Raw genomic sequence first — 288,358 nt, forward strand, 5'->3', positions numbered from 1 at the left:
AATTGCTGGGATTACAGACGTGAGCCACCGCACTCGACTTTTTCTTTTTTTTAGATGGAATCTCACACTGTCACATAAGCTGGTGTGCAGTGGCACGATCTCATCTCACTGCAACCTCTGTCTCCTAGTTAAAATGAATCTCTTGCCTCAGCCTCCTGAGAGCTAGAATTACAGGCACCCACCACCACCTCCCACTATTTTTTTGTTGTTGTTGTGTTTGTAGTAGATTCGGGGTTTCATTGTGTTTGCCACACTGATCTCATAGTCCTGACCTTGTGATCCACCTGCCTCAGCTTTCCAAAACGCTGGGATTACAGGCATGAGCCACTGCACCCGTCCTATACCATATTTTTTTATCCACTCATCCACTGATGAACAATCAAGTTTTTTTTTTCATATCTTGTCTACTGTGGGAAATGCTGAAATGACTATGAGAATGCAGATATCCCTTCCACATACTGTTTTCAGTTATTTTGTGTATATACCCAGAAGTGGTATTACTGAGTCATATGATACTTCCAGTTTTAGTTTTTTGAGGAACTGCTGTACGGTTTTTCATAATGGCTCTATTAATTTACATTCCCACAAAGAGTGTATAAGAATTTCCATTATCTGCATCCTCTCCAACTCTTATCTTTTGTCTTTTTGATAAAAACTATTCTAACAGTTGTGAATGAATATCTCTTTGTGGTTATGATTTCCATTTCCTTAATGATTATTGATTTTAAGGATATTTTTTCACATACCTATTGGTGATTTGTAGATCTTTGGAGACATGCCTGTTCAGATCACTTTTAAAAGTTAAGTTATTTGCTTTCTTGCTGCTGAGTCGTTGAGTTTTTATGTATTTTAGTTATTAACCTTTTATCAAATGTATGGTTTGCAACTATTTTCTTCCATTCTGGAAATAATCTTTGTTAATTGTTTCCTTTGCTGTGCAGAAACCTTTAGTTTGATGCCATTCCATTTGTCTATTTTTGCTTTTGTTGCCTGTGCTTTTAGGGTCATATCCAAAAAGTTATTTCCAAGACAAGTACTGTGAAGGTTTTTTTCTATATTTTATTCTAGGAGTTTTACAGTTTTGGGTCTTGTATCTAAGTATTTAATTCATTTTGAGTTGATTTTTGTATATGGTATAAGAGTCTAATTTCATTCTTCTTTATGTGAATATCCACTTTTTCCAACACCATTTGTTGAAGAGACTGTTCTTTCCCCCACAGTATGTTCTTGGCAACTTTGTTGAAGTAAGTTAATGGTAAATACATGCATTTACTTTTGTGTTCTATATCTATTCCACTGGTTTATGTGTCTATTTTCATGCCAGTACTATGCTATTTTGATTGCAATCACTTCATAATGTTTAAAAATTAATGAGTGTGATGCATCCACATTTTTTCTTTCTGTAAAGATTACTTTGTTTATTCAGGGTTTCCAATTCTGTTTTCATTTCTTTAAAAAATGAAATTGAAATTTCAATAAGAATTGCATTGAGTCTACAGATCATTTTGAGTAATACAGTTTCTCAATATTAACTGGGTGACCTAGAAAAGATAAATCCCTAGACAGACACAACCTATCAAGACTGAATCATGAAAGAAATAGAAAATCTGAACAAAGAATAAGGAGAAGGAATCAATAATAAAATGTTTTCCACCAATGAAATACCCAGAACCAGAAAGCTTCACTGCTAAATTCTGCTGAACATTTAAAGAATAGCTAATATCAGTTATTCTCAGACACTTCCAAAAAATTAAAATAAAAGTAAGACTTTTAAACTCATTATAAGAGGCTAGTATTACTCTGATATCAAAGCCAGACAGGAGTATTACAAGAAAAGATATTATTAGGCCAATATCCTTAATAAACATAGATGCAAAAATCCTCAGCAAAGCACTAGCAAAGTGAATTCAAGAATGCATGAAAAATAATCATTTCATAATCAAGCAGGCTTTATCTTAGGGATATAAAGATGATTCAACAAATAGTCAACAAAAGCAACAACCAACATTGAAAAAATGAAGATTAAAAACTATATGATCATCCAACAGAAAGAAAAATTGAAAAACTGCAATACCCTCTCACAGTAAAATCTTTCAACAGATTATTATAGAGGGAATATACCTCAACACAAGAAATGTCTTATGTGACAAACCTGTAGATAACATGATTCACAACAGTAAAAAGTTGAAATATTTTTCTAAAGAACCAGCAGAAATCCTTGCTGTTCTGCAGCTCCGAAGGATGATTTCCAGGAAAGCAGGATCTGGAGTGGATCTCAGCCATCCTGCAGCAGAGGCATCTGACTGTTAAAAAGAAAACTTAAAAACAAAAAGAAATAACTCCAACATCAACACAAAGGATGTCCACTCATATACCCCATCCGAAACTCACAATTTTAAAGACAAAACGTAGATAAATCCACAAAGATGGGAAGAAACAAGCAAAAAAAGGATGAAAACACCAAAAACAAGAATGCTTCCCCTCCTCCAAAGAATCACAACTTCTCATCAGCAAGGGAACAAAACTGGATGGAGAATGAGTTTGACAAATTGACAGAAGCAGGTTTCAGAAGGTGGGTAATATCAAACTTCTCTGAGCTAAAGAACATGTTCTAACCCAATGCAAAGAAACTAAGAAGCTTGAAAAGCAGTTAGACTGAAATGCCAACTAGAATAACCAGCTTAGAGAAGAACATAAACTTGATGGAGCTGAAAAACACAGCATGAGAACTTCGTGAAGCATAAAAAAAGCCTCAATAGCTGAATCGATCAAGCAGAAGAAAGAATATTAGAGCTTGAATATCAACTCAATGAAAGGAAATGAGAAGGCAAGATTAGAGAAAAAGGAGTGAAAAGAAGTGAACAAAGCCTCCAAGAAACATGGAATTGTGTGAAAAGACCAAATCTACATTTGATAGGTGTACCTGAATATGATGGGGAGAATCAATCCAAGCTGGAAAACACTCGTCATGATATTATCCAAGAGAACTTCTCCAACTGAGCAAGGGAGGCCAACATTCAAATACAGGAAATACAGAGAACACCACAAAGATATTCCCCAAGAAGAGCAACCTCAAGGCACATAGTCATCACATTCACCATAGATGAAATGAAGGAGAACATGCTAAGGGCAGCCAGATAGAAGAGTCAGGTTACCCCCAAAATGAAGCCCATCAGACACAGAGAAGATCTCTTGGCAGAAACCCTACAAGCCATAAGAGAGGGAGGCCAATAATCAACATCCTTAAATAAAATAAATTTCAACCCAGAATTTCATATCCAGCCAAACTAAGCTTCATAAGTGAAGAAGAAATGAAACGTTTTGTGGACAAGCAATTGCTGAGAGATTTTGTCACCATGAGGCCTGCCTTACAAGAGTTCCTGAAAGAAGTACTAAACATGGAAAGGAACAACCAGTACCAATCACTGCAAAAACATACCAAATGGTAAAGAGCATCAACACAATAAAGAAACTGCATCAACTAATGGGTGAAATAAACAGCTAGTATCAAAATGGTAGGATCAAATGCAAACATAAGAATACTAACATTAAATGTAAATGGGCTAAGTGCCCCAATCAAAAGACAAAGACTGGCAATTTGGATAAAAAGTCAAGACCCATTTGTTGTATTCAGCAGAACCATCTCACAAGCAAAAACAAGGATAGTCTCAAAATGAAGGAATAGAGGAAGATTTACCAAGCAAATGGAGAGGAAAAAAAGGAGAGTTTGCAATCCTAGTCTCTCATAAAACGAAGTTTAAACTAACAAAGATCAAAAGAGACAAATAAGGGTATTATAAATGGTAAACAGGTCAATGCAACAAGAAGAGCAACGTATCCTAAATAACTATGCACCCAATACAGAAGCACCCAGATACACAAAGCTAGTTCTTAACGACTTACACAAGGACTTATCCTCCCACACAATAATAGTGGGAGACCTTAACACCCCACTGTCAATATTAGACAGATTAATGAGACAGAAAATTTACAAGGATATCCAGGACTTGAATGCAGATCTGGACCAAGCGGACCTAATATACATCTACAGAACTCTCCATCCCAAATCCACAGAATATACATTCTTCTCAGTACCACATCACACTTACTCAAAAATTGACCACATAATTGGAAGTAAATCACTTCTCAGAAAATGCAAAAGAACAGAAATCATAACAACCAGTCTCACAGACCACAGTGCAATCAAATTAGAACTCAGGATTAAGAAACACACTCAAAACCACACAACTCCATGGAAACTGACCAACCTGTTCCTGAATGACTACTGGATAAATAATGAAATGAAGGCAGAAAAAAAGACACTATTTGAAACCAATGAAAACGAAGACATAATGTACCAGAATATCTGGGACACATTTAAAGCATTGTCTAGAGGGAAATTTATAGTACTAATTGCCCACATAAGAAGTGAGGAAAGATCTAAAATCAACACCCTATCATCACTATTTAAAAAAAGAGGAGCAACATCAAATATATTCAAAATCTAGTGGAAGACAATAAATAACTAAGATCAGAGCAGAACTTAAGGAGATAGAGACACAAAAAGCCTTCCAAAAAGACCAATAAATCCAGGAGCTGGTGTTTTGAAAAGATGAACAAAATGGATCGACTCCTGGCCAGACAAATAAAAAAGAAAAGAAAGAAGAGTCGAATAGATGCAATAAAAATAATAAAGTGGAGATCACCACTGATTCCTCAGAAATACAAACTACCATCAGAGATTACTACAAACAACTCTATGCACATAAACCAGTAAACCTAGAAGGAATGAATAAATTCCTGGACACATACACTCTGCCAAGGCTAAACCAGAAAGAAGTTGAATCCATGAATACACCAATAACAAGATCAGAAGTTGAGGCAGCAATTAATAGCCTACCAACCAAAAAAATTCCGTGTCCAGATGGCATCACAACCGTATTCTACCTGATATACAAGGAGGAGCTAGTACCATTCCTGTTGAAACTATTCCAAATAACACTAAAAGAAAGAATCCTCTTTAACTTATTTTATGAGACCAACATCATCCTGATACCAAAACCTGGCAGAGACACAACTAAAAAAGAAAATTTCAGGCAAATATTTATGATAAACATCGATGCAAAAATTTTTAATAAAATACTGGCAAACTGATTGCAACAGGACATCAAAAAGCTTATTCATCACCAACAAGTAGGCTTTGTCCCGAGGATGCAAGGCAGGTTCAACATATGCAAATATATAAACGTGATACATCACATAAACAGAATGAAAGACAAAAAATCACATGATTATCTCAATAGATGCAGAAAGATCCTTTGACAAAATTCAACAGCTCTTTATGCTAAAACTCTCAATAAACTAGGTATCGATGGAACCTATCTCAAAATAATAAAAGCTATTTATGACAAACCCACAGCCAATACATTCAATGGGCAAAAACTGGAAGCATTCCTTTTGAAAACTGGCACTGTAAAAGGGTACCCTCTCTTACCATTCCTATTCAACATAGTATTGGAATTTTTAACCAGAGCAATCAGGCAAGAAAAAGAAATAAAGGTTATTCAATTAGGAAAAGAGGAAATCAAACTGTCTCTATTTGCAGATGACATGATTGCATATTTAGAAGACCCAATTGTCTTGGCTCAAAATCTCCTTAAGACAATAGGCAACTTTGGCAGAGTTTCAGGATGCAAAATCAAGCATTCTTATACACAATAACAGACAGACAGAAAGCCAAGACATGAGCAAATTCCCATTTGTAATTGCCACAAAAAGAATAAAATACTTAGGAATACACCTAAAAAACTATGTGAAGGACCTCTTCAAGGAGAACTACAAACCACAGTTAAAGGAAATAATAGAGTATACAAACAGCTGGAAAAACGTTCCATGCTCATGGTTAGGAAGAATCAATATCATGAAAATGACTATACTGCCCAAGGTACTTTATAGATTCAATGCTATCCCAATCAAGCTACCATTGACCTTCTTCACAGAACTGGAAAAAAAATCTTAAACATCATATGAAACCATAAAAGAGCCTGCATAGCCAAGACAAATCCTAAGCAAAAAGCAGAAAATTATGCTACCTGACTTCGAACTACACTACAAGATTACAGTAATCAAAAGAGCAAGGTACTGGTATCAAAACAGAGATATAGACCAATGAAACAGAACAGAGGCCTCGGAAGTAATGACACACATCTACACACAGCAAAAGAAGCAAGCATTAGAGTGAACTGACAACCAACAAAATGGGAAAAAATTTTTGCAGGCTACCCATTTGACAAAGGGTTAATATCCAGACTCTACAAAGAACTAAAACAAATTTACAAGCAAAAAACAAACAACCCCATTAAAAAGTGAAAGAAGGATATGAACAGACACTTTTCAAAAGAAGACATTTACACAGCCAACAAACATATGAAAAAATGTGGAATCTGAGTGGCCTTGTGATTTTCCTTGACAAACAAAATGTGGTGGAGGGAGAGAAAAGAAGATGGCACGGAAGGAACAACTCAGAATTGCAGCTCTCAGTGAAGGCGCAGAGGGTGAGTTCAAGTCACATTTCCAGACAGATCTTTGTTGACCACAGAACGGGAAAATTCCCAGGTGTGAGAGAGACACGGGACCCCAGTGCAGCCCTTTCGGCTGGCGTGGCCATTTCAGCTGGCACCACAGCACAGTGGCATGCCACACAAAATGCACTGGTCTGGGTGCCCCGTTAAACCGGCAATCTGAGATTAGGGAGGGCAGATTAGCATATCCATCTGATTAAACGGGACTTGGGCAGTGAGCCAGACCAGGAGATTCCCAGGAAGCGACATTTGAGCTGGTGCAGTGGGTCACTGCACAGGAAATCACACAGATCCCGGTGCCCTATCAGCAGGCAACTGAAACACCTGGGAGAGAGTCAACCGTTCAACTAAAAAAAAAAAAAAAACAAGAAAAAAGTCTCTGAGACAGAGAGCCAAGGGATCAGGCTCAGCTGGTTCAACCCCCACAGGGACAAACAAAACGGTGATTCGAAAGGCTCAGGGTTGAAAGTTTCACTGCGGACACAGCTGAATCCAGGACAGTGCAGCTTGGTGGGGGAGGGGCGTCCGCCATTACCCAGGCATTCCGCCCCTACTGAGTTACACTCCCATTGCCGATGCAGCATGCCATTGCCGAGGCAATGTGCCATAAAAGAGAAACTCTGCCAACAGGGCAGAGCCCATGACAGCAGGGCAGAGCCCACAGCAACAGGGCAGAGCCCATGACAGTAGGGCAGAGCCAGTGGCAACAGGGCAGAGCCCATGAAAGCAGGGCAGAGCCCATGGCAACAGGGTGGACCCTGCGGTAACAGGGCAGAGCCTTGACAGGCAAATAGTGACTAGACTGCCTCCTAGCTGGGCAGGACAGTGCAAAGGATACTCATAAAGAAAGCCCTAACTCCTCAAGACAGAGCATCTGAGGAAAAAAAAAAGGTTTTAAGAGTTCTGCTGCAGCAGACATAAACACACCTGCCTAACAGCCCTGAATGAACAACGAAGCTCACAGCTCAGCACTTGAGCTTCTATAAAATACAGACCATCTACTCAAGCAGCTCCCTGACCCCTGTATATCCAAAGAGTCACCTGCAAAAGGACTGATCAGATTAACATTTGGCAGGCATGATTCTGGGACAAAGATAGCAGAAGAAGAAACTGGTAGCATCCGTCACTGTTCTACAGCTGCTACAGGTGTACCCCAGACAAGCAGGGTAGACTGTTAGAAGGAAAACAAAGTAACAGAAATACTTCATCATCAACAATCTGGGCGTCCATTCAAAGACCCAATCGAAAAGTCAGCAACTACTCAGACGACAGGTGAATAAATCCACAAAGATGGGGAGAAACCAGCGCAAAAAGGAGAAAAACACATGAAACCAAAACACCTCGCCTCCTACAAAGAACCAAAACTCCTCACCAGCAAGGGAACAAAGCTGGACAAAGAATGACTGTGATGAAATGACAAAATCAGACTTCAGAAGGTGGATAATGAGAAACTTCCGTGAGCTAAAAGAACATGTTCTAAATCAATGCAAAGAAACTAAGAACCTTGAAAAAAGATTCGAGGAAATGATAACAAGAATGGACAACTTAGAGAGAAATATGAATGAATTGAAGAAGCTGAAAAACACAACACGAGAACTTCATGAAGCATGCACAAGTTTCAACAGCCAAATTGACCAAGTAGAAGAAAGAATATCAGAAGTCGGAGATCAACTCAATAAAATAAAATGAGAAACCAAGATTAGAGATAAAAGTGCAAAGAGGAATGAACAAAGTCTCCAAAAATTGTGGGACTATGTGAAGAGACCTAACCTACGTTTAATAGATGTACCAGAATGTGACGAAGAGAATGAATCCAAGGTGAAAACTACTCCTCAGGATATTATCAAGGGAAATTTCCCCAACCTAGCAAGGCAGGTCAATATTCAAGTCCAGGAAATACAGAGAACACGACAGAGACATTCCACAAGAAGAGTAATCCCAAGGCACATAATTGTAAGATTCACGAAGGTTGGAATGAAAGAGAAAATACTAAGGGCAGCCAGAGAGAAAGGTCAGGTCACTCACAAAGGGAAGCCCATCAGACTCACAGCAGATTTCTCGGCAGAAACTCTACAAGCCAGAAGAGAGTGGGGGCCAATATTCAACATCCTTAAAGAAAATTATTTTCAACCTAGAATTTCATATCCAGCCAAACTGAGCTTCATAAGTGAAGGAAAAATAAAATCTTTTGTGAACATGCAAGTACTCAGATATTTTGTCACCACCAGGCCTGCTCTACAAGAGCTCCTGAAAGAGGCACTACACATAGAAAGGAACAATCAGTACCAGCCATTCCAAAAACATACCAAATGCTAAAAAGCATAAACAAAATGAAGAATCTGCATCAACTAACGGGCAAAACAGCCAGCTAGCATCAAAATGGCAGTATCAAATTAACATATAACAATATTAACCCTAAATGTAAATGGGCTAAATGCACCAATCAAAACACACAGACTGGCAAATTGGATAAAAATCCAAAACCCATCAGTGTGCTGTATCCAGGAAACCCATCTCACATGCAAGGATACACAAAGGCTCAAAATAAAGGGATGGAGGAAGATTTACCAAGCAAATGAAGAGCAAAAAAAAGCAGGAGTTGCAATTCTTGTCTCTGATAAAATAGACTTTAAAGCAACAAAGACCAAAAGAGACAAAGAAGGCCATTACATAATGCTAAAAGGATCGATACAACAAGAAGAGCTAACGATCCTAAATATATATGGACCCAATACAGGAGCACCCAGATACATAAGGCAAGTTCTTAACGACTTACAAAGAGACTTCAACTCCCACACGATAATACTGGGAGACTTTAACACTCCACTGTCAATATTAGACAGATCAGCCAGACAGATAATCAACAAGGATATCCAGGGCTTGAACTCAGACCTGGAGCAAGCAAACCTGATAGACATTTACAGAACTCTCCACCCCAAATCCACAGAATATACATTCTTCTCAGCACCACATCACACGTACTCAAAAATCGACCATATAATTGGAAGTAAAGCAATCCTGAGCAAATGCAAAACAACTGACATAATATCAAACAGTCTCTCAGACCATAGTGCAATCAAGTTAGAACTCAGAATTCAGAAACAAACTCAGAACTGCACAGCTTCATGGAAACTGAACAACTGGCTCTTGAATGGTGATTGAATAAACAATGAAATGAAGGCAGAAATAAAGAAGTTATTCGAAAACAATGAGAATGAAGACACAACATACAAGAATCTCTGGGACACATTTAAAGCAGTCTCTAGAGGAAAATATATAGCAATAAGTGCCCACATGAGAAGAGTGGAGAGATCCAAAATTGACACCCTATCATCAAAATTGAAAGAGCTAGAGGAGCAAGATCAAAAAAACTCAAAACCTAGCAGAAAACAGAAAATAATTAAAATCAGAGCAGAACTGAAGGAGATTGAGACACGAAAAACCCTTCAAAAAATTAATAAATCCAAGAGCTGGTTTTTTGAAAAGATCAACAAAATAGACCACTAGCCAGATTGATAAAAAAAGAAAAGAGAGAACAACCAAATAGATGCAATAAAAAATGATAAAGGGGAAATCACCACAGATTCCACAGAAATTCAAACCATCATCAGAGAATATTATAAACTCTATGCACATAAACTAGTAAACCTGGAAGAAATGGATAAATTCCTTGACACCTGTGTCCTCCCAAGCCAAAACCAGGAGGAAGCCAAAACTATGAATAGACCAATAACAAGGTCAGAAGTCGAGGCAGCAATTAAGGGCCTACCACACACACACACACACACACACACACACACACACACACACAAAGCCCAGGACCAGATGCGTTCACAGCCGAATTCTACAAGACACACAAAGAGGAGCTGTTACCACTCCTTCTAAAACTATTCCAAGTAATCCAAAAAGAGGGAATCCTTCCTAAATCATTTTATGAGTCCAATATCATCCCGATAGCAAAACCCGGCAGAGACTCAACAAGAACAGAAAAGTTCAGGCCAATATCCCTGATGAACATAGAGGCAAAAATATTCAATAAAATACTGGCAAACCGATGGCAACAGTGCATCAAAAAACTTATCCATCATGATCAAGTAGGATTCATCCCGGAGATGCAAGGCTGGTTCAACATATGCAAGTCTATAAACATAATTCACCACATAAACAGAACCAAAAACAAAAACCACATCATTATCTCAATTGATGCAGAGAAGGCATTTAACAAAATTCAACAGCCCTTTATGCTAAAAACCCCCAATAAACTCGGTATTGATGGAACGTATCTCAAAATAATAAAAGCAATTTACAACAAACCAACAGTCAATATCATACTGAATGGGCAAAAACTGGAAGTATTCCCTTTGAAATCCGGCACTAGACATGGATGCCCTCTCTCACAACTCCTATTCACTATTACTGGAAGTTCTAGCCAGAGCAATCAGGCAAGAAAAAGAAATAAAGGTATTCAAATAGGAAAGGTGGAAGCCAGATTGTCTCTATTTGCAGACGACATGATAGTATACCTAGAAGACCCCATCGCCTCAGCCCCAAAACTCCTGAAACTGATGAGCAACTTCAGCAAAGTCTCAGGATATAAAATCAATGTGCAAAAATCACAAGCATTCCTCTACACCAATAACAGACTGAAAGTTAGCCAAATCAAGAACAAACTGCCATTCACATTTGCTACAAAAAGAATAAAATACCTAGGAATACAACTCACAAGGAACGTAAAAACGGTCTTCAAGGAAAACTACAAACCACTGCTCAACGAAATCAGAGAGGACACAAACAGATGGAGAAACATTCCATGTTCATGGTTAGGAAGAATCAATATCATAAAAATGGCTATACTGACCAAAGTAATATACAGAATCAACGCTATCCCCATCAAGCTACCATTGACTTCCCTCACAGAACTGGAAAAAACCACCTTGATCTTCATATGGAACCAAAAGAGAGCCCGCATAGCGAAGTCAATTCTAAGCAAAAAGAACACAGCGGGGGGCATCACACTACCGGATTTCAAACTATACTACAAGGCTACAGTAATCAAAACAGCATGGTACTGGTACCAAAACAGAGATATAGACCAATGGCACAGAACAGAGGCATTGGAGGCAACACAACATATCTACAACCATACAATTTTTGATAAACCTGACAAAAACAAGCAATGGGGAAAGGATTTCCTGTTTAATAAATGGTGTTGGGAAAACTGGCTAACCATGGGCAGAAAGCAGAAACTGGACCCCTTCTTGACACTTTACACTAAAATTAACTCCAGATGGATTATAGACTTAAACACAAGACCTGGCACCATAAAACCCTAGAAGAAAATCGAGGCAAAACCATTCAGGACATAGGAGTAGGTAAGGACTTTATGAACAAAACACCAAAAGCATTGGCAACAAAAGCCAAAATAGACAAAGGGACCTAATGAAACTCCACAGCTTCTGTGCGGCAAAAGAAACAGTCTCTAGAGTGAATCAGCAACCAACAGAATGGGAAAAAATTTTTTCAGTTTACTCAACTGACAAAAGGGATGATATCCAGAATTTACAAAGAACTCAAACAGATTTACAGGAAAAAAACAAACAAGCCCATCCAAAATGGGCAAAGGATATGAACAGACACTTTACTAAAGAAGACATACATGAGGCCAACAAACGTATGAAAAAATGCTCATCATCACTGGTCATTAGAGAAAAGCAAATCAAAACCACATTGAGATACTATCTCATGCCAGTTAGAATGGCGATCATTAAAAAATCTGGAGACAACAGATGCTGGAGAGGATGTGGAGAAATAGGAACACTTCTACACTGTTGGTTGGAGTGTAAATTAGTTCAACCATTGTGGAAGACAGTGTGGCGATTCCTCAAGGATCTAGAATTAGAAATTCCATTCGACCCAGCAATCCCATTACTGGGTATATATCCAAAGGACTATAAATCGTTCTACTATAGGGACACATGCACACAAATGTTCATTGCAGCACTGTTTGCAATAGCAAAGACCTGGAACCAACCCAAATGCCCATTGATGATAGACTGGACAGGGAAAATGTGGCACATATACAACATGGAATATTATGCAGCAATCAAAAACGATAAGTTCGTGTCGTTTGTAGGGACATGGATGAATCTGGAGAACATCATTCTCAGCAAACTGACACAAGAACTTAAAATGAAATATTGCATATTCTCATTCATAGGCGGGTGAGGAAAAATGAGAACACATGGACACAGGGAAGGGAGTACTACACACTGGGGTCTATTGGGGGGAATAGGGGAGGGACAGCGGGGGGGGGGAGCTGGGGAGGGATAGCCTGGGGAGAAATGCCAAATGTGGGTGAAGGGGAGGAAGGCAGCAAAATACACTGCCATGTGTGTACCTATGCAACTATCTTGCATGTTCTGCACGTGTACCTCAAAACCTAAAATTCAATAAAAAAAAGAAAGAATGCTCATCATCACTGGTCATTAGAGAAATGCAAATCAAAACTACATTGAGATCCCATCTCATACCAGGTAGAATGATGATCACTAAAAAATCTGGAGACAACAGATGCTGGAGAGGATGTGGAGAAATAGGAACACTTTTTTACTGTTGGTGAGAGTGTAAATTAGTTTGATGACTGTGGGAGACAGTGTGGTGTTTCCTCAAGGGTCTAGAAATAGAAATACCATTTGACCCAGCAATCCCATTACTGGGATACCCAAAGGATTATAAATTGTTCTATTATAAAGACTCATGCACCCATATGTTCATTGTGGCACTGTTCACAATAGCAAAGACCTGGAACCAACCCAAATGCCCATCAATGATAGACTGGATAAAGAAAATGGGGCACATATGCACCATTGAATACTATACAGCCATAAAAAAGGATGAGTTAAAGTCTTTTGCAGAAACATGGATGAATCTGAAAGACATCATTTTCTGCAAACTGACACAAGAACAGAAAACCAAACACTGAATATTCTCACTCATAGATGAGGGTTGAAAAATGAGAACCCATAGACACCGGGAGGGAAACACCACACACTTGGGTCTGTTTGGGGGTGGGCAACTATGGGAGGGATAGCAGGGGGTGGAGAATTTGGGGAGGATAACTTTGGGAGAAATACCTAATGTAGTTGATGGGGCAAGGGAGGCCGGAAACCACCATGCCATGAGTATGCTTATGTAGCAATCCTGCAAGATCTGCTTATGTACCTCAGATCTTAAAGTATAATTAAAACAAATATTTTTATCTAAGATACATTCATTTAAGAAACAAGAAAAGGATGCCCACTGTCATCACTTCTTTTTAGCATACTGCTAGAAATTTTAGCTGAACAATTAGGCAAGAGAAAGAAGTAAAAGGCATCTTAACAGGAAAATGGGAAGTCAAATTGACTCCATTTGCTGCAGACACTATCTTATATATAGAAAATACGTAAGACTCTACCCAAAACCTATTACAACTGAAACCTGTGAAGTTGCAGAATACAATGTCAGCATACAAAAATCAGTAATTCCTCTATATAGTAATAATTAACAATACAAAAAGGAAATTAAGAAAGCAATCCCATTTACAATAGCCACAAAAGTTTAAATGCTTAGGTGTAAAACTGAGAACTATAAGACACTGATGAAAGAAATAGAAAAAAAGCACAGATAAGTGGGAAAATGTTCCATTTTCATGAATTCAAATAATTAATATTTTTGTTTTTTTTGAAGTAATTTCTGGTAACAATTTTGTAAACTATTAAAGCTTTACAGATTTAATGGTACACAGTACACAGACAATGTACATGCATACACTGTCTTCTACCCCTTAGGTTCTTTTCATAGTTTTATTCATTTTCTGTGTTTGTATGTGTGTGCTTATGTGTGTGTTTTATATAAATGACATAACTTATGTAATGGAATGTGTAACTATGCACTTGTATGTATTGTTTTATAGCTGTACAAGTACATATGTTTTACCTAAAGAAAATATAACACAGGGGGCAGTGCCAAGATGATCAAGAGGAGGCAACACTGGAATGCAGTTCCCAGCAAATGAGATGCAGAGGGCTAGAGGACTTCACGATTCCAAGTGATGTGCTGGGTTTATTTTGGGGGGACTGGAAGGACCCTGAAAGTAGCCCAGGAAGGGAGCCAAAGCAGGATGAGAGCTGCCCAGGGAGAACAAACCAAGACAGGGCAGGGCCTGTCCCCACCTTGAACATGTAGCTGGCTTGGAGAGTTGGGGGACTTCACCCCATCGGTGCTCCAATTCAGATCCTGTGCTTACCTCATCCCTCCTGCAACCCACGGTCCAAGAGAGCCCTGCCAGACTGAGGGGCATCTTGGGTTGTTGATGCATATCTGAGTGATGGCTCCCACCTGGTGCTCTAAGTTGTTGGCTGGACTTGGGTGGGAGTTTGGACTAGTGCCAGTGGGATGGAACAACCTGTTCCACAGAAAGAGGCACAGTTGAAAGCAGGGAAACAGGTCATAAGGCCTCACAGGCCCCATCCCCCATAAAGCTCAAACTGAAGCCTGCATGCCAGACAGCTTGGCCGTGAATACACCAGGTTGACCCCAACCAGGAAGATCGAGCTCAGGGAAGGAGATATGCCATTGGGAAGATGAGGCTAATTTCACCTGCAAACAAACACCATAGGAAGACCACCCACCCAGCAACCTGACGGAATCCAAAGCAACCTAGCAGTGCCTCTACAGGTCAAGAAAGATATAGCTCCAACTGCAACAGAAGGGACATCCATTCAGAGATTTCTCCCGAAATCACCAACGTCAAAGATCAAGAAAGATAAATCCATGAAGATGGGAAAAAAACAGCACAGAAACAATGAAACTTTCAAAGACCAGGACACCTCTCCCATTCCCAGGGATCACAACTCCTCACCATCAAGGGAACAAAACAAGACAGAAAACGAGTGTGACAAATTGACAGAAGTAGACTTCAGAAGGTGGATAATAACAAACTTCTCTGAGTTAAAAGACCATGTTCTCCCAAAGCAAAGAAACTCAGAACTTTGAAAAAAGGTTAGATGAAATGCTAACTAGAATAACCAGCTTAGAGAAGAACATATATGACTTGATGGAGCTGAAAAACACAGCATGAGAACTTTATGAGGCATGCACAAGTTTCAACAGCTCAACCAATCAAGCAGAAGAAATATCAGAGATAGAAGATCAAATCAATGAAATAAAATGAGAAGGAAGATTAGATACAAAAGAGTGAAAATAAATGAACAAAGCCTACAGGGATTATGGGATTATGTGAAAAGGCGTAATCTACGCTTGATCAGTGTACCGGAATGTGACGGGGTGAATGAATCCAAGTTAGAAAACACTCTTCAGGATATTATCCAAGAGAACTTCCCCAACCTAACTAGGCAGGCCAACATTCAAATCCAGGAAATACAGAGAACACCACAAAGATATTCCTCAAGAAGAGCAACCCCAAGGCCCATAATCGTCAGATTCACCGTGGTTGAAATGAAGGAAAAAAATCCTAAGGGCAGCCAGAAAGGTCGAGTCACTCACAAAGGAAAGACCGTGAGACTCACAGCAGATTTCTAGGCAGAAACTCTACAAGCTAAAAGGGAGTGGGGGCCAATATTCAACATCCTTAAAGAAAAGAACTTTCAACCCAGAATTTCATATACAGCCAAACTAAGCTTCATAAGTGAAGGAGAAATACAATCCTTTACAGACAAGCAATTGCTGAGATATTTTGTCGCTACATGACCTGCCTTACAAGAGCCCCTGAAGGAACTACTAAATGTGGAAAGGAAGAACCAGTACCAGCCACTGCAAAAACATACCAAATGGTAAAGAACAATGATGCAATGAAGAAACCACATCAACTAGTGGGCAAAACAACCAGCCAGTAACAAAATGGCAGGATCAAATTCAAACATAACAATATTAACATTGAATGTAAATGGCCAAAATGCCCCAATTGAAAGACACAGACTGGCAAACTGGATAAAAAGTCAAGACCCAATGGTGTGCCATATTCAGGAGACACATCTCACATGCAAAGACTCACATAGACTCAAAATAAAGGGATGGAAGAAGATATGGAGAGCAAAGAAAAGCAGGAGTAGCAATCTTCTCTGATAAAATGCACTTTAAACCAACAAAGATCAAAAGAGACAAAGAAGGGCATTACATAATGGTAAAAGGATCAGTGAAACAAAAGAGCTAACTATCTTAAATATATATGCACCCAGTGCAGGAGCACCCAGATACATAAAGCAAATTCTTAATGACCTACAAAGAGACTTAGACTCCCACACAATAATAGTGGGAGGCTTTAACACTCCACTGACAATATTGGACAGATCATCAAGACAGAAAGTCAACAAGGATATCCAGGACTTGAACGCAGATCTGGATCAAGCAGACCTAATAGACATATACAGAACTCTCCATCCCAAATCCACAGAATACACATTCTTCTCAGCACCACATCACACTTACTCTAAAATTGACCACATAATTGGAAGTAAATCACTACTCAGCAAATTTAAAAGAACAGAAATTATAGCAAATAGTCTCTCAGACCACAGCACAATCGAATTGGAGCTCAGGATTAAGAAAAGCACTCAAAACTGCACAATCACATGGAAACAGAACAGCCCAATCGATCAAGCAGAAGAAATATCATGAATGATGAATGGATAAACAATGAAATGAAGGCAGAAATAAAAATGTTATTCGAAAACAAAGAGAATGAAGACACAATGTACCAGAATCTTTGGGACAAATTTAAAGCAGTGTCTAGAGGGAATTTTATAGCAATAAATGCCCACATGAGAAACAAGAAAAGATCTAAAATTGACACCCTATCATCAAAATGAAAAGAGATAGAGGAGCAAGATCAAAAAAACTCAAAATCAAGCAGAAGACAGGAAATAACTAAGATCAGAGTCGATAGAAGTGAAGGATATAGAGACACAAAAACCCCTTCAAAAAATCAATAAATCCAAGTGTTGGTTTTTTGAAAAGATCAACAAAACAGACCGCTAGCTAAACTAATAAGAAACAAAAGAGAGAAGTATTGAATAGATTCAATAAAAAATGATAAAAGGGAGATCACCACCATATCCTCAGAAATACAAACTACCATCAAATATTACTACAAACAGCTTTATGCACATAAGTAAATCTGGAAGAATTGAATAAATTCCTGGATCCCTGCACACTCCAAAGACTAAACCAGGAAGAAGTTGAAACCCTGAATAGACCAATAACAGGGTCTGAAGTTGAGGCAGCAATTAATAGCCTACCAATCAAAGTTCAGGTCCGCACGGGTTCACAGCTGAATTCTACCAGATGTACAAAGAGGAGCTGGTACCATCCCTGTTGAAACTATTCCAAATAATACAAAAAGAGGGAATCCTCCCTAACGCTTTCTATGAAACCAATATCACTCTGATACCGAAATCTGGCAGAGTGGACATAACTAAAAAAGAAAACTACAGGCCAATATCCATGATGAACATTGATGCAAAAATCTTCAGTAAAATACTGGCAAACCGTAACTAACAGCACATAAAAAAGCTTATCCACCACGATCAAGTAGGCTTCATCCTGAGGATGCAAGGCTGGTTCAACATAGGCAAAACTATAAACTTAATTCACCACGTAAACAGAACCAAAGACAAAAACCACATGATTATCTCAATTGATGCAGAGAAGGCCTTTGAATATTCAACAGCTCTTTATGCTAAAAATTCTCAATAAACTAGGTATCGATGGAATGTATGTCAAAATAATAAAAGCTATTTATGACAAATGCACAGCCAATATCATCCTGAATGGGTAAAAACTAGAAGCATTCCCTTTAAAAACTGGCACTACACAAGGATGCCCTCTTTCACCACTCCTATTCAATATAGTATTGGAAGTTCTAGCCAGGGTAATTCAGCAAGAAAAAGAAATAAAGGGCATTCAATTAGGAAAAAAAGTCAAATTGTCCCTATTTGCAGACAATATGATTATGTATTTAGAAGACCCCATCATCTCAGCCCAAAACCTCCTTAAGCTGATAGGCAACTTTTGCAAAGTCTCAGGATACAAAATCAATGTGCAGAAATCACAAGCATTCCTATACACCAACAACATACAGAAAGCCAAATCATGAGCAAACTCCCATTTATAATTGCTACAAAGAGAATAAAATACCTAGGAATACAACTAACAAAGGATGTAAGATCTCTTCAAGGAGAACTACAAACCACTGCTCAAGGAAATAAGAGAGGATGCAAACAGATGGAAAAACTTTCCAGGCTCATGGTTAGAAAGAATCCATAATGTGGAAAATAAAAATAAATAAATAAAGAACTATTGTTACACATAGCAATGTAATGGAATCTCAAGATAATCACGTTGTGTGAAATAAGCCACACAAAAAATGATACATACTCTGTGAGGCAAGTCGAATTCTAAAAAAAAAATACAAACTTAAAAAAAGGAGAAAAATATACAATATTAATTAGTATATTTTAACCTAAGTTATATATGATTTTGTGCCTGCTCCTGTCTGTCTTAAATACATACCTTTGTAATACAAATTTGACTTAGTTTTTGTTGTTGATGCTGATTTTTAATCTAATTGACATATTATATTTTTCCTATTATTCTATTATGAAAAATTTCAACAAACACTAAACTTGAAAGACTCTTACAAGGAATATTCATATATATACAACCTAGATTCTAACATTAGGAATTTACTATGTTTCCTTTATCACATCTATCGATCTATGTATTGTTGTATTTTGCCATAAATCCATCTTAAATTTTTTGCCTTGTTTTAAACCGTCACATAGCATTTCATAGAATTGTAATAACATAGTTTGTCTGAGGTTTACTTCTATTATATACAATGTTGAAATTAATATTCTTGTCTATTTACACCCATTTTCGTGAATAATTAGGAGCAGAAATTTCTGTAATATGCATGGCAAATATTTTAAATATTTAGTAGATATTAACAAATTACTTTCCATAGTAGTTCTACCAATTTGTAGTTCTCATTGGAGTATGAGAGGCTTGTTTCCTCACATATTTTCACAGGCCTTCATCAATTTCTAAAATGTTTTTTAAATGTTAGTCAATATAATGAAATGGTGATAAATGATTTCTTTTTCTGCTTTTATTTTCATGTTTTATTGTCCATTTTGGCTTTTGTTTTCATTCTTATACTTTGACTATAATTTCACTGGATAATCTTTTTCACATATACTCTGGATAGTAATTATTTATCTGCTATGTGTTTGGCAAATAATTTCCCTTGTCTATTGCTCAGTTTTCCGCTTATCTTGTGTACAGAACTATTCCATCTTACATTTATATGGCACTTTTACTTTAGTTGATCTTCAGGGCTACCTGTGAAGTTAATAAGCAAGATGGTTTTATCCTCATTTTGTAGAAGAGGACTCTAAATTGTAGAGGGATTAAAAAAAAAACCTGTCCAGTAACAAACAGCTAGTATGTGGCAATAGCAGGACTCAGAGTTAGGTCTGTTGACTCCTGGGTTAGTTTTCTATTGCTGCTATAATAAATTAGTAAAAACCTGGTTTCTTAAAACAATATTTATTTATTTCGACTTTTTCTTCAACTTTTAACTTCGGGGGTACACATACAGGATGTTCAGGTTTGTTACATTGATACATGGTGATCTGCACAAATCATCTGATCACTTAGGTATTAAGCCCAGAATCCGTTAACTATCCTTCCTGATGCTTTCCCTCCCCTCACCCTACCCTACCTCCTCCAACAGGCCCCAATGTGTGTTGTTTCCCTCCCATGTGTCCTTGTAAGAACATGTATTTATTATCTTATAATTTTAATAGGTTAGAAGTCTAAAATGGGTCTCACTGTGCTAGCATCAAGATGTCAACAGGGCTGTATTACTTCTGGAGTCTCTAGGGGGCAATCTATTTACTTAGCTTTTCTAGATACTAGAGATCTGAATTCCCTACTTAATGGCCCTCTTCCTCCATGTTCAAAGCTAGCAACAGTGAATTGAGTACTTACCATACTTTATTACTCAAACTTTCTCTCCTATCTCTCTCTTCCACTTTAAAGAACATTTGTAATGACATTGGACCCACCCAGATAATCCAGGATATTCTTTCCATTTTAAGAACAGCTGATTATCAATGTTAATTCCCCTTTTCTATGTAATATTACATATTCACAGGTTCCAGGGATTAGAACATGAACATTTTTGGGAGAGCAATTATTCTGTCTACTTCAACCCTCAATCTACTGTCTTTCGCACTTAACAGATTAACAAGTAGCCAGAGGAGCAGTAGGGCTAAGATCAATAGGTTTGGAAAGTAGGTCTGAGGAGTGACACAACTGTCACTACCTAGGATATACCTTTGATTGTGTTCGTATTTCTTGAAAGAGCAGTTGTATTTTAAGAACTTCCGAGTGTTCTGCATATGAACAGAGTCAGAGTTTGAAATTGCACACAATTCCCTTTTTCATAATGGTCAATTTGCCAGAGTCTCTCACACAAACACAGAGTGTGTAAGTGGTGTTAGACACTTGTTTATGTCTTTTACATGTTTGTGGGTTCTAATACAAAAGCCCAAGTCACAGAACCTTGGGATACAAAAGCTGGAAGGGACCTCAAAGGCCAGCTAACACAAGGCTCTTATTTTACAAGTGAGAGGACTGAGGTCCAAAGAAGGAAATTAACCTACCCCAGGTAATACTTGGGTTTGTGACAGAGAGGACTGGAAAGAAGCCTTCACTATTGTGCCCAATTTTACCAAACTAAGTTGCCATTTTGGAGAGGAAGAATGAGATTTTTTTTAGTCCCTTAAATTATATCATGAACATGATCACTTCCTTCAACCAGTGGTTAGGCCAGCCATCATAGAGGCATTTTCTAACACGGTTCTATGGGGATAAAGAAAGTATTGGGCATGACTACAAAGAAAAATGGGGCTTAAAAGTCAGAACTGCATTGTAGATGCTCAAGAAAAGAAACACTCTCCAAAAGAGAGCTAGTTTTTTTGCTGTTAGAAGAGGGAGAGATGGCACTAACTGGCATTTTTGCTGAGGAGTTCTAAATTCACCAGAAAAAGGAGCCAACGAACACAAGGTAGAAGGTGGCATATGTTTGGCTGTCTAATATGGGAAAACATCATCTAGAGTTGCCCTGAGAGATAACTGAGTGAGTTCTCAGTTACTACATGTATCAAAGCAGAGTTCATACAGCCATTTTGAAATAATGTTGTGGGTATATTTGGGTGTTCAAGTTAATTTTACCAAAATTTATTCCTTCAAAGGCAAGTCTATGTGGCTGCATTTACCCCTTTAATATTTATCCATTTGCTTATTTAATATTTATCCAGACTATTAAATGGATAAATGCAGCCTTCTGAAGGGCCCCATGAGGCAACATAATTTGAAAACAAATGCCAACTATGACTTCTGAGGCTTCTTTGTGTTCACTATCACCCAAGGTAACGAAAGATAATTTGAGGATTGGTGCTTAGAGGAATAGGGCTGGGCCAGTAGATGGATTGATTGGAATAGCATAGGGGTTGGTAATGACATACACACAGGGCTTTTGGAAACAAACTTGATCAAACAGTGAAACTGTCAGGTATAATCAAGTCAACCTTTTAACTAGAAAAGCCTCACCTAAGTCATCTTCTCAAATGTGAAGTTCACAAATGCACTTTTTTTTTCTAGTAGGATCTTGCTGACCTTGAAGTTCAGCTCTAAGACTGTCTTATTATTTTACTAATCTTTCACGTATTCATCTTGCAAATATTTATTGAGCACCAACTCTGTATCAAGTGTTGTGCTAGGCATTGAGGCTACAGAAAGGAGCAAGAAAATGTAATCCCTGATCCCACAGAGCTTCCAATATAAGGTGAGGAGAGAAGTAGTTAAACAAACAATTTCAACAAATTGTGGTTATAGATGTACAGGGCAACTTGGGAGCACATGGCAGCAGGAGGATGTCACCCAGCAGCACAGAAAGTCAGGGAAAACCTCTTGGAGGAAGGGACTTCTAAAGTGAGACCCAAAAGTTTAGTGGGTAGATGAATAGGTGAAAAAGTGATTGAGGCAGATGAAACAACATATAATAATCTGTTGGAGGGAAGAGAGAGCACAATGCACATTGGAAACTGACAAACTGACAGAGCTCTGACATGAGCAGGACTCATTGAGTGTGAGGTGTGGAAAGGCAAGCAGTGACTCAGAAAGATTAGGAAGGGCTGGGCCATAAAATGCCATATAGGTCATGCTAAGAAGTTCGATCTTTACTCTCATGAAATAATAAGGAATTAATTTTCTTAATGTAACAGATATGAGTTTCTTTCTTGAGAGAATAGAAACACAAAGAAGAAAACAAAAGTGGTTTCGTATTCACTTTCCAGGTGACCTGTTTTTTTAAACAAAAGTAACTAATGTATAACACTTGAAAATCCAAACAGTTCAAAATGAAAAATGAACGTCAAACTTCCCCCAGTCAAGTTACTCTCCTCAGGGAAAACCACTATTCAATAGAATATTTTGTATTATTTACAGAAGAAAAATTCCTTGTTCCTCCATGTAAGTATATATATATGTAAGTATATATATATATGGTTATAGATTTAGATATGTATATTGGTTATAGATATCTGTATATCTATATCTATAACCAATACATAGATTCTCCACATATATATGAAGATATATATATATATATGGAGATATATATGTATTATATGGAGTTATCTATATATATATCATACATGCATATATGGAGATATCTATATATATCTATCCATATATATATCTAGATATATTTATATAGATATCTCACTATATATATGGAGATATATATATCTATAACCAATCACAAAATGCTTACTGTTTTGCATTTTGCTCTTTATTTAATGACATATATAGAAAATATTTCCATATGTGCATTCATACACACACACATGGAATATTTCATCAGTTTGAATGTCATCCTTACCTGGGAGTCCTACTAATCGCATTATTATTCCAGCTTCAGTCAATAAAGGAAGCATTGCTGGAGGATTTTGAGCAATAAGGATTTACAATCACTTTTGTGTTTGGAAAAAAATAGCTTTGGCTGTTATTCGAAGCCTAGATTATGGGGTCAAGAGTGGAGTCAAAGAATTATAAGGAGGCCATTCCACTGATCCAATTAAAAGATGGTTGTGGGTTAGACCAAGTCTATGGCAGTGCACAATGCACTGAGAGAAGTGGGTGAATTGAAAAGATGTAAAATATAAATATGACAGGACTTATCAATGAAATGGTTGTAGAGAGGGAGAGAGGAGAGTAATCTCAGATGACATTCAAGTCTCTGGTTTGATACGTATGAATGAGAATGCTAATTATGGCATTCAGGAGACTTATTCTGAATGACACTCACCCATTGAAGATATCCTCTCCCTACTCTAAAATGTTATATTACATTGCTCAGACCTCTATTCTCTTACTGTGTCCATTTACAGTAATAAAATACTTTATTTGTACGTTGTTTTAGCCTTCTTACATGCTATGTACTCCTTAGTAGTGTGGCTGGAAGTAGGCAGGTATGAGGAAAATAGAGCATGAAAAAGAGACTACCATTTGCTGATAACTTACTATGTGACAGGTGCTGCACAGGGCCCTTTTTCAGATACTGCATTTTATTTTCACAGCCTGATTTTACAGATAACAAAACGAATGCTTAGAGTACACAAGTGACTTCCCCAAGATCACATATTTTAGGAAGAGACAGAGCTAAGATTCAAACCAGCCTTGTCCAGGCCCAGAGCCCACCATCAGGAAGCCAAATGAGAAAGTGTAGAAGGACTGGGAGGAGGAGCTGATGCTATACATAGAGCTGCTCCAGGCAGTCAGTGAAGAGGAAAACATGTTAATTGCACAGAGAGAGGAGAGAAAGCTTTACTCAGGCAAGCATAAAGATTCTGTGGCAAAGTGAGTGGGGAACTAGGTTGTTGGGAGGACTCTCAGGGAGACTCCATATGAATGAGGTACCAGGAAGCTGAAGAAAATATACTTTTGACCTAGGGCCAAAGAGTGAATACTCAAAGACCAGGGGAGTTAGGAGCTAAAGAGTTAGTCAGCAGATGCAAGTAAGCCGGTGGGGGTGGGTGGATGAGCTTCAGAGCAAGCATCCCTTAGAGCAATGGTCCTCGAAGTGTGGTCCTCAGACCAGCAGCGTCAACATCACCTGGGAACCTGTCAGAAATGCAAGTTCCTGGGCCTTACCCAAGATTTACTGAAGCAAAAACTTGATGTCTTAACAAACCCTGCAGGAGATTCTGGTACACGTTCAAGTTTGAGACGTACAACCTTGGAGGATCAGGGAAAACAGCAATTGGAGTTCAAGAATCAGAGCATAAGAACTAAACAGTGTCCCCAGAGCAAGCCTAGGACTATCATATATCACAGCAATGCAGAGCAACATTTCCAAAGCACAACAGAGTCTGCTGGTCAGAAGTGGTGGTGGGGAGAGGCTTCAGATATATGGTCTCTGGGGGACAACCCCTCTTCCCTGGACTCCTCCAACTTTCCCCAGAGGTCTTCTTTTTAAGAAACTTCTAAGGGAAAGCTCATCAGAGGATCCTGAGATGAAGGAGTTAGACTGCCTGTGCCAAGGCACTGCCTATGGCTTTTTATTTTCTCCTGGTACGTGATACTGTCACAAATTTTTTACTGTGGAAAATATGGGAAGGAAGGAAGACAACATTTATTGAGAGTCCCAACACGCTGAGCACTGAACCCTTGTGTGCTAAGGGTTCACACAAATGCCAGCTATTCTAATCCTCACAGTATTTCAGTAATGAAAGTGTTATTATTTCTGTTTTGCAGATGAGGAACCAGAGGCTCAAAAAAGCTAAGTGATTTGCCCAAAATCACACAGCTCAGAAAAAGGCAGCCAAGATTCAATTCTTAGTCTTTCTGACTCTAAACTCCACGCTTCTCACACTGGACCATGTTGCCTCTAATTTGAAGGTCCCTGGGGTCCTCTCCTCTTTGTAGCCACCCCAGAGCTGTGTGTTTGTGATGGCCCATAGATGAGTAGCCTGGAAATATTGAAATGAATAAATAAAAGAATGCTCTAGTGACAGATTTTAACATGTGAGGGCCCCTTAAAGGTATTCTGGTTTTATAGTTCTCAAATCTGTTTTTAGACATTACTTACTGGGGTGCTCTGGACATAATCACATTGTCTGGGAGAGCAGTCATACACAGTGGACAGGTTCCTGTGTCCCTTCATCTTTCCCCATTCCTATCTGCTTCCCTGCCTTATCTAGAACAAATCCACTTTCATCTTCCATAAGTAGTGGGTGTTTACTAAGATTCTGTTTGGGGAAAGGATTCTGCTGCCAAAATCAGTTTTGAAAAACACAAATCTAGACTACCTTATTCATGTTATAGGTGAAGAAACTGAGTGCTAGAAAGGCAAAAAGACGTGTCCAAGGTCACTGTGTGCTCTTTAGTAGCATAACTAGAATGTAAACCCAGGATTCTTGAAACATTCTTCTTTTTTGACACAAGCTAACACAGATAGTGTCCTAACAATGAGAAAATAATTATTTCAATTTAAATAATTATTTAGAATTGAAAATTTTAAAATTATAACTCTAATTTTTGCCTTTACTATGTTCCAGTCATTGTGCTAAATAATTAATATGTATAGCCTTATTTATCTTCTCATAACAGCCCTATAAAATAGGTGATATTATTATCCCCATTTAAAGATGTGAAAACTGAGATTTAGGAGGATTAAATTGCTTTAATCATAGAATCAAGAAATGGCAGAGTTGGGGTTTCAGTCCAGAATATCTGATTGCAATTTTCATCCTCGGAACAATGATGCCATATTGCAAATGCCTGTATTGCAAAAAAGTCTAATATTTAGCCTCCCACTTGTTTTCTGGCAAATAAATTTTTATTGGAACAATGATACACCTTATGAACTACCAAGGCAAATTTGTGTAGTTACGGCAAACAGAAACTATATGCTCTGGAGATAAAATATTTAGTAACTAGCCTGTTACAGAAAAGGTTTGCCAACATCTGGTCTATAGACATTAACTTTAAAATGTTTTTCAGTGACCTCCAGGGGAAGGAACCAGAAATGTACCCTGGATTTGCAGGAGTGGTGGGCGCTGTTTGTACTCTCAGTGAAGTTGGTGAATGAATAACACAAGTATGGAAACCTGGCCAACCTGGCCTACCTGGCCTCCTGCAGTCTTCACTGTGTTGATTCAAGTCTATTATGACCTGTTCTTGTTGCCTTTCATGAGTCACAGCAGAGGCCTTATCCCTTCCCCTCCCTGTCATAAATGCCTTAGAGCTTGGACTTGGATCTCTGCTTAATGAGTTTTGTCTCCACCTCCCCTTTCTTGCTTCAAGGTTCACATGTGTGCCAGGCAGATAATTCTAGGGGCTACCATGACCACTGAGCATTTCTAAAGGAGCCGAGGTTGGTGGCTCCTCCCTTCTTTCTATTGGTGCTTCCACCAGCCTTGGTCTGTGTTGCGTTCCATGGGGCAGCGCCTAAGTGTCTGAGCACATTTAAGAACCTCTAGTGGTTTATGACCCAGACTTTGCCCTACCAGCTCAGCCTTCTGAATGTTCTCTTCCCTGGGACCTGTTCCAGACACTAAGAGGAAAATGTGCCCAGCCTGCCCGGAGAACAGCATCTGCTCTTAGCCAAGATCTCCACATCACAAAGTAAGAATATCAGGCAGTGGAACCTCTGCCATACCTGTCCTCTTCCTATACCTGGATCTGGTGGGTAGATGCAGTCCTTTTTAAAGAGACATAGTATTCTCAGATCTGTTGCCAAAAATTGCTCCTCACTCATTCTTTCCCTATACTTCGTGTCTTTGAAACTGCTTTATTTTCCATGTTTAATAGCTATACTGTACTTTCTTCATGGAAATCTAGAAATGTAAATTTACGGGGCTAGGAGGGTCCATATCTAGTTTAAGACTCTCATTGTAGAAATAGAAAAAGGCCCAGAGAAGAGAAAGGGTTGGGCCAAATCCACATAGCTGATTACTGCTAGAGCAAGTGGGACAAGAATCTTGGTCACTTGACTCAGGACAGTGACTTTCACTGCTCTCTCTTTCCACCAGGAATGGGAATGACTTTTGGCTTTAAACAAATCCAGACTCTAGTTTGACCCTGAATTTTGGGGAAACATTTCGCTTTTTTTTTTCTTTTTAGTATTTTCAATTCTTCCGTGTCTTAGTTTTTAGGCTGTTGATCTGTGTTAATCCAGGCTATCTTCTAGCTATATCCAGTTTCCTCTGATGGAAAATGTTACTGTAGCATCAGGGTTTCACTCCAGGATCTGCTAGAATTGACAGAGGCAAAGGTAATGTATATATAAAAAAATCTACCAGTGAGTGACTGGTAGGCAGTAGGCTTTCAATAATTGTAAAGTTCCTTCTACCCCCCTGGAAAGGACTGTGTTTCTCCCTTAAGCAGCACAGTGTGTGTGGTGGTTTCATGGTTAAAAGTTTAGACAGACCCAGTAACACACTATTTTCTTTTACTTCCTAAGTGTGTGACCTTGGACAAGTTATCTCCACTCTCAGAGCTGAATTTTCCTCAGTTTTAAAATAGAATTAGAGTATCCATCTCACAGGATAATTGTAAGACTTAAATAAAAGAATACATGTAAAATCTTTAACATAGGGCTTAGCATGTAGAAAAAAACCTCTTTGATTTATTACCAGTTTTATTTTTACTTATTACCTAGAAGCCATGACATCGGAATAATAGTCAGGGCTGACAATTGTGCTTCAGACCAAGAAGGGAAAGAGCTGGCGAGATGGAGGCTCTTTCCATTTCTACCCCATTTTTAAATGGAACTGTTGAAATCTACCCATGAACTTTGCCTGGCCACACTGACAGTGTCCTCGTCTCAGCAAAAACCAACTAGCAAGTCCTGATAACAGAAGTACAACCCACCCCCTTGTAATTCCTCGTGAGATCCTAACCAGGATTTGTAAAACACCCGGATACGGGTAAAGAACCATCCCGGGTTTTGTATCAAACCAGGCCCCAGAGGAGAAGGACATTCCAGTAGTTTTGTTTCTGGAAAAGAGGGCATCCAGCCCTTCCCCCTCCCTTATCCTCCCATCCCAGTAACCCCTGCCAAATTGGAATCCTGGACTTAATTTATGAGAAAGGCCCTGTAACCAAGATACTGACTGAACAGGGCTGGCGGGCTCAGGCTGAGGTCTGCGGTGCAGCATTAATGGGGCGCTGACATGAATATGGAGTAGTTTTCTCTATCAAAGGTAAGCTTTTTTTCTCTCTTTTCAAACTCTACCTCACCTGCCTTCCTGTGCAAAAATCTTTATTTAACTGGGTTAAGTTGAGTCCTGGCCACTGGAAAAAAGTCAGTGGCCAGAAAGTTGGAGGATGTTTGGCTGGTGTGCAGGAAAGTTAAAGGAGACAATAGGCTCCTTTTGTTCCTCTCTCCAAAATAGCCAGGTCCACACTGACTTGACTGTTTCAGGGCCAATCCTAGAGCCATAGAGAATAGTTCATTTTCCTGTCGAAACAACTTGCTCATCTTCTGCTCATAGGTTGAGGAATTTATTGAGGTGATGGATCTGAGGATTATATAAGTGGTAAGTCAAATACTTAAAAACAACCATGTTTGGATTCATGTTTCAAGACCAGATTGACACAGAGTAAGCCAATAAATGATAGCTGAACTAGGCTAATCATCTGAATTTAAGTAGTCTTAGTGTCTAAATAACAGAAATCTTTTAGAAATCATGTGTTCAAATTCTGGCTTTTTTAATAACCGGCTGCCTGACTTTGACCAAATCCCTGGACCTCTCTGGTCTCAGTTTTTTATACATCACATGAGGGTGGTTGAAAAAGATGGTTTCTAAATGTTTCATGAATGTGTGGATCTACAACACATTCAATTTTTCATTACTCAGCATCTATTATATGACAAGCAGTCCTTTTGCTAGGGACTCAAATATCCATGTTTTGTTGTTGTTGTTGTTGTTGTTGTCACCTCAAAACAATCCTGTGAAACAATATTCCATTTTTTGGATGAGATAAGTAAGGCTTAGATAAAAAAAGTATTTGAAGGTCACATAACTATCACAAACAAGAGATGGGATTTGAATCAAGGTCTTAAACTTCAAATTGGTATGTTTTCTATCATAGACTTAAGAAAGTGGAGGACCAAAAGGTCAATTTTGATGGAGGGTTTATTAGGAAGGCTGCTGAGAGATTGGAAACAGGGCCCCAAAGATAGCTCGGCATTCCTTTATTCAGTTGAGTAATCCTTAGTTTAGGTTGAGCCTGCCTAGCCCAAAGTAGTATAACTGAGAAAGGGAGGTGGAGAAAGAGAAAAGAACATTGTCACATTAAAAGAGCAGTTTGCATATTCTAGGGAACACAGCAATGCAAATTGTTATGGATGATAGGGATCAGACCCAGGTGACACTGGGGTGACAGGCAGGTAAGGGAGGCTTGACTTTATATTGGCCGATCTTCTTTCCAGGTTGGCACAAGGCTTCAGTATATCTTAACTAAGCTCTCCAAATACCCTAGACATTTTCTTCTCTTTTCCTTCCTTTGAGTGCCTCTTCCTTATGCCTTCCTTTTTAATTTAATTTTTTTTTTACTTTTTCCCAGGATTCTTTCTTAACTTACTTATTTGATTTCTCCTTTTATTCCTTCCTATTCGTTTTCCTTATCATTCTGATTCTTCTCTGTGGGCTTAGCTGAAAAAAAATACCCTTGCTCAAGTGAAAAGCTTACATATCTTTCATCTTATTTGATCTTTATAACAAACTAATGAGCAGCCCAAAGTAGAGGCAATTCCCATTTAAGAAATGAGGAAACCAAGGCTCAGGAAGTTAGGGACTTGTTCAAGGTCATACAACCAATAAATGATGAATCCAGAGCTAGAACTTACTTTTTTCTGGTACCTGAACTCTTTTCACTTTACCATGAAATACTCAAGTGGTTATAAAGAGATTTTATGGGTTTTCAATTTTTTCTGCTCTTATAGTGTATGATAAAACCAAGTTAAACAGCAGAAATAACAATGACAAATAAAGATTTGAGGAGGAAAGAAAGGATATCAGTAATTAGAAGGAAGAAAAATACTCATCAGGTGCCTACTAAGTCCCAGATGCTATAAAAGATTATCTTATTTAAATACAAAGTAAAACAGTACATAAACCTAAGTTAGTCTGACTCAAAAGTTCTAGTTCTTTACGTTATACCCTGTTGTTTCCAAGAAGAGAGTTCAGCCTGGTCTGTGTGCATTTTCATACCCATGTACATATTCCTTTGTGTTTAATATGTGTTATTGTATATGGGAATTTATGAGTGTGCACCTATTTGTTGCTATTCATAAAATGGAAAATCTGTATGACCCTGACAAGTTTCATTTCCAAACTATTTCCTTACTTGCAATAGTAATAGCCACTAATAACTTTGGATCATTTATGTGTGCCCTTAAAGTACTTCAGTATATATTAATTAATTTAATCACCACAAAACTCTATGAAGTAGTTATTAGTATTAATACCACTTTAAAAATAAAGACACTGTGGCTAGATAAATGAAGAAGTTTCCTAAGTCATACAGCTAGGAAAAAGTGGAGCCAAGATTCACTTAAGTAACCTGATTCCAAAGCCTTTACCCTGGATGCAAAATTGAATTCCTTATCTCTCAAGATCTTGAGAATTATATAAGATGGCAGATATGAAAAACACATTGTAAAATGGAAACGGCTAGGGATATGTTAGGTAGCATTTCACCCTACTCACCAAATTCTATTGTCTAAGTCTTTTGGATCATAAGTCACTACTACTGAATGTTTGCTCATTACATGCTGAAGGCCTGTACTAGTCTCTCCCAGGAATATTTTCAAGTTTATCATGTGTTTCACCAGTCGTGGAGTTCTTGCCTGGGACAGTTTTCTGTCTAGGTAAATGAGTTCAAAGCACAACTGCTTTGTTGACACATCTCTGAGAAAGAAGATTGGAAGGGGTCCATTGTTGCATTCAGACTTGGAACGAACCAAGGACATTCTCTCCCTGTTGAGAATTCCAAGTCATGACTATTTGCATGACCATATATAGAGGTATTTGTAGGCGTATGTGAGTATGCCTGTGTTTCATCAGTGAGTGTGAGTATTGGCAATATGTGAAAGCTGTAAGGACTCTTCGAGAGCTCATTATATACCACATTTTTATGGTTCTGCACTTGCCTATTTCATTCGATTATCAAACTTCTATGACTCTCTCAAAAGGTAAGAAGTATATAGTCTTTATATAGTAGATTATTTTATAGAAGGAGAAACAGATGAAGAAACTTACCTAAATTCACCCTGAACAAGTATTAGAACTTGAACTAGATCCAACAGATGGCAAAATTTATGCTTGTGCTTCTTTTTTTTTTGAGATGGAGTTTTGCTCTTGTTACCCAGGCTGGAGTGCAATGACGTGATCTCGGCTCACTGCAACCTCCTGGGTTCAGGCAATTCTCCTTCCTCAGCCTCCTGAGTAGCTGGGATTACAGGCATGTGCCACCATGCCCAGCTAATTTTTTGTATTTTTAGTAGAGACGTGGTTTCACCATGTTGACCAGGATGGCCTCGATCTCTTGACCTCGTGATCCACCCGCCTTTACAGGCTGGAGCCACCGCGCCCGGCCGCTTGTGCTTCTTTATGTTACTTTAACAAAGCTGTGATGACCCATCTACTTGGCCTCTGTCACCATGTCTTGTAATAGATACACAGAGACCTCTAAGAAATGACATCCACTCTCAAGGAATCTGTAGTCCCATCTGGGAAATGAAGACAGTTCATGAGACAGGTCATGAGATGGAAAGGCAACAGTAGTACAGTCTGACTTAATCTAATTGTGTGCTATAGAGAGTAAGTAGCCCTTCACAGGACAGTGATATGAACAGGCTAGAGGTGGCCTTCTGGAGTAGTTAGTATTCAGATTTGGAGTAGAAATATAGAAAGTATGATGCATGAGAGACTGTAGAGATGAATTAACAAACTGTAGCCAGGTGAGAGAAAGAAGAGGAAGGAAACCGGTAGTTACTACTGCCTAGTGTGTTCCAAACATTGATTATTCCTGGGCCCTTTCATGTAAGGGTTCTGATTTATTTCTCCAGGGCTGATATTATTATACCCTTTTTAAAGATGAGCAAACAGATTCTGAATGGTTAAGTAATCCCCAAGGCTACAAAGCTGGTCAGTGGGAGAGTTAGATTTTAGAAAAGAGGACCCCCAAACAGATCCTCTCTTACATCAAGGGCTTTCTGCCAAATATGATGTAAAAATTATGGATTAACACTTGGGTCACTGCTGCATATGGAGAGGACTGAGAGTTTGTGAGGAAATCTATAAGTTTGTTTCTTAAATAGGGTAAAAATCTGGGGATTTTCTATCCATATGTGAGTCTGTGCATATTTTTGATTCTCTATTTTTTATTAACAATGCCTATTTCATGTGCTTGGGTTGAAGATTTAGTGAAATAATTTATATAAGGCACTGGACATGGTGCTACTATGTAGTAATCTCTCAGTGAATAGTAGCCATTATCATCATTATTATCATTATCATTAATGCAATCTATTAGGTGTATCTCTGCCTACATGAGTATTTATGTCTGTCTGTAAAGTGATTATAACTGCATGTAATTACTTGTTTCAGGATGTATGTGTTTTTTCGTAGACATGGTTGTTGCTATGGGTATAAGTATGTTCTCTGTGCATATACATGTGTGTGTGCAAGTATATTTTTGTGGAAAATATTATAGCATGGTGATTATGCTGGAGTCTCATTTCCTGGGCTCAAATCCCAGCTCTACCAATTCTTATCTAGATGGCCTTGGGCAAACTACTTTACACCTCTGTTCTGCAGTTTCTCCATTGTAATATGGGGATAATGCTGGTGTCTACTTCAGAGGATGGTTGTGAGGATTAAATGATTTAATCCATGTAAAACACTTGTTACAGGTGCAGTGTGCACATACAATAAATATAGCTTTATTACTATTATCATTGTTCTGAAGGTGACTAAGTTTTTACGTAACAGAGTGGTTTTCAGTGTAAATGCAAGTGTGTGCATCTCTGCTTTTAGGTAAGACTACATGTACCTGTGTGTGTAAATTTGTGTATTTATATAATGTTGTGTTTCTGTGTTTGACTTCAACTGTATGGTATCAATGAGTGCTTCATTCCAGTCCCAGGAAGTCTAACGTCCTGACTTATGTACTGAAATGAGAGGTTAGAATCTTGGGTCTGATTCTGATTCAGGATTAGACCTATGAAATGAGTTTATGAATAACCTTGGGAATCAGCAGACAGCATTTCTTCTGAGAAGTTCAGAATACTTCCTTCACATACTGTCATTTATTTTTGGTTCATTGTTAACTTTTGAAGTATAATACACATAAAGTGCACAAATTCTGTTTAGAGCTCAATGTATTTTCACAAACTGAACACACTTTTACAACCAACATTTAGATCAAGAAACAGAGCATAATTTAGAACCCCTTCTCTTCCCTTCCCAGTCATGGAATCCTACTTCAAAGCAAACATTATCCTTACTTCTACCAGCATAGATTCCTTTAGCCTGATTTTTTACTTTATCTAAATGAACTCATACAATATGTACTATTTTGTGTCTATTTTTCTGAAAGATTACATTTGTCATAGTCATTCATATTGTTATGTGTAGTTGTAGTTTGTTCATTACTATTGCTATAATGAATTTCATTTTATGAATAAAATGCAATGTATTCATTCTAATGTTCATGAACATTTTGACTGTTTCTATTTTGGTTTATGAATATTCTAGTAAATATTTTTTGGTAAATTCTCACTTGTTGTTAAATACAATTTATAGAGAACAGGAAGTGGCAACAACAATGAATGTTCCCTTTTGCCTATGGGAAAACAGAGGCAAAGGGAGAATTAGTGAGTCGGTGACCCGATAGGGCTTCTGATGCCTGTTTCCTGATTCTTGGGACAGAGCACATTCTTCCTGCTACACCATTGACAAAACGATCCAGATTTCTCTTCTGAAGGAAGTAGTAATACATGATTAGCAAGCAGCAAGGGTGACTTTTTAACTATGCCCTTCAAAATCCAATCATTGAACACTTACTGTTCTTAAAGGAATCAGGTAAGTTAAATAAACTGGGCTAATTGGATTTTGCTTTCTCAGTCACTCAATCAGGCTCTTCTTCAGTTTTCTGGACATGTAGAAAGCCCCTTTGTTCTCTTTCTTCTACACCAACAGTTTTCATTTGCCTGTTTCCCAGAGTAATTTGGGCCATGGAGTCTGGCCACCTCGTCTGGGCACTGCTGTTCATGCAATCCTTGTGGCCTCAACTGACTGATGGAGCCACTCGAGTCTACTACCTGGGCATCCGGGATGTGCAGTGGAACTATGCTCCCAAGGGAAAAAATGTCATCACGAACCAACCTCTGGACAGTGACATGTAGGTTTAATCTCTTGTGGTATTTGAGGGGAAGTTAGGGGAGTGCCCTTGAGGTCATGAGGTAGCCGCTTGAGGGCCCTTGAGGATGTGGTAGCAATCAGCTCCTGATCTCTCTGAGCTGTACATACTCAGTGGCAGATTTCCTGAGAAGGCTATTTGACTCAGAAGCCAGCATTTCATCTGGAGTTTGCCGTAACATTTTTAGAGTCCTAAAGAGAATTCTGTATTTGCTGTATTCTAATTTCAATACTCACAATGCTTACTTAATTAATAACAGCTGTTAAATTTTATTCATTTATTTCATTATTCTTATAAAATAATAATGAAATATATACCGTGTTTATAAGATGTACATGTGGGAAATATGCTTCCATAGTTTGGTGAAACTACTGTATATTTATTTCAGATATGTGAAAATATGAAAAAAGAAAGTAAGCCTTAGAACCAAGGAAGTAATGGTAATAGCTCTCACTTACGTAATACTCTATGACACACACCACACTAGCAATTTACATACTTTGTCTCAACTCTCATAGAAACTCTAGAAAGTAAGTATGTGTATAGTCATTTTATAGATGAGAAAACTGAGGCTCAGGGAGATCTTGGATAAGTGACTTATCCGTCCTATAGCTAGTAAATGAAAAAGGTAGGATTTGAACCTGGATAATGTGAATGTAACCTAACACTCTTCTCACCACTCTGTCTCTCATAGGTCCCACAGGATTAACCTTTCCTGATCTTAGAAACTTCCGAATGCTCCACAAATATCTGTTAAAAATAAATGAATGTATGAAAAAATCTTTTGTGACCACAACTCATTTTTTCTCTCCTAAGCTTTGGAGTTTTCCAGAGTTGATTATAACATCTCTGAGCTCTCTGAGAAGAATTATAGTATAGTAGGAATAACAACTCTGTCTTTTTTGACACAAAGTATTCATCTAGTTTCAGAGTCATGGAGCCCTTGTATTTTTTTCCAGGGAATAAATTCATTATTTTCCATCTCTCATACTTTGAAGTGATAGTCCACATTCATTGAGGCATTGTCCACTATCTACCAGGCATTGTCCTAAGCTCTTTGTGTATTTGAATTTTGTTTAGTCACCAATGAAAACTGTCTGAGTTAGGAACTATGATTATTTTCATTTTACTGATGGGCAAATTGTGTACAGAGAAGTTAAGTAACTAGTTCAACATCCCACTAATTTAGAAGTGGGAGAGTAAGCAATCAGTCTAAGTGGTTGGCTCCAAAGCTTGTGGTTATAACCACTATGCCCTAAGAATTCCCATATATATCAGAATGATGTGAAGTCAGGCTACATGGATGAGGAGTCGATCACTTAAAGAGTCAGTCCACAGTTGGTTGTCTCTTTGTTACTATGTATTGTGTCAAACTATGTGAAATTGCCTTTTATGTGAGTTTAAAGTAGTCAAATATTAGTAATTTCATATGCTGATATTTGAAATTTTTAACAGTTAAATCTAAAACTTTCGTGTTTTGATCCGTACAATTCCATTTCCTCGTTTTGTCCTAAACAAAGATAGGCACTTTTTGATCAGTCTCCTCTGGAAAAAGAACCTCCCAAGGCTTGAAGATTGTGACAAAATTATGACTATCTTTCTTCTTTCCCAGAGTGGCTTCCAGCTTCTTAAAATCTGACAAGAACCGGATAGGGGGAAACTACAAAAAGACTATTTATAAAGAATACAAGGACGACTCATACACAGATGAAGTGGCCCAGCCTGCCTGGTTGGGCTTCCTGGGGCCAGTGTTGAAGGCTGAAGTAGGGGATGTCATTCTTATCCACCTGAAGAATTTTGCCAATCGTCCCTATACCATCCACCCCCATGGCGTTTTCTATGAGAAGGACTCTGAAGGTAAACCATTCCACCATTTCTTTCTCTTATGCCCAACAAATATTACTTTTCCTTTACTGTCAGTTGAAGGAAAAGAATTGGGAGTGAAGGTTGTCTTTTCTTCCTTATTTACCGGAGGTGGACTCTCCTTAGAGTAAACAAGTCTGGGCACTGGTATAGTTCTGCCATTCACATACTGTGTGACTTAGACAAGTCATTGTCTCTCTCTGAGTCTCAGCTGCCTTCTCGGAAATGTGAAGATGGTGTACCATTTAACACAAGGAACTATTTGAATGGCATCTCCATAGAATATTTGAATATTCTATGAAAAGAAAAAAGAATTCTATAAACATGAAGGATGGTTATTCCAGTGTTGCAGTCTTCTGAAAACTCCATTTTATATTTCCTTAAAGGGGAATTAAGCTTATTTATTTGTACCTCCCTTATTCCTGGCCCAGTGATTCTTAATACTGATAACAGTGAGTGAGAGGAATAGAAAGGGAAGTCAGAAGACTATCTGGATGGGCCACTAAATTCCTGTTTGATCCTGGACAACTTACTTTAGCTCAATTTTCTCTTCCATACAATGGAGAAGTGAACCAACTAATCATTAAGTTGACTGTAGACTGAAATTCTGTGATTGCCTGCTTTTTTTTTTTTTTAAGTGAGTGTTTGAAGGGAGGGAATTCTGTCTTCTTCCATGCTTCTATGCCACCAGCTTTATGCTGGGGCATTACCAGATCAGGCCAAGCTGTGCTTTTCCTAGCCACAGAACTTTTCCAGTGGCTACAACCTTTCCATCCATTGTTAATATGAGGACTAGATTTTTAGGTTAAAAGTTACCTAAATCTGTGCTCTCCTTAGGTTGTGAGGAACACTGTGCAGGATATTAGAATGCTACATTTTACAAGACTGAACCTAGGGTTCTACATGTCAGCTGTCACTTAATTTGTATATTTGCCATAGTCCCTCACTTATTCTGGGCCTGGGCATGTGCAATTTCATTTCTAGGTTCCCTGTACCCAGATGGCTCCTCTGGGCCACTGAAAGCTGATGACTCTGTTCCTCCGGGTGGCAGTCATATCTACAATTGGACCATTCCAGAAGGCCATGCACCCACTGATGCAGACCCAGCGTGCCTCACCTGGATCTACCATTCTCATGTAGATGCTCCACGAGACATTGCAACTGGCCTGATTGGGCCTCTTATCACCTGTAAAAGAGGTACAGGTCCCAGAGATAAGCTATGAGGTGTAGTTTTGGACATCTAGGGGTAGCAGCAGTGTGGTTGAACCACCTACATATTGGGCAGCAGCCTGAGGATTGTTAATTCAGCACTCTCGTTTATTAGTAAGAAAAATTTCTGTTAAACTCAATTTCCACTATATTTTTCAAGTTCATTAACCCTTTTCTTTTTCTCATGGGTTAGGAACAACTTTTTTTTCAGGGTTGTTGTGGTACAGGTGGTATTTGATTGCATGAGTAAGTTCTTTAGTGGTGATTTGTGAGATTTTGGTACACCCATCTCCTGAGCACTATACACTGCACCCAATTTGTAGTCTTTTATCCCTGGCTTCCCCCAGCCCTTTCCCCCAAATCTCAGAAGTCCATTGTATCATTCTTATTCTTTTGCATCCTCATAGCTTAGCTTCAATATGTCAGTGAGAATATACAATGTTTAGTTTTCCATTCCTGAGTTACTTCACTTAGGATAGTAGTCTTCAATCTTATCCAGGTCACTGCATATGCTGTTAATTCATTCCTTTTTATGGCTGAGTTGTAGTCCCTTGTATATATGTACCATAGTTTCTTCATTTACTCCTTGATTGATACGTATTTGAATTGGTTCCATAATTTTGCAATTGTGAATTGTGCTGCCATAAACATTCATGTGCAGGTATCTTTTTTGTATAATGACTTATTTTCCTCTGGATAGATGCCTAGTAATTGAATTGCTGGAACAAATGGTAGTTCTACTTTTAGATCATTAAGAAAGCTCCACACTGTTTTCCATGTGGCTATACTAGTTTACATTCCCACCAGCAGTGTAGAAGTGTTCCCTGTTCACCACATCCAAGCTAACATATACTGTTTTTTGATTTTTTGATTACGGTCATTCTTGCAGGAGTAAGGTGACAGTACATTGTGGTTTTGATTTGCACTTCCCAAATCGTTAGTGATGTTGAGCATTTTTTTCATATGTTTGTTGGGCATTTGTATATCTTCTTTTGAGAATTGTCTAGACATTTTCTCAGTCCACTTTTTGATGGAATTGTTTGTTTTCTTGTTGATTTGTTTAAGTTCGTTGTAAATTTGGGACATTAGTCCTTTGTCAGACATATGGATTATAAAGATTTTTTCCCACTCTTTGGGTTGTCTCTTTACTCTGCTGACTGTTCCTTTTGTTGTGAAAAAGCTTTTTACTTTAATTAAGTTCCAGCAATTTATCTTTGTTTTTATTGCATTTGCTTTTGGATGCTTGGTCATGAAATCCTTGCCTAAGCCAATGTCTAGAAGGGTTTATTCAATGTTATCTTCTAGAATTTTTATAGTTTCAGGTGTTAGATTTAAGTCCTTAATCTGTTTTGAGTTGATTTCTGTATAAGGTGAGAGATGAGGATCCAGTTTCATTCTCTTACATGTGGATAGCCAATTATCTCAGCACCATTTGTTGAAAAGGGTATCCTTTCTCCACTTTGTGTTTTTGTTTGCTTTGCCAAAGATGAGTTGGCTGTAAGTATATGGGTTTATTTCTGGGTTCTCTATTCTGTTCCATTGGTCCAAGTCCTTATTTTTATACCAGTATCATGCTGTTTTGGTGACTATGGCCTCATAGTATAGTTTGAAATCAGGTAGTGTGATGTCTCCAGATTTTATCTTTTTGCTTAGTCTTGCTTTGGCCACACAGGCTCTTTTTTGGTTCCATATGAATTTTAGAATTGTTTTTTCTAATTCTGTGAAGAATGAAGGTCGTATTTTGATGGGAATTGCATTGAATTTGTAGATTGCTTTTGATAGTGTGGTTGTTTTCACAATATTGATTCTACCCATCCATGAGAATGGGATGTTTCCATTTGTTTGTGTCATCTATAATTTTTTTTTCTTTTTTGGTGGTGTTTTGTAGCTTTCCTTCTAGAGGTCTTTTGCCTCCTCAGTTAGGTATATTCCTAAGTATTTAAGTTTTTTTGCAGCTATTTTAAAAGGGATTGAGTTCTTGATTTGAATATCTGGTTGGTCACTGTTGGTGTATTGAAGATCTACTGATTTGTGTAGAGTAATCTTGTATCCAGAAACTTTGCTGAATTCTTTTATCAGTTTTAAAAGCTTTCTGGAGGAGTCTTTATGGTTTTCAAAGTAAATAATCTTATCATCAGCAAACAGTGACAGTTTGACTTCCTCTTTATAGATTTGGATGCCTTTTATTTCTCGCTCTTATCTGATTGCTCTGGCTAGGACTTCCAGTACTATGTTGAAGAGGAGTGGTCAGAATGGGCATCCTTGTCTTGTTTCAGTTCTCAGAGGGAATGCTTTCAACTTTTCCACATTCAGTATTATGTTGGCTATGGGTTTGTCATATACGGCTTTTATTACATTGAAGTATTTCCCTTGTATACCAATTTGGCTGAGAGTTTTAATCATAAAGGAATGTTGGATTTTGTTGAATGCATTTTCTGCATCTATTGAGATGAACATGTGATTTAAAAAAAATTCTGTTTGTGTGGTGCATCACATTTATTAACTTGCATATGTTAAACCATCCTTGCATCCCTTTCATACCCATCAAGGTACAGGTACGAAACCCGCTTTATCACAGTGGATTATCTTATTGATATGTTGTTGGATTCAATTAGCTAGTATTTTGTTAAAGATTTTAGGACTTCTGTTCATCCAGCGATATCAGTCTGTAGTTTTTTTTTCTGGTTATGTCCTTTCCTGATTTTGGTATTAGGGCTATGAACTTTCCTCTTAGAACCACCTTTGCCATACCCCAGAATTTTTTTATAGGTTATGCTATTATTGTCAATCAATTTGAAGAATTTTTAAATTTCCCTCTTGATTTCATTTTTCACCCAATGTTCATTCAAGAGCAGATTATTTAATTTCCATGGTTTTGAAGGTTCCTTTGGAGTTGATTTCCAGTTTTATTACACTGTGATCTGAGAGAGTACTTGGTATAATTTCAATTTTCTTAAATTTGTTGAAGCTTGTTTTATGAACTATTTTATCACCTATATTAGAGAAAGTTTCATGCACTATTGAATAGAATGTGTAATCTGTGGTTGTTGGATGAAATATTCTGTACATATCTGTTAAGTCTATTTGCTCCAAGGTATAGTTTAAATCCATTGGTTTTTTTGTTAACTTTCTGTCTTGATGACCTGTCTAGTGCTGTCAGTGGAGTATTGAAGTCACCCACTATTATTGTGTTGCTGTCTGTCACATTTCTTATGTCTGTTACTAATTGTTTTATAAATTTGGGAGCTCCAGTGTTAAGTGCATATATGTTTAGGATTGTATATAGTTTTATTTATATATATATATATATATATAAATAAAATAATATACAACTATATATATATATATAAATAAAATAATATACAACTATATATATATATAAAATAATATACAACTATATATATATATATATAAAGAAAATTGTAAATATTTCTATATATAGAAAATTATAAATTATATAATTTTCCTGTTGGACAAGGCCTTTTTACCATTATATAATGTTCCTCTTTGTCTCTTTTAACTGTTGTTGCTTTTAAGTTTGCTTTGTCTGATACAAAAATAGCTTCTATTCATTTTTGGTTTCCATTTGCATGAAATGCCTTTTTCCACCCCTTGACTTTAAGTTTCTGTGAGTCCTTATGTGTTAGGTGAGTCTCCTAAAGGCAGCAGATGGTTAGTGACTTCTTATTCATTCCACATTTTTGTATTTTTTAAGTGAGGCATTTTGGCCATTTACATTGAATGTCAGTATTGCGATGTGAGGTACCATTTAATTCATAGTTCTATTTGTTTTCTGTGTGCCTTTTGTTGTTGTTGTTGTTTTGTTTTGTTTTTGCTTTTTAAATTGTATTTTTGTTTCATAGGTCCTGTGTGACTGATTTATACTTTAAAGAGTTTCTGTTTTTATGTGTTTCCTGAGTTTGTTTCAAGATTTAGAGCTCCTTTCAGCAGTTCTTGTAGTGGTGGCTTGGTAGTGGCGGCTTGGTAGTGGCACATTCTCTCATGTTTTTTTTTTTGTCTGAGAAAAGACTGTATTTTTCCTTCATATATGATGCTTAGTTTTGCTGGATACAAAATTCTTGGCTGATCATTGATTTGTTTGAGGAACCTGAAGATAGGGCTCTAATCCCTTCTAGCCTGCAGGGTTTCTGCTGAGAAATATACTGTTTATCTGATAACTTTTCCTTTATAGGTGACCTGGCGCTTTTGTCTCACAGCTCTTAAGATTCTTTTTTTTTTTTTAAATTTTTTATTGGATTTTAGGTTTTGGGGTACATGAGCATAGCATGCAAGACAGTTGCGTAGGTACACACATGGCAGTGTGCTTTGCTTTTCTTCTCCCCTTCACCCACATTTGGCATTTCTCCCCAGGCTATCCCTCCCCCCCTCCCCCTCCCACTGGCCCTCCACTTTTCCCCCCAATAGACCCCAGTGTTTAGTACTCCCCTTTCTGTGTCCATGTGTTCTCATTTTTCATCACCCACCTATGAGTGAGAATATGCGGTGTTTCATTTTCTGTTCTTGTGTCAGTTTGCTGAGGATGATGTTCTCCAGATTCATCCATGTCCCTACAAATGACACAAACTCATCATTTCTGATTGCTGCATAATATTCCATGGTGTATATGTGCCACATTTTTCCAATCCAGTCTATTATCAATGGGCATTTGGGTTGATTCCAGGTCTTTGCTATTGTAAACAGTGCTGCAATGAACATTCGTGTACATGTGTCCTTATAGTAGAACGATTTATATTCTTTTGGATATATACCCAGTAATGGGATTGCTGGGTCAAATGGAATTTCTATTTCTAAGGCCTTGAGGAATCGCCACACTGTCTTCCACAATGGTTGAACTAATTTACACTCCCAACAACAGTGTAAAAGTGTTCCTTTTTCTCCACATCCTCTCCAGCATCTGTTGTCTCCAGATTTTTTAATGATCGCCATTCTAACTGGCATGAGATGGTATCTCAATGTGGTTTTGATTTGCATCTCTCTGATGACCAGTGACGATGAGCATTTTTTCATATGATTGTTGGCCTCATATATGTCTTCTTTCGTAAAGTGTCTGTTCATATCCTTTGCCCACTTTTGAATGGGCTTGTTTGTTTTTTTCCTGTAAATCTGTTTGAGTTCTTTGTAAATTCTGGATATCAGCCCTTTGTCAGATGGGTAGACTGTGAAAATTTTTTCCCATTCTGTTGGTTGCCGATCCACTCTAGTGACTGATTCTTTTGCCGTGCAGAAGCTGTGGAGTTTCATTAGGTCCCATTTGTCTATTTTGGCTTTTGTTGCCAATGCTTTTGGTGTTTTGTTCATGAAGTCCTTGCCTACTCCTATGTCCTGGATAGTTTTGCCTAGATTTCCTTCTAGGGTTTTTATGGTGCCAGGTCTTATGTTTAAGTCTTTAATCCATCTGGAGTTAATTTTAGTGTAAGGTGTCAGGAAGGGGTCCAGTTTCTGCTTTCTGCACATGGCTAGCCAGTTTTCCCAACACCATTTGTTAAACATGGAATCCTTTCCCCATTGCTTGTTTTTGTCAGGTTTATCAAAGATTGTATAGTTGTATGTATGTTGTGTTGCCTCCGGTGCCTCTGTTTTGTTTCATTGGTCTATATCTCTGTTTTGGTACCAGTACCATGCTGTTTTGATTACTGTAGCCTTGTAGTATAGTTTGAAATCCGGTAGTGTGATGCCCCCCGCTGTGTTCTTTTTGCTTAGAATTGACTTGGCTATGCGGGCTCTCTTTTGGTTCCATATGAAGTTCATGGTGGTTTTTTCCAGTTCTGTGAAGAAAGTCAGTGGTAGCTTGATGGGGATAGCGTTGATTCTGTAAATTACTTTGGGCAGTATAGCCATTTTCACGATATTAATTCTTCCTAACCATGAACATGGAATGTTTCTCCATCTGTTTGTGTCCTCTCTGATTTCGTTGAGCAGTGGTTTGTAGTTCTCCTTGTAGAGGTCTCTTACGTTCCTTGTGAGTTGTATTCCAAGGTATTTTATTCTTTTTGTAGCAATTGCGAATGGCAGTTCGCTCTTGATTTGGCTTTCTTTAAGTCTGTTGTTGGTGTAGACGAATGCTTGTGATTTTTGCACATTGATTTTATATCCTGAGACTTTGCTGAAGTTGCTTATCAGTTTCAGGAGTTTTTGGGCTGAGGCAATGGGGTCTAGGTATACTATCATGTCGTCTGCAAATAGAGACAACTTGGCTTCCACCTTTCCTATTTGAATACCCTTTATTTCTTTTTCTTGCCTGATTGCTCTGGCTAGAACTTCCAGTACTATATTGAATAGGAGTGGTGAGAGAGGGCATCCTTGTCTAGTGCCAGATTTCAAAGGGAATGCTTCCAGTTTTCGCCCATTCAGTATGATATTGGCTGTTGGTTTGTCATAAATAGCTTTTATTACTTTGAGATACGTTCCATCGATACCGAGTTTATTGAGGGTTTTTAGCATAAAGGGCTGTTGAATTTTGTCAAATGCCTTCTCTGCATCGATTGAGATAATCATGTGGTTTTTGTTTTTGGTTCTGTTTATGTGGTGAATTACGTTGATAGACTTGCGTATGTTGAACCAGCCTTGCATCCCCGGGATGAATCCTACTTGATCATGATGAATAAGTTTTTTGATTTGCTGTTGCAATCGGCTTGCCAATATTTTATTGAAGATTTTTGCATCTATGTTCATCATGGATATTGGCCTGAAGTTTTCTTTTCTCGTTGGGTCTCTGCCGGGTTTTGGTATCAGGATGATGTTGGTCTCATAAAATGATTTGGGAAGGATTCCCTCTTTTTGGATTGTTTGAAATAGTTTTAGAAGGAATGGTACCAGCTCCTCCTTGTGTCTCTGGTAGAATTCGGCTGTGAACCCGTCTGGACCTGGGCTTTTTTTGTGTGGTAGGCTCTTAATTGCTGCCTCAACTTCTGACCTTGTTATTGGTCTATTCATAGTTTCAGCTTCCTCCTGGTTTAGGCTTGGGAGGACACAGGAGTCCAGGAATTTATCCATTTCTTCCAGGTTTACTAGTTTATGCACATAGAGTTGTTTGTAATATTCTCTGACGATGGTTTGAATTTCTGTGGAATCTGTGGTGATTTTCCCTTTATCATTTTTTATTGCATCTATTTGGTTGTTCTCTCTTTTCTTTTTAATCAATCTGGCTAGTGGTCTGTCTACTTTGTTGATCTTTTCAAAAAACCAGCTCTGGGATTTATTGATTTTTTGAAGGGTTTTTCGTGTCTCAATCTCCTTCAGCTCAGCTCTGATCTTAGTAATTTCTTGTCTTCTGCTGGGTTTTGAGTTTTTTTGATCTTGCTCCTCTAGCTCTTTCAATTTTGACGATAGGGTGTCCATTTTGGATCTCTCCATTCTCCTCATATGGGCACTTATTGCTATATACTTTCCTCTAGAGACTGCTTTAAATGTGTCCCAGAGGTTCTGGCACGTTGTGTCTTCGTTCTCATTGGTTTCGAAGAACTTTTTTATTTCTGTCTTCATTTCGTTGTTTACCCAGTCAACATTCAAGAGCCAGTTGTTCAGTTTCCATGAAGCTGTGCGGTTCTGGGTCTGTTTCTGTATTCTGAGTTCTAACTTGATTGCACTATGGTCTGAGAGGCAGTTTGTTATGATTTCAGTTGCTTTGCATTTGTTGAGCAGTGCTTTACTTCCAATTATGTGGTCAATTTTAGAGTAGGTGTGATGTGGTGCTGAGAAGAATGTGTATTCTGTGGATTTGGGGTGGAGAGTTCTGTAAATGTCTATCAGGTTTGCTTGCTCCAGGTCTGAGTTCAAGCCCTGGATATCCTTGTTGATTTTCTGTCTGGTTGATCTGTCTAGTATTGACAGTGGAGTGTTAAAGTCTCCCACTATTATTGTGTGGGAGTCTAAGTCCTTTTGTAAGTCATTAAGAACTGACCTTATGTATCTGGGTGCTCCTGCATTGGGTCCATATATGTTTAAGATCGTTAGCTCTTCTTGTTGTATTGATCCTTTTACCATTATGTAATGGCCTTCTTTGTCTCTTTTGATCTTTGTTGCTTTAATGTCTATTTTATCAGAGATGAGAATTGCAACTCCTGCTTTTTTTTGCTTTCCATTAGCTTGGTAAATCTTCCTCCATCCCTTTATTTTGAGCCTTTGTGTATCCTTGCATGTGAGATGGGTTTCCTGGATACAGCACACTGATGGGTTTTGGATTTTTATCGAATTTGCCAGTCTGTGTCTTTTGATTGGTGCATTTAGTCCATTTACATTTAGGGTTAATATTGTTATGTGTGAATTTGATACTGCCATTTTCATGCTAAGTGGCTGTTTTGCCTGTTAGTTGTTTTAGATTCTTCAATATGTTGAAGCTCTTTAGCATTCAGTGTGATTTTGGAATGGCTGGTACTGGTTGATCCTTTCTATGTGTAGTGCCTCTTTTAGGAGCTCTTGTAAAGCAGGCCTGGTGGTGACAAAATCTCTGAGTACTTGCTTGTTCGCACAGGATTTTATTCTTCCTTCACTTCTGAAGCTCAGTTTGGCTGGATATGAAATTCTGGGTTGAAAGTTCTTTTCTTTAAGAATGTTGAATATTTGCCCCCACTCTCTTCTGGCTTGTAGTGTTTCTGCCGAGAGATCTGCTGTGAGTCTGATGGGCTTCCCTTTGTGGGTGACCCGACCTTTCTCTCTGGCTGCCCTTAGTATTCTCTCCTTTATTTCAACCCTGTTGAATCTGACGATTATGTGCCTTGGGGTTGCTCTTCTTGCGGAATATCTTTGTGGTGTTCTCTGTATTTCCTGCAATTGAGTGTTGGCCTGTCTTGCTAGGTGGGGGAAATTTTCCTGGATGATGTCCTGAAGAGTATTTTCCAGCTTGGATTCATTCTCATCGTCCCCTTCTGGTACACCTATCAAACGTAGGTTAGGTCTTTTCACATAGTCCCACATTTCTTGGAGACTTTGTTCATTCCTTTTTGTGCTTTTTTCTCTGATCTTGGTTTCTCGTTTTATTTTATTGAGTTGGTCTTCGACTTCAGATATTCTTTCTTCTGCTTGGTCAATTCGGCTATTGAAACTTGTGTTTGCTTCGCGAAGTTCTCGTATTGTGTTTTTCAGCTCCTTTAATTCATTCATATTCCTCTCTAAGTTATCCATTCTTGTTATCATTTCCTCGAATCTTTTTTCAAATCTTTATTCAAGGTTCTTAGTTTCTTTGCATTGATTTAATACATGATCTTTTAGCTCACAAAAGCTTCTCATTATCCATCTTCTGAAGTCTAATTCCGTCATTTCGTCACAGTCATTCTCCGTCCAGCTTTGTTCCCTTGCTGGTGAGGAGTTTTGGTCCTTTCTAGGAGGCGCGGTGTTCTGGTTTCGGGTGTTTTCCTCCTTTTTGCGCTGGTTTCTTCCCATCTTTGTGGATTTGTCCGCTGGTCGTCTGCGTAGTTGCTGATTTTTCAATTGGGTCTCTGAGTGGACACCCAGAATGTTGATGATGAAGTATTTCTGTTGCTTGGTTTTCCTTCTACCAGTCTAGCCCCTTCGCTGTACGACTGCTGGGGTCCGCTCCAGACCTTGCTTGTCTGGGGTGCACCTCTAGCAGCTGTGGCACAGTGAGGGATGCTACCAGTTTCTTTTTCTGCTATCTTTGTCCCTGTATGATGCCTGCCTAATATCAGTCTTTTGGATATAGAGGGATCAGGGAGCTGCTTGAGGAGACAGTTTGTACTTTATAGGGGTTTAATTGCTGAGCTTTGCGCTCTGTTGTTCCTTCAGGGCTGTTAGGCTGCTATGTTTGATTCTGCTGCAACAGAGCTCATTAAAAAACCCTTTTTTTTTTTTCTCAAATGCTCTGTGTTGAGGGGTTTGGGCTTTATTTTTGGATGTTCAATGAGGTGTCCTGCCCAGCTAGAAGGCAGACTAGCCACTGTTTGGTTGCCAGGCTTCGCCCTGCTGTTGTGTGATTCGCCCTGTTCCTGCAGGCTCTGCTGTGGTCTCCGCCACGCCCTGCTGCGGAGTCTCTTCGTTGTAGCGTGTTGCCTCAGCAAGGGCAGGCTGCCTCAGCAGTGGGCGTGTATCTCAGTAGGGACGGGTTGCCTCGGCAACGGCTGGCTGCGTCAGCAGTGGGCGTGTATCTCAGTTGGGGCGGGTTGCCTCGGTAGTGGTGGACGCCCCTCCCACACAGAGCGTCTCGGGCCGTCTGCTTGGGATAGTTTGAAATCGCGGTTTTGTTCGTCCCACTGGGTATCCCAAACGATCTGTCCCTGCAATCCCCTGGGCTGGGCTATTGTGCAAGTCTCGTTCAGTCTCAAGTCCAGCCCTCTCAAGTCTCAGGTTGCCGGTTCAACAAGGCACCCGGACAAGCGCGCCCTGTGGGGATTGCTGGGTAGGGCCGGCTGCCGCCGCCCCGGCTGCCGGCTTCGCCAGGCAGACCTACTGCCTGGCGTCCCGTGTCTTTTTATACTTGGGAGTTTCCCCGTTCTGTGGGCAACAAAGTTCAGTCTGGAAATGCAGCACTGACTCACCGTTTGCGGATTCAACGCGGGCTCCAACCCTGGGTTGTTCTCACAGCGCCATCTTGAGTCCCCTCTCGTGTCAAGATTCTTTTATTATTTGTTTAACTTTAGATAACCTGATGACAATGTGCCTAGGTGGTAATCTTTTCATAATGAATTTCCCAGGTGTTCTTTGTGCTTCTTGTATTTGGATGTCTAGGTCTCTAGCAAGGCCAGGGAAGTTTTCCCCTATTATTACCCCAAATATGTTTTCCAATCTTTTACAATTGTCTTCTTCCTTGGGAAGACTGATTATTCTTATGTTTGGTTATTTAACATAATCCCAGACTTCTTGGAAGCTTTGTTCATATTTTCTTAATCTTTTTTCTTTGTCTTTGTTGGATTGGATTAATTTGAAGACCTTGTCTGAAGGCTCCAAATTTTTTTCTTCTACTTGTTCAATTCTATTGCTGAGACTTTGCAGAGCATTTTGCATTCCTGTAGGTGTATTCAATGTTTCCTAACGTTTTGATCATTTTTTTCTTTATGCTATCTATTTTCTTGAATATTTCTCCCTTCAATTCTTGTTGTGTTTATTTATATATTTATTATTTTCTTTCACTGCGCTTCACCTTTCTCTGGTGCCTCCCTGATTAGCTTAGTAACTAACCTCCTGAATTCTTTTTCAGGTAAACCAGGGATTTTTTTTTTTTTTTAGTTTAGATCCATTACTGGTGAGCTAGTGTGATTTTGGGGGAGTGTTAAATAACCTTGTTTTGTCATATTACCTGAGTTGGGTTTTTGGTTCCTTCTCATTTGGGTAGGCTCTGTCAGAGTGAAGGTCTAGGGCTAAGGGCTGTTCAGATTCTTTTGTCTCATAGGTTGTTCCCTTGATGTAGTGCTCTCCCTCCTTTTTTTTAATTAAAGGATGTGGCTTCCTGTGAGTTGATCTGCAGCAATTGTTATCTCTCTTTTGGGTCTAGCCATCCAGACAGTTTACCTGACTCCAGGCTGATAATGAAGGTTATCTGCACTGAGTCCTGTGATATGAACTGTGCATGGGTCTCTCAGCTGTGGATACCAGCACAGTATTTGAGGTGTCTCCAGAGTCCTGCAGGAGCAGTCCACTTCCTTCAGAGGATCGGTGGATCCTCTTGGGATTCCTGGTTTGTTTTTGCAGGATGCTGGATCTAAAATTTGTGATGCCAGCCTCTGCATGCTGCTCTGTCCATCTGAATCTGAGCTGCAATCTAGTCCTGTCTCCTGTCTGTCATCATGATCCTAGGAATCTTTTTTTTTTTTTTAATATTAAAAACAACAAAACACCCAACTTCTCTACTTTTTATATTTTTCTTCTTTTACTTTTAAAGCTGAAATTCGTCATTATAAAGTCAGGTCACACTGAAATCAGATGTGTGGCAAGAGTTTAGATATGGATAAGATTGAAAGTGTGGTCATCAGGGTTTGGATAGGATTTTGCTGGTAGTAGGATATGCTCCAGAAATAGTCAGACTTGAAGATCAGAGGGTTACAGGAATGTAGTCAGATTCAGGCCTTGGGTTGAAGACATAGGCAGGGGTGGTGGGAGGGAATTATTGTAGATCCTATGTGTTCTAACGTCAAGTCCTGGCTTCACCTGAATTGGTGGTTTTATGCAGAGTTTGGAGATGGAAATTAACATAAGAAGATTATATCTGCTCTTCTGTTGGTTACAGCTTCTTAAGACCCCTATTCTTTTCTTATGAATACCCTTTTCAGCTTATTATTGCTAAAGAAAGAATTTTCTCAAGGGAAACTTTATTACTTGTCCTAGGAGCCCTGAATGGGAACTCTCCTCCTCAACGGCAGGATGTGGACCATGAATTCTTCCTGCTCTTCAGTGTGATAGATGAGAATCTTAGCTGGCATCTTGATGAGAACATTGCCACTTACTGCTCAGATACTGCATCAGTGGACAAGGAAGATGAGACTTTTCAGGAAAGCAATAGGATGCATGGTGAGCAGGGAAAAGTTGGTCAGATTGTGACAGGGAACATTGTTGAAGGGTATCCACTGGGTCTAATGTTTGGTGGATGCTTTCACATACATAGTCCTTTTTAATTATCACAAGAACCAGGAGTAGTAGATGGATGGATCTTTCTTATTTTATGTATGAGGACACAGAGGCACCCAAGATTATACAGCGGATAAATGGCACAGCTAAAATTCCAACCCTCATCTCGCTTAGTGCATAGAATGTGCTGTTTCCATTAGGCTACCCTGCCTCATAATGTAGAATAGCACATAGGCTGGTGACAGCCTGTGGAATAGAACACAGGCAAAAGTTATATACTATATGTTCAATTACTTTGCTGGGGGTTGCCCACTGATACAATTAATTAATATTGATTTGTTTCAAAAAGGAAGAACCTAGCAAAATTATCCATTTTGTGGAGAAAAATGGTTTCTTTCAAGCTACCTTTCTTATATCCCCTGTCCAACACTGTGCTTATGTTTATAAGGGCATTGAACATATTAATTAAATTAAAAAGAAACTAAAGGCATAGAATCCCTGAGGCATGAATGGAGAACTGATTTTAGGAATATAAACAAGTCGATTTTGTTTTTGTTTCATTAAGGAAGTCATTTACTCGCCGTTGGTGACTGGGGTGTACTAAACACCAGATAGTCACAAAAGGAAGTGAAAATTCAGAAAGAAGATGTAAAGGATGGCTCAGACAGCTCAACTTTCTCTTGAGTTTTATACCAATTGATTAAAATAGCCATGCTAACTAGTGAGCCAACTTGACAATTGTCCTGTGGAAATTTTTAGAATAAAACCACCCTGAAAGAATAGCTTGCAAAATAACTCAGTTCCTTAGAGAGCTTCTTCACATTTCTGGTTTGGAATATTGGCTTTTAGCACTTAGTAGCTCTATGGCCTTAGGAAAGAAGTAACTTCACCTCTCTGAGCCTTGGTCTTCTCTCTCTCTCTCTCTCTCTTTTTTTTTTTAAATTAGATAAATAATATCTGACTAATTCTCAGGGATATTTTTGAGATTTAAAGAAGATAATACACATAGTTAACACAGTGTACTCTTTATAACCTCATTCAAATGTTATTTACTATTATTATTAAATAGTATGACTTCTTCCATTGGGCAGTCCTTTCCTAATTCTGATATTTTCTTTGGGTTTTCTTTTGCAGCAATCAATGGCTTTGTTTTCGGGAATTTACCAGAGCTGAACATGTGTGCACAGAAACGTGTGGCCTGGCACTTATTTGGCATGGGCAATGAAGTTGATGTCCATACAGCTTTTTTCCATGGACAGATGCTGACCACTCGTGGACACCGAACTGACGTGGCTCACATCTTTCCAGCTACCTTCGTGACTGCTGAGATGGTGCCCTGGGAACCTGGTACCTGGTTAGTTAGCTGTCAAGTGAACAGTCACTTTCGAGGTGAGATCCAACATTTCTTGCCCTAGGGGTGTAAGAGGGAGGTCTGATAATAGTCAAAGGAGGCTGGGCTTCTGGCCTGCAGTCATAAGTTAAGTCTTCCAGTTGAGGCATCTTGGGACAAAGGATAGCACACTAGATTAGAAGTCAGGGGACCCAAGTTTTTTCCTGAATCTGCTGGGAAACTTGCTGGGTAACCTTGCACACATCTCTCTGTGTTTAATCTTCTCCATCTTGAACATAATATGCTTTGGGGATGAATAGGAATTCTTTTAATAAGATTTTTATTGTTTGCTTAGAATTCTAAACAATTAAGACCTGGAGACATTTTCAACTTATTGAACAGGGAGTAAAGGAGAGGTTAGTTAAAAGACAGTAACATTTCCATAGGAGATCATGGTGTATTGTGGGTGCATAGTTACACTCTGGTTGAAATGAAATAACAGTAAGAGTGGAAGGTTTTGTTTTCAAAGGGAGAAACATTAAAGTACTGGCATTGAAGAGCAATGTATTGAGAAAAATCAGAGGCATCAGAAGGGAGGAAGAGCATATGAGGCCATGGAAAGAGCAGTAGATAATTGATTAGGTTTGAATTGTAGTCTTAGGTTTGTGAAAAATATTATAAGACTTCAGGCAAGTGCCTTTCCATTTCTAGGCCACATTTGCCACATCAGTAAAATGGGAAACTTGGTCTAAATAGTCTCCAAAATCCTCCTCAGCTTTCCTTTTTAAGAATTATTTGATATATGGTAGATTAGAAGGGTGTCAGAAAAATGATACGTGAGTATGTGAAGTGGATTAGACTAAGAGGAAAATAAATCTTGGGTGTTACGTTTGATACAATAGGGGCCAGTTACATGTGCTCCATTATCCAGGGTATGTCTTACCACCAAAGCTTTCTAGATAAAAGAATATAAATACGGATTAGGGTTAGAGATGCAGCATGATCGTGGAATAAGTATGGACCTTAAAGACAGACATGCTTGGATTCAAATCCTGGTTATATCACTTGTTTAGCCGCCTTTGATAAGTCATGTCACTTCTCTGAGCCTATTAGTAGCAGTAGTGATGTATACCTTGTAAAACTGTAATGAGATTTTAGAGAGAGAATGTGATTTTTGAATCTTAGAGAATAGGGAGATGATGTGACCAAGAGAGTAGATTTAAGAGAAGAAAATGAGCACTTAAGATGGGAGCTTAAGTCTCAACTCCACCTCTGACTAGCTGTGCAACTTCGGGCAAGTTATTTAACCTCTCTGATCTTTAGTTTTCTTCATCTGCAAAAGGGGACATTAAAAGTCTATTTCGTACAATGGTTGTGAAGATTGATAGAGGTAACATATATACTCCCTGGGACTGAAACTTTAGAAAATATGTAAAGCACCTGACACAGAGCCTAACATAATACATATTGAGAATGAATATTCTTTCCTCTTCCTTCGTCATATCTCAGATTTCTAATTTACAAATTTTATATCTCCCTGGGAAGTTGTGGTACTCTAATAAAATAATGTAGCTGAGTGAGCTTTATAAGTTGCTAAGCCAATATAAGACAGTACTATCCACTGCCATGCTGACTTAATATAGTATATTCCACATTTGAAAGCATTACTTAGAATCTACATTTTCCTGACAGTCCCAATTCTGAAGATTCATCTCCATGAATAGATTTTCTTTTATTTTGGGAGATTCCCAGTTTATAAATAATTAACCCCTATTTTAAATATGATGCTCCTACCAGCCCTGTGAGGTGGATTTTCCTATTCTCTCCTTTGGCAAAAGAGGAAAGCTCAGAATGAGGAAGTGACTTGCCTAAGGTCCTGCAGATAGTGGTTAAAGGTCGAGCTTGAACTCAGGTTTTCTTACTTCCATCTCTGTGATGTTGCTACAATGTGAGCCTTTATGCAGAGGCAGGAATGAGGATCTAGTATATGCCTCAGTGGTGGCATAAGCAAGTGGAGGTACTTGAATTTTACCTGGGCTCTCTCTCTCAGCCAGGTGCTTTAAGAGTGAGAGAAAGTGGCCCATTTTGGAGCAGGAGTAAAAAAAGTAGTGGAGAGTTGGAGGAGGAAATACTAGCAGAAGGAGAAAAGTGAGTTCTCTGGGTAAAAATCCTGTTGGATAGAATGGGGCCAGTTTTAATGTTCTTCCTTCAGATGGCATGCAGGCACTCTACAAGGTCAAGTCTTGCTCCACAACCCCTCCTGTGGACCTGCTCACAGGCAAAGTTCGACAGTACTTCATTGAGGCCCATGAGATTCAGTGGGACTATGGCCCGATGGGACATGATGGGAGTACTGGGAAGAGTTTGAGAGAGCCAGGCAGGTAAGAGGCAGTGGGCTCCCTCTCCTTACTTTTGTGCCATCTCCAAACACCTATTATCTTTTTCCCAGAAATCTCTCACTTTACTTGGGGATGCACGTCATTGTCTGGCTGGGGTTACATGACACAACTGTTAGCCAAGTTCTTGTGGCCCTCTAGAGAGCTTGCTCTTGGGGTGATAAAGGTAGCAAAGCTTTTTGTGACGTTATTCCATATCCCAGCAAAGGGTCCAAGCAGAGTTTCAAGTTGGTTCTACTATAATTCCTGACCATTATCATAATGGAAAGCCCAGTTGGGACCAGTTCCTGTATCAGTCGAAATAGCTTTTTTTCCCAGTATTAATTCACTTTACCCATTATTTACCTCCTTGCTTCTTCATTTCTTTTCTATAGTCCGAAAGAGGCATTTGAGTATGCATATAAAAAGCACTCTGAGAAATATAGGAAGTGAAGCAATCTGCCTTTTGGCTATTCCATGCTCATTCATTTGAAGGAATTTCTCCAAGTTCTCCTGCCTCATGCATGACCCAGATGTGGGCGAGATAGAGTAGGAGCTTCGTGCCCGACTCAGTTGCTGGGTCTTATGTCATACCACTCACTGGGCAATCAATTGTGAAAGGTCTTCCACAGAGAAGGCACTTGATAGATGACTAAGAGAGGGGTTGGGGGAAGATCCTTTATGGTTATACTAATAGCAGAAAATAATAGTTTAAATCTGCAGCTAACAGGAAAGTTGGTGTTTGAGTGTCAGCATAGATTCCAGGATCTCCAACTGGGCTTATTAATTTAGTGGGCTTTCATTTTAGAGTGAGACAAAAGATTATTAATACCTAAGGATGATTAAGAACACAGGTAAACTGTGAGTCTCTGGAGGGCAGAACTGGTTCCAGAGCCTAGAACTTACAAGCAAGAATATTCCAACTTACCCTAAAATAGAATTCCAATATTTTAAAATAAACAGGTAGGGAGATTGTCCCTTCTGGTTATGAGTTTCCTGTCTTTGGAAAGGCTCAAGCAGAAGCTGTATATAACTTACTAGTGGTGTCACCAAAGGAGATATCTTCACTGGTGGGAGTTAACTCAGATGAGCTCTGAGGTCCTTTCTAAACATAAACATTTGTAACTTGATGAGACGAAGGGCGAGATGGGAGTCTTTTTCTAATACCTAATAAAATCGTATCATGTTTTCCTTTTTATACATCAGTAACTCAGATAAGTTTTTCCAGAAGAGCTCCAGCCGAATTGGGGGCACTTACTGGAAAGTGCGATATGAAGCCTTTCAAGATGAAACATTCCAGGAGAAAATGCAGTTGGAAGAAGATAGGCATCTTGGAATCCTGGGTGAGGAATTTTTAACTTATGAAATTCATTGACTGGAGCCAGAAAAGTGAGGAGGACTTTGAAACTTGGGCCTGGACATGACTTAGGAGCACATTGTAGACCAGCATCTTCTAAAGTGAGTCTTGTGAGAAGATTGTTTTGTGAAAAAGGGTTAGAGTCTGAATGTGTTTGATAAAACACTAAGTTAAGCAGTTAAATAGTGCTTTTTTGCTACAGTATTTCTAAGAGCCTTAGATTTATTTTTGTTTATCATGAATCTCCAATTTTTTTCAGTGAATGTCTTCCAATACCACTGATATACAGTGCACACTTTTAGAATTCCTTCTCTAGAGGTATTCCTAAAGGGTTATACAAGGAAGTAAGACTGTCTAGGTTCTCAGCAATCTGGGGCCAGTAGCAGATTGGCATGACATGCAGACATGCTTGAAACAGGAAGCATGCAGAATAGGCTTAGAGTCTGAACTTGAAGAAGGTATCTAGAAGGGCTAAACCAAAGTTAGACGAGGTTTAGTAACATGATGGAACCAGAAAATAAAATAGGCAAGATGAAAAACACTTTGGAAATTAATATAATAGACCATACTCAGGATAGCTGTGTGCCAGTTGATTCTATCTCTAATAATGGACAATAAATCTTACATCAGTTGGATAGGGAGATATAATGATAAGAAATCCACCATAGGAGTGGTGAGTGTAAATTATTATTGGCTGGACTTCAGTATAGGTGCCCAGTCTTTGAGAAGAGGTGTAACATTAGATGTGGAAATTGAGTAGGAAACCAAACTAGAAACTCTGACCAAGGGTTAGAACTAGCATAAGTGCTCAGTTTTGGTACTTTTGATCTGCCTCAAAGGTGACCTAAGCTAGATTAGATGTGGTTGGCAGTGAAGTTCAGAAGAGTTTAGAAGTTGTGGCTCTATTTACCTACTACAGTGCCTGGATAGAAGATACAATAATACTCTTAGATAGTTCCACCAAGAGATGCAGCTATGGGATCTGGGACAATAAAGTAAGTGAAAATGAGATCGGGCCTGACAGTGGGATGAAAGAAAGTCCTGGCCGCTGGTCCTGGTTGAATGGCTAATCAACCATTTAAATTTGGGTAGATAAATTCCACCTCTCTCAGCTGAAATTTTCTCATCTGTAAATAAGAGTTAATTCCTGCCCTATATGCCATAAAATGATGTTTGACAATTGAGTAACATAATGGATTTTCTGGTGTTTTTTTATTACTGTAAATGTCAATACACTTGAAAGGGGTTGTTCTTATTATTACAAAGAAAAGACTTCTTTATCTTCTTCACTTTGACTTTCCTTTTCTTTCCCTCCTTCTTCCATATTCTTCCTCCATGTTCATCCCTTTAGTCATTCTCATTGTCTCTCCTTCCCATTTTCCAGGGCCAGTTATCCGGGCTGAGGTTGGTGACATCATTCAGGTGGTCTTCTACAACCGTGCCTCCAAGCCATTCAGCATGCAGCCCCATGGGGTGTTTTATGAGAAAGCCTATGAAGGCACTATGTACAATGATGGTGAGCCAGCAGGGTCTCTAGCAAATGTGGGCTCCAGGAGGTATCAAGTGTCTCCAGAAAACAAATAAATGGTGAATGGGGAGGGAGAAGTAGGCAGAATTAGTTTCCATATGTGAATGTTGTTGAATGAATGAATAATATAATAGCAAAACAGAGCTAGGCTTTACTAATAAAAGAAAATTTTAAAAAATATATTTAAATATAACAATTCTAAAAACAAGTGTATTATAGAACTTTGGAAAGCAGAAAATAACAAAATAAACATCATTTATAGATAAATTGTCATGTAACTTTTGATATAACTTTAAATATTTTTATGTGTTTATACAAGTCTGTATAGAGATATATGATCATATGGTTTGTACAGTTTTGCATCCTACTATTCTCACCATTGTATTGTGTTCGTTTTCCCATGTCATTATGTTACAAACATTTTAATGACTATGTGATACTTTATCTCAAGGATTTGTCATAATTTACTTACTTTATCCTTTGTTGCTTAGATACATAGGTTTTTTCAGTATTTTTGAATATCGTAAGTCAGGTTGCAATGAATGAATGCATACATCCTAGCTTGCATTTTGGATTACTATATCAGAAGAGAATCCTAAAAGTGACAGTATTGTGTAATTAATTTTTTACTTTCTCTAAGAATATTAATACATGCTAATTCTAGCCAAAATATAAAAGAAAAATTGAAAGCATAAATGGAAAAGTTGCAGGCAAATCTAGAATGAACATTCTATAAGGCAGCTGGTCTAGTCTCTTAAAAAAGTCAATACCATCAATAGGAGGATTAGAGACATAATATTCAAATGCAGTGTGCAAACGTTGAGTGAATCTGCTTGTAAAAAACAGCTTTAGGAGGCATTTTGGAGATAATTGCAAAATTCTTGGTATAGACTGGATAGTAGATGTTACTAGGGAATTTTGTTAGGTGTGATAATGGCATTATAGTGAAATATGAGATGCTTGCTGATATTTCAGCTATAAAATATCATGATGTTTACCTTCTACTTCCAAATGATTCAACAAAAGCAAACAAACAAAAACTGCATATATGTGTGTGTAGGTGTACATACACATAGATTAGATGAATTAAAGGTGGTGAAATTTTAGCAATAGACTCTAAGTGATAGGGTGATCATTGCACTATTTTTTAAAGTTTTCTGTATACTTGAAAATTTGAAGAGTAAGAAATAATGAATGAATAAGAAAAGATTTTTAAAAGTGGACAAAAATGTAGACAAAGCTATTTATTTAAAAGGTTCATATCCACAAGTAGAATAATATATGCAATAAATACTGAAAGGAATGTTCAACTTGAAATAATCACACAAGTATAAATCAAAACAACAGTGAGTTTTGTTGATGTTTTTGTTTGCCTACAAGACAGTTATCTTGACAAGATTAAAAAGATTTTCCCAGTGCTGATGAGGTTGTAAATTACAAACTAAATTATAACCCCTTGTTGTAAGCTATACTACAAATATTCTTCCATATGCTTCTTTGCACACTTTTATGAACATTTCTTCAGATTATATTTTTAAGATAAGGAATCGCTACACCAGAGGATACATACATTAAAATTTTTGGTACCTACACCCAAATTGCTCTCTGGAGAGATTTGCTGTATTATCAGTTTAGAGTTCTATTAGCAGTATCTGAGGAGGGCTCCTTTCCTTACAACCTCATCAGCACTGGGGAAATCTTTTATAATCTTGTCAAAATGACTGTCTTGTAGGGAAACAACAACATCAAAACTCATTGTTGTTTTGATTTACATTTGTTTGATTATTTTAGATTGAACATTCTTTTCAGTATTTATTCAATTTATATATATAAATTGCATTTTAGGTTCTGGGATACATGTAAGGAACATGCAGGATTGTTGCATAGGTACATACATGGCAATCTGGTTTGCTGCCTCCGTCCTCATCACCTATATCTGGCATTTCTCCCCATGTTATCCTTCCTCAACTCCCTACCCCAAACTGTCCCTCCCCTAGACCCCCCCAACAGACCTCAGTGTGTGATGCTCCCCTCACTGTGTCCATGTGCTCTCATTGTTCAACATCCACCTATGAGTGAGAACATGCGGTGTTTGATTTTCTGTTCTTGTGTCACTTTGCTGAGAATGTGGGTTTCCAGGTTCATCCATGTCCCTACAAAGTACTTGAACTTATCGTCTTTTTATGGCTGCATAGTATTCCATGGTGTATATGTGCCACATTTTCTCTGTCCAGTCTATCATCAATGGGCATTTGGGTTGGTTCCAGCTCTTTGCTATTGTAAACAGTGCTGCAATGAATATTCTTGTGCATGTGTTCTTATAATAGAATGATTTATAATCCTTTGGATATATACCTAGTAATAGGATTGCTGGGTCAAGTGGAATTTCTATTTCTAGGTCCTTGAGGAATCACCACACTGTCTTCTACAATGGTTGAACTAATTTACACTCCCACCAACAGTGTAAAAGTGTTCCTATTTCTCCACATCCTCTCCAGCATCTGTTGTCTCTAGATTTTCTAATCGCGATTCTAACTGGCATGAGATGGTATCTCAATGTAGCTTTGATTTGAATTTCTCTAATGACCAGGGATGATGAGCATTTTATCATATGTTTGTTGGCCTCGTATATGTCTTCTTCTGAAAAGTGTCTGTTCATATTCTTTGCCCACTTTTGAATGGGTTTGCTGCCCGTTTTTTTTTAAATTTCTTTTAAATCTGTTTTAGTTCTTTGTAGATTTTGGATATAAGTCCTTTGTTAGATGGGTAGATTGCAAACATTTTTTCAAATTTTGTCTACATTTAAAAAAAAATATTATTCCCTTTTACACTTACCCTCTTTATATGTGAGGGTGTAGGGTAGGTGCCATTTAAACCATTTCTTACCATCATGCATTTTTATGATTTGCAAAATCTTTGCTAACCTAACTTGTAAAAAAAGTTATCTAGCTATTTTCAATTGTACTTCTTTGATTACTGATGGCATGAAAATTTGAAAAAGTGTGTGCATTGCTTGGCCATGTTTAGTTTCCATTTTAGAAATTACAGCCTTAAAAATCAATAAATCCAAGAGCTGGTTTTTTGAAAAGATCAACGAAATAGACAGACCACTAGCCAGACTGATTTAAAAAAAAAAGAGAGAACAACCAAATAGATGCAATAAAAAATAATAAAGGGGAAATCACCACAGATTCCACAGAAATTCAAACCATCTTCAGAGAATATTACAAACAACTCTATGCACATAAACTAATAAACCTGGAAGACATGGATAAATTCCTGGACACCTGCGTTCTCCCAAGCCTAAACCAGGAGGAAGCTGAAACTATAACTAGACCAATAACAAGGTCTGAAGTCGAGGCAGCAATTAAGAGCATACCTCACAAAAAAAGCCCAGGTCCAGATGGGTTCACAGCCGAATTCTACCGGACACACAAAGAGGTTCTGGTACCATTCCTTCTGAAACTATTCCAAATAATCCAAAAAGAGGGAATTCTTCCCAAATCATTTTATGAGACCAACATCATCCTGATACCAAAACCCGGCAGAGACCCAACAAGAAAAGAAAACTTCAGGCCAATATCCATGATGAACATAGATGCAAAAATCTTCAATAAAATATTGGCAAGCCGATTGCAACAGCAAATCAAAAAACTTATTCATCATGATCAAGTAGGATTCATCCCGGGGATGCAAGGCTGGTTCAACATACGCAAGTCTATCAACGTAATTCACCACATAAACAGAACCAAAAACAAAAACCACATGATTATCTCAATTGACGCAGAGAAGGCATTTGACAAAATTCAACAGCTCTTTATGCTAAAAACCCTCAATAAACTCGGTATTGATGGAACATATCTCAAAGTAATAAAAGCTATTTACGACAAACCAACAGCCAATATCATACTAAATGGGCAAAAACTGGAAGTATTCCCTTTGAAATCCAGCACTAGACAAGGATGCCCTCTTTCACCACTCCTATTCAATATAGTACTGGAAGTTCTAGCCAGAGCAATCAGGCAAGAAAAAGAAATAAAGTGTATTCAAATAAGAAAGGTGAAAGCCAAATTGTCTCTATTTGCAGGCAACATGATAGTATACCTAGAAGACCTCATCGCCTCAGCCCAAAAACTCCTGAAACTGAGAAGCAACTTCAGCAAAGTCTCAGGATATAAAATCAATGTGCAAAAATCACAAGCATTCGTCTACACCAATAACAGACTTAAAGAAAGCCAAATCAAGAACGAACTGCCATTCACAATTGCTACAAAAAGAATAAAATACCTAGGAATACAACTCACAAGGAACGTAAGAAACCTCTTCAAGGAAAACTACAAACCACTGCTCAACGAAATAAGAGAGGACACAAACAGATGGAGAAACATTCCATGTTCATGGGTAGGAAGAATCAATATCGTGAAAATGGCTATACTGCCCAAAGTAATTTACCCATTCAATGCTATCCCCATCAAGCTACCATTGACTTTCTTCACAGAACTGGAAAAAACCACCATGAACTTCATATGGAACCAAAAGAGAGCCCGCATAGCCAAGTCAATTCTAAGAAAAGAGAACACCGTGGGAGGCATCACACTACCGGACTTCAAAGTATACTACAAGGCTACAGTAATCAAAACAGCATGGTACTGGTACCAAAACAGAGATATAGACCAATGGAAAAGAACAGAGGCATTGGAGGCAACCCAATATATCTACAACCATACAATCTTTGATAAACCTGACAAAAACAAGCAATGGGGAAAGGATTCCCTATTTAATAAATGGTGTTGGGATAACTGGCTAACCATATGCAGAAAGTAGAAACTGGACCCCTTCCTGACACCTTACACTAAAATTAACTCCAGATGGGTTAAAGACTTAAACATAAGACCTGGCACCATAAAAACCCTAGAGGAAAATCTAGGCAAACCCATTCAGGACATAGGAGTAGGCAAGGACTTCATGAACAAAACACCAAAAGCAGTGGTAACAAAAGCCAAAATAGACAATGGGACCTAATGAAACTCCACAGCTTCTGCACGGCAAAAGAAACAGTCACTAGAATGAATCGGCAACCAACGGAATGGGAAAAAATTTTTGCAGTGTACCCATCTGACAAAGGGCTGATATCCAGAATTTACAAAGAACTCAAACAGATTTACAGGAAAAGAACAAACAAGCCCATTCAAAAACGGGCAAGGGATATGAACAGACACTTTACAAAAGAAGACATACATGAGGCCAACAAACATAAGAAAAAATGCTCATCATCACTAGTCATTAGAGATATGCAAATCAAAACCTCATTGAGATACCATCTCACGCCAGTTAGAATGGCGATCATTAAAAAATCTGGAGACAACAGATGCTGGAGAGGATGTGGAGGAATAGGAACACTTTTACACTGTTGGTGGGAGTGTAAATTAGTTCAACCATTGTGGAAGACAGTGTGGTGATTCCTCAAGGCCTTAGAAATAGAAATTCCATTTGAGCCAGCAATCCCATTACTGGGTATATATCCAAAAATCTATAAATCATTCTATTATAAGGACACATGCACACAAATGTTCATTACAGCACTGTTTACAATAGCAAAGACCTGGAACCAACGCAAATGCCCATCCACGATAGACTGGATTGGGAAAATGTGGCACATATACACCATGGAATATTATGCAGAAATCAAAAAGGATTAGTTTGTGTCCTTTGTAGGGACATGGATGAATTTGGAGAACATCATTCTCAACAAACTGACACAAGAACAGAAAATAAAATACCACATATTCTCACTCATAGGCGGGTGATGAAAAAAAGAACACATGGACACAGAGAAGGGAGTACTACACACTGGGGTCTACTGGGTGGAATAGGGGAGGGACAGCGGGGAGGGGATGGGGGCAGGGATAGCCTGGGGGGAAATGCCAAATGTGGGTGAAGGGGAAGACGGCAGCAAAACACACTGCCATGTGTGTACCTATGCAACTATCTTGCATGATCTGCACATGTACCCCAAAACCTAAAATGCATTAAAAAAAAAGAAAAAGAAATTACAACCTTAGTGTTATATGTATATACATATATATATGCCCATATATACACATACATACATACATAACATATACACATCCACATATACAGAGTACATATTGAAAGGAAAAAAATTAAATAATCACAGCTGTTTAAAAATGAAATGAGCTATAATGGCGGATAGTGAGTCTCCCATCATTGCACAGTTTTAAGCAGAAGTAGTGATGTAAAAGCAGATTAATGTATGTTTTAAAGTGAGGGATGTTCCAAAAGTGTTAAAGTCCCCTTTAATCCGGAGGTCCTATGATTTTAGAAAACCAAAACATAGGGAAGATTAAATTGCTGCTAAACCCATATAGCAAGTAATGACAGAACGAGAAAACAAACTCATCTCTTGACTCCTAGACCAGAGTCCTCTTCAATATTCAATATTCCATGTTGCTGCTGCTGTTGCTCCAAAATGCCTTTGTAGTTCATAATCTTCATTTCACCATTTTGAGCCGATGATTCTCATTCTAGTCAATGTAAGTAATGAGTACCATATTTTTCCCTACAGGTTCATCTCACCCTGGCTTGGTTGCTAAGCCCTTTGAAAAAGTAACATACCGCTGGACAGTCCCCCCTCATGCTGGTCCCACTGCTCAGGATCCTGCTTGTCTCACCTGGGTGTACTTCTCTGCTGCGGATCCCATAAGAGACACAAATTCTGGCCTGGTGGGCCCCCTGCTGGTTTGCAGGGCTGGTGCCTTGGGTACAGATGGCAAGCAGGTATTGTCAGGGTTATCTGGCTGGAAAGCCTGCTGGGAGAACGATGAAGCTGGCTTGCTGGATAGCAGTTAAGCATGGAACTGGGTTCTGAAGTTTAGGAAATAAAAGAAAAATAATCAAGCTGGCCCATTGGAAATTAATATTTGGTGACCTCATGCTATCTTGCATGTCATTTTTTGTACTGGCATACATACCTCCCTTAGCCTCACAGATAATTCACGATATTCTTTCATCACCACCTTCTTTTCTCCCTCCCTCCTTCCTTCCTTTCCTTCCTTCCTCCCTTCCCTCCTTCCCTCCTTCCCTCCTTCCCTCCTTCCTTCCTTTCCTTCCTCCCTTCCCTCCTTCCCTCCCTCCCTCCTTCCCTCCCTCCCTCCCTCCCTCCCTCCCTCCCTCCCTCCCTCCCTCCCTCCCTCCCTCCTTCCTTCCTTCCTTCCTTCCTTCCTTCCTTCCTTCCTTCCTTCCTTCCTTCCTTCCTTCCTTCCTTCCATCTCCTTCTCACTCTCCCTTACGTCAGTGGCCCCTAAACCTTGCTCCTGATCCCTAAATCTGCTTTAATATTTGCCTGTCTTCCTTTGTATTCAACCCCTGATTTCTATTTGTGTAACATTGGGTGAGCTACTGAACTTCTCTTTGACTCAGTTTTCTCATTTGTAAAAAAGGGATAACAATGGAAGAAGACACCTTGGGTTTCTGTGAGAATTAATTAAAATAATCCATATACAGTGCTTAGTACAGTGTAAGCACTTGGTAAATGTTAGTGGTAACAATAATTACTATTCATATTACTTATCTTTTATTTTCTTGTTTCCCTCAAGATCCTCCTCTGTTTTTCTAGCCACCTCCCCTCAGTCCTCTCCCCAGGTGATTCCAAGTTCTCTTTTTTCACACTCTGTACCTCTTATTTCTTATCCTATGTTCCTTCCCTGACCCCTTTCATACATTTCTTCCCCGTCAGGCTTGTCCTTTTATTCTGATCTTCTTCTCTCATCTGCAATTTGAGGATAAGGAAAAACTGCTTAGCAACAGCTGCATCTCTGGGTAGGAGGTATGGGCTCAAAATGAGAAAAGAAAATGGGAAGGAGTCTGGAATCCCTGGATCTGTAGCAACACAGTCCACAACTGCTGAAACCATTGTCATTTTTCCCTCTACTTTCTTCTATTGGGCCTGCAGAAAGGGGTGGATAAAGAATTCTTTCTTCTTTTCACTGTGTTGGATGAGAACAAGAGCTGGTACAGCAATGCCAATCAAGCAACTGCTATGTTGGATTTCCGACTGCTTTCAGAGGATATCGAGGGCTTCCAAGATTCCAATCGGATGCATGGTATGGGGAGTACTTTTGCCCTGGGCTAAATTGAGGGGTCCCAAGTCAAATCTAACTTTAACTGTAATCATGACCAATCCTGAAAATACTGATTTTATTGGTCATCTCTGTCCAAGAGATGAGCTAGATTGAGAGATTCAACCTAACACAACAGATCTTATACTTAGTACCTTTGGGTGCCATGTCCTGTGTTACACAATATGAGGGACACTGGAAGAAAGTACTGTGAGATGAGGATTGTGCACCAGAAATCAACAAGGGATTGTGAAGAATAAGCCAAATGATACCTTTCTAATCTTATCTCCTCACTTCCTTATCTTTTACTACCTTTGCTCCCACCACCCCATACTCCTGCCAACTGGGACTACTTTTCTTTGTGAACATGCTGATTTCGTGCTTTTGCAGTGTTGCTCCCTTCACTTGAAATGTCACTGCTACATCTTTGTCCTCAGCCTGAGGGAATTCTGTGCATTCTCTATGACCTAAGTCAAAACTACCTCCTCCATGTAACCATTTCTTGTCAGCCAAGCTCAGGGTAATGGCAACCTCTCCTGAACTACCATTGCATTTCAGTCAGACCATTTTAATAGCAAGTTTCATGTACTCTTCAATATTGTATCTGTTTGTTTAATTGATTTTGATTTTTGCAAGAGTGTAGTCTCTTTAAACATGAGCATTAAATGTTGCTTATCTATGTATCCTCTACACGGTCTAACACATAGTTTACTGAATTAGTAAACTACTAAATGAATGGGTGGATGGATGAGTAAATGAATAGGAAGACATGGTTCCAGTTTGCAATTTGCAGTGAGATAAGATTAATAATATTTATGAAACATTTATAGAATAATCCAAGAAAGACTATAATTAAGTGCTTAATTAAAAACTAAGTGCTGAATTAAAAGCTGTATAGAACAACTGTTTCATAAGAGAAGGATATCATTAATGAGGAAGTATCACATTAAAATATTTCCGAAAGAAAGAAGTGCTTGAGCTTGGGCTGAAGACTGAATAGATTTTCAACCAGGCAAGGGAAGCATAATCATGGAGTTAGTAGTGTTCCTATTAGCATTCTAGGGCATTATCACACAGTGTGACACATAAAGTTAATTCCAGTAGATATGGAGGCATTGAAAAGGGGTAGACTTCAAACAAGTCTCCCTTCTGTATTTTGCATTGGGAGGGCGGTATAAGAGGGAAACAATAATGAGTGAGTTGTTTTTGGTTCCGTCTCTTGGTTTCCATTACTAGTTTGTTCCATCATTTGGAAAAAATAAAACAGTCTCATGAGCAAAGTTCATTCCAGTTAGAATTTACTGAGCACCTAATTAGTATGAGGTGCTCAGGCAATCACATAGATATAGAAAAAAAATGGATATGCTTCCTGTTAGGTCAATCCATTGCAGCAAATAGATTTCTAAGTAAATCACCAGAAAGTATATCAGTTCCATTCCATGGTAACTGATATTGCAGATAATCTTTTATAAAATTGTGAGGGATAAAAGTTTCATGGATCAAAGAGAGAGTAATAACTGCTTTACAGAGAATATTTGAATAAAGATATGATGAGTGAATTGCAGGATGCCATAGAAAGATACCATAAGGGAAGTTCATTCCATCAAGAGGAAACAGTATGTAAAAAGTCAACAGGTATTATCAGGGTACCTACGGTGTTTAAAGCTTTGGTAATGCAGAGAGAAATAGAGCTCAGAGGACAATGGTGTGTGTGTGTGTGTGTGTGTGTGTGTGTGTGTGTGTGTGTGTAAGAGGATGGGAGAACAGACTGCAGGTAGGGGTACCAGAGAGGTGGTTATTTTAGGAGTTCAGGCCAGAGAGGATGAGACCCAGAACCAGGGGAGTGGCAGTGAAGATGAAGAGGAGGAAACAGGTTTGAGAGCTGAAGATGGAATTTTCAGAACCCAAACACATTATGGAGGGATGGAAAATAAGATCAGTGTGGAGAAGGAACAAAGTGGTTGTAAAAGAACCAGAGAGTAGGTTGCCACAGAAACCAAGGAAAAGGAGTTTCAAGAAATGGGGAATAGGAGAGATGTGTGTGTGTGTGTGTGTGTGTGTGTGTGTATGGTTGTGGTAGTGGAGAGTAGTTTAATGTTGTCAGGATGTGGATCATGATGGACGTGAGACCAGAAAGGACAGTTGAGAGCTCATCCCAAAGACACAGATATTCACAACTAGAGTTAAAGTGGCTTAGAGAGGAAGGCAGAGGAGTTGAGGATGACTCAGCAGTTTCAAGTTGTGTGAAACCATAGTACATAGCTGATGCCATGCTGCTGGCTGGTCCTGGAGTAGTCTGGTCTCATCTCCTTATCTTGTCTTGTGTTTTTGTTTTCCAGCCATTAATGGGTTTCTGTTCTCTAACCTGCCCAGGCTGGACATGTGCAAGGGTGACACAGTGGCCTGGCACCTGCTCGGCCTGGGCACAGAGACTGATGTGCACGGGGTCATGTTCGAGGGCAACACTGTGCAGCTTCAGGGCATGAGGAAGGGTGCAGCCATGCTCTTTCCTCATACCTTTGTCATGGCCATCATGCAGCCTGACAACCTTGGTAAGTGCCTTAGCAGCGGCCCTGGAGGCTTTGTTGGGTATAGGGCCTGGGATGGGATCGGGAAGAAGGAGGATAGTGAAGAGAAAAGGAGAGGCATGTTGAGGGTTCTAAGAAGTTTGTAAAATACTTTTGTCTTTTTCTTCTTCAATGTGCTCTCCATGTTCTAGTTACTTGGATTCTCTACTCAGCTGCAAGCAGAATAGAGTTAGTAGACGGTGGAGAAAATTCTTTTCTGGAACAACAGAAGAGAAGTTGGGATGCTGTTTAGCTTTAGTGATGTTCTTATATGGAAGGGAATGGACTTGACCACATAGAGATTTTGTAGATACAGTACTTTTATTGGGAAGAAGGTCAATGAGATTCACTTATAAGTGCTATCAAATTGATATTCTGTGAGGATTTCTGCAGACTCTCTCACTTCTGGTCTCTCCCTTTCGCTTTCTTCCTGTGAAGCCCCCCCACCCCTGCCACCCTGTGTGTGTGTGTGTGTGTGTGTGTGTGTGTGTGTGTGTGTGTGTGTGGTGCTGTAACTATTTCAGCCTGGAAATCAGAGCACAGGAGCCCTAGTTCAGGCTCGTCCATTAACTTAGTGTGTAAATTTGATATTTGGTCTAATCACTTCCCTTCTCCCTAGCTAGATTTCTTCCTTCATTGATTCATTCCTTCCTGCCTTCCTTCCTTTAGTTCTTTTGTCCTTCCTTCACCTCTCCTTACCTCCCTATCCTTTTGCTTCCTTTTATGAAGATATTTGACCATATTTCTTCAGATTCTATGTATTTCTAGCATTTCGTAATGCAGCAGTTATCTTTTCTTTAGTCCCTATGGCGTATTTTTTTTTCCAGCCATTAGATGGAAATAGTGTTTTTAAGAAAAACTTGGCAGTTCTACGCAGTTCGTATTAAACTTTTATTTTACTTTTATAAATTCCATTCATATTTTGGAGAAAACATCCTTGAACAAGTGTCTTCAACATTTTAATAATTTTAACCTAGTCCTGAGTTTGACAAACACTTGATATAAAGCTGGTCTCCTGAGAAATAGAACAGTGTGAAGGCTATTGCAATTTTCTCTGTGAGAGAAGCGTGGAGCTTGGACTAGAGAAGTGGCAGTGGAAATGAAAAGATAATTTCGAAGGAATTTCTGATAGGATATATTGATGGAATAGATACGTGTGGTAAGAGAAATAGAAAAAGATGTGGAAAGAAAAGAGTAAACCCTTTCTTTCAAGGTGTTTATAAACATTTTAAAAGAGGGGGGCACTTAGCCCTTTGACATGTGGTTTAGTTATAAAGTGCATTAGGAGTGGAGAGGCCAAGAATGCAGAACTCAATTTGTGCCAAAATAGTCAGGGAGGGCTTTCTGGAATTGCATCTTGGAAAATGAGTGAACTCTCATAGATACTTGGGGGTGCGGGTTGCAGGTATGTTCCAGAAATAGGGTAATAAAATGAAGATTCCGAGGTAGGAATGAATGGAAAATGTGAGACGCAATCAGAGTTTGGTGTAGCTGGAGAGCTAGTAGAGTTTAAGACAATGTGTGGGAAGTAGAACTGGATTGATAGTTTGGGGCCAACTGATAGAAGGCTTTGAAAGCCAGGAAGAAGAATGTGTAGTGTTGGGATAAGCACTGAACAGCAAAGTAAGGAAACAATGAGAGTAATGTTCTAAGAAAGTTAGCTTCTCTTGATCAACAGTGAGTTTGAGTATCCTTGACGTAGAAATTTGGAGCTTCAGATCTTGTCCAGGCAACTCCACGAAACAAACAGACTGTTACCTGAGCCTTCCATTGTAAAAAACCAGTGAAGGGCCTTCTAAAGCTGTCTTAGGTAAGCATCCCTCTGCAATCAAGAAGTTCTCTTTCTTTTTAGCTAACTATTGAAGTCTATTTTATTTCTTTGGTACTTGGTAGGAGACAACTCATCAATGTTTTTCTCAAAATAATAATTGTTACAGCTTTACTTATTTATAGCTTCACTTAACTGAATATTGAATATGTTCTGTACTAAACACTGTTCACATATTATTGTGTTTAATTGTAAAACATATAAAATAATCCTCATTTTTCTGATGAGGGAACTGAAAAACACACAGGTTTAGAAATTGCCACAAGGTTATATATAATAAATAACAGATAGGTTTACCAACCATGGCAGTTTGCCTAGTACTCAGGGGTTGCTAGGAGTATGGGACTTACAGTGCTAAAACTAGAAACACCCTGAAAGAAGTTGGTTATTCTAGTGGCAGAGATTAGTTTTAATAAACCCAGACAGTGTATATAGCTTTGGAGCTGGAGCTCTTAACCTTTGAGCTCATTACTCTCAATAAACTTTTAATACTGTTTTATTTAATGTGTAGTTAAGACAAGAGCCTTATCTGAGACTATCTGAAACTACCTATTTTCTGCAGTCTGCCTAGGGAGAGGCAGGAAATTCCCCAGGCACCACCCAGGTGTGTTCTGAGTCAGATTTTTCTGTCTGATCCTCCCTCAGGGACATTTGAGATTTACTGCCAGGCAGGCAGCCATCGAGAAGCAGGGATGAAGGCAATCTATAATGTCTCCCAGTGTCCTGGCCGCCAAGCCGCCCCTCGTCAACGCTACCAAGCTGCAAGAATCTACTATATCATGGCAGAAGAAGTAGAGTGGGACTATTGCTCTGACAGGAGCTGGGAACTGGAATGGCATAACCAGTCTGAGAAGGACAGGTAAGGCTTCAGAAATGGAGAGATTACACTTTCCGAAAATCACTTTGCAAATGACAATACTGCAACTGTGAGATGAGGAGACTCTTATCTCAGGTCACCTAATATGATACCAACAGATTTGAGAGATGGGGCTATAATGCAGCTCTGATGAATTCTAGCTCAGTGCCACTTCTATACTGATATAGTGAGGGAATAAAGCTTGCTCGCACCTTCACCCTCAATCTTTGTCTCTCTTCTTTCAGTTAGCTGAAAGTATTTACCTGGGACTTAAATTTCATAGAATTTCCTCAAGAGACTGAATGTCTCAAGCTCAGCTGCCCCTTGACAAAATGGCATTGCATTTATTAAAGTACAGACTAAGCTATGTAGCAGAAAATGTTTAAAACAGAGTGATCGAAACATGATAGAATTTTATTTCTTATTCACATAATAGTATAAATATGAGCAATTCAGGGCGGGCAGGTGAACCCTATCATCCTCAGCACTTCCTTTCATCTCTGGGGCCAAGATGCCTGTTCCAGTTGTAGCTCTTGCTAGCCATCAAGAAGAGAGAAAGAAGTCAAAGGCATGCAGCAGTGTCTATAAGGACACGGCATGGAAGTTGTATATATCACTTTTTCTTATACTCTATTGTTATGAACTAATTCTTATGGCCATCTTTGGCAGCAAAAAAAAGTCTGAAAACTGTAACCTCTGATTATTCTGTCATGTGCTCAGCTAAATGTTAGGTGATTCTATTACTGACAATGAAGGAGGAGAGAATGGAAACGTAGATACAAATTAGCAGTCTCCACTAGTTTGTTTTCAGTGCTCTCACTACACATTAGCAATTCTTACTCTTTATGTTGTTCATTGAAAGTTGAAGTCTTCCGGCTAATGGTCTGAAAATGTTTTATTTCCTTTTTATTTCTTTATTTTTGATGTTCAGATAGACATACAATTAACAAAACCAAACTCCATTGAACCTACAATAAGTTTTCTATAAACAGAAGCAGATAACTGGGCTGGACGTTTGTTTGAAGATTCCTTCTATTAGCTCTGTCTATGGACATGCTAAAAGGAAAATATATTACTAGTTGATATTTACTTTGAAAACACTAATTTAAGTCACAATTGAACTATCTACAACTACGTAGAATAAAATTTGACTTTATGTAGAAATATATTATTTGTTTAGTTCCTCTCATTTGTTTCTAATCAGAACCCAGTGAGATACATCTAACAAGATCTTATAATTTTAAAAAACAACAAAAATAGGTATTTACATCAGTTTGTTAAAAATATATTATTAGTTGCTAGCATTCAGGTAGGGCCCAAATGAGAATTTTTTTAAATAATTTGAACTTTTATTTTAGATTTATGAAGTACATGTGCAGGTTTGTTACATGGGTATATTGTGTGATGCTTAGTTTTAGAGCATGAATGATCCTGTCATCCAGGTAGTGAGCATAGTATCCAGTAGTTAGTTCCTCGGCCGTTTTCCCCATCCCCCTCTCCCTTTAGTAATCTCTGGTGTGTCTTGTTAAATCTTTCTTCTAATTGATTTCAACTTTTATTTTAGTATGGGGGTACGTGTGCAGGTTTGCTACATGAGTATATTGTGTGATGCTGAGGTTTGGGATACAGATCCCATCACACAGGTAGTAAGCATAGTACCCAATGTTTCATTTTTCAACTCTTGCCCCCCAACCCCAATTTCCATTGTTGCCATTTTTATGTCTATAAGTACCCAATGTGTAGCCCTCACTTAAAAGTGAGAACTTTTTGTTTTTCTGTTCCAGCATTAATTTGCTTAGAAATTCGTGTCCTCCAGCTACATCTTTGTTGCTAAAAAGGACATAATTTCATTCTTTTTAAAGTCTGCATAGAATTCCATGGTTTATATGTACCACATTTCCTTTATCCAGTCCACCATTGATGGGCACCTTGATTGATTCTATGTCTGTGCTATTGTGAATATGTACCTCTTTGGTAGAATGATTTATTTAATTTTTCTTGCCAATTTCTTTTTTTTGTTTTTTATTTTTTTGAGACAGAGTCTCACTCTGTCACCTAGGTTGGAGTGCAGTGGTGCAATCTTGGCTCACTGCAACCTCCACCTCCCAGGTTCAAGCAGTTCTGCCTCAGCCTCCCTACTACAGGTGCATGGTGATTTGCTTTTTGCTTGTTGAATTAAGTTTTTGGAAATTTTAAAATGTGACTTTCCCTCTCTGAACCTGGGTATACTCGTCTTGAAAATGATGCAGTATGGATGAAATAACAGGACTAGAAAAGAAGGGAGGGAAGGAGCAGCCGGCTTGAATCTAAATCCTGGCTCACTTTCTGGCAAACAATGTCACCGCAGATATGTCCTGTCATCTCTGGGCAATGGATTGCACCTCTGACACCTACCTAACCCATAGTTCTATTAGAAATATCAAATGATAAATTTGTTTGTAAACTAGAAAGACTCCTATAAGGAGAAAATCTGTAAGATTTCATTTCCTCCCTATGTCTCACCATCCTTTACCCTGTGGTTTCAGCAGCAGTTAATACTTTCTTGCTACCTTGTACCTTGCCCTTTTGTAAAACTAATTTCATTAAGACATCATTAAGGTTAGAGCTAAAGCCTATGGCTTCTGATTCTTAGCCCAGTGCTCTTGTGGTTTGAATTGTATGACAAATTTCTATCTGGATTATGGCAAACAAGGAACATAGATACTGAAACCTGCCTTTTTTTTTTTTTTTGAGAAAGCCTTGCTCTATTGCCCAAGTTGGAGTGCAGTGGCATGATCTTGGCTCACCACAACCTCTGTCTCCCAGATTCAAGCGATTCTTGTGCCTCAGGCACCCAAGTAGCTGGGATTACAGGCACGAGCCATGAGGCACAACTGATTTTTTTCCTAATTTTTAGTAGCGATGGGGTTTTGTCATGTTGCCCAGGCTGATCTTGAACTCCTGAACTTAAGTGATCTACCTGCCTTAGCCTCCCAAAGTGTTGGAATTACAGGCATGAGCCACTGTGCATGGCATACCTGCCATCTTTAATTGTGGTTATGCAACCAATGTGGTGAGAAGTCTGACATTAGAAGAAATAGGTTCCTGATGCAAGGAAAAAGCAAACTGCAACATGATATGCACAGTATTATCATAATTTATGTAGAGTGAAAGACACTGATGCTGTAATATATATCATTAATGGAAATATACACATATATCAAAGTGTAGAAAAGTTCATTAGACCTTACACCTGACTACTTAACAGAGTAACCAATACTACATATCAACAGCCGCACCACTGGGGGGAGGAGAAGGGGTAGGAGGGATGAGCATCAGCTCTCTCTACAGTGATTTATTTCTAGTAGATAGAGAAAGAGCTCCAAAACAAAAGGATTTCATGGGTTGTTTCTTAATGGCCAGTAAGGGTGTCTGTCTGTTACATCATTATTTATCTGTGTGTTTAACAATTTTGTAATTGAAATGTATTGTCTCTGAAAATAAAACAAGAAATAGGTCCCTTTTTTTCTATCTGTGACATGAAAATGGTTCTGACTTAGCTTCCCCATAAATATTCAAATGAAAGTGAGGGGGTCAATGGCCAGGTGCTGATACTACTCTTTGGATTCCTCTAGTTATGGTCACATTTTCCTGAGTAACAAGGATGGGCTCCTGGGTTCCAGATACAAGAAAGCTGTATTCAGGGAATACACTGATGGTACATTCAGGATCCCCCGGCCAAGGACTGGACCAGAAGAACACTTGGGAATCTTGGGTAAGGAAATTTCACTTCTCTCCTAGTCTTTAGCAGCCTGAACTTTACCTATGGCAGCTATGCTATACCAGAATGGCCTCACTATTCCCCATTCTCAGTCTTTTCATATGATATACTGTAATTATGGTCATATTTTATGAAACAACCATGAGAATAAACCCAGAAGTGGGAGGGAAGAAATCGAATTCTGCTGCAACATGAACCAGGTTTTACTGGATTTTCTGAATCCTCAAGTATGAGTCTTTGAGGACGGTAGGTTGTAATAAATGCTAGCAGCAGGAGAACTTAGGAACATCAAAAAGTGAAAAATGTGTATATACAGGGAATCCATTTTTACATCGTACCACTGTTTAATTATTGCTTTAGGTTTTTCCCCCTTATTCTAGTTATGGTACAAAAGGGACCCAACGACTCCTGAAGAGATCCTCTCAATTCTATATTCTTTGCCAAACTTACCACTCTTTATCATCAATTATTCCACAGCAAGTGATTCTCTAGACACTTGCACTGTTATAGACAGAGTGTAGGGGTGGGAAAAGTAGAGGTAATTTGATGTACAATCTTGTTGTTGAAGTACCTTCACCCTGTGGGTGGTAATATCACTTTAAGGGTTTCTGAATTTAAAAATAGAGCCAACCATGCCTTCTAGGTCTTAGAAGGATCTTTTCTCAGGGTAAACCCCTAATTCTATGAAGTGCTCATGTGTGTCCTTTTCTTTAATGCCTCCTGTTCTACTCCTTCACTAATAAAACTTTATTAATTAATTAATTATTCTTTTTATTACTTACATTAGGTCCACTTATCAAAGCAGAAGTTGGTGATATCCTGACTGTGGTATTCAAGAATAATGCCAGCCGCCCCTACTCTGTGCATGCCCATGGAGTGTTAGAATCTAGTACCAGTTGGCCACTGACTGCTGAGCCTGGTGAGTAGGGACACTTTGTGAAAGAACAAACGATATACATCACCTCTGCTTCAGGCTTCTGGATGGTTCCTTAAAAAATTATGTGCTTCAGTCTGGAGTGGTGGCTCATTTCTGTAATCTCAGCACTTTGAGAGGCCGAGGTGGGCAGATTACTTGAGGTCAGGAGTTCAAGACTAGCCTGACCAACATCGTGAAACCTCGTCTCTATTAAAAGTACAAAGATTAGCTGGTTGCAGTGGCACGCACCTGCAGTCCCAGCTACTCAGGAGGTTTAGGCAGGAGAATCTCAAACCCAGGAGGTAGAAGCTGCAGTGAGCCAAGGTCATGTCACTGCACTCCAGCCTGGGGAACAAGCAAGACTCCATTTCAAAATAAAAATTATGAGCTTGGAGACCTGAAATAGGAATACGGGCAAAACTAAGCCACAAGCTGAGTTTTTCTCCATGAAATATTCATTCTCTCAATCCCAGATTAGGCTATGGCTTAGTCTTGGCTAATATTCCTGTTTCTGATTTCTAAGAAAATACCCTTGGATACAGTATGAGCGCCTAATCTTGGCTAGAGAGTGACCTGGCCCAGACTACAGACTGATCATTCACCCCTTAGCCCAGTAGATAAAGGTCTTATACCCTTCTTGCAGACTAAATTATTAATTCCCCAGTCTCATACTAAAATCCTAATACTAAACATAGAATGAGCACAATCTTGGCCACATTCTGTTTTATTAATTCATTCATTGAATAAACGCTTACTGGAGGCATACTGGGTGACAGGGACAACTCTAGACTCTACGGTTGCAGTGATAAACACTTGCTCCTGTCCTGAAGAAACTTGAGCTATTATGATAGAAACAGGTAAACTGGTAACTATAAACCACTGTGTTAAGTGTTAATTGGAGTTTTTACAGTGTGATAGGCATGTGAAGAAGATGGTATTTAATCTAACGTTTGGATAGTCAGGAATGGCTTTCTAGATTAGGTGATATCTCAACTGAGACCTATATCAGTAATTTTCAAACCTTAGCATGCATCAGGATCACCTGGAGGCTTGTTAAAACACAGATAGCTGAAATCAATCCTGAAAGTCTTGATTTAGTAGGTCTGTGATGTAGCTAAGGAATTTGTTCATTCAAACAAGTTCTCATGCTGCTAGCTCAGGAACTACACTTTGGAAACAGCTGACCTAAAGATGAAAAAAGGGACATATGGGTGAAGGTGAAGTGTAGTGTCTAAGACAAGTAGGAAAAAAGAAGTTCCAGATGTAAAGAATGCAGTGTGCAAAGGCCAAGAGATGAACATTGGTGTAGAAGTAAAGGAATAGATTCTAAAAAAAATTTATGAGGTAAAATAAGCAGGATATCATGAGTAATTGGATTTTGAAGGTGGCAAAGATAAGTATTCTTGAATGACATGCATATTTTTGGAGGAATATTCTTAAATGATACCAAATTTTTGTTTTGAACAACCAGGTAAATAGTGATGCCATTCATCAAGATAGGGAACATAAGAAAAAGGTAACTTGAGATGTAGTTGGAGGATTGGATGATGACGAGTTCCCTTTTGAATTTGTTGAATTTGGTATAATTGTAAGATTACCAAATACAGGTATCTAGACATAAAGATAGACATAAAAATCTGGAGCTCAGGGGAAATGTATGCTCTGAAGGAATAGATGTGGGAGGCGTCAACATCTAGGAAGTGATTAAAAGCATAGGAATGAACAGTTACCCCAGAAAAATATATTGAATGAGAAAGTAAAAATTCTAAGATAAGACCCTGAGGAAGGCCAATTTTTGAGAAAGGTACCGATTGAAATGTGAGCCTAAAAAAAGTTAGCAAAATAGGAGGAAAACCAAGAGAAGATTACAAATGTTAAGAAAGGTAATTTCAAGGATGAAGTAGATAACAGCTTCAGCTGCTTTAAAGAGTTCAAATAAGAGCAGAAAATTTTCCATTGGTTATAGCAATAGGGGAGTGGCTGGTGATTTTGATAAATTGAGGAAAGAAGCTATATTAGAATGTATTAAAGAATAAGTGGGGGATATGAGAGTGAAAACAGTGAGTATGGTTTAATTTAAAACTTAGGCAGAACAATTTTAGGTCATGAGAAGGTCAGAAGTGTGTCCAAAGGCTAAAGTAAAGTGGAGGCAAAGGACACTACATTTGAGGTGATCCAGGGACTAATAGCCAGAGTTTTGGATGAATCATCCACATGCACCTTGAAGTCACTAAGAAAAATGGTGGAAAGGAGGATGGTTATCCAGGTATTAAAATAATCAGTAAATGACAATTAAGAGAGAAGGGATACATCAGAAGTCAGGAAACCACTTAGAACTTTGTAAGATCTATAAGTGATGGTAATGGCTTTAACAAAGGTGATAGAAAATGAGAATGGAGACAAATAGATAAATATGAGAGATGTTAAGGGAGAATAAATCTGACATGATTGAATAGGTGTTGAGATTAGGGAGATGGTGGATTCAAAGTTCATAAGCAAGTGTTTGGATTAAGCACCTGGATGTTGGTACCACTCACAAAGAAAATAGAAATGCAGGAAGCAGGGGGACGTTTTCGTTTGCGTGTTTGTTTGTTTAGACTGGGGAGATATTAAGTTTATTGTTGAAAATCTTATTATGAGGTACCATAAAACATCCAGGTGGAAATGAGATAGCCATACTAATAGGAGATTATAGTCAGTTTGAGATTTGATTCTGTAACTTGAAAGAGACACCTGGGATAGATACAGAGTTTTAACAGTCATGAGAATTACAATATATAGTTGAAATCATGATACGTATGTAATCACTCAGTGAGAAAATGTGTGAAGTAGTTACAATGACATTAGCTGAGAATGAAACTTTGGAACCTACTTTATTTAAGAGGGGATAATCTATCTTAGATAATTTACAGATTTAAGGTAGGTTCAGTTGAAATCATAATTGGCTATTTTATTTGTACAAATGTAAGGGGTATATGAAAAATTTTGTTACATGTGTATTATGTATGGTGATCACATCAAAATATGCACACTGTCCATCATCTGAGTATCATCGGTTTTTATTAAGTATAGTGATTCTATTCTGCTATCAAACATTGAATTCATTCCATTTTACTATATATTTGTACTCTTTAAATCAGTATTCTTCCTCTTTCCCTTTCTTTCACATTCACCACCCTTCCCAGTCTCTGTTATCTACCTTTCCACTTTACTTCCACATGATCAGTTTTTTTAGCTCCTACAAAGAAGTGAGAAATGCAATATTTATCTTTTTGTGTCTGGTTTATTTTACTTAAAATAATGACCTCCATTTCCATCCATGTTGCTGCAGATGATATGATTTCATTTTTTATGGCTGAATAGTATTCCATTATGTATATATACCACATTTTCTTTATCTATTTATCCCTTGATGGACATAGATTTATTTCATATTTTTGCTATTGTGAATAGTGCTACAAAAATCTGTAAGCACAGGTATTCCTTTGATATACTGATTTTTTTTGAGATTGCTGGATTCAGTAATAATTCTATTTTTAGTTTTTTTCAGAAATTTTCATACTATTTTCCATAGTGGCTCTAGTTTACATTTGCACCGATAGTGTGTAAGAGTTCCCTTTTCTCTGCATCCTTGTCAGCATCTGTTTTTTTTTTTTTTTTTCTTTTTGGTCTTTTTAGTAATAGCCATTCTGACTAGGGTAAGATGATCTGTTATTGGGGTGTTTTTTTTCTTTTTATCTATTTATTTATTTTTTAATTTTTTATTGCATTTTAGGTTTTGGGGTACATGAGCAGAACATGCAAGACAGTTGCGTAGGTACACACATGGCAGTGTATTTTGCTTCCTTTCTCCCCTTCACCCACATTTGACATTTCTCCCCAGGCTATCCCTCCCCACATCCCCCTCCCACTGGCCCTCCCCTTTTCCCCCCAATAGACCCCAGTGTTTAGTACTCCCCTCCCTGTGTCCATGTGTTCTCATTTTTAATCATCCGCCTATGAGTGAGAATATGCGGTGTTTCATTTTCTGTTCTTGTGTCAGTTTGCTGAGGATGATGTTCTCCAGATTCATGCATGTCCCTGCAAAAGACACAAACTCATCATTTCTGATTGCTGCATACTATTCCATGGTGTATATGTGCCACATTTTTCCAATCCAGTCTATTATCAATGGGCATTTGGGTTGATTCCAGGTCTTTGCTATTGTAAACAGTGCTGCAATGAACATTCGTGGACATGTGTCCTTATAGTAGAACGATTTATAGTCCTTTGGATATATACCCAGTAATGGGATTGCTGGGTCAAATGGAATTTCTATTTCTAAGGCCTTGAGGAATCGCCACACTGTCTTCCACAATGGTTGAACTAATTTACACTCCCACCAACAGTGGAAAAGTGTTCCTTTTTCTCCACATCCTCTCCAGCATCTGTTGTCTCCAGATTTTTTAATGATCGCCATGCTAACTGGCGTGAGATGGTATCTCAATGTGGTTTTGATTTGCATCTCTCTGATGACCAGTGACGATGAGCATTTTTTCATATGACTGTTGGCCTCATATATGTCTTCTTTCATAAAGTGTCTGTTCATATCCTTTGCCCACTTTTGAATGGGCTTGTTTGTTTTATTCCTGTAAATCTGTTTGAGTTCTTCGTAAATTCTGGATATCAGCCCTTTGTCAGATGGGTAAACTGCAAACATTTTTTTCCCATTCTGTTGGTTGCCGATTCACTCTAGTGACTGTTTCTTCTGCCATGCAGAAGCTGTGGAGTTTCATTAGGTCCCATTTGTCTATTTTGGCTTTTGTTGCCAATGCTTTGGTGTTTTGTTCATGAAGACCTTGCCTACTCCTATGTCCTGGATAGTTTTGCCTAGATTTCCTTCGAGGGTTTTTATGGTGCCAGGTCTTATGTTTAAGTCTTTAATCCATCTGGAGTTAATTTTAGTGTAAGGTGTCAGGAAGGGGTCCAGTTTCTGCTTTCTGCATATGGTTGGCCAGTTATCCCAACACCATTTATTAAACAGGGAATCCTTTGCCCATTGCTTGTTTTTGTCAGGTTTATCAAAGATTGTATAGTTGTAGATATGTTGTGTTTCCTCCGGTGCCTCTGTTTTGTTCCATTGGTCTATATCTCTGTTTTGGTACCAGTACCATGCTGTTTTGATGACTGTAACCTTGTAGTATAGTTTGAAATCCAGTAGTGTGATGCCCCCTGCTGTGTTCTTTTTGCTTAGAATTGACTTGGCTATGCGGGCTCTCTTTTGGTTCCATATGAAGTTCATGGTGTTTTTTTCCAGTTCTGTGAAGAAAGTCAATGGTAGCTTGATGGGGATAGCGTTGATTCTGTAAATTACTTTGGGCAGTATAGCCATTTTCACGATGTTAATTCTTCCTAACCATGAACATGGAATGTTTCTCCATCTGTTTGTGTCCTCTCTGATTTCGCTGAGCAGTGGTTTGTAGTTCTCCTTGAAGAGGTCCCTTACGTTCCTTGTGAGTTGTATTCCAAGGTATTTTATTCTTTTTGTAGCAATTGTGAATGGCAGTTCGTTCTTGATTTGGCTTTCTTTAAGTCTGTTATTGGTGTAGACGAATGCTTGTGATTTTTGCACATTGATTTTATATCCTGAGACTTTGCTGAAGTTGCTTATCAGTTTCAGGAGTTTTGGGGCTGAGGTGATGGGGTCTTCTAGGTATACTATCATGTCGTCTGCAAATAGAGACAATTTGGCTTCCACCTTTCCTATTTGAATATCCTTTATTTCTTTTTCTTGCCTGATTGCTGTGGCTAGAACTTCCAGTACTATATTGAATAGGAGTGGTGAAAGAGGGCATCCTTGTCTACTGCTGGATTTCAAAGGGAATGCTTCCAGTTTTTGCCCATTCAGTATGATATTGGCTGTTGGTTTGTCATAAATAGCTTTTATTACTTTGAGATAGGTTCCATCGATACCGAGTTTATTGAGGGTTTTTAGCATAAAGGGCTGTTGAATTTTGTCAAATGCCTTCTCTGCGTCAATTGAGATAATCATGTGGTTTTTGTTTTTGGTTCTGTTTATGTGGTGAATTACATTTATAGACTTGCGTATGTTGAACCAGCCTTGCATCCCCGGGATGAATCCTACTTGATCATGATGATTAAGTTTTTTGATTTGCTGTTGCAATCGGCTTGCCAATATTTTATTGAAGATTTTTTCATCTATGTTCATCATGGATATTGTACTGAAGTTTTCTTTTCTTGTTGGGTCTCTGCCAGGTTTTGGTATCAGGATGATGTTGGTCTCATAAAATGATTTGGGAAGGATTCCCTCTTTTTGGATTATTTGGAATAGTTTTAGAACGAATGGTACCAGCTCCTGTTTGTGTGTCTGGTAGAATTCGGCTGTGAATCCGTCAGGACCTGGACTTTTTTTGTGTGGTAGGCTCTTAATTGCTGCCTCAACTTCTGCCCTTGTTATTGGTCTATTCATAGTTTCAGCTTCCTCCTGGTTTAGGCTTGGGAGGACACAGGTGTCCAGGAATTTATCCATGTCTTCCAGGTTTACTAGTTTATGTGCTTAGAGTTGTTTGTAATATTATCTGGTGATGGTTTGAATTTCTGTGGAATCTGTGGTGATTTCCCCTTTATCATTTTTTATTGCATCTATCTGGTTGTTCTCTCTTTTATTTTTAATCAGTCTGGCCAGTGGTCTGTCAATTTTGTTGATCTTTTCAAAAAACCAGCTCTTGGATATATTTTTTGGAGGGTTTTTTGTGTCTCAATCTCCTACAGTTCAGCTCTGATCTTAATTATTTCTTGTCTTCTGCTGGGTTTTGGGTTTTTTTAATCTTGCTCCTCTAGCTCTTTCAATTTTGACGATAGGGTGTCAATTTTGGATCTCTCCACTCTCCTCATATGGGCACTTATTGCTATATACTTTCCTCTAGAGACTGCTTTAAATGTGTCCCAGAGATTCTGGCATGTTGTGTGTTCGTTCTCATTGGTTTCGAAGAACTTCTTTATTTCTGCCTTCATTTCATTGTTTACCCAGTCAACATTCAAGAGCCAGTTGTTCAGTTTCCATGAAGCTGTGCGGTTCTGGGTTGGTTTCTGTATTCTGAGTTCTAACTTGATTGCAATATGGTCTGAGAGGCTGTTTGTTGTGATTTCAGTTGTTTTGCATTTGTTGAGCAGTGCTTTACTTCCAATTATGTGGTCTATTTTAGAGTAGGTGTGATGTGGTGCTGAGAAGAATGTATATTCTGTGGATTTGGGGTGGAGAGTTCTGTAAATGTCTATCAGGTTTGCTTGCTCCAGGTCTGCGTTCAAGCCCTGGATATCCTTGTTGATTTTCTGTCTGGCTGATCTGTCTAATATTGACAGTGGAGTGTTAAAGTCTCCCACTATTATTGTGTGGGAGTCTAAGTCTCTTTGTAAGTCATTATGAACTTGCCTTATGTATCTGGGTGCTCCTGCATTGGGTCCATATATATTTAGGATTGATAGCTCTTCTTGTTGTATCGATCCTTTTAGCATTATCTGATGGCCTTCTTTGTCTCTTTTGATCTTTGTTGCTTTAAAGTCTATTTTATCAGAGATGAGAATTGCAACTCCTGCTTCTTTTTGGTCTACATTTGCTTGGTAAATCTTCCTCCATCCCTTTATTTTGAGCCTTTGTGTATCCTTGCATGTGAGATGGGTTTCCTGGATACAGCACACTGATGGGTTTTGGATTTTTATCCAATTTGCCAGTCTGTGTCTTTTGATTGGTGCATTTAGTCCATTTACATTTAGGGTTAATATTGTTATGTGTGAATTTGATACTGCCATTTTGATGCTAAGTGGCTGTTTTGCCCGTTAGTTGTTGTAGTTTCTTCATTATGTTGATGCTCTTTAGCATTCAGTGTGATTTTGGAATGGCTGGTGCTGGTTGTTCCTTTCTATGTGTAGTGCCTCTTTCAGGAGCTCTTGTAAAGCAGGCCTGGTGGTGACAACATCTCTGAGTATTTGCTTGTTCGCAAAGGATTTTATTTTTCTTTCACTTCTGAAGCTCAGTTTGGCTGGATATAAAATTCTGGGTTGAAAGTTCTTTTCTTTAAGAATGTTGAATATTGGCCCCCACTGTCTTCTGGCTTGTAGTGTTTCTGCCGAGAGATCTGCTGTGAGTCTGATGGGCTTCCCTTTGTGGGTGACCCGACTTTTCTCTCTGGCTGCCCTTAGCATTTTCTCCTTCATTTCAACCCTGTTGAATCTGACGATTATGTGCCTTGGGGTTGCTCTTCTTGCGGAATATCTTTGTGGTGTTCTCTGTATTTCCTGCATTTGAATGTTGGCCTGTCTTGCCAGATTGGGGAAATTTTCCTGGATGATGTCCTGAAGAGTATTTTCCAGCTTGGATTCATTCTCTTTGTCACATTCTGGTACACCTATCAAAGGTAGGTTAGGTCTTTTCACATAGTCCCACATTTCTTGGAGACTTTGTTCATTCCTTTTTGCGCTTTTTTGTCTGATCTTGGTTTCTCATTTTATTTCATTGAGTTGATCTTCGACTTCTGATATTCTTTCTTCTGCTTGGTCAATTCGGCTATTGAAACTTGTGCATGCTTCGTGAAGTTCTCATATTGTGTTTTTTAGTTCCTTTAATTCATTCATCTTCCTCTCTAAGTTATCCATTCTTGTTATCATTTCCTCAGATTTTTTTTATATCTTTTTTCAAGGTTCTTAGTTTCTTTGCATTGATTTAATACATGTTCTTTTAGGTCACATAAGTTCCTCATTATCCACCTTCTGAAGTCTTATTCTGTCATTTCATCACAGTCATTCTGCGTCCAGCTTTGTTCTCTGGCTGGTGAGGAGTTTTGGTCCTTTCTAGGAGGCGAGGTGTTCTGGTTTCGGGTGTTTTCCTCCTTTTTGCGCTGGTTTCTTCCCATCTTTGTGGATTTATCCACTTGTCGTCTGCGTAGTTGCTGACTATTCGATTGGGTCTCTGAGTGGACACCCAGATTTTTGGTGATGAAGTATTTCTGTTACTTGGTTTTTCTTCTACCAATCTAGCCCCTTTGCTGTATGACTGCTGAGGTCCACTCCAGGCCCTGCTTCTCTGGGGTGCACCTATAGCAGCTGTGGAAAAGTGAGGGATGCTATCAGTTTCTTTTTCTGCTATCTTTTTCTCAGAATGATGCCTGCCAAATGTCAGTCTTTTGGATTTAGAGTCAGAGAGCTGCTTGAGGAGACAGTCTGTACTTTGTAGGAGCTCAATTGCTGATCTGTGAGCTCTGTTGTTCATTCAGTGCTGATAGGCTGAAAAAAACCCTTTTTTTCTCAGATGCTCTGTCTGGGGTTGGGGGGGTTGAGGCTTTCCTTGTGAGTGTCCGCCTCACTGTCCTGCCCAGCTAGGAGGCAGGCAAGTCACTATTTCCCTCCGAGGCTGCGCCCTGCTGTTGTGAGGTTCACCCTGTTGCTGCAGGCTCTGCCTTTCTGCTGCGGTCTGCGCCCTGTTCCACGGGCTATGCCCTGCAGCGGAGTCTCTCTGTTGTACTGGATTGCTTCGCCAACTGCAGGCTACATCAGCAATAGGCGTGTACCTCAGTGGGGGCTGATTGCCTCGGTAATGGCGGACGCCCCTCCCCTGAGGAGCTGCGCTTTAAGAAAACCTCCTCACTGGGAGGGTTTGGAATTGCCGTTTTGTTTGTCGCACTGCACTAGCCCAAACGCTTTGTCCCTGGGATTTCCTGGGCTGGCTCACTGCCGAGGTCCCATTCAGTCTCAAGTTTAGCCCTCCCAGGTCTCAGTTTGCCGGTTCAACAGGGCAACCCTAACAGTTTGCTTTTGTATGGAGCACTGTGGAGCGCCTCTGCGCTCTGGCGCGGGCCGGAGCCGCACCGGCTGCCGGCTATACCAGCCGAGACCTCTTCCTGGCGTCCCGCGTCTCTTTTATACCTGGGAATTTCCCCGTTCTGTGGGCAACTAAGATCCATTTGGAAATGCGTCCCGACTCACTCTCTCCACGCATCCAGAGAGAACTTCAATCCGGGGTTGTTCTCACAGTGCCATCTTGAGTCCCTCCCTGTTATTGGGGTTTTAATGTGAATTTCTGTGAGAATTAGTAATGTTGAGAATTTTTTCATATACCTGTTGGCCATTTGTATGTTCTATTTTGAGAAATGTCCATTCATATCATTTACCCATTTTTAATGTGTTTTTTTTTTCTCTTCACTTGTTTGAGTTTCTTGGTATTGTGGATATTAGTTCTATGTCAGATGAATACTTTGTAATTATTTTCTCCCATTCAACAGGCTGTCTTTTCACTCTATTAATTATTTCCTTTGCTGTAGCTCTTTAGTTAAATACAGTCCCATTTGCCAATTTTTGGTTTTATTAACTGTACTTTTGCGGTCATAAATTCTTTGCCTCAACCAATGTTCAGGAGAGTTTCCCTTAAGTTTTCTCCTAGTATTTTTACAGTTTCAGGTCTTACATTTAGTCTTTAATCCGTCATGAGATAGTTTTGTATATGGTGACATATAGAGGTCCAGTTTTGTTCTTCTGGATTTGGCTTTCCAGTTTTCTCAGACCTATTTATTAAAGAGGATGTTCTTTCTCCAATGTAAGTTTTTGTTAGCTTTGTCAAAGATCCGTTGACTATAAATATGTGACATTATTTTTGGATTTTCTATTCTGTTTCATTGGTGTATGTGTCTATTTTTATACCATGCTGTTTTGGTTAGCATAACCTTCTAATATATTTTGAGGTCAGGTAATGTAATACCTCCAGTGGTTTATTTATTTATTTGTTTATGACTTAGGAGTGCTTTGGCTATTTGGGCTCTTTTTTAGTTTCATATAAATTTTTAAAATTTTTTTAAGTTTTGTGAATAATGACATTGATATTTTGAGAGGAACTGCATTGAATCTACAGATTGCTTTGGGCAATATGGTCGTTCTAATGATATTAATTCTTTTGATTTTTTCATTTATTTGTGTCTTCTTCAGTTTCTTTCGTCAGTGTTTGTAGTTTTTATCATAGAGATCTTTCACCTTCTTGGTTAAAAATTTTGCTAGGTATTTTTATGTTTCAGATGTATTTTATTATTTTGTATAATTACATCTGGATATTTTTGTACTGCAATAAAATCATTGTATGCAAGGTTAATTTGGAAAAATAAAGAATACCTGGGCAAGAAGAACCAAAACATCAAGAAAATACTAATGAAAGCACACTAGCATAACCCAATAGTATAGCATATTATAAAGATGAAGATACAATAATTAAAGTGACATATACAGTAAAGAATCAATAAAACAAAACAAACATTCCTAAAACAGACCCAAGCTTCTGCCTTTGTCAATAGCAATGGGAATACAGATACTACTACTCTATTCCTAATCCCACACTTCTGCCTTCCACCTCCATCAGCTTCAGACAAGAAAGATGTTAATTTGATTACTCAGAACCTAAAATGTTTGCTGGACAATGTCTTACCACTGGGCAGGATTACTGTTTCTTTTATCTCAGCACTCCCTATTGCACTGCCCCCTTCCATGTGGTGTTAACCTATGCTTGCAACTGGGTAAACTGGATATGTGAACTAGTAAATGGTCTGTGTTGCAAATCTTAATTTAATGAGATTTGAGAGTCATTATTATGTAGATCATATTTGACATCATAATATAGATGAGATCACTCAAAGAGTGAGTTATACAGTAAATAGTAATCAAGGTGGCTGAATTAATTCAGGTAAGAGATGATGGCTTGGACCAGCCTGACAAAGTAGAAAGGATGAGAAGTTTTCTAGTTCTGGATGTGTTTTGATGGTTAAGACAATTAGCTGGTGAATTGGGGTTTCAAGATATTGTCTTTTTTATTTTTGGTAGTTGCAATATTTTAGTCAATTTCTAATATGTTTTAAACATGGCAGATATCTTTCCCAATTTGTCATCTAGCTGTGAACTTTGTGACATCATTTGTTGAACAGAAATCTTTGATGTGATGTGATCAAATTGATGAAATTTTGGCCTCATAGTTTGCCCCTTTAAACTTTTGTTTATCAAGTCCTTCCCACCCCTTTGCCACAAAGACATTTTGCTGCATTATCTTCTGTTAACTTTATGTTTCTCTTTTCACATTTAAATCTGTAATCAGACCAGAGTTTGCATTTCTATATGCTGTTAGTTAGAGATCCATTCTTATTTTTTCTTTATATAAAAAGCAAATTTTCTTTTTTTTTTTGAATGTTTATCAAACTTTTATTTATGCCTAGGAGAATATGCTATATTTTCCTTTTTTTAAAAAATTTTTTATTGGATTTTAAGTTTTGGGGTACATGAGCAGAGCATGCAAGACAGTTGCGTAGGAACACACATGGCAGTGTGCTTTTTTTTCCTTCTCCCCTTCACCCACATTTGGCATTTCTCCCCAGGCTATCCCTCCCCACCTCCCCCTCCCACTGGCCCTCCCCTTTTCCCCCCAATAGACCCCAGTGTTTAGTACTCTCCTCCCTGTGTCCATGTGTTCTCATTTTTCATCACCCGCCTATGAGTGAGAATATGTGGTGTTTCATTTTCTGTTCTTGTGTCAGTTTGCTGAGGATGACGTTCTCCAGATTCATCCATGTCCCTACAAACGACACAAACTCATCATTTCTGATTGCTGCATAATATTCCATGGTGTACATGTGCCACATTTTTCCAATCCAGTCTATTATCAATGGGCATTTTGGTTGATTCCAGGTCTGACTGATGAATGTATTTACAAAAGCTAAACATGAAATAAAGGTGGCAAGGCAGCTCAAAAGGGAGAAAGTTGAATGGTTTAGAAGATAGTATTAAGATAATTTGCTATTGTAAACAGTGCTGCAATGAACATTTACAATAGCAAATTTTCTTAATACTATCTTCTAAACCATTCAACTTTCTCCCTTTTGAGTTGCCTTGCCACCTTTATTTCATGTTTAGCTTTTGTAAATACATTCATCAGTCTCCAATATATTCTGCTATATTTGTGTATTCAGTTATTATAAAAATATTATTTTTATTATTGTGGGTTTGAAGTTTTTCCTAATATTTGAAGAACAAACTTCTTTTATTCAAGATTTACTTAGGTGTATGTTATTTTTCTATATAGGTTTTAGAATAAGTTTATCAAGTTTCTCAACTAAATACAGCTGAAATTTTGATTGACATTATATTAAATTTATAGACTAATCTGGAGAGAATTTACATCTTTATATTATTTTGTTGTTGGAATGGATTTCTGTGTATTCAGATGGGCTTCTGTGACTTTATAATGTTGTAACTATGTCTTCATAAAGATCGTACATATGCTTGGTTAAGTTAATCCATGATTGCTTCTTAGTTTTTGTTACTACTTTTAAATTATATTGTTAATGGATTATTTATGATCTAGAGAAATGCCATTCCTTTGTGTAAGTTGAACCTATATCTGGTAGTTTTCCTGAATTTCCTTATTAGTTTTACTAGTTTATTGATTCTGGAAATATTGAGAGTTTTATCCTTCTACCTCATATTTCTTTCAATTTCCATATTTGTTTGCCAGGATCACCAATGCTAGTGATGGTAGTGATCATCTTCAACTTTCTCCCAATCTCAAGGGAATACATGTAAAGTTTCTCTCTGCCATGATTCTTTTTGGGGGGATTAATTAAAATTTCTAAATGAACAAAAATCTATTTAAATTTTTAATCAAGATAACTCACCTAAAACCTTTGATAGAAGAATAATTTTGAAACAATTTTGGGAATGGAGGAGAAAATGGTGGATAGGAAGTAGACTAACTTGCAGCTCTCACTGGAATGGACAGAGCAGCATGTGATGATCCATATTATGAACTTTTACTCCAAGAACTACCACAGAAACCTACCACCGAGAGAATTAACAGACCCTTTGAAGGAGGTGCATTGCCACTGCAGACTTTGTGGGACAGCTGAGGGACTGTGAGGCATTTTGCTTTCTCAATTGGGAGGCTAGTAGCCTGGGGAAGGTTCACAGCCCTGCTCACCTGGAAGTACACTCAGTGCTGCTGGGGAGGCATGATGTGAGTGAGACCGGCCTTTTAGGCTGTGGGCTGCTGTCTTTCTTTTATTTATCTGGTAATTTGTATGATGCAGCAAAGGCAGCCATAATCACCCTGGGAACATACTCCATTGGCCTGGGAACCACACTGGCATTCCCCAAAGCTGCCAGAGCAAGCCCTACCCAAGGAGAGTCTGAGTTCAGATACCCCTGAGTCTGCCCTCCTGGTAGCCAAACACCATAAACATAATCCCTTGCGAGCTCCATGGCCCGGTGTACCACCTGATAAGCCTGAATACTTATCCAAAGGCGACCCTAGAAGAAGCATGTATCCTTCCTATACAACTGTAACTGATGTGTTCTTGAAAGTACCACCTCCAGATTGGAGGCCAGCCAACACAAAACCAATGAACTTAATAAAAATACAACTAAGGATGCTGACATTGTTCACTTCACTCCCCTGCTATCTTCACTGGAGCAGGTACTGGTATCCATGGCTGAGAGACCTGAAGATGGATTGTATCACAAGACTCTTTGCAGACATGCCCCTTTACCAGTCTGGAGCCCAGTACCTCTGCTGGGTGGCTGGATCCAGAAGAGAAATAAAAATCACTGCAGTTTACCTCTCGGGAAGTCCCATCCCTAGGGGAAAGGGGAGAGCTCCACATCAAGGGAGCATCCTGTGGGAAAAAATAATTTAAACAGCAGTCACTGAGTCCCAGAACTTCCCACTGACTTAGTGTACCCAAATAAGAAGGAACCTGAACAGCAAGTCTGGTAATATGCCCAAACAAGTTCTTTAACAATCCCCAAAGATCATACTACCTTACTAGCAATAGATCCAAACCAAGATAAAAATCTCTGAAATGCCAGAAAAAGAATTCAGAAGGTAGACTATAAAGCTAATCAAGGTGGCACCAGATAAAGGTGAATACCAACTTAAATAAATTAAAAATATGATACAGGATATAAATGGAAAAATCTCCAGTGAAGTAGAAAGCATAAGGACAGTTACAAAATGACAAAATGCACTGAAAAGTCTCAGCAGTTGAATTGAAGAAGTGGAAGAAAAAACTTCAGACTTCAAAGACAAGGCTTTCAATTTAACTCAATTCAACAAAGACAAAAAAGAATTAAAATATCTGCCAAGAATTTTGCGATTATGCTAAGTGACCAAAGCTAAGTATTGCTAGAGAGCTAGACATCCCAAAACAGGAAGTTCAAAGAACACTTCAGAAATTCATCTCAAACAGATCGTTGCATAGTCACAGAGTCATCAGGTTATCTGAAATCAAGACTAAGGAAAGAATCATAAGAGCTGCGAAGCAAAAGCACTAGGTAACCTATAAAGGAAAACCTACCTGATTAACAGCAGATTTTTCAGCAGAAACATTTAAGAAGGGTTTGGGATCCTATCATCAGCCTCTTCAAACTAAATAATCATAAGCCAAGAATTTTTTATTCAGCAAAACTAAGCTTCATAAATGAAGAAAAGATAGTATTTTTCAGACAAACAAATGCTGACAGAATTTGTCACTACCAAGCCAGCACTACAAGAACTGCTAAAAGGAGCTCTAAAACTCAAAACCAATCCTCAAAATACACCAAAATAGAACCTCCTTAAAGCATAAATCTCACAGGACCTATAAAACAACAACAATAAAAAAAAAGCCAAGGTATTCAGGGAACAAATAGCATGATGAATAGAACAATACTTCACATCTCAATGCTAACATTTAATGTAAATGGCCTAAATATTTCACTTAAAAGATACTGAATAGCAAAATAGATAAGAATTCACCAATCAAGTATCTACTGTCTTCAAGAGACTCACCTTATATATAAGGATTCACATAAACTTAAGGTAAACGGGTGGAAAAAGATATTCCATACAGCTGGACACCAAAATTGACTAGGAGTAGCTATTCTTACATCAGACAAAACAAATTTAAAGCAACAGCAGTTAAAAAGACAAAGAGGAACCGACATTATGTAATAATAAAAGGACTAGTCCAACAGGAAAATATTACAATATTAAATATACATGCACATAACACTGGAGCTCCTGAATGCATAAAACAATTACTACTAGAGCTATGAAATGAGAGACAGCAATACAAAAATAGTGGGGGACTTTAATATTCCACTGACATCAATAGACAGGTCATCAAGACAGAAAGTCAACAAAGAATGGAGTTAAACTATACCTAGAACAATTGGACTTAACAGATATTTACAGAACATTCTACTCAACAACTGCAGAATATACATTCTATTCATTAGCACATGGAACATTTTCCAAGATAGAGTATATGATAGGCCACAAAACAAGTCTCAACAAATTTAAGAAAACTGAAATTATATCAAGTTTTCTCTCAAACCACAGTGGAACAAAATTGGAAATAAACTCCAAAAGAAACCCTCAAAACCATTCAAATACCTGGAAATTAAATAACCTGCTCCTGAATGACTGTTGGGCCAAGTATGACATCAAAATAGAAGTTAAAAAATCCTTTGGAGGTGAGTGATAATAGTAATACAACCTATCAAAACCTCTGGGACACAGCAATAGTGGTGCTAAGAGGAAAGTATACCTTTAAATGCCTACATCAAAAATTCTGAAGGAGCCCAAATAGACAATCTATCGTCACACTTCAAAGAAATGGAGAAACATGAACAAATCAAACCCAAACCCAGCTGAAGAAAAGAAATTACCAAGATCAGAGCAGAACCAAATAAAACTGAAACAAAAACAATACAAAAGATAAATCAAATAAAAAGTTGATTATTTGAAAAGACAGAATTGACAGACCATTAGTGAGATTAACCAAGAAAATAAGAGTGAATCCAAATTAGCTCTATTAGAAGAGACAGGAGATATTACAACCAATATCACAGAAATACAAAAGATCATTCAAGGCTACTATGAACATCTTTTTGCGCATAAACTAGAAAACCAGAGGAGATGGACAAATTCCTGGAAATATACAACTTTCCTAGTTTAAAGCAGAAAGAAATAGAAACCTGTACAGACCATCAACAAGTGACAAGATTGAAAAGGTAATAAAAAAATTACCACCACCACCACCAACAAAAAAAGCCCAGAGTGCACAACTGAATTATATCAGACATTCAAAGAAGATTTGAAACCCATCTTATTGCCTCTATTCCAAAAGATAGAGAAACAGAGAATCCTCCCCAAATAATTCTATGAAGCTAGTATCACCCTAATACCAAAATTGGAAAAGGACATAACAAAACAAGAGAACTACAGACCAATATCCCTGATGAATATAGATCCAAAATCCTCAATGAAATACTAGTGAACCAAACCCAACAGCATATCAAAAAGATTTCTACCATGATCAAGTGGGTTTCATACGATGGATGCAGGGATGGTTTAACATTTGAGAGTCAACAAATGTAATACACCCATAAACAGAACTAAAAACAAAAATTATATGGTCATCTCAATAGATGCAGAAAAAGCATTTGACAAAATCTAGCACCCCTCAGTAAAATCAGCATAGAAGGAATATATCTTAAAGAATGACAAGCCATACTTGACCTTAAGGCACGTCAAGCCATCTATGACAAACCCATAGCCAATATTCTATTGAACCAGAAAAGTTGACAGCATTCCCCATGGGAACTGAAACAAGACAAGGATGCCCACATTCACCACTTCTGTTCAATATACTACTGGAAATCCTAGCCAGAGCAATCAGACAAGAGAAAGAAATCAAGGATATCCAAATTAGTAAAGAGGAAGTCAAGCTGTCACTGTTTGCTGATGACATGATTATATATCTATAAAACCCTAAAGACACATCCGGAAAACTCCTAGAACTGGTAAATGAATTCAGCCAAGTTTCAGAATACAAAATTAATGTATACAAATCAGTACCATTTGTCACACTGGTACCCAACATCTTCTGTTGAATAGGGTGTCCTTTCTACACTTTTTGTTTTTGTTTGCTTTGTCAAAGTTATCTTGGCTATAAGTATTTGGCTTTATTTCTGGGTTCTCTATTCTGTTCTATTAGTCTATGTGCCTATTTTTGTACTAGTACCATGCTGTTTTGGTGACTGTGGCCTTATGGTATAGTTTAAAGTTGGGTAATGTGATGCCTCCAGATTTCTTCTCTTTTCTTCACCTTGCTTTGGCAATGTGGGATCTTTTTTGGTTCCATATGAATTTTAGAATTGTTTTTTCTAGTTCTGTAAAGAATGATGTTGGTATTTTGATGGAAATTGCATTGGATGTAGAAGAATGGTACGGGATCCTTACCTCTCACTGTATTGGTCCATTTTAATGCTTCTGATAAATATATACCTGAGGCTGGAAATTTACAAAAGAAAGTGTTTTAATGGACTCACAATTCTACATGGCCAGCGAAACCTCACAATCATGGTGGAAGGCAAAAGTCAGGTCCCACATAGCAGCAGAAATGAGAAGAGAATGAGAATCAAGCAAAAGGGATTTCCACTTATAAAACCAGATCTTGTGAGACTTCCTTACTACAACAAGACAGTATGGGGGAAACCACCCCTGTGATTCAGTGATCTCCCACTGGGTTTCTCCCACAACATGAATTATGGGAGCTAAAATTCAGGATGAGATTTGGGTGGAACACAGCCTAACCATATCACTCACCTTATAAAAAAATCAATTCAAGATGGATCAAAGTCTTAAATCTAAGACCTGAAATGATAAAAATTCTAGAAGATAACATTGTAAAAATCCTTCCAGACATTAGCTTACACCAAGATTTTATGACCAAGAACCCAAAAGCAAATGCAACAAAACAGGGATAATCAATGGGACTTAATTAAATTCAAAAGCTTCTGCACAGCAAAGGAAATAATTAGTAAATAGACATCCCAGAGAGTGAGAGAAAATTTTCATAATCTATACATCTGACAAGGTACTAATAATATCTGGAATCTACAAAGAACTCAAATCAGCAAGAAAAAAAATCCCATCAAAAGGTGGCTAATGACATGAATAGACAGTTCTCAAAAGAAGATATACAAATGGCCAAAACATATGAAAAATGCTCAACACCACTAATGATCAGGGAAATGCAAATCAAAACCACAGTGTGATACCACATTACTTCTGCAAGAATGGCCATAATCAAAAAAATGGATATTAGGGGACTTCCACCAAGATGGCAGAATAGGAACAGCTCTGGAGCACAGTTCCCAGTGAGAGCAATGCAGAATGCGAGTGATCTTCACATTTTTAACCGAGGTATCAGGTTCATCTCAATGGGACAGGTTGGACAGTGGATGTAGCCCAAGAAGGGCAAACCAAGGCAGGGTGGGGAGCTGCCTCACCTGGGAACTACAGTGGGCTGGAGTGCCCTCTCTCCTACCCAATGGATGCCATCAAGGATGCTTCTGGCCACTGCAGAGCTCCATTTTGGATGCCGCACTTCTCCCATGGTCTTTGCAGCCCACAGAATTGCCTGCTGATGCATCACAGGTTTCCAGGGCAAATCTGGGTGGCCGATTCAGCCATTGCCGAGAGTCCCAGCACAAATCTGAGCAACCATTTTGACTGGGGCCTGGAGCACCTGCGAGACAGAGTCACCCATACCCCTGAGAGAAAGGGGACTGAAGGTGGGGAGCCAGGTGATCTGACTCTGTGGGTCCCACCCCCACAGAGACCAGCAAACTGAATCCCACTGGCTTGGGATTTTCACAGCCAGCACAGCAGTCTGAGCTCAACCCTGGATGGTCAAACTCCATGGGGGGAGGGGCATCTGCCATTACTGCAGCATTTCTAACCTTACCTGTGTAAACAAAAGCACAAAGAAGTTTACACAGCAGCTGCGAGGAGCCTGTGGCAGCTCAATGACACCTCTGTAGACAGACTGTGACTAGACTCCTTCCTTGCTGGGCAGGGCATCTCTGAAAAAAGGCAGTAACCTGTCAGGGAATTATAAATAAAGCCACACCTTGACAGGAAAGAGCACCTGGGAAAAGGAGCTGTTGTGAGTTCCAATGCAGCAGGCTTAAACATCCCTGCCCAGCAGCTCTGAAGGAAGCAACGGAACTCCCAGCACAGCACTTGAGCTCTGACAAGGGACAGACTGCCTCCTCAAGCAGCTCCCTGACCCCTGTATATCTAAAGAGTCACCTCATACAGGAGAGATCTGGCTAACATCTGGCAGGTACCCTTCTGGGATGAAGCTACCAGAATCCTTGCTATTCTGCAGCCCCCACGGGTGCTTCCCAGGTGAGCAGGGTCTTGAGTGGACCTCCGGCAGAGGGGTCTGACTGTTAGAAGGAAAACTAAAAAACAGAAAGAAATAGCCTCAACATCAACAAAAAGGATGTCCACTCAGAGATGCCATCCAAAAGTCACCAGCTACAAAGACCACAGGTAGATAAATCCATAAAGATGGGGGAAAAAAACAGCACAAAAAGGATGAAAACACCAAAACCAGAACAGGTCTACTTCTCCAAGGGATCACAACTCACTCAAAACCACACAAGTACATGGAAGCTGAACAACCTGCTCCTGAATAACTACTGTATAAATAATGAAATGAAGGCAGAGAAAAAAATGTTCTTAAAAACCAATGAGAATGAAGACACAGCATATCAGAATCTCTGGGACACATTTAAAGCAGTGTCTAGAGGGAAATTTATACCACTAAATGCCCATGTGAAAAGTGAGGACTGCTCTAAAATTGACACCCTATCATCAAAATTAAAATAACTAGAGGAGCAAGATCAAATAAATTCAGAAACTAGCAGAAGACAAGAAATAACTAAGATCAGAGTAGAACTGAAGGAGATTGAGACACACAAAAAACCTTCAAAAATTAACAAATCAAGGAGTTTGTTTTTTGAAAAGATCGACAAAATAGGCCACTAGCTAGGTTAGTAAAAAAGGAAAGAGAAGAATCAAATATATGCAATAAAAAATGATAAAGGGGATATCACCATCAATTCCACGGAAATACAAACTACCATCAGAGATTACTACAAACAACTCTATGCAAATAAGCCAGTAAATCTAGAAGAAATGGATAAATTCCTGGACACTTACACTCACCCAAGGCTAAATCAGGAAGAAGTGGAATCCTTGAATAGACTAATAATAAGGCCTAAAGTTGAGCCAACAATTAATGGCCTATCAACCAAAAAATGTCCAGGTCCAGATGGGCGCACAGCCAAATTCTACCAGACATATGAAAAAGAGCTGGTACCATTTCTGAAACTATTCCAAACAATATAAAAAGAGGGAATACTCCCTAACTAATTTTATGAGACCAATACTATGCTGGTACCAAAACCTGGCAGAGACATAACTATAAAGAAAACTTCAGGCCAATATCCATGACTAACATAGATGCAAAAATCTTCAATAAAATACTGGCAAACCGAATGTAATAGCATCAAAAACCTTATTCATCATGATCAAGTAGGCTTAAGCCCTGGGATGCAAGGCTGGTTCAACCTACACAAATCTATAAACATAATCCATCACATAAACAGAACCAAAGACAGAAACCACATGATTATCTCGATAAATGCAGAGAAGTCCTTTGACAAAATTCAACAGCACTTTATGCTAAAAACTATTAATAAACTAGGTATCAATGGAGCATATCTCAAAATAATAAAAGCTATCTGCTACAAACCTACAGCCAATATCATACTGAATGGGCAAAAACTGGAAGCATTACCTTTGAAAATGTCACTAGACAAGGGTGACCTCTCTCACTATTCCTATTCAACATAGTATTGGAAGTTCTAGCCAGAGCAATCAGGCAAGAAAAGGAAACAAAGGGTATTCAATTAGGAAAGGAGGAAGTCAAACTGTCTATATTTGCAGACAACATGATTGCATATTTAGAAGACCCCATTGTCTCAGCCCAAAATCTCAAGATAAGCAACTTCAACAACGTCTCAGGATACAAAATCAATATGCAAAAACCACAAGCATTCTTATACACGAATAATAGACAGAGAGCCAAATCATGAGTGAACTCCCATTCACAATTGCTACAAAGATAATAAAATACCTAAGAATACAAGTAAGAAAGGACATGAAAGACCACTTCAAGGAGAAGTACAAACCACTCCTGGGTATCTATCCAGTGAAAAGAAGTCATTATATAAAAAAGATACTTGAACTTGCATGTTTATAGCAGCACAATTTGCAATTGCAAAAATATGAAATCAGCCTAAATGCCCAGCAATCAAAGTGGAAAAGAAAATGTGACATATATATGTGTGTATGTGTGTGTGTGTATATATATATATATATATATATATGCAGATACATACACACACTATGGAATACTACTCAGCTGTAAAAAGAAAAAGAAATGAAATTGTGGCATTAGTAGCAACCTGGATAGAATTGGAGACTGTTATTCTAAATGTAACTTGCAATGGAAAAGGAAACATCATATCTTCTCATCCAGAAGAGAGAGCTGAGCTATGAGAATGCAAAGGCATAAGAATGATACGATGGACTTTGGGGATTCAGGGGAAAGGATTGGAGGGAAGTGAGGGATAAAGGACTGTACAATGAGTACAGTGTACACTGCTTAGGTGATGGGTGCACGAAAGTATCAGAAATCAACAATAAAGAACTCACTCATGTAAGCAAACACTACCTGTTCACCAAAAACCTATTGAAATAAAAATAAAATATTTTGAAGGCTACCTGTATAAAGTATCTTTTCCAAGATTCCAAGATGGTTATACCAGACATACCTTTTTTTTCCATTGTACTTGGGGTTCTGGGGTACATTTGTGCATGCTGCATCCTGCAGGAGTGTTGCATAGGTACGTACATGCCATGGTGGTTTGCTGTCTCCTTCCCCCTACCACCGCCCATCGCCTACATCAGGTATTTCTCCTGGTGTTATCCCTCCTGATCCTCCCCGTGCCCCCGCTGTCCCTCCCCGCACCACTGTCTCCCCCCTCCCCTCTCCTCCACCCCCCGTGCTGACCTAGCCCTGTGAGTGTTGTTCCTTTCCCTGTGCCCAAGTGTCCTTACTGTTCATCACACACTTATGAGTGAAAACACATGGTGTTTGATTTTCTGTTCTTCTGTCAGTTTGCTGAGAATGATGGTTTCTAGATTCATCCATGTCTCTACAAAGGACGTGAACTCATCGTTTGTTATGGCTGCATAGTATTCCATGGTGTAGATGTACCACATTTTCTTTGTCTGGCCTATCATTGATGGGCTTTGGGTTGGTTCCAGGTCTTTGCTATCACAAACAGCACCACAACAAACATACATGTGCATGTGATACCAGACATATCTTAATCTTTAAATCATATTAGATGGCATAGATTCTGATAAGCTTTCATAAGATTGGAATTTGTCCCTTTTATCCTACTCTCCAAAGAAAATTTACTCTAAAGGTTGTTGTGATAATACTGCACATACAAGACATACAGCTTTTCCTATATTTAGTTTTCTCTTAATAGAAAATAAATATCCAACCCATTTAATGACATCAATCATACCACTATTGAAAATCTGCAGTATCTGCTTCAGAATGCTGACATGAGCAATTTTTATATTTTAATATAATGTCCTTAATAAATCCTAGTGTAGCATTACTATTATCAGTTATAAGGTTGGTTAATATGTCAGTTATAAGGTTGGTTAATATGTGGTGCAATGGGGACATATGCAAGTTATAATGTGGCATAACATCTTATTTTTAATGAAAGCAATTGCAGTCTAGTCAGGAGAAAACTACTTCTATACTCACCTTAATGATATGTTCTCCTACATATTAATGTACAATATTTAATTTTAAAATACATAAAAATATAGCAATACCACAAAAATACATAAAATAGTTATGATAAATGCATATGGTATATTCTGTCAGAAAATCTGATGCCAGATTCACTTTTTCTTTAGAATACTGTAAATTATTACACAGAAAATTTATACCCTTGGAAAAGCTTTTTCTCTGTCATAGTGATGTGTGGTCAGACTTAATGGGCCCAATTATTAAATATCTGGATTTAGTTATAAGTTGTATTTTATAAGGACCCTGTGTACAAGTATATCAATTATAGTACCTTGAGAACTAACCAACAAATCATTAACCTGCAGAACCATTCATCATTAAAAGCAAGAACTGTCACCTGTCTCTTCTACGTATTAACAGATGGTCACTCTAGATTAACTGTGGTCACATAACTAAGTCTGTAAGTAACCATTCTAAGCAAAAAAAAGGGGGGGCTCACTTATGTAAAAATGTGGCATCTTATCAATACTGTTTTACAAATATTTCACATGTTAAAATTAACATCGTGGATGGGCATGGTGGCTCATGCCTGTAATCCCAGGACTTTGAGAGACTGAGGTGGGTAGATCAACTGAGGCCAGGAGTTCGAGACCAGCCTGGCCAACATGGCAAAACCCCATCTCTACTAAAAGTGCAAAACTTAGCTGGGAGTGGTGGTGGGCGCCTGTGATCCCAGCTACTCAGGAGGCTGAGGCAGGAGAATTACTTGAACTCAGGGGGTGGAGGTTGCAGTGAGCTGAGATTGCACCACTCCAGCCTGGGTGACAAGAGCAAGATGCCATCTCAAAAATAAATAAATAAATAAATACATAAATATAATTTACACAATTAGTTACAAAACACAATACAAACTGCCTCTCTTTATAACCAACTGGCCAACTGGATATATATGTGTATGATGAAGAACTAATTATTGGAAAGGACAGCACACAGGTGAGCATGTTGAAAAAATCCCACCAGGTATGCTTCAACAGTCACCCGAAAGGCATCCATCATTACATTACAGAACCTCAAGCCTGTTTTGAGACCCCAGATAGTAGGTGTCAAATTAGATGCTTTGTTCATGTCTGGTAATGACAACAATTCTGGGTCTGTGAGGAGGCTTTGTAGCACTTTTGTTGAGATGGCTGCTCTTTGTGTCTGCCTTAATTTCCAGTTATTTGTGAGGAGCTTTCTTACAGTGGATTTATGAGCATTGGGCTGATTGAGCAGTCTGTTTGGACGGAACATTTTATTTTGTTCAATGTCAAACTTTTAAACTACTTCATTGCCCTTCACTGCAAATATTAAACATTAAAACCATCAACATGAAAAAATTGAAGTAATTCAGTGAAGAAAAGCTTCTTCAACAATGGCTAACCTATGCTTTTAGTATTAGATTTTTGTCCGTCTCAAGGAAACATTATTAGTGATCATATAATATATTAAAATTAAATTGAATATATACATTTCTAAAAAGCACAACATGGAATTCAAGGCATCTGTCAAACTTATGTACTGAACCAAAGTCTTGATTTTCAGAATTCACTCTTCAGTCATGATTGTAGACCAGGGCTGTCAAAACATGTATATATATATGTATGTATGTATGTATACATGTATGTATTGTATTTAATTTTTAACTTTTATTTTAAATTCAGGGATACATGTTCAAGTTTACTATATGGATAAACTTGTATCATGGGGGTTTGTTGTAGAGACTATTACCTCATTGAGGTACTAAGCCTAGTACCCAATAGTTATTTTTTCTCGTCCTTTCCCTCCTCATCGACAGGGTCTGTTCTTTCCCTCTGTGTCCAAGTGTTCTCATCACTTAGCTCCCACTTATAAATGAGAATATGCTGTATTTGGTTTTCTGTTTCTGCATTAGTTTGCTAAGGATAATGGCCACCAGCTCCATCCATGTTCCTGCCAAGTACATGATCTTATTCTTTTTTATGGCTGCATAATATCCCATAGTGTACTTGTAATGCTTCTTTTCCTTTTTTTTAAAATCCAGTCTACTATTGATGGGCATTTCAGTTGACTGTGTGTCTTTGCTATTGTGCATAGTGCTGCAGCGAATTATGTATGCATGTGTCTTTATAATAGAATAATTTATATTCTTTGCCTATATACCCAGTAATGGGATTGCTGAGTTAAATGGCAGTTCTGTTTTTAGATCTGTGAGGGATCACCATACTGTTTTTCATCATGGTTGAACTAATCTACACTCCCACCAACAGTGTATAAGCATTCCCTTTTCTCTGCAATCTTGCCACTATCTGTTATTTTTTGAGTTTTTAATAATAACTATACTGACTGGTATGAGATGTTATCTCATGTGGTTTTGATTTGTATTTCTTTAATGATCAGTAGTGTTGAGTTTGCTTCTCTGTTTGTTTTTTGTCTTTTCGAGATGGAGTCTCTGAGTCTTGCTCTGTCACCCAGGCTGGGCTGTAGTTGTGTGATCTCAGCTCACTGTAACCTCCACCTCTCAGGTTCAAACAATTCTCATACCTCAGCCTCCCGAGTAGCTGGGATTACAGGCGCATGCCAACATGCCTGGTTATTATTTATTTATTTATTTACTTTTATTTTTTGTATTTTTAGTAGAGATGGGGTTTAACCACGTTGGCGAGGCTGGTCTCGAACTCCTGACCTTAAGTGATTCCCCTACCTGAACCTCCCAAAGTGCTGACATTACGAGCATGAGCCACCACATTCGACCGCTGAGCATAATTTGTATATGCTTGTTGGCTGCATGCATGTTCTCTTTTGAGAAGTGTCTGTTCATGTCCTTTGCCCACGTTTTGATGGGGTTATTTTTACCTGGTAAATTTGTTTAAGTTCCTTATAGATGTCGAATATTAAACCTTTGTTGGATGCATAGTTTGCAAAAGTTTACTACCATTCTGTAGGTTTTCTGTTCTCTCAATCGATAGTTTCTTTTACTGCACAGAAGCTCTTTAGTTTAACTTGATCTCATTTGTCAATTTTTGCTTTTGTTGCAATTGCTTCTGGCATCTTAGTCATGAAATCATTGCCATTTTCTAAATCCAGGATGATATTACCTACATTTTCTTCCAGCGTTTTAATAGTTTTGGATTTCATATGTAACTCTTTAATCCATCTTGAATTGATTTTCATATAAGGCATAAGGAAGCGGTCCAGTTTCAGTCTTCTGCATATAGCTAGTGAGTTATCTTAGCACCATTTACTGAATAGGGAATTGTTTCCCCATTGCTTTGTTTTTTAGCTTTGTTGAAGATCAGATAGTTGTAGGTACGTGGCCTATTTTTGTGCTCGTTTTCCTGTTATATTGGTCTATGTGTCTGTTTTTGTACCAGTACCATGCTGTTTTGATTACTGTAGCTTGGTAGTATGGTTTGAAATCAGGTAGTGTGATGCCTCCAGCTTTTGCTTAGGATTGCTTTGGTGGACTATTTGGGCTCTTTTTGGTTTCAAATGAATTTTAAAATAGTATTTTCCAGTTATATGAAGAATGCCATTTGTAGTTTGATAGGAATGCCATTGAATCTACACATTGCTTTGGACTGTATGGCCATTTTAATGTTATTAATTCTTCTTATCCATGATAGGATATTGAGAATTTTAAACATAAAGAAGTGTTGAATTTTATTGAAAGCCTTTCTGCATCTGTTGTGATAATTACGTGGTGTTTGTCTTTAGTTCTGTTTATGAGATGAATCCCATTTATTTATGTGCATGTGTTGAACTGACCTGGGATCTCAGAGATAAGGCTGATTTGATCATGGTGGATAAGCCTTTTGATGTGGTGTGGAATTTGGTTCGCGAGTATTTTGTTGATGATTTTTGCATCAATGTTCATCAAGGATATTGGCCTAAAGTTTTCTATTTTGTTGCATATCTGCCAAATTTTTCCTGGCTCTGTCTGGACAAGGTGCATATGTCCAGAAATTTATCCATTTCTTCTAGATATTCTAGTTTATGTGCATAACACTGTTCATAATATTCTTTGATGGTTATTTGTATCTCTGTGGGACCAATGATAATATCCCCTTTGTCATTTCTAATTGTGTTTATTTGGACCCCCTTTCTTTTCTTTTTATTAATCTAGCTAGAAGTCTATTTTACTAGCTACTTCAAAAAACAAACTTCTAGATTCATTAATCCTTTTTTGAATTTTTTATTGCATTTTAGGTTTTGGGGTACGTGTGCAGAACATGCAAGACAGTTGCATAGGTACACACATGGCAGTGTATTTTGCTTCCTTTCTTCCCTTCACCCACATTTGGCATTTCTCCCCAGGCTATCTCTCCCCAGCTCCCCCACCCCCCACTGGCCCCCCTTTCCCCCCAATAGACCCCAGTGTTTAGTACTCCCCTCCCTGTGTCCATGTGTTCTCATTTTTTATCACCTGCCTATGAGTGAAAATATGCAGTATTTCATTTTCTGTTCTTGTGTCAGTTTGCTGAGAATGATGTTCTCCAGATTCATCCATGTCCCTACAAACGACACGAACTCATCATTTCTGATTGCTGCATAATATTCCATGGTGTATATGTTCCACATTTTCCCAATCCAGTCTATCATCTATGAGCATTTGGGTTGGTTCCTGGTCTTTGCTATTGTAAACAGTGCTGCAATGAACATACTTGTGCATGTGTCCTTATAGTACAATGATATATAGTCCTTTGGATATATACCCAGTAATGGGATTACTGGGTCAAGTGGAATTTCTATTTCTAAGACCTTGAGAAATCGCCACACTGTCTTCCACAATGGTTGAACTAATTGACACTCCCACCAACAGTGTAAAAGTGTTCCTTTTTCTTCACATCCTTTCCAGCATCTGTTGTCTCCAGATTTTTTAATGATCGCCATTCTAACTGGCATGAGATGGTATCTCAATGTGGTTTTGATTTGCATCTCTCTAATGACCAGTGACGATGAGCATTTTTTCATATGATTGTTGGCCTCATATATGTCTTCTTCTGTAAAGTGTCTGTTCATATCCTTTGCCCATTTTTGAATGGGCTTGTTTGTTTTTTTCCTGTAAATCTGTTTGAGTTCTTTGTAAATTCTGGATATCAGCCCTTTGTCAGATGGGTAAACTGCAAAAATTTATTCCCATTCTGTTGGTTGCCAATTCACTCTAGTTTCTTTTGCCATGCAGAAGTTGTGGAGTTTGATTAGGTTTCAATTGTCTATTTTGGCTTTTGTTGCCACTGCTTTTGGTGTTTTGTTCATGAAGTCCTTGCCTACTCCTATGTCCTGGATGGTTTTGCCTAGATTTTCTTCTAGGGTTTTTATGGTGCCAGGTCTTATGTTTAAGTCTTTAATCCATCTGGAGTTAATTTTAGTGTAAGGTGTCAGGAAGGGGTCCAGTTTCTGCTTTCTGCACATGGTTAGCCAGTTTTCCCAACACCATTTATTAAACAGGGAATCCTTTCCCCATTGCTTGTTTTTGTCAGGTTTATCAAAGATTGTATGGTTGTAGATATTTTGTGTTGCCTCCAATGCCTCTGTTTTGTTCCATTGGTCTATATCTCTGTTGTGGTACCAGTACCATGCTGTTTTGATTACTGTAGCCTTGTAGTATAGTTTGAAATCCGGTAGTGTGATGACCCTTGCTGTGTTCTTTTTGCTTAGAATTGACTTGGTTATGCGGGCTCTCCTTTGGTCCCATATGAAGTTCATGGTGGTTTTTTCCAGTTCTGTGAAGAAAGTCAATGGTTGCTTGATGGGGATAGCATTGATTCTGTAAATTACTTTGGGCAGTATAGCCATTTTCACGATATTAATTCTTCTTAACCATGAACATGGAATGTTTCTGCATCTGTTTGTGTCCTCTCTGATTTCATTGAGCAGTGGTTTGTAGTTTTCCTTGAAGAGGTCCCTTACATTCCTTGTGAGTTGTATTTCTAGGTATTTTATTCTTTTTGTAGCAATTGTGAATGGCAGTTCGTTCTTGATTTGGCTTTCTTTAAGTCTGTTATTGGTGTATAGGAATGCTTGTGATTTTTGCACATTGATTTTGTATCCTGAGACTTTGCTGAAGTTGCTTATCAGTTTCAGGAGTTATTGGGCTGAGACAATGGGGTCTTGTAGGTATACTATTATGTCGTCTGCAAATAGAGACAATTTGGCTTCCACCTTTCCTATTTGAATACCGTTTATTTCTTTTTCTTGCCTGATTGCTCTGGCTAGAACTTTCAGTACTATATTTAATAGGAGTCATGAAATAGGGCATCCTTGTCTAGTGCTGGATTTCAAAGGGAATGCTTCCAGTTTTTGCCCATTCAGTATGATACTGGCTGTTGGTTTGTTGTAAATAGCTTTTATTACTTTGAGATACGTTCCATCGATACCGAGTTTATTGAGGGTTTTTAGCATAAAAAGCTGTTAAATTTTGTCGAATGCCTTCTCTGCATCAATTGAGATAATGCTGCGGTTTTTGTTTCTGGTTCTGTTTATGTGGTGAATTACGTTTATAGACCTGCGTATGTTGAATCAGCCTTGCATCCCTGGGATGAATTCTACTTGATCATGATGGAAAAGTTTTTTAATTTGCTGTTGCAATCGGCTTGCCAATATTTTATTGGAAATTTTGGCATTTATGTTCAACATAGATACTTGCCTGAAGTTTTCTTTTCTTGTTGGGTCTCTGCCGGGTTTTGGTATCAGGATGATGTTGGTCTCATAAAATGATTTCGGAAGGATTCCCTCTTTTTGGATTATTTGGAATAGTTTCAGAAGGAATGGTACCGGCACCTCTTTGTGTGTCCGGTAGAATTCGGCTGTGAACCCATCTGGACCTCGGCTTTTTTTGTGTGGTAGGCTCTTAATTGCTGCCTCGACTTCTGACCTTGTTATTGGTCTATTCATAGTTTCAGCTTCCTCCTGGTTTAGGCTTGGGAGGACACAGGAGTCCAGGAATTTATCCATTTCTTCCAGGTTTATTAGTTTATGTGCATAGAGTTGTTTGTAATATTCTCTGATGATGGTTTGAATTACTGTGGAATCTGTGGTGATTTCCCCTTTATCATTTTTTATTGCATCTATTTGGTTGTTCTCTCTTTTCTTTTTAATCTGTCTGGATAGTGGTCTATCTTGTTGATCTTTTCAAAAAACCAGCTTTTGGATGTATTGATTTTTTGAAGGGTTTTTCATGTCTCTATCTCCTTCAGTTCAGCTCTGATCTTAGTTATTTCTTGTCTTCTGCTAGGTTTTGAGTTTTTTTGATCTTGCTCCTCTAGCTCTTTCAATTTTGACGATAGGGTGTCAGTTTTGGATGTCTCTATTCTCCTCATATGGGCACTAATTGCTATATACTTTCCTCTAGAGACTGCTTTAAATGTGTCCCAGAGATTCTGGCATGTTGTGTCTTTGTACTCAATGGTTTCAAAGAACTTCTTTATTTCTGCCGTCATTTCATTGTTTATCCAGTCAACATTCAAGAGCCAGTTGTTCAGTTTCCATGAAGCTGTGCGGTTCTGGGCTGGTTTCTGAATTCTGAGTTCTAACTTGATTGTACTATGATCTGAGAGAGTGTTTGTTATGATTTCAGTTTTTTTGCATTTGCTGAGGAGTGCTTTACTTCCAATTATGTGGTCAATTTTAGAGTAGGTGTGATTTGGTGCTGAGAAGAATGTATATTCTGTGGATTTGGGGTGGAGAGTTCTGTAGATGTCTATCAGGTTTCTTTTTTCAGGTATGAGTTCAAGCCCTGGATATCCTTGTTAATTTTTTGTCTGGTTGATCTGTCTAATATTGACAGTGGAGTGTTAATGTCTCCCACTATTATTGTGTGGGAGTCTAAGTGTCTTTGTAAGTCATTAAGAACTTGCCTTATGTATGTGGGTGCTCCTGTATTGGGTCCGTATATGTTTAGGATCGTTAGCTCTTCTTGTAATGTCAATCTTTTTACCATTATGTAGTGGCCTTCTTTGTCTCTTTTGATCTTTGTTGCTTTAAAGTCTATTTTATCAGAGATGAGAATTGCAACTCCTGCTTTTTTTTGCTCTCCATTTGCTTGGTAAATCTTCCTCCATCCCTTTGTTTTGAGCCTTTTTGTATCCTTGCATGTGAGATGGGTTTCCTGGATACAGCACACTGATGGGTTTTGGATTTTTATCCAATGTGCCAGTCTGTGTCTTTTGATTGGTGCATTTAGTCCATTTACATTTAGGGTTAATATTGTTATGTGTGAATTTGATACTGCCATTTTTATGCTAGCTGGCTGTTTTGCCCGTTAGTTGTTGTAGATTCTTCATTATGTTGATGCTTTTTAGCATTTAGTGTGATTTTGGAATGGCTGGTACTGGTTGTTTCTTTCTATGTGTAGTGCCTCTTTCAGGAGCTCTTTTAAAGCAGGCCTGGTGGTGACAAAATCTCTGAGTACTTGCTTGTTCACAAAGGATTTTATTTTTCCTTCACTTCTGAAGCTCATTTTGGCTGGATATGAAATTCTTGGTTAAAAGTTCTTTTCTTTAAGGATGTTGAATATCAGCCCCCACTCTCTTCTGGCTTGTAGTGTTTCTGCCGAGAGATCTGCTGTGAGTCTGATTGGCTTCCCTTTGTTGGTGACCCGACCTTTCTCTCTGGCTGCCCTTAGCATTTTCTCCTTCATTTCAACCCTGGTGAATCTGACGATTATGTGCCTTGGGGTTGCTCTTTTTGCGGAATATCTTTGTGGTGTTCTCTGTATTTCCTGCATTTGTGTGTTGGCCTGTCTTGCTAGGTGGGGGAAATTTTCCTGGATGATGTCCTGAAGAGTATTTTCCAGCTTGGATTCATTCTCTTTGTCACATTCTGGTACACCTATCAAACGTAGGTTAGGTCTCTTCACATAGTCCCACATTTCTTGGAGACTTTGTTCATTCCTTTTTGTGCCTTTTTCTCTAATCTTGGTTTCTCATTTTATTTCATTGAATTGATCTTCGACTTCTGATATTCTTTCTTTGGCTTGGTCAATTCGGCTGTTGAAGCTTGTGCATGCTTCACGAAGTTCTCGTATTGTGTTTTTCAGCTGCTTCAATTCCTTTATATTCCTCTCTAAGTTATCCATTCTTGTTATCATTTCCTCGAATCTTTTTTCAAATTTTTTTTTCAAGGTTCTTAGTTTCTTTGCGTTGATTTAAAACATTTTCTTTTAGCTCACAGAAGTTTCTCATTATCCACCTTCTGAAGTCTAATTCCATCATTTCATCACAGTCATTCTCCATCCAGCTTTGTTCCCTTGCTGGTGAAGAGTTTTGGTTTTTTGTAGGAGGCGAGGTGTTCTGGTTTAGGGTGTTTTCCTCCTTTTTGCGCTGGTTTCTCCCCATCTTTCTGGATTTATCCACCTGTCGTCTGAGTATTTGCTGACTTTTCGATTGGGTCTCTGAGTGGATGCCGAGATTGTTGATGATGAAGTATTTCTGTTACTTGGTTTTCCTTCTACTAGTCTAGCCCCTCCACTGTACGACTGCTGAGGTCCACTTCAGGCCCTGCTACTCTGGGTTTGCACCTCTAGCAGCTGCGAAACTGTGAGGGATGCTACCAATTTCTTTTACTGCTATCTTTGTCCCAGAATGATGCCTGCGAAATGTCAGTCTTCTGTATATAGAGGGTTCAGGGAGCTGCTTGAGGAGCAGTTTGTATTTTATAGGAGCTCAAGTGCCAATCTGTGAGCTCTGTTGTTCATTCAGGGCTGTTAGGCTGCTACGTTTAATTCTGCTGCAGCAGAACTCATTAAAAAAAAAAAACCCTTTTTTTCTCAGATTCTCTGTCTCGGGGGGGTTGGGGCTTTTTTTATGAGTGTCCATTGTGCTGTCCTGCCCAGCTATGAGGCAGTCTAGTCACTATTTGCCTGCCGAGGCTCCGCTCTGCTGGTGTGAGGTCCGCCCTTTTGCTGCAGGTTCCGCCCTGCTGCTGCAGTCTCTGCCCTGCTGCCACGGGCTACTCCCTGTGGCGGAGTCTCTCTGTTGTGGCGGGTTGCCTCAGCAATGGGAGTTTGCCTGTGTAGGGGCAGATTGCCTCGGTAATGGCGGACGCCCTTCCCCCACCAAGCAGCACCATCTTGGGTTCAGCTGTGCCCGCAGTGAAACTCTCCACCCGGAGTGTTTGGAATTGCCGTTTTGTTTGTTTCACTGCACTGGCCCAAACGCCATTTCCCTGGAATCTCCTGACCTGGCTCACTGTCCAAGTCCTGTTCAATCAGATGGATATGCCAATCTGCCCTCTCAAGTCTCAGATTGCCGGTTCAACAGGGCACCCGGACCCGTTCACTTTGTGCGGAGCGCTGTGGAGTGCCACTGCTGCACTGCAGCGCCGGCCGCCGGCTGCACTGGCCACCAGCTGCGCTGCGCTGTCGCCCTGCATCTCTTTTATACCTAAGAATTTCCCCATTTTGTGGGCAACAAAGATCCATCTGGAAATGCGGCCCTGACTCACCCTCCATGCTTTCACCGAGAGCTTCAATCCTGGGTGGTTCTCACCGCGCCATCTTGAGTTCGTCTCCAATTCATTAATCTTTTGATTTTTGTGTGGTTGGGGGTGTTTAGTCTCCTTCTGTTCAGCTCTCTTTTTTTTTTCTTTCCTATCTTCTGCTAGCTTTGGGATTGTTGTTTCTTGTGCTTCTTTTGTTCCTTTGGTAGTGATGTTAGGTTGTTAAATCATCTTTCTAACTTTGTGATGCGGGCATTTTGTGCTGTACATTTTTTCTTATCCCTCCTTACACTGCCTTAGCTGTGTCCCAGAGATTCTGGAATAAGGCATCTTTGTTCTCATTGGTTTCAGAGTGTGTCTTGATTTATTCCTTAATTTTGTTATTTACCAAAAATTCATTCAGAAGCAGATTATTCAGTTTCCATGTAATTGTATGTTTTTCAGTAAGTTTCTTAGTCTTGACTTCTAATTTGTTTGCACTGTGTTCTGAGAGCTTGATTTTAGTTTTATTTATTTATTTACTTATTTTGCATTTGCTTATCCATGTTCTTTGTTCAATTATGTGGTTGATTTTGATGTACCATGTGGCAGTTAGACGAATGTATATTCTGTTTTTTTGGGTGGATAGTTATGTTGATTTCTATCAGATCCATTTTATCCAGTGATGAGTTCACATGTTGAATATCTTTGTTCATTTTCTGCCTCAATGATCAGTCTAATATTGTAAATGGGGTGTTGAAGTCTTCCACTATTATTGTGTGGGAGTCTAAGTATCTTTGAAGGTTTCTAAGAATTTGCTTTGTGAATATGGGTGCTCTTGTGTTGGCTGCATATATATTTGGAATATTTAGGTGTTCTCATTGAAGTGAAACGTTTGCTATTATATAATACCTTTGTTTTATATATATATTTTATTGCATTTTAGGTTCTGGGGTACATGTGAAGAACATACAGGATTGTTGCATAGGTGCATACATAGTAATGTGGTTTGCTGCCTCCATCCTCTTCACCTATATCTGGCATTTCTCCCCATGTTATTTCTCCCCAACTCCCTACCCACCGCTGTCCCTCCTCTAGTCCCCCCCCAACAGACCTCAGTGTGTGATGCTCCCCTCCTTGTGTCCATGTGTTCTCATTGTTCAACACCCACCTATGAGTGAGAACATGTGGTGTTTGATTTTTTGTTCTTGTGTCAGTTTGCTGAGAATGATGGTTTCCAGATTCATTTATGTCCGTACAAAGGACATGAACTCATTGTTTTTTTATGGCTGCATACTATTCCATGGTGTATATGTGCCACACTGTTTAATCTTTCTTGGTTTAAAGTCTGTTTTCTCAGACACCTGGATGGCAACCCCTGCTTCTTTCTGTTTTCCACTTGCTTGGTAGATTTTTTTTATCCCTTTATTTTAAGCCTGTAGGTGTCATTGCATGTGAGATAGGTCTCTTGAGTACAGCATGCCAGCAGGGTCTTGGTTCCTTATGCAGCTTGCCACTCTGTGCCTTTTAAATGGGGAGACTTAGCCCATTTACATTCAAGGTCAGTATAGGTATGTGTGGATTTGAATCCATCATCATGATATTAGCTAGGTATTATGCAGACTTGTTACTGTGGTTGCTTTATAGTGTCACTGATCTGTGTATTTCAGTATATTTTTGGAGTGACTGGTAATGGTCTTTTTTTCCATATTTAGTGCTTCCTTCAGGACCTCTTGTAAGGCAGTTCTGGTGGGAACAAGTTCCCTTGACATTTGCTTGTCTAAAAAGGATCTTATTGTTCTTTTGCTTATGAAGCTTCGCTTGGCCAGATATGCAATTTTGAGTTGCTACTTATTTTCTTTAAGAATGTTGCACTTGGGTGACTGAAATGTGAGGGTCCTTTCAGCCTAGGAATTCAAGGTTGCATGTAGCTATGATTGTGGTACTGCACTCCAGCCTGGGTGACAAAGGGAGACCCTGTCAAAAAAAAATGTTGAACATTGGCTGGCTTGTAGGGTTTCTGCTGAGAGGTCCACTTTTAGTCTGATGAGCTTCCTTTTGCAGGTGGCCTGCCCTTTCAGTTTAGTTGCCTTCAACATTTTTTTCTTTTATTTTGACCTTAGAGAATCTGATGACTATGTGTCTTGGGGATGATCTTCTTGTGAAAGTTATTGCTGGAGTTCTCTTCATTTCCTGAATTTCAATGTTAGCCTCTCTAACTAGATAAAGGAAGTTCTCATGGATGATATTCTGAAATATGTTTTCTATGTTGCTTAATTCTTTCCATTTCTTTCAGAGACACTAATTAGTTATAGATTTGGTCTCTTTACATAATTCCATATTTCTCAGAGGCCTTTATTTATTTATTGTTATTCTTTTTATCTCTATTCAGTGTAACTGTCTTACTTCAGATGAGATCAGGCCTGTTCTGTATGGTATGACTGTAGCCTGTCTTATTTCAGAAAACCAGTCGAGCTCTGGATTCTTTCCTCTTCTTGGTCTATTTTGCTATGACTACTTTTGATTGCTTTATAAGATTCTTTTAGTATATTTTTCAGGTCCATCATGTCAATTATGTTCTTTACTGTACTGGTTATTTTGTCTGCCAGCTCCTGTATTGTTTTATTGTAATTCTTGGTAAATTGTTAAGCTTCCTTGGATTGGGTTTCAATGTACTCCTGTATCTTAATGATCTTCATTCCTATTTATATTTTGAATTCTATATCTGTAATTTCAGCCATCTTAGCCCAGTTCAGAACTCTAACTGGAGAGGTATTATGACATTATAGAGAATAGAAGGCACTCTTTTTTTTTTTTAAGTGTCAGAGTTCTTGTGATCTTTTTTCCTCATCTTTGTGGGCAGATTTTTTTTCAATCTTTGAAGTTGCTGACATTTAGATGTTCTTTTTTCTTTTATCCTGTTTGATGACCTTGAGGGTTTGATTGTAGTATTAGGTGAATTCAACTGACTAGCTTCATTTATGGAAGATTTTAGGAGGCCAGCTCAGCTCCCAACTCCTGGATTGTGTGTTCTAATTTTGGAGGACTTGTATTGGGGCTTTAATTTGTTCTCTTACTCCTCAGGGTTAGGACTCCACTGTGCTGATGAGGCCAAGTTGCTCCCAGACCACTGGTCAATACACTGATGGGTGATATCAGCCAAAGTGTTTCTTAGTGTGGTAGCTGTGCCAGCAACTATGTAGTAGGGAGCACACTGCTTGGCTGTGGCAGAATGCTAGCAAATGCCAGGGTACCTGCCTTCATGTGGGCATTCACCACAGTGGTAGAGGTAGTGTGGCTTGGGTGGGGTGAGGGCCCTTGCTGGTGACTGTGTGTGTGATTGTTCTGGTTGTGGTATTAGCACAGGGTTGATACAATTGCAAGTGCATGTCTGTGTACACTTTCTGAACACCACTGATAGGGGTAGTCACTCAGGCTGGAGAAAAGTCCACTGCCCTCTCTGCCTAGTTTTATTCTCATGGTCTTGTTGACACAGGGGCAATGCACTGGTAGGGGAAGGGCTGGCTGGCTCTGTGTTCAGCAAAACTTTCACTGCAATGGTGGTCCATTGAGGGTACAGAGATTGTACTGTTCTCTGGTTGCAACAGTGGCAAGGCAGGGTATACACACATGTTCTCCATCCAGGCAAGAAAGGCAAAACCCACCTGTGCACACATGTGTCAGCAAAGTGATGTGAGAGTTTCCATGGGCCCCGGGGCATAGCTGCAGTGTGAGGAGGGAGCAGGTGGGCTGGTGTATGACCATGAGGGCCACTCTGCTGTAGCTTTTCATCTGTCAGACAAAGTTTTCCAGTGGAGGAACTTGCTGTACCTTTTCATCTGTCAGATAAAGTTTTCCAGTTTGTCCACAGAGAACTTCAGCCTGCCCTGGTTGCAGGCACAGCCAGGCTGGGCCCTTGGGAGAGGCCAGGAGACCAACAAGTTTTCAGGTTGGGACAGTTTTGTCTGATGGGCAAGACCACACTGCACAATTTATGTCTGACAGTTCCCCTAAGGCTAAAGTCTCCTATGGAGCATATTGAGCCTAGGGCCATGGGCATCCTGGCCATGCTTTATTACAGATACTCCTGCACCAAACCCTCTGGGCTCCACATCAGCTGGCTTGCTGACCCAACCCCTTCACTAAGCATTTCTCCCTGCCAAGTCAAGTATCCATGGTGTTTGAAGGGTCTCTTTCTGCTGGAATTCTAGAGGCCCATGGTGAGAGGAGGTTGCTCCTTGTCAGTTCACCTCACCCATTCACCCTAAGTTGTTGGGGGCCAGGAAGAGTCCCAGCACATGGTAGCTTCTTGCAGAGTCCCCAGCTTCCTCTCCCTTGAACCCACTTTTGTGTCTTCCCTCTACCCATTTTTGGTATCTTCCTTCTGAATACTTGTTAGGAGCATGCCATTTGTCTCAGTACCTCAGTGGCATCTGTTACCCCCTGGCTGTATCTGGATGGTCACATTCCCTAACACATGTTGTTAAATGGTTAAGATTCTTGTTCATAAATAGAACAGACCATCCTTTATGTGATACTTACTTCCACATAAATAATTTTGGGTTCCCAGATATTTTAATTGTTGTTCTGCTTTATCACCTAAACTTTTGCATGATTTCTAGCCAAAGAAAAATATGAAAACAAGCAGGATCAAGACCCTGACCACATAGAGCATGGTCTGACCAAATCCCATGGTTCCATGGCAGAAAGGACACACTCATATGTTATAAAATTTTAAAAATTAAAATTAAAAACTTTATATTTAGTAAATTTTTCATAATGTAGTATTGTTATGATTTTACAAAATGGGTCATATATCTCCCCAAACAATTAAAATAAAGAAAAATTCAGTCACCTCAAAATTACCCATTATGCTGTCCCTTTGTTGTCAAGCTTTTCCCCTGTCAGGGTCCGGCACATCTGCCGGGGGACTACCGACCTGCAGGAGTCCCCAAGACCGCCAATGTAGATGTCTCATTCAACCTGAGGGAGAGAGTGCACGGAAGTGAAAGAATAAAGAAAAGCGGAGTCTGGAGGGCTGGCTTAGGCTATGTCCAAGCAGCAATTTTATTTTTGCAATATGTTTCCTTATATACTTTTCTGAAGTCAAAGTTGTTTACACCAGATCAACGTACTTAAGTTACAGTAAGCAAGTTACGCCCACTAAGTTACGCCCAGTAAGTAAGTTAATCCCATTAAGTAGGTTATGCCCAATAAGTAGGTCACTTTCAGTAATTAGGTTATGCCCAATAGATCAATGTAAGTAAGTTACAGTCACGCCCAGTAAGCTATGGGAAGTAAGTTACAGTTACGCCCTGTAAGCTATGGTAAGTAAGTTACAGTTGCACCCAGTAAGTTATGGTAAGTTACCAAGTGTAAATACCTAAGTTAATATTTTACAATGAAGGTAACAAGGGTCCAAAATTAACACAAGCAATAAACCATAAGAAACCGAAAGTGGACACATTGCCTCCCAAGTCCTCATATTCATAACGTAATGTCTGTTAATTATTTAGAATAACATAGTCCCTCTCTCAGTTTCTGCTTTCCCTCAGCTAGACTCCCCCAACCAGGGATCTGTGTCTGGGCTCAAGCTCACCATATGGCGAGGCCCATTTCCCAGGGGCCTCACACGGGAGCGATCCCAACAGATTCCCTCATTCCCCCACCTTCATTACCCTTGGTAAACACTGCCACTGTTTTCTATGTTTCAAAGCTTTATCTTCTTCACAATGGCATATAAGTAGATTAATATAGTCCATACTTCCAAGAAAGAAACAAATCAAAACCAGATTCTAATATTGATGTAGACGTTGGAATTGTCTCAAAGAGAATAAAAATAACTATGATTAAAATGTTAAAAGCTATAACCGAAAAGGTGCACCACATGCAAAATAGGATGGGTAATTTCATTAGAGAGATGAAAACTATAACAAAGTATAAAATGGAAGTGCTAGAAATTAAAAACACAATAATAGATACAGTCTCTATATTGGCCTTATCAGGAGTCTTGACACAGCTGAGAAAATCAAGTGACCTTAACTATATGTCAGTAAATCTCATCCAAACTGAAACACTAGAAGAAAGAAAGGAAGAAAATAAAATGTATTATCCAGGATCTGTGGAATAATACCAAACTCCCTAACATAAATGAAATTGTAATTTGATAAGGAAAGCAATATGTAACAGAAGAAATATTTCAAATAAAATGACTGATAATTTTCCAAAATTGTTAACAAATATTAAACCACAGATCCAGAAAACTCAACCACAACTGGCTAATTATTTTAAAAAATGCACCCACCTTTAGGTATACAACGTAAAAATCTACTGAAAACTAAAGACATACAGAAAATCTTTAAAAAAAACAGGAAAAACAAACTAAATACAGAAATAAAAATTATAACAAATTTCTCATCAGAAACCATAGAAGCCAGAAGATAATGTTACAAAAGTCTTTTAAGTGATGTAAGAAAAATAATTTACTCAGAATTCAATACACTGGAAATAAAAAGAAAACACAACACATTTTCAGAAAAAAAAAAATCACTGAGGATTCATTACCTGCAGAACTATACTAAAAAACATGTTAAATAAACTATTTCAGGATGACCATCCCCAATACATATAGTCATCAGATTCTGCAAGGTCAACATAAAAGAAAAAAATATTAGGCCAGGCACAGTGGATTACACCTTTAATCCTAGCATTTTGGGAGGCAAAGGCAGGCAGATTGCTTGAGGACAGGAGTTTGAGATAAACCTGGCCAACGTGGAGAAACCCCATCTCTACTAAAAATACAAAAATGAGCCAGGTGTAGTGGCACAGGCCTATAATCCCAACTTCTTGAAAGGCTAAGACATGAGAATTACTTCAACCTGGGAGAAGGAGGTTGCAGTGAGCTGAGATCATATCACTGTACTCCAGCCTGGACGACAGCATGAGACTGTAAAAAAAAATAATTAAAGGCAGCTAGAGAGAAGAAGCGGGTCACCTACAAAGAGAAGCTCATCAGGCTAACAATGGACATTTGAGCAAAAACCCTACTGGGCAGAAGAGATTGTGGGCCTATATTAAGTATTCAAAGAAAATCAATGCTAACAAGGAATTTCATATCCAGCCACACTGTTTCATAAGCAAAGAACTAAGTCTTTTTGATGAACACCTAACATTTGTTAAGGGAATTTATTACCACCACACCTGTCTTGCAGGAGGTCATTAAGGAAGTGCTAAACATGAAAATGAAAAACTACTACCAGCCACAATAAAAGCAAACTTAACTGAATAGTCCGTGGACACTATTGAGTAACTATAGGATCATGTCTATATAACAACCAGCTAACAGCATGATAATAGGATCAAATCTCCACATATCATTATTGACCTTGAGTGAAAATGGGCTAAACACCCTAATTAAAAGGCATGGAGTGCCAAGTTGGATAAAGAAGAAACACCTAACTCTATGCTGTCTTTGGGAGACCCAACTCACATGCAATGACACCCATAGAATCAGAGTAAAGTGATGGAGGAAGACCTATGAAGAAAACAGAAAACAAAGAACAGAGGTAGCTATTGTTATTCAAGATAAAATTGGCTTTAAACCAACAACAATCAAAAAGACTAAACAAGGGTACTACATAATGATTAAGAGTTCAATTCAACAGAAAGACATAACTATCCTACACATATATGCATTCAACATTGGAGCACTCAGATTCAGAAAACAATTTCTTAGAGATTTATGAAGAGATTTAGATAACCAACTAATAATAGTGGGAAACTCCAACATTCCAATGACAGTGTTGGACAGATTATTAAGATATAATATTGACAAAGATATTTGGGACATAAACTTGACATTCAACCAAATGTACCTAACAGAAATCTACAAAACATTCTACCCAACAACAATTGAATATTCATGCTTCTCATCTGCATGTGGCACATATTCTACGATTGACCACATACTCAGACTTAAAGCAATTCTCAACAAATTAAAACCAAAATTATAGCAACCACACTCTTGGGCCATATAGCAAAATAAAACCAGAAATCAATACCAAGAAGATCTCTCAAAACCATACAATTATATGAAAATTAAACAACTTGCTCCAGAAGGACATTTGGGTAATCAATGATATTAAGGCAGAAATCCAGAAATACTTTGAAACTAATGAAAGCAAAGGTACAACATACTGTAATCTCTGAGACACAGCTAAGGCAGTGTTAAGAGGACAGTTTATAGGACTAAATGCCCACGTCAAAAAGAAAGATCTCAAGGTAAAAACCAAATATCACACCTAGAAAAACTATAGTAACAAGAGGAAACTAACCACAAAGCTAGAAGAAGAAAGGCAATAACCAAAATCAGAGCTGAAAAGAATGAAATGGAGATTAGTAAAACCATGAAAAGATCAATAAAACAAAAAAGTGATTCTGCTAAAGAACAAATAAAATGAATAGATTACAACCTAGAATGAGAGAAGATCCAAATAAATACAAACAGAAAGGACCAAGGGGACATTACCACTGGCTTCACAAAAAATATAAAAACCCTCAGAGACTATTACAATTACCTCTGTGTACACAAACTAGAAAACCTACAAGAAATGGGTAAATTCCTAGAAAGATACAATCTCCCACATTGAATTAGATACAAATCAAAAGTGAGAACAGACCAATAATGAGTTCTGAAATTGAATTATAAATTAAAAGCAACAAACAAACAAACTGCCAAACAGCAAAAGCCCTGGAACAGATAGGTTTACAGCCCAAGTCTATGAGATATATAAAGAAGAGCTAGTACCAATTTTACTGAACCTATTCCAAAAAGTCAGAAAGGAGGGAATCCTCTCTAACTCATTCTATGAGTCCAGAATTCTCTTTATACTGAAACCTGGCAGAAAAACAACGAAAGAGAAAACTTCAGGACAATATGCCTGATGAACTTAGACACAAAAATACTTAACAAAATCCTAGCAAATAGAATCCAGCAAAATACAAAACTAAAATCATCATACAAAAATACAAAACTAAAAGCATCATGTTTATTTCTGGTATGTAAGGCTGATTCAACATTTGCAAATTGATAAATGTGATTCACCACCTAAAGAGAAGTAAATATGAAAACCACATGATCATTTCAGTAGATACAGAAGAGGCTTTTTGATAAAATTTGTTATCCCTTCATGTTAAAAATCCTCAAAAACTAGGCTTTGAAGGATTATACCTAAAAATAACAAAAGTCATGTATAATAAACCCATATTCAACAGCATACTGAATGAGCAAAAGCTAGAAGCATTCCCCTTGAGAATTAGAACAAGACAAGGATGTCCACTCTCACTAACTCCTATTAAACATAGTACTGGAAATCCTAGCTAGAGAAATTAGGAAAGAGAAAAAAATAAAAGGCATTCACTTTGGAAGAGAAGAAGTCAAGCTATGATATAGATAATATTATTCTACACCTAAAATATCCTGTAGTCTCTGCCCAACACTCCTAGAACTGATAAACAACTTTAGTAAAGTTTCATGATACAAAATCAATGTGCAAAAATTAGTAGTATTTTTATACACCAATAGCATCCAAGCTGAGAGCCAAATCAAGAATGTGATTCCATTCACAATAGCCACAAGAAGAATAAATACTTAGAAATAGAGCAATTTAGGGAGGTGGAAGATGTCTGCAACAGAATCACAAAACACTGCTCAAAGAAATCAGAGATGATGTAAACAAATAGAAGAAGATTCCATGTTCATGGTTAGAAAAAAATCACTATTGTTAAAATGGCCATACCACCCAAAGCAATTTATAGATTCAATGCTATTTCTATCAAACTACTAATGGTATTCTTCAAAGAATTAGAAAAAAATATTTTAAAATTAATATGGAGCACAAAAAGAGCTCGAGTATGCAAGGTAATTCTAAGCACAAAACAAACAAACAAAAATACAAAACTAAAAGCATCATGTTACCCAACTTTAAGCTATACTACAAGGCTGCGGTAACCAAAGCAGTGGGGTGCTAGTACAAAAGCAGACACGCAGACCAATAGAACAAGTTAGAGAACAAAGAAATAAAGCTGCATATGTAAAACCATCTGCTCTTTTCCAACCATGACAAAAGAAAGGAATGGGAAAAAACTCCCTAGCCAATAAATGATGCTGGGATAAATGACTAGCCATATGCAGAAGATTGAACTAGACCCTTTCTTTAATTATATACAAAAATTGACTCAAGACGTATTAAAGACTTAAATGTAAAACCTAAAGCTATAAAAACCCTAGGAGAAAACCTAGGACATATCATTATGCACATAGGCCTTGGAAAGATTTTATGACATATTCAAAAAGCAATTTTAGCAAAAATATTGTCAAGTGGAATCTAATTAAACTAAAGAGCTTCTGTACAATATAAACTACCAGCAAAGGAAACAGACAACTTACAGAATAGGAGAAAATATTTTCAAACTATGCATTCAACAAAGATCTAATATCCAGACTCTATAAAGAACTTAATCAAATAAACAAGAAAGAATCAAACAACCCTATGGACAAAGGACATGACCCAACACTTATTAAAAGAAGACATAGATGTTACATCTCGTGGCCGACAAGCCTATGAAATAATTCTTAAAAACACTAATCACTAGAGAAATGCAAATCAAAACCACAGTGAGATGCCACCTCACACCATTCAGAATGCTGTTATTAAAAAGTCAAAAACCAAAAAATGCTAATGAGGTTGTGGATAAAAGGTAATGCTCATACACTGCTGGCAGAAATTTAAATTAGTTCAGTTGCTGGGGAAAGCAGTTTTGACATTTCTCCAGGAACTTAAAATGTAACTACTGTTTGACCCAGCAGTCTCATTAATGGGTATAAAACAAAAGAAGTATAAATCATTCTACCATAAAGACACCTAGATTTGTATATTTGTCACAGCACTTCATGCCCATGAATAGTGTATTGGATAATAAAAATTGGTACATACTCATTATGGTATACTATGCAGCCATAAAAAAGAATGACATTATATTTTTTCAGCAACATGGATGGAACTGGAGGCCATAATCCTAAGTGAACTAATGCAGGAAAAGAAAAGCAAATACTGCACGTTTTCACTTATAAGTGGAAGCTAAACTTTGAGTACATGTGAACATGTGAACCTATGCTCAAAGTTATAGGTAACAATAGACACCAGGGCATATTTGAGGGTGGAGAGTGCCAGGAGGCTAAGGATCAAGAAACTAGTTAGGTCTTCTTGCTGAATTGAACTATTTACCATTATGGAATGCTCTTCTTTGTTGTTTTGATTATTGTTGGTTTAGTTTGTTTTGTCTGAAATTGGAATAGCAATGCCTGCTTTCTTCTGATTTCTAACTGCTTGGTGGATTTTTCTCCATTTCTTTTCTTTAAGCCTATGGGTGTGATTGCATGTGATATGGATCTCTTCTAGACAGCATACAGTTGAGTCTTGCTTCTTTATCCAAAATGGCACTGCATGCCTTTAAATTGCAGTGTTTTGCCAGTTTACATTCGGTTAATATTGATACATGCAGGTTTGATCTTGTCATTGTGTCGTTACTTGTTTATTATGCACACTTGATCGTGTGCTTTATAGTGTCAATGGTCTATGTATTTAAGTATGTTATTGTGGTCACTGGCCAAGGTCTTTCCTTTTCCACGTTTGGCACTTCCTTAGTGACCGCTTATAAGACAGGTGTGATATAACTAATTCCCTTACATTTGCCTGCCTGAATATGATCTTTGGATCTTATTTTTACTTCTCCTATAAAGCTTAGTTTCACTGGATATTAAATTCTTAAATTTCCTTTCTTTAAAGATGTTTTCTATAAGCCCCCAGTATCTTCTGGATTGTAGAGTTTCTTCTGAAAAGTACACTGCTGGACTGATGGGGGTTTCTTTGTAGGTGGCCTGCCCCTTTCTTCTATCTGCCTTTAACATTTTTTTTTTCATTTAGACCTTGAAGAATCTGATGACTACCCAGTAATGGGATTGCTGAGTCAAATGGAATTTCTATTTCTAGGAAGTTGAGAAATTGCCATCCTGTCTCCCACAATAGTTGAACTAATTTACACTCCTACCAACAGTGTAAAAGTGTTCCTATTTCTCCACATCCTCTCCAGCATCTGTTGTCTCCAGATTTTTTAATGATCTCCATTCTAACTGGAGTGAGGTGGTATCTCAATGTGGTTTTGATTTGCATTTCTCTAATGACCAGTGATGATGAGCATTTATTCATGTTCGTTGCCCTCATATATGCCTTCTTTTGAAAAATGTCTGTTCAGATCATTCACCCACTTTTGAATGGGTTTTTTTTTTTTTTTTTTTCTTGTAAATCTGTTTTAGTTCTTTGTAGATTCTGGATATCAGCCCTTTGTCAGATGGGTAGATTGCAAAACTTTTTTCCCATTCTGTTGGTTGCCAGTTCACTCTAATGATTGTTTCTTTTGCTGTTCAGAAGCTCTGGAGTTTAATTAGATCCCATTTGTCTATTTTGGCTTTTGTTGCCAATGCTTTTAGTGTTTTAGTCATGAAGTCCTTGCCTATGCCTATGTCCTGAATGATTTTGCCCAGTTTTCTTCTAGAGTTTTTATGATGTTAGGTTCTTTTTGCTTAGGATTGTCTTGGCTATGCAGGCTGTCTTTTGGTTCCATATGATGTTTAAGGTGGTTTTTCCAGTTCTCTGAAGAGGGTCATAGGTAGCTTGATGGGGATAGCATTGAATCTGTAAATTACTTTGGGCAGTATGTCCATTTTCACAATCTTGATTCCTCCTAACCATGAGCATGGAATGTTTTTTCCATCTGTTTGTGTTCTCTCTTATTTCCTTGAGCAGTGATTCATAGTTCTCCTTGAAGAGGTCATTTTCATCCATTTTGAGCTGTATTCCTAGGTATTTTATTCCATTTATAGCAATTGTGAATGCCAGTTCACTCTTGATTTGGCTCTCTTTTAGTCTGTTATTGGCATATCAGAATGCTTGTGATTTCTGCTCATTAATTTTGTATCCTGAGACTTTGCTGAAGTTGCTTATAGGTTTAAGGAGATTTGGGGTTGAGAAGATGGGGTCTTCTAAATATACAATCATGTCATCTGCAAATAGAGACAATTTGACTACCTCCTTTCCTAATTGAACACCCTTTATTTATTTTTCTTGTCTGATTGCTCTGGCTAAAACTTCCAATCCTATATTGAATAGAAGTGGTGAGAGAGGGAATCCTTGTCTAGTGCCAGATTTCAAAGGGAGTGCCTCGAGTTTTGGCCATTCAATATGATATTGGCTGTGGGTTTGTAATAAATAGCTATTATTATTTTGAGATACCTGCCATCAGTTCCTAGTTTATTGAGAGTTTTTAGCATAAAGGGCTGTTGAATTTTGTCCAAGGCCTTCTCTGCATCTGTTGAAATAATCATGTGATTTTTGTCTTTGGTTCTACTTAAGTGGTGGATTACATTTATAGACTCGTGTATGTTGAACCAGCCTTGCATCCTTGGGATGAAGCCTACTTGATCGTGATGGATAAGCTTTTTGATGTGTTGTTGCAGTTGGTTTGCCAGTATTTTATTGAAAAGTTTTGCATCTATGTTCATCATGGAGATTGTCCTGAAGTTTTCTTTTTTTGTTGAGTCTCTGCCTTGTTGAGGTATCTGGATGATGTTGGTCTCATAAAATGATTTGGGAAGGATTCCTTCTTTTTGTATTATTTGGAATATTTTCAGAAGGAGTGGTACCATCTCCTCTTTGAATGTCTGGTAGAAATCAGCTGTGAACCCATCTGGACCTGGGCTTTTTTTCTTCTTTGGTTTGTAGGCTATTAATTGCTGCCTCATCTTCAGCCCTTGTTATTGGTCAATTCAGGGTTTGAAGTTCTTCCTGGGTTAGGCTTGGGAGGGTACAAGTGTCCAGGAATTTCTCAGTTTCTTCTAGGTTTACTGGTTTATGTGCATAGAGTTGTTTGTAGTAACCTCTGATGGTAGTTTGTAGTAACCTCAGATGGTAGTTTGTATTTCTGTGGAATCGGTGGTGATATCCCTTTATCATTTTTTACTGCATCTATTTGATTCTTCTCTCTTTTCTTTTCTATTAGTCTTGCTAGCAGTCTGTCTATTTTGTTGACCTTTTCAAAAAACTAGCTCCTGGATTTATTGATTTTTTGGCTCCTGGATTTGTTGATTTTTTTGGAGGGTTTTTTGGTCTCTATCTCCTTCAGTTCTGCTTTGATCTTAGTTATTTCTTGTCTTCTGCTAGCTTTTGAGTATTTTTGATCTTGTTCCTGTAGCTATTTCAATTTTGATGACAGAGTGTCGATTTTAGGTTTTTCCTTGCTTCTCATATGGGTATTAATTGCTATAAATATCCCTCTAGACACTCCTTTAAATGTGTCCCAGAGATTCTGGTACATTGTGTATTCGTTCTCATTGGTTTCAAAGAACATCTTTATTTCTGCCTTCATTTCCTCGTTTATCCAGTCAACATTCAAGAGCCACTTGTTCAGTTTCCATGAAGTTGTGCAGTTCTGAATTATTTTCTTAATCCTGACTTCTAATTTGATTGCATTATGGTCTGAGAGACTATTTATTATTTGATCGATTTCCAAATTTGTGATCAATCTTAGAGTAGGTGAGATGTGTACTGAGAAGAATGTATATTCTGTGAATATGGGGTGGAGAGTTCTGTAGATGTGTATTAGGTTTGCTTGGTCCAGATCTGAGTTCAATTCCTGAATATCCTTGTTAATTTTCTGTCTTGTTGATCTGTCTAGTATTGACAGTGGAGTGTTAAAGTCTCCCACTATTATTGCGTGGGAGTCTACATCTCTTTGTAGGTCGTTAAGAACTTGCTTTATGTATCTGGGTGCTCCTGTATGGGGTGTGTATATATTTCAAAAAGTTAGCTCTTCTTGTCACGTTGATCCCTTTACCATTATGTAATGCCTTTCTTTGTCTCTTTTGATCTTTCTTTAAAGTCTATTTTATCAGAGACTAGGATTGCAACTCCTGCCTTGTTTTTTTTTGCTCTCCAATTGATTGGTACATCTTTGTCCATCCCCTTATTTTGATCCTATGTGTGTGTTCTTGCACGTGTGGTGGGTTTCCTGAATACAGCACACCAATGGGTTTTGACTTTTTATCCAATTTGCCCTCTTTTAATTGGGACACTTAGCCCATTTATATTTAAGGTTAATATTGTTATGTGTGAATTTTATCCTGCCATTTTGATGCTAACTTGTTGTTTCGCCCATTAGTTGACACAGTTTCCTCATTGTGTGGATGGTCTTTACCATTTCATACTTGTTTGTAGTGGCTGGTACTGGTTGTTCCTTTCTAGGTTTAGTGCTTCTTTCAGGAACTCTTGTAAGGCAGGCCTGGTGGTGACAAAATCTGTCAGCAATTAATTGCTCGTAAAGGATTTTATTTCTCCTTTGCTTATGAAGTTTAGTTTGGCTGGATATGAAATTCTAGGTTGAAAGGTCCTTTTTTTTGTTTTTTTTTTCAGGGATCATTTCTTTTTTCCTTTTTTCTTTTTAAAATTTTTTATTGCATTTTAGGTTTTGGGGTACATGTGCAGAACATGCAAGACAGTTGCATAGGTACACACATGGCAGTGTGTTTTGCTTCCTTTCTCCCCTTCACCCACATTTGGCATTTCTCGCCAGGCTCTCCCTCCCCATCTCCCTCTCCCGCTGGCCCTCTCCTTTTTCCCCCAATAGACCCCAGTGTTTAGTACTCCACTCCCTGTGTCCATGTATTCTCATTTTTCATCACCAGCCTATGGGCACTTATTGCTATATATTTTCCTCTAGAGACTGCTTTAAATGTGTCCCAGAGATTCTGGCATATTGTGTCTTCGTTCTCATTGGTTTCGAAGAACTTCTTTATTTCTGCCTTCATTTCATTGTTTATCCGGTCGACATTCAAGAGCCAGTTGTTCAGTTTCCATGGAGCTGTGTGGTTCTGGGCTGGTTTCTGAATTCTGAGTTCTAACTTGATTGCTCTATGGTCTGAGAGAGTGTTTGTTCTGATTTCAGTTGTTTTTCATTTGCTTAGGAGTGCTTTACTTCCAATTATGTGGTCAATTTTCGAGTAGGTGTGATGTGGTGCTGAGAAGAATGTATATCCTGTGGATTTGGGGTGGAGAGTTCTGTAAATGTCTATCAAGTTTGCTTGCTCCAGGTCTGAGTTCAAGCCCTGGATATCCTTGTTGATTATCTGTCTGGTTGATCTGTCTAATATTGACAGTGGAGTGTTAAAGTCTCCCACTATTATTGTGTGGGAGTCTAAGTCTCTTTGTAAGTCATTAAGAACTTGCCTTATGTATCTCGGTGTTCCTGTATTGGGTCCATATATGTTTAGGATCGTTAACTCTTCTTGTTGTATCGATCCTTTTACCATTATGTATTGGCCTTCTTTGTCTCTTTTGATCTTTGTTGCTTTAAAGTCTATTTCATCAGAGAGGAGAATTGCAACTCCTGCTTTTTCTTGCTCTCCATTTGCTTGGTAAATCTTCCTCCATCCCTTTGTTTTGAGCCTTTGTGTATCCTTGCATGTGAGGTGGGTTTCCTGGATACAGCACACTGATAGGTTTTGGCTTTTTATCCAATTTGCCAGTCTGTGTCTTTTGATTGGTGCATTTAGTCCATTTACATTTAGGGTTAATATTGTTATGTGTGAATTTGATACTGCCATTTTGATGCTAAGTGGCTGTTTTGCCTGTTAGTTGTTGTAGATTCTTCATTATGTTAATACTCTTTAGCATTTATTGTGATTTTGGAATGGCTGGTACTGGTTGTTCCTTTCTATGTGTAGTGCCTCTTTCAGGAGCTCTTGTAAAACAGGCCTGCTGGTGACAAAATCTCTGAGTACTTGCTTGTTCGCAAAGGATTTTATTTTTCCTTCACTTATGAAGCTCAGTTTGGCTGTATATGAAATTCTTGGTTAAAAGTTCTTTTCTTTAAGGATGTTGAATATCAGCCCCCACTCTCTTCTGGTTTGTAGTGTTTCTGCTGAGAGATCTGCTGTGAGTCTGATGGGCTTCCCTTTGTGGGTTACCCGACCTTTCTCTCTGGCTGCCCTTAGTATTTTCTCCTTTATTTCAACCTTGGTGAATCTGATGATTATGTGCCTTGGGGTTGCTCTTCTTGTGGAATATCTTTGTGGTGTTCTCTGCATTTCGTGCATTTGAGTTTTGGCCTGTCTTGCTAGGTGGGGGAAATTTTCCTGGATAATGTCCTTCCAGCTTGGATTCATTCTCTTCATCACATTCTGGTACACCTATCAAACGTAGGTTAGGTCTCGTCACATAGTCCCACATTTCTTGGAGACTTTGTTCATTCCTTTTTGCGCTTTTTTCTCTGATCTTGGTTTCTCGTTTTATTTCATTGAGCTGATCTTCGACTTCTGATATTCTTTCTTCTGCTTGGTCAATTTGGCTGTTGTAACTTGTGCATGCTTCACGAAGTTCTCGTATTGTGTTTTTCAGCTCCTTTAATTCATTCATATTCCTCTCTAAGGTATCCATTCTTGTTGTCATTTTCTCGAATCTTTTTTCAAATCTTTTTTCAAGGTTCTTAGTTTCTTTGCATTGATTTAAAACATGTTCTTTTAGCTCACAAAAGTTTCTCATTATCCACCTTCTGAAGTCTAATTTTGTCATTTCATCACAGTCATTCTCCGTCCAGCTTTGTTCCCTTGCTGGTGAGGGGTTTTGGTCCTTTGTAGGAGGTGAGGTGTTCTGGTTTCGGGTGTTTTCCTCCTTTTTGTGCTGGTTTCTTTCCATCTTTGTGGATTTATCCACCTGTTATCTCTGTAGTCTCTGAGTGGACGCCCAGATTGTTGATGATGAAGTATTTGTTACTTAGTTTTTCTTCTACCAGTCTATCCCCTCCATTGTACGACTGCTGAGGTCCACTGCAGACCCTGCTTGTCTGGGGTGCACCTATAGCAGCTGCGGAACAGTGAGGGATGCTGCCAGTTTCTTTTTCTGCTATCTTTGTCTCAGAATGATGCCTGCCAAATGTCAGTCTTCTGGATATAGAGGGGTCAGGGAGCTGCTTGAGGAGACAGTCTGTACTTTATAGGAGCTCAAGTTCTGAGCTGTGAGCTCTGTTGTTCATTCAGCACTGTTAGGCTGCTACGTTTAATTCTGCTGCAGCAGAACTCTTGAAAAAAACCCTTTTTTCTCAGACGCTCTGTCTCCGGGGGGTTGGGGCTTTCTTTGTGAGTGTCCGTTGTGCTGTCCTGCCCAGCTAGGAAGCAGTCTAGTCACTATTTGCCTGCCAAGGCTCCGCCCTGCTGGTGTGAGGTCCGCCCTGTTGCTGCAGGCTCTGCCCTTCTGCTGTGGTCTCCGCCCTGCTTCCAGGGGCTATGCCCTGGGGCAGAGTCTCTCTGTTATAGCCGGTTGCCTCAGCAATGGCAGGCTGTGTCAGCAGTGGGCGTGTACCTCATTAGAGGCGGATTGCCTCAGTAATCGCAGACGACCCTCCTCCATGGAGCTGTACCATACTGGGTTTAGCTGTTCCCTAAGGGAACCTCTCCATCGGGAGCATTTGGAATCTTTGTTTTGTTTGTCCCACTGTGCTACCCCAAACGCTGTTTTCCTGCAATCTTCTTGGCTGACTCACTGTCCAAGTCCCATTCAGTCTCAAGTTCAGCCCTCTCAAGTCTCAGATAGCCGGATCAACAGGGCACTGGGACCAGTGCGCTTTGTGCACTACAGCGCCGGCCGCTGGCCGCACCGGCTGCTGGCTCCACCAGCCAAAACTTCTTCCTGGCATCCCGCATTTCTTTTATACCTGGGAATTTCCCCGTTCTGTGGGGAACAAAGATTCGTGTGGAATGTGGCCCTGACCCACCCTCTCTGTGCATTCACCAAGAGCTTCAATCTTGGGTTGTTCTCACTGCGCCATCTTGAGTCCTCCCCGAAAGGTCCTTTTTTTAAGGATGTTGAATATTTTCCCCACTCTCTTCTGACTTGTAGGGTTTCTACAGAGAGAGCCACTGTAAGTCTGATGGGCTTCCCTTTGTGGGTAACCCAACCTTTCTCTCTGGCTGCCTTTAGCACTTTTTTCTTCCTTTCACCCTGGTGTATCTAATGATTATTTGCCTTGGGATTGCTCTTCTTGAGGAATATCTTTATGATGTTCTCCATATTTCCTGGACTGGAATTTTGGCCTGCCTTGCTAGGTAGGGGAAGTTCTGCTGCATAGTATCCTGGAGAGTGTTTTTCAGCTTGGATTCATTCTCTCTGTCACATTCAGGTACACCTGTCAAATGTAGAGTAGGTCTTTTCACATAATCCTATAGTTCTTGTATGCTTTGTTCATTTCTTTTCACTCATTTTTCTCTGATCTTGCCTTCTCATTTTATTTCATTGAGTTGATCTTCAGTCTCTGATGTCCTTTTTTTGGCTTGGTCAATTTTGCTATTGAAATTTATGTATGCTCTGTGAAGTTCTTGTGTTGTGTTTTTCAGCTCCATCATGTAATTTTATTCTCCTCTAAGCTGTTTATTCTAGTTAGCATTTCATCTAACCTTTTTCAAGGGACTTAGTTTTTGTGCATTGGGTTAGCACATGTTCTTTTTTTTATTGCATTTTAGGTTTTGGGGTACATGTGAAGAACATGCAAGATAGTTGCATAGGTACACACGTGACAGTGTGATTTGCTGCCTTCCTCCCCTTCACCTATATCTGGCACAGGTTCTTTTAGCTCAGAGAAATTTGTTATTACCTATATTCTGAAGCCTGTTTCTGTCAATTCATCAGACTCATTCTCCATCCAGTTTTGTTCCCTTGCTCATGAGGAGTTGTGATCCCTTGGAGGAGGAGAGGTGTTGTCGTTTTGGGTGTTTTCACCCTTTTTGCACTGCTTTTTTCCCATCTTTGTGGATTTATCTACCTGTGGTCTTTGTTGTTTGTGACTTTTAGATGGGATCTCTGAGTGGACAACCTTTTTGTTGATGTTGAGGCTTTCTTTCTGTTTTTTAGTTTTCATTCTAACAGTCAGGCCCCTCTTCTGTAGGACTGCCAGAGGTCCACTCCAGACCCTGCTTGCCTGGGGATCACCTGCAGCAGCTGCAGAACAGTAAGGGTTGCTGCTGGTTTCTTCTTCTGTTATCTTTGTCCAAGAAAGGTACCCACCAGATGTCAACCTGAGCTCTCCTTTTTGAGGTGTCTCTTTGTATATACAGGGGTCAGGGAGCTGCTTGAAGAGACAGTCTGTTTCTTATAGGAGCTCAAGTGCTGAGCTGTGAGCTCCGTTATTCTGTTCAGAGCTACTGGGCAGGTACATTTAAGTCTACTGCAGCAGAACTCATAACCGCCTTTTTTCCCAGGTGCTCTATCTTGAGAATGTGGGGCTTTATTTATAAGTTCCTGATTTGCTGCTGCCTTTTTTCAGAGATGTCCTTCCCAGCAAGGAGGTAGTCTAGTCATAATCTTTCAGTAGACGTGTTGTTGAGCTGCTGTGGTCTCTGCCCAGCTGCTGTTTGAACTTCCTTGTGGTTTTGTTTACAGAGATACAGTTATAACTGCCTTGTTACTCGTGGTCTGCCTTACTAATGGTGGACTGCTTCAGTAATGGCAGGCTGCCTCAGTAAATGTGGATTGCCTCAGTAATGGAGGACTGCCTCGGTACTGGTGGACTGCCTCGGTAATGGTTGACAGCCTTCTGCCCACCGAGCTGGATGATCCCAGGTCCAGCTCTGCTTGCTGCAAAACTCTCAATTCAGAGCATCTCAGATTACTGGTCTTTGTGGGGGTGGGACTCACTGAGCCAGATCACCTGGCTCCCTGTTTCAGCCCCCTTTTTTCAGTTGAATCTGTGGCTCTGTATTCCAAGCATTCCAGGTGGCAGTTGAAACAGCCATGCAGATTTGTGTGAGTTTTTGTGTGGAGATCCACGGCGCTGGCTGAAACAGCCATGCTGGAAACTCATGGCAGTTTTCAGCCTAGGAATCTCCTGGTCTGTGGGCAGTAAAAACTCATTTGGAAATGCAGTGATTGTTCACCCTCTGCATTGTTTTCACTGGGAACTGCACTCCAGAGCTGTTCCTATTTGGCCATCTTAGATCCTCTAAGCTCCCTGCCATCTGAGTGCTTTCCAAGACAGCAGGTGGCTACAGCTGTTGGCTGGGTTAGGTAGAAGTGAGAGCACTGTGCCAGAAGTTGATACTGATCCCTGTTTGATCAGGGGAAATAGAGCAATCTTTCTCCTTCTAGGCACCATAACTTTAGTCTCTAGTGGGGCTTTGGTGTCAGTGCTGGTCTGTTCTGTGGTCTAAGACTTGCAGAGCTCCCCTTGGAGTCAAAAGTTTCCCCTATAAAACATCCAGGGGGCTCTCTGCCTCAGTCTAGATGCATGGTAGGGGTGGTGCATGGGGGCCAGTGTGATTTTTCTGTTCCTCATCTTGCATAAGTTTCTGTGGAGGAGGTGAATTTCCAAGAAGATTCTCATTTACTTACCCTTTCCCCTGTTGGAGAGGTTCTTCTGCCTCTTTGCTGTGCCCATACAGGCTGGTGCTCAGCTTCCTCTTTTCCAATCTCTGTCCCCCTGCTGCAGTGTTCACTAGCAAGGTCAGTGTTCACTAGCCTTTTTGTTTCCTCTCTGTGAAAATGGAGAACATGTGCTGTTTATATTCTGCAATATTGGCCCCTCCTATCTTCTCATTTTTGAAGGACCATTTTGTCAAATATAGAATTCTTGTTTCACAGTTATTTCTTTTCATTCAGCAATTTAAATATGTCAGTTGACTTATTTTTAACCTCCGTGATCTCAGAGAAGAAATTGGCTATTAATCTTATTGAGAATTTTTTTTTCTGTGACAGATCTTGTCTTGCATCTTTCAAGATCCTCTTTGCCTTTTTTTTTTTTTACAATTTGATTACAATGTGCCTTGGTGTGGGTAGAGTTTTGCTAATCCTACTTTTAGTCAGTTGAGCTTCTTGGATGTTTAGAGTCATATGTTTTATCAAATGTGAGAAATGTTTAGCCATTATTTTTATCATACTTTTTCTCCTTCTTTCTCTCTTTTTCTTCTTTGACTTCCATAATGCATATATTAATCTTCTTGATGTTGTCCTACATGTCCCTTATGCTCTGTTCACTTTTCTTCATTATTTTCTCTTTCTGCTCATACTATATATTTTCAATTTTCCTATCATTGTTATCTGATATTGCCTTTTGCATGCTCACATCTGCATGCAAAATTTTAACTCCTCTAGTGAATTTTAAATTTAAAATTTTAATTCTACTTTTGTATTCCAGAATTTGTTTGGTTCCTTTTTATTTCTATGTCTTTATTTATATTTGAATTTTGTTCAGACATAGTTTTTAAGAGGTTGTCTTTAGTTTTTATTTATGTTTTATTTCAATTCTTTAAGCATATTTAAACAGCTGTTATAAATAATTATTTCAGTGGAATAGTGGGAACAAAAGTCAAGTTACATGAACCAAAGGGTGAAAAGGAGGTAAGGGAATGAAAATAGGGAGTATCAGCAACTTTTCTCAAGGCTTGTCTTAAAGGGTATTAAAAAATCAGATATTGTCCTTCAATAAAAATGTGTGACCAAGGAAACTTTTTTAAATGGCATCTTTTGGGCTGAACTGTCCAATTCCATAGCCACCAGTCAGATATGGTTATATAAACTTAAATTTATTGTAATTAAACTAAATTAAAAATTAAGTTCCTCAGTTATACTAGCTACATGTTACTATAGTATTGTACAGCACCAAAAACTCCTGTGATCTGCACCATCTTCCTTTTTTTCCTGTTACAAATAATAAGGCATCTTTTCTTTCATTAAATATTAATTCCTATAATTCATGCTCTGGATCCCATTCCCTTTTCATTTTCTTAGTTACCATAGTCCTATAGTTATTATCTCTTTCTCTCTCTCCCACCTAATCATGACTCTCTCCCTCTCTGCTAGACCAGCATGCTCTAGTACAGTAACCCCTTATCCCTCGTTTCACTTTCTATGCTTTCAATTATTTATGGTCAGTTATAATCTGGTAATAGTAAATTTAAAAATCGAGAAATAAACTATTTGTAAGTTTTAAATTGTGTATTAATCTCATATGTGTACATGAAATACTCATACTCATCTCATGTTGTCCCACCTGGGATATGATTCTTCTTGTTGTCCAGCATATCCGTGGATATGTTACCTGTGCATTCGGCACTTAGCTGTCTCAGTTATCAGAGCAACTGTCACAGTTTTGCAATGCTTGTGTTAAGTAACTTTTACTTTACTTAATAATGGCCCCAAAGTGCTGCAGTAGTGATGTTGGCAACTTGTATGTGCCAAAGAGAAGCCATAAAGTGCTTCTTTCAGTGAAAAGGTGAAAGTTTTTGAATTAACAAGGAAAAGAAAGGTGTGCTGAGGTTGCTAAGATTGATGGAAAGAATGAATATTCTGTCTATGCAATTGTGAGGAAGGAAAAAGAAATTCATGAAAGTTTTTCTGTAGCACCTCAAACTACAAAAGTTATGGCCACAATGTATGATAAGTGCTTAGTTAAGATGAAAAAGGCATTACACTTGTGGGTAAAAGATACCAACAGAAATGTATTTCAATTGATAGTATCTGTGCTTTCAGGTATCCATTGGTTTCTTTAATTAACTTCTGATTCCTGAAAGAATGAATAAAAATTGTTGTTATTGTTTTTTCTTTGATCTGTAAGTAAAATGTAGCTGTAACATTTAATGCAGCCTGATGCACAGTATCTTATTGGCTCACAGGTTTTAGCTACTTTTCTTTAATGAGGAAATGTATGTTTGACATTACAACAGATGACTCATAAACTTCATATGGCTAACTTCTTAGGTTGGAGCACATTAAATAAAGAAGTAGCCCAGAGCAAATGAAGATATGAGGTCAGATTTGGGACCTTCAGTGAAAATGGAGGGGTCAGACATTGCTAGTTCCATTTACTCAATTGTAAAAGCTGGATTCTAAAGTACATAAACCAAGCTGCAATGGGAGATTGATCTAAGATGCAGAAGTGAAGTGGAGAAAGAGGCTTGAATCAGAATAATAAGGCATCAGGAGCTAAGAGAGGAAGTTTCTGAGTAGTTGCTGGGGACACCTTCATGATGTCAAACATTTGCATATTTTTAAGTGATTGTGTGTTAGCATATTGTTTTAGCTAAGCTTTTTAAGGAATGAGGCACAAGGTCAAGAAAGGAATAAAGGCTTTACGTTATCTATTTCTTTTGATAGTGTCTTAGTCCATTTCACCTTGCTATAAAGGAATACCTGAAGCTGGGTCATTTATAAACAAAGGAGGTTTATTTGGCTCATGGTCCTTCATGCTATACAAGAAGCATGGTGTCAGCATCTGCTTCTACTGAGGGCCCAAGAAAGCTTACAATCATGATGAAAGATGAAGGGAGAGCAAGTATATTACATGATGAGAGAGGGAGCAAGAGGGAAAGGAGGAGGGGTGCAATGATCTTTTAAACAATCAGCTCTCGGGTGAAGTAATAGAGCAAGAACTCACTCATTGCTCAGAGGACAGCACCAAGCCATTCATGAAGGATCTGCACCTACGACCCAAACACCTCCCACTAGGCAACACCTCCAACACTGGGGATCAAGTTTTGACATGAGGTTTGGAGGGGACAAAAATTCAAACTACATCAGGTAATATAAAAGTTGTTGGAGGTTGTATTAGTTTGCTAGGGCTGCCATTATAAAGTACCATAAACTGGGTGACTTAACAGAAATGTGTTGTCTCATAATTCTGGAGGCTAGAAGTGCAAAATCAAGGTGTCTTCAGGGTTTGTTCCTTTTGAGGACTATGAAGAAAGACTCATTAAGGAGTGTACAGGAAGTGAGGAAGTAAAGAAAGTAGATTTTGGCAGGACTTTAAAAATGCTTAGATGTTGAAGACAGAACAAGGGAGAGCAGTAGCTTGAGGGTTACAGGAGAGAGAAAGGAGAGACTTTAGCATTTTTAAATGGGGAAAGGAACAAGCAGAGGAGAGGTAAAAGATCCAAGAGGAAGAAGAAATTTAAATCTAGCAAGAACTAGGAGAAAGCATGAACCTTGAATTTGAGTAGGAACACTTCCCCCTTTAAGGCTCAAGGGCTTGGAAGATGTGGATAAGAAATGGAGGTTTAAGGGATGAGAGCCTTTGTAGGGTAGTGGTAAAGGCAAGAATTCTGAAGCTAGACGGCATGGGCTCAAATTTCAGCTATGATGTGTGATGTTTAGAAAGTGCTATAATATTTATGAGATGAAGCCTTACTTATTTCATATACACAATGGAATTAATAGTAATCTCAGTCTCATAGGGATTTTAAGTTAATATAAGTATGATGCAAGCTTTTGCCAATATTATTCTGTGAAATATGGGTTGATGTCAGTTGTTGGGAGTGAGGAGGTAAGGAACAAACGAGGTTTGAGGAGTGTAGTGAAAGTTTGAAATTGTCACCAAGAGGAACAGGATTGGAAGCTATAGAACCAAACAGCAATGAGGACACAATTGAGACTGGAAAACTGAAATTTGAAGAAGCAGCACTACAGAAGGCTGTACAGTTTCCTTCAGCTGTGTTCAGCACATCATGGTCTAAGATCAGAGGATGCAGACTGTAAGATAAATCTAGGGAGTTAGTGATACCCAACTTTAGAGAACATGAAAATTACTTGTAGGGATTGTTATATTGCCCATAGGTTGGTGAGGCCACCCCCAGTTTCTGAATCTTTAGGTGTGGAGAGATTCCCTATAACTTGCATTTCTACAAACTGCTAGGCAGATTCTGATGCTGCTGGTGCAAGGAATATACTTTGAGGACCAATGACTTACAGGAAGTTATTATGGGGTGGTAATGGTGAAAGAGATGCATTGTGTAGAATACAGTAACAGGCAAGAAGACATGAGAGTACAGGATAGTTGTAAAAGAGTAGTTCAAATGCTGACCATGCCAGTGAGGGAATTTAGACCAGATAGGGAAAAAAATGGAGTCAGGAAGGACCTGATTTAAAAAGGTAGAGGAGGGTAGGGATCTTCACAGGGACATAGCACTTATCCTAGTTTGTAATTCTACATGTTTTTTTGTTAGTTTACTTGTATATTGTTTCCTCTCCCCACTAGATTATAAAAGGACAGGGAGTATGTTGTTTTGTTTATGACTCTTCCCAACACTCAACATATAATATGTGCTCAATACAGTTTTGTTGACTGTATGAGTGAGAAAAAATTGTATGCTTTCACCTCTGACTCTTCTTCTCTAAGCTCTCCTCATTGCTTGAGATTCAGACTAAGCCTGAGCTCTCCTATAATACTTTCTCCAGTGGTCAGTACCTCTGAACTCCTGTAGTTGTTTAGGTAATAGTATAGTTGACTTTTCTGATGTACAGTTTATGAATTTTAACACATATATACATTAGTATAATCACCACTGCAATTAGGAATTAGAGCAGTTGCTTACTTGCTATCTCCACCGTCTTTCAAGCACTGATCTGTTCTCAATTCCCATTGTTACATTTATCCTAGAAAAGAAATACATGGGCCGGGCGTGGTGGCTCAAGCCTGTAATCTCAGCACTTTGGGAGGCCGAGGTGGGTGGATCACGAGGTCAAGAGATCGAGACCATCCTGGTCAACATGGTGAAACCCTGTCTCTACTAAAAATACAAAAAATTAGCTGGGCATAGTGGTGCGTGCCTGTAATCCCAGCTACTCAGGAGGCTGAGACAGGAGAATTGCCTGAACCCAGGAGGGGGAGGTTGCGGTGAGCCAAGATCGTGCCATTGCACTCCAGCCTGGGTAACAGCAGCGAAACTCCGTCTCAAAGAAAAAAAAAATAAAATAAATACATATATATGTATATATATATTTTGATTTACATAAGTGATACCTACATAAAAATGGAATATATTTATGTATATAATGGAATAATACAGTATGCAGTCTTTCAGGATTAACCTTTTTCACTCAGCACAATTCTCTGGAGATTCATCTAAGTTGTTGTATGTGTTAATAGTTTACTAGTTTTTATTGCTGAGTAGTATTCCATGGCATGAATGTATAACCTTTCACTGTTAAAAGAAATCTGGATTGTATCCAGTCGTTGGCTCTTATTAATAAAATTGCTATGACTATCTGTGTAGAGGCATTTATTTATTTATTTGTTTATTTATTTATTTATTTTTTTTTGAGGCAGAGTCTGACTTTGTAACCCAGGCTGGAGTTCAGTGGCATGATCTTGGCCAACTGCAACCTCTGCCTCCCAGGTTTAAGTGATTCTTATGCCTCAGTCTCCCAAGTAGCTGAGATTACAGGTGCCAACCACCACACTCGATTAATTTTTGTATTTTTAATAGAGATAAGGTTTCACCATATTGGCCAGGCTGGTCTCAAACTCCTGATCTCAAGTGATCAACCTGCCTTGGCCTCCAGTGTGTTAGGATTACAGGTGCTGTGTAGAAGCTTTTGTATGAACATTGCTCACATTTCTCTATGAACTGGGATTTCTGGATCAGACAGTAAAGGGATATTTAACTTTATAAGGAACTGCCAGGCTTTTTCTAGAGTGTCTGAACCATTTTATATTCCCATCAGCAATGTGTGAGTGATTCAGTTGTTCCCTATTCTTGCCAGCATTTGGTGTTATCACTGATTTTTAAAGGCCATTGTGATCCAAGATGGCCAATCAGTAGTAGCTCAGGCTTGTAGCTCCCAGTGAAAAAGCAGAGAATCAGAGGACACTACACTTTCAGACGAATTCTTGTTGTTTAAGGACCAGGAGATTCCCAGCAGAGGAGCCCTACGGGTCACCAGCGTGACTCTTGCAGCCAGTGCTGCAGTTTTTTTACTGCCCCGGTGCAGCGGTTCTTGGTGCATAGTAAACGGGACTGGTTCCCCTTTTGGCTGACGTTTGGAGCTGATTGAAGAAGGGATTCAGGAGGGAAGCCAGACGGGAGACTCCTGGACAGAAAAGCACCAAGAATCTTGATGCCGCTGTTCTAGCTGGCACAGTGGGTTGCTCACATTTCAGCACCGGGAATTAACAAGTTGGACGTCCACTAAGAAACCTAATTTGAAAGTTGGGAATTACAAAGATGACAGATGGATAAATTTACAATGACAGGAAGAAACCAGCGTAAAAAGGCTGAGAACACTCAAAATCAGAATGCCTCTCTTTCTACAGAGGATCACAGTTCCTCATCAACAGGAGAACAAGGCCTGATGGAGAACGAGCGTGTTCCATTAACAGAATTAGGCTTCAGAAGGTGGATAATAAGAAACTTCTATGAGTTAAAAGAACATGTTCTAGCCCAATGTAAAGAAACTAAGAACCTTGAAAAAAGGTTTGATGAAATCCTAACAAGAATAGACAATTTAGAGAGGAATATAAGTGAATTAATGGAACTGAAGAATACTATATGAGAACTCCAAGAAGTATGCATAGGTTTTAACACTCGAATTGATCAAGCAGAAGAATATTAGAGGTTGAAGATCAACTTAATGAAATGAAACGAGAAGACAAGATTAGAGAAGAAAAAATAAAAAGGAATGAGCAAAATCTCCAAGAAATATGGGACTATGTGAAAAGATGTAATTTACGTTTGATAGGTGTACCTGAATGTCATGAAGAGAATGAATCCAAGCTGGAAAATATCCTTCAGTATATTATTCAGGAAAACTTTCCTAACCTAGTAAGGTGGGACAATACTATCTCCAGGTAATACAGAGAACACCACAAAGATTTTCCTCAAGTAGAGCAACCCCAAGACACATAATTGTTAGATTCACCAGAGTTGAAATAACGGAGAAAATTCTAAGAGCAGCTACAGAGGAAGTTCAGGTTACCCATAAAGGGAAGCCTATCAGACTTACAGCAGATCTCTTAGCAGAAACCCTACAAGCTAGAAGAGAGTGGGGGTTAATATTCAATATCCTCAAAGAAAAGAATTTTCAACCTAGAGTCTCATATCCAGCCAAACTAAGCTTTATAAATGAAGGAAAAATAAAATTTTTCATGAACAAGCAAGCACTCAGAGATTTCATCACCACCAGGCCAGCTTTACAGGAACTTCCGAAAGAAGCACTCCACACAGAAAGGAAGAACCCGTATCAGTCATCCCAAAAACTTACCAAAAGATAAAAAGTATCTCCATAATGAAGTCTTTATATCAACTAATGGGCAAAATAGCCAGCCAGCATGACAATATTAAACTCACAAATATCAACATTAATCCTAAATTTAAATGAATTAAATGCCCTAATCAAAGACACAGACACACAAACTGAATAAAAAGTCAAAACACATCAGCACTCTGTATCCAGATCCATCTCATATGCAAGGACACCCAAAGACTCAAAACAAAAGGTTGGAGGAAGACTCACCAATCAAATGGAGAGGAAAGAAAAACAAAACAAACAAACAAAAAACAGGAGTTGTAACTTTTGTCTCTGACAAAATAGACTACAATAGTAAGCAAGACTAAAAGAAACAAAGAAGGACATTACATAATGATAAAAAGATCAATGCAACAATAGGAGTCAATGATCATAAATATATATGTACCCAATATAGGGGCACCCAGATATATAAGACAAGTTTTCAGTTACTTATAAAGAGACTGGGACTCCCACACTAATAGTGGGAGACTTTGACACCACATTGTTAATATTCGATGGATCAACGAGATAGAAATTAACACAGACATTTATGATTTGAACTCAGACCTGGAACAAGTAAACTCAGTGAATATTTATAGAATTCTTCACCCCAGGTCCACAGAGCATCCTTTTTTTTTTTAATTTTTTATTGCATTTTAGGTTTGGGGGTACATGTGCAGAACATGCAAGACAGTTGCATAGGTACACACATGGCAGTGTGTTTTGCTTTCTTTCTCCCCTTCACCCACATTTGGCATTTCTCCCCAGGCTATCCCTCCCTACCTCCCCCTCCCACTGGCCAGAGGCAACACAACATATCTACAACCACACAATCTTTGATAAACTTTTTTTTTTTAGTATCATATTACACCTATTTTGAAAGTGACCACATGAATGGAAGCAAATCACTCTTCAGCATTTACACAGCATTTCACAGATTTAAACGAAATATTGGTTGGCTGTTTGTTTGTTATTTTCTTTCCTTATTCCTTCCTGTCTCCACTGTTAAGCACAATCATCAGCATAAAAGAGGTTTTAAATACCTATTTCTAGATTACATTCCAGCCTGGGCAATAGAGCTAGACTCCTGTTCTCGCTCCCCCTGTTCTCTTTCTCTTTCTTTCTTTCTAAAAAAAGAAAAAAAGGCCATTGTGACAGGTATGTAATAATATCTCATTGTAATTTTGATTTGCCTTTTCCAAATGGCTAATAATGTTTAACATCTATCATATGTTTATTTGTCACTCATATATTATATAGTAAAGTGTCAGATCAACTTTGTTTTGCCCATTTTTAATTGGGTTGTTTGTTTTTATCTTGTTAAAAATTTAAGAGATGTATATCTTGGATACAAGAGGGAAGCCTTAGCTACTATGGTCAGTCTAGGGCTGTCTGAGGAAATTAAACTTAGGCTGATACTTGAATGTAGCATTGAAATAAGCCATACTAAGAAATTTACAGGACAACTTCAGCTGCAAGTGTAAATACCTTGAGACAGGAATGATCTCAGTGTATTTGAGGAATAAGAAGAAGACAGTGTGGATGTAGCATACTAAGAAGGATGAAGAATAATAAGAAATCAGTTTTTAGAGATGAAGAAGGATCAGTAAGATCATGTAGTGTCTTGTAAGCCATGGAAGAGAATTTTTATTTTGTTTTACTCACAGCAAGGAGCTGTTGCAGAGATGTGGTATGGTTTACCTTATATTTTAAAAGGTTGTATTTGTTGTTATGTGAAGCATATGCTATGAGAGGAACAAGATAGATGGCTATTGTAGTTGTCCAGGTGACAGAAGATAATGGCACAGACTATGGTGGTAGCTGTGAAGATGGGCAGAAGTAGATAGATATGAGATATATTTTTTGGATAGATCCCTAATATCCATGCTGATGGATATGAAATGTGAGGGAGTGAGAAGAATGAAAGATAACTTGAGTTTTTGGCTTACATAACTGGTGGCACTATTTATTGAGATAAAAAGGACTGCAAAGGGATAGGTTTGGGGGAGAAGTCAAATATTTATTTTGAATATGTTGAATCTGAGATAACAATTAGACAAATGGAGGTGCCAAGAAGGCAGCTGAATAAGTCTTGAACTCAACGGAGAGGTCGGAGAGAAGTTCAGTTAAACAGAACAACATAATCAAAGATACAGAGCTGTGGAAGTATGAAGTGTGCTCAGAGATGAGCAAGCAGTAAAGTTTGACCAGTATGTATTTTGCATAACTAGAAAGAATAAGAGACATGACTTAAAAGGTAGGCCAGGGCTGAGTTAGAGAGAACTTAGATGCTTGGAAAATGTTTGAAATTTAATATTTGATTATTAGGAAGCCATTACAGGTCTTTGAGAAAAGGCATGACATGAACAAATAATGGTTTTGGAAAGATTAATATGGCATAGACAAAACAATGTTTAAAAGAAGAACAAAGTTGGAGAACTCATACTTAATGGTTATCAACAAAAGTTCCAAGATCTTTCAGTGAAAAAAAATAATAATCTTTTCAGTAAATGGTGCTGAGGCAACTGGATTTCCACATACAAAACTATGAAATTGGACCTCTAATTCACAACATACAGAAAAATCAACTCAAAATGAATCAAATGCCTAAATATAAAAGCTAAAGCTATAAAACTTTTAGAAGAAAGCAAAGTAGAAAACCTTCATAACCTTGGATTAGGCAATGGTTTCTTATATACAACACTAAGCACGAGTGAACAAATAAATTGAAATACTTTAAAATTAAAATATGCTTTTAAGGACACCATAAAAAAGTGAAAAGACAACCCACAAGATGTGAAACAATTTGACAATTATATATCTGATAAGGGACTTGTATCCAGAATCTACAAGAAACTATTGCTTGATGTTATTGTTACTTGACAATGTTATCAAAAAACATAACCTAATTTAAAATGAGCAAAGGATTCAAACAAATGTTGCTCTAAAGAAGATGTTAAAATGGCTATTAGGCACAGGAGAATATACTCAATATTGTTACTCATCAGAGAAATGTAAATCACAACTGTAGTGAGATAACACTTTTCACATGCCAGTATAACTAAAACAAAAAATTTTAAAAAGCAGACAATAACTAGTTTTCATGCAGATGTTGAGAAATTGGAACCCTAATATGTTGCTGATGAGAATACAAAATGGTGCAGGTGCTTTGGAAAGCAGTTTGGCAATTATTTAAGTGGTTAAACATAGAGTTACCGTATAACTCAGGAATAAGTCTATCCACATGAAAACTTGTACACAAATGCTGATTTGTGTACACTATTTGCAACATTATTCTTAATAACTAAAAAATGAAAATGACCCAAGTGTTTATCAACTGAAGAATGAATGAATAAAATGTGGTATATCTATTTAATGAAACATTGTTTGGCAATAAACAAAATGAAGTATCGATATTTGCTACAATGTGGGTGGGCAATGAAAGCATATTAAATAAAATTCAGTCACAAAATAAACTATACGATATAATCCAATGTCTATGTAATTCCCACAATGGACAAATCTCTAGAGACAGAAAGTAGATTAGTGATTACCTTGGGTGGGTGGGGTGGGGTGAGGGTGGTTGGGTGTATTAGGGGGTGAGGGCAGTGCAGGAGTCTTTTTGGTGGTAATGAAATGTCGTAAAATGAATCATGGTGGTGGTTACAAAGTTCTGTTAATTTACTAAAAATAGTGAATTGAGCATTTTAAAAGGGTGAATTGTATGGTATGCAAATCGTATCTCAGTAAAGTTGTTTAAGAAGATTAATGTAGCATCAGTTGGAAGATAAATTGGAGAGATCAAGGCTGGAGGCAGAGAGATATGTTAACAGCTTTGTAATAGTTAAGAAACCAAGGGTCTAAACTGGGGCAAGAGTAATGATAATTGAAAGAAGAGGATGGTTCTAAAATATAGTGTAGAGGTAGAATCAATAAGACTTGCCATTTGGTTAGATGTTGAGTTATGAAAGTGAAGAAGTAAAGAAGATTAAAGTTTTGAGTCTGAGTAAGTAGGAGAGTGATAATGTTATTTCTAGACACTGGGAGCACAGATTAGGAAACAGGGCTGTTTTTCAAAGGAGGGAGGTGAGTTCATGCAATCTATTTTCCGGATACTGTCAGGAGAATCTTTAAAAGATATTCAGTATCTAATTGAAATTTTGGAGTTGGAGCTTACTAACAAGGGGAGTCTGGCTGGAATTAAGTAAGAGTCATTGATGCGCAGATCATAGTTGACCTCAGAAAGGTGACTAAAGCTTCCAAGGAAAGAGTATGGAAAGAGAGAAGAGAACTGAGACAGAACTTTGTGCAATCAACTGCATTTAGGAGGTAGCAGCTGAAAAAAATAAACCAAAGCAGAGCCCTCCAATCCCAAAAAGGACATTACAAGCAAAAAAAAAAAAAAAAAAAAAAAAGTAGCAAGGCTGCCTTACCAGAGGATTGGACCTGGGCCTTTGAGGATAGGGAAAATAGAAAAGAAAGGTTGAGGGTGGCCCAAGTGGGAAAAGAGCAAGGTCACAAGAATAAAATGATAGAGGAATGATAAAGAAATATCTTAAAGAAGATGGGACTCACTCACCACTGTCTCTTGGGGAGACCTGGGAGCTGAGAGAAATTTCTGACTCGGTGCAACTGGAGTTTCCTTGTTATACTTCCTAGGTGAGGTGCTCACTTATAAATGGAACATCCCAGAGAGATCTGGCCCTGGGCCCAATGACTCTGCTTGCGTTTCCTGGATCTATTATTCTGCAGTGGATCCCATCAAGGTAAAAACAAGATTGGTTTCCTGGAGGTAGGTCAAACTCTCTGGCAAAAAGAAGGTATTAATCACGTGTTGTAAGAATCTTACTCCTGAAATACTAGAGCCTAGAATTTGGGAAACATTCCTCAAAAGCTGGACTTATTTTGATAGACAGCCGGAGAGAGGACGGGAATGGGTAGCATCAGATATTTGCCATGAAGATTGCCTTCCTTACCTTTTCATTTTGGATCCTATAAAGCAACATGTTCTTATTATTAAAAAACAAACAAACAAACAAAAGAACACCTCAGGTTGGTTGTACAAAGATTGAGGCCATAGTCCCAAATTTGGTTATAGCATGCTTTTAGAGTGACCTTAAATAAGTCATTCTGCCTCTGTTTCCTTATCTGGAAAATGAATTTATCGATCTAGCCATCCATCTACAGCCAGCCATCAGCAATCATTTATTTAACACCTACAGCATTTTAGGCATTTTACTTGGTGCTTTGGATGATATAAATTTAATATAGATTTCCCGTCTTCAAAGAGTATGCTCTAATTGAGCAAGAGGGAACCTGGAGAAAGCATCACAATGGGAGGTGCATGTTCTCTTGGCCTCAAAAGCTGAATCACATTATGCCATCAGATAAGGGCTATGATGAGAAGGAGGGCATTGCAGGCAGAGGAAACAGCACAAAAAGGACACTAGGTTGTGAAAATGCTTGGTAGGCTAAGAGGTCAATAAATAGTTTAGCCTAGCTAAAGCATAGGTTAGTGTACCTTAACTAAGTCTCAAGTTAATTGTGAGAATGAATTCAAATAATATAGTGGGGTATTTATAAATGTAAGATGTCATGAGGAAATGCTGAGAGGCACAATAGGCTTGTATGAGAACCTGGCTCCCTGCAGTGTACTGCTACCCAGAAACAATTCCATCTCTTTCTTTCTTTCCCACTTCCTCCCTTCCTCAGGACATGTATAGTGGCCTGGTAGGGCCCTTGGCTATCTGCCGGAAGGGCATCCTGGAGCCTCATGGAGGACGGAGTGACATGGACCGAGAATTTGCCTTGTTATTTTTGATTTTTGATGAAAACCAGTCTTGGTATTTGGAGGAAAATGTGGCAACCCATGGATCCCAGGATCCAGGCAATGTTAACCTACAGGATGAAACTTTCTTGGAGAGCAATAAAATGCATGGTCAGTAGAAAAAAAACCCACTCTTCCTCCAGAGAAGTCCCTACTGGTTAGATGGGGATATCTGATAGGCCCATTACTACCTAAGGGAATACAATTCCAGAAAGGATAGGAACATGGGAAGGTAAAATGGGGATGAGTTAAAAGAAATGCTTCCTATTATTGTACATTTATTTATGCACAGCAGATATGCGGTCCAGATTAGACTGAGTGCCCAAAAAGCAGGAAGTTGATTCTGTAAAGTTGCCATGGTGATACCATCAAATTTTAACATATTAGAGAAGGCAAAATGGACATACATGACCCTCAGTGTACTTGTCAAGCTGACTGCTTAGTGCCCCTCTATTTTAAAACCCTGAGTTTAGTCTCCCAATATAATCTTATTTATTTTCCACTCTGAATTTGGGATCTGTTATCTCAATGGATTCCAATACAGCCAGACGAAAACTTGTATTTTAATCTGTTTTTAAAACAGAGTTTCAATTTACAGATAGAAGAATTGAAGAAGAGGGCCTTAGTGAGAAGCATGCTGGATTTCTGTTAGATGCAGAGAATAAGTTTTTAATGCTTGAAGGGATTTGGGAGGGAAATTGTGCATCAAAGCCTTCCTTTGCTCAAGAGATCTGTGTAGCTTTTAAAATACAAGAGAAAGAAAGGAGAGCATAAGTGCAGTCAAATGTATGAAGTGATCTCTCGCCATTCCTTCTAGCCCAAGATTTCTTTGATATGAGGATGAGGCGTAGCTTTGATACTGATTCTAATGGAACTAAAAAGTAGTATCTTATTATCCCACAGATTTTAGCTATTTCTCCTTGATGGAGTGATGAATGATTTACATTAGAACAGATGATTTACAAACTTCACAAGGTGTACATTTTACCACCTGTCCAATCAGAGAAATGGCCCAGGACAAAAAGAGAATGAGGGCGCAGTTAGGTACTGTTAATGCAGCAGTTTGGCTAATGCTTACTTTCTTCTGTTTGTTTATGTGTCTATTTATCTACACTCTTCAGGTATAAATATATCTACTTATCCATCTAGCAGGTATTTGTTGAGCACTTTCTGAGTGCTAGCACTGAACATATTTGCACCTGAGGGGTAAATAAATAATATCTCTGTCTTCCCTTTCAGATTCCTGAACCAACTGAGAAAGAGAGATGCTTAAGATCAAATGTGAATACTATTACTAAGAAGGCTAATTGAAAAACTAATTTAAGTTCTACAACTAAATGGGCTAACTAACAATTCTCTGGCAACAGATAGACTTTTCCACCTTGTCACTGACATAGATGAACAGCAATACTCTCCTCTTTTGCAGAGGGAGAATCTTGCCCACAGTGAAATAATGAATCAGCTATTGCCCATTTCTATGGCCAGATTGATGAGAGAGAAAAAAGATCAATAAGAGGCTGAGTTGATCATGTTTAGCGTTCTCTCTGAAATCCACAATTTGGTAGAGGTAGACATAGAGACAGATTATAAGTGATTGCTTCCTCTCTTGGGGAACAAAGTGGAAATTACCTTCCCTCTGTAAGAACATGAGAAGTAGAGGAAAATTGTCTAGGTAAAAGTCCTGGAAGTGTGAATTAATATAACAATGAGTAGTTTGATGTCCCTAGAGCATAGGATGTGGTCCGAGAGGAGACCCATGCATTAATATCATTGTTAATTTCATGCATTAATATTATTAATTTAATGAATGTGACAGGTCTTTTTTAACATTTATTGTAAACTCAATTGTCTACTGGGTGTTCTGAAAAAATACAAGGAAGCTATAGTAATGTAGTATATGCATGCATTCTTTCCTGAATATTAGGACCCTATAGTCTAATTGGGGATGTAAGCTTTCACACATCATAAGACAGGTAAAGGTAGAAGGCAATTTCTTTTGAGTTCCAATGACTCATGCAAACAGTACTGAAGGAGCTCACCGGAGGAAGGGGATGCAGGGAATGAGAGGTATGGAGAGGAACTAGATTAGGAAAGTCTTTCTGGGGGATGTGAAGATTTGACTGGACTTTTAAAAAATGAATAAAAGAAGGCAGGATTTCTAGTAAGGAATCTTAGAAACACAAGAACAAAGAACATGCATGGACCATTTGAGGAGTGGAGAAGAAATCACTCCAATTGGAATAAATGTGTTGGGTAGTGGGAGATGAGTCTGCGAAGGTGGTTTGGAGCTATATTTTGAGGGATCTTGTTGGCTGACGTAAGGACTTGCTCTTTGGGGCAGGAGAAAGTAATTAAAATATTTTAAGCAGCAGAATGACATCATCAGATTCAATTATTTAAAGAGATAATTCTGGTAATATCAATGTAAGAAGATACCCTGAAGAGGGATAGATGGAATAAAGATGAGACAAATTAGGAGTCCATTGCTATCTTAGATAAAAGAGATTAGGTCTAGGACAGTGGTAATGGGAAGACAAAAGAAGAGACGTAAGAAGCTTTTCTCTCTCTTTTTTTTTCTACAGCAATCAATGGGAAACTCTATGCCAACCTTAGGGGTCTTACCATGTACCAAGGAGAACGAGTGGCCTGGTACATGCTGGCCATGGGCCAAGATGTGGATCTACACACCATCCACTTTCATGCAGAGAGCTTCCTCTATCGGGTGAGCTGGACAATGGGCTGAGTTCCTCAAAGACGATTAGAGAAGTGTTTTAGCAGCAATCGAGAAAAAGGGCAATAGCATTAAAAAAAGGTAACAAGGCCGGGCGCAGTGGCTCATGCCTGTAATCCCAGCACTTTGGGAGGCCGAGGTGGGTGGGTCACAAGGTCAAGAGATCAAGACCATCCTGGTCAACATGGTGAAACCCCGTCTCTACTAAAAATACAAAAAAATTAGCTGGGCATGGTGGCGCGTGCCTGTAATCCCAGCTACTCAGGAGGCTGAGGCAGGAGAATTGCCTGAACCCAAGAGGTGAAGGTTGCGGTGAGCCGAGATCATGCCATTGCACTCCAGCCTGGGTAACAAGAGCAAAACTCCGTCTCAAAAAAAAAGGTAACAATTAGTTAAAAGAGCAGAGGTCTAATACATGGAGTACTGAGCTGGAAATTCTATTCCAGCTGTGTATCCCAGGTCAATAACTTCCCTCTAGGCCCTAGCTTTCCCTTCCAATATGGAAGAGACAAAATGACTCATTTATGGGTAAGGAGACTGAAAATAAACATTATCAAGTCTCAGTCAAGGATTTGAGACTCAAAGAGCAGTGATTTTTAAGAACAAGGAATTTCAGAATAGCATCTCAGAATTGCTGAAAGCCCTTAATCCATCATAAGAAGAGCTTAAATTTAGGAGCTACATGGAACAATATGTAGATTTTGAAGACAGTTTAGTCTTAGGTAAAGGAGGAAGAGTAGGGGGCATTGATAGAGACTTTGAGATTTAGAAGTGCTGAAAAAAACAATGGCAAGGTTAACACTTATTTGAATCAATTTCTAAAGGAAATACATGCCTCATTCATAGGGGTTAAAGCTTAAGCCAAATTCCACATATTTTAGCTTGTTGAAAAGTGTGGAGATACTTGTTTTGAACGCTCTAAAGTAACCTAGAAATTATTTTACTTTGGGACACTTTAAGAAGAGAAAGTCACAACCTCTGTTGATTTAATTTCTGTGGGTGGGTTCATTGGAGATACGAATAAAGTGAGCTTTTAAAGCCACTCACTGGTCTAAGAACCTTGGAGTCTCATCTTCCTAACGTGGACATCACAAATTTTTAGTTTCTGAAAGCTCTAAAATGATCTTTATATCCTTCATTTCCTCTTCCCCCTGCCCGACCTCTCTTGAAGAATGGCGAGAACTACCGGGCAGATGTGGTGGATCTGTTCCCAGGGACTTTTGAGGTTGTGGAGATGGTGGCCAGCAACCCTGGGACATGGCTGATGCACTGCCATGTGAGTGACCATGTCCATGCTGGCATGGAGACCCTCTTCACTGTTTTGTCTCAAACAGGTAAGTTTTAACTTCCCAAAAGGATCATATTCTAACACTTTATCTAACCTATAGGAACAAGGTCATACCACAAAGCCTCTTGCATGTCTCCTTCTGATCCCAGAATAGGCAGGTCTTAAGACAGAGTATAGCCTCCTTCTAGGTATTGCTCCAACCAATATTTCTAATCCTCTATTGCACCTGTCCCTCCATTGCTCCAACCAATATTTCTAATCCCTTGACACCTGCCCCTCTCCTAATTACTTCAAAACCTGTTAAGCTCATATTGGTTGACCCAGCCTGAAACTGGTTTGGCTCTATGCAGTGAAGCTTAGTGCGGGTCTGCTTCTTTCAAAATAAATTTAATTTATATACAAATATGTTACTTAGACTGCATGAGAGTAACTGATTATTTCAAGTAATATTGCTAATTAGTCTTTTTAAAAAGATAATATATCTAACAGTCACTCATTAAATTGATTTGTTTTGTGGGGTTGTGAAAGGCAATTCTTTCCTTATTGCTTGTTTTCCTTAGAGTCAGGATCTTGGTTTGTCACCCAGGCTGGAATGCAGTGGTGCAGTCATGGCTTATTAGAGCCTCAAACTCCTAGGCTCAAGCAATCCTCCCACATCAGTCTCCCAAGTAGCTGGGACTTCAGGAATGTGCCACCACACAAGGCTAATTTTTACACTCTTATAATTTTTGTTGAGAAGAGGATCTTCCTATGTTATGCAGGATGGTCCCAAACTCTTGGCCACCTCCTACAGCAGCAATCATCCCACCTTGGTCTCCCAAAGTGCTGGAATTGCAGGCATAAGCCACTGCACCCAGCCTAGTTTTTATTTTTCAGACAAAGGGTTTTGCCTAGGCTGGTTTCACATATCTGGGCTCAAACAATCCTTCCACCTAAGCCTCCCAAGTCACTGGGATTACAGGAATGAGCCAACATATCTAGCAAGACAGTTGTTTTTGATTTCTGGATAACTTCTAAGGATAAAAATAGATATTGACCTTCAATTATAGCTTATCTCAGAGTTACTAACAAGAGTGGGAAAAAAACTTTTTCTTTATATTCTATATGGAGAGGGAGTAGCTGGGGCAATTTCTTTACCAGTCACTCTTTGTTCTTCACCAAAAAATGTAGATGGGTAGGCTGTGTTGACTTTTGTCTCTTTGGGGTAATTAAAGGGTCAAATGTCTTACTTCTTAAGCTTCTTGACCTGAGTCCAGCCCCCAACATTGTTTGTCTTCCAAGAAGACCTACAGAGCCTCCTGGGGCCCACAGAAATCAAGGTTGTTGTTTTTTTCTATGCTTTTAAAGAATATACAGCCACCATTTAAACAAAAATGGTATTCCAGGGTTGTCAGCCATTGGCACTCCATTGAGAGCAATAGTAAGTGGGAAAATGTCTTTGAATATTTAAATAGACTTAGCAAACCAGGGTAGAGAATACAACTCTTCTGTTTACCCTCAGGGAGGGAGACCACTGATTGTAAATTAGGACTTCCTTTATCATTTAAGAGATTTATTCTCTGTCAACCAATCCTGCTAGAATACAGCTTCCACTTAACTATGTACTGTGTTGTCAGTAAACAGAACAAAACTCAAGTGATCAATTGATATGCCATGAGGATGATATAGATCCAAGACACCAGGTTTTCTCTCTATATAGTAATGGGTTATCCCAAATATGGGCCATCCAATATATGAGACCATTTTAATGAATATTGTCAGGGTACTTCCATGAGGAAGGATAGCTCATATCTCTCTGTGACAATGAGTCAGCCCATAAATCTTTTCTATTTGCCTTTTTGGTTTTTTTTACCCCACTATGGTCTTTTTTCACCCCACTATGGTCTTTTTTCATATTATTTCAGCTCCATATCTGTTAACAGGTCAACAGGAAGGAAGAGTTGAAAAGATAGGGAAGAAATACTAATTGTTGGAACAAGGTTTCTGCTAAGGCAGCAGGGAATGAGAATCAGAGCTAGCATGCAAGATTAGTGCAAGAGTGGAAGGAAGTTATCTTTCTGCTGTAAGAAGAAAGAAGACAGAAAATATAAGGATCAATGTTTAGGTTTGACCAGGGGACTTGACAGACTGACAGAATTTCAGCCTATGGTCTTTCTTTCCTCTCTGATGGAACAAATAGTGTCATCTGCTGAGAATGAAGGACAGGTGGTAGGGTACAGGGCTTGAGGGAAGTGGACAAAAGTTTGAAATAGCCACTCTGGGGGATGGAAAATAAATTAATTATTTCACTACGTAGCAATGAAGACTTAGTTGAAATTGGACACAAAGAATATTAATCTTTACAATTGTGTGATTTTTTTCTATGGCAGGATTCAGCATATCAGACCAAACACAGGGAAATTACATTTACTGGAGTTTTGGTAGATTATTGCAACCCTCTTGGTAGATTACTAGTTGAAATGATAGACCTTGGAGTCTCACGTGGTCAGGAATGGAAGAAAAGACAGGATGAAGCTCCTAGCTTGAGAAAAAAATGGAAGAGTTTGAAAGCTAGAGGTCTCATGGCAGGGGAGGATAACAGGTTTTTGAAATAAAGCGTATTAGAGCACTGAAAGTATGGGAGGTTGTTATTAGATTTTAGATTTCTGAGATGTAACAATTCTGGATAACAAGGTTAATGTGACCATGGGATTGATTGGTAGAATTAAAGTAGACATTAATGTCGCTGGAGTTACAAAGTCACTCCAGAAACTGTAAGGCTTGAGTATTTGATGGGTCGGCACCAATGGTTGGAATTGAGGAAGAGGAAGACTGAGCCAGGTATTAAAGACTTTCATAAATGAAGAGAACTCCTAGCTAACAATAACAAGAAATGATTGTAGTTCTTCTAGTCAAATAATAGGAGCCTCAAAAGAGATCTATCTTTACAAAAACAGGAGGAAAAATGACCTCAAAGAAGTATTGAGAGGACATAAATGAAGTATGGTCCTCAGAGAAGAACTCAGCTTCATTAAATGAAGGAGAGGAAGAAGTGTTCTGAGAAGATGTTAAATGTGTAGGGAAGTATGTTTGACAAGGAGCAGGGATTTCTTGAAGGAAGAGTGGCAGGTGATGGAAAATAGAGCAACAGTGGGAATAGAGGAAGTGCCAAGAAACAAGTAAATAATAACAGAGGGATGATTTACATTTTGGGCTCCAAGCCTGTTCTCCTGCCCATATTTCATGTCACTGTTAAAAATCAAATCAATATACCAATATTTACTTTAACTACAAGGTAGTAAATTCTATCTTTATTTTGCTTACATTATCACAGAGAAATTTCCGCAACCAATGTTGACCTCTCACAGGGGTACTATGGATTGGTACAAAGAATAACAGGGCTAACCTCTTGTCTTTCTTCCCCCCAACCAGAACACTTAAGCACTATCACCACCATCACCAAAGAGACTGAAAAAGGTACGTAAAATGATGCACAGATTGGGTAGTAGTTATACACAGTGTGTCTGTGTGTGGGGTAGGGGGAGGTACCTTTAGGGGATGTGACTTATGTGACTGAAAGTTAGGATACATCAGCAGAAAGTATCCTGAGCCTTCTGTAAGACTTCAGGAGGCAGAGAACCAAGGTTTCGTTTCCCTCAGCAGGTTTATTCTCTCTGGCTTCTACCCCAAACCTCCTGAGTTGGGGAAAACAGCCTCCTCCCCATTTAAGGCTGCTGTATTAGCCTCCCATCTAATGTGAGAGGAGGACAGAAAATTCTACATGCTAGTCAAAAACCAAATACTGCATTTTCTCATTTATAAGTGGGAGTTAAGCTATGAGTATGCAAGGGTATACAGAATGGCATAATGGACATTGGAGACTCACAAGCAAGGAGGGTAGAAGGGGAATGAGGAATAAAAAACTACTTGTTAGGTACAATATACAATACTTGCATGATGGGTGCACTAAAATCCCAGACTTTACCACTATACAATTTATCCATGTAACCAAAAACCACTTGTACTCCTAAAGCTGTTGAAATACACACACACACACACACACATATATATTTGTTGATACACACACACGCACATATACATATATATATATATATATATATATATATATATATATATATATATATATATATATATATATATAAATCTAGGTCCTTCTAGATTGGTCAGGGAAAAGTTGCTGCACAAACGTGAATTCCCCACAGGGACAGTGCAACGAGAACAAACAACACATGTTCTTCAACAGCTATTTTTTTTTCTTGCCTCTTTCCCTTTCATCTATAAAATACCAAAGAGTTAAACCTTTGGAACCAGCCATTTCTGATCTTGAATACTACAGAGATTATTTTTCTGTGCAGCCCATGTCCAAACAGTGTTGTTATTCTCCAACTCATTTGTCTCTGGACAAGGAAAGCTCTGGAAAGTTATGAGAGCTAAAAGGAACATTAGAGATAATCAGTTCAGTTAGAGGTTTCACAGCTGTTTTGGAGAAGTCTTAACGATCTGCCTAAGTATGTCATGAACTGCTAACCAGGGGATGAGGATATGTCCTGGAGGGGGTGGGAAGAGGTAAGGTGAGATTTTGTGGATGGGGCTTCAGAACGTGTCTCTTTCAACCTGAGCAGCTCAATTATTTTATATATATTTAAAATTTATCTATCTATCTCTCTATATATTTGTCTTCACACATACTTTGTATGCACATTTATACATACATATTTTGTGTACATTTATACATTCCTCATGAGCTCTCATTTGTTAAAGTGTTTCCACAATGGGGGAAAAAAGCCTTCAAAACTGTTGATCTAATAAAACCCAATAATTTTCTACATGAGAAGCTGAGAAATGGAAAGTGATTTGTTCAAGGTCACAAAAGGAATATGTGGTAGAATGTAAACTCAGAACCAGAAAGTTTTTCAGCTTCTGTTTGGACTCATTATATTATATAGTCTCTCGGTTGTGTTAGTACATTAATTCACCCAGTGATACAGTCATCATACAAGTGTCAGATACCAGGGATATCAAAGCAAGTAAGACATGGTCACTATTTTTCAGTGTCTAAAAATGGAATGAGGCACAGAAACAATAATTGCAATGCTGGATGCTGTGTGTTGTACAAAAAAGGCAAACAATAATAACAGCTAACATTTATTGGGCACTTACTGTCTGTTAGGTGCTATGCTATTTTATAAGTATTAATTCACTTTAATTTTACAATATGCCCCTGAGTTAGGTATGGTTATTATTCTAATTTTATAAAAGAGGCAACTGAGGTTTACATGGGAAGTGAGGGATTAAGTCACTTGGCCCAAGGTCACACAATACGTAAATTATGGGAGTACAAGTTACAGGCACTTGGAAAACATAGAGGAAAGAACAATTAATTGTCTAATGAAATCAAAGAAAACTTTGAAGAGACATGTAATATTTAAGATAGGAGTAGAAAGATGAGAAGAAGGAAAGTGTGTTCAGACAAGGGGATTAGCATGAGCAAAGTCTTAGAAGCCTGAAAGGAGCTCACTTATTATAAGGGGGAAAGAATGAGTGGCTATGGCTGAAAAGTAGTAGATAGGACTAGAAGGATAGATTAGAGCCTGATAGTGAGAGTTGGAATGTCTGGTTTAAGAGTCTGAGCTTCTCTCTTTAGGTTAATTGGGAATCATCAAAAGTTTTTATGCCAAGAACTAACAATCAGATATTTCACTCAGAAAGATCTATACTACATCAGTGTTAATATGACCCAAAGAGGTAAGACTAGACAGCCTAGAAGCAGGTTCTTGTCATGGTTTAATAGTCAAAATTGCTATTGATAAGCTGTATGATTGAGTTAAACTTCTTTCTGAAGTTTCCCTTATTGCTTCCAATTCTACCCTCTGAAACCATATGGAACAAATCAAATTCATCCATTTTTATATCACAGGCTTTTAGAAATTTAAAAAATGTGTCAAGGGCCTTCCTAATCTGAGTCTTAGCTATTTCCATGACTGGACTGAGGCCGCAATGATTCTCAGGGACCCTTTTAGCTATAACATCATGTTACCTCGATTATGTGCTTTAACCTCTAAATCTGTCTTCATAAGCTGGTTTTGTGAAGGATAAGGATGGGTCTCCTGCCCTATTTGGATTGACTTGTTTTTTTCCGGAGATGACTATACAAAGTTACCTTTTGGAGTACTGCCCTTTCCAGGATGTTAGTTTTCTTCTTTTTCTATTTCAGCAGCGACCACTAGAGACATTGAAGAACACAATGTCAATATGCTAGGCATGCTGATCCCCATAAAGAATGTTGAGATGCTGGCCTCTGTTTTGGTTGCCATTTGTGTCACCTTCCTGCTCATTGCTCTGGCTCTTGGTGGTGTGGTTTGGTACCAACATCGACAGAGGAAGCTACGACGCAATAGGAGATCCATCCTGGATGACAGCTTCAAGCTTCTGTCTCTCAAGCAGTGATATCTGGAACCCGGGTATATCCTCAGAAAGCACATCTGTCATGCATTCCCAGCAGGCCATGGACTAGTAGCTAACTCCACTGTCAAAAGGGTATGGGTGGTGGAGAAGCAAAAGAGGGAATCAAGCTTATCTGGGTATTTCTTCCTTTATTTATTTTACATGGAAATGATATGATTTTACTTTTTCTTTAGTTTCTTTCCTCCGCGTGGGCACCTGGGACTAAGGGACTACCTTAGTACCCTACATCACAAATTTCAATGGCTACATTATATTGCCTTCTGACACTTGGGAGGTCTTGAAATTTGTAGAAATGAATCCTTCTCACAAAGTAGATACCAAGAGAAAAACTCATTGATTGGGTTTCTGCTGCTTTCAAGGACTCAGGAAAGTTCCCTTTGAACTGAGGCCAAGCGAGCTGTTAAGATAACCCACATTTAAACCAAGGGCTAAGAACATAGGCTTGATGGGAAACTGAGGGTAGGCTGGGAATTGGAAATCCAAATTGAATTTTGATTCACTTTGGCAGTGAACTACTTTAGAGAAGTGGTGAATGGGTTGTTGCTGCCATGAGCACCTACAACCTCTGAAGCCAGAAGCTCCTCAAGAAAGCCAGTCCTCCAAGTTCCTACACAGTGGCACTGAAAGGAATGTTGAGTGATCTCTCCGTGTTTTAGACAACAAACCCTATTCATTAAAGTACTTGTTAGAACACTGAAAGACTGAATTTGATGGTTTTTGACGGTCTCTGTGGTTTCTGTGACCGTGATTGAAACAGAAAAACTTAGAGGGTGAGTATATCATGGCTTTGTCCTGCCTTTGTAGAGCCTACAAGTTTGTGTTGTAGAGACAAGGAAGCTGTTCCAGAGGAAGATCAAAGAGTACTGGGCACCACCCTAGAAAAGGAGCTATCACACAAATGACAAAAATTTTCGGAGTGCCAATAAAATTTTCCAGAGGGAAATGGAAGTCTGAGACCAGACTCAAACCTATCCCCTGGGCCACGGGAAGTGGGACCATATCTTGTGGGGCCTTTTTGGCAGTGGTGGTATGAGAGGTCTAGTTGCAACTTTGGGGGCTTCCTTATAGGACGGAGTCATTCTTTCTGGTATTTTACAGCAATATTCCCTTGTTACATGCAAATTTGAGCCTCTGTAAAACATTGATCAGGGAGCACAGACAAGTCATAAATTTGAGATTGAGTAAGATCACCCATCCCACTCCAGTATCCACAACACTGTGCCGCATGGCAAATGGGAGAATAGAAGAGGTATCAGGGAGAGTAAAGATGGTAACCGAATTATGTACTGTTTTACACTTTAAAAAGCATTTTAACTCCTGATTGCATTTGGCTTACCTCAGGGTAAGTCATTTTACATGTGAGTAATGTTATCCACTTATACATCTGAGTAAACAAAAGCTTATGGACATTAAGTGATTTCACCCAAGACCACTCAGCTAGAAGTTGAGCAGGGATTCCAGTATTTATCTATTTGACTCAAAATACCTATTTCATCCTCCTATATTATGAGACTATCCACTAATCTCTATCCATTGTACCCATATTGATTCCACCTTTTCGGTCTGTCCTGCAATCTGTCTAGATAGTAATCTCTTGCAGATTAAATGTAAAAACCCACAGAGCTGGTGTTCAGTTACCATATAATGTTAAAGTTTGAAGGGGGAAACACAATCCAGAGGCTACTATTCCTTTTGTTTTACCATGGTCAATGGCTTCCTGGAGAGCTTTACTGAGAATCTCAGAAACATAATAAGAGGTGGACGAGGGATTTAGATATCTAGTCATCCTAGGGTTAGTATTTTAGCCATTGCAGAATCAATGCATTTAACAGCAGCAGAACTCTTTTGGCCTGCAGTTACCATGGATGTTAATGAAGACCAAGTACATGCTAGAAATTCCAGTCAATTAATGTTTATAATTTGCATACAACTGGTAGGTTCTTAGCTTGGTATCATTCATAAATGTAAGAGACTATGAGTGGTAGATGAGATGGGATGCATTTTTTCTTATTTTGTAATCCTTGACTTGTATTACTTCACTTGCTTCAAGTCAAGTAATAGAAACTCAGAGCCCATGTGTTTAAGAAAGAATGTATTTTCCTAGTAAGTTTGCTCCAAGTAGGAAGGCAAGTAGTAGCTATTTTTGACAGTCAAGTGACAGTGCCATCCATTCTGATTCTCAAGCTGGAAATTATCAATGTCAACACATCAGTGAGTCTTGCTTTTATCTCCAAAATATATTTAACCTATTCATTTCTGTCTCCATTTCTATTCACTTGTTTTCATCTCCATTGCTGCCACCTAAGTTTAAAACACAACGATGTGACCCGAAGCTATTTACAGGTTTAATACAATCCCTGTCAAAATACCAATGACATTCCTCACAGAAATAGAAAAAACAATCCTAAAATTTACACAGAACCATAAAAGACACAGAATACCCACAGCTATCTGCAGGAAAAAGAAAACTGGAGATATTATATTACCTTATTTCAAATTATAATACAGAGTTATAGTAATCAAAATAGCATTGTATTAGAATAAAAGTGGTCACATAGACCAATGGAAAAGAATAGAGAACTCAGAAACAAATCCACACAATTATGGTGAACTCATTCATTTTCAACAAAGATGCCAAGAACGTACACTGGGAAAAAGAAAGTCTTCAATACATGGTCCTGGGAAAACTGGATATACCTATATGGAAGAATAAAACCCTATCACTCGCCATATGCCAAAATCAAAATGGATTAAAGACTTTAATTCAAAACCCCAAACTATGAAACTACTACAAGAAAAAGTTAGGGAACATATCCAGGACATTAGCCTGGGCAGAAATACCTCAAGGAATATCCCACAAGCACAGGCAACCAAAGCAGAAATGGAAAGATGGGAATCACATCAAGTTAAGAAGCTTCTGCAAAGCAAACAGTCAACAAAGTGAAGAGACACCAAACAGAATGGAAGGAAATATTTGCAAACTACCCTTCTGACAAGGGATTAATAACCAAAATATTTAAGGAGCTCAAACAAATATATCAGAAGCATTCTAGTAATCTAATAAAAAATGGGCAAAATATTTTAATAGACATGCCTCAAAAGAAGACATACAAATGGCAAAGAGTCATACAAAAAAGTGCTCAACATCATTGATCACCAGAGAAAGGCAAATCAAAACTATAATGAAATATCATCTCACCCCAGTTAAAATGTCTTTTATCCAAAAGATAAGCAATAACATGCTGACAAGGATGTGGAGAACAGGGAACCCTCATAAATTGCTGGTAGGAGCATAATTAGTATAACCACTATAGAGAACAGTTTGGAAGTTTCTGAAAAAAAAAAAGAGAGAGAAAAAAAGAAAATAACCTTAAAAATAGGGAGTGGCCTAGATAGCTGACCAGAAGCAGCTAGTGTGCATGATTCTATCTCTCATGGAGAGGAACAAAAGGGGTGAGTAAACAGAGCAATTTAAACTGAAATATGCAGGTATTCACCTTGGTACTAATCAAGGAAACAACTTGACCTATGGAGAATGAAGAAAACAGAACAATGGCTCACCTGGGGGCAACATAGAGCCAGGGAACCTCCCCCAACTAGGGAAGTGGTAAGTGAATATTTGCTCCTGAGACACCATGGTTATCCCAAGGATGTTTACAGCCCTCAGGTCAGGATCACTTGGTCAAACCACTCCACTGCAGCCTTCAGTCTGACAGGCAGAGTTACATGGAATCTTGTCAAGGCATCTGCTCAGGCATGCATGGAGACCCTAGAGCTTTAGCTACTTAGGGTTTTTGGCAAAAATAGCTTCAACTTTGGCAAAGTGGAAGGTTAGACCCCCATACATTTCCCTAGAAAAAAGGCTAAATTCAGAGGACTGAGAAGTGACTGATGACAGTCCTAACTTCTATTTTTTTTTTTTTTTAATTTTTTATTGGATTTTAGGTTTTGGGGTAAATGAGCAGAGCATGCAAGACAGTTGCGAAGATACACACATGGCAGTTTGCTTTGCTTTTCTTCTCCCCTTCACCCACATTTGGCATTTCTCCCCAGGCTATCCCTCCCCACCTCCCCCTCCCACTTGCCCTCCCCTTTTCCCCCCAATAGACCCCTGTGTTTAGTACTCCCCTTTCTGTGTCCGTGTGTTCTCATTTGTCATCACCCGCCTATGAGTGAGAATATGCGGTGTTTCATTTTCTGTTCTTGTGTCAGTTTGCTGAGGATGATGTTCTCCAGATTCATCCATGTCCCTACAAATGACACAAACTCATCATTTCTGATTGCTGCATAATATTCCATGGTGTATATGTGCCACATTTTTCCAATCCAGTCTATTATCAATGGGCATTTGGGTTGATTCCAGGTCTTTGCTATTGTAAATATTGCTGCAATGAACATTCGTGTACATGTGTCCTTATAGTAGAACGATTTATAGTCTTTTGGATATATACCCAGTAATGGGATTGCTGGGTCAAATGGAATTTCTATTTCTAAGGCCTTGAGGAATCGCCACACTGTCTTCCACAATGGTTGAACTAATTTACACTCCCACCAACAGTGTAAAAGTGTTCTTTTCTCCACATCCTCTCCAGCATCTGTTGTCTCCAGATTTTTTAATGATCGCCATTCTAACTGGCGTGAGATGGTATCTCAATGTGGTTTTGATTTGCATCTCTCTGATGACCAGTGACGATGAGCATTTTTTCATATGATTGTTGGCCTCATATATGTCTTCTTTCATAAAGTATCTGTTCATATCCTTTGCCCACTTTTGAATGGGCTTGTTTGTTTTTTTCCTGTAAATCCGTTTGAGTTCTTTGTAAATTCTGGATATCAGCCCTTTGTCAGATGGGTAGACTGCAAAAATTTTTTCCCATTCTGTTGGTTGCCGATCCACTCTAGTGACTGTTTCTTTTGCCGTGCAGAAGCTGTAGAGTTTCATTAGGTCCCATTTGTCTATTTTGGCTTTTGTTGCCAATGCTTTTGGTGTTTTGTTCATGAAGTCCTTGCCTACTCCTATGTCCTGGATAGTTTTGCCTAGATTTCCTTCTAGGGTTTTTATGGTGCCAGGTCTTATGTTTAAGTCTTTAATCCATCTGGAGTTAATTTTAGTGTAAGGTGTCAGGAAGGGGTAAGGCAGAAATAAAGAAGTTCTTCGAAACCAATGTGAACGAAGACACAACATGCCAGAACCTCTGGGACACATTTAAAGCAGTCTCTAGAGGAAAGTATATAGCAATAAGTGCCCATATGAGGAGAATGGAGAGATCCAAAATTGACACCCTATCGTCAAAATTGAAAGAGCTAGAGGAGCAAGATCAAAAAAACTCAAAACCCAGCAGAAGACAAGAAATAACTAAGATCAGAGCTGAGCTGAAGGAGATTGAGACACGAAAAACCCTTCAAAAAATCAATAAATCCAAGAGCTGTTTTTTTGAAAAGATCAACAAAATAGACAGACCACTAGCCAGATTGATTAAAAATAAAAGAGAGAACAACCAAATAGATGCAATAAAAAATGATAAAGGGGAAATCACCACAGATTCCACAGAAATTCAAACCATCATCAGAGAATATTACAAACAACTCTATGCGCATAAACTAGTAAACCTGGAAGAAATGGATAAATTCCTGGACTCCTGTGTCCTCCCAAGCCTAAACCAGGAGGAAGCTGAAACTATGAATAGACCAATAACAAGGTCTGAAGTTGAGACAGTCCTAACTTCTTTGGCACATGGCACCTCACAAGATGAGACCTACTGGCTTGGAATTTTAGCCAGCCTTCAGTAACCATATTGCACCTTCCTAAGAATTAGGTCCTGTGGGGAGGGGTGGGCCTCCCTTTTTGCTGTTTGGATGCCTTAGCTATTCCAGCCTTCCAGCTTTGTAGAGTCCAAGCTGACCATGGGCAGAAGGAATCCCTCAACAAAGTACAGCTGCTCTACCAAAACATGATCAGACTGCTGATTTAATCAAGTGCCTGATCTCATTTCACTTCACTGGGTGGGAACTTCCATTTGGGGCCTCCCATTGCTGTTGGTGTTCTGAAGCAGACAGAGATTTGTGAGCTCCCAGAGGGAGAGGTGGTCCACTATCTTTGCTGTCTTAGTGACATGTCTATTCCAGCCATCAGGCTTCAGAGTGTCTGAGGCAACTGGGGTGCTGAAGCAGACTCCCAGCACAGCACAGATGCTCTACCAGTATATGGCCATACTGCTTTTTAAAATGGATCCCTGAACCTGTTTCTACTCACTGGTTGGGACCTCCCAACTGAGGTCTTCAGCCACCTTCTACAGGTGTGTTTGGGCCAGCAACAGGCCCATATCTCCCTGATGGAGAGCTCCCAGGGGGAAGAACAGGCTGCCATCTTTGCTGTTTCACAGCCTTCACCGGTGATACTTCCAGAAACTGGAAAATCTGAGGCGACTGGGGGCTGGAGCAGGTTCCAAGCATACTGCAGGAGCCCTAAGAAAAAGTGGCCAGACTGTCACGTAACTGCCTTGTTCCCATTTCTCCTCACCAGGCAGGTCCTCCAGACCTGGATTTCCAGCCAACCCCTGCCAGAGCTATTGATCCAGTAACAAATCAGCAACTCCTTGGACAGAGCCTCCAGGAGCAACTGAAAGCCTTTCTGCCACTGCCTCTGCAGTAGAATTGCTCTTGCCACTTTCAGACTAATGAAGGGGCAACGACCCTAAGTGCTTTATCCACATCTCCAGCAAGCTGCTGTGGACCCAAAGAGAAGAGGCAAGTCTGTCCCGCATGACTCCCACACTGCTACTGCTCATTACCAGAGAACCCCTAGTTTGGGCACACAGCACAAGCCCCTCATCCTGATGATTGCACTGAGTAATTGCTGACTTGCATCTTTCCGAGAAATATGGGATTATGTAAAAAGACCAAATCTACAAATCATTGTTATCTCCAAAAGGGAGGGGGAGATAGCAAACAACTTGGAAAACATATTTCAGAATATCATCCATAAAAACTTTTTTAACCTGCTAGAGAGGCCAAAAGTTAAATTCAGAAAATACAGAGAACTCTTGCAAGATTCTACACAAGAAGATAATTTCCAGGACACATAATTGTCAGAAATTCTAAGGTTGAAATGAAAGAAAGAATGTTAAAATCAGTTAGCAGAAAAGGGCAAGTCACCTACAAAGGGAACCCCGTGAGGCTAACAGAGAACCTGCTAGCTGAAAACTTACAAGCCTGACATCACTTGGGGCCTATATTCAACATTCTTAAAGAAAAAAATAATCTTCAACCAAGAATTTTACATCCAGCCAAACAAAGCTTCCTAAGTGAAGGAGATATAAGATCCTTTTCAGGCAAGCAAATGTTGAGGGAATTTATAACTACCAGACCTGCCTTACAAGAGATCTTGAAAGGAGCTCTAAGAACAGAAAGGAAAGACTGCTACAAGCTAATAGAAAAGTGCACTCAAACACACAGAGCAGTGTTAGTGTATAGCAACTATACACTAGTTGTATAGTTGTGTACTTGTTGTGCAGTACACAAACAAGCCAACATAATGAAAGCCAGAAGCACAATGGCAGGATCAAATCCACACATATCAACGCTAATCTTTCATGTAAATGGGCAAAATGCCCCACTTAAAAGGTGCAGAGTGGCAGCTGGATAAAGAAGCAAGACTCAATGGTATGCTGTACTCAAGAGATCCATTTCACATGTGAGGACACTCATAGGCTCAAAATAAACGGATGGAGGAAAATATACCAAGCAAATGTAAAACAGAAATGCAAGCATTGCAATCCTTAATTCAGACAAAGGAGATTTCAAACCAACAAAAATCAAAAAAGGCAAAGAAATGTATTACATAATGGTAAAGGTTTCATTTCACACTGAAGACCCAACTATTCTAAGTATATATGCATTCAACACATGAGCATCCAAACTTACAAAGCAAGTTCTTAGAGACCTTCAAAGAGACACAGATTTCCACACAATAATACTGGGAAACTCCAGCACTCCACTAACAGTGTTAGACAGATCATTGAGGCAAAAAATAAACAAATATATTTAGGATCTAAACTTAACATTGGACCAAATAGATCTGGTAGACCTTTACAGATCCCTCCACCACAAGCAAGAGAATACACGTTCCTTTCATCACCACATGGCACATACTCTAAAATCAACCACATAATTAGACATAAAAAAATCTTCAGCAAATGTAAAAATAAAATCATACCAAACATACTCTCAAACCACAACACAATTTCTCAAAACCATGAAATTGCATGGAAATTAAACAACATGCTCCTGAATGATTTTTGGGTATATAATGAAAGTAAGGCAGAAATGAGGAAGATCTTTTAAAATAATGAGAACAAAAATAAAACATACCATAATCACTGAGACACAGCTAAGGCAGTGTTAAAAGGGAAATTCATAGCATTAAATAACCACACCAAAAAGTTAGATCTCAACAATCTAACTTCAAAACTGAAGAAGCAAGAACAAATCAACCCCAAAGCTAGCAGAATATGAGAAATGACAACAACAACAACAAAATTAAAGCTGAACTGAACAAAATCAAGGCACGAAAAGCCATCCAAAAGATCAGTGAATTCAGGAGTTAGTTTTCTGAAAAAATAAAACAGGACACTAGCTAGAATAATAGAAAATAAAACAGAGAAGATCTAAGTAAACACAATTAGAATTGGTAAAGGAAATGTTTCTATTAACAGCACAGAAATAAAAACAACTCTCAAAAACTATTACAAACACATCTATGCACACAAACTAGAAAACCTAGAAGAGATGGATAAATTCTTGGATACTTACATCCTTCCAAGTCTGAGCCAGGAAGAAATTGATTACTTCAACAGACTAATAATGAACTCCAAAATTTAATCAGCAATGAATAGTCTACCAACCAAAAAAAGCCTGAAATCTGATGGATTCACAGCCAAATTCTACCAGATGTACAAAGAAGAGGTGGTATTTCTACAAAATCTATTTCAAAAGATTGAGAAGGGGCCCTTCCTGAACTCATTCTATGAGGCCAGTATTATTTTAGTAACAAAACCTGGCAGAGAAAAAACAAAAAATGAAATTTCAGGCCAATATTCTTGATAAACATCAATACAAATATTGTCAGACAAAATACTTGCAAACTAAATCCAGCAGCACATCACAAAGCTAATTCACATGATCAAGTAGACTTCATCCCCAGGATATAATGTGGGTTTAATATACACAAATCAATAAATGTGAGTCATCACATAAACAATTGAAGACAAAAACCAAATGATTATCTCAATAGAGGCTGAAAAGGCTTTTGATAAATTTCAACAGACTTTTATATTAAAAACTCTCAATAAATTAGGTATTGAAGGAACATATATCAAAATAATAAAAGCCATCTATGACAAAATGCACAGCCAACATTATACTGAATAGGCAAAAGCTGGAAATATTTCCCCTGAAAATCTGCATAAAATAAGGATGCCCTCTCTCACCACTTCTATTCAACATACTATTGGAAGTCCAAGCCAGAGAATTCAGGCAAGGGAATAAAATAAAGTGAATCCATATAGGAAGAGAGAAAGTCAAAGTATATCTAGAAAATTTCATAGTCTCAGCCCAAAAGCTCCTACAGATGATAAACAACTTTAGCAAAGTTTCAGAATACAAAACTAATGTACAAAAATTGCTAGCATTTTTATAAAACCATCAGACATTGTGAGACTTATTCACAGCCACTAGAAGAGTATGCTTATTCACAACCACTAGAAACTGTAGCCATGATTCAATTATCTTTCACCAGGTGCCTCCTACAACATGTGTGAATTATGGGAGTACGATTCAAAATGAGATTTGGGTGGGGAAAAAGAGCCAAATCATATCACTTACAGTTCCATATGGCTGGGGAGACCTTAGGAAAAGTACAATCATGATGGAGCAGGCACATCCCATAGAAGAAAATGCTTAGGTATTTAAATCTAGAAAATAAGTATAAGATCTATATTAGGAAAGTTACAGAACTGATGAAAGAAATCTAAGTACTAAATAATGAAGAGTTGGATAGGAAGACTCAATATTGTCAAGATGTTACTTTTTCCAACTTGACATATAGACTCAATGCAATTCCAGTCAAAATCCCATCAAGTTATTTTGTGGATATCAACACATTTATTTTAAGGTTTATTTGGAAAGATAACGGACAAAATAGCTAACACAACATTAAAAGAAAAGAACAAAGTAAGAAGACTGACAGTGACTTCAAGACTTATTATAAAATTGTAGTAATCAAGATAGTGTGATCCTGGTGAAAGAATAGACAAATAGATCAATTCAGTCAACTAGAGAGGACATAAACAGGTCCATAAAAGTATAGTCAACTGATCTTTGACAAAGGAGCAAAGGCAATGGTATGTTGAACACAGTGTTCAATATACTTAACAAGGCCCTGGCTAGAGGCTCTGCACCATCCTGGAGAATGGCTGCCAAGCCAGGGATATATCCTATAGCTTGTGATAATGGGGAAGCCTGGAGAGGACACTTGGGTAAACCAATAGCAGTGCTAGTTTACTGCTCTGACTGAATGTATTTCATATTTAATTGATAAGATTGTGTCTGTACATGCCAATTGATCATCAGTCTTGGTGGCCCACTCCTCCTTTATGCCACATCTTTCAATATGAACCCCATGGTGTAACCAAAGCAAAGACAGGCAGAGATCACAGTCACTCCAAGGGACTGCAAACTCTAAGGACTCAGGGCCCAGCTACCATTTAGGACAAGTTAGTACCAACCAAATTGAATGCATAAACTGGAGATCATTCAAGACTTTAACCCTCAGAACAACATACCTTAAACTTCACCTTGGCCAGTGAGAGAATATGAGGGGTCTTTTACTGGCAAAGAATAAGTAACTTTATTCTGGCAAAACACAGGTCACCCAAGAGTCAATCAGCCCCAGCTAAGGAGTAGCCGCAATATGCCTGACAGAGAGGCTAGGGACCTTTTAGGGCATTTCTGGGTTAAATCAATTATACAAGGAGTTGCAGGAATGCTAGAATTCCTAATTCATAGGAAGCAGGAGTGCTTATAGAATGAGACCCAACTATACATTAAGTGCTGGGTAACAAACCCTTCCCCTGGACAAAAAACAAGCAGGGGGAGGAATGCTGAGGTCAGGAATAAAGACCTCAGAAGGATTCAAATCTAAGGTAAGGGATCAAACAAAAACCCGTTAGTGAAGCATTGAGGAATCTTAACAGCGCTGATGGGGCTACCACATGTCCAGAGCCCTCTGCCCCAGGGAATATAACAGGCCTACCACTCATGTCACTTTAGCATTGAATGGGGGGTTATTTATAAACAGTTCTGAGGTAAAAGTCAGATTCCTGGTTTTATGGAGTCAAGGGATGATGACTCTTTTGGGAAAACAATGGAAGCTAGGAAGAAATCTTGGTCCGAGGACAGAAGTCAGACATTGCTCTTGTCTGAAATAAGCCAGGAACAGAAAGGCAAACATAATATGTTCTCACTTATTTCTGTGATCTAAAAATCAAAATAATTTAACTCATGAACATAGAGAACAGAAGGATGGTTACCAGAGGACAGGAGCAAAAGCAATGCCCATTTTTTTAAATACATGTTTTCCCACATAGAATGCCCTCTTTTCACCCTTCCATCTCTCCAGCAGCTCTCCATCCCTGGAAGAAGCCCTTCCTAATTACACCAGCCTTCACTGATATTATCTGAGCTTCCACACTTCCATACCACAAAGAACCTGTATCATATTACATATCGCTTAGTCTACAGTATGGTGAGCTGTTTAAAAATTGTCCCCAGTGGGGCAGATGGTATAGGATACCAGTCAAGAACATGAGACTTATATTCAGGCAGACCTAATAAATTTCTACCCCACACTAACAAGTAGTTTAAGTTGGGGTTTCATTTGGCTGTAAGTATGAGAAACCCAATTACAGTGGCTTAAACAAATAGAAGTTTTTCTCACATATCAAGAAACATAAACTGGTTGCTTTGGTTCAGCAACTCAATCATTTCAGGGCTGAGATAACTGACATACCTTTGGAATTTCTCTTAAAAACACAAAATAATTACTGCTGCTGCAGCCATCATAACTGTATTTAAGGCAGGAAGGAGGACAAGGCAGTGCTCACATATTTTTTATTAATTTTAATATTTTTTGTGACTACATAGTAGGTGTATATTTTTATGGAATACCTGAGATGTTATAATACTGGCATTCAATATGAAATAAGCACATTGTGAAAAATGGCATATCCATCCCCTGAAGCATTTATCCATTGAATTACAAACAATGCAATTACACCCTTTACATTGTTTTAAAATGTACAATTAAGTTATATTTGACTATATTTACCCTGTTGTGCTATCAAACAGTAGGTCTTGCTTATTCTTTCTCACTATTTTTTGTATCCGTTAACCATTCCCATCACCCTACTCAGCTTCCCACTACCATTTCTGGTCTCTAGTAACCATCCTTCTCCTCTTTATGTTCATGAGTTAAATTATTTTGATTTTAGATCACAGAAATAAGTGAGAACATACTATGTTTGTCTTTCTGTGCCTGGCTTATTTCACTTAACATAATGATCTTTGGTTTCATCCATGTTGTTGAAAATAAGGGAATCTCACTCTTTTAAATGGCTGAATAGTACTCCATTGTGTATATGTACCACATTTTCTTCACCCATTAATCTGTTAATGGACACTTAGGTTGCTTCAAAATGCTAGCTACTGTAAACAGTGTTGCAACCAACAAAGAAGGGCAGATATATTCAATATATTGATTTCCTTTCTTTTGGGTGTATACCCAGAAGTGGGATTGCTGGCTTGCGTGGTAGGTCAATATTTTGTTTTATTGAGGAACCTTCAAACTGTTTTCCATAGTGGTTATGCTAATTTACATTCCTACCAGCAATATACAGCGCTCCCTTTTCTCTACATCCTTGCCAGCATGTGTTATTATTGCCTGCCTTTTGGATATAAGCTATTGTAGCTGGAGTGAGATACTATCTCATTTCTTTTTGACTTACGTTTCTCTGATGATTGATGATGTTCAGCATCTTTTTATATGCCTATTTGTTATCTGTATTACTTCTTTTGTAAAATGTCTATTTAGATTTTTTTTGCCTTTTTTGATCCAATTATTAGATGTCTTTCTGTAAAGTTGTTTGGACTCCTATGTATTCTGATTATTAATCCCTTGTCAGATGGATAGTTTGCAAATATTTTCTTAAACTTTGTGCAATATGTCTCACTTTGTTGATTGTTTCCTTCGTTTTACAGAAGCTTGTAAACTTGATGTGATCCCATTTGTCACTTTTTTCTTTTACTTCCTGTGCTTGGGGGTATTGTTCAAAAAATTTTGCGGTGATTTTCTCCAATGTTCTCTTGTAGTGCTTTTGTAGTTTGAGGTCTTGGATTTAAGTTTTTAATCCATTTTAATTTGACTTTTATATATGGTGAGAGATAGGGGATTAGTTTTATTCTTCTGAGTAGAAATATTTAGTATTCCCAGCACAACTGACTGAAGAGACTGTCTTTTCCCCGGTGTAGGTTCTTGGCATATTTGTCAAAGATGAGTTCACTGTAGGTGTGTAGATTTGTTTATGGGTTCTCTATTCTGTTACATTTCTCTGTCTTTTCCTTTTTCCAAGTGCCTTTTTTGTTTATGTTTACCATATTTCTGTAATATAATTTGAAGTCACTTAATGTGATTCCTTCAGTTTTGTCCTTTTTGTTTAGGATAGCTTTGGCTGTTCTAGGTCTCCTGCAGTTCCACAAAACTTTAGAATTTTTTTTCCCTATATCTGTCTAGAATGTCATTGGCATTTAATAGAGATTACATTGACTCTATAGATTGCTTTCAATAGTATAAAAATTTTAACAATATTAATTTTTTAAATTTATGAACATGGAATCGTTTTCCATTTTTGATGTCTTCTTGAATTTCTTTAATCAGCATTTTATAGTTTTTATTATAAAGATCTTTTACTTCTTTGGTTAATTCCTAGGTATGTAATTTTATTTGTGGCTGTTGTAAGTAATCTGAAAAATTTCTTTTTCATAGTAATCACTATAGGCATATAGATATGTTTTTGTATGTTGATTTTTTATTCTGAAACTTTACTGAATTTGTTGATCAGTTCTAATAGTTTTGGAAAACCCTAGGTTTTCCAAATATAAAATTTGATTATCTGCAAATTAGGATAATTTGACTTTATTTTCAATTTGGATGCCTTTTATTTCTTTCTCTTGTCTGATTTCTCTAGCTAGGATTTCCAGTACTATGTTAAATAGCAGAAGTGAAAGTGGGCATCCTTGTCATGTGCCCAATATTTGAGGAAAGGCTTTCAGTTCTTCCTCTTTCAGTATGATAAAATCCATATATGAACTATCATATATGGGTTTTATTATGTTTAGGTATGTTCCTTCTATAACCAGGTTTTTGAGCATTTCCATTATGAAGGGATGTTGAATTTTATCAAATGCTTTTTTCAGTATCAATTGAAATAACCATGTTATTTAATCTCTCATTCTGTTGATATGATGCATCACATTGACTAACTGGCATATTGTGAACCATACTTGCATCTCAGGGATAAATCCCATTCGGTCACGATGAATGATCTTTTTTATGTATTGTTGAATTTGATTGGCTAGTATTTTGTTGAGAATGTTTACATCAATATTCACCAGATATTGGTATGTAGTTTTCCTTTTTTTTTCTCTTGGTTTCGTTTTTATATCAGAGTAATAGCAGCCTCTTAGAATGAGTTTGGAAGTCCTCTCTCCTCCTTTATTTTTTGTAAAAGTTTTAGTAGAACTTGGATTAATTCTTTTGATATGCTTGATAGAATTCAGAAGTGAGACCTTTGGCTCCAAGGCTCTCCTTTATAGAAAGGCTTTCAGTTTTTCCCTATTCATTATGATACAACTATGGAACTGCCATATATGGATTTTATTATGTTGAGGTATATTCATTCTATAATCAGGTTTTTGAGGTTTTTTTCATGAAGGGATGTTGAATTTTATCAAATGCTTTTTTCAGTATCAATTGAAATAACCATGTTATTTAATCTCTCATTCTGTTGATATGATGCATCACATTGACTAATTGGCATATTTTTAACCATACTTGCACCTCAGGGATAAATCCCATTTGGTAACGATGAATGATCTTTTTTATGTATTGTTGAATTTGGTTGGCTAGTATTTTGTTGAGAATGTTTACAGCAATATTCATCAGATATTTGTATGTAGTTTTTTTTTAATGTGTTTTGGTTTCATTTTGGTATCAGAGTAATACTAGCCTCTTAGAATGAGTTTGGAAGTCCTCTCTCCTCCTTCATTTTCTGTAAAGGTTTGAGTAGGATTGGGATTAATTCTTTTCATATGCTTGACAGAATTCAGGAGTGAAGCCTTCAGCTCCCAGGCTGTCCTTTATTATGCTTTCGATCTTGTTACTTGTTATTGGTCCGTTCAGGTTTTAAATTTCTTTTTGGTTCCCTCTTGGTAAGGTGTATCTATCTAGGAATTTGTCAATTTCGTCAAATTCTGTAAATTACTTTGGGCAGTATAGCCATTTTCACGATATTAATTCTTCCTAACCATGAACATGGAATGTTTCTCCATCTGTTTGTGTCCTCTCTGATTTCGTTGAGCAGTGTTTTTCTCAAGAGGTCCCTTACGTTCCTTGTGAGTTGTATTCCTAGGTATTTTATTCTTTTTGTAGCAATTGTGAATGGCAGTTCGTTCTTGATTTGGCTTTCTTTAAGTCTGTTATTGGTGTAGAGGAATGCTTGTGGTTTTTGCACATTGATTTTATATCCTGAGACTTTGCTGAAGTTGCTTATCAGTTTCAGGAGTTTTTGGGCTGAGGCGATGGGGTCTTCTAGGTATACTATCATGTCGTCTGCAAATAGAGACAATTTGGCTTCCACCTTTCCTATTTGAATACATTTTATTTCTTTTTCTTGCCTGATTGCTTTGGCTAGATCTTCCAGTACTATATTGAATAGGAGTGGTGAAAGAGGGCATCCTTGTGTAGTGCCAGATTTCAAAGGAAATGCTTCCAGTTTTCGCCCATTCAGTATGATATTGGCTGTTGGTTTGTTGTAAATAGCTTTTATTACTTTGAGATATGTTCCATTGAAACCGAGTTTATTGAGGGTTTTTAGCATAAAGGGCTGTTGAATTTTGTCGAATGCCTTCTCTGCATCAATTGAGATAATCATGTGGTTTTTGTTTTTGGTTCTGTTTATGTGGTGAATTACGTTTATAGACTTGTGTATGTTGAACCAGCTTTGCATCCCCGGGATGAATCCTACTTGATCGTGATGGATAAGTGTTTTGATGTGCTGTTGCAATCGGCTTGCCAATATTTTATTGAAGATTTTTGCATCTATGTTCATTATGGATATTGGCCTGAAGTTTTCTTTTCTTGTTGGGCCTCTGCCGGGTTTTGGTATCAGGATGATGTTGGTCTCATAAAATGATTTGGGAAGGATTCCCTCTTTTTGATTATTTGGAATAGTTTCAGAAGGAATGGTACCAGCTCCTCTTTGTGTGTCTGGTAGAATTCGGCTGTGAACCCATCTGGACCTGGGCTTTTTTTGTGTGGTAGGCCCTTAATTGCTGCCTCGACTTCTGACCTTGTTATTGGTCTATTCATAGTTTCAGCTTCCTCCTGGTTTAGGCTTGGGAGGACACAGGAGTCCAGGAATTTATCCATTTCTTCCAGGTTTACTAATTTATGTGCATAGAGTTGTTTGTAATATTCTCTGATGATTGTTTGAATTTCTGTGGAATCTGTGGTGATTTCCCCTTTGTCATTTTTTATTGCATCTATTTGGTTGTTCTCTCTTTTATTTTTAATCAATCTGGCTAGTGGTCTGTCTATTTTGTTGATCTTTTCAAAAAAGCAGCTCTTGGATTTACTGTTTTTTTGAACGGTTTTTCGTGTCTCTATCTCCTTCAGCTCAGCTCTGATCTTAGTTATTTCTTGTCTTCTGCTGGGTTTTGAGGTTTTTTTGTTCTTGCTCCTCTAGCTCTTTCAATTTTGACGATAGGGTGTCAATTTTGGATCTCTCCATTCTCCTCACATGGGCACTTATTGCTATATATTTTCCTCTAGAGACTGCTTTAAATGTGTCCCAGAGGTTCTGGCACGTTGTGTCTTCGTTCTCATTGGTTTCGAAGAACTTCTTTATTTCTGCCTTCATTTCATTGTTTATCGGTCAACATTCAAGAGTCAGTTGTTCAGTTTCCATGAAGCTGTGCGGTTCTGGGTTGGTTTCTGAATTCTGAGTTCTAACTTGATTGCACTATGGTGTGAGATACTGTTTTTTATGATTTCAGTTGTTTTGCATTTGCTGAGGAGTGCTTTACTTCCAATTATGTGGTCCATTTTAGAGTATGTGTGATTTGGTGCTGAGAAGAAAGTATATCCTGTGGGTTTGGGGTGGAGAGTTCTGTAAATGTCTATCAGGTTTGCTTGCTCAAGGTCTGATTTCAAGCCCTGGATATCCTTGTTGATTTTCTGTCTGGTTGATCTGTCTAATATTGACAGTGGAGTGTTAAAGTCTCCCACTATTACTGTGTGGGAGTCTAAGTCTCTTTGTAAGTCTTTAAGAACTTGCCTTATGTATCTGGGTGCTCCTGTATTGGGTCCATATATGTTCAGGATCGTTAGCTCTTCTTGTTGTATCGATCCTTTTACCATTATGTAATGGCCTTCTTTGTCTCTTTTGATCTTTGTTGCTTTAAAGTCTATTTTATCAGAGATGAGAATTGCAACTCCTGCTTTTTTTTGCTCTCCATTTGCTTGGTAAATCTTCCTCCATCCCTTTATTTTGAGCCTTTGTGTATCCTTGCATGTGAGATGGGTTTCCTGGATACAGCACACTGATGGGTTTTGGATTTTTATGCAATGTGCCAGTCTGTGTCTTTTAGTCCATTTACATTTAGGGTTAATATTTTTATGTGTGAATTTGATACTGCCATTTTTGATGCTAGCTGGCTGTTTTGCTTATTAGTTGTAGATTCTTCATTATGTTGATGCTCTTTAGCATTTTGTGTGATTTTGGAATGGCTGTTACTGGTTGTTCCTTTCTATGTGTAGTGCCTCTTTGAGAAGCTCTTGTAAAGCAGGCCTGGTGGTGACAAACTCTCTGAGTACTTGCTTGTTCACAAAGGATTTTATTTTTCCTTCACTTCTGAAGCTCAGTTTGGCTGGATATGAAATTCTGGGTTGAAAATTCTTTTCTTTAAGGATGTTGAATATTGGCCCCCCCTCTCTTCTGGCTTGTAGTGTTTCTGCCGGGAGATCTGCTGTGAGTCTGATGGGCTTCCCTTTGTGGGTGACCTGACCTTTCTCTCTGGCTGCCCTTAGTATTTTCTCCTTCATTTCATCCTTGTTGATTTTGACAATTATGTTCCTTGGGGTTGCTCTTCTTGTGGAATATCTTTGTGGTGTTCTCTGTATTTCGTGCATTTGAGTGTTGGCCTGTCTTGCTAGGTGGGGGAAATTTTCCTGGATAATGTCGTGAAGAGTATTTTCTAGCTTGAATTCATTCTCTTCATCCCCTTCTGGTACACCTATCAAACGTAGGTTAGGTCTCTTCACATAGTCCCACATTTCTTGGAGACTTTGTTCATTCTTTTTTGTGCTTTTTTCTCTGATCTTGGTTTCTCATTTTATTCCATTGAGTTGATCTTCGACTTCTGATATTCTTTCTTCTGCTTGGTCAATTCGGCTGTTGAAACTTGTGCATGCTTCACGAAATTCTTGTATTGTGTTTTTCAGCTCCTTCAATTCATTCATATTCCTCTCTAAGTTATCCATTCTTGTTATCATTTCCTCGAATCTTTTTCAAATCTTTTTTCAAGGTTCTTAGTTTCTTTGCATTGATTTAAAACGTGTTCTTTTAGCTCACAAAAGTTTCTCATTATCTATCTTCTGAAGTCTAATTCCGTCATTTCATCAAGGCCATTCTCCGTCCAGGTTTGTTCCCTTGCTGGTGAGGAGTTTTGGTCCTTTCTAGGAGATGAGGTGTTCTGGTTTTGGGTGTTGTCCTTTTTTCTGCCCTTGTTTCTTCCCATCTTTGTGGATTTATCCACCTGCCGTCTGAGTAGTTGCTGACTTTTCGATTGGGTCTCTGAGTGGATGCCCAGATTTTTGGTGATGAAGTATTTCTGTTACTTGGTTTGCCTTCTACCAGTCTAGCCCCTCCACTGCATGACTGCTGAGGTCCACTCCAGGCCCTGCTTCTCTGGGGTGCACCTCTAGCAGCTGCGGAACAGGGAGGGAAGCTACCAGTTTCTTTTTCTGCTATCTTTGTCCCAGAATGATGCCTGCCAAATGTCAGTCTTTTGTATATAGAGGGGTCAGGGAGCTGCTTGAGGAGACAGTCTGTACTTTATAGGAGCTCAAGTGCTAAGCTGTGAGCTCTGTTGTTCATTCAGGGCTGTTAGGCTGCTATGTTTAATTCTGCTGCAGCAGAACTCATTAAAAAAAAACCTTTTTTTTAGATGCTCTGTCTCGGGGGTTTGGGGCTTTCTTTGTGAGTGTTTGTTGCACTTACTGCCCAGCTAGGAGGCAGTCTAGTCACTATTTGCCTGCCGAGGCTCTACCCTGCTGGTGTGAGGTTTGCCCTGTTGCTGCAGGCTCTGCCCTGCTGCTGCGGTCTCCACCCTGCTGCCATGGGCTATGTCCTGCTGCGGAGTTTCTCTGTTGTGGCGGGTTGCCTCAGCAACCTCAGGCTGCGTCAGCAATGGGCGTGTACCTCAGTAGGGGCAGATTGCCTCGGTAATGGCAGACGCCCCTCCCCCACCCAGCTGCACCATCCTGGGTTCAGCTGTGCCCACAGTGAAACTCTCCACCTGAAGCATTTGGAATCGCTGTTTTGTTTTCCCTCTGCGCTACCCCAAACGCTGTTTCCCTGGAATCTCCTGTTCTGGCTCACTGTACAAGTCCCGTTCAGTCAGATAGATATGCCAATCTTCCCTCTCAAGTCTCAGATTGCTGGATCAACAGGGCACCCGGACCAGTGCGCTTTGTGTGGAGCGCCGCTTCACTACGGCGTCGGCCGCTGGCTGCACTGGCTGTAGGCTGCACCAGCCACAACCTCTGCCTGGCGTCCCACATCTCTTTTATACCTGGGAATTTCCCCGTTCTGTGGGCAACAAAGATCCGTCTGGAATGCGGCCCTTACTCACCCTCTGCACGTTCACTGAGAGCTTCAATCCTGGGTTGTTCTCACCACGCCATCTTGAGTCCCTCCAGTCATTTCATTTTATTATTTGTTTTCTAGTTGTTTTGTGGTCTTCTTTTCTCTCCTTCTTTCCTTCTTGTACTCCTTTATTGGTGATTGTTTTCTTATAGCATGATTTAGTTTATTTCTTTTTTGTGTGTGTGTATGCGTTGTAAGCTTTTTCACTTGAGGTTACCAGGAGCTTGAAAATACCATCTTATAACCCATTATTTTAAGTCGATATTTTAACAATGTTTGCATATACAAACAGGCAAAAAAAATAAATAAATAAAGACTCGATGCCTTAACTTTGTGCCCCCACTTTTTAACATTTTTTGTTGGTTCTACTTATATCTTACTGTACTGTGTCCTAAAAAGTTTTTGTAGTTATTGTTTTTATTCATTCATTGTTTAGTATTTCTACTTGAGTAGTTTACATGCGAGAGTTACAGTGTTATAATGTTTTGTGTTTTTCTGTGTATTTATTATTAACAGCAAGTTTTATACTATTAGGTGCTTACTTATTGCTCATTAATGCCTGTTTCTTTCTGATTAAAGTACTCTTTTGAGTGTTTCTTATAGGCCACGTGTGGTATTGATGAAATCCCTGAGCTTTTGTTTGTCTGGGAAATGCTTTATTTGTCCTGCACATTTGAAAAATATTTTTTGCTAGATCTGCTATACTAAGGTGAAAGTTTTTCTTTAGCATTTTAAATATCTCCTAACCTGTAAGGTTTCCACTGCTTTTCAGTGTGTAAGAGCTCCACTGTATATTGTTTCTTTCCTCTTGCTGCTTTTGAAATTTTGTTCTTAACCTTTGAGATTTTGATTACCAAATGCCTTGAAGTAGTCTTCATTGTATTAGATCTGCTTGGTGTTATATAACCTTCTTGTACTTGTATATTGATATTTTTATTTAGGTTTGGAAATTTCTCTCTTATTATTTTTTTGAATAAACTTTCTGTCTCTATATGTTTCTCTACATCCTTTTAAAGTGATAACTCTCAGATTTTCCCCTTAGAAGCTATTTGCTAGATCCTGTAGGGGTGCATCATTGTTTTTTATTCTTTTTTTTTGTCTCTTCTGAATGTGTATTTTCAAAAAGCCTTTTTGTCAAGCTAATCCTTTCTTCCTTTTTATCAATTCTGCTATTAAAGAACTCTGACACATTCTTCAGTATGTCAATTGCATTTTTTATCTCCAGAATTTCTGCTTGATTCTTTTTAATTATTGCAATCTCTTTGTTAAATGTATCTGATATAATTCTGAAATCCTTCTGTGTGTTTTCTTGAATTTCTTAGAGTTTCCACATCACAGTTGTTTGGAATTCTCTTTGTAAATTCAGAACCGAGTCAGACCTGAAGCCAGAACAGCCCTTGGTCTTGCCCAAGGCCCGCTGTAATCATTCACTCGCAACTGTCAATGTTCTCTCTAGCCCCTGGGTCTCCACAATCAGCAAAGCCAGCCTGGGCTGTGTTTTTCCCTTCAGGATGGTAAGTTTCCTCAGGCCCTGAGTAGGTCAATATGTGCCATTCATGAGTGAGGGACTTGAGTCAAAAACCTTAGAAGTATACCTGGTGATTTACTGTGACTTAGATGGCACTAAAACCACAAGATGCAGTTCTTTCCAGTTTTCCCTCCTTTTTCCAAAGACAGAGGAGCCTCACCCTGTAGCCACTGCCATCCCAAGCCAAGAGAAGTACTGCCAGATTACCTCAGATATTCCCTAAAGCCCAAAGGCTCTTAAGTCAGCTTGTGGTGAATGCTGCTTTGCCTGATACTCACCATTTAGGGCCGTGAGCTCCCCTCTGGCCAAGGGCGGGTCTAGAAATGCCATCCAGGAGTCAAGTCCTGGAATCAGGGATCCTAAGAGCCCACTTGCTTTTCTACCAATCTGTGTCTGTTCTAGCACCTAAGGTGCAAGACAAAGTCCCCTTTACATTTCCCTCTGCTTTTCCCAAGTAGAAATTTTGCCCCACAGCCACCACAGCTGGTAATGTGCTGAGTCCCAGTTGAAGCCAGCAAGTCTCCAAGGCTCACCCAAAGCCCTTGACATAGTACCTGAGTATAACTGCTGTTTGTTCAGTGGGCAAGTATTCTTCAATTAGCAGATTATATGTACTGGCAGAACCAGTCCTTCTCTTCAAGGCAGTGTTTGTTTATGTTTTATGTTTTGTTTGTGTGTGTGTGTGTATGTGTGTGTGTGGCCCAGCACATGTCTGTTAATGTTGTCCAGGAACTAAGGGCTGGAACAGAGGTCTCATGACTCTGACTAGTGCTTTATCTTGCTGTGGCTGAGCTGGTATCCAAAATGTAAAACAAAGATCTGCACTTTTACCTCTCCTCTACTCAAGCAGAAGAAAGAGGTTTCTTTTGGAGCCATGAGCTGTGCAGCCTAGAGTGAAAGGAGGGGTAATGCCAGTGCTCCCTTTGCTGCCCCAACTGGTGTCTCAGTATGTTGCATACCCCTTCAGTCCACTTTCTCTGGAACTAGTTCTGTACTAGGACTCACTTAAGATTTACTGCCCTTATGGCCTAGGCTGCCTTATAAATGAACTTGGAGACACAGAACATTGTAGCCCTCAGTGGTGAAGTTTATGAGAAATTATGTTTAGACCACTGAGATTGGAGAGTCCCCTTTGGCTAGGGATTATTTGAATGCCCTCCTTGGTTAGGCATCAACTGAGTTTGGTCTGGTTTTCCTTTCTGCTCTAGCAGGACGACACGTTGAATTCAGTACCTCACAATTTCTGTGTTCTCCCTCCCCCGGCACCCAGAGAATCTCTCTTCACCAGGCTACTACTGCCAGGAATGGAGAAGGAATGGCGTCAGTGATTCAGAACTGTTTTTTCTATCTCTTCAATGCCTCTTTCAGCGATATAAAGTTAAAACCAAGTATAATGCATACTCACCTGATTTTTGGTTCTTACAAAAATGTTTTTTTCTGTGTAGACAGCTATTAAATTGATGTCCTTGTGGGAGGGATGATTGATGGAGCCTTCTATTCCACCATCTTGCTTCTCATCTGTCTTTTTAAAATAAGCAAATATATAAGCTTTCCTAGAATTCCGAGCGCCCTTTCCCTTTCATCTCTTTTGCCAGACCTATATCATGTAGTTCTTCCAGCAGCAAGGGAGACTTAGAAAGTAGGTATTGTATTTTAGCCTCTATACAGTGAGAAAAAGTGAAAATGTATTCACCTTTGTATTAATCATAGTTGAATTTTTTCCATTCCAACTCTCAACATATATTTCCCCATATCTATCTTTCACAGATACATAAAGTAGAAGCTGATGTTACGTTTCCTACGCTGAAACTGATTCCAGAGGAGATACCTCATCCATGCTTTATTATTCATATTTGTACTGATAAATGACCTAAGGATCAGCTTATTACATGCACATTGTAACATCTAATTGACTGGAATTCTCAGAGTGTACTCAAGTTTTATCACCTCCCCACCCCCACCTGACTAATGACAGACCAAAGGCTTTCCTACTGCTAAGTGTATTATGTATGCAGTGTTCTAAATACTTTCACGCACTCACTGTTATTACTAGCAAGCTGGCTTTACCTTTTCTTTTTTTTTTTTGGAAGGCCACTGCATTTCGGTCCTAGTCTGCAGATTGCATGTTCCTTTTGATGATAGTTTCTTTTGCTATACAGAAGCTCTTTAGTTTAATTAGATTCCATTTATCAATTTTGGCTTTTGTTGCCATTACTTTTGGAATTTTAGTCATGAAGTCTTAGCACATACCTATGTCCTGAATGGTATTACCTAGGTTTTCTTTTAGAGTGTTTATGGTTTTAGGCTTGATATTTAAAACTTTAATCCATTTTGAGTTAATTTTTGTATAAGAGTTAAGGAAAGGGTTCAGTTTCAGTTTTCTGCATATGGCTAGACAGTTTTCCCAACATCAGGTCTTTTTTTTTTTTTAATTTTTTATTGGATTTTAGGTTTTGGGGTACATGAGCAGAGCATGAAAGACAGTTGCGTAGGTACACACATGGCAGTGTGCTTCGGTTTCCTTTTCCCCTTCACCCACATTTGGCATTTCTCCCAAGGCTATCCCTCCCCACCTCCACCTCCCACTGGCCCTCCCCTTTCCCCCCCAATAGACCCCAGTGTATAGTACTCCCCTTTCTGTGTCCATGTGTTCTCATTTTTCATCACCCGCCTATGAGTGAGAATATGCGGTTTTTCAATTTCTGTTCTTGTGTCAGTTTGCTGAGGATGATGTTCTCCAGATTCATCCATGTCCCTACAAACGACACAAACTCATCATTTCTGATTGCTGCATAATATTCCATGGTGTATATGTGCCACATTTTTCCAATCCAGTCTATTATCAATGGGCATTTGGGTTGATTCCAGGTCTTTGCTATTGTAAACAGTGCTGCAATGAACATTCGTGGACATGTGTCCTTATAGTAGAACGATTTATAGTCCTTTGGATATATACCCAGTAATGCGATTGCTGGGTCAAATGGAATTTCTATTTCTAAGGCCTTGAGGAATCGCCACACTGTCTTCCACAGTGGTTTAACTAATTTACACTCCCACCAAAAGTGTAAAAGTGTTCCTTTTTCTCCACATCCTCTCCAGCATCTGTTGTCTCCAGATTTTTTAATGATCACCATTCTAACTGGCGTGAGATGGTATCTCAATGTGGTTTTGATTTGCATCTCTCTGATGACCGGTGACGATGAGCATTTTTTCATATGATTGTTGGCCTCATATATGTCTTCTTTCGTAAACTGTCTGTTCATGTCCTTTGCCCAATTTTGAATGGGCTTGTTTGTTTTTTTCCTGTAAATCTGTTTGAGTTCTTTGTAAATTCTGGATATCAGCCCTTTGTCAGATGGGTAAACTGCAAAATTTTTTCCCATTCTGTTGGTTGCCGATCCACTCTAGTGACTGTTTCTTTTGCCGTGCAGAAGCTGTGGAGTTTCATTAGGTCCCATTTGTCTATTTTGGCTTTTGTTGCCAATGCTTTTGGTGTTTTGTTCATGAAGTCCTTGCCTACTCCTATGTCCTGGATAGTTTTGCCTAGATTTCCTTCTAGGGTTTTTATGGTGCCAGGTCTTATGTTTAAGTCTTTAATCCATCTGGAGTTAATTTTAGTGTAAGGTGTCAGGAAGGGGTACAGTTTCTGCTTTCTGCACACGGCTAGCCAGTTTTCCCAACACCATTTGTTAAACAGGGAATCCTTTCCCCATTGCTTGTTTTTGTCAGGTTTATTAAAGATTGTATAGTTGTACATATGTTGTGTTGCCTCCGGTGCCTCAGTTTTGTTCCATTGGTCTATATCTCTGTTTTGGTACCAGTACCATGCTGTTTTGATTACTGTAGCCTTGAAGTATAGTTTGAAATCCGGTAGTGTGATGCCCCCCGCTGTGTTCTTTTTGCTTAGAATTGACTTGGCTATGCGGGCTCTCTTTTGGTTCCATATGAAGTTCATGGTGGTTTTTTACAGTTCTGTGAAGAAAGTCAATGGTAGCTTGATGGGGATAGCGTTGATTCTGTAAATTACTTTGGGCAGTATAGCCATTTTCACGATATTAATTCTTCCTAACCATGAACATAGAATGTTTCTCCATCTGTTTGTGTCCTCTCTGATTTTGCTGAGCAGTGGTTTGTAGTTCTCCTTGAAGAGGTCCCTTACATTCCTTGTGAGTTGTATTCCAAGGTATTTTATTCTTTTTGTAGCAATTGTGAATGGCAGTTCGTTCTTGATTTGGCTTTCTTTAAGTCTGTTATTGGTGTAGACGAATGCTTGTGATATTTGCACATTGATTTTATATTCTGAGACTTTGCTGAAGTTGCTTATCAGTTTCAGGAGTTTTTGGGCTGAGGCAATGGGGTCTTCTAGGTATACTATCATGTCGTCTGCAAATAGAGACAATTTGGCTTCCACCTTTCCAATTTGAATAGCCTTTATTTCTTTTTCTTGCCTAATTGCTCTGGCTAGGACTTCCAGTACTATATTGAATAGGAGTGGTTAAAGAGGGCATCCTTGTCTAGTGCCAGATTTTAAAGGGAATGCTTCCAGTTTTTGCCCATTCAGTATGATATTGGCTGTTGTTTTGTCTTAAATAGCATTTATTACTTTGAGATACGTTCCATCGATACCGAGTTTATTGAGGGTTTTTAGCATAAAGGGTTGTTGAATTTTGTCAAATGCCTTCTCTGCGTCAATTGAGATAATCATGTGGTTTTAGTTTTTGGTTCTGTTTATGTGGTGAATTACGTTGATAGACTTGCGTATGTTGAACCAGCCTTGCATCCCCGGGATGAATCCTACTTGATCATGATGAATAAGTTTTTGATTTGCTGTTGCAATCGGCTTGCCAATATTTTATTGAAGATTTTTGCATCTATGTTCATCATGGATATTGGCCTGAAGTTTTCTTTTCTGGTTGGTTCTCTGCCGGGTTTTGGTATCAGAATGATGTTGGTCTCATAAAATGATTTGGGAAGGATTCCCTCTTTTTGGATTGTTTGAAATAGTTTTAGAAAGAATGGTACCAGCTCCTCTTTATGTGTTTGGTAGAATTCGGCTGTGAACCCATCTGGACCTGGGCTTTTTTTGAGTGGTAGACTCTTAATTGCTGTCTCGACTTCTGACCTTGTTATTGGTCTATTCATAGTTTCAGCTTCCTCCTGGTTTAAGCTTGGGAGGACACAGGAGTCCAGGAATTTATCCATTTCTTCCAGGTTTACTAGTTTATGTGCATAGAGTTGTTTGTAATATTCTCTGATGATGGGTTGAATTTCTGTCGAATCTGTGGTGATTTCCCCTTTATCATTTTTGTTGCATCTATTTGGTTGTTCTCTTTTTTCTTTTTAATCAAACTGGCTAGTGGTCTGTCTATTTTGTTGATCTTTTCAAAAAACCAGCTCTTGGATTTATTGATTTTTTGAAGGGTTTTTCGTGTCTCAATCTCCTTCAGTTCAGCTCTGATCTTAGTTATTTCTTGTCTTCTGCTGGGTTTTGAGATTTTTGATCTTGCTCCTCTAGCTCTTTCAATTTTAACGATAGGGTTTCAATTTTGGATCTCTCCATTCTCCTCACATGGGCACTTATTGCTATATACTTTCCTCTAGAGACTGTTTTAAATGTTTCCCAGACGTTCTGGCATGTTGTGTCTTCATTCTCATCGTTTTCGAAGAACTTCTTTATTTCTGTCTTCATTTCATTGTTTACCCAGTCAACATTCAAGAGCCAGTTGTTCAGTTTCCATGAAGCTTTGCGGTTCTGGGTTGGTTTCTGTATTCTGAGTTCTAACTTGATTGCACTATGGTCTGAGAGGCTGTTTGTTACGATTTCAGTTGTTTTGCATTTGCTGAGCAGTGCTTTACTTCCAATTATGTGGTCAATTTTAGAGTAGGTGTGATGTGGTGCTGAGAAGAATGTGTATTCTGTGGTTTTGGGGTGGAGAGTTCTATAAATGTCTATCAGGTTTGCTTGCTCCAGGTCTGAGTTCATGCCCTGGATATCCTTGTTGATTTTCTGTCTGGTTATCTGTCTAATATTGACAGTGGAGTGTTAAAGTCTCCCACTATTATTGTGTGGGAGTCTAAGTCTCTTTGTAAGTCATTAAGAACTTGCCTTATGTATCTGGGTGCTCCTGCGTTGGGTCCATATATGTTCAGGATCGTTAGCTCTTCTTGTTGTATCGATCCTTTTACCATTATGTAATGGCCTTCTTTGTCTCTTTTAATCTTTGTTGCCTTAAAGTCTATTTTATCAGAGATGAGAATTGCAACTCCTGCTTTTTTTTGCTCTCCATTTGCTTGGTAAATCTTCCTCCATCCCTTTATTTTGAGCCTTTTTGTAACCTTGCATGTGAGATGGGTTTCCTGGATACAGCACACTGATGGGTTTTGGATTTTTATCCAATTTGCCAGTCTGTGTCTTTTGATTGGTGCATTCAGTCCATTTACATTTAGGGTTAATATTGTTATGTGTGAATTTGATACTGCCATTTTGATGCTAAGTGGCTGTTTTGCCTGTTAGTTGTTGTAGATTCTTCATTATGTTGATGTTCTTTAGCTTTTAGTGTCAATTTGGAATGGCTGGTACTGGTTGTTCCTTTTTATGTGTAGTCCCTCTTTTAGGAGCTCTTGTAAAGCAGGCCTGGTGGTGACAAAATCTCTGAGTACTTCCTTGTTCACAAGGATTTTATTTTTCCTTTACTTCTGAAGCTCAGTTTGGCTGGATATGAAATTCTGGGTTGAAAGTTCTTTTCTTTAAGAATGTTGAATATTGGCCCCCACTCTCTTCTGGCTTGTAGTGTTTCTGCTGGGAGATCTGCTGTGAGTCTGATGGGCTTCCCTTTGTGGGTGACCCGACCTTTCTCTCTGGCTGCCCTTAGTATTTTCTCCTTCATTTCAACCTTGTTGAATCTGACAATCATGTGCCTTGGGGTTGCTCTTCTTGCGGAATATCTTTGTGGTGTTCTCTGTATTTCCTGCATTTGAGTGTTGGCCTCTTTTGCTAGGTGGGGGAAATGTTCCTGGATGATGTCCTGAAGAGTATTTTCCAGTTTGGATTCATTCTCTTCGTCCCCTTCTGGTACACCTATCAAACGTAGGTTAGGTCTTTTCACATAGTCCCACATTTCTTGGAGACTTTGTTCATTCCTTTTTGCGCTTTTTTCTCTAATCTTGGTTTCTCGTTTTATTTCATTGAGTTGGTCTTCGACTTCAGATATTCTTTCTTCTGCTTGGTCAATTCGGCTATTGAAACTTGTGCATGCTTCGCGAAGTTCTTGTATTGTGTTTTTCAGCTCCTTTAATTCATTTATATTTCTTTCTAAGTTATCTATTCTTTTTATCATTTCCTCATATCTTTTTTCAAGTTCCTTATTTTCTTTGCATTGATTTAATACCTGATCTTTTAGCTCACAAAAGTTTCTCATTATTCACCTTCTGAAGTCTAGTTCCATCATTTCGTCACAGCCATTCTCCGTCCAGCTTGGTTTTCTTGCTGGTGAGGAGTTTTGGTCCTTTCTACGAGGTGAGGTGTTCTGGTTTTGGATGTTTTCCTCCTTTTTTCGCTGGTTTCTTCCCATCTTTGTGGATTTATCCGCTTGTCGTCTGTGTAGTGTCTGAGTTTTCGATTGGGTCTCTGAGTGGACACCCAGATTGTTGATGATGAAGTATTTCTGTTACTTGGTTTCCCTTCTACCAGTCTAGCTCCTTCGCTGTATGACTGCTGAGGTCCACTTCAGGCCCTGCTTGTCTGGGGTGCACCTCTACCAGCTGTGGCATAGCGAGGGATGCTACCAGTTTCTTTTTCTGCTATCTTTGTCCCAGGATGATGCCTGCCAAATATCAGTCTTTTGGATATAGAGGGGTCAGGGAGCTTCTTGAGGAGACAGTCTGTACTTTACAGGAGCTCAATTGCTGAGCTGTGAGCTTTGTTGTTCATTCAGGGCTGTTAGGCTGCTATGTTTGATTCTGCTGCAACAGAGCTCATTAAAAAAACCCTGTTTTTCTCAAATGCTCTGTGTTGGGGGGTTCGAGCTTTATATTTGGCTTTCTGTTGAGGTGTCCTGCCCAGCTAGGAGGCAGACTAGCCACTGTTTGCCTGCCGAGGCTCTGCCCTGCTGTTGTGAGGTTCGCCCTATTGCTGCAGGCTCTGCTGTTCTGCTGTGGTCTCTGCCATGCCCTGCGGCGGAGTTTCTCTGTTGTAGCTGGTTGCCTCAGCAACGGCAGGCTGCATCAGCAGTGAGCATGTATCTCAGTTGGGGCGGGTTGCCTCAGTAATGGTGGATGCCCCTCCCCCACAGAGCGTCTTGTACCATCTGCTCGGGATCGTTTGAAATCGCGGTTTTTTCGTCCCACTGGGCTATCCCAAATGCTCTGTCCCTGCAATCCCCTGGGGTGGCCCATTGTCCAAGTCTCGTTCAGTCTCAAGTACAGCCCTCTCAAGTCTCAGGTTGCTGGTTCAACAGGGCACCTGGACAAGCGCACCCTGTGGGGAGTGCTGGGTAGGGCCGGCCGCCGCCACCCCGGCTGCCAGCTTGGCGTCCCGCATCTCCTTTATACTTGGGAATTTCCCCGTTCTGTGGGCAACAAAGATCAGTCTGGAAATGCAGCTCCGACTCACCTCTCTGTGGATTCAATGAGAGCTCCAATCCTGGGTTGCTCTCACAACGCCATCTTGAGTCCTCTCTCCCAATATCATTTCTTAAATAGGGAATCCTTTTCCCATTGCTTGTTTTTGTCAGGTTTGTCAAAGATCAGATGGTTGTAGATGTGTGTCATTATCTCTGAGGCCTCTGTTCTGTTCCGTTTTTTTATATGTCTATTTTGGTACCAGTACTATGCTGTTTTGGTTACTGTAGCCTTGTAGTATTGTTATTTAGGAATGTCTTGACTATACAAGCTTTTTTATTTTTATTATTTTGGTTACATGTGAAATTTAAAGTAGTTTTTTTCTAATTCTGTAAAGGAAGTCAGTGCTAGCTTGATGGGGATAGCATTGAATCTACAAATTACTTTGGGTAGTATGGCCATTTTTATGATATTGATTCTTCACAAGCACGGAATGTTTTCCCATTTGCTTGTGTCTTCTCTTATTTCCTGGAGCAGTCAATCTCCAGAAGTTGCTTACTATATGATTCCATTTATAAGACATTCCCTGGCTGCATTGAGATTCAAAGTACCCAGAGAATAGACTCCTCAGAATAACAAAATCGTGGTTATGAAAAAATCAGTAGTTGCGATTGGTTAGAGTTCTGAGAGAGTGTGATTTTAAAGAAGTGGCACAGGGAATATCTTTGTCATAATAATAGAAATTGGTATTCTGATTGTGGTGATGGTTACATAAATCTATAAATATGATAAAAAATTTATAGAACCATACACATGCACACAAATATTGCATGTAAAAACTGATGAAATTTCAATAAGATGTACAGTTTAGTTAATAGTATTAAGTCAATGTCAATTTTCTTGCTTTGATAATGTACTATAATTATGCAAGTTGCTATCATAAGGGAAAATTAAAGTGTACATGGGAACTCTGTAACATTTTGTAACTTTTATGAGTCAAAAATCCTTTCAAAATAAAAAGATAGTGAATAACAAGGTCATGAGGATAAATGATACAAGATATTTTGCTTATGCAGCAGGAGTGAATGGCCTGGACCTCAGAGATTATCCACTGGACTTGGAGTCAGGAATATCTGGGGTAAAAATCCCAGGTCTGCTACTTTCTGTTTATATTATCTTGGACAAATTTCCTGACTTCTAGACACTTTAATTTATTCATCTGTTAAATGAAGATAATAATAGTTTCTTCCACGGCTCCATTGAGAATTAGAGTACCCAGAGCATAGTGAGTACTTAGTATCTGTTCCCTTTCCAGAAGTTTCAAGTGTTTCCAAAAAATAAAACAAAAAGGCTGTCATTCGGGAGTTCAAACTTTTTTGTTTGACTCTGGGATTCACAGAAGAACTCAGGCAAAGACTTAAACAGTTTTAGAGTATTTTCATATACCAAATGTCTACCAGATGAAAAGAGTAGTAAATCAGCTTTGCACTTCATGTATTTGACCACCCAGGATAAGGTGTAGATTTAAGAGATCTGGGCCTCCTCAGACGATTGTGTTTATGCCAAGTTTTCTTCCCAAAGACAGACATTGCTGGTTTACTTCTTTGCATATTGGAAGGTATAATTTTGTAGCATTGGCTGACTTTAGGACTTAATGACAGCTTACAAGGTATTTCATGCTAGCCCTATCATTTAGTACTTCAAGGTTTTGTATAGCATCTATGGTGGCAAACCATCCAGTCTCTGTGATAAAACTTCATGCATTATTTCCCAAGTCATCCAATTCCATCTCAGGAGCACTCAGGCTATTGGAAAATGCTTCTTTATCTTGCACCCTCAAGTGCTACATAAGTCATGTGTTTATTCTACCAGATAGAGGCCAGTTGCCCTTGAGTACTTAATGAGCCTCAGATCTTTCATTTTACTTCATTATCTTTATATCTACTCTCTTCCTAAGTGATCTTATTCAAGCTCTTGGCTTTAATTATCTTTTCTTAAAATTATTATTGTTATTATTATTATTATTTTGAGATGGAGTTTCTCTCTTGTTATCCAGGCTGGAGTGCAATGGCGCGAACTCGGCTCACTGCAACCTCTGCCTCCTGGGTTCAGGCAATTCTCCTGCCTCGGCCTCCTGAGTAGCTGGGATTACAGGCATGCACCATCATGCCCAGCTAATTTTTTGTATTTTTAGTAGGGATGGGGTTTCACCATGTTGACAAGGATGGTCTTGAACTCGTGTCCTCTGGTGATCCACCCACCTTGGCCTCCCAAAGTGCTAGGATTACAGGCGTGAGCCACCGCACCCGGCCTTCTTGGCTTTACTTACCATGCATGCACATGCTGAAAATGCCCAGAATTGTATTTCCAGCCCACTCTTCCATTCTGAAAATCTTATCTCTATATCCAACAGTGTAACTGAATTTTCAATTAGGATGTAACAAATCCTCCTCCATCTCAACATTGTTCAACACAATCTTGCTTCCCAAATTTGATTCTTTTATAGGCTTCTCCTCAGTTAGTGGCTTTACCATTTACCCAGAGACCTTGAACTCATACTTGACATTTCCTTCTCCCTCACACACATACCCAATCTATTTCTTCATCCTGTCTGTGACACTTGCCTCTGAAATGTCTCCTTAATTTGTTATCATTATTTCTAGAATATTTCTAATAAGATTATTTCCAATCTTGCTGCCACAGTTCTACTCTCTCACTTAGACTTCTAAAATGATCTCTCATTAATTATATCTGAATTAATGCTTTTGTATTTGTTCTCTGCACTGTAGCCAAAGCTATCTTCTCAAAACATGAATCTGATCATTTCACCCACACTTATCCCTTCTTAGAAAAACTTTAACAGCTTATTTATTTTACTTTTACTATGAAGATAAAAATCCTTATTATGACCTGAAGGCCCTGCATGGACTAGGCTAGCCTACCACTTCAGCTCTACTTTTGCTGTTTTTCCTCATTTTCTGGGCTCCAGATTTACTGCTCTTATTTCAGTACCTTCAATGCATCTTGCTGCAGGGCATCTGCACATACTGCTGTATCTGAAACATTTTCCCCCATCTTTATAAACACATTTTCTTTGCCTGGTGGCCTTCTGTTCTTTCTTCAAATTTTAATTTATGTGACTTGCTCAGGGAAGTTTTTCCTGTCTCTGACTAAAGAAAGTTTCACTTTTTATTACATTTTCATAGCTCCATGTACTTTTTCTTCCCAGCACTTATTCTACCCGTAATTTTACTTTCATCTGTGTGACTTTTAAAATTAATTTGTTTTTCCTGAAGTAAAATGCAAACTCAGTGAAGAAAAGAACCAAGATTGTTTTGATTCATGATTGATTCTATACCCAGCAACAAGCACCATACCTGGCATGTATTAGGTATTCAAACATTTTTGGTAAATAAAATAGATTAAAATTCTGAAGAAGACAGAGCTTGTTAGGGGCTGGGGTGTTTCAGATGATTTTGGGAGGTAGAAGGTAGAAAGAAGGGAAAGGTGAAAGTATTTGTTAAAGAGTTATGCCTGTAGGAACCAGGGAAAGGCAAGTAGACAGGAATAATGGGTTGTGAACCCTAACATTTCTGAGAAGCACCCATGTTTAGTTATTCAACTAAGTCATCTCTGCATCATGCCAGGTGGTTACAAGTATTAAGGCAGTAAGACAAAAAAGAAGCATAATTATTAATCTTGGTTCCTTTGAAGGTTTAAAGACATGTAACTCTCTCCTATTCTGAACTACCACCACTGAAATGCACTAGATGTTTTCCTGGAGGCTAGATAGTTCAAGTCCTCACTTTAGAATGTGTAATTTAGAAGCAGAGGTGACACTAGCTCTGTTTAAGCATCAAATCCTTCATAAAGCCACTCTAGATTACCCGTGCCAGTGCCCCCTCGAGGTGCAGATATGCCTTTATTATATCCCAGTGCAATAATTTGTAGACATTTCTGTCACACCATCGGACAGGGGATTCCTCCAAGTCAAAGATTTTGTTTTAGTTATCTCTGTACTTTAAAGATAGGCCTGGCATGAGGTAGATACTAAGTAAATTCTTTTGGATTCAAGGAATGTGTAAATAAATAAAGAAAACCTAAGTCTCTTGAATTCCCAGTGCAGTTATTCCATTGTAGGGTTGTCCTTTAGTCATATTTCTTTAAAAAAGAAAACCCTGAAGGTAATCCATCTTTATAGAAAAAAAGCTCTAAATTGTTTACCAGGTTTACACATATGTAATACCTGCTTTGTACTTAGTAGCCTTGTGATTTTAAGCATTACACTAAACTCTGCAACTCATTTCCTGAGATTGTAAAATGGGAGCATTAAATTCTACCTTGCCTCCTTTGCAGGATTGTAAGGCCTTGAAACAGGGGTCTTTAAAAGGGCTTCTATCAGTTCTTTTTTTAAAATTTATTTATTTTACTTTAGGTGCATACTCTATCTGTCATTTCTCCCCATGTTATCCCTCCCCTCCCGTCCCTCCCCACCCCCTGCTGTCTCTCCCCTACTCCCCCAACTGCCCCTAGTGTGTGATGCTCCTCTCCCTGAGTCCATGTGTTCTCGTTGTTCAACACCCACCTGTGAGTGAGAATATGCTGTGTTTGGCTTTCTGTTCTAGTTTCAGTTTGCTGAGAGTGATGGTTTTCAGATTCATCCAAGTCCCTACATAGGACACGAACTCATCGTTTTTTATGGCTCCATAGTATTGCATGGTGGATATGTACCACATTTTCTTTGTCCCTTCTATCACTGATGGGCATTTGGGTTGGTTCCAGGTCTTGCTATTGTATACCAGGCTGCAGTGAACATATGTGTGCATGTGTCTTTATAGTAGAATGATTTATAGTTCTCTGATTAGTTCTAAAATGTTTTATATGTATCAGATTCAAATTTTGGTGACCACACAGCTACATGGAAATTGAGCAACCTGTTCCTGAATGACTTTTGGGTAAATAATGAAATTAAGGCAGAAATCAAGTCATACTATGAAACTAAAGAGAAAAAGATACAATGCACCAGAATCTCTGGAATGCAGCTAAAGCAGTGTTAAGATGGAAATTTATAGCACTAAATGTCCACATCAAAAAGCTAAAAAGATCTAAAGTTCACAACCTAATATCAAAACTAAAAGAACTAGAGAACTGAGAACAAACAAACTCCAAATCTAGCAGAGGACAAGAAATAGCCAAGATCAGAGCTCAACTGAAGGAGATAGAAAAACAAAAATCCTTCAAAAATCAACAAATTCATGACCTGTTTTTCTGAAAAAGGTAATAGAATAGACTGCTAGCTAGACTAATAAAAAAGAAAAAAGAGAACAAAGTAAACATCATAAGAAATGACAAGAAGGATATTGCCACTTGTATTTGTATGCTGTACAAATACAAACAACCATCAGAGAATACTATGGACACCTGTATGCACATAAACTAGAAAATATAGATGAAACGGATAAATTCCTGGACACATACACCCTCCCAAGACTGAATGGGAAGAAATTGAATCCCCAAATAGAAGAATAATGAGTTCTGAAATTGAGACAGTAATAAATATCCTACCAACCAATAAAACCTAGGACCAGATGGACTCATGGCCGAATTCTACCAGAGGTACAAAGAAGAGCTGGTAACGTTTCTACTTACACTAGTCTAACAAATTGAAAAGAAGGGACTCTTCCTTAACTCATTCTATGAGGCCAGCATTATCCTGATACCAAAACCTGGCAAAGATACAACACAACAAAAACTTCAGACCAATATCCTTGATGTACATCAATGCAAAAATCCCCAATAAAATATTGGCAAGCCAAATCCAGCAGCACAGTAAAAAGGCTTATCCAGCATGATCAAGAAGGCTTCATCCCCAGGATGCAAGGCTGGTTCAAGATATGCAAATTAATACATGTGATTAATCACATAAGCAGAACTAAAAAAAAATCACATAATTATCTCAATAAATTCAGAGACGGTCTTCGAAAAAAATCCACATCCCTTTATGTTAAAAACTCTCAATAAACCAGGTATTGAAGAAACATACCTCTAAATAACAAGAGCCATCTATGACAAACCCACAACTATTATCATACTGAATGGGCAAAAGCTGGAAGCATTCTTCTTGAAAACCAGCACAAGACAGGGATGCCTTCTAACACCACTCCTATTCAACATGGTACTGAAAGTTCTAGCCAGGAAAATCAGACAAGAGAAAGAAATAAAGTGTATTCAAATAAAAAGAGGGAAAGTCAAGTTATCTTTGTTTGCAGATGACATGATTCTGTATCTGGAAAATCCTGTCATCTCAGCCCAAAAGCTTCTTAAGCTAATAAGGAACTTCAGCAAAGTCTTAGGATACAAAATCAGTGTGCAAAATTACTAGCATACTCATACATTAACAACAAGAAATAAGAGAGTCAAATCATGAATAAACTCCCATTCACAATTGCTATGAAAATAATAAAATATCTAGAAATACAGTTAACAAGGGAACTACAAGGAGAACTACAAACCACTGCTCAGAGTACTCAGAAAGGACACAAACAAACAGAAAATCATTAAATTCTCATAGATGGGGAGAATCAATATTGTGAAAATGGCCATACTGCCCAAAGTAATTTATAGATTTGATGCTGTTCCCATTAGACTACCACTGACCTTCTTCACAGAATAAAAAAAAAGCTGTTTAAAAATTCATATAAAACCAAAAAAGAGTCTGAATAGCCAATAAAACACTGAGCAAAAAGAACTAAGCTAGAAGCATCACGTTATCAGACTTCAACCTATATTACAAGGCTACAGTAAACAAAACAGCATGGCACTGTTACAAGAACAAACACATAGAACAATGGAACAGAATAGAGAACTCAGAAAATAAGACCACAAATATAAAACCACCTGATCTTTGACAACTTTGACAAAGGAAAAGCAATGGGAAAAGAGCTCCCAATTTAATAAATAATGCTCGATAGCTGGCTAGCCATATTCAGAAAATTGAAACTGGATCCCTATCTTAAACCATGTACAAAAATGGACTCAATATGAATTAAAGACTTAAATGCAAATCCCAAAACTGCAAAAATCCTAGAAGAAAATCTAGGCAATAACATTCAGGACATTGGCACAGGCAAAGGTTTCATAACAAAAACAGCAAAAGCAAAACTTGATAAACGGGATTTAATTAAACTAAAGAGCTCTGTACAGCAAAATAAATTATCATCAGAGTGAACAGACAACCTACAGAATTGGAGAAAACTTTTGCAATCTTTCCTTCTGACAAAAGTGCAATATCAAATCTACAAGAAACTTAAACAAATATGCAAGAAGAAACAACCCAATTTAAAAGTGGGCAAAGGACATGAGATTCTTCTTTGCAAAAATTGAGTTCTGCAAAGGACTTCAAAAGAAGACATACATGCAGCCAATAAACAGATGAAATAAAAGCTCAACATCACCCATTACTGGGTATTTACCGAAAGGAATACAAATCACTTTATTACAAAGATACATGGATGCGTTTGTTCATTGCAGTACTATTCACAACATAAAAGACACGGAATCAACCCAAATGCCCATCAATGATAGACTGGATCGAGAAAACGTGGTACATACATGGAATGCTATGCAGCCATAAAAAGGAATGAGATATGTCATTTTCAGGGACATGGATGAAGTTGGAAGCCATTATTATAAGCAAACTAACACAGGATCAGAAAATCAACCACACTGTATGTTCTTACTTATAATAGTGAGCTGAATGATGAGAACATATGGACAAATAGGGGAGAATAACACACACTGGAGCCTGTTGTTGGGGGATAGGGGAGGAAGAGCATCAGGAAGAATAGCTAATGGATGCTGGGCTTAATACCTAGGTGGTAGGATGATCTGTGCAGCAAACATTCATGGCACCCGTTTACCTATATAACAAACATGCACATCCTGCACATGTACCCCTGAACTTAAAATAACAGTTTTATATGGTTTAACTGTGCCCCCACCCAAATATCAACTTGAATTGTATCTCCCAGAATTCCCATGTGTTGTAAGAGGAACCCAGAGGGAGGTAATTGAATCATGGGGGCCAGTCTTTCCCATGCTATTCCTGTGACAGTGAATAAGTCTCATGAGATCTGATGGTTTTATTAAGGAGTTCTGCTTTTGCTTCCTCCTCATTTTCTCTTGCCACCACCATGTAAGAAATGCCATTTGCCTCCTACTATGATTCTGAGGCTGCTCCAGCCATGTGGAACTATACGTCTAATTAAACCTCCTTTTCTTCCTAGTCCTGGATGTGTCTTTATCAGCCAAGTGAAAATGGACTAATAAACAGTTGAAGGACAAAAACACAAAAGCCACCCACAAAAAAGAATGAATTGTGGTTGCACCTGGTTCCCTCTTGCCTCCTATACTCCCAGTGCTTAAGACCAAGGAAAGACTTTCTGACTTCCATCCACAAGCACAACTGGAGTACCCAGAACACAAAGAGCCCAGTCACTGACATTAAAAAAAAAAAAAAGCCACATTTCCAACCTTGGGGAACTCTTAACATAGTGAGGCATTGTAATCCAAGTAAAATTTGGGACTGAAAAGAGGACGTGGGCATTACCTCTGTGACCCATGAGGCAGCTGGTAGAGCTGCTGCTGTTAGCAGTCTTTTTTTGTGGCCCCAATAGGAGGTCAAAACTTCCCAAGTATGTTGGCATAATAAGGAAGGTGCCAGTAAAATTCGTAAAGGCACAACATTTTGTGTTGTTACAAGCCATCAAATAAACTAATTTTTATTCAATTAATTGAAGTTAAATACTGGACTGCCTTTGGGTTCTCCCAACATTAATTACAATGAAATCACAGAGTGATTGAAGGAAAAGTGTGGGTTTTATTATTTTATGTGGCTTTATTAACAAGACTTCATAAAAGGCAATAATTAGTGAATATTTATGGGGTAGTAGTGGACAAAACTCTAAATCTAAACATTTTAATTGCTTACATGACTCTGATCAAGTCTCTTCTGTGTTTCGGGTCTCAGCTCTTTCACCCTGTGATCACTGAGACATCTTCAGGTTTGGGCAAGCAATGCTTCTTTCCCCTTTGAGAACCTTTAGGGCTCTCTGTGAGGAACGATTGTAGACAGAGTGATTGGCAGACCAGACTAAGTATAGTAATTCCAAGGACTTTCTGTCTGTGAACTTTTATTATTTCCATGTTTAGTTAGTTTTGGCTTGCAGCAATTTTTTTTCATCTCATTTTTGGGTTTTTTTTTTTTTTTTGCAGTTCGTTGCCTTGTAGTAAGTCAGGCCAGACCCTGCCAGCTTACAAGGTACAACTGAGATTAGCGAGCCATATAGAAAAAGGACAGAATCAATAGGCTTCCTGTTGACATACCTTAGAGAAGTTAATGCAGGGTGGCAAAGAACAGACGTTGCTAGCATGCATTCTTTTCAAAAACTCTGTGGAAACTAAGTCAGCACTGAATTCTGATACAATGCAGAAAGGTCCTTTGTATTTCTTTTCTATTTTAATTGAATGCATTTTGAAAAACATCGAGCATCTCTCTTGAAAAAGGCATGTGCCAAGGACTCAGGAAATATAGAGAAAGAGCAGTGCCAGGATGAGCAAGATCCAGGCTCTGTCCTCCAAGAAATAATACTCTTTTAGTAGAGATATCATGGGAAAAAATTAACATAAGGCAAGCAAGAAGTGAATGAAAGTACATGTAGCATGCTGTTAATTGAGCTTTTACCAAGGCCAATTTGATTCAGCATGGCTATTGGGGACTTGTTGTAGAAGGTTCATTAGGCACTAGAGAGAAGCAGCCTCCATGTACCTATTTAACTCAAGATGTAGAATAACCTCATTACAGTTATTAAAATGAAAACAAAAGGTAAGTTAAGGACAGGCTCCCTCTACCCTAAATATGTTATTATTTTGCATTTAACAAGTACCCTCTCTGGCATTTTTCTTTGGAATCCAGAATTTTCTTCATGCATTATCTACTCTTAATGGTCTTCATTCCTCTTTATTCTAGAAAACACAATCTAAGTATTCTAATTAAAATAGGCATCATTTATACCCATATAAGCTACTTTTACATAGTAGTTCTCACACATTGCAATGGTTGTCAAACTTTGATGCATATTAGAATTACCTAAGAAGCTTTAAAAAATTCCCAATACCCAGATTCTTAAAGACTAATATATGCAAATTTTTGGAGGTTGGACTCAGGCATCAGCGTTATTTCAAGCTACTTGGGTGATTTTAATTTGTGACCAGGTTTGAAAAAACAATTGGCAAGTTGTTATTTGCAAGGCTAATTAGCTTCCCAATTATTCTATATTTAAAACAAGCATCCTTTAAAAACCATGGGTGCCCCATTGGAACTCGTGGGATAAGGCAAAGTTTCTCAAGGATGTTGTTAAAATGCAGATTCTGATTCAGCTAGTCTTGGAGTGGGGTCAGAGATTGTGCATTTTTAATATGCTTCCAGGCAATGTGGATGCTGCTGGTCCAGGGTCCCCACTTAGAATTACAAGGCGTTAGTGGTTATCTGTAATGCTGGTTTCCTGAGATGGGCGAAAAAAATTACTCAAAGCATTTGTCTGTCAATGTCAGTTATCCTTATTTTGTTCTCTTCCTTTTAGATCTCAGGTTAAAGAAAAATGGTTACTCTCATTCTTCAGTTCATGACAGACCAATCTCCATGATCAGCATCTATCATCCACCATCTTTCAGCAATTAGAAAATAATTTCTGAATTCAAAACCTGAAATTCTTAAGGCAGGAAAATGGGTAGCTGACACAGAAGGGTGCAAAATTAGAGAGATGCCAAAGAATAGTGTAAATGTACCATGATAACATTGTCTTATTGTTAAACAGTGCTTCCCTATATATACACATATATGAGACTAACAGCCGTCTTATGAGGAAGGCCGGACAGAGATAATTATGTGCATTTTACTGATGAGCAAATCAAGACTTAGAGATACTTGGTGACTTAGCTTATACAGGGAGAAAGGAAGCGAGAGGAAACCAAAAATCTGGTCTTCTTGACAGCAAAGACTAATGTTCTTTTTTTAAACATTCATCAAGATCAGCAGTGTGAAAGAGGGAGGATAAGTGTTCCCAATCTAAATAAATTTGATAAGCATTGCCTTTTCAAAATATAGAAATATAAAATAATAATAACCTGCTTAAATCTCCATTTATTAGCCAAGGGAATAAAATGGACAGTTGGCTGTTTGGTGATCTCTTGTCAAAGAATATGAATTACATCTTTTTAAATCTATTCGAAAAATATGGGTTCAATGGGAGAAGCTCCCCGCCAAGTACACTACCCTCTTTAATCACCATCATTGGATGTTGAATTACCATCACGAAATCCATAACAACAATTTTTTCAGCCCAATTTCCCTAACTTGTGTTGGTAGCCAGTTCCTACTTGCAGTTGTAAGGACTATTGACACAGTAAGGGATGAATCCCACTAGCTTAGACAGGAAGTCTCCTTAGCCAATGCAGAAATCTGTGACTGTGCTTTATACCTTCCTGATCTCTTCAAGCTCCCAGCCTGGCCTGCCTGTCAGTTGGCCAGTCTTAGAGAAAGCCAGCTGCAACATTACAGGCAATTATGGAGTGAAACAAAAATGTAAGACCAGAAGTATAAATAAATAAATGAGCAAGTAAATAAAACCTGCATTACCCGGGTGCAGTGCCTCACACCTATAATCCCCAGCACTTTGGGAGGCCGAGGCAGATGGATCACAAGGTTGAGAGATCAAGACCATCCTGGTCAACGTGGTGAAACCCCGTCTCTACTAAAAATACAAAATTTAGCTGGACATGGTGGCATGTGCCTGTAGTCCCAGCTACTCAGGAGACTGAGGCAGGAGAATTGCTTAAACCCAAGAGGCCAAGGTTGTGATGAGCCGAGATTGCACCACTGTACTCCACCAGCCTGGGTAACAAGAGTAAAACTCCAGCCTGGGTAACAAGAGTAAAACTCTATCTCAAAAAAATAAAAATAAAAAATAAAGTAAATAAAACGTGCATTTTGGTAAATCTTACCTGGCTGAAAAAGTGCATGTGACTTTTACATATTTTAACCTCACTTACCTGGCCAGGAAAATAAAGATAACTTTACATACCTACAAGGTTGCTGTTATCATCAGATAAAATAATGATTAAGAAAGTACTTGAAGCCGGGCGCGGTGGCTCAAGCCTGTAATCCCAGCACTTTGGGAGGCCGAGGCGGGTGGATCACGAGGTCGAGAGATCCAGACCATCCTGGTCAACAAGGTGAAACCCTGTCTCTACTAAAAATACAAAAAATTAGCTGGGTATGGTGGGGCGTGCCTGTAATCCCAGCTACTCAGGAGGCTGAGGCAGGAGAATTGCCTGAACCCAGGAGGCGGAGGTTGCGGTGAGCTGAGATCCTGCCATTGCACTCCAGCCTGGGTAACAAGAACGAAACTCCATCTCAAAAAAAAAAAAAAAGAAAAGAAAAAAAAAAGAAAGTACTTGAAGAATTGTAAGAAGCTCTACTCTGGTAAGGGCCTATTATTACGATCCCTTCTGCTTTTTGAAGATGAGAAGAACTCTCTGAACTTCTTGCTTGTTATCTGCTGAACTTCTTTCTGTTTCTTGAGCACTCTAAACTTGTTTCTATCTCGTGGCTTTCACACTTGCTGTTCTTTCCGCGCAGAGTGCTTCCCCACACCCCCAATTTTTTCTTGGTTGATTTCTCCTCATTTAGGTCTTGGCCCAAATCTCAGCTTCATAGGGTGGCCTAACTCATCCAATCTAAGAAAGCACACATACCCTAGATTCTTTCTCTCTGTCATTTTATTATATTTTGTTCATACTTTTGTAATGGTGAGGTATTATTTTCCTTATCTGCTTACCAATCTGTTGTCAGTCTTTTCATTGGAAGGTAAGTTCCGTGAGAGTAGAAACCTTGTCAATCTTAGTCATTGCTATACCTACACTATTTGAATAGTGTCTGGCACATAGTGGATACCTATTTAATGGAAAGTTCAGCAACCGGTGTGGCCTTTACTGTAAAGGAGAAAAGGAATATAATATGTTTTAAAGTTTCTGGACTTCACCCACATTTTCTTATATTTTTGCCCTTCTATTTACTTTCCCCAAAGTATCTCCTACACAATTGGAAGTATGTCCAGCGATATCATAGAGAGAAGACTGAGGCTGAAAATTCCAGCTTTTATTAATGTTGTTTTGATATGGGTATGATGATTGGAGGAACGCCATGGTCCTTTGTTTCATGCCGATTAGATAAATGACATGGACGCACGTGTGGATAAAAAAAAAAAGGGAAGGTGTCCCCCTGAGTATTTTCCCTCCCTGGTTCCTGGGTCCTGGCCCCCTGTTAAATGTGCCACCCATGGCTACAGGCATGACCTTTCAAGCCATGGCACCAGAGGATTGAACAAGACTTTTGAGGCCTAGTCATGCTTACCCAAGTAGCCCTAATCCTCTGCCTATTATTTTCCTTTGACCTCCTAGACCTGTGTGATCTGTGTGCCTCCCCCCTCTAAAAAAGGCTCTTGGGAAATACTACATAAAAAGCAAAGGTTTTTTTAATGGAGGAAATGTCCTAAATTGCCTCCTATTATGGTCAGTGCTAAATAATGCACTCACACTTAGAAAAACAGTTCCAAATAACTTTCAGACTTAAAATCCCCTTACTAATTACATACTGTCTTAACTGGAGACAATAGGTGCCTTAAACGGGGATGTGGAGACCTAGTGGCGATTTTCCTGCTGATGGGACAATATCAAGACTGAAATTTGACTATGGAAACATTTAACTCCTAACTGTTGAAGGCCAAGCTCTCCTGTTTACAAATGTAGCATAAAGCCTAGTTTCCAGTAGAAAAGCGCAAAACGGAGAAGTTGTGAAGCTGCAATGTACCACAGAAAACCAGCAATGCGTCTTGTGAAGAGGACTTCTATTTCCACTAGGTGGCTCTGATGGCCTATAATTACTATGTTCTCACTAAAGAACTGGTAGAGAGGGAGAAACTCTTTTGCAGTTACTGCCTGTGAAGTTTGCCTATTTTTCCTGACAGACCTGTTTCCCTGGGCTGTAAAAATTCCTGCACATTGCATACATAGAGACAATAGACACAGCGATCGTGGATAAAAAATAAAGGGAAATTTCCTACGCAACTGTCTTGCATGCTCTGCTCATGTACCCCAAAACCTAAAATCCAATAAAAAATTAAAAAAATAAAAAAAGAATTAAAAATAAAAGTGAAAGTAAAACTACCAGGTTAAGAGAAGAAAAGCAGGTATGTCAAGAGCAAAGTGTAAATAGTTGACCTAAGAATAAAAAAAAAAAAAAAGAAATGAAACAACCATTAAAAAATTATTAATACTTCTATGCACATAAACTAGAAAATCTGGAAGAAATGGATAAATTCCTGGGCACATACCCTTCCTCAAGACTGAACCAGGCAGAAATAGAACCCTGACAGACAAATGATGAGCTCTGAAATTGAGACAGTAATCAATCATCCACCAACAAAAAAAACCCCATGACCAGATGGATACACAGCTGAATTCTACCAGATGTACAAGAAGAGATGATATCATTCCTACTGAAACTCTTCCAAAAACTTGTAGAGGATAGACTTTTCCCTAACTCATGCAGCATCACTCTCATACCAAACCCTGACACTGACAGAAAAACAACAATTGCAACAACAACAAAAAAAACTTTAGCAAACATACTAGATCATCAACATCAATACAAAAATTCTCAACAAAATATTGTTTGTTGTTAGTGGAAAAGCTTCAAGTTTCTTACCTTTATGATGTTAGCTCTAAGTTTTTTTGTTGATATCGTCTATTAAGCCAAGCAGATAACCTTCTATTCTTATTCCTAGTTTACTGAGAATATTTGTCATGAACAGGTATTGGATTTGTTGAATGCTTTTTCTGTATCTATTTATGTTATCATGTGATTTTTCTTCTTTAGCCTATTAATGTGATGTATTACATTAATTGATTTTTGAATGTAGAAGCAGCCATGAATACCTGGCATAAATCTCATTTGTTTGTGGTGGGCAGTTCTTTTTTATATATTGTTGGATTCATTTAATATTTTATTGAGGATTTTTGCAGCTTTCTTTATAAGACATATTGGCTTGTAGTTGTTTTTTTTTTTTTTTTTTGTAATGTCGCTCTGGTTTTTGTGTTAGGTTAATGCTTTCCTCACTGAATGAGTTAAGAAGTAATAAAACCTTCTTTTGCACCAAAAAATAAAATAAAATAAAATAAAATAAAGGGAAATTTGATGATAGAATAGCTGAAAGAAAGCCTTGAGATTACAGGACATATTTGCGGTTGAGATTCATTCCGTACTTACCACTCTGGTGAATGTTGTACTTTGGTTTCCCAGCCAATGGGCCAAAATTATATGGTTACGATGAATGGAGAATCACCAGGGTCCTTTGTCTTGCACCACTTAAATAACACAGACACATAGGGAGTGGTTTTAAGGAGGAGAGAATTTAATCAGCAAAAAAGAAGAAAAAAACTCCCCCATACAGAAACAGAGGGAGGGGGGGCTCTGAACAGTGAGAAAAAACCCTGTGTGTGTCAGAAAAGTAGTAGGTTATATTGGGAGGCTGGAGAAGGCAGTGTCTGATTTGGATGGGGTCAGGAGATTAGTCTGACCAGGTGTGTCTTTCACGTAGTCCACGAAGAAACCAGCCCTCCCACCCTAGCCTTAATTAATGTGCAAATACAGACCTCCATGATGTCCTGCACATGTGGAGTCATCTGGAAGTGATCATGGTGTTTGGAACATGAGATAACAAGGAGAAGAGGGTGGGAATTGTGGGAACTGCCATGTTGGATAGACCCAGTTTCTAACTGGTGGCATTTGCATGTCAAAGCTTGCCATCGTGGCTTTTCAAGCTGCTTTTGTATTGAAAAATAAATGTTCAACCATTGTGGAAGACAGTGTGATGATTCCTCAAGGATCTAGAAATAGAAATTCCATTTGACCCAGTAATCCCATTACTGGGTATATATCCAAAGGACTATAAATCATTCTACTATAAGGACACATGCACACGAATGTTCATTGCAGCACTGTTTACAATAGCAAAGACCTGGAACCAACCCAAATGCCCATTGATGATAGACTGGTCAGTGAAAATGTGGCACATATACACCATGGAATACTATGCAGCCATCAAAAACGATGAGTTTGTGTCCTTTGTAGGGACATGGATGAACCTGAAAACCATCATTCTCAGCAAACTGAGACAAGAACAGAAAATCAAACACCACATGTTCTCACTCATAGGAGGGTATTGAACAATGAGAACACATGGACACAGGGAGGGAAGCATCACACACTGGGGTCTGTCTGGGGGAAATAGGGGAGGGACAGCAGGGGGTGGGGAGCTGGGGAGAGATAGCATGGGGAGAAATGCCAGATATAGGTGAAGGGGAGGAAGGCAGCAAATCACACTGCCATGTATGTACCTATGCAACAATCTTGCATGTTCTTCACATGTACCCCAAAACCTAAAATGCAGTTAAAAAAAAGAAAATAAATGTTTTGGGAGGTGCCTTAATTAAAAGAAAAAAAAAACCTTACTGAGGACTGCTTACACTCTCTATCAGCCTAGAATAACTTATTAATAACTCCTGTGTTGTTTCAGTTACTATTTTATTATTAATAAGTGCAAAGTACCTCTAAGATTCCCACGCCAAATCTCACTGTCATTTTCTGAAGTTAAAGTTTGAGATGATGTGTTGCATCTTTGTTTATTTCTATACACACCCCATCTGTGATTAGAAACATAAAAGTCAAAAATAGCTTTACTGTTATATGTAATGACAATGATGGATATTAAAGGATATTTGAGCTAGAAGGGCTCTTAGAATATTGACTATAACTTCCTCATTGAACAGGAAAACTGAGGCCCAGAAAGGAGTAAGAACTCACTGTAGATTCCATTGTAATTTAGTGGCAAAACAGGATTCAGAAGTCATATTTGCAACTCCCAATTGTGAAAAGACAAATATTTGGAGACTCAGTTTTCTGGACCAAAAGGAATAAGCAGATTGAATAGATGTCTCTCAGGAATCCTCCAGCTTGGAGATTCCAAACTTATACAGTCAGCTAATAGCAAACATTCATTTGTTCATTTATTCATTCAGCTTGTGTTTATTGAAGACCTACTGTGTGTCAAGAAAGATTACAGAATGCCCACCAACAAACCCTTTATTCTTTTCAGGGAGGGAAAACTATGCCCATAGTCAGAAGCATGACAAAGTGGAGAAACTAAAGACAGAGAAAAGAGCCCTAGAGTAGACAGCAATTAGGAAACTTGGGTTCTAGGGACGAGTTATCCTTTATGGCTATAGCCTGTCCCTCTCTTTGTCTTAGTGTCCTCATGTATGAGAATGTGGACTTAGAACTCCTTGCTTGCTGCCACTGACACTGTTTTTTGATTTTGTGATTTAAGTCCTGTAGGAGCACAAAACAAGATCACCTCAGTGGATACTAGTAAGTTAAATGACTGACAGATGATCTCCTGAATTCCAGATTAGTGGATGTGGTGAGGAGGACAGTGTGGAAAAACAGCAGATGTCTAAGCTTACTAGACCTAGTTAGCAGTCCTCCCTGAGCCTCTGTTTCCTTCTATGAATACTATGGAGGCTGAATAAGCTAGTCTCTGAGCACTTCCCTTTGTTATATCTTCTGCTCAGACTCTCTCAGTATTCTATCATTGCTATAACCACAGCTGTTGGAGAAAGTGGTCAACCTTAACCTGGAGGAAGTGGCAAGAGCCTTAGGTGGGGACCAAACTGATTTCTTCAAATCGCTAAAAGGCTATCATGTGGAAAATAAATGAGGCTGATTATAGACACCTCTAGGAGAGAACTGTGGCCATGGGTGAACGTCAAAGACAGGCAGATTTTATCTCTTTAAAAGGCTGCATATGCTAACATGCAGAATTATTCTAACAGAGGTTGGGCTAACTCCACAGTTAAAAGCTCTGGACACGTTCCTCAGATACAAACAAACATACTCTCTCTCTCTCTCTGTGTGTGTGTGTGTGTGTGTGTGTGCGTGTGTGTGTGTGTCTCTCTCTCTCTCTCTTTCAGGAACTCCTTTGGTCAAATTTTAAAGCCCTTGAGTCTAAGATGCTGGAATTTTTAGAAATAATTTCAGCCATTGGTCTCTCCAGGCCTTCCCTAGCACTGTATTCACAGCTGGACTTATTTATGAGAGAAGATGCAGAAGGCTACCTCTCCTGCCCTCTCCCCACATCTCCAAGATCAACAGTTTCCTTATTATTTTTCCTGGCTCTCTTACTGCTTTTATTGCAGTGAAATATGCCCGGAGGAGAAGGCAACCCAGGAAAAGCCCATATCTTCCAAATAGATACTGTGGTGCTGCTTGACTTGTTTCTGCCCATCTCAGTGTTTCCTCTCTGAGTTGTCAGGGGAAGTTTTTTTAATTAATTCTCTCTCTCTCCTCTTTTCCCTCCGTCTCTCTTCCAGCTACAAGGCTCTATCTACCTCATAGCCTTGACAAAATGAGACCCAAGGAAACATGAAGACAATCTTAAAATATCTAGACAGTTGTTATGAGAAAGAGTAATTACACTGATTATGTGTAATCCCATAGAGCTGAAGTGGAGTCATAGGCTGAAAGTCACTAGAAAGCAAGTTTTGGCTCAGTGGAATGCTGAAGGATCTCAAGTTTTCAACAGAAAAGGCAGCTGTGGGGTACCATCTTCTCTCACTGAAGGAGTGCAAGCTGAAGCTAGGTGACCTTTTGGAAATGGAATGTATTTACTGGATAAAGAGATAGCCTAATTGACAACCACAGAACTCCTTAATTCAGGAATTCATTTTTTGTTATCTCATTGAGTTCTACTTTCCCTAGCCATCAGCAGTTGGTAACAACACGGTAATCTCTGTCCTCATTTGAAATAGGTTTTTTCTTCTCCTGGTTGTCTCTTTCTGGTAGTGGGGCTGCTGCTCCTCCTACAAAGCCTGAAGGACCAGGCTAAAGAGGTTTCCCAGCCAGTCCTGCTACGTTATTTCATGGATTCCTGCAGGAATAAAATTCTAGAGCTTCCTGTGACCATAGCCACACTGACCGCAACTTGACATAACTCTCTGTGACTCCTTAGACAAGGCACATTTTTCTATTATTTTAGATCAGGGAACTGAGACAAAAAGGCATGCTGCAAAAACAGCGTTTGAACTCGGAAAGTTGTGAAATTAGGTGTGAGGTGCCATGGATTGCTTTTGACCACAGCAGGGAGAATGGTCTGTAGGGATAAAATCAGGATCTGGCTCTGGATCCCTATATGACAATTTGTCAAGCAGCTGAAGGTATTATCCCCGATAGAAGTTGTTGGCTGTGGTAACATAAGCTGATGATCCTTGCACAGCATCCAATGGACATGGCTGTTTTGTCATGTCCCTTACAGTCTATCAGCACCAGAGGGGAGAAACTTGTGGACACTCCAGTGTTGAGAAATCTTGGATATGCCTTTATTATATCCCGCTGCAATAACCTGTAGACATTGTGTCACACCATTGGACAGGATTTGAAGAGGATTTCTATTTCCACTAGGTGGCTCTGCTGGCTTATAAACACCGTGTGCTCAACGAAAAAACAGTAGAAAGAGGGGTGACTGAAGAAAGATGAGGAGTTGAGGCCGAAGTTAGATTAAGGCAGGGGAAAGTATGGTAAGAAGCAAGCTTAGGACTTCTGATCTGAGTGAGACCAAGTAGATGCTGAGAACAACGGGGAGCTTTGCAGTTCTTCCTGGCTCCCTGACCCTAAGTTTGGAAGGAAAATGTCACCCAAGTTCCACTGAATGCTGAGGCTTACTGTAGTGGGTGTGATATTTTCCTTTCCTTGTCAGGATTTGAGCAGGAACTGGGGCATCCAGGGAGAGCTGAGGTGTGCACTGAGGGCCAAGGAGCCAAGGTAGGAGCTGTCACTGGAGATCTAATGAAATATATAGAAACTTTATGCCTGATATGTGTGTGTGGTTTTTGTTTCTTTGGTTGCTTGTTTTGTGTTTATGAGTGAGAAGATGGAGGAGGGAAGTGATGGTGAGCTTAGAGGAGAGAAAAAACTCTCGATGTAAAAGTAGCTGTGCAGAAAGTGAACGTTCTGCAGTGACTAAAACTGAGCACCTCCAGGAAAAAGCAGTTGTAAGAACTGGGAACTATTTTGCTTGAGCTGAGATTTCTTGTTACAAGAGTAGAATGAATTTCAGAGGCTCGAAGAGATAACTTTCTGCTGTATTTGATACAGGATTTTCTAATATACAGAACTATACAAAGTTGGCATCGGGTGAAACGGATGGAGGTGAGCTCCCTGCCCTGAAATCTAGACAATCATTTAGTTTGGAGTCAATCTTTTCTCCAGTGGCTGAGTCTCAAGCCCTGGAGACAAATTTACTCCATTTAAGAATTATTGAAGTCGTCTTTTCTGAAATTAAATGTCTGGTTCTCAGGGTAAGAATGGAGAGGAAAGGAGAGAAGGAGAGAGAGAGAGATAGAGAGAGGAACTCTCGTTCAGAGAGGCCAAAAGGGGCAAGGACCATAGTTAATAGGCTAATGGAGGCCAAGGCTGTATCTTCACACTTTCCTCCTGCCTCCGCCTATCTGATCCTCCCACATTAAACCCTTTCTACCACTCCTCTGTACTTCTCCAGATAGAATTCAGAAGTCTTGTTTTCAGCTAATTGTCAACACATCCATTATTCCCCAACCGAGCCTTAAGCTATTTTGGGCCCTTAGGAAACCAACTCAGAATCAGATACAGAGAACATACCCCTTGGATTTTCAGTTTATGTATCTTGGCAGTTTTTCTGTGGAAACTGCTACAGAGGGATCAAAGTAAATCAGTGATTCCCAGCCCCCAGTCAGCGTCTGTTCTAAGGTGGATCTATGTGTTAGAATCTACATTTATTAGGTCCTTCAAATATTTTTATTTATGTCTCCTGCTCTGTGGACTAAAGTCACTGCTTGTTTTTCCTATTTCTTTCCTCCTTTTTTCTTAATTTTTTTCCAAAACTTATCTGTTAGCCATACAATTTATCCAAACCTAGGTCTACCTAAATTTAGAAAGCTTAACTCCCACTCAGGATATCAATTAAATCCCACTCAGAATTAAATTAAATTTTCTGATGCCCATTCAGTGTTAACCTATCAGCCGCCATCTCCCCACAAGTTGGGGCACTCCAAAAAGGCTGGAAGACACTCAGATCTTTTATTTAATCATTCCTTGATCCATAAGCAACAAGATATAACCAGGGTGTACACAAACACACACACACACACACACACACACACACACACACACAAGTGTGTATGGCTGAAATTTGCTTGCCTCTTTTATGGCTCCTTGGTGACTTCTCATGTCCAGATAATGATGATTATAATAATAATGGTGATAATAAATTTCTGCTTATGCCATAAAAAGTAGTTACTGGCATTATTAATATTGAATGGCTCCTCCTCTGGATCTTCTAGAAGTGGTATGCAACTCCTGACTTCCTCCACAGCCCCTGCGAGATGGAATTGACTAGGAAGTCATTTCCATGTCTAGGTTGTGGTTAAAACAAATACCAGCCCTTCTCAGAGTGACAGCGTGCAAATCAGTTCTTCAGCTCTCACTCACAGACTTCACACTCACCTCCCAGACTCAACTCACCACCAGTTCTGAAGCCACACAGGCCTCTGACTCTGAGAAGATGCTGCTAAATGAAATCAGCTGCCTGACGGGGGAGTACTGCTGACTGAGCTCTGTCTCACTTACTCACCACCCTGCCTGGGTGGATTCCAATCCCAGAGTGCCCAAATTGCCACAATTCAAAGATATTGATGAGCTATCCCATCCCCCTCCATACCCAGAGGTGGAAATATTCTTTCTCTGTTCACAAGTGTCTAGACTTTAAGCTGTCCAGACTGCAATAGGTTCTCTGTCTTCAAAATCCCTGAGATAGAGTGGGACCAGAATAAATAGGATTCATTCATTTCTCATGGGGTGAGGAGCAGGTGAACAGAAGGGTCACTTGAAGGGTTGGGGACATGTGAACCAGCAGATTTGTGTCACTCAGTCTTTGATTTTCCTCCCTGTTCTTTTTTTTTTCCTGTTCTGTTTTCTTTGTTTCTTCTCTCTCCCAACAGTAAGGCAAGGTATTAGATTTTCAGGCTCATCAGAGATGTTTCTTCATCACTCAATTGTAAGCTTTATTTTGACCTGGGTGGGGAGGGGGAGCTCTCTGAATATTATCAAAATCTATCTATGATTCTGGTCACCCTTCCCCTCTCTATCGTTATGTACCTGTTGGCCATGACACTTGACATCTGATATCACAAACATTGTCTCAGGAAAGTGCAAGAGACCCTAGAGATTCTGATTTGTATTTCATTTAGAAGATTGAGATTCAGTTTGTCTATCATATTCCCAGGACAATGACAGGAGGTATAGTTTCTGAAATTGTATTTGGTTATCTGTGAACCTAAGGCTTCTTATAAGTGGAAGTAGTTAGTCATATCTATCTCCCTATGGTAGAATGAGAATGAGAGAACTCACATATGCAGAGGAATTGCAGTGTGTATATCAATTTTCCCAAACTGATATACAAAATTTGCTGTTAGCTCTTCCCTTTGAATGCAATGAAAATTGGAGTGCCAAAGTTAGCACCACAAAATCCAAAATATTCTCTATGTTTCCTCACTCTACATTTAGCATCAGACTTTGTCTTGTGTTAATTTGTCCTGTCTAGTTTTGCCTTCCTTTTTTTCTGGAAAGAGAGGAGACATATGTTCTCTCCGCTGTTTTATTGTTCCCATCTCTTTAGCCTATGAGAATTTCAACTCAGTGGGAGAAAAGTAACATCTCATTCTCCTGCGACTGCCTTTCAGCTGGAGATAATGTTATTAAGGCACATTGAAGAGTACTGCTAGTTGTGTGTCAAGATAATACCAGGATAAGAGTGGGATTTCATCCCATTTTCATCTTGTTCCTCTCCCCTTCTTTGTTTCCTTCTTCATTACTCTGGGAATTCTCCTTTTTGTTTTGGCCTTGTCTGCCTTCGTTCTTTCCTCCCATTTCCTCTCCTTTCCCTTCCACCTTTTCCTCCTCCTCTCTGTTCCACCCTTCTACTCCTCTTCATCCTTTTCTTTGTCATCCCTTCTTCCTTCAAAATCCACCTCACGCCTCTTCCCATCCTCCATTTCCCAGTCTCCTGTGTTCTCCTCCTCTCCCCACCTGCATTCCTTCTTACTCCTACCCATCTTCTTCCCCCTTCACTTCTCTCTTGTCTCCAATTCTCCTCTTCCCTTCTTTCCTCACCTCTTCCCTCCTTCTCCCTCCTCTCCCTTCTCACTTTTCCTGTCATCCTGAATCCCTTTCTTCTTTAGCACCAGTCCTTCTCCAATTGTTCCTTCTTTCTTTATTCCCCTCCATTATGTGTCTTTCATCCTTTCTCTCTGAACTCTGATGTGTTGTTCAAACTATTGCTTTCCTATTGCATTTTAGCTATTATCTGTCAATTCCCTTCCATATTTCCCTCTTCTCTTCAGAATTCAGACTTCTTTTACACTCACTGAAAGCCTGAGGATCCAGGAATCTGCAGCCTCTGAATATAAACAACAGTCCTTGCACTATTCCATGGCCTCCATGTAGAATATGTGATGGTCAAAGTGAGTGATAACCACTGCTTACATTTTTCTTTTCTGCATCCCTCTTTCTCATTCAATTCTGTCAGAAGTTGACTGCCCATTATGCCCTCCTGGCGGATAGGCTGGCTCACCTCAGAAGCATAGAGGAAACTGTCAAGGCTTAGATCATAGCTCCTGTGTCTGTTGGCAAGTACCACAGTGTGGCATCTTCCAAGAATATGACCCAGTTTACTTTGAAGGAATTGTACTCAAGTCAGACATGTTTCTTCTCTGGCCGTTCATTTTGTTTTCAACCTCTTCTTATTCTCTAGCATTTTAGATATTGATCATTTCCCTTCCTGTTTTCTTCTCCGTAATTACTTCCCAAAGATACACAATAACTTCTGAGAATGTAGTAGAAGTAACAACAGACTCCTATCATCACAGGAGAACCCTGGAGATTCTTGGAAGTCCCAGGTCCAGCTGACTGGCTCTCAACTTTTGCTGCTGACTTTGTTGTAACTTTTGTTGTCATCATGCCACCTCATTGGCTTTAGCAGTTTTTAGAGTGGGTTATCATCATGTTAGGGTGTATGTATGTACGCCTCAGTTTACATTTATTTCTCCTTCACTATCTGCTCTTTCTTTTCCTCAACTTAATCATTCTCTTTTTAACAAGGATATAATTCAATGACATTTTAGGTCTCCTCTGGAAAGGAATGAGCCATTTTCCAGGAGCTTGAAGCAGATTAACTGGAGTTTAGCTTTTGGCTAGTCTGATTCTAGGTAGGTTTTTTGGAGTCAGAACCCCAAATATTTCTGGTAAATTCCCACACTTGCTACAATGTTTAATTCTGTTTTTTGGCTAAAAAAGAAATTGGGGAGAAAAAGCTACTTGTAGTTTTTGCTTTGTTTTATTCTATTTTCACTACCATGAATTAATCCTATATTTCATTTCCCTTTCTATCTTGAACATCCAAATTTTTTTATATATTATATCTCTATATATAAAACGTTTGTCACACAAGTACAATACTAGATATCTGGAGAAGTCCTGAGCTGAATAGATGATCACATCTGCTGTTACCACCTTTATAATCTACACATCTACCTATTATTTGCTTTTGGCTTCAGTTGTCTTTGAGATTAGAAGTCTTTTTGAGTGGTAAGCTCTACTGGTATATTTTTTTCCCTCCTTATATAAATCCTTCTTATTATTTTAATGAAGGAAAGAGACATATTTTTCCTCTTCTCCTTTTAGCATGATGTATACATCCCAGGACACTGAGCTAACTGTCTAAGGCTCTGCCTCTGCATAAGAAGAAGGCAGAGTGGAATTGCCCCCAGATACCTGGTGCCTCTTTGAGGAATTACACTTTGCTCTGATACTCTACTTCTTCTGCTTAGATTTAGGACTAATTTGGGTGAAAAGGGCTAACATTGTAATTTAAATGATGATTATGCTATTGTATTTTCACCTAATGTTCTCTCATTCCCAGGAGAAACCCTTCATACTCCCATGCGTATTCTCTATAAAAGATTAGATTTTCTTTGTTTCACTCTCAGTAAGGTTGTAGATCTGGAATGGTGAGTGCTTGACAAATGATCCAGCTTCAATATTGGCTGCTGCTTCAGCTGTGAACTTCACAGACACAGAACTTCATCTGCCCATCAGCTTTGGTGATGTATGAGATGTTTGAAGATTTAGGGCTCTGTATAGTCTGAGTTTCATGTGGGGTTTTGTTTAGATTTTTTTTTTTTTGGCAGCAACTAATCTGAATTCCAAATGCAGCCATGTCTGATGGTGATACCACTGTAAGTAGTTTCGGAATGGGGGCTCATTTGGTGGGAACATGGTGCTAATGAACTCCACGTCCTAGACTCGAACCCATGTATAACCATTAAGCTCTGTGGGTTTGAGAACGGTGCTGAAGAACTATGGTCATGTGGTTTTGAAACCCCACACATGTTTATTTACACGGATCACACCACTCACCCTAGCAACCTTTTTCTGAACATGATTATCAGCTCCATGGAAGACTCAGCAAAACTGTTGTACAAATAACCCTGCAAAACCCATTTCCCTTCTGGAGAAAAAGCTTGAAGTTCATTTCCTAACTACTGTGTGTTAGCTGTGTCACCTTCTTAGAAGAACATCACTTGTGAAATGTATAATTGAACAAAAAGAGTTACAGCAATGGAAGGCAGAAGAAGTTGACAAAGTCTTCCCTTTTACACATATAAATACATATACCACCTTTGTTCAATGCCAAAGAAAACAAACAAAAAAAATTGTATGTTTGTCCAAGCTAGAATATTTGGAGAAATTCTTTGATAAGTGTAAGTTCTACATGAAGTTCATCCAATGTTACACCTTGATGACACATATTGGAATGGGGGAATTTATCCTATGATACAGATATCTGAGCTGCTAGTAGTCAATGATATGTATTTGATACTCACGTATGTGGCATGTAGATTCACTCCTAGGTTTTCTGAGGTGAATATCTCTTTCACTGAGAATTTCCTTCCTTCCTGTAGTTAACATGTCATTCTGTGTTATCATACATAATCATATACATGTATATACACATATATAGAAAAATATACATATACAAATACACATACCTATACGCATCTCTTGTGAACACACATAAACTCACATATATAAACATACAAAAACATGCACACACATACAGAAAAATGGACATAAAGATTGTACACTCTTTTTTCTTTTCTTTTGTACACTATCTTAAATATGCCAGATCTTTCATAATGCCAATTTCAAATCTAAATTTTCTTTTTAATTCATTACTCTTTCACTCAATTATCTGTTTGAATGAACAAACTGAACTTTTCAATACCTTCATTATTCCTCTGGGTGATCCGGTGGTTGTTTTGTACTTTGTTGTGGTCACTGACACTAGTTTATTAAAACCTGTTTTGTCACTCACATTTCTAGCATCCTAACATGGCAAATGTTCTTTTGCAAATCTATGTAACAATGTTAATTGGATATATATTGTTCTAAAGAAAACCCAAGTGTTTTTATGCTTACATACATATTAAAAGAGACGTTTAAAGGAGTAGCAACTTTACTACACATAAACATAAACACATTCATACATAATTACACCAAGATATAAAGAGGCACATAAACATATGCATGAACACAAAAAGATGCATCTATGGATTCAAGAAGTCCTTGATAAAAGAACAAGGACCTTGCTGGACCATGCTAAACTATACAGGTTAAACTTACTTTTACTTAAAAAATCACACATGGAGTTGGTAAAAAATTAGAAATGCATAAAGACAGTGGGACTTGTAGGCTTGATCCCTCCTCAGCACTCATGGAGCAGAAGAGAGAACAGAGGTCTAAAATTACCTGGCCTACCCCATGAGAACCTTTTTAAGCTTGGATATGTTTGTTTCTGTATAACCTGATCTAATAGGTAATTTTGTGTCAGGAGAGGTAGATGCCATAATACTAGCACGTGCCTACTTGGAACCATAATTATATATTCAGACCATCCATTTGCTACCCCACCACTGGTGATGGCTGACAACATCTCTAGAGAGTGGGGTGAAGTCTACTGTCTCTGGGCCACATGAGGAAGAAAAGATTGGCCTAGTCTGGTCAGCATGAAAGTGGAGGTAAGGTTGTTTATTCTCATAACTCTTGTTCAAAGATATCTCTGTGTCTAGTTCAAACTCTGTTCTCTTGCAATAGTAAAAGTGGGAATAGTAATAGAAATATCCTATATGTGATAACTTTGTGATTTACAAAATTCGATTTTTTAAAAAACGATTGTTCCCACTGCTTTTTTGATGCTGAAAAATTAAAGACTGTTGGGGGGCATGGATAAGACTGTAGATTTTCAAATATGCTGATGGATGAGAATATTCTCTGAAAACTGCAAAGCACTAGATCAACTCCTATTGTTTCTCAGCTTTGAGGGTCATCTTTTTAATCCTAAGCAAAGTTTTATGTTAAAGGAAAGAACTGCCTTATCTAGATGCCCAAGGTAAGGATCTAGGAAACAATTTAGTTAATATTATAACTTGGTGTAAGCCTCTTGACATAATAGATTTAGGTATGGAAGAAGTGCTGGTATTTAGATTTACATAAATAGAATTATGTTAATTGTACTAGTTGAAATGTAGCATCAGAATTTACACATCAGGAGTGAAACCTGCTATTTTTTAAAAATATATATGTATATATATTATTGCGTTTTAGATTTTGGGGTACATGTAAAGAACATGCAAGATTAAGATTGTTGCATAGGTACACACATGGCAATGTGGTTTGCTGCCTTCCTCCCCATCACCTATATCTGGCATTTCTCCCCATGTTATCCCTCCCCAACTCCCCACCCCCCGCTATTCTTTTGTGATGAGATCCTGCTGGAAATAAAGTTTCTATCAGTCTGGGTATGTTTTATGGGATGATGCTAAAAGGCATCTAAGAGAGAGACACAGATCTTGCTGGCCCATAAGACCTTTGATCTATAGGGTTTCCCACTCAGAAGACAGATCTAAAGGTGGTAGAAGACCTTTATTAAGAGTTAGAAAATTGAATACTTTATTTGTGCCTTTAGACAAGAGACTGTTCAGCAATGCCTTTGTATCTTCAACTCAAAACTGCAGTAGAAAAGATTAGTGTAAAAAATATTCCTCAATAAAATAAAATTTAAATAGAAAAATGTTAATAAAATAACAAAAAAAGAAAATAAATGGCCCTTAGATTTCATAAGGTAGTTAATGAAATTTATTTCATACTGCAAAACCTGCTTGAGGTGTGGCCCTCCACATGCTTCCCCGACTCCTCACCATGCAATGAAACTGAACTTAATGACCTTAAGTTTTCAGCTTTTACCACCACCCTGTCCTTTCTCACAAGCTCTGTGAAATGATAGAAAATATCCTAGGCACATAGGTATAAGAACATCACACACTAACTACTTAGTTCAAATCTAGTGGTTATTTGGGCTGTGTGGGACCGAAGACTCTGAGAGAATAAGGTTGTGAGATTGCCAAATTATTTTATGGAAGCTGTAGCTGCTGTGTTTAAATGCCACAGGAAATAAAATTCTCTATTTAGACACTGGTCAATTGCAATGGGACATCCTAACAAAGGGGAATGAGAAAAGTTTCACTGTGTTGCAACAGAAGAATGGACATTATTTTGGGTTCCCAGAAGGGATGTTTATGTTACTTATTTACTTGTGACTGTTGATTTAAATATGCCCTACCATGTCCCTATTACTCTGTACCCTAATTTAATGTTTGATTGTGAATTCTGAGTTGAGAAAGGGAGGGAACACAGGGTAGGGGATAATTTGTGGGGTGGGGTGGAGGTATGGAAGTGAGACTAGATTAAGACATATATTTATTCACACACATGCAGACACACACACAAATACACACACAATGTTTGTTCATAGCATTTCCAAGGTCTTCTCACAAGAATGGAACTGACTGGTAGAAGGAAGGCAAGGCTGAGAGTATGATTACAACAGTTAGTATTTGAAATTCATAGTGGCTGTTATAAAATAAAATCAACACTAAAAACTTTTTATGTGGTCAACACATAGACATCGAGGTGGAAATACATGGCGATGCGGTATAGCATAAAAGCAAATCCTATGATCTCTAACCTGGAAAAGTTTCTAGGGTGAACAAAGGAAACAAAACGTTTATTCCTGAAGCCACTGAGGAATGAGGTCTCTGTCTTCTGTTTTCACTAGAAAATACAATAAAATACACAAATGTTGACAGCACAGAAAAATGAATTTTTTACATGTGTATATGTTTGTATAGTAACTACTCATACCAATATATATAAGATTTCCAGGACCTTAGAAAGTTCCTTAATGCCCTCTCTCTGTGTTTCCCTAGAGCTGTTATTCTGATTTCTAAAACTATGGTTTAATTTTACTTGTTCTTTTTTTCATATCAGTTTGTGCCTACTCCCAAAGACAATGATTTTGCCTATTTTGTACTAACACAAGATGCTAATAAGAACTTTTTCATCACTTTGGTTCAAAAGTAGCCAACTCTTAAATGGCTATCAAATACTACCACTGTTCTTTGCCTTTGTCCATGCTAATTAAAGATCAAATTATTTTTTATAGGAACTCTCAATGCATCAAGCAAAACATGTACAATCTATTTGCATGTTATGGTAATCAGTTTAGCTACCTACTTTTTAAATGATCTGCAAAATAATAAACATGTGAGGTCTTTCTCAGGTAAATCAGAGAAAGTCTGAATTACACAGGGTAAAGTTAATGAGAATGTGATTCGTTACAATATTGGATGCACTTATGAATTTTTAATTTTTTTCAGACCTAAGTAAATTGTTCTTAAAACAACTTAAGCAACTACGGATTAAGAAGGAAGGAATTGAATGTTACTGAGTAGATCAAAAAACGATTTTTTACTCCATAAACCATTGAAATATACACAGTATACATGTGCTTAAACACCTACTTAATTGTTGAGAAGGCCCAGCACAAAATAAATATATTTTATGGCTATCAGATTTTTGAAAAAGTCAAACTAAAGCTGAATTATATTTAGGAACAATTATATTTGTTGGCTAAAGATGTTATAATGATATCTAAATGCATTAGCCTATTCAACGGCCAAGATCAAAGCTTTCAATTCACAGGAACCTTTATAATCCAAGGTCCTGATAGTCCCTCTGTCTTTTCCATGGAAGAGAAAAGATGGCCACATAACATAATAGGCTCGGACATATAACTACATCTTCATATCACACAATAATTATAAAATTTGCTTAATTGTTCTTATGAATAATAAGATGACAGCTTCTCTGTGGAGATTGACAATCTGAATCTCAAGGTCTGGAAGTTCTGGAAAGTAGGATCCAAGTTGACTTCCTCCAGATACATGGGATACTTGAAGAGCAAAATTAACTTCATGCCCATAAGCTCAGTTAGTTGGGGTAGGCAGAGTAAGACAATAAAGACAGACAGCTTTTACCTAAAAGTTTGTCTGCCAAGTTTTAAGCTAATCTAGACCAAGTTTGTTAGAACATGAACTCAAACACAATATCCAGAGGTTATAAGCTTATTTTCTTTACACAAATACTGTTTTTGGTGTGGTCTGAAATAAGCCCTGGGGATTTATGTTTCAGTCGGGCTTTGATGTCTGCTATATTTGATCCATATAATCAGTTGGACATCTCTGCCTCTGATTCCTCTTCCACATTCTACTTCTCACACTGGAACTATAATCTTTTCCAGAAAAGGCAAAATTGTGTATATAATGGAAATTATAAGATCTTAGAAGCCAGATTAACCAGGATATATATTATACCATCAGATCCCAGCAAAATTACAATGAAAATTTCTTCAAATATATAAAACATGAATATATATATATCTATATAACTTGTTTAAAATAATTGTGTAAATTGTGTAACATTTATGTGTATATGTGTGTGTGTGTGTGCATGTGTGTATTTGTGTTCATTTCTAAGGAAAGGAGGTGAGGAGGACTCAAGATGGCGCTGTGAGAGCAACCCAGGATTGGAGCTCTTCTCGTTGAATCTGCAAACGGTGAGTCACAGCGGTATTTCCAGACTGATCTTTGTTGCCCACAGAACGGGGAAACTCCCAAGTATAAAAAAGACACGGGACGCCAGGCAGTAGGTCTGCCTGGCGAAGCCGGCAGCCGGGGTGGCGGCGGCCGGCCCTTCCCAGCAATCCCCACAGGGCGCGCTTGTCCGGGTGCCCTGTTGAACCGGCAACCTGAGACTTGAGAGGGCTGGACTTGAGACTGAATGAGACTTGGACAGTAGCCCAGCCCAGGGGATTGCAGGAATTGGGATACCCAGTGGGACGAACAAAACCGCGATTTCAAACTATCCCGAGCAGACGGTCCGAGACGCTCTGTGGGGGAGGGGCATCCACCACTACCGAGGCAACCCGCCCCAACGGAGATACACGCCCACTGCTGACGCAGCCTGCCATTGCTGAGGCAACCCGTCCCTACTGAGATACACGCCCATTGCTGACACAGCCTGCCGTTGCTGAGGCAACACACTACAACAAAGAGACTCCGCCGCAGGGCGTGCCAGAGACCACAGCAGAGCCTCGGCGCCAAACAGTGGCTAGTCTGCCTTCTAGCTGGGCAGGACACCTGATCGGACATCCAAAAATAAAGCCCAAACCCCTCAATACAGAGCATTTGAGAAAAAAAAAAAAAAGGGGGGTTTTTTAATGAGCTCTGTTGCAGCAGAATCAAACATAGCAGCCTAACAGCCCTGAATGAACGACAGAGTGCACAGCTCAGCAATTAAACCCCTATAAAGTACAAACTGTCTCCTCAAGCAGCTCCCTGACCCCTCTATATCCAACAGACTGACATTAGGCAGGCATCATCCTGGGACAAAGAGAGCAGAAAAAGAAACTGGTAGCATCCCTCGCTGTGCCACAGCTACTAGAGGTGCACCCCAGACAAGCAGGGTCTGGAGCGGACCTCAGCAGTCGTACAGCGAAGGGGCTAGACTGGTAGAAGGAAAACAAAGCAACAGAAATACTTCATCATCAACATTCTGGGTGTCCACTCAGAGACCCAAACGAAAAGTCAGCAACTACGCAGACGACCAGCGGACAAATCCACAAAGATGGGAAGAAACCAGCGCAAAAAGGAGGAAAACACCCGAAACCAGAACACCTCGCCTCCTAGAAAGGACCAAAACTCCCCACCAGCAAGGGAGCAAAGCTGGACGGAGAATGACTGTGACGAAATGACGGAATTAGACTTCAGAAGATGGATAATGAGAAACTTTTGTGAGCTAAAAGATCATGTATTAAATCAATGCAAAGAAACTAAGAACCTTGAAAAAAGATTTGAAAAAAGATTCGAGGAAATGATAACAAGAATGGATACCTTAGAGAGGAATATGAATGAATTAAAGGAGCTGAAAAACACAATACGAGAACTTCGCGAAGCAAACACAAGTTTCAATAGCCGAATTGACCAAGCAGAAAAAAGAATATCTGAAGTCGAAGACCAACTCAATGAAATAAAACGAGAAACCAAGATCAGAGAAAAAAGCGCAAAAAGGAATGAACAAAGTCTCCAAGAAATGTGGGACTATGTGAAAAGACCTAACCTACGTTTGATAGGTGTACCAGAAGGGGACGAAGAGAATGAATCCAAGCTGGAAAATACTCTTCAGGACATCATCCAGGAAAATTTCCCCCACCTAGCAAGACAAGCCAACACTCAATTGCAGGAAATACAGAGAACACCACAAAGATATTCCGCAAGAAGAGCAACCCCAAGGCACATAATCGTCAGATTCAACAGGGTTGAAATAAAGGAGAGAATACTAAGGGCAGCCAGAGAGAAAGGTCAGGTCACCCACAAAGGGAAGCCCATCAGACTCACAGCAGATCTCTCGGCAGAAACACTATAAGCCAGAAGAGAGTGGGGGCCAATATTCAACATTCTTAAAGAAAAGAACTTTCAACCCAGAATTTCATATCCAGCCAAACTGAGCTTCAGAAGTGAAGGAAGAATAAAATCCTTTGCGAACAAGCAAGTACTCAGAGATTTTGTCACCACCAGGCCTGCTTTACAAGAGCTCCTAAAAGAGGCACTACACATAGAAAGGATCAACCAGTACCAGCCATTCAAAAATCAAACTGAATGCTAAAGAGCTTCAACATAATGAAGAATCTACAACAACTAACAGGCAAAACAGCCACTTAGCATGAAAATGGCAGTATCAAATTCACACATAACAATATTAACCCTAAATGTAAATGGACTAAATGCACCAATCAAAAGACACAGACTGGCAAATTCGATAAAAATCCAAAACCCATCAGTGTGCTGTATCCAGGAAACCCATCTCACATGCAAGGATACACAAAGGCTCAAAATAAAGGGATGGAGGAAGATTTACCAAGCTAATGGAAAGCAAATAAAAGCAGGAGTTGCAATTCTCATCTCTGATAAAATAGACTTTAAAGTAACAAAGATCAAAAGAGACAAAGAAGGCCATTACATAATGGTAAAAGGATCGATACAACAAGAAGAGCTAACGATCCTAAACATATATGGACCCAACACAGGAGCACCCAGATACATAAGGCAAGTTCATAATGACTTACAAAAGGACTTAGACTCCCACACAATAATAGTGGGAGATTTAACACTCCACTGTCAATACTAGACAGATCAACCAGACAGAAAATCAACAAGGATATCCAGGGCTTGAACTCAGACCTGGAGCAAGCAAACCTGGTGGACATTTACAGAACTCTCCACCCCAAATCCACAGAATACACATTCTTCTCAGCACCACATCACACCTACTCTAAAATTGACCACATAATTGGAAGTAAAGCACTGCTCAACAAATGCAAAACAACAGAAATCATAACAAACAGCCTCTCAGACCATAGTGCAATCAAGTTAGAACTCAAAATTCAGAAACCGACCCAGAAACACACAGCTTCATGGAAACTGAACAACTGGCTCTTGAATGTTGACTGGGTAAACAACAAAATGAAAGCAGAAATAAAGAAGTTCTTCGAAACCAATGAGAACGAAGACACAATGTGCCAGAACCTCTGGGACACATTTAAAGCAGTCTCTAGAGGAAAGTATATAGCAATAAGTGCCCATATGAGGAGAATGGAGAGATCCAAAATTGACACCCTATCATCAAAATTGAAAGAGCTAGAGGAGCAAGATCAAAAAAACTCAAAACCCAGCAGAAGACAAGAAATTACTAAGATCAGAGCTGAGCTGAAGGAGATTGAGACACGAAAAACCCTTCAAAAACTCAATAAATCCAAGAGCTGGTTTTTTGAAAAGATCAACAAAATAGACAGACCACTAGCCAGATTGATTAAAAATAAAAGAGAGAACAACCAAATAGATGCAATAAAAAATGATAAAGGGGAAATCACCACAGATTCCACAGAAATTCAAACCATCATCAGAGAATATTACAAACAACTATATGTGCATATACTAGTAAACCTGGAAGAAATGGATAAATTCCTGGACTCCTGTGTCCTCCCAAGCCTAAACCAGGAGGAAGCTGAAACTATGAATAGACCAATAACAAGGTCTGAAGTTGAGGCAGCAATTAAGAGCCTACCACACAAAAAAAGCCCAGGTCCAGACGGGTTCACAGCCGAATTCTACCAGACACACAAGGAGGAGCTGGTACCATTCCTTCTAAAACTATTTCAAACAATCCAAAAAGAGGGAATCCTTCCCAAATCATTTTATGAGACCAACATCATCCTGATACCAAAACCCGGCAGAGACCCAAAGAGAAAAGAAAACTTCAGGCCAATATCCATGATGAACATAGATGCAAAAATCTTCAATAAAATATTGGCAAGCCGATTGCAACAGCAAATCAAAAAACTTATTCATCATGATCAAGTAGGATTCATACCGGGGATGCAAGACTGGTTCAACATACACAAGTCTATAAACGTAATTCACCACATAAACAGAACCAAAAACAAAAACCACATGATTATCTCAATTGACGCAGAGAAGGCATTTGACAAAATTCAACAGCCCTTTATGCTAAAAACCCTCAATAAACTCGGTATCGATGGAACATATCTGAAAGTAATAAAAGCTATTTATGACAAACCAACAGCCAATATCATACTGAATGGGCAAAAACTGGAAGCATTCCCTTTGAAATCTGGCACTAGACAAGGATGCCCTCTCTCACCACTCCTATTCAATATAGTACTGGAAGTTCTAGCCAGAGCAATCAGGCAAGAAAAAGAAATAAAGGGTATTCAAATAGGAAAGGTGGAAGCCAAATTGTCTCTATTTGCAGACGACATGATAGTATACCTAGAAGACCCCATTGCCTCAGCCCAAAAACTCCTGAAACTGATAAACAACTTTAGCAAAGTCTCAGGATATAAAATCAATGTGCAAAAATCACAAGCATTCGTCTACACCAATAACAGACTTAAAGAAAGCCAAATCAAGAGCGAACTGCCATTCGCAATTGCTACAAAAAGAATAAAATACCTTGGAATACAACTCACAAGGAACGTAAGGGACCTCTTCAAGGAGAACTACAAACCACTGCTCAACGAAATCAGAGAGGACACAAACAGATGGAAAAACATTCCATGTTCATGGTTAGGAAGAATTAATATCGTGAAAATGGCTATACTGCCCAAAGTAATTTACAGAATCAATGCTATCCCCATCAAGCTACCATTGACTTTCTTCACAGAACTGAAAAAAACCACCATGAACTTCATATGGAACCAAAAGAGAGCCCGCATAGCCAAGTCAATTCTAAGCAAAAAGAACACAGTGGGGGGCATCACACTACCGGATTTCAAACTATACTACAAGGCTACAGTAATCAAAACAGCATGGTACTGGTACCAAAACAGAGATATAGACCAATGGAACAAAACAGAGGCACCGGAGGCAACACAATATACATACAACTATACAATATTTGATAAACCTGACAAAAACAAGCAATGGGGCAAGGATTCCATGTTTAACAAATGGTGTTGGGAAAACTGGCTAGCCATGTGCAGAAAGCAGAAACTGGACCCCTTCCTGACACCTTCCACTAAAATTAACTCTAGATGGATTAAAGACTTAAACATAAGACCTGGCACCATAAAAACCTTAGAAGGAAATCTAGGCAAAACTATCCAGGACATAGGAGTAGACAAGGACTTTATGAACAAAACACCAAAAGCATTGGCAACAAAAGCCAAAATAGACAAATGGGACCTAATGAAACTCCACAGCTTCTGCACGGCAAAAGAAACAGTCACTAGAGTGGATCGGCAACCAACAGAATGGGAAAAAATTTTCGCAGTCTACCCATCTGACAAAGGGCTGATATCCAGAATTTACAAAGAACTCAAACAGATTTACAGGAAAAAAACAAACAAGCCCATTCAAAAGTGGGCAAAGGATATGAACAGATACTTTACGAAAGAAGACATATATGAGGCCAACAGTCATATGAAAAAATGCTCATCGTCACTGGTCATCAGAGAGATGCAAATCAAAACCACATTGAGATACCATCTCACGCCAGTTAGAATGGCGATCATTAAAAAATCTGGAGACAACAGATGCTGGAGAGGATGTGGAGAAAAAGGAACACTTTTACACTGTTGGTGGGAGTGTAAATTAGTTCAACCATTGTGGAAGACAGTGTGGCGATTCCTCAAGGCCTTAGAAATAGAAATTCCATTTGACCCAGCAATCCCATTACTGGGTATATATCCAAAAGACTATAAATCGTTCTACTATAAGGACACATGTACACGAATGTTCATTGCAGCACTGTTTACAATAGCAAAGACCTGGAATCAACCCAAATGCCCATTGATAATAGACTGGATTGGGAAAATGTGGCACATATACACCATGGAATATTATGCAGCAATCAGAAATGATGAGTTCGTGTCGTTTGTAGGGACATGGATGAATCTGGAGAACATCATCCTCAGCAAACTGACACAAGAACAGAAAATGAAACACCGCATATTCTCACTCATAGGTGGGTGATGAAAAATGAGAACACATGGACACAGAAAGGGGAGTACTAAACACTGGGGTCTATTGGGGGGAAAAGGGGAGGGCCAGTGCGAGGGGGAGGTGGGGAGGGATAGCCTGGAGAGAAATGCCAAATGTGGGTGAAGGGGAGAAGAAAAGCAAAGCACACTGCCATGTGTGTACCTACGCAACTGTCTGGCATGCTCTGCTCATGTACCCCAAAACCTATAATCCAATAAAAAATTAAAAAAAAAAAAAAAGGAAAGGAGGTGAGAGAAAGAGAGAATTCACTTACTACAAGAATTTGGCTTGTATGATAAAGGAGGTTATGTCTCATAGTATGCAAGGCAGAGACCCCAGAGAGCTGGCAGTGAAGTTTCAGTCCAAATCAAAAGGGTTGAAAACCAAAAAAGCCGATGATATAAGTTCCAGTCTAAGAAAAAGAGAAGATCTGTGTCCCAGTTCAAAGACAGGTAGAGAGAATTCTCCCTTATGCCGCCTGCCACTTTTTGTTTTTGTCAGGCCTCCAACTGATTGAATGAGGCCACTGCATTGGAGAGGTCACTCTGCTTTACTTAATTTCATTCAGAAACTGTACAGCAGCAACAACAGTAACTCTCTGATTCAACTTGACTAGATTATAAGAAAACTGTCATGATATTAGCCCTTTGTCAGATGGGTAGAAGGGGGTGGAGGGATTGGGGAGGGATAGCCTTAGGAGAAATACTTAATGTAGATGATGGGGCAAAGGATGCAGCAAACCACCACCATGGCATGTGTATACCCATGTAATAAACCTGCACAGTCTGCACATGTGCCCCAGAACTTAAAATATAATAAATGAATCTGGAAACCATCATTCTCAGCAAACTGACACAAGAACAGAAAATGAAATACCGCATTTTCTCACTCATAGGCGGATGTTGAACAATGAGAACACATGGACACAGGGAGGGGAGCACTACACACTGGGGTCTGTTGGGGGGAATAGGGGAGGGACAGTGCGGGGTGGGGAGTTGGGGAGAGATAGCATGGGGAGAATTGCCAGATATGGGTGATGGCGAGGAAGGCAGCAAATCACACTGCCATGTGTGTACCTATGCAACTATCTTGCATGTTCTTCATATGTATCCCAAAACCTAAGGTGCAATAAAAAAACTTTAAAAAATAAAATAATTAAAATAAATAAATAAATAAATTTTAAAAACTGTCATGGTATCTGCCCATTCCAGAATTTGGTCAGTTTCCTAAGGCTCACATCCTGCTCTCAGAGCCTTCCAATAATTTCCATTTTACTTAAGTAATACAAAGGCAGATATTGACTATTGTAGATAGGAACTCTCATAAATACATATTAATTAAAACGATATAAATCAGACATATATTATTACGGTAAGTGATGGAGATAGTATGATGAAAACAGACACTGACTTTGCTTTCATGGAACTTACAGGTAAGTATAAGGATATAGGAAATTATTTACACAAATGTTTCAATCATCGTAGGCACTACTGGGTGGAAATAAAGTGTGCTCTGGCAGAAGGATAATCATCACTTTCAATGAATTAGGAGATGAAAAGGTAAGGAAAGTGGAGGATGCAGATAAGTTTTGGATGGGTAGAAGCAGGAATATTTACTAATCGTCCCAATATTCTATATGAAGCTTGAAATAGCCATTGTTGGGAAGTGAAAAGAGAATCTCTACATAATGCCTGGTATCCAGGTAAGAGTGATGAGCATTAATTTGCAGTGGTCCTAATATGAAAAGTAGTGCAAAGTAGTGCTTCTATAGTAGTTGTCAGCAGCATGAGTTTTGGATTGGAGAGGAAAGAATGATCTGAGTCTGAGGTTTTTCTGGGTAAGTGCAAAGGATAGATGAAAGAGAGGAAATATTAGGGTATTGTCAAGATAGTGGTTGAAATAGTGAGCCACAGGATCAAAGATAAATGGGGAAATATTGTAGGAAGTCTCCATAGATTTAGGGAAAGTTGAAGGGTCTTGGGGACTTGAGATCTTAATGGTATTGAAAAAATTGCATCAAGTATAACATTTCTGGGTGACTATAAGGTCCGGGTAGTGAGCATAACTGTGGAGGGCTGAAGTAAAGTCAAAGTAATGTCTCTAATGAAGAAGTGGAATCAGTTAAAAGAGGATATGAAAGAAAGTTACAGTGCATATATATAGATTACTTCTCAGAGGATGGACATTTAATAGGAATTCCATATAAATATTAAGTATGGTTAACCAATTCATATAAGAAGAGAAACTTTCAGCTGTTGCTAATAATTTGAAAGTATCACTCTTATTTATTTTTTAATCATACACCATTTTGGGTACCAAAGCATCACTTTAAAGAAGCAATTAAAATAGAATAAATAATAAGAGGACAACACATTTTTCATTCCAGTGACAGCAATTCACATTCATTTCAACAACTCTTCTGCCTGTTCTAATGTCCCATTACACAAATTACAACTCACTCACTCCAGTGCAACCTTCATGGTACTCCTCCCCCAGTGCTCGGTGTTCTGATTTAGTTCATCCAATTCCAAGATTTTTGCCTTGACCTAACATGCTCATTGAGCTGTGGTGGTGTTGTGCTTCTGTTACTCAAAGCTGAGTAAACTGGCTGGTGATTTGGAGCACAACCATGTGGATCAGGTTCGTAGCTCAGAACCCCATTTAAGTTCCACCAAATTTTTACCATGGTCTTGTGCCAAATGGAATCTTATTAAGCAAGGATGAGGCTCTTGAGACTGTCTACTGATCACACCTGTTGAACTTCACAGGTTTATTTTGTTACAAACTTTTCCCCTGAGAGTAAACACAGATATATTCAAATGGCTATTGTCTTATCCGATGCTGCTTAAATGAAATGAAATACTGTATACATGAATACATGTGATCACAGGAGTCTTATAACATCTCATATGTGATAACAGATGTGTATATGTACAATTTCCCTTTCACATTGACAATGTAGCATGAATCAAAACATTATTTCTTTGGAAAGAACTTCATAGACACCATAGTTAATGAACCAGCCACTCTTACTCCAGAATGGTGTCACTACCTTTCCTACACCTCACTCTTGGTCCAGTTGTTCTACTCGTTGTCCTAGGACAAACCTGGTTGAGATACCACTTCTGAAGTCTCAGGGACTGGGATGGAATATTGGCTCCACTATTTAGTGCTGCATAACCAAAGGAAAGAGAGTTTTGTAGTTACAATTAAAGAAGGAAAAACAAAGGTTGAAGTTAGAGAAGAAGTACTACTGAGCTTCAGGTCTTATGAGAGGGACAAAAACAGGAGAATGCCTGCATGCAATGCGCACTCAATCAGTATCTGTTAAGTGAATCAGTGAGACATGAACTATGAGTACTGGATAGAAAGTGAAAAAGGAGGTAGGCAAGGATGCCAAAATTGGATTTATTTGTGGTATAAAATACTCGATTTAATGGTGAACTTAAAAGGGGTGATCAGGAAACACAAATGGCTTCCTCTCAAGGAGTCTCCAAGCTACCTGTCTCTCTTGTGTTACCTTAATAAATACTGGAAACCTTTCTGTCTTTCTCTGTATTGTCCAATAATGATTCCAATTTAACCTTCGTATTTTAATTGCTTCTGTCTTCGTACACTTTTACTTTCTGTCCTTGTATTCTCACATACGAAACACTTAGAGTACGCCTTGGTTAGAATTCAAATTATGTTACCTTGTATTTTTAAGTTATTTTTTAAAGTTCATAATAAGCCTATAATTTTTTTGTGACTTCTACAAGACATGCAAAATGATCTGATGATAGCAGACACTTACTGCTTCCTGATGCCTTTTGTTTGAATTGACACCAAATGAAATATTGAATAAACCGAGGTGTTACTGAAGAATAAAGAAAACTTAAGAATCAGGCTTCACTTAAAAAAAAATGTTTCTCTGTTACAGAAGCACCATCAGCATCAGCAACCCAAATTTATAGACCTAAGTTAAGCTTTAAGGTCAATAAGATGAGTCCAAACGTTTTCTGCTTAACACAGTAGTGTTTATAAAGAGGCAAGAAAAGTATTTGTTTAAATGTTACTTTTTTATATGGTTACAGAAGTAATATGTTATAGATGTACAAATTTTGGGAAATAGAATCACAAGAATAAAGTTAAAATCATCCATAAGCCAATGACACAAAATTATAAAACTTGTTATATTTAACATATATACTTTTATTATTTTGTTAAATATAGGGCATCTCCAAGTTTTTTAAAGTAGTGTTATATTTTTATACATTTAAATGTATAGTAATTCAACAAATTTTTCTTGAGTTTTCATTACTAATGTGTATGTAGACATTATTTTGTAATCTGCTTTTCTTATTTAATAATATAAAATTGATCCAAACTAATAACTTTGCATCTTAACATACATGAAAATATTTATTTGAATAGAAACACCATATTAATTATAAAAATTGAAACCAATTTCGTATTTGCCATTTATTTTAAATTTAATGATTATATATATTAATGGGATGAACATAGCTTGCACATACATCACTGAGCATATCTATGACTATTTTTGAACAGCTTATTTGTGACAACTGAGTTATTCAAATAATCTGAAATCGCCTCAGCAATTAACGAGGGCAAAGGAACGTCATTCCAGAAACATTTATTGCATTTGTACACAGTGGCAAACATAGCATAGTACTGGACTAGAAGAATTGTGACTGTGATGGAATACTAAGATACCTAAGATATGATTATTGCAATCAAAGATCTTAGACCAGAAAAAAATGTTAAAATTATGCTTTATAAATATTGATTATAGCCAGTGCTTAATATCTGTCAGATTTATGGTAACTTTCAATTGGGAGGCAGAGGCAGGTGGATCACCTGAAGTGAGGAGTTCAAGACCAGCCTGACCAACATGGAGAAATCCCGTCTCTACTAAAAATACAAAATTAGCCAGGCATGGTGGCGGATGCCTGTAGTCCCAGCTACTCAGGAGACTGAGGCAGGAGGATCGCTTGAACTTGAGAGACAGAGGTTGCGGTGAGCCGAGATCGCTCCATTGCACTTCAGCCTGGGCAACAAGAGCGAAACTCAAAAAAAAAAAAAAGGAAAAGAGAGAGAGAGTAAGAAAGAGAAAGAAAGAAGAAAGAAAAGGAAAAAAGAAAGAAAGAGTGAGAGAAAGAAAGAAAGAGAGGAAAGAGAAAAAGAAAGAAAGAGAAAGAAAGAAAAGAAAGAAAGAAAAGAAAAAGAAAGAAAGAAAGAAAGAAAGAAAGAAAGAAAGAAAGAAAGAAAGAAAGAAAGAAAGAAAGAAAGAAAGGAGAGAGAGAAAAAGAAAGACAAGGAACCCTGAGATCCTAGCAGGCACAGTCACAATTGACTGAACAACGACAGGAGCAGAGAAACAGAGCGGTGGAGAGTAACGAACGGGAGTCGTGGCAGAGGAGGAAGGAAGAGGTGTCAGAATATTGGCAGACAACAGCCTGACTCAAAGGGATGAACACCTTCCTACTCCAAACTCCCCTCTCTGGCTTCCTATATAATCTCTCTGAGAGTCACCTCCACCACTTAATAAAACCTTGCACTAATCCTTCCACCACAAGTGTGATCTGATTTTTCCGGTACACTGGGCAAGAACACAGGCTGTCACACTGCTCCCTTGTCCTAAGGCAGAGGATCTGTTGAGTCGGTTATGATTAACACAAGCTGTTTGCAGATGGCAAACCTGAAAGAGCACATTGTAACACATGCCCATTTGGGCTTCAGGAATCACCAAGACCCGTTCCTAAACATCGCTGTGGGCGGAAGTTCAAAAGCACTCCCCGCAGCCTCTGCCCCTGCCTGTTTACATGCTCCCCCTAGGGTTTGAGGGGCAGGGTAGTGGGGCGACCAAGGAGGCCACACCCCCGTTCCCTGTATTTCGAAGGAGTTAAGGGAACTCTGTCGTTTCATTAGGACCCTGAAGCCTAGATATGAGAATAATAGCAGCATATTAGAAGGGGATTATGGGGCTGCAGGTCAGAATTATTGTATACCATATTAGCTTAGAATTCTAATTTAAAAGCTGGATCTATAAAGAATTCTGTAAGGAAGTGTCTGGACTCCTTGCTGGCTTGTGATATATATCTCTCTCGCTGAGTTCCAGTTTTCTCCTCTGTAAAATACGGATGATGACTTGGTAGTGCTCAACAGAGCCACTTAACATACAGAAAACTGTTAAATAAAAAAGATACTTTTATTATTAGTTATTTTATGTCCCTGCATCCAATGCATTAGTAAGTCTCCCTTATTCTCAAAATGTCCCAGACAAGTACCATCCGTCTTGATGTGTACTGTTCCCTCACTAATTCAAGACAGCATCACCTCTTTCATGTAATAGCCTCTTATTTGCTCTTCCTGCATCTACTCTTGCCCTCTCCTCTAATAATACATTCAGTAGTCTGGGTGATCTTTTCAAAACACATCTGTCATGTAACTCCCTTCTCAAAATACCCAGAGGCTTCAATTTTACTTAGAACAGCACTGCTTGATAAAAATATGTGAGCCTCAAATACAAGCCACATATGTAATTTAGAATTTTCTAGTAACCACATTTAAAGATGCAAAAATAAATAGATTAAATTAATTTTAATAATGTATTTATTGAATCCAATGTATACAAAATGTCATTTCAACATGTCATTAAAAATAGGAACAAGATATTTTACATTCTGCTTTTCACATTAAGCACATCTCTGGATTAACCACATGCCAAGTGTTCATAACTGCATGTGACTAGTGGCAACCATATGGGGCAATGAATATTTAAAATTAATCCATGGATGGGTGTGGTGGCTTATGCCTTTAAACCCAGCACTTCGGGAGTCCAAGGTGGGAGTATCACTTGAGGTCAGGAGTTTGAGACCAGTCTGGTCAAGACAGCGAAACTCTGTCTCAACTAATAATACAAAAATTAGACAGATGTAGTGGTGGGTGCCTGTAATCCCAGCTACTTGGGAGGCAGAGATTTAGTGAGCTGAGATCGTACCACTGCACTCCAGCCTGGGCAATAGAGCAAGACTCCATCTCAAATAAATAAATAAATAAATAAATAAATCCATGGCCTAGGAGTACTATTTATTCTGACTCCTCTTTATTTCTTGAGTCCAATCTCCTACTTCTCTCTCTCTCTCTCTCTCTCTCTCGCTCTCTCTGTCTCTCTCTCTATGCTGTAGCCATAATCACCATATTCTGTCCCTCAAATATCCCTATGTTGGTTCTTGTGGCTTTTTTTCCCTTGCCTTTGACTCTGTCTGGGATTTAAGATATTTCCATGACTCGCTTTTTTTATCCTTTAGGCCTCAGCTTAATTAATTTTCACTTCTTCAGAGAGGTCCTCCCTTCCTTGGCCAGCCTCCCTAAAGTTGCATTTTCTCTTTACTGTTACTTATTTACATTCATTTACAAGATTTGTTTATGCCAGTTATTATAGCCTTATGCTTTACTTACTTGTTTATGAGTTTATTTTCTATCTCCCTTCACTAGAATACAGATTCCATGATGGTATAGGTACATCCATATCCCTTGCACCAAATGCAATGCCTAACATGGAATAAGCACTCAATAAATATTTTTGAATGAATAAAAGATGATGATGAGCTATTTAGTGCAGAGGGACTGCAATGGACTTCTTCTTGGGTCTTCCGTAGATCAGGGAGGAACACCTGCTACTAAGTCCAGTCTTTGTACAGATTTCTTGAAAATCCCGAACTTGTTATCCTGTGTTTACAGGTAGCACCCAGCAAGAACTCTGAAGAGTCAAGGAAACAGGCTGGAGCTGTGTGCATATTTAGAATCTTATCATTGGACAACCATGTGGCTCATTGCATATGATATTCCTGAAAAGTAATTGTGAGCCTGACAGATGCAACTTACTGTCATGTAATAATAACAGCATATATTTTTGAGTGGTTAATATTTCCAAGAAAGGTGCTAAGTGCATCACATGTATTAACACTTTATAATAACTCCATGTGGAATGCAAAGGTTTGGTAAGTATCAGGGTTGGGATTCAAACCCTAGGAAGTATGGCTGGAATATCCATACTCTTAAACATTTTGCTATACTACCTTCCTAAGCCAAGGAGAAAGTGCTATAATAATAGTAAGATGCCAGATGAGCTGACACTTAAGAGCCAATGAGCAGAAATCATTCTGGGACTCAGACTGCTGTATATTTCCACAAGAATAAAAGCACAATAACAGCAGGAATTTTTTTGTTTTCATCACAGATATATTTCTAAAGCTTAGAATAATCTCCAGGGCATAGTAGGTGCTAAATAAATGTTTGATTTGATTTGATGAAAATAGGAAATTAACATTGCAAATATTTAATATGTAATATTATGAATATTTAATGGAAATAGGAAGATAGTATTAAAAGCATGATCTCTGGAATCAGGCAGAGTCATGTCAAAATCTCTGCTCCTTACTAGCCGTAACTTAACCTGGGAAAATTACTTAGTCTCTCTTAAGTTTCAGTTTTCGTTATCTCTAAAATGGCACAGTAATTGAATCAATTTTCCAGGGTTGTTTTCATGATTAAATTAAAAATGCTGTTAACATGAATCAGTGTCTATGCATATAATAAGTATTTAACAAATGTTAGTTGTTGTTGGTATTATTTTTTCCCAAGACCTTGAACTCATTTATGACATACCTGAAGTTACTTTGGCTGGACAGTCAATAATAAATATATTAATAGAAGACAAATAGGCAGGAAATGTGAGTAACACTTAAAATAGGAAACACTATGCTGGCCCTATATTCTCTCTGCTTCCCAGGCTTAGTCAAGTGGTACTGCCTTCTAGGTGGAAAACAATGTCCAGTGCAGTATTCTTCTGCTCTGGATTTGATAGAGATTTTTCTTAAAGGTATATCTGACTAATAGTGAAACTTATACATTGCTGATAGGAATGTAAAATGGTCAGCCTCTGTGGAAAAAAGTATTGAAATTAAAAAAAATAAACATAGAATTGCCATGTTATTCTGTAATTTTACTTTTCAGTATTCACCCAACGAAGTAAAAGTAGGCACTCAGATATTAGTGCACCCATGTTTATAACAGCATTATTGGCAACAGCCAAGAGGTGGAATCAACCCAAATGTCCATCAATGAATTAATAAAGAAAATGTGGTATATGCATACAATGGACTATTATTCAGACATAAAAGGAAAAAAAAATCTGGCATTTGCTACAACACAGATAAACCTTGAAGACATTCTGCTAAATGAAATTAGCCAGTCATGAAAGAACAAATAAGGTGTGATTTCACTTGTATGAGGTACCTAGAGTAGTTAAATTCATTGAGACAGAATGTAAAATGGTGATTGCCAGGGGCTGAGAATAGGGTGAATGAGGAGCTGGTGTTTAATGGGTACAGAGTTTCAGTTGGAGAAGATGAAAAATTTCTGAGGATGGATGGTGGTGTTTAACTTTTTAGTGCTTCATTTTTATTATTGACTGGGGTAAATAATGGTGCCTGCCTCATAGAGATTGTGATGATTAATTTTATGTGTCAACCTGGCTGGGTCATGGTACCCCATTTTAGTCAAATACCAGTTTAGATGTGAAAATATTTTTTAGATGGGATTAACATTTAAATCAATAGACTTTTAGTAAAGCAGATTACTCTCCATAGTGTGCATGGGCCTCATCTGATCAGTTGAGGGCTTTCAGAGAAGAAAATGTGAAGACTCTTGTGGAAGAAATAATTCTGCTCTAGATTGCCTTTATACTTAAGATTGAAACATAAACTCTTCTCAGGGTCTCTATCCTGCCTTCCCTGCACAATTTGGACTTGCAGGCTTCTACAACTGTATGAGCCAATTCCTTAAAATAAATATCTCTCTGACTCCCCGCACCCATCTCCATCTCTCTCCCTCTTTTTGTCTGGAAAACTCTTACTAATACAGGGTCGTTTTGAGGATTAAATGAATTGATATATCTAAATTACTTAGAATAGATTCTGTTGCCCAGTAATATGTAAGTATCTGCTATTATTATTTGTCACTGCTTAGTCTTCGGCTTGAAACACTCTTTCTTTACCAAGTGAACTCACCTTTCAAGATTCAGTTCCTGTATTGGTATCATTAATTTATCAGCTCTTTATTGAGTGTGCACTATATGCCACACATTGTATTAGCCAGGAAAATACATACATAAACACTATCCCTCACCCAATACTTATAATCTCACAGGGAGACAGACATGCTAACACAATCAATATTGTTTCCTGATGGTATCATAATCAGAAAGGACTAAGTTACCTTGTAGCAAACAATCAACCTCCAAAATTTCGGTAGCTGAGCACAAAATTTATTTCTTGTTCATGCTTTATGTCCAGTGCAAATTGGCAAAGGGCTGAGCTCATTGCAGTCACTTGAGAAGCCAGGCTGATGAAGACTCCATCTCAACACATATTTTCACAATCATTCCAGCTGGAAAAATAGCTGTGGAAAAAATTCACATTCATTTTGAAAGCTTCCTTTCAAGTAATTTGGACGAAGCAAGTAACAAACCAAACTAACTTTAAAAGAGTAGAGAAATGCAATCTTATAACATTTCCATAAGGAAAAAACCTATAAATATTTGATGATTAACACTAGTGATGACTACCATGGGAGGTCATGGGAACGTAAGAGAAGTTGCTCAAGAAAGCCATTTGTACAATTCTGAAACTTGCCTGGCATTCAGAGTATTCCCAACTCTGTTCCCATGCCCCTCGTGCTTCTGTCTGTCACAATACTTGTTGTCTAATACTTTCATTGCCTTTGGCTTTGTTAGTTTTTCTCGCTAGTCTAAGAGTCTTTCTGGAAATAAATTGGTAGAAAAGTTATTTCACAGAAATTAACCTGAGTACAGTGTGGGCAGTTCTTGCTATTTTACTTTAAAGACTTATCTTTTTAAGTCCCTCTATGACCTGAGAGTCTATTAGCTTAAATCCCTGTGACCCAGGTTGAAATCTTACTGTGTACAGGGTTACAATAGTAAATATTAATTTAATTAACATTTTAAAATAACTAACAGAGTATAATTGGATTGTTTGTAACACAAAGGATAAACGTTCAAGGGGATGAATATCCCATTCTCCATGATGTGACTATTATGCATTTCATGCATGTATCAAAACATCTCAGGTACCACATAAATATATATACCTACTATGTATCCACAAAAATAAAAAATCAAAATAAGTATTTCTGTGTTATCTTTGGCAAATTTCTTAATATCTCTAAGACTTGGTTTCCTCATCTTTAATATGGAAAAATATCACCTATTTTACAGGGTTATTATGACCATTTGGGTTAAATAACATACAACAAAACACAATACAATATATGGTCCACAATGGGATATTTAAGTCAATATTAGCCTAACTAGGTTATAAGAAATTTGGTGAAGATGTTCCAAATAAGAGAAGTTAAAAATATAAATTTTTGCTGGAAAGTGTTTACAAATAGAATAGCAAGGTAAGTACTAGAGACTCTCAACTCTTTGGAGGAAATGAGAGTGAGTATGTATAGGTGGAAATACAACGGCTTTATTCATTCAAACAATGCCAATAGCTTTGTGCCTCAGTTTTGTTATCTGTGAAATGAGGAAACTAACAGTCTAACTTGCAGGATTATTTATTCATTCTTCCATTCGACAAACGTTTATTGAGCACTTCTTATTTGCCAGACACTGTTCTTGGCTCTGTGTAAATAGCAGGGGAAAAAACAGGCATAGTCTCTTGCCTTATGGAACTTCCATTCCAGTTTTCAGTCTGTGAATTTGTTTAAGTGACAAGGTACATCATTCTACTTTTCATGCCTTTTTTTTGCGGGGGAGAATAAAATTGAACTAAAGAATACAATTCTAGTGGTTTGACCTTTATTGAGATTTTGACTGCTCAACTGTCTAGGCATTTGTGATCCACCTCCTGTTTGAATATGTATAACTGACTTAGTGGAAATTTTGGATGTGTTTTTACACTGAGAAATGTGCTTGGCTATCTGGGAGTTAACTGGTTTCTAAAATCATCAAGGCTGAAAGGGTTTTTTTTTTTTAATCATGTATTTCTTTGCAGGGTAAAAAGAGTTAGGACTACATTGCACCTGGACTATGCTTTGGGACAGAAAATGGCTGCGTAAATGCCACTGGAGTCTTCAACTATTTCCAGTGGCAATATTCTGTGCTTTGGTATAATGCATTTGGAATACAAATGACGCACAGAGAAAGAGCTTCTTCTCTACCAATGTCATGGGTGTGGGAACAGATAAACAGTGAATTTGGTCACAGACTAGCCAAGGCACTGAGAGAAAGATCTAGAAAGTCAGGCAGACAACAGAGAGAGGATCTAAAATGTTGAATAAAATAAAAGAAAAAGAAAACTCTCCTTTTTCCCCTTACCCATCTGTTCAATGTGAGATTGGGTACAGGTGAGGGCTTGAAGGACTTTTGCAGAAAAGTAAAACCCTTAATTAGGACTGGAAGAATTGAGAAATCCCGAGCTCTCATTTTGAAATTACAAGCTAAAACATTTTCTTCCTTTAAATTGAAAAGTTAAAATCAATATGGCTTCTTTTTATTTTTGCAAGACTTGGCTTTATCATGGAACTGTCAAGGCAAACAGCTTCTTTCTGTATAAGCAAAGGATGTTGAGATGGATGGGAACATGAGGAAGGGATGTGGTACAATTTATGGTGCATTCTAGACTAGGAAGAAATATGAATAAAGATATTATAGGCAGGCATTGGCTTTCAACCTTAAGATGGTGGGATGGAAATTCGAATATACTAATATGGTTCTAACATAATGCATTTCATACTTTACAGATTGATTTAATTGGTGATTTTAGGTATAGTATAAAAATTATCATTGATAGGTTTCGTCACTATTTTTGATACTTTGTGTTGGCAAGGCTGACTCAACCTGTCACCCAATACTCTTCAGAGTTATAATATTGTTTTGTCACCTAGATAAGCCGTAAGCTTAGAGGAACAGGCAGGGATTCTCTTCTCACCCATAAAAATGAATTTAAGCATAAATCAAGTTTACTGAGAAATGTGGACCAGGACAAGTTTTAATTAAAACATACACACACACACACACACACACACACACACACACACACATACACACACGCACGCACGCACAGGTAGTTTCCCATATTCTAGTCGACAGTATAATGTCGTCTACATATTTGAGTAAATCATGAAAAGTCCTACACAAATTGGTTGCACACACATTTTTTGGCTTCCAATGTCCTCTAGACCCCTCATCACATTAAGGTATCAGATATATCCAGGGATAGGCCATGTGAGCTCACACCTCCATGTCTTTGCTTACTCTAATTTATCTATCTGGAGTGTTACCCCATCCCCACCCTCCTGTTCAATACTTCTCATCATTAAAACTCCAGTTCCTGTGACATTTCCTGTAACAAGTGTTCCCTGTATGTCCCTTCCTTGGCTCCCATGGATCAGAAGTAACCATTCCTCTCTCTAGGATACCACACTTCGTTTAGCCCTGGCATCCTTTGGCTTTGGGTTCAAATTAGTGGGAACTCCAGAAATGCTTAAAGAATTTATTTTCCTTTGATAGTAATGTGCATGTCAACTCTGCATTATTCACAAACTCATAGAATTACTGAGTTGGTTGGGTTTCTTGCTCTATTTGTAATTGCCCATGTATACTGAAAGTGATTTTCTGGTGTGCGTCTGTGTGTGTGTGTGTGTGTGTGTGTGTATGTGTTCAGTCTTCTCCAAGGACAGGTAGTACCTGGGCTCATCTGAAAGAAAAAACAGTATAGAACACTGACCAAGAGACCTGAATTTGAACTTTGGCTGGTTCTGTGACTTTGGGGCAATCACTTTGTTTCTCTGAGCTTAATTCACCTTATAGGTAAATGAAATTAATATTTGTTTTCAAAGGAGAGTGATAAAATATTTAGCTTTTTTATCTTCTTTACTCTTTTTCATGATTCTGTGAGGTAGATAGTAATTTGGTAGATAGTAAGTTTAAATAATGAATATATTAAGGAATAAATACATTTGTCTCATAGAAGAGCAGAACTCAAAAGTAGATGTGTCAAAAGCCCAGGGACAGGTTCTTAGACAGTACATATTTCACATTGTAACTTTGCATCATTTAATTAGTTTTATATATACAGAAAAATATGATAAATTGATTGACAGTGAGAGAGTTTGCCTAATAGCATTAGATATTCTCATTAGTTATTCTAAGAAAACTTAGAAAGCGCCTAAATAATCAAATAATTTTTGTAGAAAGAAATACATTTCTAATTCACCAAATTCATATTTATAAAATGTATAACATTGATATTTCTGTTATAATTTAATATTTTTAAATAATAAAAATTTTCATTTAGCACAACTGTCTAAAATGGACAACCACAAATCAAATGTCCATATCAACAACAACAGTATTATATTTGCTTTTTTTCTAGGATTGCCGTGGAATACAATAATACATGTCACAAAGCCTGGTACATAGTAGGTGCTGAAGACGATAATACAGGGCTATGTGCTTTACAAATAATGTGAGTCACTGGCTGTCTGCCTAATTGGAAGCAGAGAAGCAATAATAAAGCCTCTTTTTCTTATCTTTGTTACTCATATCTACTCTCAGTAGTGTACCAAAGAGGTGCAACAGAAGCAGTACCCAGAGAACATAACAATAACCAGATACAAATTCACAATAAGCAGCTTCTGTGCCTGCAAATTACTAACTTTATATGACCTTGAGACAGTTATTTTGACTGCTTAGAACTCCAATTTATCTCTCTCTAAAATGAATACCTACCTTACAGGCTTATTGGAGAGAGTAGGGAGAGAACTGGAGATAAATCAGTGCCTAATACATATTAAGTCTAAATTCATTAAATGAATGAATGAAGTACTAGATAAATGAATACAAAGTGTCTAGTAAAATATTTGACCCATAATAGGAGTTTAATAACTGTTAATCCTTACCTTCAAAGCTGGCTGTGAGCATGAAATAAAAGTTCCCTAGTAATCTGCCTGGTACATTTTAGGCAATCAGTGGTGCTTATTTGGGATATACTAAAAAATGTGACAAAAATAACATATGGAACAGACTGTAATTTTTTAGATAAAACAAAAATGTGTAAAATAAATCCCTAAACTATTTAACAAACTGTGCATTACCATATAAAGCAAATTAAGAAAACCAGCAATGAACAAAACAGTGTTTAATAGGAGGAGGGAAATCTATCAGGATTCTAGCTGAGCATCTTAGCTTGCACTTTCTCTGCTTTATGGAGCTCCAATCCTTTTCAGTGCCTGCAGCCCTATTTATTCCAGATTATTTCCACTTGTTAAAGGCAAAATGCTAATTACATCATTGCTCACTCTTGGCTATTTTTCGGGAATGAAAATGTATCACTGGGTTTTATAAACTCGTCAGTTTGATTTATGGTTTCTGATTTAACCGAGTAGACAACCTACATGTCCAGATTGCTGCCTTCCCTGTTTTCAGCTGCCTTCCTATTTGCTGGATGTCTAGGATGTCACGAATATTCTCTCCTCTCCTTAACTGTCTAAAAGCCCCATTGTTACAGTGTGAATGATGACAAGTCATTTCATACTTCACAGTCAAACTTCTCAAGGGAGTCAACCAATTTTATAGCAAAGCTGAACATCAGAAATATAAAAACCACATCATATACAAAAATAAGTATGTTAGCAAGAGCCACCTTTTCTCTGTGGCTTGAGCTCATTTTTATAAAGAATTTTGTTACCTGAGTTACATGAGTAGTGATTACTTTAACTAATCAAATACACTGATATTGAAAGTCATCCAACACAAAGCAAGCTGTGAGCATGCACTTTGGCAACAGTCTGCTCAGCCTCAGCTCCATATCCTTTGTGATGTCGAGTAAGTTGCTTGACATCTTCAAACAGTAATTTTCCTCTTCATCTATGAAGTGGGAAAGCAGTTTTACCAAGTAATTGAGAACACAGACTTCAGTATTGGACAGACTTAGTCCTCTTTCTCTCTGTGACTTAATAGCTGTGTAAAATTAAGTTATATCACTTTTTCAAGCTGTGAGGATTAAATGCATACATAATGCTTATCAGAGAGCTTGTTAAGCACTCCATAAATAGCAGCTCTTCTTGTTACTACCTTCCTTAATAGCTTTCTCATTAAAGGTGATAAGCACAAAACCTCTTGGCACTTTGTGAGTCTTGAATCTGTCTTTAGAGTTTAATTGCATCTTTCTGTGACTTCTTTGACTAGTACAAAGCTTAGACTGTGGCAATTCCCAAACGACCATTGGTTGATTAAATTCTGAATTTTTAGAGTAGAAAAAGGGGTCAAGGACTTACATTGTTATTGGTTGCAAGATTTGCTTTTTAGTTCTGGCTGATAGTTTGCTACTGCCTGGGACATTTGCTGATAAGACTGCATAAGAAAACTTATTGAAGACAACACCCATGCTACTCTGGACAGACTGCACTGTCTTGACTTAGTCTGAAATATTCGGAAACAAAAAAGATCTCGAGACACAGATCTTCTGTGAACAGCAACACTTCAAAACAGTGTACAGATTGAAAAGGACTACAGAGCAAAGCTGGAGATCTGTTTTCCAGAGAAATAAAAATATTTTCAGTAATTGCAAAAACCTTCTTGGTAGTGTTTCTCACTACACCAAGAGATGACACACACATAATTTTGGTCCTAGGCTTGGTCCTTTATTTGTTAAGTCAGTGTACTATATGTTTGACCACAACTGATGATGCTTTAATTTAAATGTACCATATTGTACAGGATAGAAGGAAAAACACCTAGACCGAAGCCTTTTTTTTCTATTTTTGCTTCCCAGCCTCTTGCTTTCATATTGAGGTGGGAGTAGGGAAGCAATATAATTAAAAATAAATTAGAAGGGTGAACATTTAGATATCTCAAAAGAATCTTGCCCAGAAGGAGGAGGAAAATCTTATTAAAGCTTCTCTTTCTCCTATGTGTATAATTCATTGAGATTTTATTTCATCTCTCAGATACCTTTTTTAGCTATCAAATGTATAGTTTGAAAAGCAGGAAAAAGTTATTGGTTTGATTAAGTATGACTAAATGTATATAAGCAATAAAATAGAAATGTTGATACAAAGAAAGGAGCTAGATCTACAACTTGCTAAGCTGTATGAGTATGTCACACTTATTCCTGGACCTCACTTTATTTAGCTGTCAAATATGAACAATAGTGAAATACACACACACACACACACACACACACACACACTCTTACATACACACCCTTCTGGCCTGTCTCATGTTAATGATGTGAGGATTTTATGAACTCATAAATGGGGAAATATAGCAGAAGTCAAATGTGAGTGAAAGTTCTATTAATCATTTACATATTTATAACGTCAGCCAGTTCCCCAAGGATTTTATTGTTAATCACAGTAAAATGAGTTCTTTCAGACCAGTCAGAATAAGAGTATGTGGACTGGGAAGATAGGAGATGAGAGATTTGGCTATTATTGGTGAGTCTGGAGACATGGAAGATTTCCAGAGTGATTTTCTCAGACCCGTCTTTCTTCCATTTCCCCATGCTTCTCACAGTGACACAGTTTAACCAGTCTCCTATTTCTACAGTGAGGCCAAGAAAGATGAGAGACAGAGTAAGACAGAAGAGAGAGAAAGAGAGAGGGCTGCACTGGGCAAGATGGTGAGACAAGTTCAGCGAAGAGAGGGAACACAGACCCAGGAACTGGGGAGAAAACCTAAGATTCAAGTTGGATAGTGTAAGAATCTGTCTGTTCCATTGAATTAAATGTAGTACATTTCCCAATGCCTGTACAATGCTGGAGCCATATTATACCAGTGACCGTGACTGCTAGTTACATTTCCAAGTTAATTTTCTCATGGGTCAAATCAACAGTTACACCTAACTTACAGTATAGACCTAATACATGTTATTCTCTCTCATCCCTTAGCCTGCTGCTATTTAAAAGTGCCCCAGGACTTTCTTCCTCATTAAAGCTAGTAATAGTAGTTTGCATTTTTATCCTTTACTTCTCCTTCACAAAAGCCTAATGAGGATGGAGCACTGCATGCCCTACTAAGCATGGTAACATAGCTATCTTTTCTCACAATTTATTATTGAATCATAGGCCAAAACCTGCTTTTTTATTTGTAAAGCTCTTCCCTACATATTATCTTAATATTCACCACATTTCTCTCAAATAGTGCAAGTATCAAATTAGCTATCCTTTATTAAGTATACGCTGAGCTTTAAGCACTATAGTAAGCTCTTTAAACACATTATTGTGTATGATCCTTGCAATGTTTTATTAAATGTATTTTTTATTTTTCCATTTTACATTTGATCTTAGCCCAAAAGGTGGAGACATGATTACATTTCATTTTATAGATGAGGTCACAAAATTGGTAAATGTCAGAGCTGGAGTTTGCACCTAAATGTATCTGATTCCAAAGTCCATATTCTTGAGCATTCCACTATTCTCAAATCTTGGTAGTTCAATTTATAAGAAGCTGCTCTTTGAACTGTCTGGAGTCAGACAGTCGTAAGTTCAGTAAGATGCCATAAAAATATCACTGGACTTTTATGCCATTGAAGAAAAGAATGACAGTTAATTCACTTAGATGCCTCTTTCAGTCCCTAATGAATAGCCTAGTATGTAGTAGGCACTTAATGCTTATTTTGTGAGGGCATGCATAAGAAATGACTCAGGTACAGAAAATGATTTTTGTAATAGTCTACTCTGACTTGTGTGAGAAAAGGACTGAGCAGAGAATGGAGTTATGGCCCGGGCTTGTTTGGGCCCAGAGGAATGGAGCAGATAAGCATAGAGCATATATACATACATCAATACCTATAATCTGGGGAAATTCAAGAGATGAACAACAAGAAGGCTGAGATCCAAAAGATGGAAAAGTTGGGACAAGTGGATCATTCAGAGGGTGGTAATGAGATAAGTGGCAAGAGATAAAACATGGATGAGGCCAAGGGAGTGAGAGAATCCTAGTAGACAAGAACCAGAGGCACAGAGAAGGTTTGAGAACAGACACAGAAATGAGCTTGCTACCGCACTAGGACACTTTGTTGTTGCCTGCTATGACCACATTAGTACAATGGCTTCATGTAAAGGACTGAGAGAGTATAGATATTTATATATTTTAGGAAATGATTCTGATAGATCATTTGAATCGGTGAACCAACACTATAGGCCAGGAAGCCAGAAAAATACACTCAAATAAGAATTTCACTTCTTCACTTCCTCTGGGTGAACTTGTAAGATGACTGTCAGTAGATAACTTTATCCTCAGGTAGGCTTAAGATTCTGAAATTAGTGTTCACCAAGGTACAATATATTAAAAAGATAAAATTATGCTCTGTGAAACACTTTTGAAAGCTGTAGAATAATTACATTTATCAACACTGAAAGGCTTTGGTTTATGGGAGCCAGCAATGTGAGCACATAGGAAAAAATTATAATCTTTTCCTATTCTCCTTAAATCTAATACATAAGGCAGTTTGAATGGTCTTGATAAGATCAGAGGCTTGACTGAATTCAAAGAGGTGTGTGTTTTCCCTTTGGATGTCTGAGTAGAGATTATACAGACGCAGAGTTCAGCAGGTGGTGCAAAAGGTCTTTTCAATGATTACAGAGATTCAAGGAAGACATTGTTTGCTTTGTGAGAGGAAGTTTGCTCCCTGACTCTGGAAAGTGTTCAAATAGATGCTAAAAAATTATGTGCTCTAATATTCTCATATGAAATAAGAAAATATACCTAAATTTAATCTTGAAAACTCCTTTCTTTCAATCCTGAAATTCTTTGAGTTCTGAAAATTATAAGAGGGTGGCAGGAAGAAAATTTGTTCTATAATATTACACTCTAATTTTTAAAATGAGCTCTATGCAGCTCTTTAATATTGATGTATATTTTTAAAAATTGGATTTATTTATTAAAATATTTCACCTTTTAAAATAATAATGGGTTCAAGATTAAGCAAACATCTGATCCTTTGATTAGAGAAATTTGGGGATACACATAAGTGGATGGCGTAAATGCATTGTCCTTTTTATTGTTACAGCTAGTACAAAATCTGGCACAATGGAAAGGGAACAGAACTAGGTTATGACCCAAGGAATTATCTGGGACTTGGAACCAATTCACCATAAGACCTTGGAGAAATGCTTTCTTCTCTTACGACTTCTGGTTTCTCCTCCACCTAGAAAATGAAAGGATTGGATTCTATTCAATTCAAAAACATTCCACCCAACAACAACCAATAATTCTACTGTTGTTGGATAAAATATTCTCTTGCTGTTTTCAGTATTATTTCACTTTAGACAGTTTCACTTTAATGTCTTTCATCTATTTTAAGATCTTATTTAATATATAAAATTTTACTTTAAGAGAAAAATTAGAATAAAAAGTTAACTATAGTGACACATAATTATCTAATTAACTTTATTGATTCATTTGTGTGTATTTGAATTTCTGTCTGAGATTATTTGCTTTTGACCTAAAGAACTTTGCTTTTTCTTATAAGGCAATTTGCAAGCAACAATTTTTATGTATGTCTGGTAGTGTTTATCTTTCATTTATGGAACATAGCTTTGCAAGATACAAGAGTTCTGGTTGAGAGGCTTGTTTGTTTTCCAAAGCATTAAAGATGGCATCTTGCTACTGTCCGGTCTTTCATGATGTCTGATAAAAGCACATCTGCATTTGTTATTATTTAGTCTCCCTGGTATGTAACTACTCAGTTTTATCTTGATGCTTGTAAGACTTTCTCTTTAACTTTGTCTGTTATCATTTTGACTAATTTATCTGGGTGTAGATCTATTCACCTTTTTCCTATTTTGAGTTCATGGAGCTTCTTGGATGTTTTTCATCACATTTGGTATTTTTTGGCCATCATTTCTTTATTCATATATTTTTTCTTCTCAATTCTCTCTCTCCTCTTATTCTGATACTTCAATTATACTTATATTGGATCACTTGTGTCCTACATTTATCTCATACTTTGCTTATTTTTACTCTTAATTTGTTATTTTTTTCCTTAGATTGCATACATTTTATTGCTCTCTCTTTACGTTCACTGATTCTTTCATCTGCCAGCCCAAACTGACTCTAGTGAAATTTAAAAATCAGTTGTTGCATTTCTGACTGCAGAATTTCTTTTTTTGCAAGTTAAATTTTAAACTGGTGGTTTGGTCTACAAATTTAGGAAACTTAAGAATATTGGTGATTTTATTAAATACAAATAAACATTTTTTACATTTTTAAAATTGTGGTAAAATATGCACAACATAAAATTTACCATTTTAACTATTTTTAAAACTATTTTAAGTGTACAGTTCAGAAGAATTAAGTACATTTATATTTCCTCTTTTAATAATTTATGTCTCTTTATTAATATATTTGCTTACATGAGACATAATTATTGTACCTTCTTGTACTTCTTTAATCATGGTTTTATTTAGTTATTTGAGACTATTTATAAGAGATGCTTTGAAGTTGCCCTTGCCAGATAACTTCTGTGGCCTCAAAGGCAGTTATTATACCCTGATTTATCCTGTGCATGGTCCACATGTTTTTGTTTCTTTGCTTGCCTTGTATTTTTTTATTTTTAAATACAGGAATTTTAGATGAAATTTTGTAACAACTCTGTAAACTAATTTACTTCCCTCCCCCCAGGGTCATTTTTGCTGTTGTTTGCATTTTTATGTTGTTAGTTACTTGGGTATTGTGCAGAGGTGGAAGGCCCTGTTATTCTCAATTCTCATATTCTTGCCCTATAAGGAAGCTGAAATGAGGGAAATTGGGGTTCAGTATTGTTGTCCTACTATACTTCAGGAAGAGCATCTGCTTAATGAGTGGTAGTGGGTGGTAAATGGAAACTTAGTCCTCTCAATCAGAAAATTAAAAAAAAAAACAACAATGGAAAGAGTAAACATAGACTTTCCTTTTCCTCCTGAATACTCTATAGTATGCTGAACAGTTGAAGCAAAAAGCATAACATTGATACGGTTCTCAAATTACACAGAGAAAAACGTGTAAAACAACTTAAACATTGTCAAGTAAAGGGCTTAAAGAAAGATAAAGTTTCTGAACTTCACTTGTAGTGATGAAATGTTTACCCCTGTAGACTATAAAAAATGTGTCTATATTGTAACACCTATAGCAACCACTAGAAAAATGTATACATTGACAAACACTCAAAAATAGAAAAATCATAATGGAATTTAGCAAAACAAGGAGACAGATAAATAAAGAATAGAAGGAACAAACAGAAAACAAAATAATAAAATGATAAGTTTAAACTTTAACATGCCATAATTTTATTATATGAACATAGTATAAAAACAACAAATAAAAGACAGAGATTGAAATAGCCATCTAGAAAACAGAACCCAAACATAGTGTGTCTACAAGAAACTCCCTTAAAACATGGTGACATAAATTATAAGTAAAAGGATGCAAAAAGGTCTGTCATGCCAGTATTAATCAAAAGACAGAGGGAATGACTATATTAACACAAAACAAAATAGATTTCAGAGAAAAGAAAATTATCAGCAACAGAGCGAGATATCACACAATGATAAATGGGTCACTCCTCCAAGATGACATAGAAATCTGAAGTGTGGATGCATTAAACAATAGTCCTACAAAATATGTGAAACAAAAGTCATAGAATTGAAAGAAATACCAGAAAAATCCACCATTACAGTTGCAGTCTTCAGCACCTCTCTCTAGAACTAGGCAGAAAATAAGTAATGATATAGAAGAACTCAAGGACTCCATCATCAGCTAACAGGTTCTTATTGACATTTATAGAACACTTAACAGCAGAAGAATACATATTCTTTTCATGCACCTAGAGAGCATATACCAAGGTACATCACATTCTGGCCAGCAAAGCAAGTCTCAACAAATTAAAATAATTGATATCATACAGAGAGTGTTCTCTGGTCAAAATGAAATATTGCTAGAGTGATTGACAGACATATAACAGGAAAATAACAAACATTTGAGAACTAAAAATCACATCTCTAAATAACTGTACTAGTCAGGGTTCTCCAGAGACACAGAATATATATATATGCACAAAAGGGAGTTTATTAAGTATGAACTCACACAATCACACAATCACGAGCCATCTGCAAGTTGAGGAGGAACAAAAGCTGTTCTGAGTCCCAAAACTGAAGAACTTGAAGACCAATGTTTAAAGACAAGAAGCATCCAGCACAGGAGAAAGATACAGGCTGGGAGTCTAGGCCAGTCTAGTCTTTTCACATTTTTCTGTCTGCTTTATATTCTAGCCATGCTGGCAGCTGATTAGATGGTGCCCACCCAGATTAATGAAGGATCTGCCTTTCCCAGCCAACTGACTCAAATGGTAATCTTCTTTGGCAGCACCCTAACAGACACATCCAGGATCAATACTTTGCATCCTTCAATTTAATCAAGTGCACACTCAGTATTAACCATCATAAGTCCATCCCTTGTCAACTTGAACCCATGCACATCTCCTGAGATCATACATAATCTTCAAATAAAGATAATAATAAGGTCACAATTATGTTTAACATAATACAACTATCCTTTGTACAATTGGAAACGCACCAAACCCCAACCCATATACTAGTACCTAAAGTTAACAACACTTAAATGATGATACAAAGTCAATAACTCTTATGGTACATAATAAAGGAAAAAATAAAATAAACACTGTTTTTTGTACAAGTATATAAATGCACAAACTGTTTTTAGCAAAAGAAGGAAATACTCATGAAAATTACATTTCTCATTTCTGCAGCTAGTCACATGATCCTAGCTGGTACTGATTGCTACCTTCTTCAACTAACCATTCTGTATTCCCTTTACCTTCAGCAAGCGTTTTGTGTGTGTGTGTGTGTGTATGTGTGTGTGTGTGTGTGTGTGTGAGAGAGAGAGAGAGAGAGAGAGAGAGAGAGAGAGAGAGAGAGACTCAAACCTTCATTCCTGAAGAGTCTGGGCCCTTTGTAGTCCTGCCCGGATTGAGCTGTTGTAGTTTCCCATTAACCTTAATCACAGGGCATGATAATACTAAGAGATGTCCTAATGGATCACCTTTATTCCACGAATACCCTTCCTTATCTCCCTTTTGAAGTAGTAAACTGATTTCATCTTGTTAGTCTGGGTCAGTCACCCTAGCCAACACTGTAACTCCCTTCCTAGCCTGTTGGCTTAATGATAGTAAGAGCCCAAAGTGTCCAGGGGGGCTATCTTAACTTCCATTTTAATGGAATATGGAATAGTTGCTGTGTCTCATGGTGGCAGCATTCCTCTCTCTGGAACTAAGACCTCCAGACCAGTAGAACGTAATGTCAAGGGAACAGGATCAAACATTTTGCTAGTGAATCACTAGGGGTGATGGTGAGTGGTGCCACTTCTGCTTCCACAACTTGATTCCTGGACCTGTGAATCCTGGCTATGGGACAAATAGTACCATGTATTGGACATTGATTCAGAACATACATGGCCTTTTGGAGAACTTTGCCTCAACCCTGCAAAGTATTGTCACTTGGTTGACAGTGTAATTGTGACTTCAAAAGGCCATTCCACCATTCTATCAACCTAGCTGCTTCAGGATAATGGGGAACATGGTAAGACCAGTGAATTCCATGAGCATGAGCCCATTGCTGCACTAACTTATCTGCAAATTGAGGTGTCTTGGTAAGAGGCAATGCTGTTTGGAATACCAAGACAGTGAAGAAGGCATTCTGTGAGTCCACAGCTGGTGGTTTTGCTAAAAGCATTGAATGCAGGATAGACAAACCCATATACGGAGTAAGTATTCTAGTGAGTATAAGCCTCTGCCCGTTCCATGATGGAAGAGGTCCAATATAATCAACCTGCCACCAAATAGTTGGCTGATCACCCCAAGAAATGGTGCCATATAGAGGGCTCAGTGTCAGTCCCTGCTGCTGGCAATTAGGCACTCATCAATGGTTGTAGTCAGGTCAGCCTTGGTGAGTGAAAGTCCATGTTGCTGAGCCCATGCATAATCTCCACCCTGCCACCATGGCTACTTTGTTCAAGGGCCCATTGGGTAATGACAGGGGTGGCTGGGAAAAGAGGTTGACTGGTGTCCACAGAATGGGTCATACTATCCACTTGATTATTAAAATCCTCCTTTGCTGAGGTCACCTGTTAGTGAGTATTCACATGGGATACAAATATCTTCACAGTTTTTGACCACTCAGAGAAGTCCATCCACATACCTCTTCCCCAAATTTCTGTCCCCAGTTTTTCAATCCTGCTTCTTCCAAATCCTTGACCATCCAGCCAAACCTTTGGCTACAGATCATGAATCAGCATATAATTGCACATTTGACCATTTCTCCTTTTATGTAAAGTACACAACCAGGTCCATTGCTCAAAGTTCTGCTCAGTAGAAATATTTCCCTTTACCACTGTACTTCAGGGATGTCCTACAAAGGGCCTGTAGTGCTGCAGCTGTCCACTTTCAGGTGGTGCCTGTGTATCATGCAGAATCATCTGTGAAGTAGGCCCTAGTCTTCTCTTCCTTTGTTAACTGATCATAGGAAACTCCTCATGAGGCCATCAGTGCAGGGTGGGGGAGAGAAAGCAGGGTGGCAGGAGTGGAGACCATGGGAATTTGAGCCACTTCCTCATATAACTTTCTTGTGCCCTCAGGACCTGTTCAATCTTGATCATATATACATCACTTCATTAGATGATGGAATGCTGTTGTTCACGACCCACTCTATGGCTATATGGGTCAAAAAGCACCCGGTTCATGATGGACAGTTAAGTCAAATATTCAGTTTCCACCAAAGTCAGGTAACAGGCCAAAGGCTGTCTCTCAAAAGGAGAGTAGTTATCTACAGAAGATGGCAGGAACTTGCTCCAAAATCCTAAAAGCCTCCACTGTGATTCACCTACAGAGACCTGCCAAAGGCTCCAAACAGCACCCCTATCTGTCACTGACACCTCAAACACCATTAGATCTGCTGAGTCATGTGGCCCAAGTTGCAGAGCAGCTTGCACAGCAGCCTGTACCTGTTGCAGAGCCTTCTTCTGTTCTGGACCCCACTCAAAATTGGTCAACTTGATAAATGTGCTGGAGTAACACACCCCAAAGAGAAATGTGTTGCCTCCAAAATCCAAATAGGCCCACTAGGCATTGTGTCTCTTTCTTGGTTGTAGGAGGGGCCAAATGCAGCAACTTATCCTTCACCTTATAGGGAATATCTACACGTGCTCCACACCACTGAACCTTTAGAAATTTTACAGAGGTTGAAGTTCCCTAAATTCTAGTTAGATTTATTTCCCTTCCTCTGTTATACAAATGTCTCATCAATTAGTTTTGTGTGTTTGCTACTTTTCGCTCACTGGATCCAGTCAGCATAATGTCATAATGAACCAGTGTGATATCTTGTGGAAGGGAAACATGATCAAGATCTCTGTGAACAAGATTATGGCACAAGGCTGGAGAGTTGGCGTACCCCTGAGGTAAGACAGTGAAAGTATACTCCTGACCTTACCAGCTGATGGCAAATTGCTTCAGATGGGCCTTATGGACAGGAATGGAGAAAAAGGCATTTGCCAAGTCAATGTCTGCCCACCAGGTACCAGATGTGTTAATTTGCTCAAGCAATGAAACCACATCTGGTACAGTAGGTGCAACTGGAGTCACCACTTGGTTAAGCTTATGATAATCCACAGTCACTCCAAGATCCATCCGTCTTCTGCACAGGACAAATGGGACAGTTGAACAAAGATGTGGTGGGAAACACCACCCCTGTGTGTTTCCTCGATGGTGGCACTAATTTCCTCAATCTCTCTAGGAATGTGATACTGTTCTTGATTTACTGTTTTTCTAGGTAGACGCAGTTCTAATGGCTTCCATTTTGCCTTTGCCTCCATAGTAGCCCTCACTCTACCAGTCAGGGAGCCAATGTGGGGGTTCTGCCAGCTGTTAGGTATGTCTATTCCAATTATGCATTCTGGCACTGAGGAAATGACCACAGGATGAGTCTGGGGACCCATTGGAGCCACTGTAAGTCAGACCTGAGTTAAAACTCCATTAATTTCCTGACCTCCAAAGCCCCTACTTTAATTGGATGACCACAATGACGTTTTGGGTCTCCTGGAATTAACATCAGCTCAGAGCCAGTTTCTGGTAGTCCCCAAAATGTCTGATCATTTACCTTTCCACAATGCAGTTACCCTGGTAAAAGGCCTGAGATCTCTGTGGAAAGATGAGAGAAAGCTTAACAGCATAAGTTATTGTTAGTGTAGCAGGATCCTTCCTCAAGGGGACTCGACCTTCCCTTCATTCAGGGGATTCTGGGTCTGTAAACTGGGTCATGTCTGGAAATTTTATTAAGGGCCTGTGATTTGGTTTTTATAATTTAAATGAGTCTTTCATCCATTCAACCTGGAAACTCTTCCAGGTTCAGAAAGTGACTGAAATTGACAAGCAGATATCTTCATGTGTTCCACTGAGGTGGCCATCTGAGTCCATCAAATGAATGGATATGTGGGTACTGTAGCAGTGCAGAGACAGGCTGAATCTAGACATGTTCTTTTTGCACCCTCTCAGGCACAAAATTTCAGCAAGAACTCTTCCATTTCTCAGCAAGAGAGAGAGACTGCGAATTACTATGGGGCAGATTTCTCTGGTGAGAAGGCCCTGAATGTAACTGGCAAGTAAGACTGATGCTTGTAGCCCTGAAGAGCTAAAAATGGGTCTTGACAAGAATAAGAATAGACACTGACTCTGGAGGGTTTTGCTTGTCCAATGAACAATGAAAATGCTCAGAGTGCCATAAAATACAGAAGGCATTGCGTGGATTTGGATGGCTGACCATCATTTTTTCAGACCAAAGAGCACAATAAAGTCCATAAAGTCCAACAATGGGCAGAGAGACATCCTCCTATGAGTACTAGTTTGAAGAGAAGTAGAACAGGCAATTGAAACATTGGTTGTTTAAAACAGGAGGAGATAAAGGCATGAAGAGCTGACTTACATGCCTTCAGTAGTGTGTGCTTACGCCAAACATGAATAGGACTGCAGTGCTCCTGCTAGACTTTTCTGTTTTATTTTGTTTTCTGGCTGATTTGAGGAAGAGATGATGGGGAAGATGCATATATAATCATGTAGTTCTTGTCAAGGGAGGAGTATGCTGGTTTAAGGACTATATAATTCTTTGCTTTCTTCCCAAATAACCTCAGAAAAAAAATTTTTTTTCTCCCTTACCTGATGCAGTGATCTTAGGACCAGGACTGCAAATATAAGTGCTGCAACAGCAGGGATGATTTCTAAATAGAAAACTGTAACTATGTTTTTAAACTTTATGTCAACAATTCCTAAAGGCATGATGATGGTGGGTTGTGCCTTTACCACATCTAGCAAAATTGAGGCTGACCGTGAATGCAGCTATGTTGCCTGGTGGTAAAAATAGCTCACTAATTCTGTACTTTGCCCTGTCTGAATGGGAGCGAACTGAAGAGAAGCTACTTGCTAGACTTGTGTTGCTACCTGCAATATAGACAAGCATGGCGGCGATTCTAATGCCCCTTCCAAAAGTGAAAAAAATTTGGTATTAATGAAGAGAAGGGGAAATAGTAGCTGAGAGTAAAGAAATGAATAAATGGGGTCTTCATTGAGGAAAATTTTATATTACATTAAAAAATCAAGAGTCTAAGAACAAGAGATAATATCTCAGAGCAGTTATCCCAGATTCCTGAAAGGGTGAAGTTTTATACTTCTCAAGGTCATTCCTGCTTTTGGACCCTGACAAGATTGAGAGGATACTTGCATACTTGCATACTTGAGTGACCTCATCTTGGGAGATATTCATACACTATGAGGGACTGGATTGTTATTGATTAATTCTGCATAATGTATATATATTTGATGTAAAAGTTTCATGGTAAAAAAAACAGGGGGTGGCCTGTGGTGTTATAGTATACATTGGTTTTTGTCCATGGTTACTGGTTCGTAACTCCCACAATAGAGTTTTTTTTTTGTTTGTTTGTTTTGTTTGTTTTGTTTTTTTATAAATGAAAGGTAACTGTTTATTACTGGAGAAGAGAAAAGTGTATACAAGAAAGTTTAGATTCTTTCTCCACATGCACTACTTTTGGAATAAAGTTCCAAATATCAACTTTGAAGATATTTACAAGGATAAATTTTTCTTAACAAGTGACCAGTTACTGTGTCATGGACATTTTTTCATAGAATCCATACTGTAAACTAAACGTATTCTTATAGTTTACAGGAAGCTTAGAGCAATTATGTATTAACAGAGAAGATGGTATTTTATTTTACTGCAAAATATTATAAAGGTGATATAATTTCGTGGCTTGTAAATGTTTAATTACTTGATTTCAACAGGACAATGAAAAAAAATCATCAAGACAGGCCTGGCTTTAAGATTTTTTGTATTCGATTCATTCTACTTTCACATCATCTCCAATTAGCTGACACATAGGTGACCACTGTAGAAGCCTGGATATCCATCAACACAAATGATGGAATAATGTTTGTTTCCAAGGCATTATATGCCCCAGTGGCAGAACCTGGGTTAATGTAGAATTTATTTTCATGCTCAAATGCTTCAAATTTGTGTGTGTGTCCCGAGATAAGAATTTCCATGTCAAACTGCCTCTGCAACAGGGCTAAACTGGCTATATCTCCCCAAGGAATAACTCGATGTCCATGGATGTACAATCTTTGTTATAACACTGGGTGTGTTCGAACTCAGGGTCAGGATCAGGTGCAGTGGCTCAGACCTGTAATCCGCACACTTTAGGGGACCAAAACGGGTGAATCACTTGAGGTCAGAAGTTCAAGACCAATTAGCTTGGCATGGTGGCGCACACGGGTGGCTGAATCAGAAAAATTGCTTGAATCTGGGAAGCAGAGATTGCAGTGAGCTGAGATTGCACCACTGCACTCCAGCCTGGGCCACAGAGAAAGACTTCATCTCAAAAACAAAACAAATAAAAAAACTCAGGGGCAGGTCTCTGACCTACTGCCTTTCTTTCACTCTAATGTTTCTGTGCCTTTCTGATTCTGGATCTTAAGACCCTTGCATGAGAGGGTCTCACCCTATACCCTGGAGGAAGAAATCCAGATGTAGTGAAGCTTCCACAGAACCCCAAGGGGGCAGAGAGAGTTAAGGGAGCTTCCAGATAGCTGAATACATGGAGGTCCCTGGAGGGTGGTGCACACAGAGAAGACATGGAAACTCTATGTCTCTTCTCTTATACCTCACCCTATACATCTCCTTCTAGTCTAGCAAGTAGTCTAGTCTAGCAAGTAGCTCCTCCTCAGTTTACTCCCATTCAGACAGGGTAAGGTGCAGAATTAGTGAGCTATTTTTTACCACCAGGCAATATAGCTGCATTCACTGTTAGCCTCATTTCGCTAGATGTGGTAAAGGCACAACCCACCACCATCATACCTTTAGGACTTTTGATGTAAAGTTAAAAAGGTGTATCTTTTGCAATATTTTTTATAATAAACCAATAAACATAGGTAAGTGTTTCCCTGAGTTCTGTGGGCTGCTCAAGCAAATTAATCAACCCAAAGAAGGAGTCATGGGGACTCTAATTTAAAGCCACTCGACCAGAAGTTCTAAAGGCCCATACTTGCAATTGGTGCGTGGAGAGGAGCAGTCTTCTACTGTGAGATCTGACACTATCTTTGGTAGGTAGTGATGGAAATGAATTAGAGGACAACGAGCTGATGTCTACTGGTGTTGGGGATAGAAGCCTTCTTCTATGTTTATGATTGTTGTGGTTTGATAATAGAGGAAAACATGGTTTGGGAGCATTCTCCTTACACAGAATGTAGGAAAGATAGTCTTTGATCACTGATGCCAATCACATCTTTCCATCCTTCGGTAGTGGCTGCATAGAACAGATAAATAATCTGTACACTGAAGAGAGCAAGCACAGAAATAGTGAGATATCACATTGAACTCAGCACTGCCCTGTCACAGGAAAAAGCAAAATTAAGCCAAACTCAGCTGACACTTGTTCGTGTAGGAAATAATTAAACCAGCTTTAGCCAGATGGGATCACTCATCTCAGCTGTCACCACCAAGGACTAAAGGGTTCTGGGGTTCTAAGTAAATAGGACAGTCAGTCTAGGACATAAGGACTGCAATTCTTAGGTAAGCCCTGGTGCCGAACTGGGCTCAGAGTCAACAGACTTAGTCAGGGCATGCAATATCCTGAGACACAAGCCAGGGCAGCTAATGGGAGTGCTTGCATCACTCATTCCAACCCTTAGCAGTACACTTAATGACAACAAAAGAAACCGTTATCCTTCTGCATGAGAATAGGAGAGGGAAGAGGGAAGAGGATTTTGTCTTGCATCTTAGAGATCAGCTCAGCCACGGTAAGCTAGGGCATGAGTCAGAGTCATGAGGCCCTTTTCAGGACCTAGCTTTTAGATGACATTTCTGGACAGACCCTGGGAATGAAAGAAATTCACTGCCTTGAGGGGAAGAATGCAGTCCTGTCAGGATCCATCACCTGCTGACTAAAGGGCCCTCAGGCCCTGAATAACCAACAGTGATACCCAGGTAGTACACCATGGGCCTTGATTGATACTCTGAAATGTGCTGGCTTCAGGAGGGGCTAAGCACATTTCCAGCTGTGGTGGCTATAGGGAGAGACTCCTTCTGCTTGATAAAAGAGGAGGGAAATGTAAAAGGGACTTCATCTAACATGTTAGGTACAAGCTCAGTGATAGGATGGTAGACCCTTAAGAGGACTATTGGAGTCTCTGATTCCAGGTCTTTTTCAAGAGCCAAGAATTTCTGGACTTGTGCTGGGCCACATGGGCCCATCACCCTGAAATGTGAGTCTCAGGCCAGGCAGCATTCACCAAAAACTAATTGAAGAGCCCTTGGGCCTTAAGTGAGCTTTGGTGGTATAGCCTGGCAATATTCCTCATGGTTCTTTGGTGGTGGTGGTCATAGGTTGAGACTTTCTTGCCTGTGGAAAGGGATGGAAGAGTGAGAATTACTGAGTCTTGCGATTTGAGTGCCAGTTCAGCTTCGGTAAAATAGAACACCAGGTATATTTCTAAAGCATTTGACTTCATTCCCTAGCTCCCAAAGGACATCTCTGGATCCACCAAGGACCTGGGATATCTTGTCACCCTTAGGGCAAGGACATGAGCTCAGCTTCTTTTACCACCTGCTGATTGTAGAACCCCAAGTCATTAAGTGAAGATAGGCAGTAGCCATGGAGTGGTTATAGCAGTCTTGAGCAAAACTCAGTACTCTGCTGGCTTCAGATTTGATCTAGTTCAATCCTAGTGGTGCTGGAAATAGGGTTGCTTATGTCACACTGCCACCATCTCCAGGTGACTAAAAAAAGAGAGAAAGACGTCTTTTGTTTGAGAGAAAGTACGAGAAGAGAGCAGAGTCTCTGTGTGATAATCCAGAAAAATTCTTTTGGATTCTATCTAAGACCATCACAGTGGTACCTCCATGATTCTGCAAGAACCACAGCATTACTGGCTTGGATTGCCCCCTAATGCAGATATGGCTTAGATCACAACATTCAGTTTCTTTTGAATATCTGAAAAGCCTTCCCACGAAGAAAAGGTACAAACAAGTTCAGACGGCAAAGACTACAATAAGTACATAATGTTTCAGTGGTCACAGTGAGACAAGCATCCACAGTCATCAAGACCATTCAGGAAAGGATGACCTGACCAAGAAAACTGAATAAGGAATCAGAGAACAATCCTGGGAAAGCAGAGATATGTGAACTTTCAGACAAAAGTTAAAAATAGGAAACCACCCAAAATGTAAGACAACACAGAGAAGGAATTCAGAATTCTATGAGACAAATTTACCAAAAGACACTGAAATAATTAAAAAGAAGTAATCAGAAATTCTGTAGCTGAAAAATGCAACTGACATACTGAAGAATGTATATGAGTCACTTAATAGCAGAATTGACCTATCAGAAGAAAGAATTGGTGATCCTGAAGACAGGCTATTTGGAAATGCACAGAGAAGACAAAGGGGAAAGAAATATAAAACAATGAAGCATGCCTACAGAATTTAAAAAGTAGCCTCAAAGGGCCAAGTCTAAGAGTTTTTGTCTTATAGAAGAGGTAGAGAAAAAAATAGAAATAGAAACTTTATTCAAAAGAGTAACAACAGAAAACTTTCCAAACCTAGAGAGGGATACCAATATTCAAGTTCAAGAAGGTTATAGAACACCAAGAAGATATAACCCAAAGAAGACCACCTCAACCCATTTTAAAATCAAACTGACAAAAGTCAAGGATAAAGAAAAGATCCTAAAAGAAACAAGAGAAAAACAAAAACAAATAGCATACAGTGAAGCTCTGCAACCCTTCTGGTGGCAGACTTTGCACTGGAAACCTTACAGGCCAGAAGACAGTAGCATAACATATTTAAAGTGCTGAAGGAAATAAAAACTGACCCTAGAATAGTATATCCAGTAGAAATAGCCTTCAAACACAGAGGAAAAATAAAGACTTTCTCAGACAAAAAAAAAAAATCTTAGGGGTTTTATTAACACATGATCTGTCCTACAAGAAATGCTATAGGCAGTATTTCAGTCAGAAAACAAAATGCCAGCTACTCGGGAGGCTGAGGCAGGAGAATTGCCTGAACCCAGGAGGCGGAGGTTGCGGTGAGCCGAGATTGCACCATTGCACTCCAGCCTGGGTAACAAGAGCGAAACTCCATCTCAAAAAAAAAAAAAAAAGAAAACAAAATGATGTTAATGAGCAATAAGAAATCATCTGAAGGTACAAAACTCACTGGTAATAGTAAGTACACAGAAAAACACAGAACATTGTAATACTATTACTGTGGTGTGTAAAGTACACTTAAGTAGAAAGACTAGAAGATAACCTGATAAAAATAATAATTACAAAAGTTGTTCAAGATATAGAAAGTATAATAAGATAAAAATAAAAACAAGTTAAAAATCAGACAGACAAAGTTATGGTGCAGAGTTACTACTGATACTGTTTTTGCTTGTTTGATTGTTTCTTTAGTGATAAGTTGTGATCGGCAAAAACACAGTGTTATAAAATAGTATTTGCAAGCCTTGTGGTAATCTCAAATCAAAAAAATATAAAAATACACAAAAATGAAAAACAAGAAACTAAACAATATTACCAGAATATCACCTTGACAAAAAAAAAAAAAATGACAAGAAGGAAGGAAGGCATGAAAAGCAGACCAGAAAACAAATAACAATATGGCAGGAGCAAGCTTTTATTCATTAATAATAAAATTGAATGTTAATGGACTATACTTTGCAATAAAAAACATAAGAGTAGTTGAATGAATTAAAATAATAAGACCAAATGATCTGTTGCCTATAAGAAACATATTTTATCTATAAAGAAGCACAGAAATTAGAAATAAAAGGATGGAAAACTATATTTAATGCCAATGGAAAGCAAAAAAAAAAAATCAGGAGTAACTATGCTTACATTAGTCAAAATAAATTTCAAGACAAAACCTCTAAGAAGAGACAAAGAAGGTTATTATATAATAATAAAAGTCAATTCATCAAGAAGATATAAAGACTTAAGTCTATGACCTCAAAATGAAAAACTACTACAAGAAAACACTGGGGAAAGTCCCCAGGACGTTGGTCTGGGCCAAAATATATTGAGCAATCCCCTATAAGCACAGGCAAACAAAGAAAAAAATGAACAAATGGAATCACATCAAGTTAAAAAGCTTCTGTGCAGCAAAGAAAACAACCAACAAAATGACAAGGCAACTCACAGGATGGGAGAAAATATTTTCAAACTCCTCATCTGCCAAGGGATTACTAACGGGAATATATAAGTAGCTCAAACAACTCTATAGGAAAAAAAATATAATAAACTGGTTAAAAATGGGTCAAAGATCTGAATAGACATATCTCAGAAGAAGACATACATATGGCAAACAGGTTTATAAAATGATGCTTAATATCATTGATCATCAGAAAAATGTAAATCACAACTACGATGAGATATTATCTGACCGCAGTTAAAATGTCTTTTTTTTCCCCCAAAAAACACACAATAAAAAATTCCAGCGAGGATATGAAGAAAAGAGAACCCTCATACATTGTTGGTGAGAATGTCAGTTAATATAACTACTGTGGAGAACAGTTTGAAGGGTATTCAAAAAAATAATAATAAAGTTATCACATGATCTAGCAATCCCACTCCTGGGTATATACCCAAAAGAGGAAATCTGTGTAACAAAGATACATCTCCACTCCCATGTTTGTTGCAGCTCTCTTCACAACACCCAAAATTTGGAAGCAACTAACACATATATGGATAAAAAATGTGGTTTATATACACAATGGAGTACTATTCATCCATTAAAAAAAGAATGATGGGGCGGCTGCGGTACTGCACGGGCCACCACTGTGGCGGCGAGGGCAGCCGCCCCAGGCACCAGGTAAACCGCCTTGCCCACCCAGCGGTGGCCCAGGCACAAACCGAGCCTGCCGCCTGCTCCTCGCCCCTTCCTCCTCTTCTTCTTCTTCTTTCTCCTTCTCCTCCTTCTTCTTCTTCTTCTTCTTCTTCTTCTTCTTCTTCTTCTTCTTCTTCTTCTTCTTTCTTCTTCTTCTTCTTCTTTCTCCTTCTTCTTCTTCTTTTCTTTTCTTCCTGTTCTTCTTCTTCCTTCTTCTTCTTCTTTCTTTTCTTCCTCTTCTTCTTCTTCTTCCTTCTTCTTCTTCTTTTCTTCTTCTTCTTTTCTTCTTCTTTCTTCTTCTTCCTCTTCCTCCTCCTCCTCCTCCTCTCCTCCCCCTCCCCCTCCCCCTCCCCCTCCCCCTCTTCTTCTTCTTCTTCTTCTTCTTCTTCTTCTTCTTCTTCTTCTTCTTCTTCTTCTTCTTCTTCTTCTTCTTCTTCTTCTTCTTCTTCTTCTTCTTCTTCTTCTTCTTTCTTCACAGAGTTTCACTTGCAGCTCGCCTCTTCAGCCCAGAGCATCACCTTCCGGCCCACGGAGGACATGGAGGAGGAGAAGGGGCTGCTTTCCCCGCAGTGCGCACCCTCGCCGTTGTCTGAGCTCTGCTCTGGACCAGTTTGGGGAAGTTGCCTGAGCCCCGTGCCACCCAGATGTGCGACCTCATTGAGCCGCAGCTGGCTGAGAAGATCAGCAAGATGAAGAAGTTGTGGAGAACTTTGTCAGAGAGTTTCAGCCATATTGCTTTGAAGAAAGATGACACCACCTTTGATGAGATATGTGTCACAAAGATGTCTAAACGGAATTGCCAGGGAATGGACTCAGTGATCAAACCCCTGGACACAATTCCTGAGGACAAAAAAGTCAGAGTTCAGAGGACACAGAGCACTTTTGACCCATTTGAGAAACCAACTAATCAAGTAAAGAAGGTGCATTCTGAGAACAATGCTTGCATTAACTTTAAGACCTCCTCCACTGGCAAAGAGTCACCTAAAATTAGGCGGCACTCCAGCCCCAGTTCGCCAACAAGTCCCAAATTTGGAAAAGCTGACCCATACGAAAAACTGGAAAAACTAGGGGAAGAATCTTACGCTACAGTATATGAAGGGAAAAGCAAGGTAAATGGAAAGTTGGTAGCTCTGAAGGTGATCAGGCTGCAAGAAGAAGAAGGGACACCTTTCACAGCTATCAGGGAAGCTTCTCTGTTAAAAGGACTAAAACACACTAACATAGTGCAACTTCATGACATCATACATACCAAGGAGATGCTGACACTTGTGTTTGAATATGTGCACACTGATTTATGTCAGTACATGGACAAGCACCCTGGCGGACTGCATCCAGATAATGTGAAGTTGTTTTTATTTCAGTTGCTGTGAGACTGCCTTCCATTTATATTTTGCACAGAGACCTGAAACCACAGAACCTTCTGATCAGTGACACGGGGGAGTTGGAGCTGGCAGATTTTGGTCTTGCAAGAGCAGAATCCGTATGGAACCACGCATACTCCAATGAAGTGGTTACTTTGTGGTACAGCCCTCCAGATGTCCTTCTAGGCTCAACAGAATATTCCACCTGCCTTGTGGGGAGTAGGTTGCATCTTTGTTGAAATGATCCAAGGAGTTGCTGCTTTTCCAGGAATGAAAGACATTCAGGATCAACTTGAATGAATATTTCTGGTTCTTGGAGCGCCAAATGAGGACACATGGCCTGGATCTCATTCTTTACCACATTTTAAGCCAGAATGCTTTACCCTGTACAGCTCTAAAAACCTTAGACAAGTGTGGAATAACCCATGCAGGTGATTCCCAGGCAAGCAGGGTCTGCAGTGGACCTCCAGCAGTCCTACAGCAGAGGAGCCTGACTGTTAGAAGGAAAACTAAAACACAGAAAAAAATAACTTCATCAACAACAAAAGGATGTCCAGAGACCTCATCTGAAAGCAACCAATTACAAAGACCACAAATAGATAAAGATGGGAAGAAACCAGTGCAAAAAGGATGAAAACACCCAAAATCAGACCACCTCTCCTCCTCCAACGGACCACAACTCCTCACCAGCAGGGGAACAAGGCTGGATGGAGAATAAGTCTGATGAATTGACAGAAACAGGCTTCAGAAGGTGGGTAATAACAAACTTCTCTGAGCTAAAAGAGCCTGTTCTAACACAATGCAAAGAAATTAAGAACCTTGAAAAAAAATTGATGAAATGCTAATGAGAATAAACAGCTTAGTGAGGTATATAAATGAATTAATGGAGCTGAAAAACACATGAGAACTTTGCAAAACATACACAAGTTTCAATAGCCAATTCAACTCCATTGTCTCAGCCTAAAATCTGAAACTGATAAGCAACTTCAGCAAAGTCTCAGGATACAAAATCAATGAGCAAAAACACAAGTGTTCCTATACACCAATAACAGACTTAAAGACAGCCAAATCAAGAATGAACTGCCATTCACAATTGCTACAAAGAGAATAAAATATCTAGGAATACAACTAACAAAGAATATAAAGGACCTCTTCAAGGAGAACTACAAACCACTGCTCAATGAAATGAGAGAGGACACAAACAGATGGAGAAATATTCCATGCTCATGGTTAGGAAGAATCAATATTGCGAAAATGGCCATATTGCCCAAAGTAATTTATAGATTCAGCACTATCCCCATCAAACTACCAATGACCTTCTTCACAGAACTGGAAAAAGCCACATTAAACTTTATATGGAACCAAAAGAGAGCCCACATAGCCAAGTCAATTCTAAGCAAAAAAACAAAACAAAACAAAGCTGGAGGCATCACGTCACCTGACTTCAAACTATACTACAAGGCTACAGTAATCAAAACAGTATGGTACTGGTACCAAAACAGAGATGTAGACCAATGGAACAAAACAGAGACCTCAGAGGAAACACCACATGTCTACAACCATCTGATCTTTGACCAACCTGACAAAAGCAAGCAATGGGGAAAGGATTTAATAAATGGTGTTGGGAAAACTGGCTAGCAGTGTGCAGAAAGCAGAAACTGGACCTGTTCCTGACACCTTACACTAAAATTAACTCCAGATGGATTAAAGACTTAAACATATGGTCTAACACCATAAAAACCCTAGAAGAAAACCTAGGTAAAACCATTCAGGACATAGGCATAGGCAAGGACTTCATGATTAAAACACCAAAAGCACTGGCAACAAAAGCCAAAACACCTAATTAAACTCCAGAGCTTCTGTACAGCAAAAGAAACAATTATTGGAGTGAACTGGCAACAACCAGAATGGGGAAAAAAATTTTGCAATCCACCTCTCGGACAAAGGGCTTATATCCAGAATCTACAAAGAACTGAAACAGATTTACAAGAAAAAAACAAACAACCCCATTCAAAAGTTGGCCAAGGATATGAACACTTTTCAAAAGAAGACATATATGAGGACGAAAAACATATGAAAAAATGCTCATCATCACTTTTCATTAGAGAAATGCAAATCAAAACTACATTGAGATACCAACTCACACCAGTTAGAATGGCTATCATTAAAAAATCTGGAGACAACAGATGCTGGAGAGGATGTGGAGAAATAGGAACACTTTTACATTGTTGGTGAGAGTGTAAATTCGCTCAACCATTGTGGAAGACAGTGTGGCAATTCCTCTAGGACCTAGAAATAGAAATCCCATTTGACCCAGCAATCCCATTACTGGTTGTATATCCAAAGGATTATAGATTGTCCTCTTATAAAGACATATGCACTCATATGTTCATTGCAGCACTGTTTATGATAGCAAAGACTTGGAACCAACCCAAATGCCCATCAATTATAGAATGGACAGGGAAAATCCATGGAATACTATGCAGCCATCAAAAATGATGAGTTCGTGTCCTGTTTTAGGGCCATGGATGAACCTGGAAACCATCATTCTCAGCAAACTGACACAAGAACAGAAAATCAAATACCATATGTTCTCACTCATAGGTGGGTGTTGAACAATGAAAACACATGGACACAGGGAGGGGAGCGTCACACACTGAAGTCTGTCAGTGGGGAACTAGGGGAGGGACAGTGGGGCGTAGGGAGTTGGGGAGGGATAACATGGTGAATAATGCCAAATATAGGTGATGGGAGGAAGGCAGCAAACCACATTGCCATGTATGTGCCTATGCAACAATCCTGCATGTTCTTCATCAGAACCTAAAGTGCAATTATATATATATATATATGGAGAGAGAGAGAGAGAATGATGGAGATGATTCTGGATTCTGTCATTTGCTAAGTCATGGATGAAACAGAAGGTTATTCCATTAAGTGAAATAAGCCAGGCACATAAAGACAGACTTTACATATTCTCACTTACCTGTGGGAGCTAAAATGTAGAACAATTGAACTCACAGAGATAGAAGAATGTAATGGACGTAGTGCTTGATAGTTTTCTCATCCTCAATCTCCTGTCAGCCTCTATTTTCAAGTATGTCTGTTGCTTCCTTCTTTATGGCCATGTGTACTCAATGTTTAACTTCCACTTACATGAGAAAATGTGATGTTTGGCTTTCTTTTTCTAGGTTAATTCACTTAGGATAATTGCCTCTAATAGCATCTGTGTTGCTGCAAAGGGCATGATTTTGTTCTGTTTCGGCAGCATAGTATTACATCGTGTATATGTACCATATTTTCTTTATACAGTCCATCACTGATTTGCATTTAAGGGGATTCCATGTCTTTATTATTGTGAATAGTGCTGTGATGAACATATACATACACGTGTCTTTATGATAGAATATTTTTTATTCTTTTGGATATATACTTATTAATGGGATGACTGGGTTAACAGGTAGTTCTAAGTTCTTTGAGAAATCTTCAAACTGCTTTCCTCAATGGCTAAACTAACATACATTTTCAACAACAATGTATAAATGTTCCCTTTTCTTCACAACCTTACCAGTATCTGTTACTTTTTGACTTTAGTAATAGCCATTCTGCCTGGTGTATGAATTATTGTGGTTTTTGAATTGCATTTATATAATGATTGGTGCTGCTGAACATTTGTTCATATGCTCATTGGCTGCATTTCTGACTTCTTTTGAGAAATGTCTGTTCATGTCCTTTGTCCACTTTTGAATGGGGTTGTTTGTATTTTGCTTTTTAAGTTCTATGTAGACTCTGGATATTAGAACTTTTTTAGATGCATAGTTTGGAAGTATTTTCTCCCACTCTGTAGGGCAGTGGTTTACTCGATGTTTCATTGTTGTTGTTGTTTCTGTGCAGTAGCTGTTTAATATAATTAGATCACACTTCTCAATTGTTTCTTTTTTTAATTATTATTTTTATGGTTACACTGTAGATATATATATATTTATGGGGCACATGAGGTGTTTTAATACAGGCATGCAAGGTAGAATAAGTACATCATAGATAATGGGGCATTCTCTCAATCATTTATCCTTTGTATTACAAACATACATTACTTTTATTATTTAAAATGTACAATTAAGTTACTATTGACTATAGTCACCCTGTTGTGCTATCAAATAGTAGGTCCTTTTTTATTCCTTCCAACTACTTTTTGTACACATTAACCATCCCCACTTCTCCCAAAGCTTCTAAATCCCTACTACCCTCCCCAGCTTCTGGTAATCATACTTCTACTCTCTATGTCCATGAGTTCAATTATTTTGATATTTAGATTTCACAAATAAGTGAGAACACGAGACCTTTGTCTTTCTGTACCTGGCTTATTTCACTTAACATAATAATTCTCCAGTTCCATCCATATTGTTGCAGATGACAGGATCTCACTTTTTTTATGGCTGAGTAGTACTCCACTGTGTATACTTATCACATTTTTTTTAATCCATTCATCCATTGACAGACACTTATATTGCTTCCAAATCTAAGCTATTGTGAACAGTGCTGCAACAAACATGGGAGTGCAGATAATCTTTTTGCTATACTGACTTTCATTCTTTTGGGTATATAACCAGAAGTGAAATTGCTGGATCACACTCAATTGTTGGGATTTCCTTGAATTGTTTTTGCAGTCTTCATCATAAAACTCTCCAGGGCCTATGTCCAGAATGGTATTTCCTAGATTGCCCTTCAGAGTTTTTATAGTTTTAGGTTTTACATTTGTCTTTAATTCATCTTGAGTTAATTTTTGCATATGCTGCAACAAAGGAGTCCACCTTCAACCTTCTGCATGTTGCTACTACTTATCTAGTACCACTTGTTAAATAGGGAGTTCTTTCCCCGTTGCTTTTTATCATTGATTTTGTCAAAGGTCAGATGGTTGTAGGTATGTGGCTTTATTTCTGGGTTTCCCAACTTGTTCCAGTGGTTTATGTATGTGTTTCTGTATCAGTAGCATACTGTTTTAGTTACTGTTGCCTTGAGGTATAGTTTGAAGTTGGGTAGTGTTACTTCTTTAGCTTTGCTGTTTTTTCTTAACATTGCTCTGGCTATTTGGCCTCCCTTTTTGTTCCATATGAATTTTAGAAAACTATGTTTCTAATTCTGTAATAAATGTTATTGGTTATTAGATAGGGACATTATTGATATTGCAATTTACTTTGGGTAGTCTCCATTTCAATAATGTCAATTCTTCCTGTTTGCATACAATGTTTATCTATTTCTCTATGTAATCTCTGATTTTTTTCAGCTGTGTTTTATAATTTTCATTGTAGACATCTTTTTACCTTCCTGCTTATCTTTATTCTCTTTTATTTTATTTTTTTGTGGCTACTGTGAGTGGGACTGTGTTCTTCATTTGATTCTCAGCTTGTATGTTACTGGCATGTAAAAATCCTACTGATTTTTATACATGGATATTATATTCTAAAACTTTTCTGAAGATGTTTATTAGATCTAGGAGCCATGGGAAAAAACTATGGGTTTTCTTGGTACAGATTTATATTATCTGTGAAGGGATAGTTTGACTTCTTATCTTTCTATTTGGATGTCTTTTATTTATTTTTTTCTCTCTGATTGCTTTAGCTAGGACATCCAGTACCATGTTAAATAGTAGCAGTGAGAGTGGAAATCCTTGTTCTTGTTCTCAACGGCAATGCTTCTAGCTTCTGTCAGCTCAGTATGATGTTGGCTGCCAGTCTGTCAAAGATGAGTCTTAATATTTTGAAATATGTTCCTTTCATATCTAGTTTGTATCTAGTTTGTTGAAGGTTTTCAACATAAAAGGATATTAAATTTTATCAAAAGCCTTTTCTACACCTGTTGAGAAGGTCTTGTGGTTTTTGTTTTTAGTTCTATTTATGTAACAATTTACATTTATTGATTTGTATATGTTAAACCTAATACTCATTGCAGAAATAAAGACTACTTTAGGGTGCTGGATTAGGCTTTTGATGTGCTGCTGGATTCAGTTTGCTAGTATTTGGTTGATATTTTTTGCATTTATGTTCATCAAAAATATTTTTGTTGTTGCAGCTCTGTCATCTTTTGGTATCAGTATGATGCTGACTTCATAGAGTGAGGTGGGAAGAAATTCCTCCTTCTTCATCCTTTTGAAAAGCTTTCAATAAGATTGGTAATATTTATTTTGTATTCATCTGAAAGAATTTGGCTGTAAATCTCTCTGATTCAGAAGTTTTTCTACTTGATAGATTTTTCACTACTGATTCAATTATAGAACTCATAATTTATCTGATTAGGATTTCAATTTCTTCCTGGTTAAATCTTGGGAGGTTTCACGTTTCCAAGAGTGTATCCATTGTTTATAGTAATCACTAAGAGATTTTTTGTATTTCTGTAGGTTGGTGGTCATATCCCCTTTGTCATTTCTGATTCTGTTTATTTGGATCTTCTCTTTTTTAATTTATTAGTCTAGCTAGTGATATATTGATGCTATTTATTCTTTCTAAAAACCAACTCCTGGATTCATTAATCTTTCATGTAGTTTTTTCATCTCAATTTCATTCTGTTTACATTTGATTTAAGTTATTATTTTGTGTTACTAGCTTTGGGATAGATTTACTCCATTTTCTTCTATTTCCTCTATGTGTTATGTTAAATTGTTAAGAATATTTTTCTTTTCAATGCAGGTGTTTAGCACTATAAATATCCTTTTAACACTGCTTTAGCTCTGCCCAAGAAATTCTGTTTTGCTGTATCTTTGTCCTCATGAGTTTAAACTAATTCTTAATTGTTGCCTTAACTTTATTGTTTAGCTAAAAGCCATTCAGTAGCAGATCGCTTAATTTTAGTGTAATTTTATGGTTTTGAGAGATCATAGTATTGATTTGTGTTTTTATTTCTGTGTGGGCCAAGATTATGGTTGATAAAATTTGTTTGTTTGCTTTTAATTATTTGAACATAACTTTATTGCCAAGTGTGTGGTTAATTTACAAAGATGTGCCCTGTGCAGATAAGAAGAATGTACAGTCTGCTGTTATTGGATGAGGTATACTATAGATGTCTGTTAGGTCCATTTGTTGAATTGTCTAGTTTACATCCTGAGTATCTTTGTTAGGTTTCTGCCTTTATAATCTGTCTAGTACTGTCAGTAAAGTGTGGTTATCTAAGTTTCTTCATAGCTCTCTACTTGTTTTATAAATATGGATGCTCCAGTGTTGGGGGCATACACATTTAGGATAATTAATTCTTCTTGTTGAATCGAACCTTTTATTATTATGTAATAACTTATTGTCTTTTTAAAATTATTATTGTTTTAGAGTCTGTTTTGTCTGAAATAATAACAACACCTGCTCATTTTTCTTTTTTATTTTCTTGATAGATCTTTCCCTATTCCTTTACTTTGATTCTACGATTTTTCTTGCATGAGTGATGAGTCTCTTGAAGAGAGCATACTGTTGGATCTTGCTTCTTTTTCCAACTTGCCACTCTGTGTCTTTTAGGTGGAGCATTTATTCCATTTTTATTCAAGGTTAATATTAATATGTGCAAATTTGATCCTGTCATTATATTGTTAGCTGGTTGTTTTGTAAACTCAATTGTGTAGTTGTTTTATGGTGTCAATGGTCTATGTACTTATGCACATTTTTGCTGTGCCCATTAACAATCTTTCATTTGCATGTTTAGCTCTCCCTTAAGAACATCTTGTAAGGCAGATCCAGTGATAGTAAATTCCCTTAGCATATACTTGTTTCAAAATGACTTTATTTTTTTTTCTTTGCTTATGAAGTCTAGTTTGGCTGGATATAAAATTCTTGGTTAAAATTTCTATTCCTTAAGAAAGTTGAATATAAGCCCCCATCTCTTCTGTTTTCTGGAGTCTTGCCAGAAGTTCCACTGTTAGACTGATAGGGTTCCCTTTGTAGGTGACCTACCCCTTTTCTCTTGCTCCCTTAATGATTTTTTTACCCCCCTATTGATCTTGGAGAATCTGATGACTATGTGTCTTTGGAATGTTGTCTTGCATGGTATCTTGCAGGAGTTCTCTGAAGTTCCTAAATTTTAATGTGGTCCTTTCTAGTGGTTGGAAAAATTTTCATGGACAGCAACCTCAAATATATTTTTCAATTTGTTTGATATCTCTCCCTCTCTTTCAGGGATGCCAATGAATCCTAGGTTTAATCTTTTTACATCATCTCATATTTTTCAAATGTTTTGTTCATTCTGTTATATTTCTTTTTCTGACTGAGTTGCCTCAAAATACCAGTTTTTGAGGTCTGAGATTCTTTCCTCAGTTTGGTTGATTCCACTGTTAATATTTCTAATTGTATGAAGAAATTCATGTAGTGAGTTTTTCAGCTATATCAGATCAGTTTGATTCTTTCTTAAAATGGCTATTTTATCTTTCAGTTTTTGAAGAATTTTACTGGATTTTTAGATTACTTGGATTGAGTTTCAACTTTCTTATGAATTTCGATGATCTCTGTTGCCATATAGAATTTGAATTTTATGTTTGTAATTTTTCAGCCATTTAAGTCTGGTTTAAAGCTATTGCTCAGGAACTAGTGTAATCATTTGAAGGTAAAAACCTGTTTGTTTTTCACACTTGTCAACGTTATTGCAGTAGTTTTCACTCATCTCTGTGGGTTTATTTTCCTTTAATCATTGAACTCACTATTCTTTAGATAAAATGTTTTGCTTTTTTCATTCTTTGATGTTATTGAGGATTTCACTGTGGTATAAGTTGGGTTTAGTCAACTAGCTTTGTTTCTGGGGAGCAAGGCTCTGCTCAGCACTCCTGGCTACATGCTTTTACATTGTACATCTGGGACCAGGCCCACAGCTTTGTTCTCTGGCCTCTCAAGATTAAGCACCTTTTATCCTGGAGGTCCCAAGTTGTTCTTCGTTCACTGGCAACAATATTCCAATGGGGAATGCTAGCAAAAGCACTTCACTAGGGTGTTGGAAGCAAAGTCCGTGTTCATCCATGCATCAGCCGTAATGGGGCAGTCATGCAGCAATGTCTGTGTGTGTGTTGTTAGTGTTGAGGGAGCAAAATCCACGTAAATGTGTGCTATGAAGAAAGAAGTGGGCGGAGGCTGCAGGTGGGTGCATGCCACAAAAGTAGTCATAGGAGACTGCAGACAGGTGTGTGCTACCAGGGTCTCATCTGCTCTCTGACAGTAAGGTAGGGTTTGCCAGCAAAAAAAACTATGGCCATGGCTACCAGGAAGTGCCTCAGTTGTGCATCTGAAGTTGAGCTGCAAGAGGTTGTGGCCAGTGAAGGGCTTTGGGTGAGTTTGGCAAGTCAGGGGGTGAAAAGCTCAAATAAAACTGGCAAGCTGGCTTTGTTCTAAGCAGGTCTGACAGTCAACAAAAGTCAAAGCCATTTAGAGGAGCATGGTAAGCCTTGGGGGATGTGTGTCCCTGGTTCAGCTCCACTGCAGCCATTCCCACACCAAACTCTTTAGACTCTGTGCACACTGGAACCCTGTCTTTGGCAGCTGTCTGTGTCAGCTCAAATGTCCTCGAGGATCATTAAGTCTTCTGCAGTTACAATTCCAGAGATTCATGGTGAGAGTTGGCCACTGCATGCCTATTTAACTCACTTATTCCTGAGAAACTACTCAGGGCCAGGAGTGAGTCTTGGTGATTGGCAGCCCTGTGCAGGGTTTTCAGCATTGTTCCCCTTTAGCCCAGGATCTGTATCCTCCCTCTGTCCACTCTCAATGTCTTTCTTCCAAAGTTCTGCTTGGAATGTGTGGGACATCTTGATGGTCTTGTCTCTTAGTGGGAGAACCTGTTCCTGGCTGCATCTAGTCAACAATTTTGGCTCTTATCCCCACACAATCTTTGGTAGTGTGTTCGTCTCAGTGTATATCTTTGCTTCTAATACACAAATGAACACTTTATTTGTACTATTTTACACAAATTAGTCTTTCTTTCATTGATATCTCACCCATCAGTTATGATTTTCTTGTATGTAGTAGTTAATGTTTTTGGGAATAAAACAGAAAGGCAAAATAAAAAATTAAAATTACAGGCTTTCTTTAGATAATGTCCAATATCCCAGATTCCCCTTTGACCATCTCCTCCTTTTAAAAAGTAAAAACACTTAGTACTACTGATATGGCTTAGACATTTGTCCCATCCAAATCTTGTGTTGAATTGTGATTCCTAATGTTGGCGGTGTAGCCTAGTGAGTAGTGTTTGGGTCATCAAGATGAATCTCTTGTGAGTTGCTTGGTGACATCCTTATAGTAATGAGTGAGTTGTCATTCTCTTCTCTCTTCCACTATATAATATCTACATGCCAGCTCTCCTTTGCCTTGTGCCATGAATGGAAGCAGCCTGAAGCCCTTGTTAGAAGATGTTGACACCATGTTTCTTGTACAACCTGAATATCCATGAGCCAAATAAACCTCTTTCCTTTATAAATTACCCATTTTTTAATATTTATTTATAACAACACAAAGGGACTAAGACATCCACCCTCTTTGTTACTAAAGGGCATTAATTCAGCCATTCTTTCCCGTCTTTTATATATTGGTAGTGTTTTATTCTCTACTGGGTCATTCTCATCAGTATATGATAGAATTTCCCATCTTAAAAAATAGTAAATAGTTGAATTATAAATAGAGACATAAACAGACTGACGATTGATAGACAGTTACATATTATAACTCAGTCTTATGACTTTAAATGCTTTTATAGCATTCACATTTTATGCCCATCCTGGAAGTTTCCTATGAGCTCTGTGCCCATATCTAACTGCATACTTAACATCTCCCATTGGATGTCTGATAGACATCTTAAGCTTACCATGTCAAATGACAAAGACCTAGTCTCCTTCAAGGCCCCTTGCAAATAATCCCTTGATACTTAGGTTTCTTCATTACAGTTAATGGTAAATCTAGCCACCTAGTTGCTTGGACAAGAAACCTTAGATTCATCTTTAACTATTGTATTTCTCTCACTTCCTACATCCAATACATTAACAAATCAACAATTCTGTTATCCCTTCTATCAAAATATGTTTCACATCTCATAATTTCCTTCTACCTTCACTACTATCTCTCTGCTCTAAGATCTCATAGTCTTTCTTGGAACTATTGCAACAGCCACTTTAGTGATCTCCTCACTCTTATACTTGCCTGAAATACATTTTCTCCACATTTTCACAGTCTCGTTCTCTTATTTTCTTCCTTCCATGCCTCCTAAGAGAGGCTTTCCATAACAACTCAGTATTAAACAGTATCTTACAGCCACTTTCCATTTTCTTACCCAACCCTGTTTCTCCATAGAATTTAACATATAACATAGAATTTTATTGAAAGGAACAGGCACTGTAAAATTGAAGCAGAGTTTTGGTGTTAGAACAAGAAGAATTTGGATATTGCTGAGGCTCACTGCAACCTCTGCCTCCTGGGTTCAAGTGATTCTCCAGCCTCAGCCTTCCGAGTAGTTGGGACTACAGGTGTGTGCCACCACACTCAGCTAATATTTTTTGTATTTTTAGTAGAGATGGAGTTTCACTGTGTTAGCCAGGATGGTCTCAATGTGCTGACCTCGTGATCCACCCATCTCAGCCTCACAAAGTGCTGGCATTAGAGGAGGGAGCCACCATACCTCGCCTCTTTGTCTACTTTTTAATGGGGTTGTTTTTTCCTTGTAAATGTGTTTAAGTTCCTTATAGATGCTGGAAATTGGACCTTTGTCAAATGCATAGTTTGCAAAAATTTGCTCCCATTCTGTAGGTTGTCTGTTTACTCTGCTGAGAGTTTCCTTTGCTGTAGAGAAGGTTTTTAGTTTAACAACATGAAATTTGTCATTTTTTGCTTTTGTTGCAACTGCGTTTGGTGTCTTCATCACAAAATATTTGCCTATTCCTATGTCCAGAATGGTACTGCCTAGGTTGTCTTCCAGGGTTTTTATAGGTCATGCGATATACACTCATGTTGGATTAAATACTTAAGTGTAAACCATCCCTGCATTGCTGGCATAAAACCCACTTGATCATGGTGGATTATCTTTTTTATATGTTGTTGGATTCAGTTAACTAATATATTGTTAAGGATTTTAGCATCTATGTTCATCAGGACTATTGGTCTGTAGTTTTCTTTTCTGGTTATGTCCTTTCCTGGTTTTGGTATTAGGGCTATTCACAGAATTATTTAGGGAGGATCCCCTCTTTCTCTACCTCATTAAATGGTGTCAATAGTATTGGTATCAAGTCTTCTTTGAATGTCTGGTAGAATTTCATCTGTGAATCTTTTTGGTCCTGGACTTTGTTGTTGTTGTCGTGTTGTTGTTGTTGTTGTTGTTACCATTTCAATCTCGCTTCTTGTTACTGGGTCTGTTCATTTCTAATTCTTTCTGATTTAAGGTAGGAGGGTTGTATCTTCCCAGGAATTTATCCATCTCCTCTACTTTATACATATAAAGGTGTTTATAGTAGCCTTGAAGTATCTTTTGTATTTCTGAGTTGTCAGTTGGTTTGGATCCATTGCTGGTGAGCTAGTGTGATTTCGTGGGAGGGTACTAACAAACCTTGTTTTGTCGTATTACCAGAATTGTTTTTCTGGTTTGTTCTCATTTGAGTAGGCTCTGTCAGCTGGAAGATCTGGAACTCAATGCTGCTGTTCAGATTCTTCTGTCCCATGGGACACTCCCTTGTAGTATTTTCTGTCTTTTCCTAGGGATATGGCTTCCTGAAAACAGAACTGTAGTCATTGTTATTTCTCTTGTGGATCTGGCCACTCAGCATGGCTATCAGGCTCTGGGACAATATTGGGTATATTCCGCACAGAGTCCTGTGACATGTACTGTCTTCAGGTCTCATAGCCATGGATACCAGGCCCCTGTCTGCTGGAGGTGGCAGAGGAGTGAAATGGACTCTGTGAGGGTTCTTAGTTTTGATTGTTTAATGCACTATTTTGGTGCTGGTTGGCTTTCTGCAAGAAGGTGGCACTTTCTTTTTTATTTTCTTTTTTTAAAATTTTACCTTAAGTTCTGGGGTACCTGTGCAGATTGTACAGGATTGTTACATAGGGGTACATATGCCATAGTGGTTTGCTGTATCCATCCCCCCATCATCTATCTACATTAGGTATTTCTCTTAATGTTATCCCTCCCCAATCCTCCCATACCCTGCTATCCCTTCCCTAGCTCCTCAGCCCCCAAAAGGTCTCAGTGTGTGATATCCCCCTCCTTGTGTCCATGTGTTCTCATTGTTCAACATCCACTTATGAGTGAGAACATGTGGTGTTTGGTTTTCTGTTCTTGTGTCAGTTTGTTGAGAATGATGGTTTCTAGGTTTATCAATGTTCCTGCAAAAGACATGAACTCATTCTTTTTTAGGGCTGCATAGCATTCCGTGGTGTATATGTGCCACATTTTCTTTATCCAGGCTATCATTGATGGGCATTTTGCTTGGTTCCAATTCTTAGCTATTCTGAACAGTGCCGCAATAAACATACGTGTGTATGTGTCTCTGTGATAGAATGATTTATACTCTTTGGGTATATACCCAGTAAGTAGATTGCTGGGTAAAATGGTATTTGTATTTCTAGATCTTTGAGGAATCACCACACTGTCTTCCACAATGGTTGAACTAATTTACACTCCCAGCAACTGTGTAAAATGGCACTTTCTAGTGAGCATAGCTGTGGTGGTGTAGGGAGGATTAGGTGGTAGGTGGGGCCCTAGAAGTCCCAAGATAACATGACCTTTGTGTTTATCTACCACAGTGGATAGAAAAGGACCATCAGGTGGGGGCAGGGTTAGGTGTTACTCCCTTTGGGCATTGGTTGCTGCTGTTGTGGGGATGGAGATATGGCTGCCTCTGCTGTGTCATGCAGGGTATCAGGAAAGTGGGGGGAAGCTGGCAGTTACAGGTCTCACCCAGCTCCCATGCAACCTTAAAAACCGTCTCATTCCCGCCATACCATCCACCAACAAACAACATCAAATTTGTTTCCAGGCAGTGGTGAGCAGATCTGAGAGCTTGCACCAGGCTACCAGTCTCCCAGCTAAGAAAGCAACCAGGACTTTATGCCTCTCTGCCTGTTGAGCCTGTGCACCATATTCATGCCCTCCCACTAGTTCTGTCCAGGAGACTTCATGTTCAGTTGGAATTGTCACAAAGTTCAGCTGAAGATTTGCTTCTCCCAGTGGTCTTTTCTGAGTTCCTCTGACAGTCCTCTCTGAGGACCCCTGTAAGACAAGGCAGATGGTGTCCCAGGGGACCCATAAAGCTCTCAGTTTTTTAGCTGCTGTCTTTACCCCTGTATATCACTTGGCTCTCTAATTTGACTCAGATCATGGCAAGGTCAAATCCTTCCCCCATGATCTAGACTTTCAGGTTCTCCAGTGAGTGTGTGTGTTCAGGGATGAATGTTCCCCCTTTACAACTTTTGCTGCTTGGACACTCACAGTATTTGAGTTGTCTCCTACATTCTGCAGGAGCAATATGCATCCTTCAGAGGATCTGTGAATATTCTTGGCTTTTTTGGTATATCTCTGTAGTAGTCTGGAGCAAAGGTTTATGACACAAGGCTCCACACCATGCTCTGTCCATCCAAGTGGGAGCTGCAATCTAGTACTGTTTCCTATCCACCATTTTTTTCCCATGTCAACCACCTTTGAAGTAATTTTAAATGCCAGGAGTCATAAAACTATTTAAGATTCATCTTAGAACAGAAAATTATCTAGTCTTTTTGGAGACAAAGTATTTTGGCCCTATTCTTTCCTGTTACTACTGCAAATAAGCTATAACAAACCAGCATGGCTAGCACTGAACTCTTCAAAACATTTGCCAAGTTGTCTTTGAGAGTTTCCTTATCTCACAATTTTACAACCCTTCCTAAATCTTTTACCCATTCCTAGGGAACTTCAGTTTAACCTGTATTAATCCATTTTCACACTGCTATAAATAAACACCTAAAACTGGGTGATTTATAAAGGAGAGGTTTAATTGACTCACAGTTCTACATAGCTGATGAAGGCCTCAAGAAATTTACAATTATGGCAGAAGGCAAAGGAGAAGCAAGTTCTTTCTTCACAAAGTACCAGGAAGGAGAGAGAGAAAATGTGTGAAGGAGGAACTCTCAAACACTTATAATACCATCAGGTCTCCTGAGAACTGACTTATTTTCAGGAAAACAGCAAGGGGGAAACTGCTTCATGATCAAGTCACCTCCCACCAGGCTTATCCCTCGACATGTAGGGATTATGGGCTTCTCCCTCTACATGTAGGGATCAAAATTTGAAATAAGATTTGGATAGGCCTACAGAGCCAAACCATGAAAACCTCTGTAACCAAAAGGAGAAAGACCATATCCCAGGAAGATAAGTTGGAATGTTGGCATGGTCTGGAATGTTAGACTGGAAAAACACAGACACAATCTGCTTCACCACTAAGGGAACTAAAGATATAAATGAAGTTTTTCCATATTTATTCACAATAATCCCTAGACGGCTGTGAGAATGGGTTGGCTTAACAGGATAGAAAAGATGGACGTACAATCTTTTCTCTTGAGAACTATTGCATTTTCACAGACCAATAAATATGAACTGAGTAGATGTGGGACTATAACTAAATTTTATCACTGTCTACTTGTGTGACCTTGGGGAAATCATTTGCCTTCTAAAATATGAGGTTCTTGGTGTAAGGATAAAATAAGTTGAAGTATATTAAAAGTGATTGGCCAGTATAAATTCCAGAGAAAGATTTCAGTCAGTGGTCATCTGCATGAAGAGTAGAATTCAAGCATTGACAGGAAACTTATAAGAAAATAGGGTTCAGGGTCCAAGTAAAGCAGGCTGGAGTTCAGAACCAGCTCCAAATCCCAGCAAGAGTCTGTGAATCTAGCTGGAGCAGGGAAACTATAAAAGAGTATAGTCTAAGTACTGCCTGCCACTGTAAAACTTGATGAGGCATCTCTCTGATTAGCTTGCTTAGCCACATATCTGTGCATGTGCAGATCTGCAACAGTATTTTTCTAGTCTATTTGCCATAAAATTTTATATATTCATGCCACTATAACACTCATCATATTGTATTATAATTTTTTTTTTAATTTTTTATTGGATTATAGGTTTTGGGGTACATGAGCAGAGCTTGCAAGACAGTTGCGTAGGTACACACATGGCAGTGTGCTTTCTATTCTTCTCCCCTTCACCCACATTTGGCATTTCTCCCCAGGCTATCCCTCCCCACCTCCTCCTCCCACTGGCCCTCCCCTTTTCCCCCCAATAGACCCCAGTGTTTAGTACTCCCCTTTCTGTGTCCATGTGTTCTCATTTTTCATCACCCACCTATGAGTGAGAATATGCGGTGTTTCATTTTCTGTTCTTGTGTCAGTTTGCTGAGGATGATGTTCTCCAGATTCATCCATGTCCCTACAAATGACACAAACTCATCATTTCTGATTGCTGCATAATATTCCATGGTGTATATGTGCCACATTTTCCCAATCCAGTCTATTATCAATGGGCATTTGGGTTGATTCCAGGTCTTTGCTATTGTAAACAGTGCTGCAATGAACATTCGTGTACATGTGTCCTTATAGTAGAACGATTTATAGTCTTTTGGATATATACCCAGTAATGGGATTACTGGGTCCAATGGAATTTCTATTTCTAAGGCCTTGAGGAATCGCCACACTGTCTTCCACAATGGTTGAACTAATTTACACTCCCACCAACAGTGTAAAAGTGTTCCTTTTTCTCCACATCCTCTCCAGCATCTGTTGTCTCCAGATTTTTTAATGATTGCCATTCTAACTGGCGTGAGATGGTATCTCAATGTGGTTTTGATTTGCATCTCTCTGATGATCAGTGACGATGAGCATTTTTTCATATGATTGTTGGCCTCATATATGTCTTCTTTCATAAAGTATCTGTTCATATCCTTTGCCCACTTTTGAATGGGCTTGTTTGTTTTTTTCCTGTAAATCTGTTTGAGTTCTTTGTAAATTCTGGATATCAGCCCTTTGTCAGATGGGTAAACTGCAAAAATTTTTTCCCATTCTGTTGGTTGCCGATCCACTCTGGTTACTGTTTCTTTTGCCGTGCAGAAGCTGTGGAGTTTGATTAGGTCCCATTTGTCTATTTTGGCTTTTGTTGCCAATGCTTTTGGTGTTTTGTTCATGAAGTCCTTGCCTACTCCTATGTCCTAGATAGTTTTGCATAGATTTCCTTCTAGGGTTTTTATGGTGCCAGGTCTTATGTTTAAGTCTTTAATCCATCTGGAGTTAATTTTAGTGTAAGGTGTCAGGAAGGGGTCCAGTTTCTGCTTTCTGCACATGGCTAGCCAGTTTTCCCAACACCATTTGTTAAACACGGAATCCTTTCCCCATTGCTTGTTTTTGTCAGGTTTATCAAAGATTGTATAGTTGTATGTATGTTGTGTTGCCTCCGGTGCCTCTATTTTGTTCCATTGGTCTATATCTCTGTTTTGGTACCAGTACCATGCTGTTTTGATTACTGTAGCCTTGTAGTATAGTTTGAAATCCGGTAGTGTGATGCCCCCCGCTGTGTTCTTCTTGCTTAGAATTGACTTGGCTATACGGGCTCTCTTTTGGTTCCATATGAAGTTCATGGTGGTTTTTTCCAGTTCTGTGAAGAAAGTCGATGGTAGCTTGATGGGGATAGCATTGATTCTGTAAATTACTTTGGGCAGTATAGCCATTTTCACGATATTAATTCTTCCTAACCATGAACATGGAATGTTTCTCCATCTGTTTGTGTCCTCTCTGATTTCGTTGAGCAGTGGTTTGTAGTTCTCCTTGAAGAGGTCTCTTCCGTTCCTTGTGAGTTGTATTCCAAGGTATTTTATTCTTTTTGTAGCAATTGCGAATGGCAGTTCGCTCTTGATTTGGCTTTCTTTAAGTCTGTTATTGGTGTAGACGAATGCTTGTGATTTTTGCACATTGATTTTATATCCTGAGACTTTGCTGAAGTTGCTTATCAGTTTCAGGAGTTTTTGGGCTGAGGCAATGGGGTCTTCTAGGTATACTATCATGTCGTCTGCAAATAGAGACAATTTGGCTTCCACCTTTCCTATTTGAATACCCTTTATTTCTTTTTCTTGCCTGATTGCTCTGGCTAGAACTTCCAGTACTATATTGAATAGGAGTGGTGAGAGAGGGCATCCTTGTCTAGTGCCAGATTTCAAAGGGAATGCTTCCAGTTTTTGCCCATTCAGTATGATATTGGCTGTTGGTTTGTCATAAATAGCTTTTATTACTTTGAGATACGTTCCATCAATACCGAGTTTATTGAGGGTTTTTAGCATGAAGGGCTGTTGAATTTTGTCAAATGCCTTCTCTGCGTCAATTGAGATAATCATGTGGTTTTTGTTTTTGGTTCTGTTTATGTGGTGAATTACATTGATAGACTTGCGTATGTTGAACCAGCCTTGCATCCCTGGGATGAATCCTACTTGATCATGATGAATAAGTTTTTTGATTTGCTGTTGCAATCGGCTTGCCAATATTTTATTGAAGATTTTTGCATCTATGTTCATCATGGATATTGGCCTGAAGTTTTCTTTTCTCGTTGGGTCTCTGCCAGGTTTTGGTATCAGGATGATGTTGGTCTCATAAAATGATTTGGGAGGGATTCCCTCTTTTTGGATTGTTTGAAATAGTTTTAGAAGAAATGGTGCCAGCTCTTCCTTGTGTGTCTGGTAGAATTCGGCTGTGAACCCGTCTGGACCTGGGCTTTTTTTGTGTGGTAGGCTCTTAATTGCTGCCTCAACTTCAGACCTTGTTATTGGTCTATTCATAGTTTCAGCTTCCTCCTGGTTTAGGCTTGGGAGGACACAGGAATCCAGGAATTTGTCCATTTCTTCCAGGTTTACTAGTTTATGCGCATAGAGTTGTTTGTAATATTCTCTGATGATGGTTTGAATTTCTGTGGAATCTGTGGTGATTTCCCCTTTATCATTTTTTATTGCATTTATTTGGTTGTTCTCTCTTTTATTTTTAATCAATCTGGCTAGTGGTCTGTCTATTTTGTTGATCTTTTCAAAAAACCAGCTCTTGGATTGATTGATTTTTTGAAGGGTTTTTCGTGTCTCAATCTCCTTCAGCTCAGCTCTGATCTTAGTTATTTCTTGTCTTCTGCTGGGTTTTGAGTTTTTTTGATCTTGCTCCTCTAGCTCTTTCAATTTTGACAATAGGGTGTCAATTTTGGATCTCTCCATTCTCCTCATATGGGCACTTATTGCTATATACTTTCCTCTAGAGACTGCTTTAAATGTGTCCCAGAGGTTCTGGCACGTTGTGTCTTCGTTCTCATTGGTTTCGAAGAACTTCTTTATTTCTGCCTTCATTTCGTTGTTTACCCAGTCAACATTCAAGAGCCAGTTGTTCAGTTTCCATGAAGCTGTGCGGTTCTGGGTCTGTTTCTGAATTCTGAGTTCTAACTTGATTGCACTATTGTCTGAGAGGCTGTTTGTTATGATTTCAGTTGTTTTGCATTTGTTGAGCAGTGCTTTACTTCCAATTATGTGGTCAATTTTAGAGTAGGTGTGATGTGGTGCTGAGAAGAATGTGTATTCTGTGGATTTGGGGTGGAGAGTTCTGTAAATGTCTATCAGGTTTGCTTGCTCCAGGTCTGAGTTCAAGCCCTGGATATCCTTGTTGATTTTTTGTCTGGTAGATCTGTCTAGTATTGACAGTGGAGTGTTAAAGTCTCCCACTATTATTGTGTGGGAGTCTAAGTCCTTTTGTAAATCCTTAAGAACTTGCCTTATGTATCTGGGTGCTCCTGCATTGGGTTCATATATATTTAGGATCGTTAGCTCTTCTTGTTGTATCGATCCTTTTACCATTATGTAATGGCCTTCTTTGTCTCTTTTGATCTTTGTTGCTTTAAAGTCTATTTTATCAGAGATGAGAATTGCAACTCCTGCTTTTTTTTGCTTTCCATTTGCTTGGTAAATCTTCCTCCATCCCTTTATTTTGAGCCTTTGTGTATCCTTGCATGTGAGATGGGTTTCCTGGATACAGCACACTGATGGGTTTTGGCTTTTTATCCAATTTGCCAGTCTGTGTCTTTTGATTGGTGCATTTAGTCCATTTACATTTAGGGTTAATATTGTTATGTGTGAATTTGATACTGCCATTTTGATGCTAAGTGGCTGTTTTGCCTGTTAGTTGTTGTAGATTCTTCATTATGTTGAAGCTCTTTAGCATTCAGTGTGATTTTGGAATGGCTGGAACTGGTTGATCCTTTCTATGTCTAGTGCCTCTTTTAGGAGCTCTTGTAAAGCAGGCCTGGTGGTGACAAAATCTCTGAGTACTTGCTTGTTCGCAAAGGATTTTATTTTTCCTTCACTTCTGAAGCTCAGTGTGGCTGGATATGAAATTCTGGGTTGAAAGTTCTTTTCTTTAAGAATGTTGAATATTGGCCCCCACTCTCTTCTTGCTTGTAGTGTTTCTGCCGAGAGATCTGCTGTGAGTCTGATGGGCTTCCCTTTGTGGGTGACCCGACCTTTCTCTCTGGCTGCCCTTAGTATTCTCTCCTTTATTTCAACCCTATTGAATCTGACGATTATGTGCCTTGGGGTTGCTCTTCTTGCGGAATATCTTTGTGGTGTTCTCTGAATCTCCTGCAATTGAGTGTTGGCCTGTCTTGCTAGGTGGGGGAAATTTTCCTGGATGATGTCTGAAGAGTATTTTCCAGCTTGGATTCATTCTCTTCGTCCTTTTCTGGTACACCTATCAAACGTAGGTTAGGTCTTTTCACATAGTCCCACATTTCTTGGAGACTTTGTTCATTCCTTTTTGCGCTTTTTTCTCTGATCTTGGTTTCTCGTTTTACTTCATTGAGTTGGTCTTCGACTTCAGATATTCTTTCTTCTGCTTGGTCAATTCGGCTATTGAAACTTGTGCATGCTTTGCGATGTTCTCGTATTGTGTTTCTCAGCTCCTTTAATTCATTCATATTCCTCTCTAAGTTATCCATTCTTGTTATCATTTCCTCAAATCTTTTTTCAAATCTTTTCTCAAGGTTCTTAGTTTCTTTGCATTGATTTAATACATGATCTTTTAGCTCACCAAAGTTTCTCATTATCCATCTTCTGAAGTCTAATTCCGTCATTTCGTCGCAGTCATTCTCCGTCCAGCTTTGTTCCCTTGCTGGTGAGGAGTTTTGGTCCTTTCTAGGAGGTGAGGTGTTCCGGTTTCGGGTGTTTTCCTCCTTTTTGCGCTGGTTTCTTCCCATCTTTGTGGATTTGTCCGCTGGTCGTCTGCGTAGTTGCTGACTTTTCGATTGGGTCTCTGAATGGACACCCTGAATGTTGATGATGAAGTATTTCTGTTGCTTGGTTTTCCTTCTACCGGTCTAGCCCCTTCGCTGTACGAGTGCTGAGGTCCGCTCCAGACCCTGCTTGTCTGGGGTGCACCTCTAGCAGCTGTGGCACAGCGAGGGATGCTACCAGTTTCTTTTTCTGCTATCTTTGTCCCAGGATGGTGCCTGCCTAATGTCAGTCTTTTGGATATAGAGGGGTCAGGGAGCTGCTTGAGGAGACAGTTTGTACTTTATAGGGGTTTAATTGCTGAGCTGTGAGCTCTGTTGTTCATTCAGGGCTGTTAGGCTGCTATGTTTGATTCTGCTGCAACAGAGCTCATTAAAAAAACCTTTTTTTTTTCTCAAATGCTCTGTGTTGAGGGGTTTGGGCTTTATTTTTGGATGTCCGTTGAGGTCCTGCCCAGCTAGGATGCAGACTAGCCACTGTTTGCCTGCCGAGGCTCCGCCCTGCAGTTGTGAGGCTCACCCTGGCTCAGCTGTTCTGCTGTTCTCCGCCATGCCCTGCAGTGGAGTTTCTCTTTTGTAGCCGGTTGCCTCGGCAACGGCAGGCTGCGCCAGCAGTGGGCGTGTATCTCAGTAGGGATGGGTTGCCTCGGCAACGGCTGGCTGCGTCAACAATGGGCGTGTATCTCAGTTGGGGCCGGTTGCCTCGGTAATGGTGGCCGCCCCTCCCCCTCAGAGCGTCTCAGTCCGTCTGCTTGGGGCTTGTTTGAAATCCCGGTTTTGTTCGTCCCACTGGGCCAATACTAATGCTCTGTTCCTGCAATCCCCTGGGCTGGCCCACTGTCCGAGTGTAGCTCAGTCTCAAGTCCAGCCCTCTCACGTCTCCGGTTGCTGGTTCAACGGGGCACCCGGACAAGTGCGCCCTGTGGGGAGCACTGGGTAGGGCCGGCCGCGTCTCCTCTTCACTTGGGAATTTCCCCGTTCCGTGGGCAACAAAGATCAGTCTGGAAATGCAGCTCAGACTCACCTCTCCGCCGACACTAGGAGAACTCCAATCCTGGGTTGTTCTCACAGTGCCATCTTGAGTCCCGATCCCCTGTATTATAATTTTTGTCTTTCGTTTTAGTTTCTTTCACTAGACTATAAACTTTGAAGGGAGACCATGTTTTTGTTCATCATGGTGACTGTTACATTAGCAGTACTCATGGCATGTGTTTCAAAGTATTCCTGGATCAGGAAGCCAGAAGTAGTTGCACAGAAGAAAGAGTAAATGTAAAATACATTGAAATAATGCTTTTGAAGACATTTAACAACAAATCCAATGATGTGAGAAAAAGTGAGAGGAAAGAAAAAGATGAGGAATTTTTAGAGTTTACTGACTGGGAATGTGGTGATTCCTGTTATGAAAATTGATAGATGTAGAAGAGTAGCAGTTTTGAAAGTGGAGAAGAATATGATGAATTCAAGTCGGAAAATGTTAAATGTAAGATGCCTGTGCAAAACTCGGGTGGATGTGTCTCTTATAAAGATATGTGGTTCCAGAGCTGTGGTGAGGAGACTGCACTGAAAACAGAGACCAGATGTTGATGAGGGAGAAAATAAATGCATATAGAATTACTGTTGGCTTTTTTCTTGGGTAACTTGGTTTTATAATGGTGCTTAAAATAGGCAGAACAGAAGGAGGAACAAATTCGAGAGGCAAATAAGTGAGTTTAGCAGGAATTTAGATAGTATGTGTTCAGAATGCAGTTCTTTTAGATCTCTGTGCCTGTCAACTTAACTAATCCAGGAGCTTCTGGAGGGTGGGGAATGTGTTTTGCATTCAACAGCTTTTAAGCTTTTCATAATTCAAGAAACTTTGAGAGTAGTTTGCCTTGATAGGTGTATCTGATTAATATTTAATTCATAGCATTGTTTTCTGAGAAATTGCTAGCATCTATTTCACATTATAAATCAATTGCTGAGAACAGATAGTAGGATATTTAAACTTAAAAGCAAATATTGCTGTTGGTGAAGCTGTCTTAACATCTGCAGTATAGTCATGTGCACTTAACTGATGACTCAAAACTCTCTTAACCTTTTCCTTTTCCATTCTGCTCATAAAATATGATGTGGGTGAGATGGCAAAAAAAGAAAAAAACTATTTTCAAATAAGCCCATCATAGTCCAGAACACATCTGTTCCACCTAATTACTTGAACAATTCAATCCAAAGCATACATGTTCTCATTCTGTAAAACAGAGAAAGTTGCCCTGCTAATTTTACCAGAAATAGCAAGTTATGCTAGTTATTTTTTATTTCTCACCATCCCACAGACAAATTATGTCTCCTTCTTTGCCCTGCTTATGTCCTTGAAATAAGCCCTCTGTATTGCATGATTTATTATGTTTTATGGATTCCTAATGGGTTTGACCAATGGAAAAGTGTTAGGAGGCAAAAAATGCAAGAGAAAAGAGAAGTCAAGGTATTTCTTTACTTAATTCATTTCCTGATTTGTTATCCTCTTTCTAGATGCAGTTGCATCTCTCCATGATAATTATTCTCATCAGGTCACCTCTCCTTTTCAGCTTCAACTCATCATGGGTTATAGTATTAGTATTTCTTTCTCTTGTTTTTTCATTCCTAGAGGTGTTGGCTCCGCATGTTGCTTGGGTGTCTCAAAATTGGTTATCAGTCACTTTATATGCCTAAAATAATTTTTTCATTAATATTTCTTCACCACATGTGGGGCAAATTGTGTTTAGTTCCAGAACTCTGAATAATTTTGGAGATAGTTAATGCCATGATATTTGAGGTGACTCAAATTTAGATGAGTACATTGCAAGTATAGACTTGATATTCCTCTCAAACAATGGAGAAAATTAGGAGAAAATAGGAGAAATTTTGGTTATTGGAAACTATGCTGGTTTTCCCAATTAGCAAATCATTTTTATGTGTGAGATATTCTGTGGTCAAGGGCTGGATGATTAGACATTAGTCCATCCATCAAATTAAAAACAATCTTATAAAAGGTACACTATAAACACCCAGGTTTTGCTCCCCTTTATTTTCTGTTATGAAAGCGTTGCTTTCCATTCTGGCACTCAAACCCTAATTTTGCTGCAGGCACTGGCAACAAAGGGATCTTCAGTAAAATGAACATATAGTTTGTCTTTAAAAACTATGAAAGTCAGAAAGCAGTAGATGATATATTTAAAATGCTGAAGAAAAATATGTAATTCACAAATTTTATATACAGGAAAACTGCCCTTCAAGAATGAAGAAGATATTAAGACATTCCTAGATAATTAGTAACTGAGGAAATTCCTCAATAATAGATTTAACCTAAGAGAGATGCTAAGAGAATGCCTTCAGATCGAAATCAAAGGTAACTTGGATCCAAACAAATGAATATAAACAATATTAAAGGTAGCTATACAGTAGGTTTCCAAGATGGCTGAGTAGAGACAGCTCCAGAATGCAGTTCTCAGCAAGAGAGATGCAGAAGCTATGTGGTCTCCACAGTTCCAAACGAGGTACCAGGTTCATTTTGTGGGTCTGGTTGGACAGTTGGTATAAACCAAAGAGGGCAAGTTGAGGCAGGGCAGGGCATCGAGGTGGCATGTGCATCTGACCAGAGGATCGGGAGCTCTCCCCGTCCCAGACTTCTGTTTGGATACTGCACTTCACCCAAGCCTTCCACAACCCACAGAACAGGTGATCTTCGCTGGACTGAGAAGACCCTGCAAGCTGCCTGAACAGGACTGAGCAGCAATTCTGGCAGTGCCAGGGTTGTTGACACAGATATAGATTGAAGAACTGGCTGATGACGAGACAGCCCATGTGACACAACTACCCGCCCCCCAGAAAGAAAGGGAACTGAAAGCAGGGAATCAGGCAATATGGCTGGGAGATCCCTCCCCAACAAAGCCTAGCAGGTGGAAGCCCTCTCACTTGAGAGTATCACAGCCAGCACATCAGTCAGAGTGTGAACAGGAACAATCCAGCTCAGCGGGGGGAAGGGCAGCCACCATTACAGAGACAGGCCTAATCATCTTGAGTAAACAAAAGATACAGGAAATCTACACAGCAGCTCCACTGAATGCATGGCAGCCCCAAAACACCTCTGCATGCAGAAAAAGGAAAGGCTGCCTCCCCAAGCAGCCACCTGAAATCAAAGATAGATAAATCCAAGAAGATGGGAAGAAACCAGTGCAAAAAGGATGAAACCATCAAAGACCAGAATGCCTTGCCCCAACCAAGGGAACACAATTCCTCCACAGCAAGGGAACAAAACAGGATGGAGAACAAATTTGACGAATTCACAGAAGCAGGCTTCAGAAGGTGGGTAATAAAAAACTTCTCTGAGCTAAAGGAACATGTTCTAACCCAATGCAAATAAATTAAAAACCTTGAAAAAATGTTAGAAAAAAATGCTAACTAGAATAACAAGCTTAGAGAAGAACATTAATGACTTGATGGAGCTGAAAAACACAGCACAAGAACTTCATGAAGTGTACACAAGTTTCAATAGCCAAATCTATCAAGCAGAAGAAAGGATATCAGAGATGGATGATCAACTCAATGAAATAAAATGAGAAGGGAAGAAAAGAAAAAAAGTGTGAAAAGAAATGAATAAAGCCTCCAAGAAATACGGGATGATGTGAAAAGACCTAATCATTGTTTGATTGGTGTACAGGAAAATAACAAGGAGAATGAATCCAAGCTGGAAAACACTCTTCAGTATATTATCCAGGAGAACTTTCCCAACCTAGCAACAAAGCAGGCCAACATTCAAATGCTTTCCCAACAAAGCAGGCCAACATTCAAATACAGGAAAAACAGAGAACACCACAAAAATACTCCTCAAGAAGACCAATCCCAAGGTACATGATCGTCAGATTCACCAGGGTTGAGATGAAGGAAGACATGCAAAGGGCAGTGAGAGAGAAAGTTTGTGTCAACCACAAAGGGAAGCCCATCAGATTCACAGGAATCCCTCAGCAGAAACCCTACAAGCCAGAGAGTGGGGCCAATATTCATCTACAGAACTCTCCACTCGAAATCCACAGAAGATAAATTCTTGTCAGCACCACATCGCACTTACTCTAAAATCGACCACATAATTGGAAGTAAATCACTCCTCAGCAAATGCAAAAGAGTGGAAATCTTAACAAACCATCTCTAAGACCACAGTGCAATCAAGTTAGAACTCAGGATTAAGAAACTAACTCAAAACTGTGCAATTTCATGGAAACTGAACAACTGGCCCCTGAATGTGTACTGGATAAACAATGCAATGAAGTCAGAAATAAATATGTTCTCCAAAACCAATGAGAACAAATACACAATGTACCAGAATCTCTGGGACACATTTAAAGCAGTGTCTAGAGGAAAGTTTATAGAATAAATGCCCAGAAGAGAAATGAGAAGATCTAAAATTGACACCCTATCATCAAAATTGAAAGAGATAAAGGAGCAAGATCAAAAAAACTAAAAAGCTAGCAGAAGACAAAAAATAACTAAGATCAGAGCAGAACTGAAGGAGAAAGAGACGCAAAAAACCCTTCAAATAATCAATAAATACAGTAGCTGGGTTTTTTTTTTGAAATGATCAACAAAATAGACAGACCAATAGCCAGACTAATAAGAAAGAAAAGAGAGAAGAATCAAATAGATGCAATAAAAATGATAAAGTGGATATCACCAGTGATTCCACAGAAATACACATTACCATCAGAAATTACTACAAGCAACTCTATGCACACAAACCAGTAAATCTTGAAGAAATGGATAAATTTCTGGACATTGCACTTTCCCAAGACTAAACCAGGAAGAAGTTGAAACCCTGAATAGACCAATAGCAAGGGCTGAAGTAGAGGCAGCAATTAGTAGCCTACCAACCAAAAAAAGTCCAGATCCAGATGACTTTACAGCTGAATTCTACCAGATGTACAAAGAGAAGCTTGTACCATTCCTTCTGAAAATATTGCAAACAATACAAAAAGAGGAAATCCTCCCTAACTCATTTTATGAGACCAACGTCATCCTGATACCAAAACCTGGCAGAGACACAATTAAAAAAGAAAACTTTAGGCCAATATCCACGATGAACATTGACACAAAAATCTTCAGTAAAATACTGGCAAATCAATTGCAACAGCACATCAGAAAGCTTATTCATCATGATCATATAGGCTTCATCCCAGGAATGCAAGGCTGATTCAACATACACAAGTCTATAAACATAATCCACCACATAAACTGAGCCAAAGACACAAAACACATAATTATCTCAATAGATTCAGAGAAGAACAGCCCTTTATACTAAAAACCCTCAATAAACCAGGTATTGATGGAACATATCACAAAATAAGAAAAGCTATTTACAACAAACCGATAGCCAATATTGTACTGAACAGGCAAAACTGGAAGCATTCCCTTTGAAATCTGGCACTAGACAAGTATGCGCTCTCTCACCACTCCTATTCAACACAGTATTGGAAGTTCTAGCCAGAGCCTTCAGGCAAGAAAAAAGAAATAAAGGGTATTCAATTAGGAAAGGAAGAAGTCAAATTTTCTCTATTTGTAGATGACATGATTGTATATTTAGACGACCCCATCATCTCAGCCCAAAATCTCCTGAAACTTATAAGCAACTTCAGCAAAGTCTCAGGATACAAAATCGATGTGCAGAAATTACAAGGATTCCTATACACCAATAACAGACTAACAGAGAGCCAAATCATGAACAAACTCCCATTCACAGTTGCTACAAAGAGAATAAAATACCTAGGAATACAACTAACAAAAGATGTAAAGAATATCTTCAAGGAGAACTACAAACCACTGCTTAAGGAAATACAAGAGGTCACAACAGATGGAAAAAACATTCCATGCTCATGGTTAGAAAGAATCAATATCATAAAAATGACAATACTGCCCAAAGTAATTTATAGATTCAATGCTATCCCCATCAAGCTACCAATGACTTTCCTCATGGAACTGGAAAACACCACCTTAAACTTCATATGGAACCAAAAGAGAGCTTGCATAGCCAAGAAAATTCTAAGCAAAAAGAACAAAGCTGGAGGCATCATGCTGCCTGACTTGAAACTATACTACAAGGCTACAGTAATCAAAACAGCATGGTGCTGGTACCAAAACAGAGACATAGAGCAATGGAACAGAATAGAGGCCTTGGAAACAACACCATACATCTACAACCGTCTGATCTTTGACAAACCTGACAAAAATAAGCAGTGGGGAAAGGATCCTCTGTTTAATAAATGGTATTGGGAAAACTGGATAGCAATGTGCAGAAAGTGGAAACTGGACCCTTTCCTGACATCTTACACTAAAATAAACTCCAGATGGATTAAAGATTTAAACACAAGACCTAATACCATAAAAACTCTAGAAGAAAATCTAGGCAATCCATACAGGACATAGGCATAAGAAAGGACTTCATGACTAAAACACCAAAAGCAATGGCAATAAAAGCCAAAATAGACATGTGGGATCTAATTAAAGT

The 288,358-nt window shown here is 38.6% G+C and overlaps 1 protein-coding gene and 2 pseudogenes across 17 annotated transcripts; 2 read left to right on the plus strand and 1 right to left on the minus strand.

Annotated features, from left to right (window-relative positions):
- The first annotated feature begins 27,206 nt into the window (after nucleotides 1-27,206).
- HEPH (hephaestin) lies at nucleotides 27,207-155,764 on the plus strand. Of its 16 annotated transcripts, none has more exons than XM_054251436.2 (21): nucleotides 27,207-27,398; nucleotides 34,947-35,126; nucleotides 36,757-37,001; nucleotides 37,992-38,204; nucleotides 50,511-50,693; nucleotides 51,885-52,139; nucleotides 54,293-54,461; nucleotides 55,662-55,798; nucleotides 57,197-57,328; nucleotides 63,927-64,138; nucleotides 65,313-65,463; nucleotides 67,818-68,030; nucleotides 70,519-70,732; nucleotides 74,344-74,483; nucleotides 75,277-75,408; nucleotides 143,414-143,520; nucleotides 144,467-144,692; nucleotides 147,164-147,303; nucleotides 148,484-148,646; nucleotides 152,012-152,056; nucleotides 154,815-155,764. In XM_054251436.2, exons 2-21 carry the CDS (start codon nucleotides 34,960-34,962, stop codon nucleotides 155,045-155,047), a joined length of 3,477 nt encoding a protein of 1,158 aa, XP_054107411.2. In that variant the 5' UTR covers nucleotides 27,207-27,398; nucleotides 34,947-34,959; the 3' UTR covers nucleotides 155,048-155,764. The 16 variants fall into 16 exon arrangements, with proteins under 16 accessions (XP_054107411.2, XP_078218879.1, XP_002762997.5 ...); XM_078362753.1 differs by having other exon boundaries at nucleotides 27,207-27,338; nucleotides 34,925-35,126; XM_002762951.7 differs by having other exon boundaries at nucleotides 27,207-27,338.
- A 91,264-nt stretch (nucleotides 155,765-247,028) lies between these two features.
- LOC144581051 (uncharacterized) lies at nucleotides 247,029-251,290 on the minus strand (annotated as a pseudogene).
- Nucleotides 251,291-258,805: 7,515 nt separating this feature from the next.
- Nucleotides 258,806-260,025, plus strand: LOC144581052 (cyclin-dependent kinase 14 pseudogene; annotated as a pseudogene). The gene has a single exon (XR_013531594.1). The product of XR_013531594.1 is annotated as a cyclin-dependent kinase 14 pseudogene (transcript).
- The last annotated feature ends 28,333 nt before the right edge of the window (nucleotides 260,026-288,358 follow it).

This window comes from Callithrix jacchus, chromosome X (genome assembly GCF_049354715.1).
Source record: "Callithrix jacchus isolate 240 chromosome X, calJac240_pri, whole genome shotgun sequence".
Lineage (NCBI taxonomy): Eukaryota > Metazoa > Chordata > Mammalia > Primates > Cebidae > Callithrix > Callithrix jacchus.

Coding starts and splice junctions, on each gene's coding strand:
- HEPH (XM_054251436.2), top strand. CDS start 34,960: ATGGAGTCTGGCCACCTCGTCTGGGCACTGCTGTTCATGCAATCCTTG. Junction 55,799..57,196: donor TAGGCATCTTGGAATCCTGG/GTGAGGAATTTT, acceptor CCCATTTTCCAG/GGCCAGTTATCCGGGCTGAG. Junction 152,057..154,814: donor CACCAAAGAGACTGAAAAAG/GTACGTAAAATG, acceptor TTTCTATTTCAG/CAGCGACCACTAGAGACATT.